Raw genomic sequence first — 227,611 nt, 5'->3', positions numbered from 1 at the left:
TTTGTTTTTCCAAAAATTTTTTAGGCCAAAATTTTTTTGATCAAAATTTTTTTCCAAAAATTTTTTTTCAAAAATTTTTTTTTCCCAAAATTTTTTTTCGAAAAATTTTTCCAGAGTTTTTTTGGACCAATTTTTGTCCAAAAATTTTTTTTTGTCCAAAATTTTTTTGACCAAAAATTTTTTTGACCCAAAATTTTTTGACTTAAATTTTTTTGATCAAAATTTTTTTTAACCAATTTTTTTTAACCAAAATTTTTTGGACTAAAATTTTTTGGCCAAAAATTTTTTTGAGCAAAATTTTTTGACCAAAAATTTTTTTGACCAAAATTTTTTTAACCAAAATTTTTTTGACCAAAAATTTTTTTCCAAAAATTTTTTTTCAAAATTTTTTTACCCAAAATTTTTTTTCGAAAAATTTTTCCCGAATTTTTTTTGACCAAAATTTGTTTTTCCAAAATTTTTTTGATCAAAATTTTTTTGTCCAAAAAATTTTTTTGACCAAAAATTTTTTGACCAAAATTTTTTTGATTAAAAATTTTTTTGCCCAAAAATTTTTTGACTAAAATGTTTTTGACGAAAAATTTTTCGACCAACATTTTTTTGACCAAAAATTTTTTTCCAAAAATTTTTTTGACCAAAATTTTTTTGACCAAAAATTTTTTTGACCAAAATTTTTTTGACACAAAATTTTTTGACTTGAATTTTTTTGACCAAAATTTTTTTTAACCAATTTTTTTTAACCAAAATTTTTTTGGCCAAAAATTTTTTGGACTAAAATTTTTTGGCCAAAAATTTTTTTGAGCAAAATTTTTTGACCAAAAATTTTTTTTACCAAAATTTTTTTGACCAAAATTTTTTTAACCAAAATTTTTTTGACGAAAAATTTTTCGACCAACATTTTTTTGACCAAAAATTTTTTTCCAAAAATTTCAAGCTAGCAACGGATATCATAGCAACGGTTACATGGCAACGGTTACCATCTTCCGTTCACCGGTTAGCAGCTAGCAACCGTTGCCATGGTAACCAAAATCGTAAAATAATTTTACTGAAAATTTGAAGCTAGATACAGTACAACGGTTGCACCTAGCAACGGATACCATGGCAACGGTTGCTAGTCTAACCGGTGAACGGAAGATAGTTAGCGTTGCCATGTAACCGTTGCTATGATATCCGTTGCTAGCTTGAAATTTTCAGTAAAATTATTTTACAATTTTGATTACCATGGCAACGGTTGCTAGCTGCTAACCGGTGAACGGAAGATGGTAACCGTTGCCATGGGACCGATGCCAGCTTGAAATTTATTTATAAAATCATTTTACTGAAAATTTCAAACAACGGATACCATGGCAACGGTTGCCATCTTCCGTTCACCGGTTGCCCGCTAGCAACCGTTCCATGGTAACCATTGCCATGTAACTGTTGCCATCCAACATCGGACTTAGGATTATCGGAATATCGGAATGTCGGATTATCAAAAAAAATTTTAGAATAAAATTTTTGATCGAAAAAATTTTGGTCGAAAAAATTTTTGGTCACAAAAATTTTGGACAAAAAAATTTTTGGTCAAAAAAATTTTGGTCAAAAAAATTTTGGTCAAAAAAATTTTTAGTCAAAAAAATTTTGGTCAACAAAATTTTGGTCAAAAAAATTTTGGTCAAAAAAATTTTGGTCAAAAAAATTTTGATCAAAAAAATTTTTGGTCAAAAAAATTTTGGTCAAAAAAATTTTGGTCAAAAAAATTTTTGTCAAAAAAATTTTTGGTCAAAAAAATTTTTGGAAAAAAATTTTTAGTCAAAAAAATGTTGGTCGAAAAATTTTTGGTAGAAAAAATTTTGGTCAAAAAAATTTTTGGTCAAAAAAATTTTGGTCAAAAAAATTTTGGTCAAAAACATTTTTGGTCAAAAAAATTTTGGTCAAAAAAATTTTGGTCAAAAAAATTTTGGTCAAAAAAATTTTTGGTCAAAAAAATTTTTGGAAAAAAATTTTTAGTCAAAAAAATGTTGGTAAAAAAATTGTTGGTAAAAAAAATTTTGGTCAAAAAAATTTTTGATCAAAACAATTTTGGTCAAAAAAATTTTTAGTCAAAAAAAATTTTGGTCAAAAAAATTTTGGTCAAAAAAATTTTTGAAAAAAAATTTTGGTCAAAAAAATTTTTGGAAAAAAATTTTTGGTCAAAAAAATTTTGGTCAAAAAAAATTTGGTCAAAAAAATTTTTGGACAAAAAAATTTTTGTTCAAAAAAATTTTAGTCAAAAAAAATTTATTCAAAAAAATTTTGGCTCAAAAAATTTCAAAAAAAATTTTCGAAAAAAAATTTTTGGACAAATAAATTTTGGTCAAAAAATTTTAGTTCAAAAAAAATTTTGGAAAAAAAATTGGTCGAAAAGATTTTGGTCGAAAAATTTTTGGTTAAAAAAATTTTGGACAAAAAATTTTAGTCCAAAAATTTTTGGACAAAAAAATTTTGGTCAAAAAAAAATTGGTCAAAAAAATTTTTGGTCAAAAAAATTTTTGGAAAAAAATTTTTGGAAAAAAATTTTTAGTCAAAAAAATGTTGGTAAAAAAATTTTGGTCAAAAAAATTTTTGATCAAAAAAATTTTTGGAAAAAAATTTTTGAAAAAAAATTTTGGTCAAAAAAATGTTTGGTCAAAAAAATTTTGGTCAGAAAAATTTTTGGTCAAAATAATTTTGGTCAAAAAAATTTTGGTCAAAAAAATTTTGGTCAAAAAAATTTTTGGACAAATAAATTTTGATCAAAAAATTTTGGTCAAAAAAATTTTTGGTCAAAAAATTTGGTCAAAAAAATTTTTGGTCAAAAAAATTTTGGTCAAAAAATTTTGGTCAAAAAAATTTTTGGACAAATAAATTTTGATCAAAAAAATTTTGGTCAAAAAAATTTTTGGTCAAAAAATTTTGGTCAAAAAAATTTTGGTCAAAAAAATTATGGGTCAAAAAATTTTTCGAAAAAAAAATTGGTCGAAAAATTTTGGTCGAAAAAATTTTTGGTTAAAAAAATTTTGGACAAAAAAATTTTTGGTCAAAAAAATTTTGGTCAAAAAAATTTTTGGTCAGAAAAATTTTGGTCAAAAAAATTTTGGTCAAAAAAAGTTTTGGTCAAAAAATTTTTGGTCAAAAAATTTTGGTCTAAAAATTTTTGGTCAAAAAAATTTTGGTCAAAAATTTTGGTCAAAAAATTTTGGTCAAAAAAATTTCGGTCAGAAAAATTTTTTGTCAAAAAAATTTTTGGTCAAAAAAATTTTGGTCAACAAAATTTTGGTCAAAAAAATTTTTGATCAAAAAAATTTTTGATCAAAAAAATTTTGGTCAGAAAAATTTTTGGTCAAAAAAATTTTTGGAAAAAAATTTTTAGTCAAAAAAATGTTGGTCGAAAAATTTTTGGTCAAAAAAATTTTGGTCAAAAAAATTTTTGATCAAAAAAATTTTGGTCAAAGAATTTTTGGTCAAAAAAACTTCGGTCAAAAAAATTTTTGGACAAATAAATTTTGGTCAAAAAATTTTAGTTCAAAAAACTTTTGGAAAAAAAGTTGGTCGAAAAAATTTTTGGTTAAAAAAATTTTAGTCCAAAAAATTTGTGGAAAAAAAAATTGGTCGAAAAAATTTTGGTCGAAAAAATTTTGGACAAAAAAATTTTTGACCGAAGTTTTTTTGACCAAAATTTTTTTGACCAAAATTTTTTTGACCAAAAATTTTTTGACCAAAATTTTTTTGATCAAAAATTTTTTTGACCAAAATTTTTTTGTCCAAAATTTTTTCGACCAAAATTTTTTCGACCAATTTTTTTTCCACAAATTTTTTGGACTAAAATTTTTTTAACCAAAAATTTTTTCGACCAACTTTTTTTCCAAAAGTTTTTTGAACTAAAATTTTTTGACCAAAATTTATTTGTCCAAAAATTTTTTTGACCGAAGTTTTTTTGACCAAAAATTCTTTGACCAAAATTTTTTTGACCAAAAATTTTTTGACCAAAATTTTTTTGATCAAAAATTTTTTTGACCAAAATTTTTTTGTCCAAAATTTTTTCGACCAAAATTTTTTCGACCAATTTTTTTTTCCACAAATTTTTTGGACTAAAATTTTTTTAACCAAAAATTTTTTCGACCAACTTTTTTTCGAAAAGTTTTTTGAACTAAAATTTTTTGACCAAAATTTATTTGTCCAAAAATTTTTTTGACCGAAGTTTTTTTGACCAAAAATTCTTTGACCAAAATTTTTTTGATCAAAAATTTTTTTGACCAAAATTTTTTTGACCAAAAATTTTTCGACCAACATTTTTTTGACTAAAAATTTTTTTCCAAAAATTTTTTTGACCAAAAATTTTTCTGACCAAAATTTTTTTGATCAAAAATTTTTTTGACCAAAATTTTGTTGACCAAAATTTTTTTGACCAAAAATTTTTTTGACAAAAAATTTTTCTGACCGAAATTTTTTTGACCAAAAATTTTTTGACCAAAAATTTTTTTGACCAAAATTTTTTTGACCAAAAATTTTTGGACCAAAATTTTTTTGACCAAAATTTTTTTTGACCAAAACTTTTTTTGACCAAAATTTTTTTGACCAAAATTTTTCTGACCAAAAATTTTTTTGACCAAAATTTTTTTGACCAAAAATTTTTTTGTCCAAAATTTTTTTAACCAAAAATTTTTTCGACCAAAATTTTTTCGACCAATTTTTTTTTCGAAAAATTTTTTGACCCATAATTTTTTTGACCAAAATTTTTTTGACCAAAATTTTTTGACCAAAAATTTTTTTGACCAAAATTTTTTTGATCAAAATTTATTTGTCCAAAAATTTTTTTGACCAAAATTTTTTTTGACCAAAATTTTTTTTGACCAAAATTTTTTTGACCAAAATTTTTTTGACCAAAAATTTTTTTGACCAAAATTTTTTTGATCAAAATTTATTTGTCCAAAAATTTTTTTGACCAAAATTTTTTTGACCAAAATTATTTTTGACCAAAAATTTTTCTGACCAAAATTTTTTTGACCAAACATTTTTTTGACCAAAATTTTTTTTCAAAAATTTTTTTCCAAAATTTTTTTGATCAAAAATTTTTTTGACCAAAATTTTTTTTACCAAAAATTTTTTTACCAACATTTTTTTGACTAAAAATTTTTTTCCAAAAATTTTTTTCCAAAAATTTTTTTGACCAAAAATTTTTTTGACCAATTTTTTTTTGACCAAAATTTTTTTGTCCAAAATTTTTTGGACTAAAATTTTTTTGTCCAAAATTTTTTTAACCAAAAATTTTTTCGACCAAAATCTTTTCGACCAATTTTTTTTTCCAAATTTTTTTTGAACTAAAATTTTTTGACCAAAATTTATTTGTCCAAAAATTTTTTTTCGAAAATTTTTTTTTGAAAATTTTTTGAGCCAAAATTTTTTTGAATAAATTTTTTTTGACTAAAATTTTTTTGAACAAAAATTTTTTTGTCCAAAAATTTTTTTGACCAAATTTTTTTTGACCAAAAATTTTCTGAAAAAATTTCTGGTCAAAAAAATGTTGGTCGAAAAATTTTTGGTCAAAAAAATTTTGGTCAAAAAAATTTTGGTCAAAAAAATTTTTGGTCAAAAAAATTTTGGTCAAAAAAATTTTGGTCAAAAAATTTTTGGTCAAAAAAACTTCGGTCAAAAAAATTTTTGAACAAATAAATTTTGGTCAAAAAATTTTAGTCCAAAAAATTTTTGTAAAAAAAAATTGGTCGAAAAAATTTTGGTCGAAAAAATTTTTGGTTAAAATAATTTTTGGACAAAAAAATTTTGGTCAAAAAAATTTTTGATCAAATAAATTTTGGTCAAAAAATTTTTGGTCAAAAAAATTTTGGTCAAAAAAATTTTGGTCAAAAAAATTTTTGGTCAAAAAAATTTTGGTCAAAAAAATTTTGGTCAAAAAAGTTTTTGGTCAAAAAATTTTGGTCAAAAAAATTTTGGTCAGAAAAAATTTTCGTCAAAAATTTTTGGTCAAAAAAATTTTGGTCAAAAAAATTTTGGTCAAAAAATTTTTGGTCAAAAAAATTTTGGTCAAAAAAATTTTTGATCAAAAAAATTTTGGTCAAAAAATTTTTGGTCAAAAAAATTTTGGTCAAAAAATTTTTGGTCAAAAAAACTTCGGTCAAAAAAATTTTTGGACAAATAAATTTTGATCAAACAAATTTGGGTCAAAAAAATTTTTGGTCAAAAAATTTTGGTCAAAAAAATTTTTGGTCAAAAATTTTTGATCAAAAAAATTTTGGTCAAAAAAATTTTGGTCAGAAAAAAATTTTTGATCAAAAAAAAATTTTGGTCAAAAAAATTTTTGGTCAAAAAAATTTTGGTCAAAAAATTTTGGTCAAAAAAATTTTGGTCAAAAAAATTTTTGGTCAAAAAAATTTTGGTCAAAAAATTTTGGTCAAAAAAATTTCGGTCAAAAAATTTTTGGTCAAAAAATTTTTGGACAAAAAATTTTTGGTCAAAAAAATTTTTGGTCAAAAAATTTTTGGTCAAAAAAATTTTGGTCAAAAAAATTTTTGGTCAAAAAAATTTTTGGTCAAAAAAATTTTTGGAAAAAAATTTTTAGTCAAAAAAATGTTGGTCGAAAAATTTTTGGTCAAAAAAATTTTGGTCAAAAAAATTTTTGATCAAAAAAATTTTGGAAAAAAAAGTTGGTCGAAAAGATTTTGGTCGAAAAAATTTTTGGTTAAAAAAATTTTGGACAAAAAAATTTTAGTCCAAAAAATTTGTGGAAAAATAAATTGGTCGAAAAAATTTTGGTCGAAAAAATTTTTGGTTAAAAAAATTTTGGACAAAAAAATTTTGGTCAAAAAAATTTTTGATCAAAAAAATTTTGGTCAAAAAATTTTTGGTCAAAAAAATTTTGGTCAAAAAAAATTTTTCTCAAAAAATTTTTGGTCAAAAAAATTTTGGTCAAAAAAATTTTTGTCAAAAAAAATTTTTGGTCAAAAAAATTTTTGGTCAAAAAAAATTTGGTCAAAAAATTTTTGGTCAAAAAAATTTTGGTCAGAAAAATTTTGGTCAAAAAAATTTTTGGAAAAAAATTTTTAGTCAAAAAAATGTTGGTCGAAAAATTTTTGGTCAAAAAAATTTGGTCAAAAAAATTTTTGGACAAAAAAATTTTTGTTCAAAAAAATTTTAGTCAAAAAAAATTTATTCAAAAAAATTTTGGCCCAAAAAATTTTCAAAAAAAAATTTTCGAAAAAAAATTTTAGTCAAAAAACTTTTTGGTCAAAAAAATTTGGTCAGAAAAATTTTTGGTCAAAAAAATTTTTGGTCAAAAAAATTTTTGGTCAAAAAAATTTTGGTCAAAAAAATTTTTGGTCAAAAAAATTTTTGGAAAAAAATTTTTAGTCAAAAAAATGTTGGTCGAAAAATTTTTGGTCAAAAAATTTTGGTCAAAAAAATTTTTGATCAAAAAAATTTTGGTCCAAAAATTTTTGGTCAAAAAAACTTCGGTCAAAAAAATTTTTGGAAAAAAATTTTTAGTCAAAAAAATGTTGGTCGAAAAATTTTTGGTCAAAAAAATTTTGGTCAAAAAAATTTTTGATCAAAAAAATTTTGGTCCAAAAATTTTTGGTCAAAAAAACTTCGGTCAAAAAAATTTTTGGACAAATAAATTTTGATAAAAAAAAATTTTGGTCAAAAAATTTTGGTCAAAAAAATTTTTGGTCAAAAAATTTTAGTCCAAAAAAATTTTGGAAAAAAAAATTTTAGTCCAAAAAATTTTTGGAAAAAAAATTGGTCGAAAAAATTTTGGTCGAAAAAATTTTTGGTTAAAAAAATTTTGGACAAAAAAATTTTGGTCAAAAAAATTTTTGATCAAAAAAATTTTGGTCAAAAAAATTTTGGTCAAAAAAATTTTGGTCAGAAAAATTTTTGGTCAAAAAAATTTTTGGAAAAAAATTTTTAGTCAAAAAAATGTTGGTCAAAAAAATTTTGGTCAAAAAAATTTTTGATCAAAAAAATTTTGGTCAAAGAATATTTGGTCAAAAAAACTTCGGTCAAAAAAATTTTTGGACAAATAAATTTTGGTCAAAAAATTTTAGTTCAAAAAAATTTTGGAAAAAAAAGTTGGTCGAAAAGATTTTGGTCGAAAAAATTTTTGGTTAAAAAAATTTTGGACAAAAAAATTTTAGTCCAAAAAATTTGTGGAAAAATAAATTGGTCGAAAAAATTTTGGTCGAAAAAATTTTTGGTTAAAAAAATTTTTGGTCAAAAAAATTTTTGGTCAAAAAAAATTTGGTCAAAAAAATTTTTGGTCAAAAAAATTTTGGTCAGAAAAATTTTTGGTCAAAAAAATTTTTGGAAAAAAATTTTTAGTCAAAAAAATGTTGGTCGAAAAATTTTTGGTCAAAAAAATTTGGTCAAAAAAATTTTTGGACAAAAAAATTTTTGTTCAAAAAAATTTTTGGTCAAAAAAAATTTGGTCAAAAAAATTTTTGGTCAAAAAAATTTTGGTCAGAAAAATTTTTGGTCAAAAAAATTTTTGGAAAAAAATTTTTAGTCAAAAAAAATTTTGGTGAAAAAAATTTTGGTCAAAAAAAATTTTGGAAAAAAAATTTTGGTCAAAAAAATTTTTGGAAAAAAATTTTTGAAAAAAAATTTTGGTCAAAAAAATGTTTGGTCAAAAAAATTTTTGGTCAAAAAAATTTTGGTCGAAAAAATTTTTGGTCAAAAAAAATTTGGTCAAATAAATTTTAGGAAAAAAATTTTGGGATAAAACATTTCGATCAGAAAAATTTTAGTCAAAAAAATTTTGGTCAAAAAAATTATGGGTCAAAAAATTTTTCGAAAAAAAAATTGGTCGAAAAAATTTTGGTCGAAAAAATTTTTGGTTAAAAAAATTTTGGACAAAAAAATTTTTAGTCAAAAAATTTTTGGTCAAAAAAATTTTGGTCAACAAAATTTTGGTCAAAAAAATTTTTGGTCAAAAAAATTTTGGTCAGAAAAATTTTTGGTCAAAAAAATTTTTGGAAAAAAATTTTTAGTCAAAAAAATGTTGGTCGAAAAATTTTTGGTCAAAAAAATTTTGGTCAAAAAAATTTTTGATCAAAAAAATTTTGGTCAAAGAATTTTTGGTCAAAAAAACTTCGGGCAAAAAAATTTTTGGACAAATAAATTTTGGTCAAAAAATTTTAGTTCAAAAAAATTTTGGAAAAAAAGTTGGTCGAAAAGATTTTCGTCGAAAAAATTTTTGGTTAAAAAAATTTTGGACAAAAAAATTTTAGTCCAAAAAATTTGTGGAAAAAGAAATTGATCGAAAAAATTTTTGGTCAAAAAAATTTTGGTCAAAAAAATTTTTGGTCAAAAAAATTTTTGGAAAAAAATTTTTAGTCAAAAAAATGTTGGTCGAAAAATTTTTGGTCAAAAAAATTTTGGTCAAAAAAATTTTTGATCAAAAAAATTTTGGTCCAAAAATTTTTGGTCAAAAAAACTTCGGTCAAAAAAATTTTTGGAAAAAAATTTTTAGTCAAAAAAATGTTGGTCGAAAAATTTTTGGTCAAAAAAATTTTGGTCAAAAAAATTTTTGATCAAAAAAATTTTGGTCCAAAAATTTTTGGTCAAAAAAACTTCGGTCAAAAAAATTTTTGGACAAATAAATTTTGATCAAAAAAAATTTTGGTCGAAAAATTTTGGTCAAAAAAATTTTTGGTCAAAAAATTTTAGTCCAAAAAAATTTTGGAAAAAAAAGTTGGTCGAAAAAATTTTTGGTTAAAAAAATTTTGGACAAAAAAATTTTGGTCAAAAAAATTTTTGATCAAAAAATTTTGGTCAAAAAAATTTTGGTCAAAAAAATTTTGGTCAGAAAAATTTTTGATCAAAAAAAATTTTGGTCAAAAAATTTTTGGTCAAAAAAATTTAGGTCAAAAAAATTTTGGTCAAAAAAAATTTTTGGTCAAAAAAATTTTGGTCAAAAAATTTTTGGTCAAAAAAACTTCGGTCAAAAAAATTTTTGGTCAAAAAAATTTTTGGACAAAAAATTTTGGTCAGAAAAATTTTTGGTCAAAAAAATTTTTGGTCAAAAAAAATTTTGGTCAAAAAAATTTTGGTCAAAAAAATTTTGGTCAAAAAAATTTTTGGTCAAAAAAATTTTTGGAAAAAAATTTTTAGTCAAAAAAATGTTGGTCGAAAAATTTTTGGTCAAAAAAATTTTGGTCAAAAAAATTTTTGATCAAAAAAATTTTGGTCAAAAAATTTTTAGTCAAAAAAACTTCGGTCAAAAAAATTTTTGAACAAATAAATTTTGGTCAAAAAATTTTAGTCCAAAAAATTTTTGGAAAAAAAAATTGGTCGAAAAAATTTTTGGTTAAAATAATTTTTGGACAAAAAAATTTTGGTCAAAAAAATTTTTGATCAAATAAATTTTGGCCAAAAAATTTTTGGTCAAAAAAATTTTGGTCAAAAAAATTTTTGGTCAAAAAAATTTTGGTCAAAAAAATTTTGGTCAAAAAAGTTTTTGGTCAAAAGAATTTTTGGTCAAAAAAATTTTGGGCAAAAAATTTTTGGTCAAAAAAACTTCGGTCAAAAAAATTTTTGGTCAAAAAAATTTTTGGTCAAAAAAATTTTTGGACAAAAAAATTTTGATCAAAAGAATTTTGGAAAAACAAATTTTGGTCCAAAAAATTTCGGGAAAAATTTTTGGGAAAAAAATTTTGGGAAAAAAAATGTTGAAAAAAAATTTTGGTCAAAAAAAATTTTGAAAAAAAATTTTTAGTCAAAAAAATTTTGGTTAAAAAAATTTTTGGTCAAAAAAATTTTTGGTCGAAAGAATTTTTGTCAAAAAAATTTTTGGTCAAAAAAATTTTTGGAAAAAAATTTTTAGTCAAGAAAATTTTTGGTCAAAAAAATTTTTGGAAAAAAATTTTTAGTCAAAAAAATGTTGGTCGAAAAATTTTTGGTCAAAAAAGTTTTGGTCAAAAAAATTTTGGTCAAAAAAATTTTGGTTAAAAAATTTTTGGTCAAAAAAATTTTTGGTCAAAAAAATTTTTGGTCAAAAAAATTTTGGTCAAAAAAATTTTTGGAAAAAAATTTTTAGTCAAAAAAATTTTTAGTCAAAAAAATGTTGGTCGAAAAATTTTTGGTCATAAAAATTTTGGTCAAAAAATTTCTGATCAAAAAAATTTTGGTCAAAAAATTTTTGGTCAAAAAAACTTCGGTCAAAAAAATTTTTGAACAAATAAATTTTTGATCAAAAAAATTGTGGTCAAAAAAATTTTTGGTCAAAAAATTTTGGTCAAAAAAACTTCGGTCAAAAAATTTTTTGAACAAAAAAATTTTTGATCAAAAAAATTGTGGTCAAAAAAATTTTTGGTCAAAAACTTTTGGTCAAAAAAATTTTTGGTCAAAAAATTTTAGTCCAAAAAATTTTTGGAAAAAAAAATTGGTCGAAAAAATTTTGGTCGAAAAAATTTTTGGTTAAAAAAATTTTGGACAAAAAAAATTTTGGTCAAAAAAATTTTGGTCAAAAAAATTTTTGGTCAGAAAAATTTTGGTCAAAAAAATTTTGGTCAAAAAATTTTGTCCCAAAAAATTTTGGAAAAACAAATTTTGGTCCAAAAAATTTCGGAAAAAAATTTTGAAATTTTTGAAAAAAAATTTTTGGTTAAAAAAATTTTGGTCAAAAAAATTTTGGTCAAAAAAATTTTGGTCAAAAAAATTTTTGGAAAAGAAATTTTTGGCAAAAAATTTTTGGTCAAAAAAATATTGGTCAAAAAAATTTTTGGTCAAAAAAAATTTGGTCGAAAAGTTTTTGGTTAAAAAATGTAACCGTTGCCATCCAACATCGGACTTAGGATTATCGAAATATTTGAATGTCGGATTATCGGACTATAGGATTATCCTGACTTCGGATTATCCGGACTATCGGATTATTCGGACTTCGGATTATCCGGACTATCGGATTATTCGGACTTCGGATTATCCGGGTTTTGGATTATCCGGACTTCGCATTATCCGGACTTAGGATAATCAGAATGTCGGATTATCGAAATGTCGGATTATCGGAATATCAGATTATCGGAATGTCAGAACATCGGATTATCGGATTATCCTGACTTAGAATTATCCGGACTATCGGATTATTCGGACTTCGGATAATCCGGACTCCGGATTATCGGAATATCGGATTATCGGAATATCCGGACTTTGGATTATCCGGACTATCAAATTACCCGGATTTCGGATTATCCGGATTTCGCATTATCCGGACTTAGGATTATCGGAATATCGGAATGTCGAATTATCGGAATATCAGATTATCGGAATGTCGGAGTTTCGGAATGTCGGATTATGGGAATATCGGAATATCGGATTATCGGAATATCGGATTATCGGAATATCCGGACTTCGGATCATCCGGACTATCGGATTAACCGGACTTTGGATTATCCGGGCTTCGCATTATCCGGACTTAGGATTATCGGAATATCGGAATGTCGGATTATCGGAATGTCGGATTATCGGAATATCGGATTATCGGAATATCGGATTATATAATGATTATAATATTATGATATTATCATTTTGGTCAAAAAAAATTTTGGTCAAAAAAATTTGATTCAAAAAAGTTTTGGTCAAAAAAATTTTTGGCAAAAAAATTTTGGGCAAAAAATTTTTGGTCAAAAAAATTTTGGTCAAAAAAATTTTTGGAAAAAAATTTTTAGTCGAAAAAATTTTGGTCGAAAAAATTTTTGGTTAAAAAAATTTTGATCAAAAAAATTTTGGTCGAAAAAATTTTTGTCAAAAAAATTTTTGGTCAAAAAAACTTCGAGCAAAAAAATTTTGATCAAAAAATTTTTGGTCGAAAAAACTTCAGTCAAAAAAATTTTTGGGCAAAAAAAATTTTGGGCAAAAAAATTTTTGGACAAAAAAAATTTGATCAAAAAAATTTTGGAAAAACAAATTTTGGTCCAAAAAATTCTCGGAAAAATTTTTGGAGAAAAAATTTTGGGAAAAAAAATTTTGAAAAAAAATTTTGGTAAAAAAATTTGATTCCAAAAAATTTTGGTCAAAAAAATTTTGGTCAAAAAAATTTGGTTCAAAAAAATTTTGGTCAAAAAAATTTAAGTCAAAAAAATTTGGGTCAAAAAAATTTTTGGCAAAAAAATTTTGGTCAAAAAAATTTTGGTCAAAAAAATTTTTGGATAAAAATTTTTGGTCAAAAAAATTTTAGGTCAAAAAAATTTTTGGAAAAAATTTTTTGGTCAAAAAAATTTTGGTCGAAAAAATTTTGGTCAAAAAAATTTTGGTCAAAAAAATTTTTGGTCAAAAAAATTTTGGACAAAAAAATTTTGGTCAAAAAATTTTGTCCCAAAAAATTTTGGAAAAACAAATTTTGGTCCAAAAAATTTTGAAATTTTTGAAAAAAAATTTTTGGTTAAAAAAATTTTGGTCAAAAAAATTTTGGTCAAAAAAATTTTGGTCAAAAAAATTTTTGGAAAAAAAATTGTTGGCAAAAATTTTTGGTCAAAAAAATATTGGTCAAAAAAATTTTTGGTCAAAAAAAATTTGGTCGAAAAAGTTTTTGGTTAAAAAATGTAACCGTTGCCATCCAACATCGGACTTAGAATTATCGAAAGATCGGAATGTCGGATTATCGGACTATAGGATTATCCTGACTTCGGATTATCCGGACTATTGGATTATTCGGACTTCGGATTATCCGGGCTTCGGACTATCGGAATGTTGGATTATCGGAATATCGGATAATCGGAATATCGGATTATCGGAATATCCGGACTTTGGATTATCCGGACTATCGGATTACCCGGACTTCGGATTATCCGGACTTCGCATTATCCGGACTTAGGATAATCGGAATGTCGGATTATCGAATTGTCGGATTATCGGAATATCGGATTATCGGAATGTCGGATCATCGGATTATCGGATTATCCTGACTTAGAATTATCCGGACTATCGGATTATTCGGACTTCGGATTATCCGGACTCCGGATTATCGGAATATCGGATTATCGGAATATCGGATTATCGGAATATCGGATTATCGGAATATCGGATTATCGGAATATCGGATTATCGGAATATCCGGACTTTGGATTATCCGGACTATCGAATTACCTGGACTTCGGATTATCCGGATTTCGCATTATCCGGACTTAGGATTATCGGAATATCGGAATGTCGAATTATCGGAATATCGGATTATCGGAATGTCGGATTTTCGGAATGTCGGATTATCGGAATATCGGATTATCAGAATGTCGGAATATCGGAATATCGGATTATCGGAATATCGGATAATATAATTATTATTATATTATGATATTATCATTTTGGCCAAAAAAAATTTTGGTCAAAAAAATTTTGGTCAAAAAAATTTGATTCAAAAAAATTTGATTCAAAAAAGTTTTGGTCAAAAAAATTTAAGTCAAAAAAATTTGGGTCAAAAAAATTTGGGTCAAAAAAATTTTGGTCAAAAAAATTTGGTTCAAAAAAATTTTGGTCAAAAAAATTTTTGGAAAAAAAATTTTTGGCAAAAAATTTTTGGTCAAAAAAATATTGGTCAAAAAAATTTTTGGTCAAAAAAAATTTGGTCGAAAAAGTTTTTGGTTAAAAAATGTAACCGTTGCCATCCAACATCGGACTTAGGATTATCGAAATATCGGAATGTCGGATTATCGGAATGTCGGATTATCGGACTATAGGATTATCCTGACTTCGGATCATCCGGACTATTGGATTATTCGGACTTCGGATTATCCCGTCTTCGGACTATCGGAATGTTGGATTATCGGAATATCGGATAATCGGAATATTGGATTATCGGAATATCCGGACTTTGGATTATCCGGAATATCGGATTACCCGGACTTCGGATTATCCGGACTTCGCATTATCCGGACTTAGGATAATCGGAATGTCGGATTATCCAAATGTCGGATTATCGGAATATCGGATTATCGGAATGTCGGATCATCGGATTATCGGATTATCCTGACTTAGAATTATCCGGACTATCGGATTATTCGGACTTCGGATTATCCGGACTTCGGATTATCGGAATATCGGATTATCGGAATATCGGATTATCGGAATATCCGGACTTTGGATTATCCGGACTATCGAATTACCCGGACTTAGGATTATCCGGATTTTGCATTATCCGGACTTAAGATTATCGGAATATCGGAATGTCGAATTATCGGAATATCGGATTATCGGAATGTCGGATTTTCGGAATGTCGGATTATCGGAATATCGGATTATCAGAATGTCGGATTATCGGAATATCGGATTATCGGAATATCAAATTATATAATTATTATTATATTATGATATTATCATTTTGGTCAAAAAAAATATTGGTCAAAAAAATTTTGGTCAAAAAAATTTGATTCAAAAAAGTTTTGGTCAAATAAATTTAAGTCAAACAAATTTGGGTCAAAAAAATTTTGGTCAAAAAAATTTGGTTCAAAAAAATTTTGGTCAAAAAAAATTTTGGTCAAAAAAATTTTTGTCAAAAAAATTTTTGGAAAAAAATTTTTGGTTGAAAAAATTTTGGTCGAAAAAATTTTTGGTTAAAAAAATTTTGATCAAAAAAATTTTTGGTCGAAAAAATTTTTGTCAAAAAAATTTTTGGTCAAAAAAATTTTGAACAAAAAAATTTTGATCAAAAAATTTTGGCCCAAAAAATTTTATCCCAAAATATTTTGGAAAAACAAATTTTGGTCCAAAAAATTTCGGGAAAAATTTTTGGAAAAAAAAATTTTAGGAAAAAAAATTTTGGTCAAAAAAATTTTGGTCAAAAAAGTTTTTGGTCAAAAAAATTTTTGGACAAAAAATTTGATCAAAAAAATTTTGGCCCAAAAAATTTTGGAAAAAAAAATTTGGCACAAAAAATTTCGGAAAAAAAAATTTTGGGAAAAAATTTTTGTCAAAAAAATTTTGGGCAAAAAAAATTTTGAAAAAAAATTTTTGGAAAAAAAAATTTTGAAAAAAAATTTTTGGAAAAACAAATTTTGGTCCAAAAAATTTCCGGAAAAACTTTTGGGGAAAAAATTTTGGGAAAAAAAATTTTGAAAAAAAATTTTGGTAAAAAAAATTGATTCCAAAAAAAATTGATTCCAAAAAATTTTGGTCAAAAAAATTTGGTTCAAAAAAATTTTGGTCAAAAAAATTTAAGTCAAAAAAATTTGGGTCAAAAAAATTTTTGGCAAAAAAAATTTTGGCAAAAAAATTTTGGAAAAAATTTTTTGGTCAAAAAAATTTTGATCGAAAAAATTTTGGTCAAAAAAATTTTGGTCAAAAAAATTTTTGGTCAAAAAAATTTTGGACAAAAAAAATTTGGTCGAAAAAGTTTTTGGTTAAAAAATGTAACCGTTGCCATCCAACATCCAGTAACAGTTGCCATGTCCCAAAAAATTTTGGAAAAACAAATTTTGGTCCAAAAAATTTTGAAATTTTTGAAAAAAAATTTTTGGTTAAAAAAATTTTGGTCAAAAAAATTTTTGGCAAAAAAATTTTTGGCAAAAAAATTTTTGGCAAAAAAATTTTGGTCAAAATATTGGTCAAAAAAATTTTTGGTCAAAAAAACTTCGGTCAAAAAAATTTTTGGGCAAAAAAAATTTGATCAAAAAAATTTTGGAAAAACAAATTTTGGTCCAAAAAATTTCTGGAAAAATTTTTGGGGAAAAAATTTTGGGAAAAATAATTTTGAAAAAAAATTTTGGTCAAAAAAATTTGGTTCCAAAAAATTTTGGTCAAAAAAATTTTGGTCAAAAAAATTTGGTTCAAAAAAATTTTGGTCAAAAAAATTTAAGTCAAAAAAATTTGGGTCAAAAAAATTTTTGTCAAAAAAAATTTTGGCAAAAAATTTTTGGTCAAAAAAATTTTGGTCAAACAAATATTTGGATAAAAATTTTTGGTCAAAAAAATTTTAGGTCAAAAAAATTTTTGGAAAAAATTTTTTGGTCAAAAAAATTTTGGTCGAAAAAATTTTAGACAAAAAAATTTTGGTCAAAAACTTTTGTCCCAAAAAATTTTGGAAAAACAAATTTTGGTCCAAAAAATTTTGAAATTGTTGAAAAAAAATTTTTGGTTAAAAAAATTTTGGTCAAAAAAATTTTGGTCAAAAAAATTTTGGTCAAAAAAATTTTTGGAAAAAAAATTTTTGGCAAAAATTTTTGGTCAAAAAAATATTGGTCAAAAAAATTTTTGGTCAAAAAAAATTTGGTCGAAAAAGTTTTTGGTTAAAAAATGTAACCGTTGCCATCCAACATCGGACTTAGAATTATCGAAAGATCGGAATGTCGGATTATCGGAATGTCGGATTATCGGACTATAGGATTATCCTGACTTCGGATTATCCGGACTATTGGATTATTCGGACTTCGGATTATCCGGGCTTCGGACTATCGGAATGTTGGATTATCGGAATATCGGATAATCGGAATATCGGATTATCGGAATATCCGGACTTTGGATTATCCGGACTATCGGATTACCCGGACTTCGGATTATCCGGACTTCGCATTATCCGGACTTAGGATAATCGGAATGTCGGATTATCGAAATGTCGGATTATCGGAATATCGGATTATCGGAATGTCGGATCATCGGATTATCGGATTATCCTGACTTAGAATTATCCGGACTATCAGATTATTCGGACTTCGGATTATCCGGACTCCGGATTATCGGAATATCGGATTATCGGAATATCGGATTATCGGAATATCGGATTATCGGAATATCGGATTATCGGAATATCCGGACTTTGGATTATCCGGACTATCGAATTATCCGGACTTTGGATTATCCGGACTTCGAATTAATTTCGATGAATTCCAAAACGATGATAAGCGCGATGCGATTGAAACTAAATATTGTAAGATTTTGGCTGCAATAATTAATTTAGTTGACAGCAGACAAAATAATGCGGAAAAATATAAGAAACAGGAAAATACTGTTGATTTGCTGGAAGAAACAAAGTTAGAAATAGAAATTGAGGCGAATTTACAAAAAGAAGTGAATAGTTTAAAATTAGATTTAGGTGAAAAAAGTACGCAGGTTAAAGAATTATTAATGCGTAATGAACAATTAGAGAAAAATAATGATTTGCTTCAAAACTTAGATAATGATAATAAAGATCAATCAAATATGGATAAAAATGTGATCGACGAACTTAAGTTTGAAATTAAAGTAAGAGATAAAAACATAAATAATCTTTTTGAAAAGCATACATGTCTTGAAGAACGATTTAGTATTTTAGAAAGAAAATTACACGATAAAAATAATTCAACAAATGAAAACATAAGTGAAAAAATGATTAAATTAGAAAAAGAACTCGAATTGAAAAATAGACAAATTGAAAATCGTTTAGACAGGAACGATAGACTTGATCATGATTACAAAAATCTCCAGGAAAAGTTTGATGTATGTACAGATCCTCCTTCTGAAAATCACAGGAAAGAAATCACTCAACTTAAAGATGAAACTAGTGGGGCCATGGCATCGTGCCTTAAGGCAAATTGCTGTAACTTCCCGTACCATTTTTTTTTTTTAAATTAACATTTTTGAAAAAAAATTATTCTGAAAAAATTAGATTTTTGACAAAAATTTCCTTTTTTTTTGAAAAAAAAAAACTTTTTGAAGAAAAATTTATTTTGAAATATTTCAGAAATTCTGAACTTTTTTTCAAAGCAATCGCACTGCTTTAACTGCATATAGATGAAATATCGAAGCGCGTAAGCGCCGCTAAATCTCTATAAAATAGCTGATAATTCGATGTACATATGTCTAATGATCATTTTTGACCGCCAGATGGCACTTTTTTTTTACTTTTGTTACTAGATCTCCGAAACCGCTAGATCTGCCTCCATGAAAATTTGATCAGTTCTTCATCTTGTTAACACAAGTAAAATGTTTTTTGAATTATTCAATTAGGGCGCTCTGTTCTCTTAAAAACTGAGTTACCGTTGTTGGCACTTTTTGCCCCATATTTTTGGAACGGCTAGACCTGCCTTTGCCAAAAACTAATCAGCACGTTTCCTTATCAATACGAATCGAATGTTTTTTAAATTGTTCAAATCGCTTCATCCGTGTTCCCGAAATCGTACATACACACACAGATGTGGGATGTTGCAGTGAAGGGCAGATGGACGCATCATCTCATACCTAACATCAAAGTCTGGCTAAGTCACAAGCATGGAGAAGTAAATTATTATACTACGCAAATGCTATCTGGGCACGGCTGTTTTCGAGCCTACCAACATCGCTTCAAGCACGATAGCTTGCCGGATTGCCCATATTGTTTGAGCGAAATCGAAGATGCTAAACATGTGTTCTTCGTGTGCCCGCGATTTGGTGCTCTACGGGACGCATTACCCCAGGTAATGTTGTTGAAGTGATGCTGACAAGTGAAGCTGCTTGGAACGTCATAGACAGATTTGCGAGAGAGGTGCTAATTGAGCTGCGCTCTATGGAGAGAGAAAGGACGAATGGGACTTTGCTCATTTAAAAGATGAGTATAAAATCAAGTGCAGAATTATAACATTCTAGATCCTCCTCCCACGAAGTAATGCCTAACGGCGGTTTCCTTGGGGACTAGAGGCAAGGGCAAAGCGGAGGTTTTAGTCGGTATTATACCAGGGCAATATTGAGTCCGACATTCCCAGGCAGAACACCATTCTGGAATGCATAAAGGCATTTCCTTCGGTATACAAAAAAAAAACACACACATACATCCATTTTTTTCTAAGGTATTCCAAAATGTTCAGAAGGTTTTGAAACGTAAATTTATATAAAAAAAATTATTTTCGATTTTTTTGCCATTACTATAACTTGCCCTACGGGAAGTTAAAAAAAATATCTCAAAAAAATTTTCAACTTAAAGTAAGTAAAAAGCTATCCTCTCGAAAACCGATTTATTCTAGTGTGCCTCAAGGCAGTGTTCTGAGTTCCACATTATACCTTCTATTTACGTACTAGTGATATGCCAAATAACTCAGCTTTAAATAATTATAGTACATTAACACTCATTGTAGTAAACTTACACCAATTCAAGTAGGATCTCGAAATGTTTATTTGTGAAATGAACGGTTGAGCATTATATCTAAATAGGTAAAACTCAATTTTTATTCATTAGTCGATTATTTTCAGGGAGTTTATGTAACTTGCCTTAAGGCAAAATGCTACTTTTAGTTATATTTGTCGTTACTTATAGTTTGATTACTATTAACTGTGCAACTGACCTTTCAATGTCTCATGTTATTAATGGTAATATAATTTTCTGTTTTATTATCTTTTAACTCTCACCTTTCTGTTTTTCTGTGGCATACTGAAGAAAAAATACGGATACAGATATAGTATACTAACAAAAATGAAGATATGATCATATCAGAAGAATATCGTACTGGCCAGAAGTAAGGTCACGAAAAAGTTCATATCAATGGGTTCGACATACAAAAAACTGCTTTATGCCTAGATGATAGCACATATGTTTCAAATAGTTTAGAGATGTGCGTATCATGTACGCAATGGATTTACGAAGTTGAGATTAGATGTAAAATATAACTGATACAATTAAGTTTACCAATACAAGATGGTTACCAACCCCACCAAGTACAGTAACTAAAATTATATTACAGAATATAATTTATTCTTAAAGAAATATTTCTCAATTATCTTGAAAATAGTGTTATAGCAATTTAATACAGTAATTATAAAATCAATATTCGCTTAAGAAAAAAAATTGAAACTATATATTAAATGAAAGCAAAATGATAGAATTATCAATAACATCTTTATTCAATTTATAATGTGAGTCTCACAATATTTTTTACATTTTCAAAGTTACGACCAAATATTTATTTTTTTCTATTAGAAATTTGTTTTACACTTTTTGTCTGATTTGATATAAATTATATGTACATTGTTGCCTATATACATACTTTTTCATATTCCTTAAAATACATACAAATTAAAATATTTTAGAGATATTTTAAAATATAAGAATGAACATACGTAAACTTTTTATTATTAATTTCATTTATGTTTAACTTGTGGAAGTTTTTTTTTGGGAAGTGGAGTTTTTACAACTAACAAATCATGACACACATTTGCATGATATACCTACACGTTCTATATATATATATATATATGTATATATATATATATATATATATATATATATATATATTTGTTCTTTTCAATTTAGCAATATAGTGTAATATATTGCTTCCTGTTATTATTCGGGTATCTTTTTCATTGATTGACACTTCTACTTAACGAAGATTTATTTTACTTTCACCAATTTGCCAATGTATTTGTAGCTATATATATATATATATATATATATATATATATATATATATATTAGGGCGGGTCGATTTAAGGATTTAAAAACCACGTAGACACATATGATTTTCGGATTTTAGGGATAAAAATAAGATACTTTGCTGAAGAAACCATACCTCTAAAATGAGTTCTGATGTCTGCATTGACCGAAAGATAAGGGTTAAATGTTGAATAACCTCTCAGTGGGGGTCCCAGCGGATCGACCTTCCAAAGTTAGTGGGGGTCGGCCATACTTTTGGACACAATTGGGGCACTCTAAATGGGTCAAAATGGAAAATTTCGAATTTTAACTCTTATTTTTGGGCCAAGCACAGGACATCAGAATTCCTTTTAGAGGTATGGTTTCTTCAGCGAAGTATCTTATTTTGATCCCTAGTATCCGAAAATCATATGTGTCTAAGCGACTTTTTATGACGAATACAAATCGAACCGCTCCAATATTATATATATATATATATATATATATATATAATATTGGATATATATATATATATATATATATATATATGATAAAATTGTTTCTTGGGCATCCATCCAGAAATTAAAAACAGTTTTATTGAAGGAAAATGTTTTTATTCAGAGAACATACGTTTCGGCTCTTGATTTGACTCATCTTCAGTGCATACAAATAAATTTGAAAAAAATTCAAATTCGTGCAATTTCGTGTGTTTTTGTATTTTTCTTTTCAAATTTATTTGTATGCACTGAAGATGGGTCCAATCAAGACCCGAAACGTATGTTCTCTGAATAAAAACATTTTCCTTCAATAAAACTGTTTTTAATTAATGGGTGGATGCCCAAGAAATAAATTTATCATATTATTTCACCATCTGAAGAAGAACCTCTCGCTTTATATATATATATATATATATATATATATATATATATATATATATATATATGTGTGTGTGTGTGTGTGTTGTAAATAAATAACTTACTTATTAGCTAACAGACAATTATTTAATTGCTAAAATAGATTTGTTCGTCCATTTGTATACTTTTCCCGATAAATATTCACAAATCACAAAAACGGTGCCCACAAAAACATTTTAAAAATTGTCTGTGAGGTAATTAAGTTATGTTTTTAAGTTTACATTTTAAACACACACACACACATATATATGTGTGTGTGTGTTAAAAAGTTATGAAGGCTACATATATTGAATGAGAAATATATTCATTTTAATATTTGATTTTGAGTTAAGATCTGAATTTCAGGAATATTATTTTAAAGTAGAAATATGTTTTACCTTCGCCCTACAAATAAATAGTTTTCAAAAATATACATAATTGAAATTTTTCTCGTGTTTATCAAAATTGATTTCATTTCATATATTTAGTGGGACATTAATATTATTAGAGATAGATTCATAAATGTTATTTATAAATTTATTATTTTAAATACTTGACAGTATGAAAATTTGTATACCCTGATGTTATTACGAACTTTTCAGTTAATTTGTTTAGTTTGATATTTAAATATTAAGTTTTTTGAAAAGTATAAAATGTTAATAAACGGCAATAACCTTTCTGGGATTGAATTATATAATGCACAGGGATGAATGAGATAGGTCACACTCGAAACGGGAACGTGGAACGAGTTAATTGTAATTTATCAATTTTATGTACTAAATGTGGAAATATTTGATTTTTAATTTAATTTAATATATATGATTTTGTCGACGGCGAAATCATTTCTCCCTGTGTGGCTCATTCATTAAGCATTTGCGCTTGTTCAGTATGAAATGTTTTATAAACAGGTGTATTCCAAATAAAATAGCTCAGTTTTCTTAATAATAATTATACAATAATGATAATAATAAACAACAATAGGTAATCATCATTTTCAAAGAAAAATTGTTTGAAGATACTAATAGATCTATGTAGAAAATTTTATAACATTATTTGTACAAGTGGGTTATGGAAAGTATACACAATTACAAGTTATGTAATTATAATAACTGTTTATCATTGTGCATATATACATACACAAATATTCATATATATATATATATATATATATATATATATATATATATACGAGTTACACGTGATGTATGTGCCCGAATTCGATAATATTGCAAATATTGATTTTTTAATTGACTTTAGACCCCTTGAACTCTCAATGTTCAGATCATTTTATTATTTCGTAAATCTATCCTAATAATTTATTGTTAAAATTTGTTAAATTTGGAAAATAAAAAATATCTTATATTCGCAGATATAATTTCTAACATATCTATAGAATGTTTCAAATATTTAAATTCAACTCCTGTTGTTCCACAATATCATAGTATAATATCAAGAAAAAAATCAATAAATTGCATCATTATTAAATATATTCTCTTATATTGCACTTCTAAAAACATTCTATAGTTAATATATAATACATACAAATGTACAGATGCACGTATTCAAATTGTTTGCACACACGTTATTATGTGTGCATATCTATATAAATTTATTTAATTTATTAATTAAATTATTTTATCTTTTGTTAAGTTTAATTTATTATTTAATCTATGATAAGTATGTCTTTATTACACATAAAACGAACGCGCTTGATTGTTCACAGATATATTAAATTTCATAACATTATGTAAATTACAATATGTATTTTAATTCACTAATCACGTATAAAATTTATATGGAATGCAACAAATAAGTTCGAACTCACTGAAAATTCATAAAATACCAACTAAGTTCAAGTTCTACGTACCTACGAATTTCACTACTGACTCATTCAAAATTAAAATATGTACTTCTAACAATAATTTCCAATTTGAGTATGGAATGATTTACATCAGTTCAGTTTTGACAGTTTTGTACAACCGTACTAAAATTTTAATAATTTGTGCTATATTGAAAAGCAATAAAAATTGTTGTTGATACCTACATATGCCATATTTTCCCAGATAATAATAAATTTGTAGCGCGATCACATAGATGTGTGTTTTTGTTAATCCACGTGAGGTCTAATGACGCAACGGCACACTATTCATTGCAAAATTATATAATACTTAACTTAAAATTTATTCTATTTAAAATAAAAAATAATTATCTTGTTAGGTTCTAAGAGAGAATCTGATATAATTGTATATATAATAAATTAATGAGTATTCATTTTAAATGCTTGAGATTAAATTATAATTTTCAGTCTTTTGTGATATAATATGTTTATATGTAGGTAGGTATTTAACAATAATTATATTATATAATAAATTAAACTTAAAAATATTATATCTATAAGAAAAATAACAAATATTAACATGAACATCGCATTTGAGATATTTGGGGACGAAAATATCCCAGCCAAATTAATAATTAGTTATAGAGAAAATCCAGCAACGTAACAAATATCTTACAAGATATGCGGAAATCGTGAATAAGTATGCATAAGAACAAATGCTGCCAAATAGGCGACCTATTTCAAGTGTCTAAGTATAACTTATTTCGTATTATACTTAAGAGTTCGACTCAATGAGTACGAATGACAAAATTTATTTATATATCATTTATATGAAATAAAAAGGTTAACTACTTGGATCAACACGATGCAATATAGGTAATGAGCTTTTCATATATATTTTAAGAAATGAGTTATATAAATAAAATTGGAAATGGAGAAACCAAACAACGATTATGCAAAACAATTTTGACATTTGAATTATGAAGTTTGCGTTGTTAATTTTTGCAACGTTATTCAAGAACTCCATACTAACCAGCAAGAAGACATTGATACTAGAATTTATGTTGTTAATGTTATTAAATAAGATCTACGTGGATAAATAATCTTCACTGCTTTCATTGCACGAAGGTGTCTGAATTGTTAATTTATGGTGATGATAATAAATAAAATATGCGCATCAGTTATTGTCGAATATAAGTTAATGTTGCTGCAAATTGTTTTTATATATTAATATATTGTCATAATATTTATAATATGTATATACCCTGTTATTTTTTTGTGTATGTAAATAAAATTAAATGCTTTTATGTGAGTAAAGGTTTTTACATGAAAAGTCTCAAATGCGCAAAATTTGTTTGAGTATATTTTATAATCCACATTTAATAGATGTAAATTTAGAAATCAAAACATAACAAAATCATTAATATATTTTTAATAGCGAAAATGATATCCGCAAGTCTAATGCTTATAAAAAATACATCACTCCAATCATATGTCTCAAATAAACGCATTTTCTATCATTTAAAACATTCTTAAATTTGTATAAACCTACAGACTTAAATTCTAAATATTGCCCCGATTAATAATATAGCTATTATAAAGGTACATCACACAGAACGATCGCCTTAATAACCACCCGTATACTTTGCAATCGCGATTATATTGTTTTGTTGGAATATATCCATCTACAAAAGAAAACAATTTCTGTTTCTCGCTAATACCGAAATCGCACATACGCTGGACTAAATATAATCTGCAGTACTAAATGATGGGCCAAAGAAAAAGGCGCCTCGTGTGCTGCGTGTTTAGTTCAGACGAATGTGCGATTAAGGGAAAAAGTAACATTTTAAATCTAGTCCTGACCGTTGTGCTGGACGAGCTCGTGCCTCTCGTGCCTCTCGTGCCGCTCGTGCCGCTCGTGCCTGTCGTCGCGCGACAGGGCCAGGGAGGAATAGTTCTCGACTTCCATTTCGCTGCCTTTGCTGAACTCGTCGTTCTTAATCGTGTAATCGAGACCAGGCAATGGCTCGCGACCAGACTGCAACATTCGGTCGTTCGCGTTTGGAGGTATTAGGTGCAGCATGCTCAGAGGCAATCCGGGGAAACCGGGACCGCCTACAAACTCCGGGTAGAAACCCGTCGAAAACGGGTTGAACATGGGACCAGGACTACACAGGGCTTCCGGTTCAGAACTTGGCGGTCTTGGGCATTGTCCAGGTTCCTCCTTGGGTCCCTTTCCTCCGTTGTTGTTATTATTACCTAATGCAAATGATAAAAAATTATTCTTACGTAAGTTGAAGCAAAATAAAACATTTCAACAGTCAATTTTCAAGGGTTTTTTAACTTTCCGAAGGAGAAGTTTACGTTTTCGTCAGAAAATCCGATTTGCTAATTTGATGTTTTCTCGATGTTTCAAGCCATCCTGAATGGAATGAGACCAAATTTGGAAAAAGTATATGTGTGTGTGTGTGAACAGATTTTTGACCTTTCGTCGACGTTTCCTCAATCTCAAAAACGGCTGATTTTGGATTTAGCGCGACGATGAGCCAAACCGTTTCTTTATAAATAGCAGAAAAGTGAAAAATTTTTCTTTTTTTTTCTGAATCGATTTTTTAAATTTAGAAACTGTTCGAAAGATATTGGTTGGGAAAGATACTGATTAGTTTTTGGTAGAGATCCGCTGGCACATATCCTTGTAATTAACTGTTAAAAAAATCGTCAATTTTTATTAATTTTTTTTTGGCCCTACGACAAGTCATGTAATTCTAAAAATTTTAAAAAATATTATAGTCAAAAGTTGCTTTTGTGATGTGATGAGTCAAACATCGTCAATTCTTTAAAATTCTTTTAATAAGCTACAATTTTAGGAAGCACGTGTTTGTGCAATATAATTAATAGAATTACAGATAATTTAAATGTGTCAAGAAAATTCAATTGGAAATCGCAATTTTTATTTTCAATTGAACGCGAAAATATCATTTTCGAAATAAACAGCTGAAAATTTTATCTAAATACCTGAATTTCAATTTCTCAATTCTCAATTGTTAGACTTAATTGACTTAATCAAGTTGGTTTAGTCAATTATTACAAATTTCGGGAAGTTGATACAACTTGCCTTAAGGCAAAATGTCACTAAGAACTAGTTTTTATTAACTTTGCGTAGGGTAAGTTATAGTAATCGCAAAAAATCGAAAATAAAAATTTTTGCATTTCTCGACGTTTCAAAGGTTTCTGAATATTTTGGCATACCTTAGAAAAAATGGATGTGTGCGTGTGTGTGTGTTCGGATACAAAATTTCGTCGACGATTTCGAGAACACCGATTAACCGATTTAAATAATTTGAAAAATATTCGATTCGTACTGATAAGAAGACGTGCTGATTAGTTTGGTGGAGGCAGGTCTAGCCGTTCCTAAGATACGAGGCAAAAAGTGCCAAAAACGGTAACACGGTTTTTAAGAGAACGGAGCGTCCGATTTTAAAAATTCAAAAAACATTTCACTTGTAAGATGAAGAATTGATCAAATTTTCATGAAGGCAGGTCTAGCGGTTTCGGAGATCTAATGAAAAAAGTAAAACAAAAAGCCATTTGGCGGTCAAAAATGATCATTAGACATATGCACATCAAATTATCAGATATTTTATAGAGATTAACATTTTATAGAGATTTCATACAATAAGTATGAATTTTGTTTACATTCCTATGGGTTCCGTATCAATGTTTATCCGTTAGACGGCAACGCGGCGCTTACGCGCTTTGACATTTCGTCTCTATGCAGTTAAAGAAGTACGATTGTTTTGAAAAAAAGTTCAGAATTTCCAAACTATGCCAAAATAAAGAAAGTTTTTTTTTTCGAACATTTTTTTTTTGTTTCTCAAAAATCTAATTTTTTAGAAGTAAAATTTTTTCAAAAATGTTAATCGCTTTTAAAAAAATATTAATTTTTGGTACGAGAAGTTCCAGCAATTTGCCTTAAGGCACGATGCCTTAATTGCCTTAAGACAGAATTCCACTTACAGCTAGTTTATTTCAAAATTCATTCTTAGAGCTTGCTGCTTATCCGTATCCGCGCTTATACTCTATATATTTACTGCAGTTTTTTATAGTAATACAAACAAATTTTATAATACAATTTTATTTAAGAAATATATCGAATAATGCTTTGCTCACCTGTCATAGTCAGTAATTCTAAAGGAGGTCCGCCTATACAATCTTTTCTGAGTTGTTCGAGCTTAAGACTTTTGCCATATTTTCCACGGACATACATCAGCAGGGAGTTGTATGGAATTCCAAATATTCTGGACGCCTGGCTAGTTGTCATTTTTTTATTCCATACATGTTGCAATGCTTCGGTAAGTTCTGCGTTGGTCCATGATCGTGGTGGTCCTCCTCGTGGAGCAGAATGCTGGCCTTTAGGACGCCCTTGAAAAAAATAAAGATATGTAATGTGCTTTTCTTATGAAGAGTATACAAATACGAGTAGTAAATGAACTACATCAATAGATCCTATAATAAATATGTATAAGGTCTATGACTACATCTCAACGTATAACACGTATCAAATAAACAACTACGGAACTATGTTCAGTTAAATTTTCAGTTAATTTATAATTATAGAAATTGGTCATCCTGCCATTTTACCCAGAGGCAGGATGATGAAGGTAAACAGATCCAATGTTTTAACTTGCTAAATTATTTACCGGAGGCGAAATATGAATTTCATGAGCAAATTTTTTACAAGTATTACACCCTTGATATAGTATTTCGCGAAAAATATTCGTCAACAGAGATCGAATAACTTTTAATTTAATTTATCTCTTATAAAATTGCTTTTTTTAACTTAATTGTGTATATCTTTGCTAGTGTTTATAACCTTTACTCATACTTTAATTGTTTATATCTTTGCTAATGTAAATGTTTAGATGGTTCTTTTTATCCCAGCCACATGCAAGCTTTTATAGAAATTATATAAATAAATCTATTGAATATAACTTAAAAATAACAATGCACATTATAAAACAATTAAATAAGATATACTTAAAAAATATATTCAAGTATCATAATTTATAAAGTAAATAAATCACCTCAAATATTCAAACATGTCATAAGAATAAAGGTAATAGCTCATTACACATCTCTTTCATTTTACTAATAGTATAAAATTCTATACTTTACTTGTTTTGGAGATAATGGTGAAAGACCTTTTCACTTATATTCGAATAAAACAAATAAAAAAAGGTGTAAAAAGGAATGGAAGGGTTAGGGAATTATTTACTTGTGCTGGCACTCGCGCCATGAACCTGCCTTCGGGCAGAGTACCATTTATTATATATATATATATATATATATATATATATATGTGTGTCTGTGTGTGTGTAGGTAATGCGAAAATGAAAAATAAAATTGCATAAAAAGTAATACTAGTAACATAATTAGTAGAAGTACAATTATTTGAAAGATGTCTTATTGTTAGAGTTTTGAATTTCGAAGTTGCGCATATGAGTGCATATTATTTTTGTGAAAGTGCTCTTCAAAAATATCGTATTGAGTTTGATTTAAAATCTTCATATGTCATGGCAGCTTCATTACATACGTAAAAAATGTTTTTCGCATCACCAATTTCATGCATGGGGCAATTCATTTTTCACGAAGAGATAACGCGCCTTAGATATAACATTATTACATATATGATGATTAATGCGATTTTTTATCATCATGTATAGAATATATATATATATATATATATATATATATATATATATATATAATGATTAATGTCATATTGAGACCTACATTTCAACTCTAATATTCAAAAGCGCTTGCTACAAAAAATCTGATTGTAAGGCTAAGATTATATTTAATATAATGTTAATATTACAATTAACGCACGAATTACCGAGTTGAATAAAATAACTTAAATAGGTAAGTCTATAACTTTGCAAGTACCGAGAATACCGTACCGAATACCATACCGAATTGAAATTTTGAAAATCTGAATTATTTTCGATATCTAAAAAAATTTCTTGTGGAAATTAAAAAAAACAGTTTTTTTTCTTGAAACAATCGTTTTGTCAACACAAGCAGAAACTTTTTTGAATCATTCAAATCGGATGCTTATTTTTCTCAAAAACTGCCATTTTTTGCACATTTTGCTCCGTATCTACGAAACTGCTGGATCCGCCTTTGCCAAAAACTAATCACCGCTTCTCCCCTTCATTACGACTTAAATGTTTTCCGGATCATTCGAATCGGATGCTCAGTTCTCTCAAAAACTCGATTTCTATTTTCTGCATTTTTTGATCTGTAACTCCAAAACGGCTGGACCGACTTTTGCCGATGATTCTTCATACCCCTGCCTCTTGGTCTTTTTTTATCGAAATGGTTATTATCTTTAATTAAACAAAACATCCCATTGCATAAATACAGTAACACACAAACTATTTCAAATAAATTGTATAAAGAGATAATTATAATTCGTTTTTCTTTCAGACACCCCTTTGTCAATATGTATTAAAGAATCTATAAAGAACTCACGACACGTAATTCAAATTAAACGTTCCTTAATCAAACAAATACGATGTCACATTTTTGGTTAATGATGATTTATTACAACTCAAGAACTATCATGGTAAATATACAATTATACTTAATTTGAGAACATATATTGACAAACGAAATATGCTTACATTACATTTACGTGTGAATTAAAGAAATTATTGCGTGTATTCTTGTTCTAACAGTACCACTCTGAAATAAGATAATATTGATTATAACAAATATTTTAACGAGCTACAAATCTTTCGTGCACTACAATTTGTTCTTATATTTTTAAATTTGGGCACTTGCATAATATATGATAGATATTAATCGATCAATTAATTTTGATATTAAAATTTTGTTTAAATATTCTGGAAGAGACGCTTTGATTGTGGTATTGTTTAGAAAGTGAAAGATGACTCAGAAAGCGTGAAGTACCCATAATTTGACGGTTTTACTTGTACAACGAAGTTCTATTGTGAAAAGTTTAAAAAATGCTGCATCGATATTGATTTTTATCAGTTTTGTGGAAACATGAGCTAAAACGATTTTTCAAATTAACTAGTTTCTAGCTTTATCCGATTTTTAAAAACTTTTATATAAATTATTTTATATTTTATTGTATTTTGTAATTAGATGTTGGGTACATTTTTTGATAAGTTTTAAAAATTCAAACACTAATTAAAGGATATCAATTTTAATAAAAAATTCACTTATAATTTGTATAATTTTCGAGCATCATTTATCTTATAGCATAGTTATTTTTAGTTCCATATGTCGTCGATGTTATCTTTTACGTAAGAAATTAACGTCTTATGACACAGGAAGAGAACTAAATATATTTTTTATCATTATTCAAAAAAAAAAAAAATGCAATATGATAAGAGCAATTATATTGTGAAAACTAAACCTATTGAACCTATTATAGCATAACAAATAACACATATCAAACAGACAACTATCTGACTCTGTTCTCAGCTAATTATTTTAGAAATGTTTTTTATACTGTTTTGGTATAAAAATTTGGTCCTTTTTACCACATAGGCCGATAGCAAGTACGTAACAATAGAGGTGACGGCTGGTTATACATCTTTTTCCCTCTACTTTCAAATCTTGTTAAAAAATTCTTAACCTTACTTGTTTTCGAGATTTCGGTGGGGGTCACCTTTAGGCCCATCTCTATCGTATCAAAAATAGTTGGTGAACGAGTTTAAGGTCGAAAAAAATTTCCCGAAATTTTCATGTTTGTTCTTAAAGTACATTTGTGTTTTCAGACGCACCTAACATAATCTGATTATTTAATAATCCAATTCGTCTATGTATGTTTTTTAATTATTTTGTGGTTCAAATTAGCGCTTTGCAGCATGAAAGTTTAAGGGGCACAAATAGGGTGAAATTTTCAAAAAATCGAATTTTCATTTTTCCATATTTTTATAGGTTATACCTTTAAAAATAACATACTAAAATTTTAAATCGATATCTTAAATAGTTTTTGAGCTACAGCCATTTAAAAATTATATATATAGTATATAGTATAATATAGTATATAGTATATAGTATAATATAGTATATAGTATATAGTATAACGATCATTTAATCTTTGAACTAGTTTTTCTTGAAACAGCATTTTCCGAATTTGCTGCAGCGATTACTCAAAAACAAATGATCCGATCACTATCAATTTTTTTTACATGTTCTATATATAGTTCTCCGTAAAACGAACTATCGATTTTTCGATCGGATAAAAAATCGAATTTTGGCAGTCCTAAAACGACCAAAATTTTGGGTAAAATTCGACTTTTTTTAAAAAAAAACGCCGTCATTTTGTCAATTTTTGATTTATTTTCTTTATCGTAGTTCATTTTACAGACAATATTATCTAGTTTAACGATATTTTTTTTTTTAAATTTCATCCACGTAGAAGGCCGGAATCACTGCAGCAGTGAAGGGCCTTTTTTGTGGCGCCGTTGGATATCGACGATAAATTAAAAAATATTTATTTTTGTATTACTATGTACTATGTATTCTTAAAACATGTATAAATATATTCCTAAAATTTTGAAATGATTGATGAAGTAGTTTTTTTTCTCGAACAGCATTTTCCGAATTTGCTGCAGCGATTACTCAAAAAAAATGATCCGATCACTATCAATTTTTTTTTACATGTTCTATATATAGTTCTCCGTAAAATGAACTATCGATTTTTCGATCGTATAAAAAATCGAATTTTGGCAGTCCTAAAACGACCAAAATTTTGGGTAAAATTCGACTTTTTTAAAAAAAAAACGCCGTCATTTTGTCAATTTTTGATCTATTTTCTTTATCGTAGTTCATTTTACAGACAATATTATTTAGTTTAACGATATTTTTTTTTTAATTCTCGTAAAATGAACTATCGATTTTTCGATCGTATAGTATATAGTATAACGATCATTTAATCTTTGAACTAGTTTTTCTCGAAACAGCATTTTCCGAATTTGCTGCAGCGATTACTCAAAAACAAATGATCCGATCACTATCAATTTTTTTTTTACATGTTCTATATATAGTTCTCCGTAAAATGAACTATCGATTTTTCGATCGTATAAAAAATCGAATTTTGGCAGTCCTAAAACGACCAAAATTTTGGGTAAAATTCGACTTTTTTAAAAAAAAAACGCCGTCATTTTGTCAATTTTTGATCTATTTTCTTTATCGTAGTTCATTTTACAGACAATATTATTTAGTTTAACGATATTTTTTTTTTTTAATTTCATCCATGTAGAAGGCCGGAATCACTGCAGCAGTGAAGGGCCTTTTTTGTCGCGCCGTTGGAGATCGACGATAAATTAAAAAATATTTAATTTTTTTATTCAAAAATTTTACTATGTATTCTTAAAACGTGTATAAATATATTCCTAAAATTTTGAAATGATTGATGAGGTAGTTTTTTTAATATAAATTCCCAAAAATCACCTTTTCTTTAGGCGGTTAAACTAGTTGTGCCCCTTAAAGTCATAATTTATATTTACCATTATTTTCCAACCAACAACTGCTTCACATATGATAATCAAATTCCGTATTTATTTTTAAACAAAAGCCCCTGTAATAGACAACCAGACAGAAGAATATCTTAAGAAAACTCTGTAAATTCCTCTGGGCATAAGGCCCAGTTGTGTTGGTAAGTGACTCGTCCTATTACATTTAATTCATTGTTGTTTATCATTGTTCATCGACATTATCCTTATACTTCGTTGTTTATGAATTCCTACGTGCCGTGTGATCGGGCTATTACCCGTTTTCTATTTTAAGGGCATTTGCATTGGCTACAATGACGGGGGTATCTTCCCGAGGGGTATCTTATTACTTTTAAATACCGCCATCCGCAAACTATATGACTCATATTAATGCAACACTTTCCGAGTAATCGATACATAAACAAATAGAATTTTGGAAGGTATACGTTTTCAATCTTTAAGGGATAAGTTAAACAAAACGTATTTGAATACGGAAATAAATACATGCTCATTATACGGTATACGCATGAACATTAGTAACACCATTTATACCGAATTACCGCGATGATTGAGAAAGCGACTGACCAAAAAGGAAATACTAAAACAAGGGCGAGCAACCTTTTTAACCCACGGGCCAATTTAAGTTTTCAAATTTTGTGGCGGGCCGCACGTAATTTATATATATATATACTAACTGACCCGGCTAAGAAAATATTTTTTAGAAAACCATTAGTATAAGAAATGACTAATTCTAAATGTATAATTATTATTACATTGATAATTTGCCCACTGCGACGCTAAAATGCTAACATCCATATTGTAATTATCTTATACTCTGAAAAAAAATCCAGTTTTCTCTCAAAAACAGTTTTATCTCCTGATTTTAAAATTAAATTTCTATTTTTTTTATGAAATAGCTCCTTTTGTGAGACATTCAAAAACTATGTACTTCTTATAAAATATTTTTGTACAATAGAATAAGCCTGCAAATCAGTTTTATCGGAGGTAACCATTTCGTTGCCATTTTTGAAATGTTGCAGCGGTTATAGCGGATAAATTTAAGCTTTTTTATAAGCTCAGAACAATCTTAATCAAATTTCAATTAAAAACTTTTACAGAAAATGCGATAATAGTTAATTGATCGAATACTGAGCTATATAAAAATGATTGGACTACTAAAATGACTATTATAAAATAAGAAAATTTGGAGTTGTGTGTAGTTTTCCATTCCGCATAAAAAAATTAAAATAAAGACGAAATTTTAAAAAATTGTCACGGCCATACAAGCCATGATAAAAATAACTTGCTTTTTTTAATAAAATTGAAGCTTTTCCATAAACTCAAAAGTCTGATCTAAAGTCAAGTTAAAAGATTAATTGACTGAGCGCAGGAATAATGTAATTGCAACAAAATTACAAAATTGCCATAAGGAAATAACAAAAATATAAAATTGAACAACGTATATATTTTATATAATTACGATTGAACACTCATAAGTGTTTATGAATATTAATACAAAATGAAAACAAATAATATTTATAAGAAAAACAATTCTACTTGAAAACTTTAATAAAAAATTTGGCTGTTTTTTTATATAAGCTGATCAATACCAGCCGTTTTTTTAGATTTAGAATGCAACGCGTATGCAGCTTTGATATGTTTTACTCAGTTTTGATGGGTGGTAATTTTTTATGAATTTTATGTTTGAAATTAACACGGGTCCACAAAAAAGAGATGTCTGGATTGGGTGTGTGACATATGTTTTCCAATGTACCTTTTACCGCTGAAGATAAATCTATGGTCAAAATATTGAAAAACATTTAAAAACTGGCACAATCTTCAATCTACATTTTTAAATTATTATCCAATGATTGAATTAATTATTATCTAGCAACTTTTCTTTTGTGGACCTGTGTAATTGTTCGCACAAATACGTATTTCCAAAAAAAAAAAAATCAATTTTAATGTTAAATGGCGAAGAAAACATTTACGTGAAAACAGCTGTCTTGTTAACTTTGAACATTTGGAATTACAATTAAAATTTGTTCACATTTTCTTTCTTTGAATATGAAAAGTGAAACACAAGATTCTGCAAAAGATATTATTCTTCATTACCAAAATAACGAAAGTACTATAATTATTATTTCATATCCAAAAACAATTGTAATTCGCCATTTTATGGAGCTAACGTACTTTTGGTATTGAAAATCGCCGTATTCACGATCTAAATTGTCAGGAAGTCTTTAAATTGACGATGATTTAACCCTCGCGACTTTATAAGATTTACTTATTTAATCATTTTAAATTTAGAAATTTGGCTGACGACAAAATTAGTCTTCACAGCCGTATTTGATAAAATATCTAGAAAAATAATCTGTAGTTGAGAAATGCTTGGCGGGCCGCAGAAAAACCTCTGGCGGGCCGCATGCGGCCCGCGGGTCGCGGGTTGCTCATCCTTGTACTAAAACATCAAATGAGAAAATTTCATATGCTGTTTGAATTTGTTTTATGATATAATATATATATATATATATATATATATATAATATATATATATATATATATAATCTTTATCTAATATAATATATAATAGGGTAGAGCTGCGCTTAAAGGTTAGCAGGTAAGAAGGTCCACCAACGATATCTCACAAATAAGTAAAGTTAATAATTTTTTTTATCAACAGTATTTCAAAGAAGAGAAAAAAAGATGTATAATCAGTCTTCATCTTGATTCTTATGACTTTGATCGCGATACAAACGGCAATCCATGACAAACGTAATTTCTTTCGTTGTTAGTTGTTTTGTATGTGAGCATTGTTGTTTAGTTTACGTGACCTTAATATAATTTTTAATAATACGTTATTTAATTGTTTTATACGATGTATTATTAATTTAAGTTAAATTCAACAATTTTTTTATACAGCCTTTATTGAAACTTACACGTGTGTGGTGTAAAAAGGACCAAATAAACATTAACCCCAGCAAAGGTGTAAACAATGGAATAAAGTAAATAAAATTAAGTTGATAAAAGGAATTTTACATGAGATAAATTAAATAAATTGCTATTCAACTCTGCTGATAAATATTTCTAATAAAGTACCAGATCATGGTTATATACAGTGTTATCTTTGTCAAAAATGTGCTCATTAAATTTATATTTTGCATTGGTTGAGTATTGTAGTTATAATATCGTAAAATCTCTTTAAAATTAAGAATAGGACATTCAACCTGTTTACCTTCTCGCAGTTCCATCTTACCTCGCTTTTGAAATAAAAAGAAGCAGGTGACAAATTTTTGAAAAACAGCAAAAAACACATTTCTACAATAATTGGCAATTTTACATAACATGGTCAGATAGTTTGTTTGATATTCTTTATTTATTGTATTATAATTGGTTTGGCTTTTACAATATAATTGCTCAAAGTTAAATTGGTCCTTTGGGGCCCCACCCTATTTCATTTATTTATAAAATATACTATTCATTTATTTTTACAGAGATATAACATGGTGAATATCTTTGATCTGGTATTTTGTCAAGAGTGTTTATCAGCAGAGTTGGAATAACTATTTATTTAACTTACCTGTTGCTAAAATTGCTTTTTTTACCTTTTTTTTATTTACTATTTTTTATTGTTTATACTTTTGCTAGGGTAAAAACTCAGTTGATCTTTTTTACCCCACCCACGTGTAAGCTTGTATAAAGGTTATACAAAAAAACTGTTAAAAATAGCAATACATCTTATCAATCAATTAAAAAACGTCTACCTAAAAGTTATATAAAAGTCTCGTAAACTAAAAAACAAAACTTTCTTGTTCTTGAAAGAAAATACTATTGTTATGGATTTTCAAACATTGTCGTGTATCTCTCTACACCGATATCGTAAGAATCAAGAAGATGTCTGGTTGTACATCTTTTTCCCTCTACTTTCAAATATTGTTAAAAAATTCTGAACTTTATTTGTTTTTGATATATCGGTAGTGTACCTTTTTGCCTGTAGACCGTTAAGCCCCGTATATATATATATATATATATATATTATATATATATATATATGTATATAGCTTTAATATGTTCATCTCCAAACGTTTTTTTAATCATGTAGATTTATTTGAAACAAAATATAAAACAGGCAGAAGAATCAGCATCCTAAACATAAAAAATAACAATGTAATCAGTATTCACGGAGATCCATATATATAGCATTTATATATTTTATTGTGAAATTGATTTAAAGCCAATGAAAGTTTCACATCACGTATTCGAAGAGAGGTCTCAGATCGTGATTTAAAGATCACAGACACAAACTAATTCTGATAGTGCCTCAGACAAGCGGCTGACATTTTCATCACTATTGCACACGATTCGGATCTTAAATGTCTCACACCGCGCCGTATGCCTTGTGTCGTATGGAGCTCACACAATTATCGGGTCGAATAAATCGATACGAAATATTTAGCGAAATAGTCGAAATTGTGAAACGATGCCATTTCTCACCGAGAACATCACTTTTATTTCATATTCTCTCTTAAGCTGTTGAAAATAATTATTGGAGGGAGCGGATGATTCGGATTCAAAAGTACCTCCGGACCAGTTGATTTGATTGAGATAGAAAAAAAATGCAATACAACAATTCACTATTTGAGTCATGAATACATTAATACAATACTAGATCAATATTCTATTGATAATGTATTGTTGTATGATCTCAATATTGTTTGCTTCATCTTTTAGTTTTATTTTTTTATAAAATATTTTGATTCTCAAATACGTTATGATACATTTATTGGTGTGTACGTGTAGATATTGTGCTTTTTAATTATTTGCAGATCTTTTAAAAATAGTAAAATTATGTTATTAGTTTTTTAAAAAAATTATAGAAAGGCCTAAATAAATAAATAAACTAGTAGTGAGTGGCGTAGTGCCTTAAGGCAAATTGCTAGAATTTCCTGTACCGTAACGAAATGTTCGAAGAATATTTACCCATAATTATAAACTGAATGTTTTTAGATCATTCAAATCGGATGCTCCGTTCTCTCAAAATCTCGATTTCTATTTTCTGCACTCTTTGCTCTGTATCTCTGTAACGGCTGGACCTGCCTTTGCCAAAAGCTAATCAGCACATCTGCCTATCACTAGATATCGAATGTGTTTTGAACCATTCAAATCGGTTGGTCCGTGCGCCCGAAAACGTGAACGAAAAAATGCGGTCATACAAAACACACACACACACATCAATTTTTTCTGAGGTATGCCTAAATGTTCAGAAACCTTCAAAACGAGAAGATATGCAAAAATTTTTCTTTTTGATTTTTGGCTCATTACTATAAATACCTTATGGGAAATTGAAAATAAAAACTTATATTCCTTTACAAATGATGTTGATTCTATTATTTAATTTAAATTATTACATTTTTATAAAATTATTCTTGAAAATTAATAGATAACACAGGTCAATAAAATAAAAAAGTTGCCTGTATGTTTTCCAATGTAGTTTTTACCGCTGAATATGAATCTTAAGTTAAAATTGGGGGTCAAACCGCAACAATTTATTTAAAAAAAGCTACAATCGATCTAGTAATTCTTCTGCATAATGATCAAAATCTTATCATTTTTGTCGTTCTTCACCCTTTTCACCTTAAATGACTATTGAGTTCCAATTAAAAAGTCTATTAAGTTTTTTGTATAATTCAGCAGTAATTTGCAAACATATTTCTTCCCCATTGCCTCTGCACAATCTGCAACCATTTTTGCAATTTGAATATCTGAAAATGTGCTGACAAAATACTGCTGTATTCTACAAATAATATTAAAAGATCATTTAAGCGAATACTCAATAGTCATTTAAGGTAGAAAAAGTGAGGAAACCTAAAAAAATATAGGATTTTAAGTATCATGCAAGAGATTACTAGATTTTAGTTTTTATCATTTTTTCTTTAAAAAAAATCAATTTTTTGCCATTTGACCCCCAACTACATTGGAAAACATATGCTCCACACCCAATACAGACAGCACCTGTGTAATTATTAATTTCTAAAAATTAATATATGTATGTGCGGTAAATTAAGTGTAAAACTTTTTGATATAATTATGTAGTTTTGTAAGAATGTGTGAATAAAACAACTCGGGATGACGAACAGGAAACAATATTCTAGCATAATCTATCCTGAGTGTAAGATAGAATTATTTACGTTATCATATTAAATGTGAATAAAACTCACAATGAGGGAAAAACCATAATAATTGGGTAAACAAAGAATAAGCTATAAAGTATTTAACAAATATATGTATGCATCATGTAAAATATTTATCTGTTTTTAAATTAACCGAAATTGGCTAATGAATATATTCGGATGATTATACATTCTGAAGATTTCCATGCAATATTTCAAGATCTTAAAAATCAAATCAGTGATTGTTGATGTTAAAATAGTTGGCAAGGAATATTTTGAATTTATTGTTGTCAGTATTATTGCATGACCTTTTTTTGTGTCTAAATATTTTCTTCATATTTTCACATAATATATTAGGGTAGGCCATCACAACTATCGATTTGGTTACTAACATCTTTATTTTTTAATAAATGAATTATATGATATTGGTATATGAATATAGTCAAGTTTTAAGGGCCAGAAAGCAATGTGAATACTATTTTTTTAAGTTATTTGAAAAAAGAATATATGGGCATTTTTTATACTCTTTTTGTAGTATGTTTCTTTGAAAGTCTGAAATATTTTCTCCCTGTTCAAAAAGACGATTAGCTCTATTTTTGCACATTAATCTGTGTGCATTTCGACATGAACTTAAGTCATCTTTCTGTGGTAATAGCTTCTTGGCTTCACTCAATATATTACTTCAACATTTAAACAAAATTATGATAAACGAATATTTAAAATAGAATTTGTGGAATAAAGCTATTGAATGAAAAATCTCTTATTGTTTACAAGGACGCCGTAAGAAACTTGTTATGGTCAACATTACCATTGATAAAAAAAAAATAAAGAAAAATCAAGAACATAGGAATGAGACAGTTAATTTAAAAAATGTATGTAATTATTTCAATTGCATTTTTGTATCATAATTTTATATCTTCAAAATCATTGCATTATATTCTGTCGTAAAATTGCTTTGAAAATTAATGAATCCTAAAATATTCTATAACGATCTAATCTTTTCGATTATCACATTATTGTATTTGTTCGTGTTTGTCGAACTTTAATTCGACAGCACGAGAACAACTCGTCGTCAAAATGCCCGACAATAGATTTTGCAATTGCGCCAGAGATAGAGACCACACCGTGCATTTGAAAATAGTTTCCATGCAGAGTCAGTGGTATTAGTCGTAGGCACTTGATACTATTCGGTGAATATAGTTTAAGATTTAGACAATTCAATCAAAAAAGCGAACAATATTGGATCATATTTCAATACTAAATATATCATAAATACCCAATTTATTAATGTGACCATGCATCCCGGATTTACACCTTACGTTCGGATTTTTCTAAAAACAATATTTGTCCCGGATTCGGTATCGAAACTATGAAAAGGTTCTTATTTTTAGTATTTACACTAAAATTAATATTACTTACTAAAGTCAATAATGAAGAAAATTGTGCAGATTTTTTTACGTTGTTTAAATGCAAAAATGATCATAGTTTAAACCAAATAAATTAAGGTATCACACGAAAACGTTGATCTAATTTAATCATTATAACTGTACAAATTAACCCTTCCTCCGCCGGAAAGGGTTAATCCATGAGTTTTTGAAAAAATAATAATTTTGCTACAAATTTTATATGTACCTTTCTATCTATAAATAAAATATAAAAAAAATTAAATTAAAATTAAATATAATGGCCAAGCCTCATATTCAAAACTTCAGTGCTAAAAAGATTTTAATATCTACTAATTACATTTGTATAAGTTTGAATTTTAGTTTCTAATTAGATTTGTATAAGTTTGAATTTTAGTTTCAGGGAGTAAGCAAAAATTAATAAAAACGTCCCAAATCTTCCATAGAGCCAAAAACCTTAGAAAATCTAAAGTCACCATGATCAGCTATATGTGATCTAATAAATCAGGTTTCCGAGAAAAAGGCAATAAGAGTGTACACTTGATTTGCATCGTTTATAACATTTTTGAAAAAACGTGACGTAGATAATTATGATAAATAGATGTCATTTTATTTCATTAAATGCCCTTCGGGCAAGTTATAGCAATCGTTCAAAAATCGAAAATAATGTTTTTTCATATCTTTACGATTTCTGAACGTTTTGGCACATCTTAGAAAAAATGAGGGTATGTACGTGTGTATGGATACAATTTTTGGTCCATGTTTTTGGAAGCACAAATAAATAAATAAAATTTGAAATAACCAGAAAGCATTCGATACCAATTGATAAGGAAACGTGCTGATTAGTTTTTGCCAAACGTTGGTCCAGCCGTTTCGGATAGACGAAGCAAAGGGTGTGAAAATGGCGAATAAGTTTGGGAGAGAACAGAGTATCCGATTTGAATGATTCACTTAAATTTTTACTTGTATTGACGTATTAAAGAATTGATTGAATTTCGCACATCCAGAAAGAAGTTTAAAAAATGCCATTTGGTGATCGAAAATCAGAGATTTGGATCAACAAACATGAATGGGTATCTCGAACTTTTAAGAAATATCAAAGTTATCGAAAAAATAAATAAATAAATAAAATAAAAATTCTGGTTTCAAAAAATGTCCAAGTTTACATAAAATTTCTAAGTTTTTAAAAAATATCAGCGTTTTCAAACATTTTTAAATTAACGATGCCATGCACCATTGGTTTCTTTTTTTAATATGCGAGTAATATTAACTCTTCCTAAGAGCTTGCAAACATCCCTATAATTATAGATCACACATGTATCTGTATGTATATCTATACATATTATATATATCTTCTATATATATAAAAATAAGTTGGGTTTTCCTTCCTGACGATTTAACTCCAGAACGCACGAACCGATTTCGACAAATTTGCTTTCGTTGGAAAGGTCTCGGGCTCCGCAAGGTTTAAAAATGGATGTAGGTGTGTGTGTGTGTGTGTGTGTGTGTGGTGTGTGTGTGTGTGATGTGTGTGTGTATGTGTGTGTGTATGTGTGTGTGTAGTATGTATGTGTGTTGTATGTATGTGCGGATACAAATTTCGTCGACGATTTCGGGAACACGGATCAACCGATTTGAATAATTCAAAAAACATTCGATTCGTATTGATAAGGAGACGTGCTGATTAGTTTTTGGCGAAGGCAGGTCTAGCCGTTCCGAAGATACGGGGCAAAAAGTGCCGAAAACGGTAACTCAGTTTTTAAGAGAACGGAGCGTCCGATTTGAATAATTCAAAAAAACGTTTCACTTGTATTGACAAGATGAAGAATCGATAAAATTTTCATGAAGGTAGGTCTAGCGGTTTCGGAGATATGGAGGAAAAAGTAAAAAAATGAGCCATTTGGCGGTCAAAAATGATCATTAGACATATGCACATCAAATTATCAGATATTTTATAGAGATTTTAACAATAAGTATACATTTTGTTAACATTCCTATGGGTTCTGTACCAATGCTTATGCGTTAGACAGCGACGCGGCACTTACGCGCTTTATATTTTGTCCCTATGCAGTTAAAACAGTACGATTGCTTTGAAAAAAGTTCAGATCTTCCACAATATGTTAAAATAAAGAAAAATTTTTTTTTCAAAAAAAAAAAACAAAAAAAAAATTAAAAAAAAATTTTTTTTTAAAAAAAATTTTTTTTTCAAAAAAAAGTAATTTTTTGGCCAATTTATAGTTTCTCAAAAATCTTATTTTTTTCAAAGTAATTTTTTTTTCAAAAATGTTAATCGTTTTTAAAAAAATAATAATTTTTGGTACGGGAAGTTCCAGCAATTTGCCTTAAGGCACGATGCCTTAATTGCCTTAAGACAGAATTCCACTTACAGCTAGTCCCTATTGTACCTGAACGAACATGATATGTATATCTACTTATACAGGCACGTATTACATGTGTACGAGTGCATACGAACACTTTTGTCGGTAGATGATGCACGTGGGAGATCAGGGATACGATTGGCAGCATCAAAGCGATCTCTGCAAAAAGCAGGACGCTACTGAAAAGCAAATCGAACCTTAAATTTCACATTAAATTCATTAAATGCTATATTTGGAACATGACCCTGCATAGATTGAAGACGATAAGATCGAAATAGGAAAGTACTGCAAGGATTGGACGAAAAAAGAATTCAACTGTTTGTGATTGCAAAATACAAAGTAAACTGGAGTAAATCCATGTTGCAAAAATGGTTCCCCTCTGCATAGTTTAATGAAAAGAAAAATATCAGAGCTAAGACTGGAGCAAAAATGAATGCTGGTGGCCGACAATTTGCGCTAGAACACTAAATACAGGGTATTGAAAGCAGAAGTTCAAGTCATAGTAATACGGGAGCAAAAGTTAGAAAAGTATATTATAGAAATCTATAGGGGCGGGGTTTAAAGGTCCGAGGGTAAAATGTCCACCACCGATATCTCAAAAGCAAGTAAAGCTAATAAATTTTAACAACAATATTTGAAAGTAGAGGGCAAAAGATGTGTAACCAGCCATCACCTTGGTTTTTACGACGTCGCCATCGGGAGATAAACTGCAATTTTCGAAAATCCATAACAAAAGTATTTTCTTTTATTATTTGTTTTTTTTCGGTTGTGAGCACTGTTGTTTAGTTTACGAGACTTTAATATAATTTTTAAGTATACGTTATTTAAATCTTTTATAATATATACTGTTATTTTCAAGTTAAATTCAACGGTTTTTTATATAACCTCTATAAAAGCTTTCATATGGGTTGGGTGAAAGGAGCCATCTGAGCCTTAACTTGGCAAAAGTGTAAACCATCAGAAATAGTAAATAAAAAAAGAAATTAAGTGAAAAAAGCAATTTTACCAGAGATAACTTAAATAAAAAGTTATTGCAACTATACTGATAATTATTTCTGAAGAAATAACAAATCATGGTTAAAAACAGTGTTATCTCTGTAAAAAATGTACCTAACTAATTAAATACCTAAGAAATTTATATTTCGTTTTGGTTGAATAATGTAGCTATTAATTCGTAAAATCCCTTTAAAATTGAAAATAAGATATTAGACCCCGCCTACAGGATAAAAAGGACCAGGTGACAGTTTTTTGAAAAACAGCAAAAAAATCATATTTTTAAATGATGAATTAGTTGGGAGTTTTACTGAACATAGTAAAATAGCTGTTTGTGTAATATGTGTTATTTGTTGTGATATAATTATTTAGTTTTTACCATATAATGGCTCAAAGTCGCTTTGAGCCTTTTCGGCTCGCCCTCCCCTATTGTAAACAAAGCAAAGAGAACAAATGGTGTTCTTAAACCAATGATAATATAATTGTATTCGTTTTTCTGGAGATTGATTCTTTACTTGAATACACAGTATTCATAAAACGTCATTTGCCATTTATTCTATAAATATACTTATCGATGTAATAGTTCTTGTTGCTAAGTATTTATTCCCTTAATTGTCAATTATTCATTCCCTTGATTTACAAATGATATTTACAGTTGTCAATTATCTTAATTCTTGCCATTCTTATTAATCAATCTCTATTTTATACAGATCAAGTAACATACTCTAATTACATGTCGGGCTTTGTTTATGTATCGAGTACGTAATATTACCCTTTTTCTGCTCTTTGCATTACATTTTATTGATTATTCATATAATTGGCATTCTGAATAGAGACTACAGCGCTAGAAGGAAAATTGTAAGATGCAGACTTAAGCACTTAAGTATGATGTCTAGAAGTTCAATAAAATGACGCCTTTACTCATTTTTGTTCTTATCTACTTATTCGTATTAGTTTCTTCGTGTAGCTAATCATAAAGTTGGTGCTCGATTTAAATTTTCAATAGAAAACCAGTTCAGAGAATAAAAAAATACTGATGTATTGCAAGTGCAAGACCTGCCGTTTATGTTTATATGCTAAAATTGAATTAATTCAAGAGATGATCCATCGTGATGCCTTTCACACATTTTTTTCAAATTATTGTCTTCATGTGACATCAGATCAATATTAGTATTATTTCTTTAAGAATAACCTCAATGAATCAATTATATGTATGATTTCCGCCGCTTCTCTGAATGCTTTTCAGCGCGAGAATTTTTACCTTTACAGCAAATAAGATGGACAAATCGTCCCACACTTGACCCACAGTTTTACTTTACAGATTTGTTGATTATAAAATAATTATATCACGCTTGATTTATTGAACACTTTGAAGGGAATAATTACTTCCCGCATTGATGGATATCTTCAAGAAAGCGACGCGATTAGTATGTTGAGTTCTAGCGAAAAAAACTTTATATTGTTAGAATGCCCTCTGCCTTGCGAGTAAAGCCTTGATGTACATAACCAATTAAATAAAATCTCGACATTTTTTTACCCATGCATTTTTTAGCTTGATATATTTTTTTTATTTAATACCAAAAACTACTGGTTTCATAAAAAATTGAATGTGAATGTAAACACCTAATAAACTTAACTGTAGAGAAAAGAATGGAAATGTAACAGTGATCAATAATAGTAAAAAAAATAATCAAAGAAATTCTAGATAATTTGGAATGGTTAAATCAAGACAAGCGTAAAGCAATTAAAACAATCTGAAATAAATAGAAAAAAATAAAAAATGTGATCTGTTAATATATATAAGCCTTTTATGTACGACTAATTAATCTGCTGGCCAATTTGCACAAAACTTACATTAATAATTAGCCTAGATACAACAACTATTAAATGAATGATTGATGATACGTTTTTTGTTTATTTTTAATAAATAATGGTTGCAACAGTAAAAAATTGTTGAGAATCGAAAAAATATAGAATAAAAATAGTTAAATATATTGAAGACATTAAAAATAATATTCCTACAAATACGAGTTTGGCGTGGTTATGAGTGCCTGCAGATCTATAATAATAATTACGAGTAATCGACATATGAGAATACAAAGAAAAGAAGAACCATATTTGAAACAGAAGGAAAAATAAAAGAAAAAAAGTCAAGGAAAAAAGCATACCTACAGAAACAACATACTATGAATAAAAACAGTTTTATTAGGTAATAAATATACTAAAAAATACCTTTGCTTTTTATTTGATAGTTGGAATTCGTGGCTTGTGGGGCTCAAGGTCCACCCCCCTTATTTCAAAAACAAGTCATGTATAGAAATTTTTAACAATGCTGTTTTAAAGTAGAAGGAAAAAGATGTGTAACCAGCCATTACCTTAATTCTTACGACGTCGTTGTAAGGAGATAAATGGCCATGTATCAATATTTATAACAATTTTATTTTGTTGGTAGTTTTTCGGTTTTGAGCTACTTTATAGTATATAGTTAAGATAATAGAATATAATTTTTAAGTATACAATATTTAAATGTTTTATAAAAAGCATTGTGTTTTCAAGTTAAATTCAACAGTTTTCTTTACAGAACCTCTATACATATGCAAGCTCATATGTAGTTGAGGTAAAAAAGACCAACTAAACTTTTATTCTGGCAAAGGTGAAAACACTACGAAAATAGTAAATAAATATGTAAACTAAGTTAAAAAAGCAATCTAGAAGATGAATTATACTAATAATTAGTCCAACTCGAATTAGTACAATAAATAATTTTAATGAATACCAGATCCAGGTTATATACAGTGTGATCTTTTCAAAAAGATGTGCATTTGAAATTTTTATTTTGCATTGGTTGAATAAAGTAGCTATTATTTCAGAAATTTCTTTTAAAATTCAAAATGAAACTTTGGATCTATTTACCCTATGGCTGTTCTTCTTTGCCCTGTCTATAGGGTAACAAAATAAATTTTTATAATTAGTAATTAACTGGAAATTTTACTGAACAAAGTTCGATCTTTGTTTGGTTGATGTGACCCACTGACCCATCACAACATCAAATCATAAAATTGATTTATTTAAATTTTGGCACAGTAAAGCTTATTCAAAACAATCAAAAGACCTAAAAATTAATGAATTATATTCTAGACAACATTTGCGAGTGGCTCAATTTCTGCCACTGCGTTTATTATATTTTGCTTCAAAACGTGCTATAAGTAATAATTAATCCTTGGTCAAATAATTCGTACCAACTTTTATGTTCAGTTCACTGTTTTCTGCATTTTTTCATCAAAATTAGAGAAATTGATGATCAGAATGACATAACGTTTCAATCTGAATCGGTAGCTTGGAACGCGAAACAATGTGGAACTCCACGAATGGTGGTTTGTGGTCGAGAATCGCCGATGCCAGCATGCGTGAAAAATATTTATAATAAACCGCAAACATTAAATATAATAGCACGGATATAGTCATTTAAATCTCCAGTTTAATATCCTGCGAAAAAGTCGTCCGACTTCTAAAGAATGTTCTTCATATTTATAAAAAATACTTATATGTAACATCTGTAATCAACCCACGTTGAACCAAAGTTATTACACTTCTTTTAATAGTACATTGTGAATTGGAATTTTCTATTGAAAATAGTTATTTTTTCACAAAAAAGTCAAATGCATTAATGCATCCTAAATGGCCAAAAGTCACACTAATTCAATTAACATATTAAAAAAAAGTCCTATATAGAAGTTCTTAAATGTAATGTGGATTTTTCATCGACTTTTTAACTTCCCGTAAGTTATTGTAATGGGCCAAAGATCGAAATTAAAATTTTTTACATTTCTCGACGTTTTGAAGGTTTCTGAACGTTTCGGCATACCTCAGAAAAAATGGATGTATGTGTGTGTGTGTGTATGTATGGATACAAATTTCCAGTCACGTTTTCGGGCGCACGGATCAACCGATTTGAATGGTTCAAAAAACATTCGATTCCTATTGATAGGGAGAAGAGCTGATTAGTTTTTGGCAAAGACAGGTCCAGCCAGTTCAAAGATACGAGCTAAATATGTAAAAAATGGCAGTTTTTGATAAAAATAAGCGTCCGATTTGAATGATTCAAAAAACTTTCTGCTTGTCTTAACAAAATAATTGATTTTGGAAAAAAAAATTGTCTCAACTTTTTTTTTTCAAGAAAAAATTTTTGTATGTCGAAAATAATTCAGATTTTGTTTTTAATTCTGACTATAGTTCTAATATGCTTTAAACAAATAATTTCAACTTTGCAATTCAGTTTATATAATTCTCATAAATATTAGACAATGTTACAATATTAATAAAAATCTATTTGAAAACATTCAGTATTCCTCGAACATTTCGTTACGGTACGGGAAGTTCCAGCAATTTGCCTTAAGGTACGATGCCATACACCCAACTGTCATTGACAACTGACATTGTCCATGCTCGAAAATTATATAAAAAGACTTTTAAATGCATAAAATAAAATGTGTTATTTTTCTTGGTAATTTGAGGTAAAACTAGCAGATTGGTATATCCCTAAAACTAGAGCTTTTAGCAAAGTTCTGTTACTTTTTTTGGAATCACCTCGAGGATGCTTAAAAACCATCATAATATCTTAGGAAAAATATTTACTGTCACGTAGTGTTATTGATTATATAGTACAGGTAATTATTCCAAATAGATGCAACATTGATAAAAAAGCCTAAAATATTTTGAATCTTTGAAATTAATTCTCTTAAAAACCATCAGTAGATTCCATTGCAAAATGAGATTAGTTTGAAATGTATAAAATATTTTGTATTATAATTAGTTTTATAAATAAATAGTAAATTATTACAATTGCATATATGTTTCTCAAATATATTTCATAAATTAAAAATATCTTAAAAGTTGTAAAAGAATTTGGCCAATTCATGTAGTACTACTACTACTACTGAATTTTACAAAAGGTTTTTTATAAATATTGTACAATCAATAAGAGAATGATGTGTAGCGATATTCCTCGATGCTGGATGTCAATATTGACATGTAAAAAATCTATCAGTTTTTATTATTTACCAAATAGCTTTTACTTAATTTTGTGACATTACCTAAATGAACTAAATAGTGCATTTTGAATGATGTGGTCGTAGAAAATTGAGAAACAAGATTGACAAGAAAGTAGTACATGCATATGGTGACCATGTCTTTTTATATTAAATCCAGGAATGAATCTTAGCAGGTGATAAGTTAATTTTAATACCATAAGTATTGTTTTTTACCTTCCCGTAGGGTAAGTTATTGTAATGGGCCGAAAATCGAAATTGAAAATTAACATTTCTCGACGTTTTGAAGGTTTCTTCATTTTGGCATACCTCAGAAAAAATGGATGTGTGTGTGTATGTATGTATGAATACAAATTTCCAGTCACGTTTTCGGGCGCACGGATCAACTGATTTGAATGGTTTAAAAAACATTCGATTCCTATTGATAGGGAGATGAGCTGATTAGTTTTTGGCAAAGGCAGATCCAGCAGTTACGGAGATAAAGAGCAAAGAGTGCAGAAAATAGAAATCGAGTTTTTGAGAGCGGAGCATCCGATTTGAATGATCTAAAAACATTCAATTAGTAATGGTTGGGAGAAGTGTTTATTAGTTTTTGGCAAAAGCAAGCCCAGCCATTTCAAAGATACGGAGCTAAATGTGTAAAAAATGGCAGTTTATGAGAGAACTAAGCGCCCGATTTAAATGATTCAGAGAACTTTCTGCTTGTCTTAACAAAATAATTGATTTTGGAAAAAAAATGTTTGTTTAAAATTTTTTTGTATATCGAAAATAATTCAGATTTTATTTTTAGTTTTGACTAGAGTTCTAATATATTTTAAACAAATAATTTCAACTTTGCAATTCAGTTTATATAATTCTTATAAATATTAGACAATGTTACAATATTAATAATAATCTATTTGAAAACATTCAGTATTCCTCGCACATTCCGTTACGGAACGGAAAGTTCCAGCAATTTACCTTAAAGCACGATGCTATACACCCCACTAGTTATTCATTTTTTAGGACCAATTATAAATAACAAACCATATATAGTTTAGTCTTAAGTCTTTAAGTCTTATTATGTCCTCAATATATATTAAGGACAAAATAAGACTCAGATTTCTGAAACGAATTAAATCTTTTTTATTTAGAATTGCTTATAATGAGTACAAAATTATTCACATTTTTTTGATTTATGAATCTTTTTCAGTAGGTCTATTTCTTTAGGTTTTTGTAGGTTTATTTTTTTGTATCGCTGTACAATTTTCTGTAAAATTTTCTTCATAATTACAATAGTAAGTAATATCGTTTTTAGTGCGTATATTTCAAGTCACAAATTAAATGTGCAAAACATTTTCGGTTTTGTAACAATAATACTAGCTGTGAAATTAGCACTTTTTTTAATTAGGTGCAATGCAGGACAAAAAACCTAAGTCCAGAAAAAATATTGCTTCTATAAAAATCAGTGATGCAATAGTCCAATCCGGGACGTATAGTTACCATATATGTATAACCTCAAAGTCAAATGATGTTTTATGTTGAACAAAACGCCTTGAATACTAATCCTTCACTGTACTATGCGATAGACCTATATATTATACTATCTGCGAATATACGAGATAAAAAGAAATAATTCAAGATCTATGAAAATCTTTTCGAAAAACAATCTCGGATATATTTAAAGTCGAGAAAGTAATAATTTAAGAGTCCGTTAATGCAATCGAACAGCCGGGCCAGCGAGTCCATTTTACATTGTTATTTAGAGATAAAGCAATGTAATAGTAATAGTGAAATATGATTGCGGGCATGTTTTCGAAGCAATAGAATATCTTCAGATATATATATACTAAGGGAAATAACGTATACATAATAACCCGAAGTTCTAGCCACTATCAAGCACGTAACGTAACCCATTCTCATGAGTGCACGGAGTTAGTATTGTGCTCCTCGTATACCATTGGGTTCTAACGTCTCTACACCTATTCCCATTTTCGAAGAGTGGGACGGATCGTTTATTGACCACGCCTCTTCCAGTCTTAATTCCGCGAATGACATTCTTTTGTAAAAAGCATTTATCATCATCGTTCATATACACTTTTTATTGTCAACGAGAAAAGTGCATACAGCACTCGAGTCGGCACACATGCACAACCGAACACAATCGCACACACTGCAGATGCACGATGCACACGATGCACACGACGAACTACGGTGAACACGGTGAACACGGTGAACGGTGAACGGTGAACGACGACGCACCCCGCATCCCGCACCCCGCAACGAGCGAGAAGAATCGCATCCCAGGAACACCTCTAATTAAAATCATTCTGTTTTATAAATAAAAAAGACATCGGGAGGAATGTATCATTTTGAACAGTGCCAATGGAAAGGATTGCAACCGAGTGCAATGCACGTACGCGACGCTCGCTTCGAATCGATCATTGACAATACAAATTTATATATACCTATACCTATACCAATTTATATTATATATAAATGTATTATTGATTCGGGCATAGCACCAATTAAAAAATATAGCTTTATTGAACCATACGTTTCGGTCTACGTCAAGACCGTCACTCATTGTCAGTAGAATAAAAAACTAGGGGTTCATGGCATCGTTCCTCAACTTCCCGTACCGTAATGAAATAATCGAGAAATTTTCAATATTTTCAAATAGATTATTAAATACTGTAACTTTCAGTATTCATATCTTATATACAAAATATCTGAGCTTATAAATTAATAAATTATACAACGACGTTTATATATGTCTACTTAGAAAGTAAATAAAAAAAACTTGATTAATCAGCGTTAGAATTAAAAAACCTTATCTCATATTTCTACGAATTGCATAAGCTGAATTGCAAAGTTAAAATAATTTATTTCAAGTATATAAGTAAACTCTAGAATTTTAACTAGAATTAGCATGCGATATTTTTTCAACATTAAAAAAATTGCAAATAAAAAAATATATTCGAAATTTAGAAAAAAATGGCTTCCCCAAAAAACAATTGCTTTCTTCACACTGGCAACACAAACAGAATCATTCGAATCGAATGCTTCGTTCTCTCAAAAACTGACACTTTTAGCACTTTTATCTTCGTATCTCCGAAACGAGTATTGCAAAAAACTAATCAAACGTCTCCCCATCATTACGAATTGAATGTTTTTTGAATTGTTCAAATCGGATTCTCTGTCTACTCAAAAACTCAATTTTTATTTTCTGCATTTTTTCTTATATCTCGCAAACGATTGGACCTGTCTTCCAAAAACTAATCAGCACGTCTCCTTATTAATAGGAATCGAATGCTTTTTGAATAATTCAAATATCCCAAAAACGTCGTCAAAAATTGTATCCAGGCAAGCATACATACACACATCATTTTTTTCTAAAATATGCTAAAATGTTCAGAAACCTCAGAAAAGTAAAGATATGCAAGAATTTTCATGTTCGATTTTTGGACTATTACTATAACTTGCACTACGGGGAATTAATAAACTTGCATTTATTAGCAAATGTAAACACAACACTATTATACTAATAATTTCTAAAATTAAGCTAATTAAAGTAACCTCACTTTATTAAAAGTAAAAACTGTGTTTAGTTCCTTAAACACAAAAACTGACAAAGATGTTTAAGAAATATTATCTATATTTATACGCGTTTAAACGACTTATCACAAAAACTTAACAAGAACATAAGTTTATTTAAAAATGCATAATTTGTTAATATTTAAGATGATAGATAAATTGTAAAATGTACATCTGCATCGAACTATCTAAAATGTATTGCTTCAATAATTTTGAAACCTCAAATTAAATTTTAAAATAAAACTAGATCACAAAAAAAATCTTGAGATTTAATGATTTGTATTATTACGTAAACTATTAACTTTTACTATTTTATTTTTATAATATAATTATCTTCAAATCAAAAATTTTGATCAGAATGAGATACAATTGTAACATTAAATCTTTGTATGAAAGTTGTGTATCAACCTCAAAATACTTTTGAGAGAAAAACTTGCTTGAATATTATGTGAAAAGAATTTTGTAATTTTCCATGCTCATATATCCGGTAAAATTTTCTAATAATATTTTCCTTTCTCTTGTCTCTTTTTAGTCTATATGTCTTCGATTAGATCAATTATTATACTTTGCCTAATAAAATATAAGAATCTAAACTAAGCTTATAAAAATAAAATATAGGGTAGAGCGGAACTTAAAGGTCCGCGGGTAAGAAGGTTTACCATCAATATCTCAATATTTTCTTTCGTTGTTAGTTTTTTTGATTGTTAGTGAGTGTTGTTGTTTAGTTTATGAGAGCATAATATATTTAAGTAAATTTAATTAAGTATACGTTATTTAATTATTTTATAATATGTTTTGTTAATTTTAAGTTAGCTTCAACAGTTTTTATATATAACCTCTATAAAAACTAACATGTAGTTGGTGTAATAGGAATCATCTAATTCCAAACCTTTACATTAAAAAAGGTGTAAAAAATAAGAAACTAATAAATTAAGTTAAAAATCTATTTCATAAGAAATAAATGTATTTAATAGTTATTCTAACTCATCGTCAGCTGCTTGAATATATCTGACGAAATTCCAGATCATGGCTTATACAGTATGATCTTTGTAAATAATGTGCTCATGGTATTTTGCACTGCTTGAATAATGTAGCTATTATTTCGCAATATTTCTTCAAAATTAAAAATAAGACATTAAATTTGTTTGGCTCCTGGTTGTCGCTATTTATCTCGTCCATGGGGTAAAAAAGGACAAATAACAAGTTTCAGAAAAATAGTAAGAAAACTCATTTCTTTAACTAGGAATTAACTGAACATGGTTTGATAGTAGGTTTTTGTAATACATATATTGCGTTGTAATTTAGTTTATTTGGTTCACACAGTATAATTACTGAAAGTAAATTTGGACCCTACCTTACATACAAATTCACTTAATAAATAGTAGAGAAGTAAAAATATTGCTTTACTAAAATTTAAACAAGCATATGAGTTCTCCCACTCAGTTTTGGTGAAAAAAACTCGAAAGAAAATAATATAATTCTGTGAAAAGAAAATGATATTTTACGTTCTGCATAATTGCATTTGAGAATTCAAAAAGAATCCCACAAAATGCAGTACATCGCATGCAGAGTGTATTGAGTGCGCCCTGCTCTGGCTGTTATGAGATTTGTGCTCATAGAAGAGATCTAATCAAAATAACATTTCTCTTACAAGAAAATAACACTTGCACATTCGCCTCAAAAAAAACTTTAAATGTGCTACTTGCATAATGCGCATATTTACATTAACACATAAACTAGTGGTGCCGGAGAATTTATATAGAGGAAACGCAGAGTTGTCCTACGGAACTCAGTACGTAATTATAAACTATAAAATGGATATCAAATAAAAATATTAACCGCGATTTATTGCTATTCATATTTAAATCTGTTAATACAAATTATGGAATTTGGAGGCTTTGTTCGTTCCCATTCAAATGAAAATAAACAGTCGTGTCATCATTAAAACGTAACATTTTAAAGCTCATTTTTAATTATTACAAATATTAAAAAAAACTAAAAGAGTGACATTCAAATTTAAAGATTTGACTCGAGTAGATTTTTGAACAAATGGATTTTGCTACGCTTTAAAAAGAAGTTCATTGAATACGAAGCAATTTTTACCTTTGACTAGCTGCGTAAAAATGTTTCAATTTGAAGCATTTTGCAATTCTATGTATATTTTCACATACAAATTATCAGCATTATTAATTCCTTAAATATGATCACGAAAAGAGAAATTTGGATGAGAATAAGGTCAAAATAAGAAACAGGCCTAAAAAAGTAAACACAGATAACACTGTATATAACCTAAATCTGGTATTTCAATAGAAATATTCATCAACAGATTTGGAATAACTATTTGTTTAATTTATCTCTTGTAAATTGCCTTTTTACCTTAATTCACTATTCTATTTGCCACTTTTAATTTTTTCACATTTGCCAAGGCAAAAGTTCAGTTGGACTTTTTTTACTCCTCCGGGTGTGAACGTTTATAGAGGTTAAATAAAAAAAAAACTGTTGAATCTAACTTGTAATTAACAATACATCCTATGAAACAAATATATAACGTATATGAAAAAATTATATTGCGATCCTTAAACTAAGCAACAGTTCTCAAAACAAAAAAAAATTACAAAAGAAAATACTTTTTTTTAAGGATTTCAAACATTAACGTTTTTCTCCCGATAGCAACGTATTTTTCCCTCATATTGTTGTTAAAAAAAGTCTTAACTCTACTTGTTTTTGAGATACCGGTGGTGGACCTTTTTACCCGCGGACCCTTTAAGCACTGCTCTATCATATTTATACATTCATATGAGTTAGGAATTTTTTGTATGAATTAGTTATATATATATATATATATATATATATATATCCGTTAATATTTGACATTATTTTAACTAGTATCCAGCAAAAAATTAAAATTTAGAATTCTGTCTTTATCAGTTTTAAGAAAAGAAAAGTAGAATAGACAAAATGGACAAATAATAAACATCAGTTTTAATGAAAGTGTTAATTTATGATTGTTTTTTAAGAATGCCAAATAAGTTTTATAGCCAAAACTCTGATTTACTTAAGAAAAAGTAAGAAAAATTATAATATAAATGTTCAAAGTTCGTGACCTTACAGTTTCTGTCTTCATATAAAGTTGTATGCATGTACATAACTATAGAACTTCAAAGCTTTACGGAAAAAGTTACAAAATATATACCTTCTTCATCATTAAAAGCAAAACAAGAATTTCCAGTAGATTAAATTTAGAATAAGTTTCAAACTTTTGCGTAAAATCATATATGGCACGAATCGAATCGAAAATTTATCCAATTTTCATTTTAATTGTCATTGAACAACATTTGATACTAAACCTCAATACAAAAAATCTAATTTGAATAAAGATGAGATTAAAATACATAAATATAACAATATGTTAGAGGACTATTATCGAGAATATAAGTTATGATATTCACATTTTTTAACAAAACAGTCTATTTTGTGATTTTTATACTAAAAAATCGTATTTGTAATATGCTGTTTACCTGCCTATCTTTTAATATACTAAATATAGAAATTAGATTTTTTTCGTCTTCAATTAAACTTTTAATTACAATTCAAAACCAAGATAAGGCGTACTCAAAGTAAAAACTTACTATTTATTTAAAAGTATATTTATATTAATAATGGAACTTACAGTAAATAAAAAGCATTATGATGTATAAATTGTTTCAGAACGTTTTCTCGTAAGTAGGTACTTTCATTTAAAACAAATATATATCAGTCGTCAAATTTTAAAGACGTAATTGTAATGATTCATGATTTATCAATTATCAACTTCAATTTTTTCCGGACAACAAATAGAACTAAGTGTCTGTTTTCGTGATACTTCTTAACTCTATATCTACCTATTTGATATATATTTTAGATTATTATTAAAATTTGTAAAACTTGTAAATACTGATGATTTGTAATTTGATGCAAAAATTCTGGAAAATGTCTATTTTCTCTTGAAAACATATTTCCAGCATAAAAATAATGACAAGTTTAAAAAAAATATTTTTAACCTTTTTGAAATGTTAATGTGGTAAGTTTCTCTTCCATAATGTTAGTCATTATGTTAGTAGTTTTTCTTTATATATTTTGTATTAATAACTTTTTCTGATGAGGAATTTGAGAATATGTAGAGAGTAAGAAGAATATATAATTTTGTTTAATACTTCAGTCAGCCAATGATATTTTATCCAATATTATTATTACACAAATTTTGTTTTTCATAGACATAGATAATTAATTTTTGTTGTATTTCGAGCACTGTGAAAATCTGATGTGAGTTTTCCAATATAATATAAACCGTCGCTTCTGCAGTAAAAATATTGAAAATTTTTCAACAGAATTTTTGTCTAAATGTTATTGTTATTGTGAAGTGGAATAACGATATTTTGGAGGTCTTATTCTCTAAAACATTGATATTATATGTTATATTAGGTAATAATGTTGTTACAATTTTAGGAATACACCTCATACACAATGAGTTCATTGTTAAAAGATTGCATAAAATTCTTTATAAAATACACAAAATGTAATAAAATATTTATTTTCATTTTTAGCGGCACCGCCTTTATTTTTCTTTTCATTTACTACTTTTGAGTATAATAATTAGTTGAATAGCTCATTAGAGTTTTAGCATATCCTACTTTATATTGGGCAATTTTGGTAGCTTAAGATTTTTTGGAATAAAATATCGTTTATCAAAAAGTTTGATAAAAGAATTTAATCTGAAACAAAACTCATGTATTTTTTTTCAATTTTTTTTTTTACAAATTCAATTATGTAATTTAATAATATATTTATATTTGTTAAAATTAATAATTCGCAATTATTGTTTGAATAAATTATCATTTGCCAAAATTAGACATAATATAATTGACAGTTATTTTATCTCGTTAGTCAATAAAGACTATTATAAATCCTACTATTTTATTCTACAAATAAAAAATACATTCTAAAAATATTCAGAATTTCTATTTGAATTAGAAGAAATTTGATTAAAATATACTGGGAAGTCTACATTTCAAAAGCCATAACATATAGCATTTGCTGTTAGTCTCTTAAAAAATATCTATTGTGTTGTCGAAATATTCTGACAAGATTTTCTTCTCAAATATGTGAAATAACTATCATCAGAAGTTTACCAAGATCTCTTATTTGCCGATATGCTTGTAGGATTTCTGAAGTTATGAAATGTAATCCGTTTCAGCGCTTGGCAACCTACACGCAAAAAGATGAACTGGTCGATTTTCACGTTAAAAAACAAAACTCAGATGATTCAGGTATGAAATCCTGAGATTAACTAAATTTTGATCATTTTGCTAACACTTATGTAAAATATAAATATTTCAATCGCACCTTTATTTTGAAGTGCAATTTTCAAATAATAATTTTGTCACTTTTTAGTGTTTTCAAAACGCTTGAATTAACTTTCTTAAAACCACTTTATACCTAATATAACTATAACTCTATACCTTTGCAGGTTTATGACGTGAATGAAATATTTTTTCCTGAAAATGTTCCATTCATGCTTGCCACAGAAAACCACTTTATTTTGGTATATCAAAATCAAGTTATAGTAATCGCAAGAAAATCGATGATGAAAAATTTTATATATCTTTAAGTTTTAAAGTTTTCTGAATATTTTGACATGCCTTAGAAAAATGGATGCTTGTGTGACTTGAATGATTCAACATTCGATTCCAATTTCAATCATTCATAAATTTTCTTTATGCGTTAGAATGCGACGCGGCTAAAGATATTTTATATCTACGCAGCTAAAGCAGCTCGATTGCTTTTAAAAAAATGTTCACAATTTTCAGAATATTTCAAAATATTTTTTTTTTCAAAATAGTTATTAATTAATTAATTATCAATATAGTTTCAAAACAGTTAGTATGTTTGATACGGAAAGTCCCAGCAATTTGTCTTAAGGCACGATGCCATACGCCACTAGTTTTTTGGAATTTCATTGACTAACCTCGCAAGAAATTAATTATCGAAAATATTCTAACACCCTCACTGATCTATGTTTCTACTAATTCTAAAATGACTATCTGTCCTTTAACTGTTTGCACAACGATGTTGTGTCGGCATCTTTGACCGTTGAATAGCATGCCGTATCATCACAGTCTCCGATCGCTGATCTATTGATCTGGTGATCTTCCACTACATGAAACAGTCCCACAGTTTTGTGCAGCAGTTATCTTTTTACTAAACATATTGTATCGATAATTCGTCTTATTTGTGATTGACGTGAACTAATTCGGTGGGATACACCAACACACATATGCATAAATGAGATACTCACGTTTTTTCTTCGAGTATGACGAGTTGTCACCCAATGACCCGGCGTGCTGACCCCGAAGATCTAAATCAAGCAGCGGCGAGTACAGCTTACCCGGGTCCATTCCAGTCGGAAACAGACCCAAGGGGGAGTCCAAGCCGAACACTGAGGGATTAAGTTCACATAAAATTAGCGCCAATTACGCATTTGTTTTCTTATTAAATAGTTCATTTTTAAATTTCGATTTTACGTAACGCGTCCTTTACAACCCTGCTTTAATTTGACACTATATAATGCCATTTTCTTATGTAAAAACAGAAATTAATTAACTTTCCGTAGAGTAAGTTACAGTAATCGCAAAGGATGTATGTATGAGTGTGTGTTTGCGTGTGTGTATGTATATGCGGATACAAACTTTCGTCAAGGATAACAAGGAGAACACATATCAACCAATTTGAATGATTCAAAAAACAATCGATTTCTTTCATGCACATAAAATTATCACATATTTTATAGATATTTTAATAATAACAACATTTTGTTTACTTTTCTATGGGTTCCGTACAATGTTTATCCGTTATACTGTGACACACGCGCTTCTATTTTTCCTTTCTACAGTATCGCAATTGCTTCGAAAAAAAGTTCAAAATCTCCAAAATATTATAAAGTAAAAAATTCAAACTTGAATCCTTTTTAAAAATTGTATTTTTTGGTACGAAAAGTTCCAGCAATTTGCCTTAAGGCACGACGCCATGCACCACTAGTTTGACTTTGTTTTATAAAACACATTGCTGAAAGTCAATTTTCCTGAAAAGAAAGAATATTGAAGTTTGATCAAGGTTTGCGTATGAGCGGAGGGTTTTTTAGTGTAAAATCCCGAAAGCCTCGAACGAAACAATATTGCACTTGTTTTGACATCTGTCCAATTGCCATAGCAGTTATTATTCTAAACTAAAAGTTCTACAATTTTAACTGGCACAACACAACTGCATTTTGTTCTAAAGATTTCATCTTATTTTTGAAGTCTTATATTGTAATTTGAATATAATATTTCTTAAAGCTTATTATTTTGCGATTAATATAGAACAATATAATTTACATTCTAAGCAAAATTCTACAAAACCCACACTTCTCTAATCATAAGCAATAAAGGCATGCTTAAAATATTAAAAGAAATTAATCGACTTTGAAATAATTTCCAGAAGTAAAATAAGATATAATATTCATTGTAATACTAAGCAGTACACACTATATATAATATAGATTCACAAAAAATGAACAGAAGTAACAGAAATTTCAAAGAAGTCGTTGAGCAAAACTTAAACTACGACGTTAAGAGTAACTGTGTTTACCTAAATGCGTTTTTACACGATGCAATTTTTCGAAATTGTTTAGATTACATTTTAAAAAAATCTGCGAGACAAAAATCAAGTATTATGAATAGTTTTACATGCTTATCGACCAAATATCAAATTCATAGAGCAGTTTCTTCAATACATAGAGCACATTGTACTTTTAAAACTTCTGTTCTTTCAGTTATTATTAGAACGATTTTTTTTAATATATGTATATATATACACACATATATATATATATATATATATATAAAGCCAGGATTTTCTTCAGATGGTGAAATAATATGATAACATTGTTCTTGAGCATCCATCCAGTAAATAAAAACAGTTTTATTGAAAGAAGATGTTTATGTCTTACAACCAATGACGAAACATTTCCACAATTTTCCGCAAACACGTATGCACACATTTTACTTGTTACACAAACTCCAAACGGACAACATGTTTCGTTTGGAATAAGCTTTTTTATAAAAAATATATTATTTATTTTTGTTTATTTATTTAAAATTTGTCATATAACTCGACGTTTATTAATTTGTGTTTCATAATTTTTTCGTACAATTTTTGTATGTTTTTGTGTTTTTTTTTCAATTTATTTGTATGCACTGAAGATGGGTCAAATCAAGACCCGAAACGTATGTTTTCATAATAAAAACATTTTCCTTTAAATAAAACTGTTTTTAATTACTGGATGGTTGCGTCGAGTTATATGACAAGTTTTAAATAATTGTAAAATTAAAATAAAAATAAATAATACATATTTTATAAAAAAGCTTTTTCCAAACGAGGCAGGTTGTTTGGAGTTTGGAGTTTGTGTAACAAGTAAATATATATATATATATATATATATATATATATATATATATATATATATCATAACACTAACAATACGTAAATTTGAACAAAAATGTATATGTATTTTGTTAAAGTTTTCATGTATACAAAAGCTGAAAAACATCAACGTTTTCAAAAAATTGGTTTTAATTAAATTTTCAAATGATAACGAATATTATTTTGCGGTTTAAATTTATTTTGAATACGAGAAAAAATGTAGTAACAAACACGCATATACGTATGTAATGAAATAAGCTCTTCCTAATTTCAATGATAACTTTTTTTTTATAAAGTAATATTTAATATACTATTTATGTAATTAAAAACCTGAAAGAATCTAATTGTCATAACGTAAATCATCATCAAGATGATGCTGAAATCACTAAGTGAAATCGCGCCTTAACATATTCACGGATAATCAATTAGTTGCACCTGAAGTGCTAAAGAAGCGCCGAAAACCGATTTTCAAAGAGCTGAGTCGGGAGGTCATAATTTGCAAATAAACACTTATGTACATGGTGTAATAGAACTTGAAAAACAAAACTTGGAAAATATAATTTATGAGTTATTTCATATGAGATTTAACAAACGGAAGCTTTAGATAATTATTATAATCGGAGATCTAACACCTCTATGCTTTTATCAACGGTATAGAAATCGACATAACTGAATTCTGGTCGAGTTAGTAAGTAGTTTCCTTATTAATAGTTTAAAGTTGAAGTTTTTAAGCACGGTTGTTTAGTTAACGATACCTGAATATAATTTTTAAATATACATTATTTAATTGTTTTATAGGATGTACCTATTGTTCTTTTAAGTTAGCATCTCAGTTTTTTTACGTAAGCTCATATCCGGTTGGGGTAAAAAGGACTATCGAAATTTTTACACTGGCGAGGTGTAAACAATAAAATAATATTAAATAAAAATGTAAAATAAGTTAAAAAAAACAATTTTATTAGAACAAATTGTATTAATAGTTATTCCAACTCTGATGATATGGTGACTTTTTTTAAATTGATACAAAAACATATTTTTACAATGTGTGAATTAGGTCATACTGGGAAAACATAATTTATGAGTTATTTCAAATAAGATTTAGCAAACGGAAGCTTTAAATAATTATTATAATCGGAGATCTAACACCTCTATGCTTTTATCAACGGTATAGAAATCGACATAAATATACATTAGTTAATTGTTTTATAGGATGTACCTATTAATCTTTTAAGTTAGATTCTCAGTTTTTTTACATAAACTCATATCCGGTTGGGGTGAAAAGGACTAACAAAATCTTTATATTGGCAAAGTGTAAACAATAAAAGAATAGTAAATAAAATAAGTTAAAAAAAACAATTTTATTAGAACAAATTGTATTAATAGTTATTCCAACTCTGATCTAGTTCGTTTAGTTTTTTCAATATCTTTATTTTTCAAGTTCGTTTGGTTTTTTCAGCTCAAAGACAAATTGGACCTTTGTGCCCCACCTTACCCTATATATAATTATATATATATATATATATATATAAACTTTATGATCTGTAATGAACTATTTTATTCATTTTATTATAAGATTATTAAAAAAAAAACAACAATTTATTAATAATGAAATTAATGAATTAAATATCATCGATAGTTTAAATATAACACACAATGATTACTAGATTATTTTAATGAATAAATTTCATTTTTCAAAGTGTAGTGAGCGTACACGACAACAATTTTAAAATTTTTAATTGATTTACTAACAATGTGAGCCTACAGCCACGCAGGATAATGTAGATGGTCCAAATAGACCTCTCAAAAGGCTTCGATATAATTGACAATAAACAATTAGGGATTAACCCTTCCAACTCGGATGCCGCCGGTCCGGAGACAAAATTCATATGAATCCCGGAATTCGCGAGTGGAAAGTGATAAAAAAGCAGTTGGATTTCATTCATAATACAAAAAGGCACTCCAAATTACAAACAGAATTTAACAAAATATTAAACCATTGCAAAATATCAAAAACTAAAGAAAGTTAAATGCTATAAGCCATTTTTCAAGATGAAAATATTTACGCGCTAAAGAAAATGAAAGTATATCCACCGTAGGTCGTGGCCATCGTTTACTAAGTTGTAAGTGGCGTCTTTCACACCTATTATTACGAGAAGGGAAAAAAATGGAAAATTACTCAGCATTTAGACACATTTGGTAACGAATACAGAAACATATGTTAAAAAATATGGTACGGAAAATAAACATTGAACTAGAAACTGCTACTACAATTTTAATATGCTCCAATTGAAATATTCGGCATTTATTTGGCAAAATTTAATAAATGAATTTTAGATTAAATTTATGTGGTTTGATATACTATTACTCCAAAAATGTAAACCTTAAGTGTACGAAACAAAAAAAGAATAAATACTGAAAAACATAAACAATATTTGTCAAAAATCTATATTTTTTGCAGATCTCTAATTGTTCAGGAAGTACCAACTACTTTAATGTAAAATAGTTCGCAATCGAAAAGGTATAAAAAGTAACTCAGCGCCTGAATAGCAACTTGGCAACTCATAGAAAAAAGATAGCTACTTGACGAACAATCGCTTTCGTTTTTCCTTTACATAGTATAGACAATATTATTACTTATTTCTAACTTTGTTTCGAATTTATTACTAATTTAGCAAAAGCCTTATTTATTTTCGGTGATTTTTTGTAAGTCGAATATCTTTTGACTGCTCCACAAAAATTTGATAATATTTTTGCTTTAGTTGGGTTCATAACTAAATAACCTATCCAATATAAAGTATAATCAATGTTAACGTTAACCCGTTAACGTTAAAAAAAAGATTTAACTGACATGTGCACAAAAATAATGAAAGTGATTTCATTTGATACAATTCGAATAAATTTGGAATTTTTATAATTGATTTATGATTTTCTAAGAAAACTATAAATTAAATTTTCAACTCTTAAAGAAAGGATTCGTCCGAAAAATTAACATGAATAGTAATCGGCATTTTTCAAATGATATATATTTTCAAAATTTAAGTAATTATTTGACCAAAACATTGACTAAGTGTATTCACATGCACGTACATACCAAAACTATATTCACATGCACATACTCGATACTCAAATGAATAAAAATGTATTTAAACATCAAGAAATCGTAAAATATAGCGAATTGGATTCTCTACAAGAAGCATAATATCTTCTGATAAAAAATACTAAAAGTTATTAATTTAGAGCTATTCTAAATTCATAACTAAGATTTTGAATATTATAAAAGATATAGGGTGTAAAAAATAAGTTTTTTACTCTTTAAAACCTGATTAAAAAAACTAGTTATATAAATATTGTTTGTTTTTTATGAATGTACACGGAAAAAGATTTTATATTTTAAAAATTACATCATCCTTATGTGATCCTTAATTATGTTGACACTGCTGTATCTTGGAACGAAAAATTTCAATGACGCTACCAATTCAAAAGTACCTTTTGGTCCTGTATATTATTAACTTCCCGTAGGGTAAGTTATTGTAATAGGCCGAAAATCGGAATTGAAAATTTTTACATTTCTCGACGTTTTGAAGGTTTCTGAACGTTTTGGCATACCTCAGAAAAAATGGATGTGTGTGTGTGTGTGTGTGTGTGTGTATGTATGTATGGATACAAATTTCCAGTCACGTTTTAGGGCGCACGGATCAACCGGTTTGAATGGTTCAAAAAACATCCGATTCCTATTGATAGGGAAAAGAGCTGATTAGTTTTTGGCAAATGCAGGTCCAGCCGTTTCGGAGATACGGAGCAAAGAGTGCAGAAAATAGAAATCGTATTTTTGAGAAAACGGAGTATCCGATTTGAATGATCTAAAAAACATTCAATTAGTAATGATTGGGAGAAGTGTTTGTTAGTTTTTGGTAAAGGCAGGCCCAGCCATTTTGAAGATACGGAGCTAAATATGTAAAAAATGGCAGTTTTTGAGAGAACTAAGCGTCCGATTTAAATGATTCAAAGAACTTTCTGCTTGTCTTAACAAAATAATCGATTTTGGAAAAAAAAAATTGTCCCATTTTTTTTTTTTTTTTTTAGTTTTTTTAGTTTTTTGTATATCGAAAATATTTATTTTTAATTCTGACTATAGTTCTAATATACTTTACAAATAATTTCAACTCTGCAATTCAGTTTATATAATATTTATAAATATTAGACAATGTTACAATATTTATAATAATCTATTTGAAAACATTCAGTAATCCTCGAACATTTCGTTACGGTACGGGAAGTTCCAGCAATTTGCCTTAAGGCACGATGCCACCCACCCCACTAGTTTATAGTTGAAATCAATAAGTTATCAAGCCAATTATTGCATAATATGAAAGTATCAAAAGCTTTAATTATTTAAGTAACTTCCCTAAGGAGAAGTTTATGTTTTCATCAAAAAATTCGATTCGCTAATTTTATGTTTTCTCGACGTTTCAAGCCATTCTGAATCGAATGAGACCAAATTTGGAAAAAGTATGTGTGTGTGTGCGTGTGAGTGAACAGATTTTTTATCGTAAATCGTCGTTTTTCCAAAAACGGCGGGACCGATTTCAAAAATTTAAAAGTCATTCGATGTGTCTGAAAAATATCAGTTGGAAATAGCAATGTTTAGATTCAATTGATAGCGATAACTTTATTTTCCAAAGAAATAGTTAATTTCATCTAAATATCTAAATCTCAAATTCGATTGATTAAATCAATTATTACACAGTTCGGGAAGATCATGCAACCTCCTTAAGGCTAAATGCAACTAGCTTTTACTGAAACTATGTGAAATAGTTTTACACACGTAACTAAAGAACGAAAAATACATCACGGATATATGAGTGCAATTATACAAAAAAAAAATTGAAATACTCGTTTAAGATGCGCTTCAGAATCTTGATATATTTACTTAATATCGCATATACGAGGTAGTCACATGCTTGAGCTTATATTTCTATACTTGAACTAGCTGTAAGTGGAATTCTGTCTTAAGGCAATTAAGGCATCGTGCCTTAAGGCAAATTGCTGGAACTTCCCGTACCAAAAATTATTATTTTTTTAAAAACGATTAACATTTTTGAAAAAAAAATTACTTTGAAAAAAATAAGATTTTTGAGAAACTATAAATTGGCCAAAAAATTACTTTTTTTTGAAAAAAAAATTTTTTTAAAAAAAAAATTTTTTTTTAATTTTTTTTTTGTTTTTTTTTTTTGAAAAAAAAATTTTTCTTTATTTTAACATATTGTGGAAGATCTGAACTTTTTTCAAAGCAATCGTACTGTTTTAACTGCATAGGGACAAAATATAAAGCGCGTAAGTGCCGCGTCGCTGTCTAACGCATAAGCATTGGTACGGAACCCATAGGAATGTTAACAAAATGTATACTTATTGTTAAAATCTCTATAAAATATCTGATAATTTGATGTGCATATGTCTAATGATCATTTTTGACCGCCAAATGGCTCATTTTTTTACTTTTTCCTCCATATCTCCGAAACCGCTAGACCTACCTTCATGAAAATTTTATCGATTCTTCATCTTGTCAATACAAGTGAAACGTTTTTTGAATTATTCAAATCGGACGCTCCGTTCTCTTAAAAACTGAGTTACCGTTTTCGGCACTTTTTGCCCCGTATCTTCGGAACGGCTAGACCTGCCTTCGCCAAAAACTAATCAGCACGTCTCCTTATCAATACGAATCGAATGTTTTTTGAATTATTCAAATCGGTTGATCCGTGTTCCCGAAATCGTCGACGAAAATTTGTATCCGCACATACATACACACACATACATACATACACACACACATACACACACACATACACACACACATACACACACACACACACACACACACACACACACATACATCCATTTTTTCTAAGGTATGCCAAAATGTTCAGAAACCTTTGAAACGTAAAGATATATAAAAAATTTCATTTTCGATTTTTTTGCGATTACTATAACTTACCCTACGGGAAGTTAAATATACGGCAAATCTATATTATATGCGCCATATAGAGGTGTATATGAGCTGAAAGCCGCGAGGCTACTTAATTTCACACATCCCCATCGTTGGGATTTTATCACATGTAAATTTTAGGGAAAAATAATCTGCCGCCCCTGTAATTTTGGTGCCTTAGGCTTTAGATCGTTCAGCCCTTGTGCAAATACGCGTCTGATCAGTAGCTTTTGAATTTTCTAATATAGTTTTACTGCAGCAGGTACTCAAAGCTAACAGCAGATATATATATATATATATATGAATATATATATATACATATATATATATATATATATATATATATGTATATATACATATACATATACATTTACAATTAAAGTTGATGCGTATACATTTAATTAAAACGCATGATAAATTTATTATTAAGGTTATATTAGTAGTGTGTTCGAAAATAGTTCAAAGCCTAAACGCGAAGTGATTTTTTCAGAGAATTCTTATCTGGTATTTAATGTAAGTATGATTAAATTATATTAGATATTTGTTGTATAACCAAAAATAAATACCAAATAAAAAATAAAGTAAATTCTGCACACTAAATACTTTCAAATATTTTTTCTAATTAATTAAGCTCTTAATTTTCTAGTATTAACTGAACTCCAAACTCACTTGAGTTATTGCTATAAAGTCTTATTTTGATCATTGATATTATTATTATTAGTTTCAAATCTGTTAATTAGTGATTGAATTTAAAAACTACGGTGTAATTTCATTAACTGTGTAATAAACAATTATACTTGTTTATCTATGGTAATAAACAATCACAGAGTATAATTTTCTATGAATGATTTCAATATTGATTTGCTTTTTTAAATTTTAAACGCATAAATTATTGTGCAGATCTGCGCCCTAAAGCATTAGGGCGATGTCATTACAACAACAGGACGCCTCAGAATATATATATCTATATATATATATATATATATATACATATATATATATATATATAATATTAAAAATGAATCTGAAAAAAATCACTATCAGGAGATATCAGGAGATAAACAGAAGAGTTTGAAAATAACGAAGGTATTCACCTTCCTTGTTAGTTTTTTTTACAAAACCTAAATATAATTTTTAAATATACATTTTAAAGTTTTTTATATAACATTTATAAAATCTTACACGTGGGTGAGGTAAAAAGGACCAACCCAACCTTTATCCTGGCAAAGGTGTAAACAATAAAAATAGGTAAATGAAAAAATAAATTAAGCCATAAAACAATTTTACAAGACATAAATTAAATAAATAGTAATTTCAACTCTCCTGTTGAATATTTCTGACAAATTATCAGATCAAGGTTATATACAGTGTTATCTCTGTACAAAATATACCCATGGAATTCATATTTTGCATTGGTTGAATAATATAGATATTATTTCGTAAAATCTCTTTACAATTTAAAAAAAATTGGACCTGTTTATTCTCTGACCGTCTTATGATACCCCTATGGCCTATAGGTTAAAGAGGACCAGGTGACAAATTTTTGATAAACAACAAAAAAACACATTTCTACAATAATAAATGTTTGGCAGTTTTATTGAACATAGTTAGATAGTTGTTTGTTTGACATGTGCTATTTGTTGGGATATAATTCGTTAAGTTTTCATAATATAATTGCTTAAAGACAAATTGGATCTTTGTGCTCCACCCTGCCCTAAATATATTTAACTAGCAGCCCATTCGTCAAATAAAAAAGTTATAAAGTATTTAAGAACTTTTATTTATACGTTACGACACCAGATGCGTGTCATCATTCGGCAACTACCATAAATTAGACAATTTTTTACTAATAATAAAAAACAATTATATACATAGAGAAACATTATACATACCACCAGGACAAAAACACTTAAAAAAATATTTTTTTCAAAAAATTAAACTTGTAACATTAGAAAAGGACACTTTTCTGGAAAAAATAATAACTATTATTTATACGTATATATATATATATATATATATATATATATATATATACAATATACAATGAAAAGGAAACTGGTCGGATTTATTTTAAGGTTAAATCGTGTAAAACAGTGAACTATTATAGATGGTAAACTTAACCGATTAGGTGAAATGGGGGAGAAAGAGTAGTGCGGATGAATGATTACTTGAGGGAAAAAACATAGAAAACCTAAGAGAGAAGTATCAGTAGAGGGGTGGAACGGCTTACAATGCTTATAAACATTTTATTTGAATCTTCATACACGTGCTTATACTGATTATGAGCGTATTTATTTTGTCATAAGTTCGATAACGTGCTGAAAGTTGTACACAGTGATAGTCCAGATAGAAAAAAAAATGGTTAAAAATTTATTAAAATAAACTATTAGAATGATTTCACAGCTTAAATGAGAATAGATGCAATAAGTAAGATAATTTATTTCGCAGAATAAATTTTACGAAATAAAGGTTCCTTACGTACGATTTGGCTTATGTCATGAAATTTAAATTTCAGCTTATTATTCCTGTAATAAGCAAGACTATGAAACTTCAAATATTGAATCCTATATGCCTATAACGCTACAATAACATAAAATAATTTTGCTACCTCAAATCATATGCAGATGGCACTTCATTGGCAGATTGCGTGAGGAATGAGTCATCTGTCAATGGCATAAATTGGCATGCTCGAGTTAAATGACAAAATTATTGAAGTGCAATATATATATATATATATATATATATATATATATATATATATATATATACGTATAGTAAAACGACAGGCTCCATATTTAGAAAGATCTTCATTAAAAAGTTTCATCCTTAAACATTAAAATCGCTTCGCATTAAAATCGTTTATCCGCAGTAAAATGCCCTATTTTTCTCGATATTTTTACAGCTGTCTTAAACCTAAAATTACTTGAATTTTTCTGAAAGTGTATTGAGAGAGAATTTTACGGATTTTTAGTATAGTGACGCGAAATAATGCTGTTTAGTAAACTCAAATGAGATGAACGAGTTAAATTCTCTCTTTACTGTATTATAGCTTAGGTCTAACAAATATATTTAGGAATAACATTTTTGATGGCATCAGGGTAAAAAAGAAAAAAATAGAATGAAAACATTTATATTATTTTAATGATAAGAATGGTAAGCTGGTTAAATTTGTTAAATTTTCCAAATGAAATAATTTGGAATACAAAAAATATAGAATCCGAAGAGAAAATAGAGCGTCCGAATTTGCTTTGGATGGATCGATTTCTCTGCGTTATCAAAGAAAAATTATTCAAAAATTTATTGCAGACAATTGTAGTAATACATGCAAATTATATATTTTACACTTTCGGACTATTACTAATGCACGTTATATTTGTTGTCTCATATTTTTCCATATTTACTGATGATGACATAGAATTTTATGTCTGGAATAATAAAGATGCTTTAAAATCTTCATTTTATCTTTTTTACTTTACGCTATGCCCACTAAAATTTTGTATATACATTTCAACATTAAAATTAACTATTCTTATACATACAACATACATATATACTATATATATATATATATATATATATATATATATATATATATATGTATATGTATATATATATATATATATATATATATATATATATATATATATATATGTTAAAGTAGTTAATTTTGATGTTGAGAAATATGAGTAAGTTCTTCAAGGGCATACATCAAATAAAAGGCAAAGATTTAGAACTTCTAAATCTTTGCCTTTTATTTGATGTATGCCCTTGAAGAACTTACTCATATATATATATATATATATATATATATATATATACAGGGCCGGATTTAGAAATTTAGCGCCCCGGGGCAATGGCAAAAATGCCGCCCCATCCCTGAAATTTTACGAACTTTCGAACTATTTTTAAAGCAATCGCGCGAATAAACAATGTTACATAACCCATATAAATGTAAACAAAATTTATACTTTTTATTAAAATATTTTTAAAATATCTGATTTGATGTGCATATGTCTTATGATCACTTTTGTCCACCAAATGTCCACCAATTTTTTTTATTGGTAAATTTTTATTATTTGTAAATTTTTTTGAATGATATTAAACGCTTCTTTTCTCAACAACTAAATTATCATTTTTCGCATTTTGGCCCGTATCTTCAAAACAGTTGGACCTGCCTTGGCCAATAACTAATCAGCACGTCTCCTTAATAATAGGAATTGAATCATTTAAATCGGTTGATCCGTGTTACCGAAATCGACTTGAATAATTAAAAAATATTATATTTGTATTGATGGGGAGACGTGCTGATTAGTTTTTGGCACGAATTACAAAAAATGGTAATTGAGTTTCTATATTTCTTCTCTGAAACAGCTACGCAGCGCGATTACTTTGCAAAAAGTTCATAATTTTCAAAATAAAATTTCAAAATACAAAAAATGTGTTTTGAAAGTCAATTTTTCAATTTCATTTTTTTCCAAGTTTAAGAATCTTTATAAAATGTAATTTTCAGTACGGGATGTTTCAATAATTTGTCTTAAGGTACAATGCCATGCGTGACTAGTTTAAATTTTTTTTCAATGCTATAAGCGTGGAAGTGCAGAAATTCGTCATTTTAAGAGGGCTCGAGAACTGAAGAAAATATTTTTCTCAAACTTTCAGCTTGTTTACGGATCTTTATATTAGCCAAATTGCCAAATTTGATAACCTATTAACCAATTTGATAATTTACGTTCGGAGAGGGAGGCAAGGCAAAATAATAAATTTCAATAATCGGCTATTTCAACCCAAATTTTGCATTGCAATCGTATTATGTTTTGTTAATTATATTTCTTGAAATAAAAATGTTGTTAAAAAAAGTTGTAAGTTATATAGATTTTTTTTTCTCACTATCCAAATTTTGCCGCCCCCCAAAATTTGCCGCCCTGGGCAGTAGCCCCGATTGCCCCTACTGTAAATCCAGCACTGTATATATATATATATATATATATATATATATATATATATATTGATATTTTTTCGACGCTGAGACACATTTGAAGAAAAATAGCAGCCCATTCGTCGAAATAAAAAATAAGTTAAGAAAAAAAAATTATTTTCTTTATTGTTATACGTTTAGACACTTGATGTGTGTCATCATCACCAGGATAAAAGCATAAAACTTACACAATTTTATTTTTTATTTCGACGAATGGGCTGCTAATTTTTTTATTCAAATATATATATATATATATATATATATATATATATATATATATATATATATAATTATATATATACGTTCGTGCGTGCGTGTGTGTGTGATAGGATTATATCGTAAGTGGCAAAACATTAAAAACTATGTCGTTTGCGTAGCAATGTCGTTTGTATCCAGCAATGTCGGTTACCATAGATAGATAAATCAAGATAATTAATTCGATTTTGTCGAAAAGTTAAATGTAAATGTATGTAAATGAAACGTATAATGTGTGCGTGCGCTATGCGTGTGGTGTGGTTCGCGTGTATCAAAGAAGTTTTCCACGAAATGCTTGTCACTATCTGAGCTTTTATATTTGTCCGCATTGCAATATGCTCACATGAAATTAACATAAACCTGCCGACTCACACCGGCGGGTCTTCTGATAGCTCATACAGGAATTAAATGCGAGGACGTGGGGAAGCGGAGACCTGGGGACTTGGGGACGGGTAGAATCTATCCACACTTAGCGCAGAATTTTACAACTGATTCGCAACGTCCTTCATCCTAAATTGCTTGCATATACATGAAACGAGACGATTTTGTCGTTGTCCCATTCTTAAATTTTATAAAGAAAAACATCCATCAGATAATTGCGTTTTCCGGCACATTTTTATCGGTAAATTCAGTCATTTCAGATGTTGTTCTTTAAATTGCATTTAAGCTTTTGTGTGTAAGGGACATAGTATCATGACTGAATGATGTTAAACATTGAGATACTATAAAGAAAGTAAATTTTCATAATATTTATATATTATTTAATTTTTAATATGTCCTTTACATAAATACTTTGTTTATCTAACCCACCTCGTTTTTCTAGTAAATTCTCTTAATGTATGAATTTCCATTTTCAAGAAATAATTTACCAGAACATTGTGAATAGAATATTTTTTATACATTAATTATTTAATAAATCTATTACTAATCATCTAACTTATAAAATCTTTAATTTCGTCAAATGATAATCCTGATTGTGAGTCCACCATGTCCACTAACCTCGAACGTGGTAAGGTAAATTATAAAAGTAGATTTTTTTAAGTAGATATTAGCTTTTTATTTAAAAATAATTATGGGATATTGAAAGATTTTGTTAGCTGTTTCGATACTGCTGTATGACAAATATATCACACTGTTTTTCTTAAATGTGTTAAAGAGCGTGTCAGCTTAAAAATAGTACTTAGCACTCCAATAAAATATATTTTATGCTATTCTATTCATTTTTCTTATGTAAACTGCAGAATGCTGTCGCTGAATAATCGCAAGGTATGGCGTTGAAAAGTAGATATCTATGTTTCGAGCTTTAAGAATTAAAGGTAAATCGACGTTTTTGGATTCTAAGAATTTTGACGACATTAGAATCGTCCCGTCCCGTGCGATGTGTCGGCGCCCCTTAGCGGTCTTATGAGCTTGTTCAACCGTAAAATTAAACAGATTCGATAAGGCAACGTGTCACTGTATGGGTAAAGCTAAACAAATTTGAAATTATTATGACGTGAAGTGACATGTAGGTACGGCTTCTTAAATCATCAATGTTAAACTTTGTTGAAAAAAGCGGGAAATGAGAATCTGCAGCATACTCGATCAGCAAATTAGATAAAAATAAAAATCATTTTCGTGGCGGAATTCACATGTGTCTGCGCGCACATATATCCCGATATCGCGCGTATAAATCAAAATATATACGAGAACGTATGTATTTCTCCCCCCACTGAAGTTGTGTTAAGAGTAATATTTTTGAAGAATCATTCATAGTAAAAATTCATGTTTAAATTGAATGTTTCAAATGATATTAGAAACATGGAAATAAGCACAATAAATGAACTTCGTGTCGAATTCGTACAGTGCCGTTCTAAAAATTTGTTTTTCTTTGATATTAGCAGTAAAATATAGTATTTTTACTTATATATATATATATATATATATACATATATAAATATTATTACTAATTTTAAATAAGATATGACTCAATTACTAAAAACATATAAGTTACAAAAATCTGAGCAAAAAAAATGATAACAGCGATAAGCGATTCACACAATTCATTAATTAAATCAGTATCGGGACTCATTCGCAACGAATGAACACCGAATAATACAATTATTTTTCAGTAAAATATAAAATTATGATAGTAGTTAAATTACTACCAATTCTTCAATCGAATGTAATGTAAAGTAATTAAATACAACGTTGTTAAACATTTACAATAATCATCTTTATAATTATCATTGTCGTATGTTTGGGTCTGCATACAACTTGGCTTTGTTCAATGTACATATAATACACACCAAGCAACAAACCAGATTATACCTAACAACGGCATTAAAAAAACAAATAATAATTAGAACTAAAAAATAACTTACTGTGAGGTGGCGTCAATGTTAAAGCTGACACAGACGGAAGATGCGAAAATTGCAGCGGAGAACTGTCTTTCCTAATAGAATGTCCTAACTGTCCTCCAGTTCCGGGGCCCATGGAAGGTAAGCTGAGTGGAGGCGAGGAGAAGTCCCCTTGCTCCATACCTGGACCTGCTCCAATAGGTGGGCCGCTCTCACCATGCATCATTAAATTATGTGTGAAATTTGACGCAGACGGTGGCTGTAGCGATAAATCTAATTGTTGTTCCGCAATTTCAAATTCACTTTTCATAGATTTAGATCTCCGCACATCTTTTAAACTCATACCATGATGCATTTGTTTATAGTGCTGTTGCTTCTGTTGAATTAAATTTGGGCGGGATTTTTGTGTATCTTTGAGATCGGGCGTTTTCTTGACACACAAATCCTCAGGTTCGGTGTCATCAGTTTTCCTACAAAAATATTGTTCACCAGCTGCAGCACTGGCCGCAAGATCTTGCACTTGCTGTTGTAAATTTGCGCTGTCCGGTTGCGGGATGTCTTGGGCGCTCTCACCCGATCGCCTCCTAGGCCGAGCCTGTTTGCGTCGCGGTAATGCTGGAACAAAGTCCATCGGCCTAATCAGATCGAACAAAGGAGAACTATTCGACAACGATCGGTTGGTGGAAGGCGAGCCGGGAAACGACTCATTGTCATCTTCGTCTATTTCATCCTGGTCTATAACAGGACAATTAACATTCGCAGGTGCCCCAGCCGGATGGTCGACTAAGCCCCTTACTTGTAGAGACTCGCCTGCTTTTATCAGTGTCCGAAGTCGTTCTTGCCTAACGCTAATTTCACCGCGGTACATAAAATCGACTATGGCTTGTACTTCCCATCCGCAAAAGTCTTTTAACACTATCACCGGATGCTTGCATGGTGTTTCCGAAAATATTCGCTGGAAAAATGGCGAACAAGCGCTCAAAACAACTTTATGAGCGCGTACACTCGTTTCTGCACAAACTAACGTTACGTCTACCAATGTCTCTGCTTGGAGTAATGCACCGAAAGCACTCAATATATGATTCTGATGATTGTTCCACCTTAAAGAATAATGTTCTTCGCCTCGAGGTTCCGACTGCACCAGATCTGATTCCGCCAAAGACGTTTCCATTACGAAAGATTTCATTAATTGATCTCAATTGATTAGCATTGCATTCAATACTTGATGGTGATTCTATTTCTGAAAAGAGAATTATATCAACATTATTGCAACTGAAAAGAGATTTATAACAACTATTTTAGTTTTAAATGATAAATAGAATAAATAGAATAGATAAAAAATGTTACACATTGCAAACATATACATATGTGAATGCATGCACTTGTTCATATAAATAATCTTGAGATTTGAATAATTTGAAAATAATAAGAAAACAAGTTTTGATTTTTTGGCGAATTGAGCGACTTCAGTTTTGTAAAGTTAAAGACAAAACGAAAAATAAACGACGGCAAGAATTGTTTTGTTTACATTTTAACTTGCATGAGGGGAACGCCGAAAAGGTACCCCAACACTTGCAAGTAAATAAGGGCTCATGCACTTCGCATCAACAAAACCGCGGGAGCAGGTTAAGGGTTGAACCGCCAACACCGATAAGAACAAATATTTGCAACAACAATATATTCACATCAAATAATAAAAGTGATTTAAAATTTGGATTGTATATTATACTGCTAAGAAATTGTCCGTACAGTGTAGACCGAGCGACTGGTGCGTCTGTAAAACAGGACTAAGTAGGATCATCGTAAATACCTCGTTAAAGATACTGTTGTGAATTTGCGAGATCATAGCTGATTATCACTATGCTCTTGCAAATTTTGCTAAAATTAACATATTGGTAATGTTAGTTCCATATTTCTGGCTTGAAAATAGAAAATTGATTTCTAATTTTTTGTGCTATTTTATGGTCAATTGCATAATACATTCAACTAATAATAATCTTTAATTTGGTTTAATTATTTAGTTCCGTTTAATTGTTTCGTTTGACAGATATGTGAAAATTAAAAAATCATAAATAATAATTAATTAGGATAAAATTCACAGGAAAATTGCGAATGCCAAAGAAATACAAAATAAAGTTGTTCTTCTCATTACTGTAGTTTATTTAGAAAATAGTTTTCAAAAATAAATAGATTCAGACTAGGCAAATTTCATATTTAGTCAAAAATAGATTAATTTGTTATAGTAAAATATCCATTAATCTCTGTAATTATAAACAGTTAACTCAAAATGATTCTATATCATGGACCTGCCTTTGATGTGTGTGTGTGGCTAGAGGGGATTTAGCAATATTAATCACTTTCAAGCTGGTATTACGCAGATGGCTTGCTAAAACGTAGATATAATGTCATATAAAGATGAGAGATTTATGTGCGAGATATGTTATGCACGAACTGGACGCCGCCATGCGGAACTTAGCGAAGGATGGAGGAAACACTGGAAAATATACGAATGCACGAAAAATACTTTTAAAATTCTTTGATGAAAATTTTACGTAGAGACACTTGAGACCGATGTGACACACGATCGTTTTCTAGATGTTAATACAATAATTTCATCATAAATGCTCTATAATAATTTTGCTACACAATTTGTTCCTGTTATTATTTTTTTAAGTTTTAATTAATTATTAATTAACTAATATTAGTGAGTCGTTCTTGATGCTAGCAAAAAGAGTCCCTTCCATAAGGTTAGTAATATAAACAAATAGTTTAGATGTCGGGAAAAACTAAAAGAAAGTGTTGCTTCAGCTTATAAAATATTGGATATTTTAGTAAAGAATAGTAAATTGAATTATTTTCATGTTGGTTTTTGGTACACGAGTTAGATTTTCGTCAAAAAATCAATGAAATGTTTTTAAATTCACTTCTAACAAAAGTAGAGTATAAGAATCAAATTTCATAATATTTGACAAATTGTAAAAAACTATATTAAGTGACTTCTTAATAATGATAATTACAAATTTACACCATATTATAGCAAATGCTCCATGTTTTTGCTCAGATTGTCTGATAAATGTAGTAGCAATAACATCAAACAATATTCATATTATATCCTCGGAATTATTAGATACGTGTTTAGAGCCGTATTATGAAGGATGCTGATGAACCAAAATTGTAATCCCTGTCTGAACCACACGAATTGCAGAGATGCACTACTTCCAATAAAACATGTCCCGATACGTATTACTTTTACTAAGTTAATAAAAGTTATATCCCTTCATCCAGTGACAATATATGATAGGCAAATGTTTTTAAACAGTTATATATAAATAAATCTAAAAATTAAATTTTTATAAATTGTGTTGGTTGGTAGAACTTGTATAAGTGGCATTATGTTAAGTATTCATGAGCTCAATATGTATGATTATTTTTTCCATTTAAGAAAGTCTGCATGAACGAATATCATATAAAGATTGTGAAATAAATAAAATAACCAAGAACTAAAATATAACTTTTTCCAACACGCATTTTTGTAGCGCTTTCAAAGCAATTATAAAACCAAAGTATATTTTGTGCAAATTCCATAACATGTAATTTGCAAATATAAATAAGACTTGTATGCAACAAAAGCAATATATGTTTCGCAAATTTTTGTAGTGGGTGTGAAAAGCCCCTTAGGAAGTATAATTTTTAAAATTCACCTCACGTGGCGTCCCATCGTACATTACGCTACATGCGACGCTAACTTAGCACATCGCTTAGCGCTGCCCCTGGGTATAGGAAATTTGACAAATTGGCTAAACTGATAGAAAAATATTAAACGGATTAGAAAAACAAATTATAATAGAGCATAAATTTTCATATCACAAAAAATTATAACACTATATTATCGAAACGATAAAAGTTTTAAAACGAAACTCAAGCTCGACTTAAAAAGACATGAGCTTGAAATAATTTTTATTATTGATCCCGACTGACTTATGGATACAAAAATGAATGAATAAATATAATTAATCGGAAACAATCGGATTTGACTTAGTCGAATTTAATGATAAAAATGTAATATGAATATTTAATTTATTTTTATCTAAACATAGGGTAGGGTCTGACTTCTAGTAATTATACTGTGAAAACCAATATTACTACATCAAAACAAATAACACATACCAAACAAACAGCTATCTAACTATGTTCAGTAAAACTCTCAGTTAATTCATCATTGTAACCCTATACTTTTGCAATTTTTCAAAAATTTGCCACCTGATTCTTTTTATCCCATATACGGGTAAAAAGGAACAGGGGGCAAAAAGATTCACCATCCTATTTTTAATTTTAAAGAGGTTTTATAGAACAATATCTATATTATTTAATCAATACGATGCAATGTAATTATTAGGTTGAGCAACAAAATTAAAATTCATAATCTAAATATGTACTTTTAAAGAATCTTGCATTTGTAAGTATTTCTTATTTATTTATTTTTACTAGATTTATTGTTTATTGGAATACAATTATTACAAATAAAGTAAATACAACTTCTGTTTGAAATAGATATTTTATAGGCACATTTTTAATAAAAACGGCATACCATCTTTGTTGTAACTTTGTCATATAAATCCATAATCAGAGTTGGAATAACTATCAATTTAATTTATCTTTTATAAAATTGCTTAGTTTTAAATTTCTTATTCTTCTGACTTCTTATACTTGTTTATCGATGCTTCTGACCTGGCCAGAATAAAGCTTTAGGTGATCCTTTTTACCCCATTAAAAAACTATTGTATTTAACTTAAAAATAACAATATATTTGATAAAACAATTAGATATACTTAAGATTAAATATACTTTAAATAATTATTTAGAAATCGTAAATTAAACAACAAGAAAAAAAATGTTGTTACAAAATTGACAATGTGGCCGTTTATCTCGTGGTAGCGATGTCGCCCGATTTAAGGCCATTGCTGATTTTATGTCTTTTGCCCTCAACTTTCAAATATTGTTGTTAAAAAATTCCTAATTATATTTGTTTTTGAGATAATGGTGGTGGGCATTTGAACCCGTGAATCTTTAAGCATTGCTTTTATTTTGAGATTATTTCATAATTATTAGTTTAATTAATAATGAAAATTATTTTCTATTAGTTTTAAATAATATTCAGAATATACATATGTATATATATATATATATATATATATATATATATATATATATATATATATGCATATTCAGATCATTTGGAAGTGAAAAATAATTTTCATTGTTAATTAAACTAATTAATTATGAAATAATCTAAAATTAAGAAAATTTTAGGAGAAAGCAGTTAAATAAAAAAATTAATACTATATAGTTTAAAAATACGTATTATATATATATATATATATATATCATATATATACATACTCACGAGGGAGTTTGTGTATGTTCTGCGTGGGTTGGGGTATGAGAGTGGAGGTGCGTTAAGATATTATTTTGGAGTGTTCTTTACAAAAGGCAAGTTTATGATGAAGAGATAATTTTAAGGGAATGTTGTAATTGTCGTAGGCTGTGCGTTTTTTTAGTCATATAACTTTTGTTTTTTTAATTTGTCAATAAACTATTATGAACGCTTTTATAATATCGCCTTTATTCAAATTCTTAATTTTTGCATATATATATATATATATATATATATAATATTTCCGCATTCCGGAAAACCGAAAATATACAAAGTGATTTTAATTTGGTTTTTCCCACTTTAAAAATATGTTTTCGATTATTGTTGCAAACATGGGAAGCCTATGAATGCCTATAGCTATAGCACTGTACTTTATTTTATTGACACTATATTGTTAAATGTTATCAGGCTTAAAATAGTGATAAAATTGAAATAAAATATGAATTAAACATTTTTTTTAAATTATTATCTGAAAATAAGACATTTTAGCTTGATGTAACAATTAATTACATTTTAAATTAGTTATTTAGGATAAAAATTATATAGTTATTGTATGTAATAAAATCGTATTCAAATTTATATATATATATATATATATATATATATATATATGTATATATATAATATATATTATTGTACGAATTAGTGTGTGTATGTATGGCCCGGAGCGGCACAGCCGCCTTTCGCGCTTCCTACTAATATCTTTTGAAATCGTTAATTAAGCTGACAAAAAGCGACATTCATATTTTTTTGACGAATGTAATTTTCTAAAAACGGACATAAGAAAAACATTGCTTATATACACATATTCTTGTTTCTAATAGATATTCTACCGTTTTAATTTTCTAATAAAAAGATTATACTAGATGAGCATATTTTATTAGTGATAAATATGAATCGAAATAGTTTAAATAAATTAGACATAAAATAGGAAAGGTAAAGATTATCTACTCACTGTGATTTAAAACATGTATCTAAAATAGGAGTTTTATATATCATTAATAATTATTATCATATATAATATCATTCGCTTACTTCTTCAAATGGTAACTCTGATAAATCTTAATAGAAAGATATGCAATTCTAATAGTAATTTACCACGTGTTGACTAGAAAAACTTCTAACTATTTCTTGATTTGATTTGATATTGATTTGTTTATTTCTTAATTTTTGTATAAGTAACAAACACCATTGACCTGCCTTCGGGCAGATTACCATTTATTATTATTAAGTAACATATGACCATAAAGCGATAGTATGTATTTCAGTATTTATCAAATAAAAAAATATTCCAAAAGAATAGTTAATTTATGCAAAAATATATTTTAGAAAATAAGTTATTCTGGACTAGAATTTTATTTGTAAATCAGATTTAAGAGTAGATATTTAAGATATTGTGAGCAATCTTTTTCCACGGTTTACCAAAGTGCGTCGGAAAACTTTTCATGAGCATATTTGCGCGACTCATAGGTAGAATTGTGATCCACTAAAGAATAGATTGTAAAATTTTGTCATTATTTAAATATTGTCATATGATAGTATAATAAGTGTCTGAAAGTGCAAAATATTTTATATTAGGATATAATTGAACAAGAATGTTTTTGTCATAATTTCACCCTGAATTCAAATTATTTATCCAGTGACACATTTTGTACAACTTCCATGATATATTATTATTATGAAAACATTACAAAAACAAACAAAAATTTAAATAACCCAATTATTTAATAAAAGTTATAATGTGTACGATTTGTATAGTGTCTAGTATTAAAGAGTACCTACCTACTAAGTTATTTAACTGTGTTATCAATCTTTTAAGTAATATAATGATTAACTTAAAGATTTAATTAACTTGTGAACAAAGTCAAATTGTTCCTATTATATTCAGTGTCAAATGTGAATTTCGAATCACACTAGTTGAATGGTATAATATTTTAGTAGCTTAAAATTATTAATTTTGGGTAAAATTAAAACTGTTATTGTATTATTTCAATTTTATATAAATTTTATACAACTTATCTTTAAGCTGAAAGATAGTAATTTATATAAAAAAACTTAATATATATTTTTTAATAATTCTTTAACCACCGTCGTGAAAATCTAGATATTGGAAAACCGCTTTCGTGCACATCAGTAGCATTTGATTCATTTGAATCAGCTTTTTATTACAGCCACATTTCTATTTCTACACTTTTTTGAACATTCTAGTTGGATACACATCAAGTATACTTATTCTCTGAAGTAATATAATATGAACAAAAAGCAAAAGAAACTTAGCTCGTCATTAGATATTCTTCTTTGCAAAATTCATACATTATTGAAGTAAGAAATATTTGTAAATAGACTTATTTATGCATTTCAAATAAGAACTTTAAATAATTTCAATTAAAAAAATTGGTAAAATTGAAAACTTATCTGAAGTTTTATTTTTCAATTTTGAGAATACATTTTTTGATGACATAATTCGACGTCGTCTCAACTTATTGTAATCTAATTGTAAGAAGGTCAACACATTAAAAAATCATTTGCATTCAGAAATGAAAATTCTAGCATTTTTGTGAAATATTTTAAAGTACGATAAATAGTGTTACTAAAATTTATTCAAAAAGACCTTTAATTCATGAAACCTTTAAACTCATGAAATATCTGTGTTTTCTATCTATTTGATTGAGTAACTTCTGACTTCAATTTAAAAAAAATTGACCGGTATTTATCAAAATTAGGGAGAGATAATGCATTAAGGTAAATTCTAAGAGATAATCAATAAGTGTAACTTTAAAAAAACTTATTTTCATATAACGATGATTCGCTAAACATGTCAATTGATTTTTAAATCGTTAGAGATAATTCTTATCTAATTTTTTTTTGAAAATATAATTTTCATTTAATACAAAGGTCTATAATTGCTTAATACACGCGAGAAACATAGTATATAATACATAATACTTCAATACCTTTATTTGCACAAGCAGGAATATTTTAAATTAAAATTATTTTCAGAAATGTATGTACCTATATGCGCTGTGCTAAATACATATTTACAGAGCAATAAAGCAAACCCAGCTTTAAAATTTTCTTACGGGCAACAGTTCCTCTTGAAAATTTATATACATAAATGATCATACTATGATAAGTCAAAAATGATAATTTATTAATTCAATAATATTTTAATTGTTTAATCAGTGCAACTAAATATGTGAAGATATTTTATCAATTTTTATTTTAGTATTTTTTTTATTAATTTGAATTTAACGAAATTTTCATAATATTGTATGTGCTTGAAGTTTCTAAAATTTATAGAAACCATTATTAATGAATTTTTGCAATGACTAATATTTTTTTTAGCAGATCAGCATCAGTTCCTGAACGGTGCGAGCGCTTCTAACCCTTTCGCGACCAAAGATTTTTCACAACTCGCTGTTTCATATTTTATGTTTTTAAACAAATTAAAGCAAATATTAAATTTTAAATGAAGATTCTTCAGTTTTATAAATAATATTGAATATTAACTTATATCATTTTCATGTTGTTTTCAATTTATCTTGAACCCCTCGTATATTTATATTTTTGATTGTTAAATGAAATAAAATGAAGGAAAATAAATTACTGTTATGGAATCTGCCTATATTTTTTTAAGTCTGGCTTTTCTCTGCATAATGTATTAGGTATATGCATGCTGATATATCAAAATTATTATACCCTTCATATGCATACATCCTTACGTGTATACATTCAAACATATAAATACACATCACCCACAAATAAACTTACACACATAAGCGCGAATGTAACATGCATGCTGGAGGTGTAAGCATGTGATATCTACACATTAAGTGCATGGGAGCATAATTAATCTATACGATCGTAGTTTTTTTTAAATATAGCGAACAAAATGTAATCAATATAATCAGCATCATTATCAAGTTAAGTAATAATTTATATTATCAGTTTTACTAAAATATTATAGAGATATATACACCATTTATGTACTCATAGAACGCATACTTTGTTCTTTAAAACGATACTATCAATGTAAATCATACTAATTTAGAGTAAATTAATTTACTATAAGTGTAAAAGCGTGTAATTTAATAATAAAATTATATAATAAATAATTGTATATTGTCATTATCACACTAATTTATTTATTTATATATATATATATATATATATATATATATATATATATATATATACGTTTGAACATAAATTTGTGTAAACGTTATGAATGTGGTTTGTTTTAAACATGTTGATTACATTTTATTCGATGTGCAATTTTAAATACTTTTATAATGACGAAATCAATTTACAATATAGAGTGTGGTAATACAAACCGATAGTAAAATCCACGTATGTATTTATTACCAGTGAGGCGCTCAAACACAACACACACGTGCTACGCGAACACAGGCGCACTTTTCCAAACCGTCACGCTATTTGAATTCGACCGAACTACTTTTGGAAAATGTCATCTTAGAAATAATTGTTTATCACATATAACAACCATTTGGCATTGAGGTAAACAGATTGCACGGCGTGTCATCGACAACGGTCATTTGAATGAACGATCACTGAAATATTTTATCGCGTGATGCAAAAAAGCACATATTTCGTCGTAATATATACGCTCATGTGCATAGTCGTATATATAAATGAATTTTTGTAATCTATTCGAAAAGCGTCGCGACGTCCTGAACTGATGCCACCGTATGTACATATGATGATAATTCCTGGTGTATGCTTTAAAGCCGGCCATACCGCACTCCCACAAACTTACTTTTGCTCCGATATGCCGGGGGTGAGTGTTTTCTAAGCCCCACTTCTTACTTAGTACCCCCCGACTCGCCGCTCGTCCTAAGTTCTGTGTTAATGAATCCGATTAGACAAAGCGTGCACCAACTACCCAAGACGCAACGAAAAGAGACGAACGGACACGGACTCCGTACCGGCTGCAGGCGAACCGACGGCTCTAAGGCCGTCTCCTTCGGCTCCCCGGCGTCTCGTTCCCACTCGGATTCATTTGCATACAGTGGTGTGCGTGCGCTGTTTTCCCGGGGCGGCTGTGTGCGTTAAAATCGAGTTGAAAAAAAGGAAGGGGCCGCCGTAGCCGACGTAGCCGACGTAGCCGCCGTAGTCGTTCTTTGGTCTTACGCTTTTCATTTTAAATAAGAACTCAGTCCTTCGTCTCCCTTCTTGTTCTCGCATTCTGCTCTTGTTTGGAAACGAGGGTGGTTTCTGTATCCGCCGATATGATTCGTCTCGCTCGGCCGCGTGTTCTTATTTTCCTGTCGTAGTAGTAGAAAAACCTTGTCCACCGCACTCCACTTACCCCCGGCGCTCGGCTCCCCGCGTCAACCCCCGCCGAACCACCCTCGCCACCTCCGACACCCCCCGCACACCCCCGCCGGCTCGAATTCATTTTGCTTATGTTAGTGGTACGGGTTTTCGTTTTCACCCCGTTCGTATGCACGTATTACTATACAGACTACGTAAAATTGCCACCCTGCCCACACCGACGCGATCTAAGCAGGGTGCTCTACCTTCATACCCACACTGGAATATATGCAAGTGTAGTTAAAGCTTTTTACTGTTTTATACATGTATAATTGTAATAAACGAATGCGTGAGCGCATGGAGAGAGAAGTGTTGCTTAAAAGACAGAGAAAAATAAGTACGAGAGAAGACGTTGTCTTGAATGATAAAAAAATATGAGCATGATTTATAAAGCACGGACAAAATTCTGAATATGTGCATAATATCTATTTAGAATTATTTGGAGCGAACGTGTACATGCTGCGCATATATTTTCCACTTACAGATGATTTAAATGCCAAAAGCACACTGTCGTATACACATATGAATTAACATATATGTACAAACATGATCATAATATATATATATATATATATATATATATATATATATCGGGCACTGCGATGTGAAATGGCAATGGGAAATCTCTCACACTATTCTTCCCTGAATCGAGTTGGAGTTTAACTCACCTCACGGACTAGGGGCAGATCCTAGGGCAGTACTACCCATATATATATATATATATATATATATATATATAAGCATAATGCTTTTGATAATATGTCAAATATTAGCTAACGCAATGTAGAAAAAATATTTATATTTTTAATAAAATATTTTCTCCTACATAATTTCCAAAGTCAGTTTACGGTATGGCAAATTGAAAATATTATATTTCAAGTAACATTTTTTGTACTTTTATTACAATTTCTGATAATGTTAAAACAAAAATACCTTCTAAATATGAATTCCCTACACATTAACTGGAGTCATTTTTAGATAGTAATTTTACTTTATATTATATGCTAAGTTTACTTTAAATTCAGTATATTTAAAACCAGCTTCGGAACATTCGGCCGCTTTCAACATCAGTGATGTGACGTTTCTTCCGGAAATTGAACCCGGAACCGATGTGTTTTCAGTCCCGGGCATTAACCGTATGGTAAGCATATGACCACGAAGGGTCAAACGAACGCTCAGACACTAACTAACGTTATATATACTTGCGAAGTAGAACACATTATACAAATTCAAATTATTAAGGGGATACGACTAGCCTGATAAGTGGTTCGTTGAATTAATCGATTTGTAGAGAAATCATCGCATGTATTGTTTTACTAAGATTGGGGGCTAATAGTTAGATAAAGTTTTGGGATTAGTATTTAGATTTGTAATTATTTTTAAATTCAAGTGACTACAAAGTTATATACACACACACACACACACACACACATATATATATATATATATATATATAAATTTTTGTAGTGGACAAAAAAAATTTGGATAATATTTATATAGAAATGGTAAATATTATAAATAAATATAATGTTTCTAAACGACAGCGAGTTTTATATTAATGATAATATGACACAATTTTAAAAATATGTTTGAGATGTTTTGCAATGTTCTAATACATAGTTGGATTCATATTTATACCATATGCTATTTATACGCTATCACAAGTCATATTGGTATATGACCAATATATGCATTACTATAGTAATATATGGTGAGTGTATGTGTTTGTATGTGTGTATATATAATTTGTAGAATAAAATTTAAAACAATCCTAAATCATTACAGTATCTCGAATTACCTATCATCATCTAGGTTAAATTTCATATTTTTCCAAATAATCAATATGAGATAATAATTAAGCAGACGAGGCAAATGATAGTGCACAATAATTAGAGTGAAGCTTGTAAATTTTATATGCACGCGTACAAGAATATTTTCTTATTCCGGTGAAGCACGTGCATGAATCCGACCTACACGTGTTTGTGTAGGTTAGGTTAAGTGAATGACACGTGTTTAAATCCACATGTGACGCGCGCACACATGCGATTCCGGGTGTGAGTGGGTCGCCGCACACATTCGAATAACACACGAGTAGTAACATAGCACATGCACAAGGGTTGACTTGCCGGCGAGCACGTCTGAAGACTCTATTGTTTCGTACACGAACATCGATAGGATTGTGGAACACGAAAGGATAGTTACGTTTATTTAACAGGATCTTAATTAACCACTATTTTTAATGACAATTACGCTCTTGCATGGAACTTCGAGGATAGCAGCATGCAATGTATTTTGTTACATTCATCGTATACCAATATTTACGGACATGAGTTATATTTAAAGGTCTTTACAAAGAAATATTAATCAAAAACTATGATTATGTCTTGAAACAATTTTGATGCCCATACCCTCAAAATGTATCACAAACAATTCACCCCACAATTCCAACCACATATGGTGCGCTATAATACGGATGCGCATTATCAAACAGTATTATAAAAAGTTGCCCGAGTAATACTCATTATAATTATATTGTCTATATACAAATTTCATTCCATTTTTTCAGACGAAGTGAATAATGTTCTAAAACAAAAATGTTCAGAAAAAAAAAATACAAATTTTAAGTATTTATATAAAAAAGGGCTACAAAGAGCCTAATATTTATTTTTTCTGAAGAATTCAAGTCACAGGTCAATATGCAGTAAAATAGTAGTATAAATATATGCCAATCAAGTAGGCTGAATCATTTACAAAATTTAGTTCACAAAATTTTATGTACCTGTCCTCCAACTAAATCTGGACAATATTTTAACTATTTTTTCAAAATATAGCCGATACTGCAGTTTATATTTTGCGCTGTAATCCTAGATCTGTAGTTTGTGTTTATAACAACTTGTGTTTATCTTTTATATAAATATTTAATATTAAAATTTGAAATATGTAAGTATGTTATGTATAAATGTATGAGGCTGCATTGTTATTAGAGGCCAAATAAATTAAAATTTAAAAACATAAAATAATTATTTATAAAAATCTTTACTTCTGGTAAACCGTCCATATTGTTTTAATTGTTAAAATTAAAATGATTAATAGTGGAACACGTTATTTTTTATTCTTTATAAGGATACATACTAAAAATATATTTATCCACTATTTTGATCAAATATTTTAACTTCTAGGCCTGACTTTTTTAAATGTTACTATAATAATAATATATATATATATATATATATATATATACATATATATATATATATATATATATATATATAGAAAGCAGATATAACTTTTTTAGGTATTTTTTACTAACTTAATTAAAATAAAAATAATTTATAAAAATTAAAATATAGTACTGACAAAGTATCATCTGGTAATACACTTTAAAATATATTGTTGCCTCTATTGCAGATACATTATATGTGGCGTAAAACAATGTCACGATATTCTTTATTTTAGTTTTAAAAAAATTATCATCATATTGTTTTATTTGCCAAATATTTATTGCATTTACAAAATCCGTTTCTAGCTTGAGACAAACGATGCGTAAATAATATAGAAAAGAGTACTTCTTTTTTGACCAGTAATAATTTCTTTAATTTTTCAGTTAGCTGGGAGAAAAGTAAGTTAAATGTTTTTTTGAAGATGCATGTACGTGAAAATATTGAAATACTTTCCTTAAATAAGATGCATTTGTCCTAAAATCAAATCATACAAGAAAAATCAAATGTCATAATCGTCCACACCGAAGTGACGGTTGTGACAGGCATAAACATAGGTTATAAAACCATAGCTATTAAAGCCAAAATGGTTTATAACGACTTTTATTGTTATTAGTAACAATAGTATGTAACCCAACACAACATAAATATTTAATCAAAGCCCATGAATAAAATATACCAATATATAACAAAACATTTTTTTTTTAAACAAAGTTAACAAGAATTGTATTGAATTTTCGTTTTCTCTTTCACATTTTGTCTTAGTAATTTTTTTTATCTGTTAAACCTTCACCCGAAAAATGCATGTCACAACCGTACCAATAAAATTTCTCACAACCGTACCCAACGCACACTTTTGAAAACAAATCACCATTATATGACAGAGCTAAATTATATTTAGTAAAAACTAATTGGTGGTAAATAACTACTAATGTTCAACGTATAGCAAAATAGCAAACAAAGTCATCTATCTGTAAATAATCAAGAGTTGTAATTGAAATAATTCGAACATGAAAACTTACTTTTGACTCTTTAAAAGCAATGAGGTCTACAGATCATGTTAATGTAAGGCACTGATTGAAAGCAATAATCGGAACTTGTTCGAACAATCATACTTCATCTTTCTCCCTTTGGACCCTATCACAAAATCAGTATAGTTTAGCTGTCGCTGCCGTACCCTGACACAACCGTACCCAGTCCCCACTGCTTATTTTTTTAAATATAGGCAATGACTACGTATAATTGTAATAAATAAACTATTGTAAGGATATATAAAAAATGAGTTGATTTGCGAAAATTTTTTGATAATAACTAATAACTAATGAGTTGATTAATCCATTAACAGATTAATATAAAATAATTTCGGAGCATAATAAATCAAATTATAAAAAAGCAAATAAAAAGTGCAGTTACAAAATGCTAATTACAACAATTATTGTACTATTAAATAAAGAAAAGAGTAAAGCAATCATTTATATGCGTGTATATAATGTTGAAAACCGCTGATGTATGGAAAACGCAAGAACCCGAAACTCACATACAAGGGGTGGTAATAGATACGGTTGAAGACTTTATTGTTTTGTACACGAACATCGTTAAGATAATAGAATGCAAAAAATATGTATTTTTAGAGTTGGTTGCGAAAGAGTTTAAAAGAAATACTGTTGTCGTGACACATTCGTTTGCTCAGTCGTATGCTTATTGTCAGAATGCCATTATCGTTAATATTTTCTTATTTGATTCCTACTAGATAGTATATGTAAAATATCTATTTAATTATGATAATCGAAAAATTTCAAATCCCGTGTTGACTATTTTTTTAAAAAATTTGAAATCTTTATTTTATTTTGATTTTTCTTAATCAAAAAGAAATTTATAAATAGGAGAGAGCGGGGCACAAAGGTTCAATTTGACTTTGAACACTTATATTGTGAAAACCAAACCAATTATATCACAACAAATAACCTATATCAAACAAACAACTATCTGACTATGTTCAGTGAAACTTTCATTTAATTTATCATTGTAGAAATGTTTTTCGCTGTATTTCAAAAATTTGTCACCTGGTCCTTTTTACCCTATAGACAGAGTTAAAAGAAACGTACATAACCTTTATCAGGTATTTCGTCAGAAGTATTCATCAGCAAAGTTTTAATAAAAAAAAAATATTTTATCTCATGTTTGATTTTTTTTAACTTAATTTACTTTTACTTTATTAACTATTTTTCATTGTTGACACCTTTGCCAGTTGATCCCTTTTACCCTAACCACCCACGTGTGAGCTTTTAACAGTGCTCACAACCAAAAAACTAACAACGAAAGAAAATCATTTTATTGTGGATTTTTAAACATTGACGTTTATCTTCTGATAGCAACCTCGCAAGAATCAAGATCTTTTTCCCTCTACTTTCAAATAATGTTGCTATTTTTTTTTTAACTTTACATGTTTCTGAGATATCAGTGGTGTACCGTACTCTATAATAGAAATATTTGGTCACGTATGATAATCAAAAAAAATTGTTTCAGTATTATATTTGTACTTAATAAAAGATTTCATAAATTGTGCAGAAAAGAAATTTTAAGAACTTAGGCGAAAAGTTCAAAATAATGTTGTATTAGTTTTACTAATGTAATGTCCCATAATGTGAATCTTATGGGTCTGCAATGTGAATCTGATATGTATTTTGAAAATTGTTATGGATTGATACGGACTCTGAAATTTATAGGTGTAATAACATTATACCGAAGTTTACAATAGGAAATATAATTAAATTCATAAAATACATTACATAGTTGCACATGGATTGTTATAATATTTATTATTATGTATTTGTAACTTAAATAATTAAATAAAACTATATGATGAATAATTATGCAATTCAAAAAATAGAGAATATATGAAATTTCATGATCGAATTTCATTTTAGAGATAGATACTAATCAGAATGTATAAAGTTAGGTCAATTTTAAAACAGGAATGTTAAAACTGGGAAGCCTTGTTGGAATTCTTGTTCAAGCAAGACACTATAGCTATCTTGTATTTATTTCTTAGTCATTTCTAGTTTGTAACGCACTAGCATCTTTAAAATTTATAGCCTACGGATTTAATTTTAAATTGTAAAATAAAATCAATAGCTACGCCATATATTTATGTAATTTTTTTTTTAATTTGTTTTGACACTGTCACTCCAACTTTCACGTTCGATTGCCGATTGTCCATCTGTTTATTTCTTTGCCACAATTATTTTTCTCCTCAACAGATAGAAATAAAGTTCTGAAAACTTGGAATACAGAGTGCAGTTTCCTATTAAAAGAGCTCCTTAAGGCGAACAGTTTGTATTACTACCCAGTTCATGGAAGATTTTTTAATATAAAAAATATTAACATTAATTACTTTATTGAGTTGAGATATTAGCATATTTTCTGGGCACATTTGCAGTTGTAATGTATCACCGTTTGCAAATTGTGAGATACTAAAAAGTATGCTATGACTACTGTGGTAAAAATCAAAGTTTTTGGGGCTAAGTTTGCAATGAGTATTTATATCATAATAAATAAAAAAACTATAAATAAATATTTGAAAAAAATTTCATTTAGTGTATGTTTTTAAATACAGCCATTCATTCCTGAGACCGTCATAATTCTTGAACTTGTAATTAAACTCTAGAATTCTAAAATAAAGACTACTGAAAAAATATACATTATATTTTGTTTGCATACGATTTAATCGACGAGATTAATTTTATGAGAGCTCTCTCGAAACACCTATGTAAAAATAAAATTCAAGGAATTAAGCGAATCAATATATAGAGCTACATTATAAAATATAAGAAAACTGAAAAAAAATGATAATTTTGATCTCAGATGCTGATAAAATAATATTTTTCATTGAAAGACGCCGCTTGTACGTATTTGCGAATTAATGTCAAGAAGATTTATTTAATTATTTTTGCTAACAATTGCGAATTAAATAAACATAATTTTTGAAAATATTTAACTAGTTTGCTATAATTTACTGTATTATCCAATTTGAGTATTATTGAGTTTCCAGTAAACAACGTTTTCGGTTATTCTTGGGCTTCATATTATAAATGAAAACTTTAATTGAAAAATCAGTTAATTTTTTAAGTTAGTTGAAAATATATTGCAAAGTCTTAGAAGCATTTAAATAACCTTATGTGTTCTGTACAGACATTCATCATTATAAAGAGACATAAGTCGATTTTGTTTTTAAACATTGTATCGGCCCATAACACCAATATGATGATTATATATTTGACTATAGATATTTTATTTTTAGTCATATAATGAAATGTCTAAGTTAAACTCCAACTTAAAGAAAATGTTTTTATAAGTGTGATACGTTTCGAATGGAAACTTAATTTTAGTCTATGTTTCCAAGAAAAAAATGCTTGTTTAGTATAAAAAACATTTTGGTTATATATGTTTACAATGAATAAATTTTTTGCAATTATTATATTTATGGCATCATTTTAAAATAACGTTGCATTGTTAACTTCTTATAGAGTAAGTTATAGCAATCGCAAAAAATGAAAAATGAAAATTGTTACATATATTTACGTTTCAAAAGTTTCTGAACATATTGGCACATCTTAGAAAAGGGAATTTGTGTGTATGCATGTGTGTGTGGATACAAATTTTCGTCAATTATTTTGGGAACACGGATCAACCGATTAGAATAATTTAAAAAAAAAAACATTCGATTTGTATTAATGGGGAGACGTGATAATTAGTTTGCGGCAAAGGCAGGTTCAGTCGTTTCAAAAATACGGGGCAAAAAGTGGCAAAAATAGTAATTCAGTTTTTGAGAGAACAGAGCGTCCGATTTTAATTATTTAAAAAGCTTTTAATTTATATTGGCGATACAAAGAACTAATTGAATTTTGGGCTAGGCAGGTCCAGCGGTATCGGAGATTCAATAAAAAAGTAAAAAAACATTCATTTGGCGGTCAAAAATGATCATTAGACATATGCACATCAAATTATCAGATACTTTAAGATTTTAATAGTAAGTACAAATTTTGCTTAGACTGCGGGGCGGCGCTTATGCGCTTTTATATTTTGTGTCTACAACAACTAGGCAACGCGATTAATTACATAAAAATTCAAAACATTTAAAAAAAAAAAAAAAAATTAAATATATATTTTTTTAGGTTTCCAAAAAAATTTTAAAGTTTTTTTTTTATTTTAATTTTCAGTACGGGAAGTTCCAACAATTTGCTTCAAGGCACGATGCCATGCACCACTAGTTAGCATTTGTTTGCTCACAAAAAGACAAGTTCCACTTACAATTAGATATACTACCTCATTTAGTAATTGGTTCAATAGAAGATAACCCTTTTAAGTTATTAACGCGTCCTATAATAAATTAAGTTTTATTTTCGCATTCACTTATAATATCGTATATAATAATGTAGGTCCGTTTGCATGTGTTGACTCTGGTATAATGTCACTTGGTTATATTCGGTTTCGTCGTCGTCGTGTGGGTTAGCTCCCGTGCACGGTGCCCATATCTCATGTATGTAAAACTACTACGAAGCTCACCCCGCGTTCTCCAGGTAGAATAATTGGTTTCAATAACGAATTTATTGGTGGCGTTTATGCCCATGCATGTAATAAACTTCAGAAAGAATAATTGCTTCGATTTTATTTACTGATCGAAATTAACAAAAAATACATTAATAGCGCGAGTAGGGCTATTCATTCACGAACGCACATAAACAGTTTATCGAGTACCTCTCATTACGAGTAGTTATCATAACGATCTAAACATAATGCCTACTTATATTTTGCATAACAATTAAACACAAAGGAAAGAACACAAATTTAGCCGACATTTTCTGTACAAGACGAGAACGAAACATGCTCGTTAAGCGAAGTACTATAATCTTTATTTTCAGTACTTTAGACTAATATAATAATATCACTTTATCTGACTACTATTGGTCAAAATAATAAACCTCCTGTCGACAAAATACATTTATATTTTTAAATACATATTTATATCTTTACTTCAAAGATTCTGATGTTAACCATTTGATATTAACCCTTTATAGAATAGTAAAAATAATTTTGTTCATAAATTAGTGGTTCAGTAGTAGTAGAATTATGAAGTTATTACTTACCAATAAAATTTTATTATTAACTTTCCGTAGGGTAAGTTATAATAATCGCAAAAAAATCGAAAATGAAAATTTTTATATATCTTTACGTTTCAAAGGTTACTGAATATTTTGGCATACCTTAGAAAAAATGGATGTATGTATGTTCAAAAAACATTCGATTAGTATTGATAAAGAGACGTGCTGATTAGTTTTTGGCGAAGGCGGGTCTAGCCGTTCTGAAGATACGGGGCATAAACGGTAACTCAGTTTTTAAGAGAACGGAGCGTCCGATTTTAATATTACAAAAAACATTTTACTTGTATTGACAAGATGTAGAACTGATTAAATTTTTTGGAAGGCAGGTCCAGTGGTTATGGACTCTCAATAAAAATAACTTAAAACAATGTCATTTGGCGGTCAAAAATGTTTATTCGACATATGTACATCAAATTATCAGATATTTTATATAGATTTTAATAATGTGTACACATTTTGTGTAATTTTTTTATGTACCCCACTAGTTTTTGTGAATATTTTATACTACATTTTTTAGCGGACAAACGTGTCAAGTAACCGATTTTCTCTTCAAAAAACATTACTCAGGTCACTAACACAAGAAAAGATGAGTCTGGGGTGAGTATGATAAGAATCTAACAAATTCATACAACAAAAGAAATGTATGAAAATAAGGGTATTTTTAGTCTAATCTGGAGTTGGTTATTACACGAAAAAGATCAAAATATTATAACAAATATAACAAAACTATATTTGCTCATGAAGTATAATAGATAAATTATTACACCGAAGAACAATTCTATTTAAATTTTTTTTTTCAAATTGATTATCTATGCTAACTGAATTAAATTCAGTATTTAAAAGCTAGCAAGTAGCAAGAGTATTGCGGATGTAGTAATGAAAATTGTTATTCAATTTCTTGCTAAATATATACGTTATTTAATATACTATTGAATATAATGATTAATCAATAATAGGATTAATTAAGGATTTAAATCATTTCTGTAAGCAAGGCTAAATATAATTTAGCAGTTCTGTCATTTTCAAATACCTAGTCATTTATAAATATTAGTCAATTATAAATGTACCGTAATAAGCAATACGACTTTTATAAGTATTCTAAAATATTTTATGAATCTTTCAAGGACGAAGCCACTCATTTGAAGTACAACTGTTAATATGACGAAAAGGTCTATAGGATCACTAGTAAAAAGTGTGAGTTGCCATATCATAACTTTATTGGTTTCCAAGAAGCTTTCAGGTAAACTCCAAAATTATTTTATGCGCTTATATTAAATAAAACTGTAAAAATAAACCCGATGTATTTTATTGTTAAAAAAGAAAGTTGTCTTTGATAAATCTTGGTTTTTGGTAAATTATAACGTATCGTTAAGCGAAGTCGTATTAACCACATGCCGATATGCCAGTAGAGATATCGGTTAGTGTCCATCACCAATTTCGACTGTGACAGCAGACCTGCGTCTATATCATCCAGCTCCAGTTTCCCCTACTAATGTTTTCCTTCGCATTTCTCTATAGGGGGTAAAATGAAAATCTGTGCTAAACCTATACCAGTACGTATCATTGCTTGTTTAACTCCGACGCGTATTCGTGACCGCAGGCGTGGTTTGGCACCGGACATCTGTGTTTTATATATGTCAATATGTCGCTCACTATATAGGCGCCGTTAGCTATATTTTCATATCCTCACTATTAGACACATATCAAATTCAATCATGAAAATCACATTAGTTAGGGAAACAATATACGATAATAATATTATACGGTTTGACCGAATCGAATGTTAATTTATCATTTTTTATTTGTACTAACTACGACAAATTAACTAGTGGGGCGCAAGACACCGTGCCTTGAGGCAAATTGCTGAAACTTCTCGTACCAAAAGTTATTATTTTTTTTAAAAACGATTAACATTTTTGAAAAAAATTTACTTCGAAAAATTAGATTTTTGAAAAACTATAAATTCGACAAAAAATTACTTTGTTTTTGATAAAAAAATTGTTTGAAAAAAAAGTTTTCTTTATTTTGGCATAGTTTGGAAATTCTGAACTTTTTTTCAAAAAGTCGTACTGCTTTAACATAGAGACAAACTGTCAAAACGCGTAAGCGCCGCGTCGCCGTCTAACGGATAAACATTGATACGGAACCCATAGGAGTGTAAACAAAATTTATACTTATTGTTAAAATTTCTATAAAATATCTGATAACTTGATGTGCATACGTCTAATGATCATTTTTGACCGCCAAATGGCTTTTTTTTTACTTTTTTTTTATTAGATCTCCGAAACCGCTGGACCTGCCTTCATGAAAATTTGATCAATTCTTTATCTTGTCAATACAAGTAAAATGTTGTTTGAATTTTTGAACGGACGCTTCGTTCTCTCAAAAACCTAAATTATTTAAAAATTCTCCTAAAAAAAAATGATTTAAATCGGTTGATCGGTCTTCCCGAAATCGTCGACGAAAATTTGTATCCGCACACACACACGCACACACATACACACACACATACATCCATTTTTTCTAAATATTCAGAAACCTTTGAAACGTCGAGAAATTTTACGATTACTATAACTTACCCTACGGGAAGTTAATTAGAAGCACTTTACATTAGTCAATAAATTACAACACCCTGGCTAAACTACTGCTTACTCTTATCGAACTAGCATCCAAAAGCACTAGTGAAATTGGTATTTGAATTTTTAAAATTATAACCCGAAAAAAATTGTTTTGTAGGCCAGTTAAACTGGCAAATTTTAAACCATTCTTTCATGAAATGAAAACAGCATTAAATTCAAATACAGATCAAATATGCACAGATTTTCCGATAATATGCAAAGATTTTCCGTAGGGTAAGTCATAGTAAATGCAAAAAAAATAGCAAATAAATTTTTTTTGGATATCTTTACGTTTCAGAAGTTTCTGAACATTTTGGCATGCCTTAAAAAAGTTGATGATTGTATATATATATGTGTGTGTGTGTTCGTATTCAAATTTTTATTCACAATTTCGTAAACACGGATCAACTGATTTGAATGATTCAAATAACATTCGATTCGTATTAATGGAGAGACATGCTGGTTAGTTTTTGGAAACTGCAGATCGAGAAGTTTCCAAAATACAGGGCAAAAAGTGTCAAAAATATTAATTCTATTTTTGAGAGAACAAAGCGTCCGATATAAATAATTCAAAAAACATTTTATTTGTATTGACGAAACAAAGAACTTATTGAATTTTTGAAAGGTAGACTCATCGGTTGCGGAGATCCAATGAAAGAAGTAATTAGTGGTGTATGGAACTTCCTGTACCAAAAATTACCTTAAAAAATTAATTTTTATGAATTTTGAAATTTTTGAAAAATCGAAAAAAAAAATTCTATATATTGAAAATTTTGAACTTTTTTTCAAAGCAATCGCACTGCTTTAGGTGCATAGATACAAAAGATATTACGGAATCCATTGAAATGTAAACAAAATTTATACTTATTTTTAAAATCTTTATAAAATATCTGATAATTTGCTGTACATATGTCTAATGATAATATTTGACCGCGAAATGGCTTTTTAATCTCATTTTTTTCACTAGAACTCTGAAACCGCTAGATCTGTCTTACCAACAATTTAATCAGTTTTTCATTTTGTCAATACAAGTAAAATGTTTCCTGAATTATTAAAATCAGGCACTCCGTTCTCTTAAAAACAGTTACCGTTTTTGGCACTTTTTGCCTCGTATCTTCGAAACGGTTACACCTGCCTTGTCCAAAAACTAATTAGCACGTTAACTTATTAATAAGAATCGAATGCTTTTGAATGATTCAAATCAGTTGAACCATGTTCCCGAAATCGTCGATGAAAAATTGTATCCGAACACCCACACACATAAATTTAATTTTTGGTACGGAAAGTTTCACCAATTTACCTTAAGGCGCGATGCCATGCCTTATTAGTTTTGTAAACTGATTGTAATTAGAATTATTTTGATAGCAAGCTGCTACTGGGTGACTCAGGTATTAAAGCCCATATTATGGAAACCTAATCATCTGAATCCGAATACGATATTGTTTTTAGTAATTCGTCTTGATTATCGATTATGCTCGTATTATATTTGTTATAATCGTAATAAACAATGCATTCAAATTTATTCAATTTTTCAAAAAAAAAATCGATTGATATAATATTTAAACCCTGAATTTTTGTAATATTTAAAACCGATAAATATTGCTCAATTGAAATTTACCGTAATACCGCCAATAGTTTTTTACGAAATATATTGTTCCTAGATATATTCAAGGACAGCCGACTTGACTTGATGGACCAGAGAGATATAAAATATACGATTATCCTATTATAGCGATGTTTTTTCAAAGTTTATTCGAACTATAATTACTAAATGTATTATTTTTTGTGTATGAATTTTGACATTATTTGTATAACGTACTTCTATATTTTTAAATTTAATTATATTTATAAAATACTAATAATAATAATTATTACCAAAGATATCGAGTAGCAAGACAATGAGACCCTGTATACTTTCTATTCTGACCCCCAAGTTGATCTACTTGCGAAATGAGTAGTCACTGAATAGAGAATCCGATACTCTTTTGCATTTACGTTCTTTTCTCTATAATATTTTACAGTAATATTCGGTATGGTTTCAATGTCCTAAGAGGGCTCGAGATCTGAAAAACATATTTTTCTTAGACTTTTAGCTCATTTACGAAACTTTATATTAGCCAAATTGCCAAATTTGATAATAACTTATTAACCAATTTGATAATTTACTTTCGGAGAGTGAGGCAAAGCAAAATAATAAATTTTAATAATCACCAAATTTTATCACCCCCGAAAACCTGTCGCCCTGGGCAGTAGCCCCGACTGCCCCTACTGTAAATCCAGCACTGGTTTTAGACCAATATATATATATATATATATATATATATATATATATATATATATATATATAATTTCAGGACCTTTTAGGTCCTTTTTCAAAAGCAATTGAACGTATATATCGCAATCTTGTAATTTTAATACAAAAATATTTAATCAAGGTTCGCTAGTGTAGTAGATATCATTTTAGTTCAAACATTGTAAAATAATCAAAATTTAATTAATGAGTTAATAGCTTCTATTTATTTTTTGAAACAATAAATAATGGACTTTTTTAATTCGAAAACTTTAAACAAACCAAAATAAATCCACGTGCTTTGCGTGCATGTGCAGATATGTGTATAACTGAAAGTGTAAATACATTATTAAAAAATATCGTTTGAAATCAAGTTTATTCAAGTTGAAACTAAACGAAATTAATTATAATTAATTTTATGAGCAATATAATTTTTTCATGCTATTAATTATTATGGGCGATTCTTATAGCCGTAGTTCAAAAATAAACTTGTATTTATGTTAATCATATAGTGTACGTGTTACGTATACATAGTTCTGTAGCTCTGAGCGTGTTACGACCTAAATGGTCAGTTTCGCTTATCGAGCTAATCATCTCGAAATATCAGGCTCGCGCTTCGACCTAGCGAAAGTAACGAAAGCAACGAAATCTTGAGCTTCGTGAGCCTGGAAGGGAAAAGTTCCAAAAATCTTGTCAAAACCTCATCTGAAAATTCATTTGAGATTCATCATGAAGTGCGAGGCATTGGTGCGTGTGTTCCAGCGTCCGTGTGTTCGAGGCGCGCGCGCACTAACGCTGATTTAATTGTGCTTTACTAAATTAACACTGAAATTTTGCTCCTTACTCTTTCTGCGTCACTTGGAATAAATTTATGCGGAAAAGGCGCGTGAGCGATTGAATTTTTGGCGATTAGCCCCAGGTGGGGGCGCTCAAAAAGGAAAAATGTCACGGAAAAACACATAAGTTACATTGCAGAAGATAACAGTTTATAACGCTAAAACAAAATCTATTCACTAAAATACAAATTGAAGCAAATACGGAAATGGAGGAATACATCTCACTCACTGATGTCAAATCTCCTTTCAAAAAAAACTAAGCAGTTTACAATTTGTAAAGTTAGCACAAGGAAAATGCTGATCTTTTATATATTATTGATAGTTCTCAAAATCTCAAACTTCTAAAATTATATTAATTCATTCTCTGCATTATAGTATAAAATACTAAAATATCTTCACAATGTTACTGATAACTCATATATAAAGAACAAATTCATTAACTAAATCTCTTGAAAACTACTACATATAAATTTTAAGCGCCCGCCTAACTGTTAGCCCCAGACTGTTCTACAGTGTAGAATCTACACAATATATGCCATTTTTATAAAAAATACCCATATGGCTATTACTATTATGTCATTAAGCTCGTATATATTAAAATGAAAAATATCCGGCAAATGATTTATACCACAAATATAACATTTTTGTTAAATAACTAAATTTTAACAGAAGTTCAATTGCCACATGATAGAGACAATAAAACGAAAACAGTTTGTAATCATCTAGGCCTAAATTAGAACAATAAAGAAAAACAATTAAGCAGAATATTTTTAGATTTTATTTGAACATCAAAATTGTGGGAGGCCAAACATTTGACTAAAAACTATGAGCACAAAATATTTAAGATTTATTTAGCACAATTAAAATCTAAAAAAAATAATAATTATATAATCTTACCTCGATTCGCGCTGTTGTCAATTACGTGCAGTATAGTATGTAAAGTGCGAGCGATCGAAACCTTGAAATGAAAGAAAAGTAGTTATTTTATAATTTCTTAAAAATTATGCAGAACTATTGAATAAACGCATTATTCGCATACAAAAATTTTAAAGGCTTCTATTAGAAAACTTATTTGCATATATTCTATACGGGGTGAAGTTCCCCTCTACGCTAAATCCTGTATAGATCGTGGTCGGAGAAAGTACAACACAAATAAGCGGGCTGCTTCTTTTTCTAAAGTATAAGAAATCACTAATATTCGACAAAGGCATGGATATAGATTATTGATACGAAAACCTTATGCATGAAAAGTCTCAAACTCGCATACATATTTTTTGCATATCTTTATTTAACCCTTTTTTTTTGTTACCGAAGATATTGATTCCGAAGGGTTCGAAAAGGAACAATTAGATAAGGTAAAAACTCGTTACATATCATATGCAAAAACATTTTTAAAAGGGGCTTTCATTAGGGAAAACTGCACGTTTACAGCAGGATGGAATATTTTGCAATTTCATTCCCTTTGCCGAAAATCCGATATTTTTAACTCTTCCCTTACTTTGAATTTTGTGTATTAAGACAGCGCACTTGGGGATGGGCACCCACGCGCCCCATACCCTCTCTTCCTTTTCACTCTTGCTTTCTTTCTTTGTTTCCTTCTTTCATTTTTCTCTCTTTCTTTCGCTATCTCTTTCATTCTGTATCGCCTCTTACTTCCAACCCTATAGGTATATATTCTTAAGCCGTTCGCGTATGTATACGTAGATATATGGTATGTTTATGGAGATATATAATTGCACACACACATTTGATATATATATATATATATATATATATATATATACGTTTTGGTAAGATTACTCTCAAGATTCGTATAATTAAAAATACAAAAAACAAAGTACTTCAATGATAAATTTTGTTCATATGGACAATCATCACCTCAATTTTCAATGTCAACAATTTCCGAAATAATGATTTTTATCAAATATATATTTTTTAAAGTATATAACATGAATTAGCTTAATTAATTATTAATTTTAATTAAATTATTAATTAAAGTATATAACATGAAGAAATTAATCACTATGCGTAAAATTATGATTGTTTTATACACATTGAAATAAGTATATACTTAATATTTGCGCTTCATTAATTTATTTTTACCGTGATTGTCATAATTTTCATTGTTTGAAATTTCTATTTTATACTTAGTAATGTAATATAATCCTCTAAAATTTTAACCGAATGGTAATTTCCAATATTGCAGGTACCTCTAAATACAAGAAAGAAAAATATTTATATTTATATATATATATATATATATATATATATATATATATATATATATGATTTAACGGTTAATTAATGGTGATATTTTATTCTAAACAAAATATAGACATATTGCTTGAATTATGTTACCTGTAATTGAATTTAAATATTCTGATAGCTGTATTGTTGCTATTTCTTTCGTTATTTAGAGCAAACTTAACTTTTAAGTCTATTTACCCAGATTGTATTTTTAAAAAAATCATTTGGTTTAAGGCCTGGAATAAGAACGATTTTTAATATTTATTATTTATTATGATGAACAATAATTATTATGATTGATTATAATGAATTATTAATTATCGAACAATAAAGTCAAAATTATTTATAGGTTCAATTTAATTGCAGCTCAATAAATAATCATTTGTTTATTATCAGTTTAAATATACTTTCGTCAATAATTTATTTTTGTCTTCGTTTTAATAAAATAAGTACGTGAATATCTTTTTTGTACAATAATTGAGAAATTACCTATATTTCAAAAATAGGCAACTTTTAATTTTATTATTAAATTCAGATGCCATTTTCTAAAAAACTTAAAGTTTTATATAAGTGAAAAAATATAAAATTAGAAGAAGAAAAAGTTTTTAATATTAAAATTGTATATTGTATGTTTTTAATATTAATATTGTAATATTAATATTAATATTGTTAATAACACAAGTTAATCCGTTTTTTAAATAAATTCTTATATATTATTTTAGATCAAATTATTATATTTCCAATGTAGTTTTTATGGAACTAATTTGTTACTACAGTCAATATACAACTTTTTATTATGCAAAGCCATTATTATAGAGAGATCTCTATAGATTTGAACCGCAAGTGCGCGCGCGAAACAAATAAGAGTCGGCGAAGAGATAGTTCCCGAATTCGTATTTTTACTGCTGAAAAATTATTCACAAAGGACTTAGTTGATATAGAAGCGCCGGTGTCCCAGGTTCAAGAAACTCGTATATTCAAATAATTTTCACACACACTCGGAATGAATCACTTTATTTATGCAAAACATTTTAGAGAAATAACCTATTCCAGCTCCATTTATTGGCTGTATAATAATAATGCATTGATTAATATTAGAAAAATTGCATATATATATTTATATATATATATATATATATATATATATGTGTGTGTGTGTGTGTGTGTGCGTGTTTTGAGGTAGTATTTAATTTAAGTTAATTATATTAAATTAACAGAACTAGAGGTCTATCTGCTTATTTTTACACAAGCTTGTTTATTGGTATTTTTTATTATAATTGATACGGTATTAGTATCTTTTGTTAAAATTTCAATTCAATGTTTGACCTTAACGCCTAGTAATTTTTCCTAAATAGATCTGATATTCTTAAAATACCAATTGTTAATACTAAATTAAAAATGTAAAATAAAATATATATGTTAATTTTAATAATCCAATTTTATAATTATTTTAAAACTATTTATTATTGTCTAAAGCTACCACGCCATAAAGTTGGCATCGAAATTTCAAAGCGTTTACTATGATGCAATACAAAACTTTGCAAAACTTGAAAATTTATTTCATAATTAAGATGAATAATAATTAAAGTTCTAGAATATAGAAAATCTACACATGATACTTGATTGATACACCAAAATGTAAATTGAATCTTACACAATAAAATATGCTTGTGGCATAGAAAATTATTAATTTCATTTCAAAATTTTATTAAAAAATTTACATGGCAGCAAAGTTACATTTTTATTTACTTAATATATTATAGTGTTCCTATAATTTTTGCAAATCAGTAACAAAAGTATTTTCTTTCGTTGTAAGCTTTTTCGGTCATGAGCACTGTTGCTTAATTTAGTTTACTTAATTAACGAAACCTTAATATAATTTTTAAGTACATGTTATTTAACTATATAAGATATATAGTTAATTTTTAGTTAGATTCAACAGTTTTTTTTTCTGTATAACCTCAATAAAAGCTCACCTCTGGTCAGGGTAAAAAGGATAAACCTAACCATCACCCTGGCAAAAGAGTAAAAAATAAAAAATAGCAAATAAAAAAATTAAGTTAAAAAAAGCAAATTAAAAAGAGATAAATTAAATAAATAATTATTCCAACTCTACTGATAAACATTTCTGACAAAATACCAGATTAAGGTTATATACAGTGTTTTCTCTGTAAAAAATGCACCCATGAAATTTATATTTGGCATTGGTTGAATAATGTAGCTATTATTTTGTAAAATCCTTTTAAAATTAAAATAAGACATTGCGACTGTTTGTACCCCGCCTATGGGATAAAAAAGGCCAGGTTACAAATGATTAAAAAACAGGTTAAAAAACACATTACTACAAGGATGAATTAGCTGGGAGTTTTACTGAACATAGTTGTTCGTTTGATTTGCGGTGATTTGTTTTATAATTGGCTTGGTTTTTATAATATAATTACTTAAAATCAAATTAGACCTTTGTGTCCCGCGCTACCCTGTATACACACACACACACATATATATATATATATATATATATATATATATATTTGTGTGTGTGCGTGTGTGTACAAATTATACAAACCCAGAAACCTTTATATATAAAAGTTAGATTTGCATCAATTCGCAATAGAGTTGCAAGTATCGATAATATTTAGATATATCCGCAGATATACACTAATATATTGATAGTATTGAATCAGCACACAAGCAATTGTAAAAATACAATTCTATTACAATAATATTATGAACCGTTCAAGTATTGTGCAGGTAAGCATATTAGGGGATAAAGAGCTACCCCTTTGCTAAAAGCGGAAGGGGCGATTTTGGCAATATTAGCAAGCACGATAGTGCATTTGATGCCCTTCATTTTTTGCGATTGATACTGACCTTCAAAATAATTGTTTGACTTTGTGTGAAAATTTGATTGTAATTGCTGTGCTACTATCGAATAACCCTAGTGCTAAAGGTACATAAAAAAATATTTTAATAAAAATAATAAAAAGCAAATAAATATATTGTTGCTCATGGTGTATGCATGAGTAGGAATATTAGCAGCTCTCTTTGGCAGATCTAATCTTAAACAATATAAAGAAATTGATAATTCTCTCTCTAACCATGACAATTTAAAAAAATTACAAAACACTGGCAAAACATGTAGTAGATCCTAATGATCGGTAAAACATAAATCGTCAAAAATTTAAGTCAAAATTTGTGGCAATAAAAAACGAACTAATTTAAAAATCTTGTGCTTAATTTACCTTTTTTTAAAAAAAACAATAATTAGAGATATTGCTAGTTTTAATAAATTGACTCCATAGCAGTATCATTGCAAAATAATAATTATTTCACATTGCATAATACTTTATTACATTGGGATTTTGTACTTTTATTTATTAAATGTGATGAAATGATAATAAATCATTAGTCTATAAAAATATAAATTATAAAATTGAAGAACATTGCAATTTCTAAAAAATTGAATTTTTGCATCTCACACTATCATACATACGTTGTGAAATTTTAAAGGCTTACATAATTAAATAAATATTTGATTTATAAATTGTTTTGTGCGAATATTGTTATTTTGCAATTTTATTCTGTCTGACAAGTCTAAATTGAAACTGGGAAAAATACAACAAAAAATCAAAAATCGTAAATTATTAGGAGCAAGAATGAAAAATATCGATAACATTAATTTCTATAATATTGAAATTTACTGCAAAAAGGTAAATAAAACAGCAACAATAATTATAATTCTAGCAAAGCAATACCGTGAAAAATCGAGATAAAAATGCACTATTATGTAGATTTTTGTAAAAAGAAGAAACTGTCTGAAAAATTTTACCCATACGGAAATCTAAATTAAAAGCAAAACTAAGTCAAAAAAAAAGACAAAATGAATTCTAAATATTAAATATTTCCAAAATTTGAGCTTGTAGTTAAATATTGATGTTGTAGTCATGATTAACATGCAGCACAATATAGAGCTGCATCAATTAAAGCTTTGAATGCATATAATTTAATATTTTATGAAAACTGATGATATTTTTTTAATTATTATAAGCTCCAATTGCTAGTTTTTAAGATTTTAAAATATGTAATTATTAACTTTCCGTAGGGTAAATTATAGTAATCGCAAAAAAATCGAAAATGAAAAGTTTCTGAATATTTTGGCATACCTTAGAATAAATGGATGTACGTGTGTGTATGTGTGTTCGTGAATGTGTGTGTATGTGTGTTCGGATACAAATTTTCGTCGACGATTTCGAGAACACGGATGAAGCGATTTCAATAATTGAAAAAACATTCGATTCGTATTGATAAGGAGACGTGCTGATTAGTTTTTGGCAAAGGCAGGTCTAGCCGTTCCAAAGATATGAGGCAAGAAGTGCCAAAAACGGTAACTCAGATTTTGAGAGAACGGAGCGTCCGATTTGAATAATTCAAAAAACATTTATTAACAAGATGAAAAACTGATCAAATTTTCATGAACGCAGGTCTAGCGGTTTCGGAGATCTAGTAAAAAAAGTAAATAAAAATGCCATCTGGCGGTCAAAAATGATCATTAGACATATGCACATCAAATTATCAGATATTTTATAGACATTTTAACAATAAGTATAAATTTTGTTTACATTCCTATGGGTTCCGTACTAATGCTTATCCATTAGACGGCGGCGCGGCGCTTACGCGCTTCGATATTTCGTCTCTATGCAGATAAATCAGTACGATTGCTTTGAAAAAAAGTTCAGAATTTCCAAAATATTTCAAAATACACTTTTCTTCAAGAAGTCTTTTTCAAAAAAAAGTAAATTTTTGTCAAAAATTTATAGTTTCTCAAAAATCTAATTTTAAAGAGTAAATTTTTTTCAAAGATGTTAATCTTTAAAAAAAAAAATTTTGGTACGAAAAGTTCCAGCAATTTGCCTTAAGGCACGATGTCATGCGCCCCACTAGTTTAGTTTTGATCTGGTACGAATTACTCATTAATTATAAATGGGAAAATGCAAATATGTAAGTGTGACACCAAGTACGTTCGAAAGGTACCGTATATTAAAACTTCGAACCAACATTAGCATTATTTTTTCCATGACCCTTTTAAATTGAGAGAAGTTTTAGAGCCAGAAAGATCATTAAGATGCGCAAAAATTCCATCAATAAAACATTCATGTTATGGGTAATAGTATTAATCAACAAAAGTTTTTAGTCCTTAGAACTAATAATAATTTAGTACTTTAGTCTAATATGTAAATGATAGCATTCACAAATACCCTTTATATTTAAAAATAGTACGTTTAATATAAATCAGCCATAAATATTTTGTCTATTAGGGTAACATATCCAAAACTGTATAAAATTTTGTTTGGAATTGAAACTCATTTATTTTTCTCATTTCTGAATGATTATATGACAAAATTATTAACATATACTTAATTAATGAAAGCACATTCATCACCAAATTTTATTTGATATTTGTCAGTGATTGGACATTGAAGTCGATTTATAAAATATGTTTTTTTAAAATCATATCGTTTGATTTGAAGTAGATTTATAATATAGATATTTTAAACAGTTAGTTCAAATTCTGAATCGTAATATAAAATACAATTCATGGGCCAAGTGGCAGACACATTGTCAAGACGGATTTCACATATGATTAGCCAAGTGTGGTGAGAGACTTTTGACAGGTGAAATATATTTATATAATCTTATGGTTAATCCTACATTTTTTACTTTGGTTTCATCGAATAAGCAGTATATGTGTCGATCAAAATTTAATTTGTCAACGTTATTGATTTAAGATAATTAAACTTTTTTTAAAATAGCAAGTAGGTGTTGGTCTAATATGTTGATGGGACATAATATTGTAAATAAATTTTAATTTGATTGAGCAATATTATCAAGCATACCATTTATACAAAAATAATGAATTATTGATTATGAAAAATATATTATAGTAAAAAATGTTACAGAATTATGTTTTAATATTAAAAAAATTATTTAAAAGTAGATCGAATAGAACTAAGGCATTTGTTGCTAAAATTCTGGATTTAATTCAGAAAAATATATTTTATAATTTATATTAATATAATGGATGTTATAACATTTATATAGGAAACAAATCATTTTAACATTTGTTGAATTTTTATCTTTCTTTAGGGTAAGTTATAGTAACCGCAAAAAAATCGAAAATGAAAATTTTCATACCTTTATGTTTACGTTTGAAAGGATGCTGAACATTTTGACATACCTTAAATATGTATGTGTGTGTGTAATGTATGTACGGATACAAGTTTTCGTCGACGACTTCGGGAACACGGATCACCCAATTTTAACGAACAAAAAACATTCGATTCCTATTGATAAGGAGACGTACTGATTAGTTTTTGGCAAAGGCAGGTTCAACCTTTCCAAGGATACGGGGCAAAACGTGTAAAAATAGTAATTCAATCTTTGAGAGAACAAAGCATTCCATTTGAATTATTCAAAAATAAATTATGTTTTATTTGTATTGACGAAATGAAGAATTGATGAAAATTTTGGGAAGGCAGGTCTAGCGGTTTCGGAGATTCAATAAAAAAGTAAAAACAAATGCCATTTGGAGGACAAAAATGATCACATCATATTATCACATATATGCACATCAAATTATCACATGTTTTATAGATATTTTAATAATAAGAACAATTTTTGTTTACTTTTCTATGGGTTCTGTGCCAATGTTTATCCGTTTTTACTGCAACGCGGCGCCCTCGCGCTTCGATAATTTGTTTTTATGCAGTTACGTATCGCGATTGCTTTGAAAAAAAGTTCAAAATTTCCAAAATATTTGAAAGTATGAAAAAAAAATTACATTTTTCAAAAAGGTCGATTTTTTGAAAAAAAATAAAAATCTCAAAAATCTATTATTTTTCAAAGTTCTAAAAAAAATTTAATCTTTTTTAAAAACTTTCATTTTTGGTACTGGAAGTTTCATCAATTTGCCTTAACACGATGCCATGCACCTAGTGGTCAAATGGTTCAAATATAACAAATAATGAAAATAGTTTTTTATACAAATTTTGCAAACATACCATGTCAAAAATAATGTTAAAGTTTTACTGACTGCAATAAATAAAGGCCTACTAAGAATTTCATTGTTTATTCAAAACGGCCAGATAAGTTAACATGCCAGACGATCGAAATGTATTGTCTTTGCAAATTATTAACTGACTGCACCTTCGACTTACGTATGTGCCTTTGAAAGACTGACAATTCAGCCGATCATGTGTACTTTTCCTAACCCGAAAATATCCATCCCTCACCCTCTCGTAACATCGATACGAGTCGCATGTCCCCTTTTTATAACTGCATCAAAGTCATTCACGTTTGTGGGCAATTTTACAACAAATAATGTTATGTTCATCTCTCATAAAAGGTTGCCGTAGGCTGTTTAGGAACCACATAAAATAAACCCTATTGACAAACTTTGATTTGCTTGATTAAAAGCATATCTGACAGATATTTGGGTAATATTTGCAATGCCTTTATAACGACATTGCGAATTATGGTACGTGAAACGTTTTTTTCATACCATAGGGTCAATGTATCAATGAAATTGACAATTAGGTTCGCAAACGTTTCATTTTTCATATGTATATGGCGCCAAATTTGTATTTTTAAATTTTGTTTCAATTGAAGATAGTATTATACCCAAATTTCTTTTTTAATTTCAAAAAAAAAAAAAAAAAATTTGAATATCAAAAATTATTCGAATCTTAATTTTAACTCTAGATAAAATTCTAAAGCTCACTTATATACTTCAAATAAATAATTTTACCTTAACAATTCAGTTTATATAATTCTTGGAAATATAAGACAAGGTCCTTGAATTCTATCTCCGCTTGATTAAGCTTTATTTATTTTTTTCATATAAAACATGTATAAATGTCGTAGTCCAGTTCATAAGTTCTTATCTTATGTTTATAAAATATGAATAATGAAAGTGACAGTATTTATAATAATCTATTTAAAAACATTTAAAATTCCTCTATAATTTCATCACGGTATAGGAAGTTCCAGCAATTTGCCTTAAAGCACGACATGTCATGCACTACTAGTTTATATATTATATTTAGTTATAATTTTTATTTTTCTTTTGCAATTAATATATATATATATATATATATATATATATATATATATATGTGTGTGTGTATGTACGTATATTGCGCAATGGCAAATAGCTAATGAAGTTTTTCTTGATAAATCCTGCATGCTATTTGAATATATCTAAGCCCATATATATCTTAATCTAACAATAAGTGTTACAAATGGTTTGAGAGTATCAGAAAAGAATCTAAGTATCAGGAATTTACATGTTACCCCTATTTTGTATTCAAAAACAAATAAGTGCACGTAAAATGATAAACATCTTTAAGATATGTTTATGTCACTATACGAAAAACTCACATAATTTTTATTTAGAATATCGTGATTATTGTAATCTTGATAAATAAAATAAAATCAGTTTATTCCGACTCATATAATGACTATTATATTTTTATAATATAATAATTATTTATAGTACAAAGCATTTGTTATACATTTTTATTATTAACTTCACGTAGGGTAAGTTATTGTAATCGTCCAAAAATTGAAAGTGAAAATTATTGCATATCTTTATGTTTCAGTGGTTTCTGAACATTTGGCACACCTGAAAAAAATGAATGTGTGTGTATATGTGTATGCAGTGTGGATGTATGTATAAATGTATACTTTTTGTCGACGTTTTGGGAAGCATCGCGCAACCGAATTGAGTTATTCAAAAAGCATTCGATTTCTATTGATAAGAGAACGTGCTGATTAGTTTTTGGCAAAAATTGGTCCAGGTGTTTCGAGGATACGAAGCAAAGAGTGTCGATGGCAATTGAATTTGTGAGAGAACGGAGCATGCAATTTGTATGATTTATAAACATTCCATTTGTACTGATGTAATGAAGAATTAATTAAGTTTTTGCAAAGGCAGGTTCAACGGTTTCGGAGATCAAGAAAAAATTTATAAAATGTTATTTGGCGATCATGCATATTGCAATTTGAATCTACCGATATGAACTGGTATTTAAAACTTTCAACAAATTTCAAAGTGTTCAAAATTTTCAAAAAAAAAAAAAAAAAAAATCAAAAAATTCCAAGTTTTAAAAATTATAAGTATTTTGAAACAAAGCATTTGTTTCGATGTTTAAAGTTTTATAATTTTTTCAATAATTTCAAAAATGACCAAAATAGTCAAAATTATCAAAGAAATCTTTATTTTTTCTTCTAAAACTTTTAAAAAATTTAAATTTTAGTACGGGTAGTTTCAGCAATTTGCCTTGAGGCACGATGCCATGCACCACTATAGTTATTCTGCAAATTGTTAACCATTACCCGAAATATAAAATAAGTTCAATTAAATACCTATAACAATATAAATGAATTGATACATACCCACAAACACGCATATATATATGTATTGTTTTTTCGTTACAATGAAACATATAAAAGCCAATTCGTAGAATTATAAAATGACATAACATTGACGATTATTAATGAATAAAACAAAAAATTAAAATAATTTTTATATAAAATTTTATTTAAAATTAAAACACCAAAACATAAATAAATATAAAAATTAAATATTAAAGCATATATTTTTTTATAAAACAATGAGGCTTCAAACTATTAATGTTTTCGAAATTATCAATTATTTTATGAATATTTGAACTGTGAATGTTGAATGTTGTAAATAAGGAAAAGTTTGAATTATTTATAATTATGTATAATAAATAGATAGATTAACAATATGACAAACCACATGGTCAAGTTTAAATATCCATGTACGGAACCTCTAATAGAATGATGTGAATGCATCGAAATAAAAGAAATAACATATAATAACAATATCGATCGTCAGGCAGAGCGTATATATTCGGAGAAAAAATAATGAAGGAACAGCGCCCTAACGAATTTGTCCGATATATTCCGTGAGACTCCAAAAATTAAAACGGTACACTCGATTTACATAGTCCCCATGCACGCATACGTACGCACATTTACTGATTGCTATTCATGAGAAGAAAAGTTGATCAATAATTGTCGCGCCGTGGAATGAGCTTGGAGGGGTTGCTTAAAATCCTACCAAGAAAACGATGTGCCATTATTATCTTTTAAATGAAAAAACTGCATGGCATAGCCCTTTCAGAAGGTTAGATACGCACCCCAACAGGCTCGAAACTCGAACGAACACTCCACGGCACACATCGTAATTACAATTTACTTTCGGCATTTTTAGTTTCATTACGAAATTCATTACGTCGCTTTTTTAAATCGAGATACATCGACAACTGTATTATGCGTTTCATATATAAGTTTGTATAATATTCAATTTTCATACAGCATATCTAATGTATATTTCATAAATAAATAAATAAATAAATAAATATATGGTATATATATATATATACATATACAGTAGAACCTCCTTATTCGCGGGGGATGCGTTCCGTAAAAATGCCGCGAATAAAGAATCCGCAAATACAGGATGGCATTTTGTATGGGATTACGGGAATACGTTCCAAGATGACAAATAATCCGCAAATATTGAAAAATCCGCAAATATAGGATGGCATTTTATATGGGATTATAGGGTATACGTTCCAAGATGTCAAAATAATGAAATGTACATACATAAAAAACTATATTTTTACTTATATTTATAAATGCATTAGATTAATTACTTTATATATTTAATTAATTATATTATACATTAAACATTTTGATCATTTTTGTTCAGAAATAGGCAAAGATTTGAAAAACTTTGTAATTTTTTCTTGCTTGGTAGTTTTCAAGAGTTTCTCCAATTCAGACTGATAAACGGCAGTCACATCTGCAATTTGCCTCTTAAAGAGAATACTTCTCTCCATAGATGGATCAATGTTCATAAAAAAATCACACAGATCATTTGCCATTTTTAAACCTTCACTGAGACTCTTTAAATTAAATGTTTTCAGTGCACGCTGAAGCCTCTTCTTCATTGGGTTGTGAATTTAACATTTCTTCCAAGTCGGTTTCAGACAAATCATTATCACGTGATTCAAGCAATTAGGTCTGTTAGCCCGTGTTACTCAATCACAATATTTGCTACGAATGAGTAAAATGAAGAAATAAAGCATGCATAGCAGCATTTACCACAGAAACGAACAATATTAACCCTTTCGACTCGAATGCCGCCGGTCCGGCGGCAAAATTAATATATATCTCGAAATTCGCGAGTGGAAAGTGTTAAAGCATACATATATGATTCATTCATTTTCTGTTTGCTTACTTGATCAAAAACGCTGATAACGGAGAGGACGGCGAACGCAACGCAATTATATAGGTCAAAAAGACGGCATTTACAGAGGATATTGGATTTCATATACACTGGAATCCGCGAATAACGAAATTTCTAGCCGCGAATAAAGGTATCGGGTCGCAATTTTTTTGGCCGCGAATAGCGAAAACGCGAATGAAGAAGCCGCGAATAAGGAGGTTCTACTGTATTAGGGTGATCCTTAATATGGACATTCTCGAATTTCCTTGCTCCCAAAGGCCCAAATAGTTCCAAATTGATAAAAAACAATTCTCTCATAGTTTAAGCTCTTAAATTGGTTTTTAACTAGTACGCAATTCAATCAAAATTTTGTATTGAAATAGCATGAAAAAATTTTCAAAAAATTTAAAAATGTTTTTAGATATAATTTATCGAACCAATGAATGAGTTTTATTCAAAATTTGTCGCTAAGTTATACCTAAAAATTTTTTTTTAATTTTCAAAATTTTTTCCATGCTATTTCCATACGAAGTTGGATTGAATTGCGCACTATCTAAAAGTTAATATTATTAAGAGCTAAAACTGTCAGAGAATTGTTTTTTTACCAATTTGGAACCATTTGAGCCCTTGGGACCAAGGAAATTCGAATATGTGCATATTAAGGACCACCCTAATATATGTATAAGACATAACGCCAAATAAACAATTTTTAATTGTGGTATACATGTATGTATGTATATGACACACACACACACACACACACACACACACACACACACACACATATATATATATATATATATATATATATCTATATATATATATCTATATATATTTTCACACACATTTTTGTTTAACTGTTTAAAAAAAATTTCGTATCTTTATGTTTCTTTTACATATCTTTACGTTTCTTTACGTTACTGAACATTTTGGCATACCTTACAATTAGAAAAATTGATGTATGCATGTGTATGTATGTGCGTGTGTAAGTATGGATACCATATTTCGGGAGCACGAATTACCCGATTTGAAATATTCAAAAAGCATTCTATTCCTATTGGTAAAGAAAGGTGCTGAGTTTTTGGCAAAAGTTGGTTCAGCCAGTCGGAAATACTGTGCAAAGAGTGCAAGAAAATGGAGAGAACGGAGCATCCACTGTGAATGATTCAAAAAACATTTCACTTGTATTGACGTAATGAAGAATAGATTGAATTTTTACAAAGGCAGGTCCAGCGATTTTGGCGGTCAAAAATCAGATATTTTTGAATGGGGATCACATATCTTGAAAAAATTTCAAAATTAAAATAAATTTCAGTTTTCAAAAAATTTTCTTAGTTTTCTTAAATTTCTAGGTTTTCAAAATATATCAGTATTCTCAAAAAATAGTTTTAACATCATTAGTTTTAATTTTAATTTAAAACGCATACGTTTTGGCTATGGTCCTAGACTTCAATCAGTGGAAAAATAATTTTTCTAAGAATTAATAAAAATAGAACTAACACTCTGTCTATTGTAAGAAGTACTAGGATCGAATTCCGGTACTTTGTCCCAACAAGTTGATAAATATATACATAACAAAATATACTGGTAATACCGCAGAGTAAGATACTATTTTTTTTAGACACGTAGTTGTTACAGCAATCATTAGAACTATTATATCTTCTAGAAGATGCACTGAACACTGCTTATTACTAAAACGATATTGTTATTAGTAGGCAATCCATTAATTGAACCGACCTATAGTTTTTTTTTTTTTAATTTTTATACTGAACGCTATTAGAACTACAACCCTCTAGGGTGCGGATTTGATTGAAAATGAGATTTTGCAGCAATGGCGGATTAAGGACTATTGTCACTTGTAAACATATTGCTATCTATCTTTTTACAACACACTGTTGTAAAGTGGGTATCGAACCCGGTACCTCTGTATCAAGTCCTGTCGCTCTTAACCGCTTACCTACGGGTGAGCCCCTAAGAAACAAAAACGTTAATAAAATAAATATAAAAATTAATACGTGCTTAATAAAAATTTAATACGTTAATGCGTATATAAAATTAAAAACATTTAACAGAATACCATGTAAGAGTTTATGGTATAAAAATGAAACATGCTGAATTTGTGTGTGTGTGTGCGTGTATGTGTATGTGTGGAAATGCATTTGCAATGCTATAGAATATTTAAAAAAATTAACTAAAAGCATGCCAAGTGCGTTACTGCAGAGTACAAGTTTATAGATAGTATATCTATATAAAGTTATCGCAATACCGGTATGTATAATAATCGCAGCCCTGGTATGATTTAATTCGGTCATCATCAGAATCTCGTTTCTCGTGAATTATCAGAAACTTCATTGCGTCAGAGAACAATTGTTTTGAATATTGTAAAGGGCAGCCAGCTATTGTCCTATGTAGTGGCGCATGACCGTCTATACGTGTATATATTATACACATGAAGCTTATACCGTAAAAGGCTACGTAGTCTTTACAGGTACAGGGCAGCATTCGGATGAATATATTAATCCATTTGGATATGTGATTTGAAATTTTAAAATCAAATGTATTTCGAAGCGGTTTATGTGATTAAATATATCCATTAAAAATTAAAATAGTTGTTGATTGTAGATTTAACTAGTGGTGCATGGCACCATGCCTTTAGGCGAATTGCTGAAACATCCCGTACCAGAAATCAAAAAAAAATCAGGAATCAATAAATATTGATCAATGATTAATAACAATTGTTTTAAACATTTTCTTATAGATAATTATAATCACTATATATTTTATCGTTTATAAAATATACAGTGACGATCTTATCGCTCAAAAAATTTGAGAAAGTTTACATTAGCAAGAGGTGCCGAATGAATCCATCTGAGGGTATATATCTTACGATTAGAATAAACGCATTTGAAATATATATATTTTCACCCTAAATTGTAATTTTAAAATTCATATTTGAAGTATAAAACTTATATATAACATATATTATATATTATATAACGTATATTTTTGAAAATTTTGAAAAAAAAAATTCCTGAAAATTTTGAAATTAGCTTGAACCGTGTAAGTAAACTTTAAAAATTAACAATCTTGGTACGAAACCCAACAAAATTGTAACAAAATTAGTACTCATTTTTAAAAATCATATCAAATTCAATCAAGTGCCCGAAATCGTGGACCCGTGGATAAAAAATTATATCCAAACATATACACACACACGCGCGTACTTCCATTTTTTTCTAAGGTATGTCAAAGTGTTCAGAAACCTTCAAAACGTGCAGATATGCAAAAAATTTCATTTTCGATTTATTTGCGATTACTATTACTTACCCTACGGAAAGTTAAATATTAATTAATTTATAATTTATACAATTAATTCTACCAGTATCAATTGTATGGTGCATAGCATATAGTACATAGAAATCAGTTTTTCGAATTTGTTTTTATTTAGTCTTATAATATTTCTTCGATTTTTTAAGCTTTAAATTACAGCAATTAGCTGAAATATATAATTTTTGCTAGAAACAGTTTTATGAACAATTCAAATTAATTATAAAATATTTTTTCAACAATATTTTCTGTTATATATTTGATTATAAAGTACATTAAAACTTGATTATAACAAATACTTAGCGGGCGTCCATTAATCACGTGAGGTTTTTAGGTTTGAAAAAAAATCACAAAATATCATGTGGGGGAGATGTCACGTGTATTTATTTTTTAACTGATTTTTTTAAAAAAATTCAAACATTCCCAAAAAAATTCAAAAATTTTAAAGTTTTATCACGTAACTAAAAATACACGTGATGTTTGGTGGGGGAGGGGGGATAATTTTGAATATCACCAAGGGGGAGAAAGGACCAAAAATTCTTAAAAACCCGCTCACGTGATTAATGGACGCCCCCTATACTGATTGGTGATAGTATTGAGCATTGACCGTAATTTTTTTTTATAATTTTATAATATAATTTACAATGATTTAAATTATTTCACGTTTATTGTAAATTATGAGCTACGTTGCACACCTAGAGCTTTGGCAAAATTGTGACCATTTTTTTATTATTGTGGTTAATTTTCATAAATTTTGTTCATTTAAACTTTCGAACCGTAATCGTTAATAACATTTCTAGAACCACAGTAAAAAAAATAATGACACAATTGCTTCAAGTTCTCATTAATCATATGTGTAAAAAATATTGTTTCATTTTTGCAGTACTTTTTCTCTAAATGTTTTCCGCAGTTATAGAATATATGTCTCTAATTTAAATATTTCATATCATCATTTACACACGGAAGCAGAATAGGCTAAAATAATTACACGCAACCCAATATTATATTCGATCACTTTTTATTAGAATTTTTTAATCCTCATATATTTTAATCAATGCTGGAAATAAATTGAATGCTATTTTTACTTAGAAACATATTTAGATAAATATTTTTAAGTAAAATTGAATATTACTACTGCTTGATATCATGCTATTCCTACCCCAAAGTAGGAACATAAATAATTTGGTGGATTTATTAATAGATTTTCTGCAAAGCTTACTGAACAGATCACTATATTTGGTGCTTCTTACTGCTTTCCGACAGTTCAAAATTCCGTTATAAAAATTATATTTTGAATTTACCGCAGTAACATGTTTAATTTCAGTGACAAAAAGGCGCAACAATTTCAATAGTTCACCCGTAAAAAGGTAGGAGAAATGTAAATAACCTGAACGCGAAAATCGAACCCGAACGAAATGAGGGAATAGCAGCTTTGTTCAAAATTTGAAGATTTATAGGGGTTGGCATCGATAAATGTCAAATATATTTGCAAATATTTTTTGTTATTGAATAAACACTAATCGTAGTGTAGTTTGATTTATATATTTCAGAATCGATTGCATCACCCTTCGATTTCGATTACTTTCGGTTATTGAATAAATACAAAGCGTTCAGGGGTTTAAGTGATTAATAAAATGTACATAGTTCCACTGCATCTAAAAAAATTGCAAAATAATGTAATTTAACAATCCTATATAATCAAACAAAATTCAGCAATTCATTTTATTCATTGCCTGTCCAACTCTGACTAACCAAATTTTAGTCTATAAAAGTATGGAATAACCGATTTGTATGATTGATTTGTATGATCATTTAGTTTGTACACGATAGCGACGCGTTTTTGCAAAAGGCATTCACATTAATAATTTCTAACTTTTTCAAAAATTCTCTCTTCAAAATTAGGAAAACTAACTTTTTCACTACCTTGCACAACTGATAATTTTTCAAGTTAATTATGAAGAGAATGAACAGAATTTTATACAAGACTTAAAAGCAAAAAAACATATAGATCAAACAATATAATATAATAACATCATAGGTAAAGAAGAGTATATATTGCATATAATCGAACAGTGAAGTTCTTACTAGAAGCCCGTAACTATGATTTAAAAACAAATTATTTCATTATTAAAATCTTTTTATTGCATCCTTAAATAGTACTTATTTTTGTTTTTTTTTTTTTAAATTATATTTAAGTTATTTAGCAGGCTGCTCCTCCCAATGTCCCGGAGTAGCATCACTAAAAATTGACATCCCGGTTTTGACTTTAAAAAAATATGGTCACTGTACATAATAACATATCAGGCATTTTATGTGTAAAACGCCTGATCGCAGCAAACAAATACATGGCATTTTGACAGCATTTAGTACCATTTTGTATAAAAGGCGCTACGCAACATAACTTTGCCATAACATTAGTCTATTTGGGGCAGAAACGGCCCCTATCATCCAACATGTGTTTTAAGAAGCTATTCACCTTATAAGGCTAACAATAAGAATAAGTGCAGAAATCAAAAATTAAATGAGATTTAAGATAAAGCAAGAACAATAATAAACAATAAGGCGCCGCTAGTAGCTATATTTGTTTAGCATGATAATTCGGGATGTATGTTAATATGTCATATCGCAATTTGTTCGATTAATTTGTTTATTAATAATAACTTAAGTATTAATTTATACGAATGCTTTAGAGACTGCCGCCAACGTAATCAGATTAAACGTATTGCAAAATTAATTTCGTATAAACAATTATACGCTTGCAACGGTAATTATCAACAATTACCAGTGATTAGTAACGTCGTAGTGCGCGGTGTCCTTTGGTAACAGCGTCGCGGATGGCCGTTAATTATAATTAAAATTAACCAATACATGCTAAATTAATAATTATTTATTAGTCTTATGTTAACACATACACAATTACCGTTCGGGAAACGGTAAACAAAATCGCGATGCACACAAACAGACGATTGCCTATATACATGTGAGCAAAGGCAGAAATAATCGTATGTGAGGGGTTGCACTTGAGCCCTTTGAGTTATGAACATAAAATCATGCATATATGTATAGGCACACAAACATATACGAGGCAGAAAGGTCCAATTAGACCTTAAACGATTATATTGTGAAAACCAAACCTTTGTGATAACATCACAAAAAATAACACATATCGAACAAACAGCTATCTGACTATGTTCAGTAAAAATCCCCGCGAATTCATCACTTTGGAAAAATGTTATTTTTGCTTCTTTTCAAATTTTTTTAACCTGATCCTTTTTACGCCATAAAATGAGTCGGCCGCGGGGCAAACAAGTCCAATGTTTATTTTTCTGTTTTTGGTCTTTGTCCCGTAGGGTAAGTTTTGTAATTGTCCTACAATCGAAATTAAAAATTTTTGCATTTCTTCACGTTCGATTGCTATTGATAAGGACGTGTACTGATTAATTTTTGGCAAAGACAGGTCCAGCCGTTTCAGAGATACGGAGCAAAAATTGTAGAAAATAGAAATCGAGTTTTTGAGAGAACGGAGCATCTGATGATGATGATCTAAAAAACATTAAATTTGTAATGATGGGAAGAGATGGTTATTTGGTAAAGGCAGGTCTAGCCGTTCCGAAGATATAAAGCTAAATGTGCAACAAGTGGCAGTTTTTGAGAGTACTAAGCATCCGATTTCAATGATTCAAAAAACTTTTTGCTTGTGTAGACGAAACGATTGCTTTTGAGCAAAGATTTTTTTTTAATTTCTAAAAAATATTTTTTTTTACTGAATTTTATGCTTCGAATATTTCATTATGGTACAGGAAGTTTTAGTATTTTGCTTTAAGGCACGATGCCATACATCACTAATTTAAATAATACCCCACTCACGTGTTAATTTTCATGCAAGCTATATAAAAAAATGATGAATCTGACTTACATGATACTTAAATGATGAATTAATAATTCGTCTTATAAAACAATTAAATAACGAATACTTAAAAAATATATCAAGATCTCGTAAACTAAACAACAGTGCTCACAACCAAAAAAACTAACAACGAAATAAAATACTTTTGTTGTGGATTTTCAAACATTGCCGTTTATCTCTCGAAATCAACGTCGTAAGAATTAAGGCGATGGCTGGTTATACATTTTTTCTTTAACTTTCAAATATTGTTGTTAAAAAATTTCACGTGTATTTGAGATATTGGTGGTAGACCTTTTCACCCGTGGACCTTTAAGCCCCGCTCTACCCTACATATACATAAAAGTGCAGTAGGTTGTGCTATGTCAAATATTATTAGTTACAACCTATACTGCCAATCAACACCAATCAAATAAATCACTAATAGCTTTTTCAACAGTATATTTATTGCATTTGAATATTGAAGTTACTTTAAACAAACCTGTTCATAAAACTGATATATTGCTGATAAATAAATCATTTTTAATATCATATTTTATATTAAAGTAAATCATGTACAAACAACCCTTCGTTAAGGCGGCGAGTGCGCACCGTGTAATATGGAAACCGCGCTATGAGAAACTGGGAGTTATAGTGTGTACAAAACAAATTGTACATACTATAAATACAAATTTCTCATAGCGCTGTTACCATATTACACTGTACGATTCATGCTAATTTGTAGTGCGTTCTTGCGATCGCGTTGTTTGTGAACCGTGCTATGAGAAACTCAGATTTCGTATAAATTGCAGCATTTATATCGCGTTATATAAAGATCAATAAGACAGGATAAATTATAAATTATTTATATTAAATTGAAGAGTTTATATGAGGTTACGATAAAATAACGATATTAAAATCTGTTTTCAGGGCTCGCCCGTAGGTAAGCGGTTAAGAGCGACGGGACCTGAATCAGAGGTCCCGGGTTTGATACACACTTCGAGCAGCCTGTTCTCAGGCAGCAGTGACAACGATTTTCACTTGGAAATATAGATAGCAATATGTTTCCAAGTGAAAATAGCCCTTGCCCGGCATTGCTGCACCAATAAAAAAAAGTCAGCCCTATTAGATTAATTCTAATAACAAAAATCATCAAATATGGATGGATTAACCATTGGGTTACCGTCTAAAAAATATGAAGTAAGGAGAAGTTTCAGCCCAACAGCTCATAAGACGTAAGGTTCTGATTGCTGTTAAAAATATAAAAAAAAATCTGTTTTCCAACACAAAAATATTCAAGCAGATTTTTTTTTGAAAGACTAATGTTCTCTGTGTAAGATCTGTGAAAGTAAGCCATGATTATCTTGGATATGTATATAAATATTCATAAAAGATAGGAGTCGATAACAAGACTTGCTTTAATCTAACTTTTTATAACATCTACTTACTAGAATCATTCATTGTTTGCGCGCAATACAGTGAACTTATGAACAGTTGAACGAAAACCGTGTTATAGGAGGTCCGTACATCTCTAGAAACTACTTGATTATTTTTTATATCAGCGCCTATTCCATGCTGAACATCAGCAAATTTAAAATGGTCGTTCTTTAAAAATGTCCAAATCAAATGCCAATCGTTTGATTGGGCGTCCGCATATGATGAAAACTACTTGATTTGATGTAGATTTTAATACAGATTAAAGAAGTTTTTGCATTTTTATTTTAATTGCCATTAATTTTCAGTTTTGTGTATTAGCTTTATCGAAAAATTTTATTATATACAATATTTGGTGTGCGGTGTACGATTTATTTCTTGTGCTAATATAACTACACTTTTAATATTTTTTATGTTTTTGGAAAGATTTGACTTTATTTTAATCATAACTAAAAATGGGTGTACATTTACCAAATGAAAAATTTAACATATAAATGTTCATGTTTAGAAAAAAGCAGCTATCAAAGATACTAACTAAAATAACCTATAATAATAATTGATCCATTAATTAATAAATAATTTATCAATTACTTGTTAAGGTAAAAATAGCAAAAATGTAACAAAATAATTTGGATTAAAATAAGGCAAGATCCATTTGATTTAAGATAAGAATGTATAAAATAAAATATTAAAAATTATTAGTATTAACAAATTAAATAAATTAGTATTAATAAATACTAAAATAAGTGATTATAAAGAATATAAGATGAATAAAATATTTCGAATTAAAATACGATGCAAAAACCAAGCTAATTATTTTTTTTTAATTTCACGCAAACGAAATCTCGGGTACAGTTTGATGAGATAGGATAATGTTTTTTTCTAAAATAAAAGTAGCCCAAGTTACGCCCAATTACATCAGCTACCTGTCGAACAAAAGTTTCGTCAGAAGCGGTTCAGCCGTTTTAGACATTAGCCCAAACAAAAAGGCAGGCAGACAGACAACATTCTAGAAGATGTTACTTTGGTTATGTAACCTATTTATATTCATATGCATATATTAAACAACAACATTTCCAATTGATATCTTCCAAACAAAATGATATTATCTGTAATTGTAATTTATTTGTCACCACTGTAATTCATTTTTTTTTATTTCTGGTTGTAAAATGTATTTTATTTAAGTGTGGATGTCGACTTTAATCAGTAGCTACATACAAAACACGGAACGTCCATATGTTTTGGCATAGATTCTAATTTGAATTACTAAATTTAATTGGGCGCGCAAGGCAAAATTATAAACTTTGATGATCTATAATTCAATATATAATTCTTTTAATATAAGCCTAAAATATTATAGGCTTATTGTAGGCCTATAATATTTCAGTGTGGTATTTTAGACTACGAAATCTGTCAATTTCGTCAAAAAACAAACAGCATGTGTTTACGAAGAAACGGCTCGGCTGATCTTCACCAAAAACTAATCAACGCGATTCCCAAGCAATATCTATCGAACAGTTTTTGCGATTCAATATTGTGGGCTTATATTATTTTGATTGACAATAAAACTATGCAATATAAAAAAAATATTGTGGGCTAAAACTTTCATACTTCCCTGAGAGAAACCTTTACAAAGAGACGGCTCGTCCGATCGTCGCACAAAACTGATAAACGCAAGTCTTATTGAGATACATCGAATGGATTATAATTTTTTGCAATCGGTCTAGCCGTCTTTTAGACAACGTCGACAAAATGTCAAAAATCGACTCACATACACAAACACACGTACGTGTATATAGTTTTTCCAAATTTGGTTGCATTCGATTCAGAATGGCTTGAAATGCCGAGAACACATGAATTAAGCAAATAGAATATTTCGCGAAAACAAACCTCTTCTTCGGGAAGATAAAAATACATTTTGCATACATCACTTACAATAAATATTATGTAAGTGACTACTAGCCACCATATACAATAAAATTTTAAGTTTCTTTCTACTAAAATGGTAATATTTTTAATTAAACTTATCAAATTTACATTATGTACTATGAATAATATTATTCCGTAGTATAGATTAGATTAATTCCTACCTTTAAATATAATTTATCCTAGAATGGAAACTTTCACAAACACACAAAACTCAATTAATGCAGCACAAATATAAAGTAAAACTAAAAAGTCTCCACATTATTTCCACGATAACTAAATACATTATTTTTCACTAATTCAGTTATTTGAGTTCCTGATCACTTGAACAAAACAATCAAAATTTGTCACATAAAATGTTGCTCGTCATGTAGGTAACTAACTAATGTCGTTTGTGATGAATACACTTGTTCACTTCAACTGTTACACTTTTATTATGTTGGGCAATGCGCGTACCTGTTAAGAGAAAATTCTGTTTAAAAACGATATATGTAATGACAGGTATACATATTCCTTATGCCAAAAGTCCTTTTCGAGCGGTAAATGTCATAAACCTTAGTTTCCATGAACCACGCACATCTGTACGAGCGGTCGTGGAGTAGAAATTGTAAATAAATAAATGTCCGCGAGGTTGATAAAATCACAAATGGCTTTTGGCATTGTATTTACCAGCAAATCACAATTAATTGCTAATCTCACAAAACAGCAGAAACATCGAATTGGATTAAAAAATGCAGATTTTTAAAACTATTTATTTTTTTAAGCCAAGATGTGTTTCTCTGTATTTTTTTTTTTTTTGTCAATCAAAACCTTATTCAAGTTTTATAATACAAAATTGTTGAGTATATAAAAAAACAAAAAAATAAACCTAAATACAAAAATATAAATGTAAATAATGAAATTTATTTTTAATTTTATTATTACCTTCCCGTAGGGTAAGTTATTGTAAGCGCAAATGAAATTTTTTGCATATCTTTACGTTTCAAAGGTTTCTGAATATTTTGGCATACCTTACCTGTTAGAAAAAATTGATGTTTGGATACAAATTTTCGTCGACGATTTCGTGAACACGAATCAACCGATTTGAATAATTTAAAAGGCATTCAATTCCTATTGATGGAAATACGTGCTGATTAGTTTTTGGCGGAGGCAGGTACAGCCGTTTCGAAGATACGGAACGAAAAGTGCTAAAATGGTAATTCAGTTTTTCAGAGAACGGAGCGTCCAATTCGAATGATTCAAACAAATATCGTTGCATTTGTATTGACGAAATAAAGAACTGATAAAATTTTTGGGAAGGCAGGTTTAGCGATTTCAAAGATTTATTTAAAAACATGTTAAAAAAGTGCCATTTGGCGGTCAAAAATGATCATTAGACATATGCACATCAAACTATCAGATATTTTATGAAGATTTTAATAAGAGGAACAAATTTTCTTTACATTTCTAAAGGTTGCGTACCAATGTTTACCTGTTAGCCAGCAACGCAGCGCTTATGCGCTTGCAAAATATGACGAAATATAAAAAAATCATTTTTTAAGTGATTTTTTTATAAATAATTTCAAAATTCTCATAAATCCATTTTTTCAAAGTTTAAAAAAAATCTTATATAAAAATTGCAGATTGCGTTACGGAAACTTTCAGCAATATGCACCACTAGTTCAATTTTAATTAGCTTGAGTTTTATTTATCTTTTTCCTAGCGATCATAAGTAAGTTACCTACGGTGCTAGAGCGTACCAACAATGCAATCACGACAAGTCCAATGCGAAATGCGCTCACATATGACGAATCATATGTTTATCGACACATTAAATTTGCTATGTTTATATGCCTGACGGCTCAGTTTAGCACAGGCAATCGTATAGATTAGAATCAACGGTCGTTTGTAACTGCATTCGGTAAGTATCGATATGAACAAAATTCTGTTTGTTAACAAATGTGATCTACACATTGTATAATGTTGAAACAATTATACTACATAATATATGGTGAATTGATTTACTTCTGTTTAAGACAGCTTCGTCGTGATACAGATCCCTAGTGTCCATTTACGTGGTATCTTCATGCGGGCAAGTCAATTTCAAATACATCTGCTTAAATTTGAAATGCTTTTATCAGACTGTTTTAGAAATGTTAAAAATGTATCATTAGGTTGTTTATTTTTTTATTGTTTTCTATTGACCATTTCAGTACAAGCGACAAGTTTACTTGACGGCCGCAGATGGCCCCCCACAGACAAGCGTCACTATTACATGACAGTATTTCTAAATGTCACAACAGGGTCTGTCTATGAACGACGCAGCATACGGACGATGCATGCCGGCTGTGAGCGATGTTTCGTGGACAGTAGGCGCCATACCGAAGTGATTAAAAATTATGCTGTATTGAACAATTATTATATTGCAACACGCTTATTGACAGTTCTAGGTTCTGTCTATGTGTATATTCAATGACGGGTAGCCTGGATTTAATTTGGATTGGATTTAGCCTGGATTGGTGATTTCTTATTAGCCGTGTTCAATATTAATGGCTTGTTAATAATATCGATTGTTGAAAGTGAGATACAATGTTGTTCATACTTATCGACAGTCGAAATATGGACCTATCTTTTTGGAGAAATTAGTGGTGCCAATTTTTCATTGCGCGCATTATTGCCAATACAATAGTGTGTCATTCTAAAATCATTTTTTCTTAATCAGTATGTCTATAATAACACTTTGCTGACCATATACATAAATTTTTTATGAAATGGTAGCGGCTTTTGTTTTTAGTTCTTATTTTACAAATCAAAGCAATTAGAATCAGCATCAATCTTATTTGCATTTAAAAATATTTTTTTAATATTTCTGGTAATGGAATATAATATGAAAGAATTTGGTATTTTTTGGCCAAATGTTAATTCCTGTTCAGTTAACAATCTGTGGAAAACTTTTCATATACATAAGTTTTACCAGGCTGAAAATAATACTTGAACAATAGATTCAAAATTTTATCCTATTCAATTGTTATCCAAGCGTTTTACCTAAAATAAAAATTTACCGTTATTGTATTGTATCATACAATGTATGTATTGTTAGACCAAGAAAGTTATATTTCTTGGCCTTTTCTACAAATTGTAATGAAGATTGAAAATACAATATTTATCCAAAATATAAGTATCATTTATTAAAAACGGTTGTCGTTTACAATTTATTTAAGTTTTAATACTGGTAGAAACTAACAATAAGTTTTATTTTTTTAAAACGATCAATTTCTTAATTAATTATTAAAAGCGCCAAAAACTAACTAACGCCATTTATGTAAAAAAACACTGCAAATTGTTAATAGAATTTTCTTATAACATTATTATTTACCTAACATTAATAATGATATGAAGAAGCATTTGCTTTGAAATAACTACATGCTTATATTTCTGATTTGAACTATTGCATCGTTCATGAACACCTGCCTTAGAATAAGTCATCGTTTATTTGAAAAAATATTCATTTGAAGGTCATTTCATTTGGGTGTTATTTATGACTCCCGTTTCCTACAAATAAACGAACATGTTATGCACGACCAGAACCGATAGTAGTTCAAAATACTTAAAAATCTACCATGGAAATTATTGCACTTTTTTCATATGAATTATAATCTTCCTATTTAGCAATGAAGGCATCTAGAAATTTTTGTTAATTTTTGACAGGTTTAAGTTTAAGAGGCAACAATAGTCCTTTCCATTGTTTATTTTTACTAACTTCAAATTGTATTTCAGACTTCATCTTAAAATTAGAAGGGCCCTATCATTGTAAAATTAAAAATAAAATAATTATATTATATATAATATAGCAACTTCTACTTTTTCACATCACTTTTTAGAAGACCCAATCCGACAGTTGACCAAAGAAAGCCAGGTGTTTAATTTATTTTCAACTTACGTAGGATAAGTTATTGTAATCATCCAAAAATCGAAAATGAGAATTTTTGCATATATTAACTTCCCGAAGGGTAAATTATAGTAACCGCAAAAAATCAAAAATTACAATTTTTGCATATCTTTACATTTTAAAGGGTTCTGAACATTCTGGCAAACCCTAAAAAAAATTGTGTGTGTATATATGTACGTATGTATGTATGTATTTATTTATGTTTGGATACAATTTTTCGTCCGCATGGATCAACCGATTTGAATGATTCAAAAAACATTCGACTCCTACTGATGGAGAGACGTGCTGATTAGTTTTTTGCGAAGACAGGTCCAGCCGTTTCGGAGATACCGGGAATAAAGTGCCAAAAATGGTAGTTCTGTTTTTGAGGTAACGGAGCGCCCGAATTGTATGATTGAAAAAACATTTTATTTGTACTGACGAAGTGAAGAATTGGTTAAATGTTTGGCTAGGCAGATCTAGCGGTTTCGGAAATACAGAGAAGAATTAAAAAAAAAACATTTGGTGGTCTAAAGTGATCTTTAGACATATGCACATCAAATTATGAGATATTTTATAGATATTTTAATAATAAGAACAAATTTTGTCCCATTTTTTTTGGGCTTCCGTACCAAGATTTTTAATTTTTAAAGTTCACTTATACGGTTCAAACAAATTTCAAAATCATCAGATTTTTTTTTTCAAATTTTTCCGTAATATATAATACAAAGTATTTATATTTATATATTTATATTTATACGTCAAATATAAATATTAAATTCACAATTCAGTTTCAAATATTATATATTTGAAAACTTGTAAGTAATATATCCTCAGATGGATTCATTCAGCATTTGTTCTTATTGTAAACATTTTCAAGTGTTTTGAGTGCTATGATCGACGCTGTATATTATATGAACGAATAAATATATAGTAATTATAATTACCTCTTTCAAAATATTTAAAACAATTGTTATTAATCATTGATCAATATTTATTGATTATTATTTTTGTTGCTCGAATATTTAATTCTAGTATGGGAAGTTACAGCAATTGGCCATAAGGCACTATGCCATGCGCCACTAGTTTAATATGTATTTACGTTTCAGAGGTTGCTGAACATTTTGGCACACCTTGCAAAAAATGGATTGTGTGGATGCAATTTTACGTCATGATTTCTTTAACGCGCCTTCGGAAAAACTTTCTTTATATTCATGCATATCTTCATATAAATGTGTGAATGTACTCAGGGATGTATGTATAATATACGAAATAACCATCGATAATATTATGAGGGCAATTCGACTGAAACACAATATTTACGAACTTATTGATATCTTCGTCGCCTCTTTGCAAAGCTCTCAAATTGCACCCTTACAGCTTCACATATTATTATGGGAATCGTCCCCACATATCGTGTTAAACGTTTTCGTTCAATTGAAACGTTCGTTCGTTCTGATACATATATTTACGTAATATAATGTAAGGCCGCCGACACACATACTTGCTATGTCGGATAAGTATTTACGCTGTCTGGTGGATACCGATAATAAAAATATTCATGTTTAATATATAATAAATTGCAAAAGTTAACTAGTGGTGCATGGCATCGTGTCTTAAGGCACACCTTTAAAATTTTTGAAAACTTTGAAAAAAAATTAGATTTTTGAAAATTGTTTTTTTTTTTTGAAAAATTTGATTTTTTTTATATTCAGAATTTTTATACTTTGAATTTTTCTGAAAATTTAGAACTTTTTTCGAAGCAATCGTGCTGCGTGTCTGTTTTTCGAGAAGAAATATCGAAGCTCGTAAGCGCCGCATCGTAGTCTACAGGATAAACACACACACACATACATCCATTTTTTAAGGTATGCTAAAACGTTCAAAAACCTCTAAAACGTAAAATTATATAAAAATTTTCATTTCGGATTTTTTTGCGATTACTATTACTTCAGAAACACGGATCAACCGATTTGAATTATTTAAAAAACATTCAATTTTTATTGATAAGGAGACGTTCTGATCAGTTTTTGGCATAGGCAAGTCTAGTCGTTTCAAAGATACGGGGCAAAAAAAAACAAAATTGGAATTTAGATTTTTAGGGGACTAAGCGTTCGGTTTGAATAATTCAAAAAACATTTTATTTATATTGACTAAACAAAGAACTGTTCGAATTTTTGGAAAGGCAGGTCTAACGGTTATGGACTTCCAATAAAAATAAGTTAAAAAAATGTCATTTGGCGGTCAAATCATTTTAAAAAAAAACTAAATTTTGACAAATTTCAGAAAATATCAAAATTTAAAAAAGACGATTTTTTACAAAAATGTGTGAATATTTCAAATTTTTTTTAAAAAATTGAATATTTTCAAAAATTTCCAAATTTTCAAAAAGTTAAAAAAACGTATTTTATTAAAATTATCAAAAAAAAAAAAAAATTAAAAAAATGAACAAATTTCTAAACATACATAAAGTTGTTTGTAGAATACGGCCGCCGCCTAATTTAAAAAGCACTTATAAGTTTACAGCTTGTATTTACAATAAACAACCTATTTAAAATTATTTAAAACAATTATTGATTATTTTCATTTCTCGAAGGTTTAATTACGGTACGGGAAGTTCCAGCAATTTACCTTGAGGCACGATGTGCCTCCCTAGTTTTTTTTTTCAATTTAATGCATGCTCATAGTGTATTATCATTATTTTATACTTTTTTTAACAACATTGTTTGCAACCACTTGTGATCTACCGATCAAAACCAAGAGTTATAAATAATATTAAAAAGTTTTATAGTTGATTCCATGCTAACTGCATCAGAACAAAACTTCTCCTTACTTCGATTTTTTAGACGGTAACCCAATGCTAATTCATCCATATTTGATGATATTATTACTAAAATTTATCTAACAGGGCTGACTTTTTATTGGTGCAGCAATGCCGGACAAGGACTATTTTCACTTGGAAACATATTGCTATCTACATTTCCAAGTGAAAATCGTTGGAATCGTTCGAAGTGGGTCTCGAACCCGGGATCTCTGAATCAAGTCCCGTCTCTTAACCACTTACCTACAGGCGAGCCTTATTAACAAAATGATGTTCCATTGAATTTTATTTGTTGGCTTGCAAATCGGGCTGATGCGAAACTGACCCGAACAACCCGTGCACGCGAATTGCGCGGAAAGGAATTATAAGAACAATCGTATGTGGCACTTATGCTATATACACCAATTAACATAGTGGCATTGCCTTTTCGATTACATGATAAAGTAATTGAAGTTAAACATCATTATGTTACTGAGCACAATTCAGAGAAGGAAAGGAAACTGGATCGGACCTCTTTTGCAGAAAGAGTGCCTCCCGCACGACGTCGTCGAGGGTAAAATAAAAGGAACAAAAAGAATGGGAAGAAGAAGAATGCAGACGATTGACGACTTACGCGAGAAGAGAAAATACAGGGAACTGAAAGCCGAAGCACATGATCAAGAAGCATGGAAACAGAAGTTTGGAAAGGAAAATACATGAAATAAAAAAAATGGGGATCGAGAATAGTGGTAATGGGTTGAAGGGCAAGGAAATCATTTGTTGTGGTGGCTCTCACACCATGGACCTGCCTTCGGGCAGACTACCATTTATTATTATTATTATGCCAAAGTATTAATCGCAACTTATTAGAGTTAATCGCAAGATGTATATTCTATCTTTTAATCAATTGGTATAATTTGATTTAAAAATTTGAACCATATAAAACTCGGTTATATTTTATGATTCTAACGAATAAATTAGATGCGTTGACGTGCACGCTGAAATGTATGTATATTCCTGCGAGTTATATATAAAAAGATCAATTTGAATTTATGCCATAAGTGCGTGCCCTCCGTCACATACAATATCAATAAAGAAATACGTATATCGGTTCGGAGTGTGATTATTTTTTGAATCGTTCATATTTCGATCAAAATTATGTGAAATATAAAATTACTTTATCCGATTCCCTTTATATCACGTCTTTCGAATGATTTTCATAAATAACTTCTACATTTTTTGATAATACGAATTGTATTTATTTATGTGGTGTTTTATAATTAATATTGTGTTTGTATTATTTTTAGCATTTTATATTTTTATTTGGTTTTCGTGTATTTTGTATTGTTATATCATATTATTATAAATTGTATTTCTGTCGAAATATAAAACAATCAGATATGAAAATTGTAAGGAAAATATTGTGAATAAAATTATATATCGATAAATGATATATTATAAAATAACAAGGCAGTAAGCAAACAATAATAAATTGGACAATTTGTTGAAATGTCATACTTATTGCCTGTTTCACTTCGTGAAATTTATATGTATCAATTGATATTTAGCAGTCAGAAATAAATCTTTTATAATTTAGTGTAATGGTTGCTTTATCTGTTGATATATTTTATATTAGTAAATAACCATGTGGTGTTTTTTTTCTAAAGCTGTTATTCTTTTTATAAGCAGTAGGTCCAGAAAATGTATTTTTGATCTATATTTTCAAGAGAAATTCAGTATTACTACTACTTGACATCAGGCTCCGAAACGCAGGTTTGAAACCGGGACTTCATGGTTGCTCGTTTAGTGCTGTGACACAAACACACCAAAATCCAAATTTTGGAGTTTTATTAGAAATATATTTATGTATATATATATATATATATATATATATATATATATATATAATTCGTTAAAGTCAGCCAAATAAAATTGTTTATAGAGAATGATTTACTTTGACATGTTAGATGAATATACTTCATCATAATTTATTATAATAGGTAGGTACATGTCGATTGAAACGTAACTCACTTACTATAAAAAGATAAATCAATGCCTAATAGAAAATGATGATACAAGTACAAGGTCGATATTATTTCACATTGTTTTAAGAGATTTTGTAGTTCGGTACATACTTTTTACTATTTTTTATAAATGATAGATTAATTTTTAAAATGCGAAAATAGATTTAATTATGTTTCTAGAATTTCTTTGAAATTATGATATAATATTTTTAACCATAGTTCAACTATTTAAATTTATCGAAATTAAACTTGCACGATAATTTATAATTTAAATTGATATGTTTAAATCAAACTATTTCATTAAAAAGTAATAATAAATTGTTGCAAAATCATCGCTCTATGAATTACATTTTTAAACAAAGATAACAAAAAAAATTATCAAAATGCTATTCCTTTAAGCCCGCGGTTTCCACCCTGTGGGTCGCGCTCTCTACAGGGGGGCGTGTATGAAACTTTCCAAAATACTATTTTCTAAAACAAACCAAAAATTTTGAAATGCCATAAAAAAATAAACAAAAAATAATTATTTTTGACTTCCCGCAGGACATGTTATAGTAATCGCAAAAAAAATCGAAAATGAAATTTTTTATACATTTTTACGTTTCAAGAATTTCTGAACATTTTTTCATACCTTAGAAAAAATGAATGTATGTGTGTGTGTGCGCGTATACAAATTTTCGTCGACAATTTCGGGAACACGGATCAACCGGTTTGATCCGGATATTGATAAGGAGACGTGCTGATTAGTTTTTGGCGAAGGCAGGTCTAGCCGTTCCGAAGATACGGGGCAAAAAGTACCAAAAACGGTAACTCAGTTTTTAAGATAACGGAGGGTCCGATTTCAATAATTAAAAAGACATTTTACTTGTATTGACAAGATAAAAAACTGATTAAATTTTTGGGAAGGCAGGTCTAGCGGTTATGGACCCTCAATAAAAATAAGTTAAAAAAATGCTTTTTGGCGGACAAAAATGATCATTAGACATATGCACATCAAATTATCAGATATTTTATAGAGATTTGCATAATGTGTACCCATTTTGTGTATTTTTTTTTTTGGGTTCCGTACCAAGATTTTTAATTACGGTACGGGAAGTTCCAGCAATTTGCCTTAAGGCATGATGCCATGCATCCCACTAGTTTACACATATTTTTATATAATACGATGCGAAAAAGGTTAGAAACTACTGCCTTAAGCGGTTAAGAGCGACGGGGCTTGATTCAGAGATTCCGGGTTCGAGCAGCTTGTTGTCAAGCAATAGTGAGAACTGTTTTTACTTGGAAATATAGATAGCAATATGTTTCCAAGTGAAAATAGCCGTTAATCCGGCGTTACTGCACCAATAAAAAGTTAGCCCTATTAGATAAATTCTAATGATAAAATCATCAAATATGGATGGATTAACCATTGGGTTACCATCTAAAAATACGAAGTAATGAAAAGTTTTAGCTCATATAACGTAAGGTTTAGATTGCTGTTGAGATATGAATATAAAAAAATGCTATACCCTTATACAAAACTACTCAATTGCGTTTTCTGTATTTTTGACACACTATGTAAATAGTTAACGGTTTGTGTATAATTTGGAATTTAAATAATAATTCTGGATTTCCATATTATTTAAATTTGATTTTCACCTTTATCGAATTAAATACATAAATTTCAGTTTGTATGCAACCGACCTGAAGGTTTGCATATTGAAAAATTGATGGGTCTTTATCGTCTCCGAAAAGGGTTGAATCGACCCCTCAAAATCTCTCCGAGCTACATAATAAATAATGTGTTCACAATGAGTTCGGTATACATTATTAACTACAATAAGTTTTATTATGTAATGGTAAAAATTATACTTATCAAATCCGATACAGGCCGTATTATTTTTGATAGTGTGCGTTGCACTTGGTGCCAAGCCGTGCCATATAGACTCTGTCGTGTGACGTGCAGGCTCACCAAAAATACATTAAAATTCGGTTAAACTGCCGTACATGTAATGCGTTAACATCTGCTTAATGTGTGTATTTGTCTAAATACATGTATTTCTGCTAAACTTTATATGGGTACGATCGAATAAAACATCCTTATTTGCATTTCATGAACGCAAACGCAAATAATTGCTTTTATTTTATTCCGAAATTAATAGGTTATATGCACGTATTCTTTATTTTCATCATCAGTCAAATACACTAACGTACACGCATCATCGATAATGATTTTATTTATTACAGACAGAGAATTTATTTTTTGTGCCATCGGTAGTTGCAAACTATTCAACAAGTATCTGTCAGGATTGAGCATCGGGAAGGAGATATATATTCGATCCATAACTGAAACTGCATAAAGGCTTTTCAATTTATTCAAAAATACTTATAATTAGCTATTTGCAAAGATAACGAAAATAGACCTACACCTCTACATTTCGATTATATTACATTATCTTTATTTCCGTTTTTCTAAAATAGTCCGATTATAAGTAACGATAATAATAATTTGGTGGAAGAAAAAAATAGCATTTTGTTCCACTTATAGTTGTTGTCAATTTGATGTATTGGCAGTATTTAGGCAACACCTTGCAATTTTTTTAAGAATGTTTTGTTGATTGTACATGACTAGAGCTAACAAGATTGTTACATTAGATTGATTTTTGACATCTTCAATTTAATTGTGGTTTCTCGTGGCTTAGTGGTTAAAGCTTTGGCCTTACAGACAGGAGGTTCTAGCTTTGATAGTCTGATGTCACGCAGTAGCAATATTGGTTTGCCTTTCTCCGACCAAATTAAAAAGTTATCAGTTTTAAAAGAATTTCAATAATAAAATATATTGAATAGAGATAGGCCACCCGGTTGGGTGCTATTCTAAAAAGGCACGTAGGTAAGAAGTATCATCACAACTTGGGATAAACTAAAGGGCCCTATGAGATGTTGGGATCCACAACCCTCAAGCTGAACCTTTAAGTTCTGATTGCTGTTTAAATATTTTAACGAATAAAAAAATATTCAATCTAATTCTATAAATAATGACAGTAGCGATTTGTGCGATCTGTAAGCGTTATATTAGATAACAAAGAATTCAAAATTTTCACATATTTTAAAAATGCCAACATAATTATTATAAAATATTTTAGATAAAATAAATTTAATTTTTTTCTAATGCTTTCTATTCCGTCTTATGTTAATTAGCATAATTGTCTGTGAAAAAATTATAATTTAATTTTTATTATTAATGCATACATTTTTATCACAAATATTAACCATTTTCACTCGGATGCCGCCGCTCCGGCAACAAAATACATATTATTTTTGCAATTCACGAGTTGACAGGGTTAATATAATAAATAATTTCGGTAATTTCCACACAAACCATTACGGAAAGAGTCCGCGTTCGCATAAATCGAAAGGAATGGGCTACTTTCTGCACTTTTTCTATCTCTAAATTGAAATCACCTGGTTAGGAAATTATCTTAATCTTATAATAGTCTCCTAATTTTGCTCGATAGTGCAAATAGTAACAGCATACTGAATTACTATACTGCATCAGGTACATATTTGATTTAATTGGAGATCTGTGTAACCATCTATCACTTTGTGAATATACATTAGGGATACGGATTTAATATAAATAACAAAACCAATGTCAATATCTGAATTTTGTCAGTTTTTTGGGCTTGAATAAACTATTTATTGACTTATCAGCATCTTTCTACATTTTATATAAGATACATGGGTTATATTTTAACGAGTTAACATGAAGAACATGCGGCTGCCTAGTTCATAATTAACAGTTAGTATAATATTTGATTTCGTCTATAACTTATGTTACTAAGAATTAGGATAGCATTTTACCTCTATACCAAATGATTACAATAAAATAAGTTTTACTTTAGTAATTAGCTGAAAAATCTCGTCAGTGAAATAATCAGACTTGCACACGAAACTCATGGATGTAAATAAACTGTGTGATCCTAACATATATAATGAAAGGTTATATGCAACCTTTAAACATATAGCGCAAGAGAGTTTTCATAAAAACTCTAGTGGTTCTTGAACTCTTCAGTTCTTGCTGCTCGCGCAACAGTCCGGCAGGTCGCGCCAGCATCTCAATTTCTACACGCCAAATAGCGGAAAATGAACGAATTTTCTTTGAAGTTTGGAAATTTTTATATTTAATAGTACATACTGCATCTCTAAATTTGTAATCTGGTAACTCTTTTTTATTGCAGTGTCATAAGATAAATGTAACGTGTCTATTTTGTATCATAATTTTTATAAACTAAAAATTATGATGCAATTTTTCTTGCTGGCCATTTTATTAACTTCCCGTGAGGTAGTTATAGTAATAGACCGAAAATCGAAAATGGAAATATTTGCACTTCTCCACGTTTTGAAGGTTTCTGAACATTTTGTCCGCATTTTTTCGTTCACGTTTTCGGGCGCACCGATCAACCAATTTGAATGTTCAAAAAATATTCGATTCCTATTTATAGGGAGAAGTGCTGATTAGTTTTTGGTAAAGGCAAGTCATTACGGAGATAAGGAGCAAAGAGTGCAGAAAATAAGAATCGAGTTTTTGAGAGAACGGAGCATCCGATTTGAATGATCTAAAAAACATTTATTTTGTAATGATTGGGAAAAGTGATGATTAGTTTTTAGCAAATGCAGGATCAGCCATTTCGAAGAAACAGAGCAAAATATACAAAAATGACAGTTTTTGAGAGAACTAAGCATCCGAATCGAATGATTCAAAAAAAATCTGCTTGTGTTGACAAAACAATTGCATTTAGAAAAAATATTTTTTATTTCATTTTTTTTTCAAATTTTTGTTTTGAATATCGAAAATAATTCAGATTCCAATTTTAATTCTGGTTAAAGTTCTCAAGCTTATTTATATACTTTAAGTGAATAATTTTAAACCCTTTCCACTCGGATGCCGCCGAACTTTATAATTCAGTTTATATATTTCTTATAAATTTTAGACGATATTACCGAATTTATAATAATCTATTTGAAAACATTTAATATTCCTCGAACATTTCGTTGCGGTATGGAAAGTTTCAGCAATTTGCCTTAAGGCACGATGCCATACACCACTAGTTTGTTTTTAGATCAAATGAATTGATGCAGTACTTTCTAGTATTCTCATTTCAACGGTTTCAAAATCAAATGAAAATTGTTTATATATTTCCCGTTTAGATATTAGTGTGGGTGCAACAACTTTTCTTTGGATAAGTAGAATGTTATTAATGGTTCGCCAGAAAAATAATAAATATTTTATGTTTTTATAGTATAATTATATATCTTCAGGTTTTTATGTTCGGGACATTTAAAAATTATTAGGATGAATCTAGTTAAGTTGGAAAAGTTTTGTTAAAGGAGGCACTCATTTTTTCATTGTTTTTGGTGTATTTTATATAACGTATGGTTCAATATCTTAATAATTATCAAACAAGTAATATCTTTATATATTTTTTCAACTTTCCAACTTTTCTTTCGCAAGTTATTAAGATATCTGAAACTATCTCGAAACCGTAGGAGAAAACGGCAAGGGCTATTTAGAAAAATAAAGAGAAAGATAAGGCCCTGATTATGAGACAAACTCAGGATTATATAATATGTTTAGTTAGTTTCTGTGTTATTGCGGAGTGATTAAATTTTGACTACAAGGAACATTTGGATTATATAAAATTATATGCATATTGTCGACGAGCATATTTGAAGAAAGTTATTAAGAAAATAGTTTTCCGAATTAAACTGTAGTATACTAGTGTATTTATTAGACGGCCCGTCAGACAATCAGACCATAAAAACTGCAAAATGTTGTACTCTTTTTATTCTTGGTACTAAACCCTGAAAATAAAAATATTTCGTTCTTGCATACTGATGGTCATATTAAAATATCGATATAAAATTTCCGAACGCATGTCAAGTATAGCATAGAAAGTATTTGTAAAACAATTTACATGTTCGTAATGTGTCATTCCGCTCAAAAACCGTGCCGGGTACAAAGCATCGCGAAATTATTTGGAATATCGCAATTTGTAATAAGACTACACTTGTCATATTTACACTATACATATGTTAATACATGTAAAGTGTCCATGTGGTGCACTTCTTCGGTCGTTCTTTGTATTAATTTGTACCGCACAAGCATAAGTTGTTTAGGCCAAATACTCATGATCGAGATCAATTAGAACATTTATACGGCTTATATAGAAGACCTTGGAAAAAGCAACGGCGGCTCGTTTAAAGAAACTCTATTATTTTTAATTGAAATTTTCAAATAGAGAGTCTGAATCTGTAATAAAATTAAGAATTCTACCTTGATTTCGATACCTTCTTCAAAATTTCATATTGTTACATGCGGATTACCAAAATCACTATAATTAAATTTATTCTATAGCTATAAGAGAAAACCATTTGACAATCTGAATAAGATAAAATTCAGTTCTCTCTACAAATGAGTGTTTTTTTCTGTAACTACTTACTGAGACCTAATCGGTATATACAACATAATTTTTATATGAACTTGAGAATGATAATTGTTTGGTACTTTATGGTTTTATGTAAAATGATTTAGAAAAAGTGGTTGGAATAAGGGTATAATATTTGAAAAATAAAATTAAAAATTAAATACTTGGTAAACACTGAAGTGAATATTTTATTTCAGAGCTAATGATCTGGAATTATGTATCAAGTCTTCTGAAAATAAATTATTAACTGTTGAATTCTGTAATTTAAAAATACGATTGTGATCCCATATTCTGTTTATTCTTCCCGTAGGGTTAGTTATTGTAATCGTCCAAAAATCGAAATGGAAAATGTTTGCATTTCTTCGCGCTTTGAAGGTTTCTGAACATTTTGGCATACCTCAGTAAAAATGGATGTGTGTGTATGTATGTATGGATTAGTTTCTGGCAAAGGCAGGTCCAGTCGTTTCGGAGATTGGAAGCAAAGAATGTAGAAAATAGAAATCGAGTTTTTGAGAGATCGGAGCATCGGATCCACTTGAATGATCCAAAAAACATTCAATTCGTAATGGAGAGAAGTGGTGATTAGTTTTTGGCAAAGGCAGGTCCAGCGGTTTCGGAGATACAGAGCTAAATGTGCAAAAAATGGCAGTTTTTGAAAGAACTAAGGGTCCTATTTGAATGAATCAAAGAACTTTCTGCTTGTTTTAACAAAATAATTGCCTTTGGAAAAAAAATTTGTTTCAATTTTTTTTTTCAAAAAATATTTTTTTTTTGTATATCAAAAATAATTCAGATTTTAATTGTAATTCTGACTTAAGTTCTAATATACTTTAAACAAATATTTTCAACTTTGCAATTCAATTTATGTAATTCTTATTAGACAATGTTACAGTATTTATTTATAATAATCTATTTGAAAACATTTAATATTCCTCGAACATTTCGTTACGGTACGAGCAGTTCCAGCAATTTGCCTTAAGGCACGATGCCATACACACCATTAGTTTTTTTTTTTTTTTGAAGAAGTAAATCTTAGCTTTATAAATATTAGATAGGCCAGCACTGAAAAGCTTTAGCAATCATTAACAGATTAATATAGAAGTAATCAATAAAATCAAATTACGATGAATATATGATGGAACTTTACTTACATTAGAGCATACATCTCAAAACGATCGAAATAGATTAAAACATTGTTTCTCTTGAGGGCACTATTCGAATGACAAGAAAATTTGCACATAACGAATATTTCGCTTTAAGGATACAGCGCTGTAACAAATTATGTCTTAATAATACCCATATGTATATTCGATAATAATACCCAATATTTCAACTAAACATGAGAAAATCGCTTCCATAATCATTGCAATTTCAGGCAAGTGGTTAATCACCGTTATGACTTATAGCATAATATTTTCATCTCCAAGCACTAGATGGCGGAAAATTAAAATACTATCTCAGACAGAACTCTTTAAATCTTTGTTAGCAATTGCAGTAGAATATTGTGTTACAGTGAGATAGTACATCGGCTTCTATCGCAGCTTTTAAAAACAAAACCCTTGCAGCAATAAGTCAATCCTGCCATTGGTACATGAGCCCCTAAGGGCACGCGCAGACCAGCGCAAGTTATCTACGATTCAACCCCGCACACGCATCACACCATCATCGCACTGTCGCAGAAAGTTGACGGCGCGGCGTTAAGAACTCAATGCGCCCGAAGGCTCCAAAACGAAACCCCACTGCCGGGACAACTCGTTTGTCCATCCGCCGTCTGTTAGCGATGTATAAAACAATGTAATACATAACCTAATAACAAATTCTAACAATTCTAACAATTTCGACAATTTCACTTTTGGTCACTTTAAAAAAAATTATTTTAATATATATAAACTACAATAATATTCGACTTTTTATAACACAGCTATAAAAGGTCAAATTCTACCAAATTTTCAACCCTTGCTTGTAAGCATAAAACTATAAAACGCAAACGTTAAATTAAATAAAATTTTAATTAAATTTAATAATTATAAAAAACGTATTTAGAGTAATAAAATATTCCGAAAGAGACTTAAAAATGATGCCTTTAATCGTTATTTACTTAAAATTAAATATTTATTATTACAATTTCCAAAGGCATTAGCAATTTGTGTTATATTTATTCCCTAGTTTTCTTCAATTTAATTTTTAATAGGTACTCTGTCCGAGGGCAGGTCTGCGAGCTAAATTAAAGTGACTTATGTAATAGACAATCATGCACAAAATTATGTTTGACCATATTTTGATTATGATTACTAACTAGTGGCGCGCATGGCATCGTGCCTTAAGGCAAATTGCTAGTACTTCCCGTACCAAAAATTATTTTTTTGTTAAAAGATTAACATTTTTGAAAAAAAATTACTCTGAAAAATTAGATTTTTGAGAAACTATAAATTTTTGACATTTATTTTTTTTGAAAAAGACCCTTTGAAGAAATGTGTATTTTGAAATATTTTGGAAATTCTGAACTTTTTTTCAAAGCAATCGTACTGCTTTAACCGCATAGAGACGAAATATCAAAGCGCGTAAGCGCCGCGCCGCCGTCTAGCGGATAAGCATTGGTATCGAACCCATAGGAATATAAACAAAATTTATACTTATTGTTAAAATGTCTATAAAATATCTGATAATTTGATGTGCATATGTCTAATGATCATTTTTTTGACCGCCAGATAGCATTTGTTTTTACTTTTTTTACTAGATCTCCGAAACCGCAAGACCTGCCTTCATAAAAATTTGATCAGTTCTTCACCTTGTTAATACAAGTAAAATGTTTTATTCAAATCGGACGCTCGGTTCTCTTAAAAACTGAGATACCGTTTTCGGAACTTTTTGCCCCATATCTTCGGAACGGCTAGACCTGCCTTCGTCAAAAACTAATCAGCATGTCTCCTTATCAATATGAATCAAATGTTTTTTAAATTATTCAAATCGCTTCATCCGTGTTCCCGAAATCGTCGACGAAAATTTGTATCCGAACACGCGCACACACACGCGCACACACACACATATACATTCATTTTTTCTAAGGTATGCCAAAATATTCAGAAACCTTTGAAACGTAAGGATATATAAAAAATTTCATTTTCGATTTTTTTGCGATTACTATAACTTGCCCTACGGGAAGTTAATAAATAAATTTTGTCTTGCGGAATTTGTTATAGATTTTCCTGAAAACTATTTCAACGCAAACAATTTTTCTGCTCACATTTAAATTTCTACATATGCTTTCTAACAAATTAAGTTTTTTTATAATTATGACGAATATATTAGAGAAGTAAATAATTGTCATATTAATTTATTAATAGACTTAATATATAGAAGTATATTTATACATCATACAATCTGTCTTTATTATTTGTTATGAAAAATAATGTCTAAACGTAGAAAATATTTCCGTTGAAATGAATATTGTTCAAGCAAAGCTACACAGTTAAATTTACATAAATCTGATTTATGCTATGTCATACAGGTAAAATTTGCTTTACATTGCTGATATGGGGACTGAGAAATTTTAGAATTGCCATGACTTATGCTGTATTTGTAATATAATATTTCTTCTGAAAAAGAGATGCACCCTACTTTAAACGCACAATATCGAAATCGTGAATTTTCAAAAAAAAAACTAGCTGTAAGTGGAATTCTGTCTTAAGGCAATTAAGGCATCGTGCCTTAAGGCAAATTGCTGGAACTTCCCGTACCAAAAATTATTATTTTTTTAAAAACGATTAACATTTTTGAAAAAAAATTACTTCGAAAAAATAAGATTTTTGACAAACCATTAGACAAAAAATTACTTTTTTTTGAAAAAAAAATTTTTTTTATTTATTTTTTATTTTTATTTTTTTTTTTAAAAAATGTTTTCTTTATTTTGAAAGATCTAAACTTTTTAACTTCCCGTAGGGTAAGTTATAGTAATCGCAAAAAAATCGAAAATGAAAATTTTTATATATCTTTACGTTTCAGAGGTTTCTGAACATTTTGGCATACCTTAGAAAAAATGGATGTATGTGTGTGTGTGTGTGTGTGTGTATGTGTGTGTGTGTGTGTGTGTGTATGTATGTATGTGTGTGTATGTATGTGCGGATACAAATTTTCGTCGACGATTTCGGGAACACGGATCAACCGATTTGAATAATTCAAAAAACATTCGGTCCGTATTGATAAGGAGACGTGCTGATTAGTTTTTGGCAAAGACAGGTCAAGCCGTTCCGAAGATACGGGGCAAAAAGTTCCGAAAACGGTAACTCAGTTTTTAAGAGAACGGAGCGTCCGATTTGAATAATTCAAAAAACATTTTATTTGTATTGACAAGATGAAGAATCGATACAACTTTCATGAAGGTAGGTCCAGCGGTTTCGGAGATATAGAGAAAAAAGTAAAAAAATGAGCCAATTGGCGGTCAAAAATGATCATTAGACATATGCACATCAAATTATCAGATATTTTATAGAGATTTTAACAATAAGTATGAATTTTGTTAACATTCCTATGGGTTCCGTACCAATGCTTATGCGTTAGACAGCGACGCGGCGCTTACGCGCTTTATATTTTGTCCCTATGTAGTTAAAGCAGTACGATTGCTTTGAAAAAAAAGTTCAGATCTTCCACAATATGTCAAAATAAAGAAAAAAATTTTTTTCAAAAAAAAAATTTTTTTTAAAAAAAAATTTTTTTTTTTAAATTTTTTTTTTCAAAAAAAACTAATTTTTTGTCCAATTTATAGTTTCTCAAAAATCTTATTTTTTCAAAGTAATTTTTTTTCAAAAATGTTAATCGTTTTTAAAAAAATAATAATTTTTGGTACGGGAAGTTCCAGCAATTTGCCTTAAGGCACGATGCCCTAATTGCCTTAAGACAGAATTCCACTTACAGCTAGTTTTCAAAGCAATCGTACTGCTTTAACTGCATAAAGACGAAATATCAAACCGCGTAAGCGCGCGTCGACGTCTAACGCGTAAACATTGGTACGGAACCCATAGGAATGTAAACCAAAGTTATACTTATTGTTAAAATCTCTATAAAATATCTGATAATTTGATGTGCATATGTCTAATGATCATTTTTGACCGCCAAATGGCATTTTTTTTTACTTTTTTTATTAGATCTCCGAAACCGCTAGACCTGCCTTTATGAAAATTTGAACGGTTCTTCACCTTGTCAATACAAGTAAAATGTTTTTTGAATTATTGAAATCGGACGCTCCGTTCTCTTAGAAACTGAGTTACCGTTTTCGGCACTTTTTGCCCCGTATCTTCGGAACGGCTAGACCTGACTTCGCCAAAAACTAATCAGCACGTCTCCTTATCAATACGAATCGAATGTTCTTTGAATTATTCAAATCGGTTGATCGGTGTTCCCGAAATCGTCGACGAAAATTTGTATCCGCACATACATACACACACGCACACACACACACACACCCACACACACACACACACACACACATACATCCATTTTTTCTAAGGTATGCCAAAATATTCAGAAACCTTTGAAACGTCGAGAAATGCAAAAATTTTCATTTTCGATTTTTTTGCGATTACTATAACTTGCCCTACGGGAAGTTAATTATTGAAAAAATATCGTGTAAAGACATTTTGCACACTATATTATTAAATGATTCATATAAATATTTATAATCTTTATTTGATATTTGTTAAACTATTTATAAAACTATTATTATTATTGAAGAAAATGTTATTAATTCATGCTGCAATTCATATGCCAAAATTTTTTCACCACAATTTTTTTCTCAAAAAATTAAGTTCTAATTTAAAAAAAAATCAACTTGAACATATTGAAACATCTATACATGATCTATACGTTATGTAACGTTTTATTTGAATCGTTTGCTTTAGTTCTGAAAAAAAGAAAAGCTTGTAAACTTTATATATATATATATATATATATATATATATATATATATATATATATATATATATATATATATCTAGATATGTTAATTTTTCGAGTTTTTTCAAAAATTGTTATTTTTATGAAGTATTATGTATGGAACACAAATATTTTATATATAACTAATATACGCGAAGCTATAAGTAAAATAAAAATTCTTTATCTGATTTTTACTCAATTATCAAATTCAATTTTATTCATAATTATTAAATTATTATTTGTTATATAACTTAATCAACTAAAACTCTCTATTCGCATCAAATGTGAAGTATAACTATTTTATATAATTTATTTATTACAATCAAATACCTTAAACAATAATAGTAATATTAATATATTAATATTATTACTATTCACGTTAATGCTGTTTATGGTATTTTAATGTAACAAATAAATTATACAAATAAACTTCACATTTAACGTTGATCAAGTTTTATAACAAACAATAATTTAATTGTTTATGAATTAAATTGAGTTAATGTCATATAAAGTATTTTTATTTTACTTCACTTAATAAGTTATTATTGATCAATTGAACTTCATAATAATTATAACAATTTACGTTATAAATATTTGTATTCCACACATATGCAATATTTAAGGCTAATTGTTGGAACTTTTCGTACCGTAATTAAATAATCGTGGAATTCTAACATATTAGTTGGAATTAAAATTAAAATCCGAATCATTTACGATATTTCAAACAAAAACATTTTTTGGAAATTAAACAAAAATATAAGTTTTGAAAAAAAATGTCTTCTCCAAAAATTAATTGTTTCTTCATACTGTCAACACAATCAAACTGTTTTTGAATCATTCAAATCGGATGCTCAGTTCTCTCAAAACCTGCCATTTTTTGCACATTTTGAGCCCCGTATCTCAGAAGCTGCTAGACATGTCTTTGCTAAAAACTAATCACCATATCTCCTAATCATCATTAGGAATTGAATGTTTTTTTTAATCATTCCAATCGGGTGCTCTTTTCTCCCTTAATTTCTATTTTATGCATTTTTTACCCTGTATCTCCGAAACGGCTGGACCTCTCTTTGCCAAAAACTAATCAGCACGTTTCTCTATCAATGGGAATCGATCGCTTATTGAATCATGCAAATCGGTTAATATGTTTTTTTTTTTAATTTTATTTGAACAGCAATCAGGACTAATGGGTTCTGTGAGCTGTTGTGAGTAAGATCTTACAAACTACGTTTGTTTTATTACAGATGGCAACCCAAACAGTTGTCACATCTCTGTATGATAAATTTTTATTACAATCTCTGTAATAGGGCAAGTATGGTGCAACAATGCCGGGTGAGGGCTATTTTCACTTGGAAACATATTGCTATCTATATTTCCGAGTGAAAATCGTTGTCAATGTTGCCTGACAACAGGCTGCTCGAAGTGGGTATCGAACCCGGGACCTCTGAAAAAGTCCCGTCGCTCTTAACCGCTTACCTATGAGCGAGCCCCGGTTAATATGTACGCCCAAAATTGTCGACAAATATTTGTATCCACACACATACTTTCATTTTTTCTAAAGTATGCCAAAATGTTGAGAAACCTCTGAAACGTAAAGATATGCAAAAATTTTTATTTTCGATTATTAGACGATTATAATAACTTACCCTACGGGAAGTTTTAACCCTTCTTGTAAAAACTGTTGTGAAATTATGTTTTTTAATATTTTGTTTTTATATTTTAAATAAAATTATATTTAGTGCATTGCCATCAATTACAAATGCAAAAGTTTTAAAATGATAATAAACTGTAATAATATTTTTCATATCAAAATACTACTTATTTTTATATCATATTTATTTTTCTCCAATAATTACACACTGCACGAGCTCATAATTCATATATAAGAATCCCTATCGCGAAGAAAAATAAAAGTATCGATTCGCACGAGTGTCATCAGTCTAATATACATTTAAGGAATATTTGAAATTACTTTTGAATTTAATGCGAGAGATCTATATCGCGGACGCAAAAATACATATCGATTTAAATTTTACCCTCATATATTTATATCTGGTTGCATATACTGAAAGTATACGCGGACCTTATACAACATTTGTTTTTGTTAATTTAAGTAAGAGAAGAAGAAAATTGGGGGAAACTTTAATTTTAGCCTGACGTCGACATTTCCATACACATTATGTAGCCCCATGATGCGAGTGAAACAAGTACCGCTCGTCAATGCTTTTCGTTCGCACTCGCCGGCAGGTTAGCGCAAAAGAAGGGAAGGCTTGATGTGTATATGGGTCCGCTGATGATCGCGGGTGTGGGAAGCGCGTTGCTAATTAAGAATCTGAAAGAACGAAAGGAAGCGAAAAGAGTGATGCAAAATAAGAAGGTTGCTGGAAAGGGAGTTTTGTATGTTTCAACCCTTATTCGAACACCCCGCCGCCCCGCGCAGCCGAGCGCTCTCGCGAGCGTCGAGGAAGGGCGCCCGCGGGAGAGAGCCGCGGAGCGCGCCTCACCTCACACTCTTATGTGTATGAAGAGTAGCTTCTTTTTCTTCTATAGGCTCCAAAGAGTGTAATGAGTAATTAAGGTTTCTATGCTCGCATCTTTGTATTTTTACTCATATTCAGATATTTTATTTAACAAATACTTTACATACATGCAGATACGCACATTTTTGTAATAATTCTTATATATAAACAAATTATACATATATAAATAAATAATATATATATATATATATGTGTGTTTGTATTCTAAAAATATTAATATATTATTTTTTAAAAAAAACTAATAAATTAAAAACCATTTATTTAACATAGAGAAATTGAACACTTGAAATTTTGCGGTTGTTTTATATATATATATATATATATATATATATATATATATATATATATATATATATATAAGACGTAACATTATTATCGAATGCAAACTAAATATAATTACTAACCGACGTCTCTCGAAGTAGTTCCAGTACACCAATCGAAACAATTGTCGACTATAGTAAAATAAGATCTATAAGCCGAGCATATTAATAAGCGATTGTTGTTCGCGCAGAAAATATATGACAAACTACGCCTATAAATTACAAAATAGTATTTGATAAATAATAAAATGTAACAACAAAATGAACTAGTGGGGTGGGTGGCATCGTGCCTTAAGGCAAATTGCTGGAACTTCCCGTACCGTAACGAAATGTTCGAGGAATATTGAATGTTTTCAAATAGATTATTATAAATATTGTAACATTGTCTAATATTTATAAGAATTATATAAACTGAATTGCAGAGTTGAAATTATTTGTTTAAAGTATATTAGAACTATAGTCAGAATTAAAAATAAAATCTGAATTATTTTCGATATACAAAAAATTAAAAAAAAAAAAAAAAAAAAAATAGAACAAAATTTTTTTTTCCAAAATCAATTATTTTGTTAAGACAAGCAGAAAGTTTTTTGAATCAATTGAATCGGACGCTTAGTTCTCTCAAAAACTGCCATTTTTTGTACATTTAGCTCTGTATCTCCGAAACGGCTGGGCCTACATTTGCGAAAAACTAATAACCCCTTCTCCCAATCATTACTAATTGAATGTTTTTTAGATCATTCAAATCGGATGCTCCGTTCTCTCAAAAACTCAATTTCTATTTTCTGCAAGCTTTGTTTCTTATCTCCGTAACTGCTGGACCTGCCTTTCCCAAAAACTAATCAGCACAACTCCTTATCAATAGGAATCGAATTTTTTTTAAACCATTCAAATCGGTTGATCCGTACGCCCGAAAACGTGGGCGAAAATTTGTATCCATACATACAACACACACACACATTCATTTTTTCTGAAGTATGCCAAAATGTTCAGAAACCTTCAAAACGTCGAGAAATGTAAAAATTTCCAATTACAATTTTCGGCCCATTACAATAACTTACCCTACGGGAAGTTAAAAAATATAACAATTTTTCAAATTAGTTTTTTTATTTGCGGTTATTTTGAAATACTAATTAATAAAATTTTGTTATTTTACCTTAATAATCAACAAACAGCAATTAAAAGTGATCAATGCATTATTATTGGTATAAACCAAGTAGACTAACAAACGTGATCATTAAGTCAAATTATTAATGAGTATTAATCATTTTTAAAAATATTTATATTTAGTAAAAAATTATATAAATAATTGTTTCTTAATTATATTAATTTTAATATTTGCAATTAAAATTTATATATGAATAAAGAAAAAGTTTCTCGGAATACGTACATATTTCGTTTTTGTCTTCGCGCATATAATACCTTCTCGCTGTAGAATGTAGTAACATGATGAGTTTTTCGATTAAAAAATAATTACGTACTGTAAAATGTTGTTAGTGTCATTTTAAGTGTATTTATCGATTTCTGAATTTAAGGTTGCATATACATATAATACAGTACACTAAATAAAGTTTTTATTGCGATACATTCTTATAGCCTTTGTATTCATATCAAATGCGAGAATGAGATACATACATTGCTCACGGATATATGTGATCTCACTTCCCCTCTGAAAAAATATCGACGCTCGAGAAAGATGGAAAGTATGAAAGACAAAGGAATAAGATTAGTACATATTCAGTGGTGCACTTGGGTTTAAAATTCATTACGGAATTTATTAAAAAAAAATTAAACTTCTTATATTGAATTGAATTTTGCAGTGTTTCATCAATTCATGTTAAACAGTCGGTCACTTTTAAGGAACATTATGTAATCTAATATGGATTTATAAATAGACAGGTTTTAAAATGATTAAAACTGAATTTTTAATACATATTTAAAGAATTATATATATATATATATATATATATACATATATAAGTTGTATAAAAATTTCTTTCGCATAAAAATTTGTTTTTAACAGTTTCAAACCGTTCATTAAAAAATTCTATAAAATATTATTTACAAGAAATACTTCACTGGTATAAAAAGTCAGTATAAAACACATATAAAACTAAAACTAGTCTTTAAACATTTATATATATATATATATATATATATAAATATTTGAAAGGTTCAAAATTTCACCTTTTACATCAATACAGTTTTGATTATAATTAATTTTGTATGTGCAAAAAATTTTGCAATGACCTTTACGTTACTTGGAAGTTCAGGCCCAAATTTTCATTTCAAATCAATTAATTAGAAAAACAAATTTGAGTTAAACATATAAATAGTTAATAAAAAAAAAAAAAAAAAAACATAAATATCACAAATTGATGTAAAAACATTTTTAACGTATATATTAACAATGTTATTTTTAATTTAAATTACCACCGACAATTTATACACATCGACAATCTTCATCTGTACCCCTTGCCGTACCGTATTATCCGGTGACTATGTGGTATTTCTGGTATTCGGTATACGAGGCATTGTCCCTTATTTCGTCGTAAAAATCGAAGTTGGAATAATTAAAAAATTGCACCACTGTGCCTCGGTATGAGTGAAGGAATTGAGTTAAAACATGGCGTCCATACAGCTTCCGCATCAAACCCTCGTTCCTATACATGTTTTTCTCTGACGTTCGCGAGGGTCGGGCGGGCTCCGCACAGAGATGGGGGTTGGCGTCTTAGTACCATGGTATCTTGGGTGGCGTACATTCACTCATTACGCAACTTATTTCGCGGGATTTAATTTCTACCACTTTGATTAAAATCAATACTTTTTATACTTGCGCTCGTATATATTTGTATTTGTGTTTGTGCGTAATGTACACACGACTTAGATATGCATACATATGCATTGAGACATTGACGGTGACGGCACGTTTTTATCGTTAGAGATTAGTTAACGTACGCTTAAATTGTTTATGCCGAGTATGAAATTAAGTTGAACTAGTGGTGCATTGCATCGCGCCTTAAGGCAAATTGCTGAAACTTCCTGTATCAAAAGTTAAAATTTTTTAAAAAAATTAAAAATTAAAAAAAAAATTAAAAATTAAAAAAAAAAATTTTTTTTGAAAACTGAAAAAAAAAATTTTTGAAAAAAAATTACTTTTTTAATTACAAATATTTTTTTATATTATAATATTTTTTTTTGAAAATTTTGAACTCTTTTGAAAACAATAGCGCGTTGCATTAGCTGCGTAGGGAATGATAGGAATGTAAACTAAATTTGTACTTATTATTAAAATCTCTATAAAATATCTGATAATTTGATGTGCATATGCCTAATGATCACTTTTGTTCGACCAATAGCTTTTTTTTTATAATCTTTATTGGTTCTCGGAAACCGCTATGCCTGCCTTTCCAAAAATTTCATTAGTTCTTCATTTCGTTATTACAAATAAAATGTCTTTTGAATCATTCAAATTGTACGCTCTGTTTTCTCAAAAAGTGAATTACCATTTGTGGTACTTTTTGCCCCGTATCTTTGAAACGGCTGGACCTGCCTTGGCTAAAAACTAACCACCATGCATCCTTGTCAATAAGATTCTAATGTTTTTTGAATCATTAAAATCGGTTGATCCGTGTTCTCACAATAGTCGACGGAAAATTGTGTCCCTACATACATACCCATACATTTTTTCTAATGTAGCCAAAATATTCAAAGGTTTTGAAATGTAAAGATAAATAAAAAAACTCATTTTTAATATTTTTGCAATACTGACTAGTACACCAAGGTATATTCTGTATCAAAATAATACCTGATATCTATATTTTTTATTATTTAACCATACTACTGGAAGGAGTACAAATCATATATTTCAAACTCACAATATATTATCGTATAAAGTTAAATTATAAAATATAAACATTTTTTATTTTGTACATATTGAAATTAATATTTTTTGCATTAGCCGTGTCATTTAACTTTTTCTGTTACTTACAATTTTATAAAATTTTATCATACGGATAATCACAAAATTATTAATTTCAAACCCATTAGTTTTTTTTTATATTTATAGCAATTTTGCACCTGTAGTGAAATGAACAACAAGTAAAACTATAGGGAAAAAAGTGACTTCAAAAATACGAAATCTACTAACCTTTGTTAAATTTGAAATTCTAAATACTTCCGATAAAAAATTTCTTTAGGTGCTCTACGTCTAGAGCCCCTAGAGCAATTTGTAGATTAGTATATTTTATCTGTATGTAATGTCGCTATTGTAAAGACAAAAATAATAGCATATCATGGATTTTATTTTTGGATATAATTATGGATTTATTTTTTACGTAAATAATACAGTTTATGATTTTTTTAAAAAAATACCCTATTCTTGTCCCTGTTTTCAGGTAGCTTTATGCAATTTGTTTCTAAGAAGTTAATGATGACCGAGCTGAATTTTTATCTTATTATCAATAAATACTTATTCATATGAATAATATATACATATAAATATCCAAAAAACTTCATACGAATCTGATAAAAATTATACTCTATTCGTTATTGGTAGTTTAGGGAAAATATATAGTACCTACTGTAAACCTTCAATAATAAATTGTTCGTTATTCATTTATTGACATCGAAATATTTAAATTAATATCTACATTTATTCTTCAAATAGAAAGCAATTGTAGATTGCGTTATTACACATAGCAATAATGCGTACATGAATGAATGGTTTTCAACGATTCACGATCCGAGGAATTAAAAAATCTTACCGATACCGTACCGATTCAACTAGAACAATTGAAATAAGAGCAGATCTACTTGGTTGCACATCAAGTATATCTGACTATTTTTACACAAAAGTTGTAAGCATGAAATAAAAATAGGGGAAACATATATAAAAAAAGTTGACTTATGAACATTTTAAAAAAAATTAGAATATGAGGTTCTCGAATATATTTTTACTGATGGTCAAATATCCAAATAAGTATTAAAATTAAAGCTTGAAATATGTGTAAATGATTTTTTCACTCATTGTTAACACCAGTTTTTTCACTTGCGCAGTACTTTCTTCATCAATTCTTTGCAACCTTTCTTATTGCCTAACCATTTTTTGTATTTTATTCTATATCACACTTCCAAATTTTGAATATTTTGTTATCAGATCACATCTACCTTCCCTATATATAAATACATACAGCACTGCACAAATTTATATAAGTACTGATAAATAAATTCGTAATATCATTCCCTTCCTAAGAAGGATTCATTTTCCCCATATGTACAACACAAGAAAAATAAGAATACATAATCTCATGATATCAGTTTCCACGATATTATATCATCGATTATATTTCTGAATTATACCGGAAACTGATACAAGCACATTATGATAAATGTATATAACTACATATTGAATTATAACTTATTTAATAAAAAGACAGTTTTAATTGCATATCATGTTTTGTAGTGCTTGATTTGAAATAGGATTCTAATAAAACTACTTATTAGTTATAGTTGTGATATTTAAATCACTGCATGCTAAACTTTAAATTATTTCAATATTAAAAAAGAAAATTTCTGAAGTCGAAATCGTGCCTATCGTGCCGCTAAAACTTTTCAGGAGTCTTTTAGGCCGCTTTCGCCCGTACTTAACTGACACACACGCGTGGTATATTCGGTGTTCTGCCAGAAGTTAAAGTCCAAGTCGAATTAGGGAAGTTTACTACAAGAGGTTTCTCCTTGCCATTTCACACCGCAGTGCCCGAAATGGGCTATTTTCAATTGCAATTTTTTTGTGTGAATTTTGAAGAGATAACATATATTATTACTGCATGATTACAGAATAAGGTATCAACAGAATCAACAATTATGCAGATAAAATATTTATTTTTACTTTGTTTCAATTTACTAATAATTTATTTTAATATTACTAATATTTTTATTCGTTCTTAGGGGTTTATATAAATTATATGATTTCCCAATTTAAATTTCCTTATTTGCCCTGCAAAGTTAGTTAGAATTTTTATTCAGAGAGTTAATTCAACAATTCCTAATTCCTAAATCCAAATCATAACTAGTGGTGTATGACATCGTGCTTTAAAGCAAATTGCTGGTACGTACCAAAAATTAAAATTTTTATAAAAGCTTTAAATTTTTTGAAAACTTTGAAAAAAAATGTTTTTGGAAATTTTAAAATTTTTGATAAATTTGACATTTTGAAATTTGGATTTTTTTTAATTTTTGAAAATTTGGAACTTTCTTTCAAAGTAATCGCGCGCGTAGCAGTTTAGAAGTAAACATGGGTACGAAATCAATAGAAATTTAAACAAAATTTGTACTTATTATTAAATTCTTTATAAAATATAATTTTATGTTAATATGTCTAATCATTTTTGACTGCCAAATGGCGTTTATTAACTTCCCGTAGGGCAAGTTATAGTAATCGCAAAAAATTGAAAATGAAAATTTTTATATATCTTTACGTTTCAAAACCTTCTGAACATTTTGGCATACCTTAGAAAAAATAGATGTATGTGTGTGTGTATGTGTGTGTGTGCGTGTATGTGTGTGTGTTAGGATACAAATTTTCGTCGACGATTTCGGGAACACGGATGAAACGATTTAAATAATTCAAAAAACATTCGATTCGTATTGATAAGGAGACGTGCTGATTAGTTTTTGGCGAAGGCAAGTCTAGCTGTTTTGAAGATATGGGGCAAAAAGTGCCAAAAACAGTAACTCAGTTTTTAAGAGAACGGAGCGTCCGAATTGAATAATTCAAAAAACATTTTACTTGTATTAACAAGATGAAGAACTGATCAAATTTTCATGAAGGCAGATTCAGCGGTTTCGGTGATCCAGTAAAAAAAAGTAAAAAAAATGCCATTTGGCGGTCAAAAATGATCATTAGACATATGCACATCAAATTATCAGATATTTTATAGAGATTTTAACGCGGCGCTTACGCGCTTCGATATTTTGTCTCTATGCAGTTAAAGCAGTACGATTGCTTTGAAAAAATGTTCTGAATTTCCAAAATATTTCAAAATAAATTTATCTTCAAAAATTCTTTTTTTTTCAAAAAAAAGTAAATTTTTGTCAAAAATTTATAGTTTCTCAAAAATCTAATTTTTTCAGAGTGAATTTTTTTCAAAAATGTTAATCATTTTTAAAAAAAAATAATTTTTGGTATGAGAAGTTCCAGCAATTTGTCTTAAGGCACGATGCCGTGCGCCCAACTAGTTTTAACTTTTTTTGTTGGATCTCTGAAACGACTGCACCTGCCGAAATGATCGACGAAAATTTGTATCTGCAAACACACTTACACACATTCACACACACGCATATATCCATTTTTTTCTAAGGTATGCAGAACCCTTTGAAACGTAGAGATATATAAACAATTTCATTTTCGATTTTTTTGCGATTACTATAACTTACCTTACGGGAAGTTAAAAATAAGTAAAAGTGGTGTAAAATATTTAAATACATTTTTACAAATGTACTGCTTATATATAATTCTAATGCGAGGGATGAAAGAAAAAGCCAAAATTAATAGGTTTAATTGTAAAATCTTTAATTGGATTCAAAACCATAATTTTTATTATCAATGTAAAAATATGTCTTGCATATCAAGTTAACACATACGTAAACAATATTGCTGCATAACATCAGTATTATTAATATTTGTAAAGAATCTGCTTCGCAAGCCAGCTCGATATTGTATTTTAATATAACAATTTATGCTATTGCATAGGTCACCTTATTTGCAATAACAATAATTTTCTCCTGCAATAAGCATTTGCAATTAAGATACGTGAGCATTATCTGCGCGAAATTCGTTGTGTGATTTTTTGAGTGCGCGTCGATGCGTCCTGCGGCGTGCGGCGGAGGGGCAGCAGCTTCGGGAAATGAATAATATTCATTTCTGAGACATCATCCTGGGCGAGGGGTTCGCGCGGGTTGCATGTGCGGCAGGTCGATCGCTTTGTCGAAGACGGTGGAATATGTAATGTATTACTTTTGTTTCGAATGCCCCAAAATTAATAAAATATGCTTTGATTAAAATCACGATTTTCAAGTATTTGCATATATATGACAAAGTCTAGGTGCAGAATAAATTAGTCATTACGATAGCAGTAATTGTTTATGTGACTAAAGATTAATAAAAATAACAATATATATTTAAACAATTTAGTACTAAATTCATGTAAAAGTTCGAAAATTCCATAAAATATATAATATATGTTGTAATATATGTTATTATATGTACAATTTAGTACTAAATTCATGTAAAAGTTCGAAAATTCCATAAAACTATATATAATATATATAATATAGGTTTTATGGAATTTTCGAACTTTTACATGAATTTAGTACTAAATTGTCAATCATAATATAAATTATCAATTATCAATTATAATATAAATTTTAGTAACAGTAAAATTTATATATTATTCTTACAATTAGTTAGTTAAATTTATATATTATTCTTACAAGCAATGATAAGTCATTAGTAAATTAATTATTATGTGTAATTCACTAATTAGTTTAGCATCCTCCGTCATAGCAAATACTACAGTTTTTATATGTATATAATTTAATATTGTCTGAAAATAAACTTGTGGTGTAAAGCATCGTGCCTCAAGGCAAATTGCTGGGACTTCCCGTACCGTAACTAAATGTTCGAGAAATATTAAATGTTTTCAAATAGATTATTATAAATATTGTAACATTGTCTAATATTTATAAGAATTATATGAACTGAATTGCAAAGTTGAAATTATTTGTTTAAAGTATATTAGAACTTTAGTCAGAATTAAAATTAAAATCTAAATTATTTTCGGTATACACAAAAAAAATTGAAAAAAAATATTTGAAAAAAAATTGATACAATTTTTTTTTTTCAAAGCAATTATTTTGTTAAAACGAGCAGAAAGTTCTTTGAGACATCCAAATCGAACGCTTAGTTATCTCAAAAACTGCCATTTTTGCACGTTTAGCTCTGTATCTTCGAAATTGCTGGACCTGCCTTTGCCAAAAACTAATCACCTCGTCTCCCAATCATTACAAATTGAAGGTTTTTTAGATCATTCAAATCGGATACTCCGTTCTCTCAAAAACTCGATTCGTATTTTCTGCAATCTTTGCTCCGTATCTCCGTAACGGCTGGACCTGCCTCGGCCAAAAACTAATCAGCACATTTCCCTATCAATAGGAATCGAATGTTTTTTGAACCATTCAAATCGGTCAATCCGTGCGCCCGAAAACGTGGAGAAAAAATGCAGACATACAAAACACACACACGCTTCAATTTTTTCAAAATGTTCAGAAACCTTCAAAACGTGAAGATGTGCAAAAATTTACATTTTCGATTTTTGATCCATTACTACAACTACCCTACGGGAAGTTAATAAAAGTAGAGTTCATAAAAACTATAATAATTAAAAAATATTTATAAAAAATAAATTATACTAAAATACACATAGATAAACAATAAATTGCCATTATTAAATATTTTGTTCATTTAGCTCTTTTTTATAAAAAACGAGGATAACTCATTTATAAATGTTTTAAGAGTATACTGATTAATAGCGTTATGTGAAGAATACAAATGCTTCTTAATAATTTAGGGGATAAAAGAATGTAGAAAAATGAAACAGGACTTACAGGGGTAGACGTTATACAAAAAGTTAGTAGTGTGTCTCTCGTATAGGCTTCAAGGATAGTTACCTAAATCCATTGGGGTGCGCTAATTTTCGTGTATTATTTTTATTTATTAGTTATTATTTGATGTTAAAGTTGTTGGTAAATAACAGATGACATGGTCTATCTTCATTATTATTATGAAAACTGTTATAGATACTTAAAACGATTGATATTTTCTCAGAATGTAAAGAAATATTTCCTATATCAATTCCAACTCAAGCAAAATTTAAATTACAAAAGCTTTGCAACTAATAGTGATAAAACTTTACTTGAACTTCATAAATTTGTCATCGTTTATCGCTATATATTTAGGATAGAGCGGGGCTTAAACGTCCGCGGGAAAAAGCTCCACCACCAATAACTCAAAATCAATTAAAGATAGGAATTTTTTTAAAAACAATATTTTAAAGTAGAGGGAAAAAGATGTGTAATTACAAACCGCCCTGAATCAAGCAACGTTGCCATCAGGAGAAAATCTGTAACAAAAGTATTTTTTTATGTTGTTACTTTTTTTTATTTGTTTAGTTTACGAGACTGTATATAATATATACAATGTTATCTTTGTAAAAATGTGCCCAGTTAATTTACATTTTGCATTGGTTGAATATTGTAATTATTATTTTGTAAAATTATTTTAAACTTAATAATACATTAGATCTGTTTGCAACCTGGCTGTCCCATTTTACCCCGCCTATGGGGTAAAAAGGACCATGTTACATTTTTTTCAAAAATAGAAAAAAAACTTTGATTGAACTTTTACTGAACATAGTCAGTAAAATGCTTGTTCGATATGTGTCATTTGTTGTAATATCATTGGTTTAGTTTTCACAATATAATTGCTCAAAGTCAAATTGAACCTTTGTGCCCCGCCTTATCCTATATATATATATATATATATATATGTATATATATATAATGTGTATGTAGTAATGCAAATGTAAATAGATACTATTTACAAGGACTATGAATCGTCTCATCATTTATTAAAACAGATTCATTAAGTAAACATTAAACTAAATCATCCCAGTATTCTATGAAATGAGATTGTATAAAATCCTTATGTATATATATATATATATATATATATATATATATATATACATATGAGTGTATGTTCGCCGATATATGTATAATATGTCATACGTTTAGCGATAACAATTGTCCTATCACGTTTAAAAGGACATGTTCTGAATTCATATGACTCAGATTACCTGGTTATCCACGTACGAGTATTTGAACATATGACACGTTTTTTGTTAGGGTTGTTAGAAGAGCGTGTTATTTTGGCAATTGAGTATGTATATTTTCTTTCACACTACATTGAGCATTTACATATATTCAGAATTCTCTCTGCTTTATATTCTTAAGCCATTGCTAAAACTCGCACGTTATTTTATAAAGATACGCATAACTTAATACTTTATAATACGCAGATACGTGAATTAGATCGAGGAGAGGTATCGTGAAGATTAATGGGAGACGTAGAATACAATTTTTACAATTCAATTTTTTTTCAGTTTGCGTCCTATAATATATCAATGGTCGAAAAACCTAAAATCATAATTAATATTTTGAAAAGATATTTTGCAGGACAGTTAGTTTATATTTATAGTGTGCAAGTATATAGTATATAAGTTAAAGGGGTAGATTACACAACTAATATGGAACATTTACCCACTGCAACGCATGCAATATATAAATATTCAAGGACCATATCGATAGTCATTGCAAAATAGCTAAATCTGAAAATCATTTAAATTGAATTGGCACCTTTGGGTATTCAAGTTTTTTTATATATTATTACCGTGCTTTCCATTAATTCGTTAATTTTAAAATCTGAGCATTCATTATTGAGATATGTTGTGGCATGCTTAGCTTTGAAATTTCAAAAACTCTGTGGAAAGAATTACAGCTTAGCCACAAGGTTTGTATAGAACCCAGTTTTCTTTGAAAAACTATTGTATCAATTTCCCAATAAAAAATAAATAAAATTGATCCCAATATTTAAAAGAGTTTTAGGGGTGGACGACCCTTAATTAAAAATATTTTTCACATGTTTAAGAAAATATTATTTGAAAATCAGTGAAAAACATTCATTGACTGTTCATTTGATTTATTATAGCAAATTAAAGTATAGAAAGTTGGTCACAAAAATTAAAAAAATGTTAGGGGTGGACAACTCTTAATTAAAAATATATTTTTTTAAATTAATTTTCAGCTTTTACATATGTTTAAGAAAAAATTTGTCGAGCGGGATGAAAAATTATTTGATTTAAAGGTTGTATGTGTTTTATTAATTGCAAATTATAAAAAAATAAAATAAAGGAAATTGGTATAAAAAAAAATTAAGGGTGGCCAAATCTTACCACTTAGGGGTATGCAAAATATATGTTGGCCGATTCATACTGATCGTGATTATGAAATTTCAACAATATCAATAACAAAATATATATATATATATATATATATATATATATATATATACATTAAATATTGAGGTTTGAATATATGGACTTAATTTATACGATTTTTATGACAGTACCGAATTGTTTTGACATTTATATATCATTTCAGATGTATTTACTGGGGGGTGGCATATGTGAAATGAAATGTGCTGTCGTTTGTGGATTATATTATATATAATGAACAACATGACTAAACATTTTGCACGGCTCTACTATAGTAAAATATAATTTTATATTAATAATAATATTAATAAGTAAAGTAACACTTAATAATAATAATCGATCACTGCAAATGTTGATATTTTTGATGCTTGATAATTTAGTATACAATATAATAATATGTGCTGTAGCCAATTTGCCATATTTAATGCAATAGACTAATCTTTACATACTCAGATATATTTGTTGATGTGAGCCGCTATATTCATTGTATTGTAAATTGTAATCGACATATGCATCGTGTCTTGTGTCTAAGAATATATCTTATGTAGATTTCGAAGTCTAAAGGAAAGAATCCGTTCCATTCCAATACTTCTCAGGTTAGTGATCGCACTTGCGATGACTTCACATTTTTTAACCTCTGGTAGAAAACAACAAATCTCAATTCATATACAACATCAAATATTGGATCATATTCAGGGGCGTAGCAACTGTCGAATCAACTGTATTAATTATATAGTGTTATATGAAAATACTGTAATTTTTACAACTTTGAATTTGTTTTTGAATGATCTATCTTCATATATGTTTTAGAGACGTAATATCAAAGCGCCGCGTTGCAGTCTTTAATGGTCCGTGTTCCCCAAATTGTCGACGAAAATTTGTATCCGTGCGCGCATACATGCATACATTCATTTTTTTTCTCATAAGGTACGCCAAAATGTTCATGAGATCTTAAACGTAAAGATATGCAGAAATTTTACTTTCGATTTTTTGCGATTTTACTATAACTTACGGAAAGTTAAAAATCAAAATCTACGAAATAACACTAACAAAATATTTTCTTAATGTTTCGTCCTGCTGACATTGATATTGTAAATATATCAATCACATTTTTTTTTTCAAATGCGCATATGTGTGGAGTGCATATATAAATATGATATAAAAGATTAACTATTTTTTAACTTTCCGAAGGAGAAATTTATGCTTGAATCAACAAATCTGATCTGCTAATTTCATGTTTTCTCGACGTTTCAAGCCATTCTGAATCGAATGAGAACAATTTTGGAGAAAGTATGTGTGTGTATGTATATGTGAACAGATTTTTGCCGAAAAACGGCTGGACCGATTTCAAAAATTTTATAGCCATTCGTTGTTAGCCATTTTATAGCCATTCGTTGTTAGCCATTTTACAGCCATTCGTTCATTAGCCATTCCTCGATGAGGACCTGCGTTTATCAATTTTGCGCGACGATCAGTCAAGCCGTTTCTTTGTAAATCGCAGAAAAATGAAAAAGTTTTCATTCATGTTTTAGCCCGCAATTTTGAATCGATTTTGAAAATTCAAAAACAGTTCGAAAGATATAGAATGGAAATCGTGCTGATTAGTTTTTGGTAAAGATTGGCCGGGCGTTTTCTTGTAATTCGACGATTTTTATGATTTTTTTTTGACGGTAGATACCATAGTCTTATGATCTATACTAAAATATTACGGCCCTACGACAATTCGTCGTGAAATTTAAAAAATTCGTCAAAGTTTGCAAATATTAGTATCGTTTTTTTGGCATTTATCAAAATTAGAGCTTTCACCGACATTTGCTCAATGAGGACTATCGTTTGTCAGTTTTGTGCAATGATCTGCCAAGTCGCTTCTTTGTAATTTGGAAAAAAGTGTTAAACTTTTCGTCCACATTTAAGCTCATACTACCGAATTGATTTTAAAAAATCAAAAACTGTTCGAAAGATATTAGTTGGGAATGATACTGATTAGTTTTAGATTAAAATCTACTGAGCTGTTTTCTTGTAATTAACTGTTGAAAAAAATTTTAAGCCGATTTTTATGGAACTTCTTTTGACGATATATATCATGGTCTTATAGAACTTACTAAAATTTTACGACGCTTGTTAAAATTAAAATTAGACGATATACTTGGTATAACGATAGAGTACTTGGTCTTCATGAACATACTAAACCATTAAAGTCCTACGGAAACTGGTTCAATTATAAAAAATTATTGAATTTTGAAACAAAAAAAATATTTCTCATGGATCGATTATTTACACATATCGGGATTAAATGATTGGTTCATGTAACTTGCCTTAAAGCAAAATAACAATACCAACTTGTTAAATAATATTTATGTATTTATTATATGTAAAAATTGCAAAAAATGTAATTGAAATTCATTTTTTTTATGTGAACTGAGATTGACTGTGTTACATGATGAAGTGTTCAATCAAATAGAAGAAAGTATTTACATTAAAAAGCTATCCATAGCATACGTTATTTAAAAAAAATACAATAACAACAAAAATAAGAAGTGCATGAATAATAATAATATATATGTGTATAATATTTCTTTATATAAATATGCGTGCATATGATATATTTGTACGTAGGAGTTGAAAAGCGTTTGTTCCGTTTTTGTTTTTATAAATTTCTCTAATTATAAAGATATCAAACCCAAAAACATGAAAAAGAATTCGGATCGGTGTCATGTTGAAATCAATACACAACTATGGAATCTTGAATTTCCATACTGCGGAATGATACATTATGAATATACATACATATATATATATATATATATATATATATATATATATATACCGTGATACTGTTTGAACTATACCCTTCATTATGCCATCTCCAACCCGCTCGGATGCTCGCCCTGCCGCCCGCTTGTTTTTCTGCGTAGGTAAGACGAGCATAAGAAACGAAATCATTGTAGGAGGGGTAAAATTCTTCAAAAGGGTTAAATCACATTTTTATGTCTACAGTCCCATGAAAAATTTCGGCTGCGAATCGTTGCTGCGAACTGTACCAAAATCTATATCACCAACTCGACAAAGTAAACATACTTTAGTCGCTGTTGTGCGAAAAAGGTATTAGATTTAAATAATACAACGATATTATATATGGGTATATACGCAATACGCATTCGCACATAATTATGTATATATATATATATATATATATATATACATAATGGTTATATAAGATTGTCAAATATCTCCCTTCCGCCTTTTTGTATTATAAACCAAGAGCAAAAAAGCGGAAGGGAGATATTTGACAACCTAATATATATATATATACATATACATATGTGTATGTATGTATGTATATGCCTATTTATTAATCTAATTATGTAACTTTTATTAAAGCTGCATAAACTTCTAGGCGCAATTAGAATATTTTTCAGTGCGATGACGTAGAAATAGTTAAAAAATGCAGTAATAAATAACTTTCAACTTTCTAGTAATTTGAAACTGAATACCCTATATATCACTTATTTTTACAAATAAAATACGAATACAGTTTTAACTGTCTTAAAAAAGGAATTTATTTTTAGCTTCTTGTCGAATTTGGGCTGTACGTGGTACAAGTGGTAAAAACTCTTGTTCAAATCTTGCGCCTCGTACTGCCTTATATCAAGAAGTAGTATAGTAGTAGTTCATTGCCTCTCGGAAATATAGATTAAAAATACCAATTTGCTATATTAAAAATATATCCCAACTAGAATAGACAAACATTGGATTGCCTACCAATAGCCATCTATTGGTAACTAAGAAAAAGATTAGTAAATCTATTCGTATAATAAAGAATAATATATAATTCATATCAGAATAAAAAAAAACTTGAAGTAAGCTAAAGGATGGAAAATATTTTTCTTTATTTCTCCTGTTTGGGGTCTTTGAAAAGTATTAATCAGCCGATTTGAGTGGCTTACTAAGCATTAATTTTTGGTGAACTAAATTTTCAATTTCAAATTCAAAATCTTCTCGTCAATTTACTCGAACTTAAGAATTCAAAAACTGTTCGAAAAATATTAGCCGGAAAATGTGCTGATTAGTTTTTGGTAAAGCTTAAGACATATGACATGTAGAATATCAATTGGAAATCGCATTGATTAGATTTCAATGAAGAGCGTATTCTTTAATTTCAAAATTTGAAAATATCGTTAGAATCTTACTAAGTTGCTAAATCTCAATTCTTATTTATTAATTTGATTATTATAGTAGGATAATACCTACGAATTGTAGGCACGTATATTAGTAAGAAGAACAAGTTGGAACTTTTAACACATAATACTATTTTAGATTTTCATATTTCATATTTTAAATTATAATACACTGATGATAAGACAAACCTAGTCTCGAAACGTTTGTAAAATTAATATTATTTATTAAATTAGTGCAAAAAAGAGTGCTGATTGTTCATATTTCTAAATTGGAGTATTTATTATTTCATTTTAGTTATTTTTAGTGTTTCATTTTTATTTATTATTTATTTTAGTTATTTCTAATAGGTACATCGACATGATGATAATATATTATCATAAAAAATTAGAAATTTAGAATTTGAAAAAAGCACGAGAAGAAAATATTAAAAAAATATCAAAATGAAACATTGTCCCTTGAGCTTGACAACCGCAAATTGAATTATTTATTCTCAATACTTGCAAAAATCATTAATACAATATTGAAGAAGTAAAACAAACTACATTTTGCACTCGTTATTTGATGAGTCGATAATTGTGATTTCAGAGTGGAATGGCAAAAAGTTTTTATAATGAGTTCATTGATTGTGTGGCCGTATAAAAGTTTACGACGGTTAAGTCATCAATGCATATCCTCTTCGTAAAGTCAATCAATAACTAGATAACTTGTCTGTGTCTGTAGCTATTTTATTTCATTTTATGCCACTCTTAAAGTGAAGTTAAGCTACAAGAATTATTTGATATTTATTAAAATGAGTTGTTTATTTGTTTATTTATGATACAACTGTGATTGAAGGCGAAGAAGACTGAAGAGTTATATATAAAGATATTTTAATTATAATAGATACTATATTAATGAAATAGTCAAATGAAATGTATATATATATAAAATATGAAAACTATTTTTCATAATCTCTTATACCAGGCACCTCTGTCTGACTAAGATATGAAAATGATGTATATATATAAATAAAATGTGTTTAATTTTATAATTTTTACATTTACAGAGTTCGCAAAAAAAACGATTATACATTTTTATATATTACTATGCAAGAGAATTTGACCATTTAAACTAAAGATGGGCTTATCATATCCGAAGCTGGAGCGGTTAGGATTTGACTCCGCTTCAGAGAGTAGTTATATCCACTTAACAACTCCACAACTCCGAGAACTTTGAAACATAATATTTGACACAAATGTGTTCTCTAGTATGTTGTTAACACATCTAAGGATTTATTAAGACTTTGGAAATAGTTTACAAATAGTTCAAACATTTTTGTTTATTTTATTATAATAATTACTATTTTATGCATTTCAATATGCATACAAAACTCATATTGACAAAAATCTTGGGAATCAAAATCAATTTTGTAATTATTTTTGAAGAGAAAATATAGAATTCTTTGAATATGTTTATTCTTATATGAAAATAGTGTAGTGAACCTTACGAATTCACTACGAAATACGAAATAAGAATAAATCTTTGTGTATAATATTTTTCACAAAATAATAATATCTCACATTATTTTATTATATCCCTTTAGAGAATTAATTATTCATCAGGTAGTTTGATTAGCATACTATTACTTTTACACAATTATAAAATCATAGTTGTGTAAAAGTTATAATAAAATACTAAGTATTTTTTAGTTGCTTGTACACCATTGAAAGAGCTCATTTACGGATAAACATAATTGTATACAAAATATAGAATACAAAATAGTATTATTTTGAGACATTATAAACCTGGAAAGTCCTAAAACTGGCTGTAAGACAAGAAAAAGACCACTCTCTTCGACCCAAATCTTTGTATTAGTAAAAAATCTCAAGCAAATATCTGCACATTTTAACAGATTTAGTACCAGTTTTGGGAAGTCGGCTATGACAAATCCTGTGAGACAACTCCACTCGGATTCACTCCGAGGGAGGAGTTGTATCAGAGTGATAACTCCGGAGTGAGTTACCCATCTCTAATTTAAACATAACTAAGACAACCCTGTTTGTGAGTGAACTTGCTCTATATATGTAAATCATAGACCTTATCGTACATGGACTGCTAGCTCTCATATGTTTTCTATTTTATAAAGTGTCAAAAAATAGAAGGCGACTGTGACGTCACTCGGTAAACGAGCGTTGCCGACAATCGTGGAACATTCCCGATAGTCGACTTCACAGTCTCCTTCTATCTTGATACTTATTTTGCGCTTGACTAGCAGTTCATGCAGTATAAGGTCTAAGATGTAAATATGTATAATATTTTGTGCAAATTTTTAAATGTCATCGGATATGAATTTTTCAAAAATAGTTCCATTTGTACTGGCAGTGTGAAAAGTTGATTCCTTTTTGGAAATGAGAAATTCAACAGGTTTGGGCATACTGACACAAAAATGCAAGAATGGTTATTGAAAAATTAGATAGAGCATGTGCTTAGAGCATCGGCCTTGCAACGAAAGGTTTTAAGTTACAATATGATATCAAGCAGTAGTGTTGATATTGAAATATATATTAAGTATTTGCTTCCAAGTAAAAATAACCCCTATGGGCATTACTGCAAAAAGTTGAAAATATCAGCACCATCTAATAGAAAACATATCAAAAATAAAATACGTCAACCATTGTGCCTTCTTTCGTAGTCATCACAAAACAATAATCATCACATCAGCTTATAGAATGCCAAAATCTGATTGTTGAAATAAGAATAGTTAATAGAATTCGATTTGTATTGACGGTATAAAGAATTGATTAGTTTTTGGCAGAGACAGATCCAGTGGCTTCGAACGTACGGATGTTAAAAATGATCATTGTGTAAGTGTTCATAAAAATCATTGCATTTAGAAAATTTCAAGTATTATTTCTATACTTCAAACAAACCATTGATTCCGTACAGAAAAATAATACAGTAAATACATTTTTGCTTCAAAATGAAGTTTTGTTTATTGTCATTGAAAGTCTGATTTTTAAAAGATTGAGAAATTAGTAAAATAGACATATGTATATTGCAATATTCCATATAAAGTCATTGTGAAGATCTTCAGTTCAAGTTATGACCAAAGTGCTGTTTATAAAAACGCGCAATGTATTTTTTAAATAGTGGACGCCTTTTAAGGATGTTAATATCCTTCATAAGTCATTGATATTTAAGGGTAATCGATTACTTTTTATGATTATATTTGATTACTTTTATAAACATTTATTCTGAAATTTAGAGAAACCAACAATTTGCTTAATGGCACAATTTTTGAATCACAGGTACTTATTACTATATATTAAAATGAAATAAAGTTTGAAAAAATACTTGTATTCTCTATTCAAAATGCACCCTCATGCACCACCTTTCCTTATTTGGAAAAATGAACCTATATTAATAGCACTTTAATAATTTTCCTGAAGTACGCAACGCAAATTGCGATAATAGAAGCAGTACGACTTCAATTTCTTCTTGGCATTATAAGAATTGTTTATTTTCTATATTTTCTATTGCTTCTTTTTGTATAAAATGCATTATGTCGAAGTTAAATGTGAACATTTAAAAGATAAATAAATAAACTAACTGTATATTATTTGAAAAACTATATATTTCATCTTATGTTAAACAGGAACAATCTTTTAACTATATATATATATATATATATATATATATATATATATATATATAGATATATATTAGGGTGGTCCTTAATATGGTCATTTTCAAATTTCCTTGCTCCCAAGGGCTCAAATGGTTCCAAATTGATGAAAAACAATTCTCTGAAAGTTTTAGCTCTTAATATGAACTTTTAGATAGTGCGCAATTCAATCAAACTTCGTATGGAAATATCATGAAAAAAATTTTGGAAATTAAAAAAAAATAGTAATAACTTAGCGACAAATTTTGAATAAAACTCATTTATTTGTTCGCTAAATTATATCTAAAAACATTTTTAATTTTTTTGAAATTTTTTTCATTCTATTTTCATACAAAACTTTGATTGAATTGCGCATATATTATATGTGTGTGAATAAAAAAATATTTTTCTTTGATAACAAAAGATTTTTTTAAGCTATTCAAAAGATATGGTATCAAACTTAAGTTTTCATTACTAATCCTTCACACAAATCAATTTCCCGAATTTTTATTATAGTTGATTATAGTTACAAATAGTTCGCCTAGTTGAACGTATATCTTGTATTTCACATAGTATTATTTACAGACTTTGGAATTCTGTTTTTGCGGTGGGCAACCACAAGGTCCCCAGTTCAAATCCGGTGTTGTGTGCAACATTAACCAATAGTGATATCTATTTTCACTTGTAAAAATAGACCACAAGTGCAAATAGCCTCTTCTAGCCCAACTAGAAATGACTACCATATATATCTGCCTATTAAAAATAGTCATTTATAAAAACTGACAAAATAACTGAACTATCAGTATATTGCATCGTGCCTTGAAGCAAATTGCTGGAACTTTCCGTTCCGCAATAAAATATTCGTAAAATATTAAATATTTTCAAATACATTATTATAAGTACAGTAACTTCCATTATTCGTATTTTATATACAAAATATAAGAGCTTATAAATTGGACGATGACGTTTACATAAGTTTACATGAAAAGTAAATGAACTGAATTTAATGAAAGGGAGTTAGAATAAAGAAACTTGTCTCATATTTCTAAGAATTATATAAACTCAATTGTAAAATTAAAATTATTTATCTCAAGTGAAATTTAAAAAAAATGAAACAACTTTTTTTTTATTTTGCTTTCCCCAATTTTTTTTTATTTTCCTTACCCCGTCAATACAAGCAAAATGATTATTTAATCATTCAAATCGTATGCTTCGTTCTCTCAAAAACTATAATTTTGTGCACATTCAACTTCGTATCTGTAAAAACGGCTGGACTTGTCTTGACAAAAACTGATGACCACTTCTCCATATCGTTACCAATTGAATGTTGTTTGAATCATTCAAATTGGATCCGTGCTCTTAAAAACTGAATTTCTATTTTCTGCACTTTTGGCTTCGTATCTCCGAAACGCCTGGACCGAGCTTTCCCAAAACTAATCAGCATGTCTGTCTATCAACAGACTATTGCTTTCTAAATCATTCAAATCGGTTGAGCCATACGCCCAAAATCGTTGACGAAATATTCACACACACATACCCATTTTTAAAGAGGTATGCCAAAATGCTTAGAAACCTCTAAAACGTAAAGATATACTCAAAAACTTTCAACATCGATTTGTGGACGATTATAATAGCTCACCCTACGGGAGATAATATCTTCGTAAAATAGACAGATTGTTATTTATATAGAAATAAAAAATATATAATTATTTTGAAACAAAAAATTCTATTAAATACCTGCTATAGTTGATTTCGCTACGTACGTATGTAGCAGGGTGTGTGAATGAGTATCAGTTTGCGAATTCGTGTGATATTGTTGATTACCTATACATTCTCGGTAACAAAAGAACAAGGGAAAGCAGCACTTCCTTTACATGATTCTGGATTCAATTTTATAACACCTGAGCCATAAACGGAATTAACTATCGCCGTATTATGCCATATCAAATATTCTATTAGAATTGTTTCAAATAAAAATATAATCACTCTTCCAGATTGCATCCGACAAAATATATCCGATAAAAATTGCTGATTATATGTTACGCATACGTACGTTCGTAGAAATCCATTATATATACTATAGGTATATATATAGAAGGAGCACAAAAATCCAATTTGACTTTGAGTGATTATATTGTGAAAACCAAATGAATTATATCACAACAAATAACACACATCAAACAGAAAACTATCTGACTATGTTCAGTAAAACTTCCAGCTACTTCACAATTGTAGCAAAATTGTCTTTTGCAGCTTTTCAAAAATGTATAACCTGGTTCTTTTTGCACCATAGGCGAGGTAAATTGCGACGACCAAGGAACAAACAAGTTCAATTTCTTATTTCAATTTTAAAAGGATTATACAAAATAATAGTTACACTATTCAACCAAAGCAAAAAATATAAATTTCTTGGGTGCATTTTTTATATCACTGTAAATAACCTTGATGTGTTATTTCACCAAAAATATTGCAAAGATGCAATAACTATTTATTTCATTTATCTCTTGTAAAATTGCTTTATTTAACTTAATTTACTTTTTAATTTGCTATTCTTAACTTTACACCATTGCCAGGGTAAAGGTTCGGTTGGTCTTTTTTCCCCACCCAGGGTAAGCTTTTATGGAGGTTGTGTAAAAAAACGGCTGAATCTCGTAAAGTAAACAATACAACCAAAAAAAAAAGAAACTAACACCAAAAGAAAATACTCTTGTAATGGATTTTCATTTCATTTAGCATACATTCAATTACAGTTGGGTGACTTAAACATATTAATGAAAATTAAGATTTTAGAACGGCGCTAAGACCATTTCTTGCATAACACGCTAATTTACGCCTGCTCCTGTACTTTGAATTATATTTTCATACATTTTTAACGAGTAATACAATTTGTCACTACGTTATATACAACAAAGCGAAAGTCATTGTTACTGCAAGAAAAAATTGAGATATTCAATATTTTCGATAAAAAATGACAAACAAATCGGACTCAGTTAGCAGCTACGCTTCACTTATCAGTTTCTCTACGTATCGGTTAAAGAATAGAGAAGAAATAAAAAATTTACCAATTGGGAGATGTGCAGAAAAAAAGCATTTTTTTTTAATTTTTATTTTTTAAATTAAAAAAAGTTTTAGTGGTTTGGCTTCATCAAGCATAAATTTCAAAACTGCCCATAAGTAGCCCTATAGTATGCAAAATTTCCGAAGATTACTGATTTTAATGTTTCTAATGGCTGAATAAATCGTTTCAAAGTTGCAATAGCTTTGTGTATCATCCAAGTCACTAGATAATCGGAGAAAGTGTCCAATGTTTTCAAGAAAGAAACTTGTAATTAAGGCAAGGCAAGCAAATAGAGACTGACTATCATGGTCAGTGCCAATTCTGGTGGATCAAAAAAGTTACGATCGCTAGTGAGCAAATCATACAGATGCACTGCAAATGGAACTTTTTTTGAAATTTTGTGGTTTCTAATACATCTTTGTGTCAAAGCAAAATAAATGATTATTTAATTAAGGTAAATCTATCTAGTAAAGCGCTCTATATAAACGTCAATATTAAGAGCTACAACTTCCAGAGAATTGTTTTTTATATATTTGAAACCATTTGAGCCCTTGGGAGCAAGGAAATTCGAAAATTACCATTTTAAGGACCACCCTATATATATATATATATATATATATATATACTGTAGGGAAGACTAGATACTGTTGTGCCTGAGTGACAATCGTCATAACATCTAAACTATACTTATTTTGAGATAGGGTCCAAAAGAGAAGGATGAAGTATGATTGCTCGAGCAAGTTCTCATCATTGCATTTTGTCAGCGTCCTACATTAGCATGATCTATAGACCAAATCGCTTTTAAAGAGCCAAAAGAAAGTTTTTTGTATTTATTCTTTTAACAATAACTATTACTTGTATTCAGATAGATTACTTTGCTTATTATTTTGCTGTAAGTTCAACATTAGTAGTTAATTAGCAACAATTAGTTTTATTTTATGTGACATGTATATGTAGTGACATGCATTTCTTATCCTTTTTAGGTGAAATTTGAACAGATAAAGACAAAATACGGAAGAGAAAAGGAAAAGAAAATTCAATAAAAGAAAACAGAAGATTTCTTAAAGATTTATTGTTTAAGAAACTATGTTTTGTTATATATTGTTATATTATAAGCTTTGTTTAAATAATTATATTGTATTGTGTTACATATTTCTAACATTAAATTTTTTTATAAACCATTTTATTGTTAATAGCAATTTCTTTACCATATTTTTATGCTTGTCACAACCGTCCCTCGGGTGCGTGTGGTTGTGACACTCGCTCTTATATAATTTAAAGACAATATTTCATTATTTCCACGTGACAAATGTTTAAATTGCCATTTAATTTACTTTTCTTCCAGCTAATTGGAAAATCAACAAAGTTATTGCTTATCAAAAAAAAAGTGGCACAACCGTACTCGAAATTTAACTAGCCAAACACAATACTTTGCTATATAATAGGTCATGTAAAAGATTAAACTAATATTAACAATTAAATAATAGAATGATAAAAAAATAGAAATGGATATTATATTCTAAAATTTATACTTTGAACTGCAATAAATAATTTCATACTCAGAAGAACGATGGAAAATAATTACATTCTTTTACACATTTTGTTACAGTTTTACAGATAGGCATGCAATTTTGCAAATACACACTGAATACTTATATATATAAAATATATATATATATATATATATATATATGCTTGACTGAATGATGAGACCCATCTAGTCTCGAAACGTATAAAAAAATTAAAATAAATTTTTCCACATTCGACTCGTTGGCTGTTATATTCAATTCAATATATATAAATATTCAGTGTGTATTTGTAAAATTGCTTGCCCATCTGTAAAACTGTAACAAAATATATAAAAGAATGTGATTATTTTCCATCGTTCTGAGTATGAAATTATTTATTGCAGTTCAAAAGTATAAATTTTAGAATATAATATCCATTTTTATTTTTTATCTATTCCAGTATTTAATTGTTAATATTAGTTGAATCTTTTATATGACCTATTATATAGCGAAGTATTGGGTTTGGCTAGTTAAATCTCGGATCTAAGAAAAAGTCTTAAAGTCCAAGCGAATAGCGAATAGCGCATTTCGACCTTTGGCTAACGAGTTCACGTCTCATTCTAGGCGAGAGCGACTGACTAACGACCGACGGTCAAACGCCGAAACAATAAAATTCAAGAAAACCGACTTTGCTTGATCGGAATCAAGTTAGTGCAAGTAAGATAAAATTATTAACTTAAAAAATATCTTTCTATTTAAAAAATTACTTATTAATAATTATAGAGGCTGATTTCAGATTTGTAATGATATCATTCTTTTGAACGTCGTGATTTTTTTAAGTTGAATACTATATGTTTTATTTAATTATCTTTACTTCTCATGTAATGAGGAGGGTAGACAACCGCTTAAAAATTATCATATTTATTAATATGATTTAATTTTATTTGAAAATCACAACTCTATTAAAATAAATAATATTATATTTATTACAATAGAGTAAATAAATTTTAATTAATGAATTTTAAATTACCATTTATTTTTTCAGTATTTCAATATTTCCTCGTAGACAAATATTCATATGACCATTAAATTTACCGTTATCCCAGCTAATTGATAAATTAACATATTAACAATTATTTGATATTTGTTAGTTTGTTGTTTGTGAGCACTGTTGTTTAGCAACCGTACTCCGAAAATACCAGATCAAGATTTTATGCAGTGTTATCTCTATAAAAAATGTACTCATAAAATTTATATTTTGCATTAGTTGAATAATGTAGATATTATTTCGTAAAATCGCTTCAAAATTAAAAATAAGATATTCACTCTGTTTGCCTCTTAGCCGTCCTATTTTACCTCGCCAATGGGGTAAAAACGATCAGGTGGCAAATTTTTGAAAAACAGCAAGAAACACATTTATACAATGATTAGATAGTTGTTTGTTTGATATGTGTTACTAGAGCAAGACTTAAAGGTCCGCGGGTAAATAGGTCTATCACCGATATCTCAAAAACATGTAAAGTTGAGAATATTTTAACAAAAATATTTGAAAGTAGAGGAAAAAAATGTATAGCCAGTCATCACATTGATTCTTACGACGTTGAAATCGGGAGATAAACGGCAATGTTTGAAAATCAATAACAAAAGTATTTTTTTTTCGTTGTTAGTTTGTTGGTTGTGAGCACTGTTGTTTAGTTTACGATACCTTAATATAATTTTTAAGTCTACCTTATTTAATTATTTTATAAGATATAATGTTAATTTTAAGTTAGATAAACCAATTTTTTTTATATAACCACTATAAAAGCTTACACATGGGTGGGATAAAAAGAACCAATTGAACATTTACCCTGGCAAAGGTGTAAACAAGAAAAAAGTATACGAGTACATATAGAAGTGAATTAAGTTTAAAAAAGATATTTCACAAAGATAAATTAAATAAATAGTTATTCCAACTCTGCTGATAAATATTTCTGACAAAATACCAGATTAATATTTTATACAGTGTTATCTCTATTAAAAATGTACCCCTGAAATTTATATTTTGCGTTGGTTGAATAATGCAGCTATTATTTACAAAGTAAAATCCTAAAATCCTATTTTACCTCGCCTATGGGGTGAAAACGACCAGGTGACAAATTTTTGAAAAACCGCAAAAAACACATTTCTACAAAGATTAGTTAGCTGGAAGATTTACTGAACATAGTCAGATAGTTGTTTGTTTGATATGCGTTATTTGTTGTGATATAATTGGTTTGAATTTCGCAATATAACTGCTTAAAGTCAAATTTGACCTTTGTGCCATGCCCTACCCTATACGAAATATAGAGTTTTAGACATTTTAATAAAAATGAAATCGGCAATTGATATTACAATGGAGACGCAGAGATTTAAAAATAAAAAATAATAATAATAAAATGTTATATTACATTATAAAACCTCTATGTGGCAAAAATTATTAAAACTAGTGGGGTGGGTGGCATCGTGCCTTAAGGCAAATTGCTGGAACTTCCCGTACCAAAACGAAATGTTCGAGGAATACTGAATGTTTTCAAATAGATTATTATAAATATTGTAAAATTGTCTAATATTTATAAGAATTATATAAACTGAATTGAAGAGTTGAAATTATTTGTTTAAAGTGTATTAGAACTATAGTCAGAATTAAAAATAAAATCTGAATTATTTTCGGTATACAAAAAATTAAAAAAAAAAAAAAAAAAAAAGGGACAAAATTTTTTTTTCCAAAATCAATTATTTTGTTAAGACAAGCAGAAAGTTCTTTGAATCATTCAAATCGGACGCTTAGTTCTCTCAAAAACTGCCATTTTTTACATATTTAGCTCCGTATCTTCGAAATGGCTGGGCCTGTCTTTGCCAAAAACTAACAAACACTTCTCCCAATCATTACTAATAGAATGTTTTTTAGATCATTCAAATCGGATACTCCGTTCTCTCAAAAATTCGATTTCTATTTTCTGCACTCTTTGCTCCGTATCTCCGAAACGGCTCAACCTGCCTTTGCCAAAAACTAATCAGCTCTTTTCCCTATCAATAGGAATCGAATGTTTTTTGAACCATTCAAATCGGTTGATCCGTGCGCCCTAAAACGTGACTGGAAATTCGTATTCATACATACATGCACACACACACACATACACACACACACACACATCCATTTTTTCTGAGGTATGCCAAAACGTTCAGAAACCTTCAAAACGTCGAGAAATGTTAAAATTTTCAATTCCGATTTTCGGCCCATTACAATAACTTACCCTACGGAAAGTTAATAATTATATTTAAAAGTTAAAATAAAATACTCAAAATATATATTCAGATTCAGACCTATTTTATTTTATCTCAATATCGTTGAATGTCTTGTATTTTTGACACATGCCAATGATATTTAACAACTTAAAAAATCAACAAGCTCTTGTATAAAAAAATATTGTTACTATTAGTTAATTATTAATATTAACAAATAACTAGTGGTGCATGACATCATGCTTTAAGGCAAATTGCTGGAACTTCCCGTACCGTAATTAAACATTACAAAAGTTCGTTAATGTTTAATAACAATTGTTTTGAATAGAATTCAAATAGATTATTATAAATTTTGTGCCCAGGCCAATTATAAAAGCTCATAAACAAAGCGACAAAAGGTATTGCACACTTATGAATGTTTACCTAATGTAAACATGAATGAATTACGTAGTATTCAATTAAGTGTATAATATTCAAGATAAGAGGCATATAGTAAACATGTATGTGAAATTTTTGAAGTTTTTTGATAATTCGGAATAAAATGTTTTTGTTTTAATTTTGAAAAATAGTTTTTTCTTAAAATTTTTTTTTTAATTTTGAAAACTTTTTTTTAAATCCTAATAAATCTCGAAAATTTGAAAAAAAATTAGAATTTTTTTTTCGAAAATTTGGTAATTTTTTCATTTTGTTCATATTGGTACGAAACCTTAAGTAACATTTCAATTTTCTGAACAAAATACAAATATTAAAATCGTTATTTTGATGTATATAAGTAAGTTTACATAAATTTAAATGTCTATATTTAAAACTTTTTCTTCTGTAACTCCGAAACCGCTAGACCTGCATTTTTTAAAATTCAATCAGTTGTTCATTCAAATTCATTAAGTTCTTCATTCAAATCGCACCTTCCGTTTTCTCAAAAATTGAATTACCATTCTTGGTACTTTTTGTCCCGTATCTTCAAAACGGCTGAAACTGCCTTTGCAAAAAACTAATCAGCACGTTTTCCCATTAATAAGAATCGAATGTTTTTTGAATCATCAATCGGTTGATCCCAAAATCGTGGACGAAAATTATATCCAAACACATACACATACATCCATTTTTCCTAAGGTAGGTATGCCAAAATGTTCAAAAACTTTAAAACGTAAAGAAATGCAAAAATTTTCATTTTTGATTTTTTTGCGATACTCTACCTACGGGATGTTATTAATGAAATGCTGCTTAGCAATAAGTATCATTTTTCATGGCTAAAGTATTTTTAGGTGCAACGAAAAATATATCTGTGAAAGCTCAATATTGAAATTTCTTTAGAGGTTTGCCACAAGATGTTAGTCAATCCTGAGATACTATGAAGAGGCTATATATCGACCTTTTAGTGTTGCATACATATTGCGATTGACTAACTACATAAGAACACAAGTTTATAAATTAAACAATATAATACTTATGTAATAAATAATATGAACACTAAATGAAACATACATGCGCTCGTAGCTATATGAAATACGAATATTCGAATAAAAATTTTGATTGACACCAAAATATAAACAATTTGCAAATATTTCTGTTTTAAAATTAATATGAAAACGTTCTATAAATATTGGAATAATAATTACATATATGTACTTGTTTAAAAAATAATATTTAAAATTGACTTTTTGGTTAGCCTAATTATTATTTGGAATTTCTGTCGTCTACTTTTATTATTTGTAAGACTATATAAGACGCAGAAAAAGATGATACATCAGACAGATAAAATTGCTAAACCAAATGAAGGTGGAAAATAAATTAAACAAACACGTATCTATAGAATAATTGAACTTAATATTTGAATGATAGAAATGAAATATTGTTTACATACGAGATAATGTATGAAAATCGGTGATACTGGTGGTGAATTAGTTATAGTGTATCAACATTGGTGTATAGACTATTTATAAATAATTTTCATTATCACTAATAATGCTACTTGATAATGAAGTATCAAGTTTTGAGTATAATCTCCTTAATCTAGATGATACAACATTTTGTGCTATATTTTTTTTTTAATGTCAATCAACAATTATAGAAGCACTTCAAAATAGATCAAGAAAAAAATGTTCTTGTCATGAAATCTTAAAAAAGGTATATCTATATATTTTCATGAGCTAAGTGCAAATAGGTATATAGCATGTAATACTTTTGCAGATGTGATAAACATTTTCTACAATTCTTGTCGATACAATTTATAGTATATTTCTGTAAAATTCTTTCAACAATGTATTCAAATACCTAAAAACTATATTAAAAATCACTAAAATATTAGCACTATATTAGAGATCTTAATATTTGCAACTATTATTGTTGTCTATGAAAAAAACCAAGAACAATATAAACAAAAAAAATAAAAGAAAAACAAGTAAAAACAAGAACAGTTTATAATAGGCAGTATTAAAGAACGGATTCATGAGCTTATATAATCCGCAACATCACTGAATGTCCTAATTCAGTAATACTTTTGACTTTTATTATATGGATTTTTGAATGGATGGCAACCCAGTAGTTGTCCAATCCAATTATGACTAACCATACTCGAAGTAATTGCTGACATTTTTATCAGTTATAAGCAACTATACCCACGAGAGGCGATTTTCATTTGAGGCTATATTTGAGATCCTCGAGGTATAACCTCGAGTAAAAATTTTACATCAAAGTTGCCTGATGTGGGGCTTTGGCGGTAGCGGGAACACAATTTAGTGAAATTTTAGTGTCAAGAATTTCTAGTATTATTATTACATTGCAATACTCAATAAATATATATTTTATAAAAATTGATATCACTGCCGCTTGATTTTGGTTACTTTTGCAACATTTTCGTGCTGTCTTGCGTGCTGTCTTGTATTGTGAGGATTCTTAAAACTCAGTTAATTTTTACTTTAAATTAATCTTTTGTTAATGTGTAAATAGATATCAAATAAAATGTCAATAAAATTTACGTTTTGTGACACTTTTGCACGATATGACAGTGTTTATGAATTGTAATGGAAAATGATGAATGACAGCATAAAATGTAATTCAAGAAGAAAATATTATCGGATGTCATCACTATTACTACGTGTGCTACGACCTTATTATTTAATTATAGTTTTTATATATGATTTTGCAATAAAAATATTAAATGGTAAGCTTACCCTGTTGATAAATGTTTTTCCCTCTTATTTTTATTTCTTGCATGACACAACATTTGCACAACACTGATTTAACACAAGTTCAACGGATTTTTCCTCATTTGAAAATTGAATCGTAATCCAAAACACAGTTAGGACAATATTAATGTGCACTATCATATAATAAAACCATATCACTACATATAAAAATGTCACATTTTGAATACTACATATATCACTGAAGATTTGGTGTAAATCCTGATCTGTATCTTAAATTAGCATGTTATCATATTACTGACAGAACAATATCGGCAAGAGTTCATGAAGATCAACGTAACGGTATTGTATTGGTTTGGAATAAAAAAGAGCATGCTACATTCACTTGTCTCCTCAAATGGACAGAAACTGTCATCCGGGATCAGTCGTCGCATGCGACTGATGTCACAACGAACTTTTTCATCGCCATTATAGCATTATAGAATTATAGCATTGTATAGTTATCCTCCGATTTTCATATACGATATATCTTGCTTTATTTGTTTAGTTGTTTATGGCTAGTAGGAACGTTGTTATTTCTATGAGAAGCAAGTGGCAAGTGAATGGTTTCAATTGTTGTGTTGTTGCACTCCTACTACCTGATATTTTTACTGTGCGGATAATACGGTCCGTGAGAAGTCCAGTCTGATCGCAACAATGAAGGGGGGGATTAAAGGCAGTATCGTGATGTATAAACGTTTGTTGTGTACATGATACAAGAACTGAAGCAACACTTTTTTATTTGTCATTTAACGTGCATCAATAACTTCGAACAATATTCGATACAACACACACAGGCGCAAACGATCGGCCGAATGTGAAACCGATGAATACACCCCAATGGATTATCCCGAAATCTTTGACTTTTAAACCACTAAAAGGGATATCTATTCAACAATCGCAAATGTGAAGTGAGGGCTTGCAAAAATTCGCCAAATTCACTTAACCAAATTAAATCGGTTGCCCTACTTGCATACAGATATAATATCATATACGTATATATATATATATAAATATATATGTATATATATATATGTGTTTATTAATTTTTTTTTAATTTTTCATAAAAGATTTAGTAGCATCCATTAACTAAATTACAAACAATATCCTTGTTTTATTTTATCTTTTACTTAATTTTTTGACAAGATTTGAACTATGCTTTTTAATTTCAGTCTTCTTGTCTCATACCTTAGCGAAACTTAAAAGTTTGGAAAACTATCGGAAAGCTCTTAACATTTACGCTTAGGGTAAATATATAAATTAGATGCGGTGAATCCTTAACAACCATTCTTTTAATAAATTTAATGATGTTTTACTAAATCTACTAAATTTCTTCTATACCCCGAGAGAATCCGCTCTCAACTTATTGCAATTCCCTATAATTTTAAAATTTTTATGATTATTTTAAATATTTCTTTGTTTACAGAAATTAAGTGAATATGAGTTCGTCTGACTCGATTTTATGAAATGATTATTGTCAAATTTTCATAAATTTTTATCATCGTTATTACGTCTTAATCATTGCACATATTCAGTTGATGATCACCTTATTAATAATATGAATAATTTTGATCGTATCAATTCTTTCTCAATATCTAATTGTAAATATAAAATGGAAAATTTATTTATGAATTTTTGATAATTATTTTTTTTATTCGGTTTATCAGCATATTGCCTGCCGGGTTTTATGTAAAATTTTATAATATAAATTTTCAATTTTACAACTTTGTTTCAAAAATACTTCAAACACTTTCATTTTTATTAAACTGAAAAGTTGGAGGTATTCAGTATTTGGTTATCTGATTAACCTTTATATTTATTTTTAAAATAATTCTGAATTTTTGTCGTTAGCTCCATTGGATTTATTTTTTTTTTAATCAAAACTACATTTTTTTAATGCTGCTATCATTGAAATAGTTCCATGATTTTCGAACATTGCATCTTAAATACTTTAAACATTTTTCACGTACAAGCCTTGTTTTATCGTCTTTCAAAACATAATGATTAGATGACTACATATATTATTTTTCTACTTTATACATTTAATAAATAGTTTGACTTAATTGTGAGTTTTTACAAAATATTATTGAATTGAATTTTTGATTTAAAAATCAATCAAAACATATGTATTGCTAATTCATTACATTTTATAATATTTAAAATTACTATTATATACTAATATAAGTCAATATTAAGACAAACAGAATTAAAGTAAAGCTGGATAAAATTAGAAATCGTATTATTGAATGGTATATAATCATCTTTATTTAATTCTAAAAAGACGTAAATTACTTAAACATTTGGCCAATCAGTTGTCAACATCTTTGGAGGAAAACAATACTGATGATTTTATATTTTATATCATCGATATGAACAATTATGTCAACAATGTTTGCATATGATATTCTGCCACATTTGCGGCAATAGGTGATCGTATATAGGTACTTTCTCTTACAACAGCATTATTACTGTAATATTACTGCGACCTTTCTGCTTCAATGAGCAATATGTACTTAGATTACAGATTCATAATGCCAAATAGTAGCGTCTTCTAAAGTTTAGTATCGCAAAAGATAAATTTTATAATATAAAACAAATATTTAAATTCATTTTTAAATTGCGAATAGAGACTAATTTTCGGAAGCAAACTTATAAAAAAAATAATTTTGCGACATTTGATTTAGTTTCTGACATAAGTTTTAATGTGATTGTATATAATCGCCATAATTCAATATATATATATATATATATATATATATATACATATATATATACATATATATATACATATATATATATATAATATAATATATATTAATTATATATAGTGAAAAATAACATTTGTTCATATGACTCAGAAATTTAACTAAAATCATTTTATATATTCTTTTTGAAGTTTCATACTATATTTTTATTCATTTATTATTATAAAAAATAATAATATTGTTAAACTATTGAAATTAAATAATTAAAATGTAAATTAGGTAGGTATCATATAACTAATCAAATCATGCAACTGATCTGTGATTATTTTAATACTGTGGCGAATTTATTAACTACAATTAATTTATTTTCAGCATCTGTCCTTGTAACTACAAGGATTCAGGTTCAAAGTCAATGGTGATCCTTTTTGATTTGAATATATGAAATAAAAATATATTTTTACTTTAAAATATCCTTTCTGAGAACTACCGTGCAAACAAGAATTATAAAAATCAACGTGTTGTGGAACATTGAATAGAATAAGATATAAAATAAAAACCATTCAAGTGGTATGATCCTGTAGAGAGCCCAATAAATAAATTTTAAAAAACAATCTATTATCGACATAAAATTCGATTGATTTATATAGAGAAGAGCGGGGATTAAAGGTTCACCTCCGATATCTTAAAAACAAGTGAAGTTGCGCTTTTTTTACAATAATATTTGAAACTAGAGGGAAAAAATGTATAATCAGCCAACACCTTGACTCTCACAACGTTACCATCGAGAGATAAACTGCAAACGAAATTTTTGAAAATCCATAACAAAAGTATTTTCTTTTCTGTTATGTTTTTAGGCTGTGAGCACTGTTGTTTAGTTTACGAGACTTTAATATATTTTTATGTACACGTTATTTAATTGTTTTATAAGATGAATTGTTAATTTTAAATTAGATCCAACAGTTTTTTATATAACCTCTGTAAAAGCTTATACGTGGGTGGAGTGAAAAGGACCAACTAAAATTTACCCTAAAGAAGTTTCTAGTTAGATGTAAACAATAAATAAAAAATAGTTAACAAAAAAGTGAATGAAGTTTTTCTAGAAAAGCAATTTCACAAGAGATAAATTAAATAAATATTTATTCCAACTCTGTTGCTAAATATTTCTGACGAAAAACCAGATCAAGGTTATATAAAGTGTTTTAACCAACCTAATGCAGCTATTATTTTGTTAAATCCATTTAAACTAAGACATAAGGTCAGTTTGCTTTCTGGCTGTCCTATTTTACCCCGCCTATGGAGTAAAAAAGACCTGGTGACAAATTTTTGAAAAACAGCAAAAAACATACTTCTGCTATGTTGATTTAGCTGGGAGTTTGATTGAGCATAATCAGATAGTAGTTTATTTTATATGTGTTATTTGTTGTGATATAATAGGTTTAGTTTTCTCATTATAATTGCTCAAAGTCAAATTGGATCTTTATGCACCGCCTTACCCTACATTTATATAGAGTAGTGGATTAATAACCCAATAGCAAAACATAACTGTTTGTACAAGTTTGAATAAAAACATGATCTGAAATTACTAAATTAACTAATTGCAAATTGAAATACAAAGTTAAAACAATGAAAGGACTGATAATAAATGAAAAATTGACATGAACAGAACATATAAACAAAATAAAAAGAAAAATAGAAACATTAACAGACGCTTTGAAAAGGATCCACTCTTTCGGCAAAAAAAAATAAAATACTAATTCTTAAAACGCAAATAATACCTATAATTTTATATGGAATAACAACATTTAGCCAAACAACTAAAACTAACCTAAATGACATACAGCGAATAATGAATAAAGCCACAAAAATAGCATATAATTTTCCACATCTGACACCCACCAAATACTTACAGAGAGAAACAAATAATCATTCACTAAATAACATAATTAAAATAGAGAAATGCAAACTAATATACAAAATGAAATTTAACCGAATTAAAACAAGCGCAACAATAAACATAAATCAAGATATACATGAACACTACACTAGACAACACAACAATTTTTACATTGAACACAATAGAAAGAAGAATTTCAGAGAAAATGTCATATGGAGTGCTAGCAAAATATATAACGAATTGCCAAACGATATTAAGATGACCAATGATGACGATAAATTTAAAAGAAAAATAAAAAAACACTATAAGGAAATTGAAGACAAAGAAGACTGAAGAGATATATATAAAGATATTTTTAATTATATATAGATATTATATTAATGAAATAGATATTATAGTCAAATGAAATGTATATATTATATGAAAACTGTTTTTCATAATCTCTCATACCAGGCAACTCTGCCTGACTGAGATATGAAAATAATGTATATATATATATATATATATATATATATATATAAAAAAAAATTGCGTTAAAGGTATTTAATTTGAAGAAAAATGTAAAATTGTGCATTGCACATAAATACAAATGCAATTAAAATTGTGAGTCCGGATACAAATAATTAGTGCAATTAATTTCTGATAAGAATGTTATTTTACACAGCCACGCATCCATGTTAATAATTCGCGTATGAGATTACAGACAGCATACGCAGAAATCCAGATATCTCTTATAGTATGTAATATAGTATTGTAATATAGGTAGTGTATAGTAGATACGTAGCACGGTAGGTAAGTATAACTTATTTATTTATATAAAAGGCGTGTGTGTGTGTGTATAAATGTGCAGGGCTCCACCCCGGCCACGCCCACGTGTGTTACGCTAGTAAGCACGTGTACAATGTCACACATATGGTTTCGAGCGTGCACGTGCGCAATCCGCCCGCGAAACGTTGACACTAGAGAAACTAGACGGCGAAAACGACGGGAGAGGGGATATAGGCATGTGACGCGAATAAAGGCACATGTGTCAATCCTTCGCAAAATAAAATTGCACAACGCGAAAACACCACGCGGTCGGCCAATAGGAAACCGAAACCGGTATCTCATCATAAACTACTTCCCCAATTCAATAGATATGGGGCCTTTTCTATGAAAATCGACTGTAAACCTATATAGCAGATTATTATTCTTACATTGTTTTCACATTAAATGTCGTATAAATTGAAATTAACCTTCTATGATCAAATGAAATAAAAACTAGTGGTGTATGGCATCGTGCCTTAAGGCAAATTGCTGGAACTTCCCGTACCGTAACGAAATGTTCGAGGAATATTAAATGTTTTCAAATAGATTATTATAAATACTGTAGCATTGTCTAATATTTATTAAAAAGAATTATATAAACTGAGTTACAAAGTTAAAATTATTTATTTAAAGTATGTAAGTATATAATTTAGTCAGAATTACAATTAAAATCTGAATTATTTTCGATGTACAAAAAAAAATTTAAATAATTTTTTTCCATAAGCAATTATTTTGTCAACACAAGCAGAAAGTTTTTTGAATCATTCAAATTGGACGCTTAGTTCTCTCAAAAACTGCCATTTTTGTACATTTAGCTCTGTATCTTCGAAATGGCTAGACCTGCCCTTGCCAAAATCTAATCACCTCTTCCCCTAATCATTACAAACTGAATGTTTTTTGGATCATTCAAATCGGATACTTCGTTCTCTCAAAAACCCAATTTATATTTCTCTGCACTCTTTGCTCCGTATCTCCGTAATGGCTGGATACGCCGTTATCAAGAACTAATCAGCACATCTCCCTATCAATAGGAATCGAATGTTTTTTGAACTATTCAAATCGGTTGATCCGTGCGCCCGAAAACGTGTGGACGAAAAAATGCGGACACACAAAACACACACACATCCATTTTTTCTGACGTATGCCAAAATGTTCAGAAACCTTCAAAACGTGAAGATATGCAAAAAATTTCATTTTCGATTTTCGGCCCATTGCTATAACTTACCCTACGGGAAGTTAAAAAGTTTAAACAATTTTATTGTAGTATAGTAACTATGTGACTTTAAGTCACAGCAGCTTATAATGTTTGCACTCCTGTGTATAAAAATTCATGCGTGGAATTCTACAAATTCGCATTTAGCATTAAAGAAAAATGAACAGTGTATTTAGAACATTGAAATTTCAGAACTCCTTTACGTTCGAGCTTTTTGAAACATTCTCTCTTTGGTCAATGTGACACTACAAATTTTCTCTACAGGTATCGTTGTATATAGCTTTTATTATTATTATAATATTTTATATTATTATTAATATCGTTAATATTGCTGTATATAGTTTTTATTATTATTAATATTATTTGTATGATTTATTTGAAGTTGAGCGCCATTTATTCTGTATCAATAATATTTGTTCGTCGTCAGGGAAATGAATCATTTTCGTTCTCGGAATATAATATGAAATCATAGGACCCATTACCGCTAATGAACCTATTTCTGTATCATGAAAAAAAAATAACAAAATGAAAATTAAAATGCAAACAAATAGGTTATTTTATTTCAGGTTGAAGAGTCTACCAAAGATCATAAGTATTAATATTAGTTGTCTTGACAAGATTATAAGATTAAAATTTATAAGTTAATTCCGTGAAAAGTCATAATTATTTGAAAAAAAATTCGACAAATTGGAATGTGATCTGAAAGTTATACGGGTTAATTTATAAATGATGCAATTATGACACACGCTTATCGTTAGTATTCGAACAAAAATAATAAATATTATTTAATATTTATTATGTTTTTATTGTTGATGAGTTGACTGCATTTTTTTCTCTAAACATATGTTTCAACGACATGTTTTACAAAATTTACTCATGTATATATAAATATATATACATGAGTAAGTTTTTGTAAAGCAATACATCAAATGAAAGGCAAAGATTTATAAATTAATCATTAATTTTTCCAAACGTTTCAACATAAAATTTTGTGTCATCTGTGTATAAGTTGCCGTGCCTTACATAAATAGATTTGCACATGGACATAATTTAGCACTATTATTAAGGTGACCATATTTTTAAATTAAAACCGGAACGTCAATTTTTAGTGATGCTAATCCGGGACGGTGGGGGTGGTTGTCTGTTAATTAACTTAGATATAATTAAAAAAAAACTATTTGAGGATACTAATAAAAAGGTTTTCTTTATAAATTAATTTGTTTTTAAATCATAATTACGGGCTTCTAGTAAGAACTTTGCTATTCGATTATATTAAGGTGACCATACGTCCCGGTTTGGTTGGGACAGTACCGGGTTTCCACCTTTTGTGCCGAGTTTTTCTAAAAGCAATATTAGTGACGGATTTAGATCTTTTGTTCCGGATTTTCGAAAAATATAGGTTTGACTTGAAACTTTGCTCTTACTTGATAATAAATTACAACAAACGAAAGAAAATTCTGCAATTATCTCATTCATAACGTATTGTTTCATATAAGCATATATCATTTTCAAATTTTTGGAGGATAGTTATAGTTTTAGTATCAAGAAACCGCAATTTAAATCTATATGTTCGAAAACCCGGGACAATCCGGAAAAAAAATCTAAATCTGGTACAGATATTGCTTTTAGAAAAACCCGGGACATAAGGTGAAAATCCGGCACTGTCCTGGCCAAACCGGGACGTATAATCACCTTACTATTATAGAATAACTTGTCTTTAACGAAGAGAGTTTTTTTAATTTTACGTAGAGTAATAGAATAAAGCAGAGTTATGTAAAATGAATAATTTAGAAAAATCACAACATATTATTGCAAGAGGGACATGTAATTACTATTGGCTTTGAGGCCCAAAATCTCATACAACGTTTGGAAAAATTGAAGATTATTTTATAAATCTTTGTCTTTCATTACATGTATCGCCTCATAAGAACCTATTTATATATCTCAACATCAAAATTATCTTTTATAACACACACACATGTATATGTATATTAGGGTGGTCCTTAATATGGACATTTTTGAATTTCCTTGCTCCCAAGGGATCAAATGGTTCCAAATTGATGAAAGACAATTCTCTGAATGTTTTAGCTCTTAATATTAACTTTTATATATACATATATATGTTAAATTTTTATAATTTTGATGTTGAAATATGTGAGATTCAGTCTTCAGGGCAATACATCGATTAAAAACTTGTATGATTTAAAACATTTTTATTGTTTCCATACGTTTCGACAACATAGTTTTGTGTCATCCTCAGTGGACTCTAGTTTAAAACACAGATTAAAACTATTAATTAAAACTAATTTATAAGAAAGTGGTATGGTGTAAAAACTTACATGTGATTTTAATATAATTATTATTAGGATTACTACAATCACATGTAAGTTTTTACACCATACCACTTTCTTATAAAGTAGTTTTAATTAATAGTTTTAATGTTTTAAACTAGAGTCCACTGAGGATGACACAAATATATACCCTAGTATATATATATATATATATATATATATATATATATATACTAGGGTAGTCCTTAATATGGACATTTTCGAATTTCCTTGCTCCCAAGAGCTCAAATGGTTCCAAATTGATAAAAAACAATTCTCTGAAAATTTTAGCTCTTAATATTAACTTTTCGATAGTGCGCAAATCAATCAAACTTCGTATGGAAATAGCATGGAAAAAATTTTAAAAATTAAAAAAAAAATGTTTAGGTATAACTTAGCGACAAATGAATTAAAAATGAACATTTGTGTATTTTTTTATTGAAAATTCGACGCTCCGCAAATTTTTTGAATTTTTTTTCATGCTATTTCCTTACAAATCTTTGATTGAATTGCGCTCTATCTAAAAGACAATATTAAGAGCTAAAACTTTCAGAGAATTGTTTTTTTATCAATTTGGAACCATTTGAGTCCTTGGGAGCAAGGAAATTCGAAAATGTCCATATTAAGGACCACCCATATATATATATACTCGTATATATATATATATATATACATATATATATATATATATATATACATATATATATATATATAGAATAATAAAATAAGATCTAATGTATATATATATATATATATATATATACACCTAAGTCTGTTTTTACACGGTCTTTTTGTACACGGTTTTGATATAACACGGTTTGAAAATTGAATATTTTTAGTTTTTTTACACGATTTTATTCCATTTAGCACGATTTTAAATTTTATGTACTTAAATTTTTTTGTCAAATTTAATTTTCTGCGATGTATGTTCATATCACAAAAAAGTATTTATGAAAGAAAAAAGTCTGAAACCATCGATAGTATCGATAGTTTGCGAACACTAGCTTAAAGATTTAAGTGAATTCCCCTTTAGCGCGTACAAACAATTTTTACTGGTCAAAGCAAATGTGAATAGCACTAATTTAGGGGAATCATTATTAAAATAAACATGAATTCTTGTTCTTGAAAATTCTTGTTTTTCACTAATTCTAATAGGTTTTAGAGATTAGGAACATATCACCCATTTTTGTATAAGATCAATGTCTTTTTTTACACGTTTTTTTTTACACGGCTTCTTCTGGAACTAATCTACCGTGTAAAAACAGACTTAGGTGTATATACATACGATCTTTTTTGTTTAGCCGACCATTCTCCAATAATATAGCAATTAAAAATCGCAAGCCGCACTTGACTGTCTATGTTTTTCGTCTATCTCTCCAATTGCTCGTTCTACACCGCGAGTTTCGTGCCTGGAGAGAGCACACAGCATCGCGGCCCTGATAGTACAACATTATACAGAGAGACTTGACCGCTCGCTGAGTCGCTGCACCCATGTACATGTAATATAAAATTATGAGTACATGTATCTGTACCCCTTATCTACTATCACCATTATTAGCTTGAAATTGGTTCATAGATCAAACGGCTGTTTCATCCATTGCGCCAAAACTGTTGTTAGAGGCGCCCAGGTATTACAATGTCGTATTTAGTGCTCTAACAATGAACTAGCTGTAAGTGGAATTCTGTCTTAAGGCAATTACGGCATCGTGCCTTAAGGCAAATTGCTGGAACTTCCCGTACCAAAAATTATTATTTTTTTAAAAACGATTAACATTTTTGAAAAAAAAATTACTTTGAAAAAATAAGATTCTTGAGAAACTATAAATTGGACAAAAAATTACTTTTTTTTGAAAAAAAAATTTAAAAAAAAAAATTTTTTTTTATTATTTTTTTTTTTGAAAAAAAAATTTTTTTCTTTATTTTGACATATTGTGGAAGATCTGAACTTCCTTTTTCAAAGCAATCGTACTGCTTTAACTGCATAGGGACAATATAAAGCGCGTAAGCGCCGCGTCGCTGTCTAACGCATAAGCATTAGTACGGAACCCATAGGAATGTTAACAAAATGTATACTTATTGTTAAAATCTCTATAAAATATCTGATAATTTGATGTGCATATGTCTAATGGTCATTTTTGACCGCCAAATGGCTCATTTTTTTACTTTTTCCTCCATATCTCCGAAACCGCTAGACCTACCTTTATGAAAATTTTATCAACTCTTCATCTTGCCAATACAAGTAAAATGTTTTTTGAATTATTCAAATCGGATGCTCCGTTCTCTTAATAACTGAGTTACCGTTTTCGGCACTTTTTGCCCCGAATCTTCGGAACGGCTAGACCTAACTTCGCCAAAAACTAATCAGCACGTCTCCTTATCAGTACGAATCGAATGTTTTTTGAATTATTCAAATCGGTTGATCCGTGTTCCCGAAATCGTCGACGAAAATTTGTATCCGCACATACATACACACACATACATACATACACACACACACACACATACATCCATTTTTTCTAAGGTATGCCAAAATGTTCAGAAACCTCTGAAACGTAAAGATATATAAAAAATTTCATTTTCGATTTTTTTGCGATTACTATAACTTACCCTACGGGAAGTTAATAATAACGCAACTCGTTTATGACCGATACGCGTGTTTTTGAATTGATTTGTTTTAGCAAACAGCAGACTAGCATGTTATTCACGAAAAATTTTCATTTATACAAGATTACAACTCATGTGGTAATTGACAAGGTCTTGCAATATTTGTCTGAACGAAATTTTGAAAACCAGCCTGGTGATACACCATTTCCATAAACATACATTTTTTTTGTTTCTTAATCGTTCACAATCACATTATTTGAAAGCGTTAGGAATATAGGGTGAACGATTTTCATCCAATGTTAGTTTAGAGGCATGTTGCGCTGAATGCTTTTGATCAGTCAGTCGATTCGTCAAATTTTTAAAAAATATTGCGGCATTTATTTGAATATCATGTTAATGCATAATTTTTAGCATAAATTGGATTGTTATTTGGGGTACAAAAGTCCAATTTGACATTGAGCAGTTATATTTTGAAAAATTATATCAAAACAAATAACACATATCAAACAAACAGCCATCAAACAACTATCTGACTATGTTCAGTGAAACGCCCAGCTAATTCATCATTGTAAAAATGAGATTTTTTGCTGTTTTTTCAAAAATTTGTCACTTGGTCCTTTTTACTCCATAGGCGGGGTTATATAGGACAGCCAGGAAGCAAATTGACCCAATGTCTTATTATTAATTTTAAAGGGATTGAACGAAATAATAGTTACATTATTCAACCAATGCAAAATATTAATTTCGTGCATACATTTTTACAGAGATAACACTGTATATAACTTCGATTTGGTATTTCGTTAAAAATATTTATCAGCAGTGTGGGAATAACAATGTATTTAATTTATTTCTTATAAAACTGCTTTTTCTAACTGAATTTTCATTTTTATTTACTATTTGGCTCAGGTGGCCGTTTTTACTCCACACATGTGTAAACAGAGGTTATATAAAACAACGTTGAATATAACTTAAAAGTACATTTTATAAAAAAATAAAAAACGTACACTTAAGAAGATTTCGTAAACTAACCAAACAAACTAACAACTAAAGAAAATACTTTGTTATGGATTTTCAAACATTGCCTTTTATCTCCCGATGTCATAAAAATCAAGGTGATGGCTGGTTATACATCTTTATCTCTCTACATCAAATATTAAATACTGAAATATCTATATAACAAATTAATAATTAATAAACAAAAAATATAAATAAAAAAACAGATATTGTCTTTCTGTAAATATTAATAAGTCGCAAATTGAAAATGTGGTATTATTTTTATTTTATTTTGAAGAATCATCGAAAATATTGGATTTGAATTATTTTAAAGATACTGTCACAATACAATAATTTATTTAATATTTCATATTTCAGTACTAAGTAATAATATAAAAAGTGGCATAGCAAATTCATAGTTAAAGCGACGATACACATTGCAGATAATATTATAGTAAGATATGAAAAGCGTCACTATTGTGTAGTACCTTATAAATTAGCGTTATTTAAATATAGGTGCAATTACAACAAATTTTATGCCAGACATGTTTAATGATTTGCTACCAGGGTGTATTATTTATAAGAAGTTCTTGACTGTATTATTTTGTCCTTACGTCGCGATGTACGTTGACTAGAATTTTTCTCATCGCGTATTATATGGCCCTGACTTCGAAATGTGTTTAAATATCAAAGTCGAAGAACTGACTGCTAATGTTAACAAATTGCGGTCTTTCATATACGAACATTTGTAATTACAGTCGCCAACATATGAAGTCATCGGCATAGAAAAATAGTATAGTGATACTAATAATAAGCACTATCACTATACGATTTGTACTAATATCTAAAATTGTATTCGTATTACTACATTATTTTGTAATTTTTGTCTTTTTCTAAATCTCTAGCAACATAAAATAATAGATCTTATTACCTAAATCCTACGAATCAATCAACTTATTGCCATCTTATTGAATGTATATTTGTTGGTTGATAGTTGATAATGTTCTGATATACCAATTTAATTAATAAAACAAAACTATTGTTTTGAATTCCAAAATTACATTTTGATTTCATCTTAATTTTTTATGTTTATAATATGCAGTTTTTGTCAGTCTAGAATCATTTATTGATATGATAATGTAGATAATGTAAATATGTAAATATTGTTCAATATTTATTTTTACGGCTAAGCACTGTTGATTTAAATATAATTTTACAACTTAGGGTATAGAATTAGGTATAAAATTAGGTATGTTATATGGTAAAGCAAATTTAGAAAATGTCAAAGTTCTACAACGATAAATTAGCTGGGAGTTTTTCTGAACATGATCAGATGGTTGTCTGTTTGATATGTTTCATTTATTGTGAATAATTGGTTTGATTTTTACAAAATAAATGCTCAAAGTCAAATTAAATATTTGTACCCCGCCCTGTCCTACCACGTATTGTATATAATAAACAGTAATAAATTTGCGCTTAAATATATGTTTATAATTACAAGATTTTTTTATAACTAAATTGACTATGAGCAAAAAGTAAGTAAGGCTTATGGACTGAAAAGTTGCAACTTGACCAACAATACTAACTTATTATACCAACTATAGTTATGTCTACTATAGTTTGAAAATATAGATATGCGTACGAAACACTTATTATTATTGCGTAAATTAGTGAATATATTACTGAAATATATCAATTTTTGTTTGAATTTGGAACAGTATTTTTATAAATACTGCTTTGGTGTAGGTTGTTCTAGCTCCAATAACTTCAGTACAATATCGATCTTTGATAAGGATGCTCTCTAAATACTGGAAAAGATCCACCTTCTGCAATTTCAGATCTACTGATATCTCCAATAGCTTTAATGATATATATATATATATATATATATATATATTATTTCCAATATACTGGCAAATTATATGAACATTGCAGGTGTATTGTTGATGCCGATGTAAATTTCAAGAATATCATGGCCAAAGGGCTTTGCGCATACACAACATAAGAATCGAGACTTCTAATCGAAATCTTATTACAAAGACACGGAATTACAATGATGTACACGTTATATCCACATTGACATTGTCGTTTTCTTTCAGCCCTGAATACTCTGTGAAGACTATGTTTTTTCAATATTTTCAGATGTCTGTTTAGAAAACGGAAAGGATACAAATCGAATTCGTTGCCGATTCGTAGTTTTTTTTATTTTTGCCTCACAGAAGTTTTCACCTTATTGCAAAAACTTTAATTTTCAGATTTGTAGAATTTAATACGATGTTTTTGAATTTGAACATTTGTATTATAAATGTGGTGAAAATAATAACGAAGAAAGTGAATAAAAATCAGTCACACAATCACATCGCAAATTACAACTTTACAAATGTTTTAAACTGTTTTATTTTATTTTTAAGATTTCTCAATTCTAAATAACAAAATTTTATTTTTTACAACTTCTATTCTATATATCAAAAAATTGTTAATATTTATGTCAGTAGCATTGTCATACTTCAAACATTACCTTATTTTTTGGCTATCAAGCACTACCTAGTTTCTTCAAGAAATTTTTTATCTTATAATATTTGACTATAACGCTTATAACTAAAATCACAAGTGTAACCCGATAGTGTGATATAAAATGTTTTACTAAAAATCTTTAGATCAAAATATGTGAGTGTGTATATGAGCCAAAATTTTATAAGATAAAATCAAATCAAACTAATCTTAAATTGATTAGTTTTCAGTGAAGGCTAAAACTATCTTCAAAATGAACAATTTTGTCTAATTAGCTAAATCTCAATTCTTATAGATTAAATCGGTTAAATACACACCATTGGAAAAAGCCCTAAGGCAAAATGCCACTTCTACCTAATTTTATTATCAATTTCTTTTAGACCTTCATCAAGTAATGAGTTTTTGCCATGATTTTGGCTTACTAGATGTTCATATTTTAAGAATTCGTTCCAAAGTCAATCAAAAACATTTCAGGAACATATGTACAAAAATGTGACAAAAATGGCATTTGTATTTGTTTCATTGAACTTTTTTTTAAAACTACTTAGAATTTTACGCTGATTTCATATAACTTTCATTTTTCGGTAACAGCTCCTATTTTTGAGTTTTAGGGAAATACCCCCTTTTCCATAACTAAGTGTTTTATCTGCAGTTTTGGGTACGGCTTGGACTCTAAGACGTTGTGTGCATAATACAGATAAATTTAATTTTATCGGAAATATCGAAAACCTATGTCGAACTGCGTAAGGCGACGTATTTCAACCACTTTAAAATTGATTTGTGCTATCAAGTTAAAGCAAGGATTCTTTATACTATGCGCCAAAATTGCGTAGTGTTTTTACATTAATGTCCAAAAAATCCTATAATTTTAATACCTCGGTCATTTGGAAAAAAACTCAGAATATCCACGACGACTATTTTCTCTGTGATTTAGCACACATCATCAATGCATCAATGGAATAAGTTCAGTCAATAGAACTAAATGGTCATACCCCTTGATTCCAATGGTCTTGGGTTACATAGGATTAGCTACATGACATTCATGCTAATTATCAACAACATAGAACATCTACACCTTCTACTTACCATGTAATGAATTGAGAGAGCATCAATGAAAGGAGTTAAAAACTGATAAATTCGATGATCTCCAAATTAGGCAAGGACAAACTAAAAAATTGAGAGAAAAACGAGGGTGTCATTTATTTTGGTTGTAACAAATTTTCTGGGAAGTAAACAATAAAGTAACTTTATTGACCTTGTTGAATGCATGCAATCCAATTCAAAAGATCTAAGAAACAAGAGCATGAAAATTCATTACCCGCTCTTTCATTTAGAACGGTTTTTGTAAAATATTGAAAATATTAGCGAAGAGCAGGGCCGGAGAATCCACCGGCCAATTTGAGGTAAAATAAGCACATTCGTATATTTCGAAAACAAGATCTCTTAACAAAATTCTGTTATTTTGTTGGAACCAGCGTCCTCGAATTATCTAAAAACCATCATAACATCTCGGGGAAAAAAATTACTGTCACGCAGTGTTATATGTGCATTTATATGCACATGAAATATATTAGTTTTATATTATAGATATAGAGATAGATAGAGATAGATAGATAGATAGGCGAAACTCATTGTCTCATTGTCATAGTCATCGCAATAAAATCCAAAAGGAAAATTTTGATGTATCTTTCGTATAGAAGTTACTGAACATTTTGGCATACCTTACAATTATCAAAAATAGATTCAACTCAATGGATGGAATTCGAGAACACGGATCAACCGATTTGAATAATTAAAAAACATTCGATTTGTATTGATAAGGAGACGTGCTGATTAGTTTTTGGCATAGACACGTCTAGCCGTTTCGAAGATACGGAGCAAAAAGAACCAAAAATGTTAATTCAGTTTTTGAGAGAACGAAGCGTCCGATTTAAATAATTCAAAAAACATTTTACTTGTATTGACGAAATAAACAACTGGTAAAATTTTTGTAAAAGCAGCGTCCAGCGTCTCCGGGGATCCAATAAAAAAACTAAAAAACAATGCCATTTGGCGGTCAAAAATGAACATTAGACATATGTACATCGTATTATCAGATATTTTATAAAAATTATAATAATAAGTACAAATTTTGCGCTCCGTATCAATATTTACACGTTAGTTATTTGTTATTACAAATATTCAAAAAAAGATCCAAATATAAAAAAAAATCAATTTTTTTTAAGAATTTCAAAATCTCTCAAAAACCTATTTTTTTTTCAAAGTTTTGCAAAGTTTTATTTAATAATTTAGTTTTTGTTACGAGAAGTGCCAGCAATTTGCCCTAAGGCACGATGCCATGCACTACTAGTTTGGTACGATATCTTATATAATTTCCACAATTGTCAGTGCTGAATGTCGAATCCAATATTGTCCCTTCTATTCCTTATTGTTTTGTTAGATATGGATCTACGATCCCATATGCGAATATCGTCTAATAGTGTTCCCACATATCAGCGCGTCTCGGCGATCGTGCGTTAATAGTAAAAGAGATTTGTAACTGCCCGAGGCATTTACAAACACATAAACATATAAAGATCAGGCCTAGCCTATTGCGAGACCTTTTGTGCCGCACTACACAAATACCTTACGATCAAAAGATCAGTATATTTAAAAGCATATAACTTTATAAAATTGAAAACATACGCTTGTCCACACCTTGCCGTCATAATACTTCGCTATAATGTATGTAAATGTTATTTGATATCGATTGTTTGCACTTTTGCACGTAGTTCCACTAGCATATGTGCCTTGATATTAATCGTATTTATTGTGATTGGAACTTACGAATATGATGTCATACAATTTTCGCAGTACTGTATTTCGCAGCATTTGATTTGGCCTTTTTAACAATAACAACATTTGAAAAGCCATCATATTGTGTTTATAAGGTTTTCGATAATTTGTAGACTTAGTCATATACACAAGTAGGGGCTCGCCCGTAAGTAAGCGGTTAATAGCGACGGGACTTGTTTCAGAGGTCCCGGGTTCGATACCCACTTCGAGCAGCCTGTTGTCAGGCAGCAGTGACAACGATTTTCACTTGGAAATATAGATAGCAATATGTTTCCAAGTGAAAATAGCCCTTGCCCGGCATTGCTGCACCAATAACATGTCAGCCCTATTAGATTAATTCTAATAACAAAAAATCATCAAATATGGATGGATTAACCATTGGGTTACCATCTAAAAAATACGAAGTAAGGAGAAGTTTCAGCCCAACAGCCCATAGAACGTAAGGTTCTGATTGCTGTTCAAAAATAATACTAAAAATAAAATATAAACAGGTGCACACACACATCTATATATATATATATATATATATATATATATATATATGATGGAATACTGTTTCCATTGCTCTTGAACGAAAAATCTAATGGATATAGCTATATATTTATATTTTGTCGTACTTATCAGTCAAATAATGCCGAATTTCACGTACTATTTGTAACAGTACTGTATCAGCACTAACTGTAATTAATTAATAAAATTAAGCGCATTTTGCAACTTGTCCCTCGGTGACCATCCACATGTATTGCGAACATATTCACACAACGAGGCGTGGAGCGGACGTCCTAGTGGCCAAGATTTGTTCCGGGTGAAGGTTACCGTTTCTCTATTCACATATAGTCATAGAATTTATAAGTAATATTTTATAAATTGTTGGCATCCATTTATATTCGAGATTAGCATGACACTTTCCAACAAACACACATACTAGTTGCGTTCGTTTTAAAAGGCAAATTGATGCAATATTCTGATGTTCTGATAAACTTATGCTATAAGTTAAGTTCATAGGCAGTTAAGGCCACTGGCACATCAGCGAAAGTAAACGAGAGTGTCTGAGCATAGTAAATTAAGCGATACTTGTTTCTACTGATTTACATGGCAGTATTTGATATAATGTACCGATAATTTTGGAATTTTTACACTTTGTTGGGTCATCAAGTACCTACTTAGTATTTGTTATAAATTTTGTCATTTAAAATTTATAAATTTATCAAAGTGTATAAGAATCACTTTGAATGATTACTTCTTGTAATTTCTTGTAAATAAAATATATCTGAATCGTTCAATTTAAATCAGTGAAAATTTATTAACTTTCCGAAGGAGAAGTTTACGTTTTCATCAAAAAATCTGACTCACTAATTTTATGTTTTCTTGACGTTTCAGGACTAGCGTTTCTTTGTAAGTTTTGTGCGACGATCTGCCGAGCCGTTTTTTGTAATTTGAAAAAAAAAATGTTGAACATTTTGTACACATTTAAGCTCATACTACCGAATCGATTCTAAAAAATCAAAAACTGTTCGAAAGATATTAGTTGGGAATGATACTGATTAGTTAAGTGTTGAAACCTTTGCAACCTATCATCGCTTAAATTAGTAATTAACTGTTGAAAAAAAAATGAAGCCGATTTTTATGGAACTTTTTTTGACAATATATATCATAGTCTTATAGAACTTACTGAAATATTACGGCTTTACGACAAGTAGTTTAATTTTAAAAATTCATCAAAGTTTGAGAAAATGAGTCGTTTTTTTGACGTTTGTTAAAATTAAAATTAGACAATTTACTTGGTATAACGATTAAGCACTCGGTCTCAATGCACATACTAAACCATTGAAGTCCTACGAAACTGGTCAATTATAAAAATTATTGATTTTTGAAAAATTTCTTTTAGAAAATACTGCGAGTTAACGTGTTCGTTCGTTTTCAATTTTGTGTATTAAATTCACTTGGAATACTTTTAATCACTCATAAATTAATTTATTTTTTATTGGTTAAGTCGATTATTTACACATATCGGAAAGTTCATGTAACTTGCCTCAAGGCAAAATACCATTACCAACTAGTTTATAAAAGGCATAACGCACACCCACATATATATGTTACACATATTATATATATATTATACATATGTTACATATATAATATATAATATGCATATATAATATATATGTATATAATAACCCACATATATATATGTTACATATATAATATATACCTATATATTAAATAAAACTTTTATTACCACTTAAATTTATTAATAAGCTTAATTGTAATACTAATTTAAGCGATGATAGGTTGCAAAATTGTGTTAACACCATATTTTACAAATTGTCATTTATGAAAACGAAATTTAGTTCCCTTAACTAAATTTAGTATTTCACTTAACTTTTTTTATCGAACATCTTTTTTCAGTTGCAAGGCAGCATTTGCGCGACATCGAGATAATTTTTATTTGACCATGGACTAAAACTAGAACTGACTAAATTACTGTTAATACGGTAGTAATAATAATCAATTATATATTTTATCGCGAATAAGATTATCATATGAAATTTATTATCGATAGCTATATGCGGGGATTTTTCAGTGCAGTGCGTGGAATGCATTCCATATACATCTACGATGATATAATTATAATTTTAATTGAAATACATACATATCTTAATATGTTTGTCATATACAGATATTCGTGTTCGTGCTTTCTCACCCTGTGCATCTTTTGCCAGTATATATTACGTAAAGTATAAAATTATGCTCATACAGTAATCTCCGATCAAAATTCTCGTTATTTTTAATACGTTGCAATTTATCTGATTGTTAAAGTGCTGTTGGCTAAAGTAAATGTGAGTTTATAATGCAATATAAACACTATTGCTATTACTACTATTGCACAGAAGTTTGAATCGCGCGATGGATGACTCAGGCTATTATTATTATTACGTGCTAATATTTAACAATGATCGGACTCTACACGCCGAACATCCTTAACGACGGCGATGCACGTCCATCAAGATCCTTCGTCATAAAAATGGCTTCGGTTAACAAGATATTTGCGAAGAATTATTTGCGCTCGATAAATAAAATACACAACAACCTCGACGTCTAAATCCAGCAACATCAGAAAATGCTGCAGCAGGAATTTTTAGTATCACTTTTAATGGCACAGGGAGGTTTGACGTGAGGCACGAGTATATGATAAATACGATAATAACGAATGTTACGATAATAATTAAATAAACAACTGTTTAAATTTGCATGAACCCTTTAATAAAGTTGTTTTAACAAAGTATGTACCTACATAAAATAGCCCTTTGAAAGCAACAATCTATCATATAAACATATTTTTTCTTTAGGAATTTTTATTATTTTTTTTAGGAATTATTTCCTTGATGACAATTGACTGTGCGTCTAATGTATATATATATATACATAAACATTTTTGTCGGATGGCATATCGAGCTAACTAACTTCCGTAGTTGGATTTGAAAGCGTTGAGCAAAGCTTGATCACGAGGCAAAGGATACACTGCCTTTCAATATTCGTCGCTCAAAGTGCGTTCAGAATTTTTGTGATAAATCGTTACATTGTTTCAAGAGTTAAATAATCGAACATTTTACCACACAAAAAAAATGTAATTTGCGCTGTTCTAGAATGATTTTTGAGAAAGTTTCATTTCCTTATAGATTTAGTGAATCTCTATTATTAAGTGAGTAAAGTTTTATGAGAAAATCAGTCCCATGGCTACAAAAATGTTTACAATTGTAGCCGTGTGGGAAGATTTTTATATAAAAATAAATTAGTACATCAAAGATATTAATTTGCTATAAAAATTAAGCCATTGTGTTTACAATTTCTTTATTTAAATTTTGGTTATCGCCTTAATGTTTAATCTAAACAGGGCCAGTCAGTCAGCATCTGTGCCTGATTTTGCGAGTTATCCTTTCGGTTATCAATCATTTCATTCAGTTCATTTTCGGTTTGATTTGTATCTATTCTATCTCAAATAGATTTATATTCGTTCTTTTCTACTATGTGTTATACTAAAATTTCGAAATTTCTACTTAGAACAGTATTTTTGCATTTTACAGCAGTTGAAATGTTGAGATTTAGTAACTTCCAAACAACGTGAGATAATTTTTTTTTCTATTTTTTAGGACAGTTAGGGTTAATACTATCACCCCGTTTCGGCTTGATGTCAAGATCTGGGATACTCTGTATATATATTTGGTAGAGCAAAGCTTGAAGGTCCACGAGTAAAAAAGTCCACCACTTGAATCAAAAACAAGTAAAGTAAGGACTTTTTTTGGGGCTTGCATAAGGTAAGTGGCTAGAAGGACTGTACTTTAATCGAAGGTCATGGGTTCGATTCCGTTGCTTGTTCGAGCAGTAGTGACAACTGTTTTCACGGGAAAATATAGATAGAAATATGTTTCCAAGTGAATTTAGCCGTCATCCGGCATTGCTACATCAATAAATATTCGCCATCAGTAAATATTCGCTATAACAGAAATTGTAATAGTATAAAATTTATTTAAGGGTCTTATAAGCTGTTGTGCTTAATACAAAGTTAGTTTCACCTCTGTGTGTTAATCTTATATATAAAAATGAATCGCAAAATGTGTTGGTAAGCGCATAACTCAACAACGCCTGGACCAATTTGGCCAATTCTTTTTTTAAAATGTTTGTTGAAGTCCAAGAATGGTTCTTACGGCGAGAAAAAATCGAATAATTGCCGGGAAAATCCTAAAAACGGCTCTTTTCTCTTTCACATACAAACGTTTTCTAACTAAAACTTAGAATCAATTTGAGCTTTAATTTTTTTATAATGCGTAATTAAATAAGGTGAATTAGAGAATTTATAAAGGTAAACTGATAGACAGGTAAATTTAAGGATATGAAAAATGATAGAGAGGAGAACTGGTATCTAGACAAATATGTAGACAAATAAACAGGATAACAGGTTAATTGATAGACATGTAGAACGGGATGACAGGAAAATTTGTAAGCCGATAAAATGGTAGATTGATAAACAGGTTGATAGGTAAATTAGTAGACAAATGATTAAGCGGGTAAATTATTGAACATGTTAATTGGTAGACATTTGGAACGGGATGACAGGTTAATTGAAAAGCAGGTAAATTGGTTGACAGGTAAAATGGTGTATTGATATACAGGTCGATAGGTAAGTTGGTAGACAGGTTAATTGATAGACAGGCGAATTGGAAGACAAGTAGATTGGTGAAAAGGTAATTTGTTGGATAGCTAATTACCATTATAAAGAGTAATTTTATAAAGAGTATAAAGGTAATTTGTCAAATTTTCAACGAAAGTTTTTAGCTTATATATGGTTAGGTAAAAAGCACCGCCTAAACCTTTATACTGGCAAGGTGTAGACAATAAGAAAATAAATACTAAGAAAGTAAAATAAGTAAAAATTAATGAGATGAATAAATTAATAATTATTCTAACTTTGATGATAAATTCTTCTGACAAAGTTTTTACCCCGCCTATGGGGTGACAAATTTTTGAAAAATAGCAAAATCATAGTTCCACAATGATGAATTACCTGGGCATTTTATTGAACATAGTTAGGCAGTTGTAGGCTTGATATGTGCATTTTTAATTGATAGGTAGTTAAAAGTCAAATTGGACCTTTGAACGCCCCCCTACCCTAATGCATATATAAGAAATAGTATCAAGTTTTATTATTCATTATTATTTTATCCTGTAGGGTAAGTTATTGTAATCGTCCAAAAATCGAAATTGAAAATTTTTACATTTCTTCGCATTTTGAAGATTTCTGAACATTTTGGCATACCTCAGAAAAATTTGATGTGTGTGTGTGTATGTATGTATGGATACAATTTTTCGTCCACGTTTTCGGGCGCACGGATCAACCGATTTGAATGGTTCAGAAAACATTCGATTCCTATTGATAGGAAGATGTGCTGATTAGTTTTTGGCAAAGGCAGGTCCAGCCGTTTCGGAGATACGAAGCAAAGAATGCAGAATATAGAAATCGAGTTTTTGAGAGATCGGAGGACCGGATTTGAATGATCCAAAAAACATTCAATTTGTAATAACGGGGAGAAGTGGTGATTAGTTTTTGGCAAAGGCAGATCCAGCGGTTTCGGAGCTACAGAGCTAAATGTGCAAAAATGGCAGTTTTTGAGAGAACTAACCGTCCGATTTGAATGATTCAACGAACTTTCTGCTTGTTTTAACAAAATAATTGCTATATAAATATTTGTTTGTATATCGAAAATAATTTAGATTTTAATTGTAATTCTGACTTAAGTTCTAATATACTTTAAAAAAATAATTTCAACTTTGCAATTCAGTTCATATAATTCTTATAAATATTAAACAATGTTACAATATTTATAATAATCTATTTGAAAACATTTAATATTTCTCGAACATTTCGTTACGGATCGAAAACTGGCTTTTGCATGTTTTACTATTTTTCATGTTATATAATATTTTTTAAATTATGTATTACAGTCTATTTTCAAAATCCAAAACTATTTTGGCAAAAAAGTATTTTTAAAAGCATGTAGTTTAAAGATTTTTTTGATAACATAAGTTTTTGCAAATTCAATTTTATCGAAGCAACCTACTGATTAATTTAATATGATTTGACTCGAATTTTTTTCATCTACATGATCTTAATGATTAAAATTTGAAATTATTAGATTAAAAAGAAGTTGGTGAAAGTGCACAAGCTGCCTGAAGAAAAAATAAATCGTATTTCATGCGATGCCACCTATGAGCGCGGAAAGTTAAACACTTGCATCTATGTTCGAAACTTATCAATACTTTGCAGAGGTATCTGCACAAGCCTCGTAGAATTGTAATATTTGCGTTTTGCATTTTTTCTGAATATTAATTGATGTCAAATTTATATAAAAAAACATAGTTTAGCATTCATATACACTACATTATATTACAAAAATAAACTCAATCCGAATTGTTCCGATTCATTTGTTTCGCTGCATTTCTATTTATTGCGGATCTTTATCCCGGCTCAATGTGTGGTTTCCACTTTAATGAAAACTTATCAATTCATTCCAAGCAGTTTGCTTGATATGTTTTTGTAGACTTCCCGTCTATCTCACCTCCACGTTTAGCATCGTATCTCCTAATCTAATGAAGAAAATTTATAATTTCGAGTTATACATTGAAGAATAAGTCAATAATTTCAAAGATATTCTTTGTTTAACTTTTCAAAAAAGGTTTTTTGTGGGCCCATTTTTTATAATTTATTAAAACGTCATCAAACATATTTTCAAAGTCAACATCTACATTTTTTAAGTTTTTAATATAGCTGTTAATTACTATATCAAATAAACGTGCCTTAAGGCAAATTGCTGAAATTTTTCTTACCAAAAATTATAATTTTTAAAAATGCCTTAAAATTTTGGGAAAACTTTGAAAAAAAAAATAGATTTTTAAGAAGTTTGATATTTTTGAAAATTTCACTTTTTTGAATAATTTCCCATAGGGTAAGTTATAGTAATGGCCTGATAATCGAAAATGAAAATTTTTGCATATCTTCACGTTTTGAAGGCTTCTGAACATTTTGTGTGTGTTTTTTTAATGTATCCGCATTTGGTTTAAAACATTCGATTCCTATTTATAGAGAGATGTGCTGATTATTTTCTGGCAAAGGCAGGTCTAGCCGTTATGGAGATACGGAGAAAAAAGGGCAGAAAATAGAAATAGAGTTTTTGAGAGAACGGAATATCATATTTTATTGATCCAAAAACATTCAATTTGTAATGATTAGGAAAAGTGGTGATTAGTTTTTGGCAAAGGCAGGTCCAGCCATTTCGAACATACAGAGCTAAATGTACAAAAAATGGCCGTTTTTGAGAGCACTTAGCATCCGATTTGAATGATTCAAAAAACTTTCTGCTTGTGTTGACAAAACAATTACTTTTGGAAAAAATATTTTAATTCTTTTTTGTTTCAAAAAAAAATTTTTTTGTATATCGAAAATAATTCAGATTTTAATACTGGCGTGGTTCTAAAACTCACTTATATACTTAAAGTAAATAATTTTAACTTTGTAACTCAGTTTATATAATTCTTATAAATATTAGACAATATTACAGTATTAATAATAATCTATTTGAAAACATTTAATATTCCTCGAACATTTCGTTACGGTACGGGAAGTTCCAACAATTTGCCATAAGGCACCATGCCATACACCACCAGTCTTTTTTATATTTGTTTTTTTTTTTTTTGAAAATTTGGAACTTTTTTCAAAGCAATATCGCTGTGTTAGCTGCGTAGAGATAAAATATCGAAGCGCTTAAGCGCCGCGTCTCAGTCTTACTGATAAGCATTTTGAGGAACCCATAAAAAAGTAAACAAAATTTCTTTTACTTATTTTTAAAATCTTTATAAAATATCTGTCAATTCGATATGCATATGTCTAATGTTCATTTGGACAGCCAAAAGGCATTTTTTTTAGACCAGCCTTCCCAAAAATTTAGTCAGCTCTTCAATTCATGAACACAAATAAAATTTTGTTTGAATCATTCAAATCAGACCCTCCATTATGTCAAAATGATAATATAATTTAATATGTCTGCCGATTATAATTAGGCGTATAAGTTTCCAGTAGAAAAAATCGCTCATTTAAAATCTTATATATATACTTGATCTTACCTCAGACTCCATGGATGTCAGCATTTTTTCGCAAAATTGCACAGAGTCAAATTGTTCACTCACACTTCACTTTATTTAATGAGCACTCTTGTTTCAATAATTAATTAATTTACGCAAATTTTATAATATACTACACTCACTTCAATTTTAAAAAGTTTTTTATTAGGCTGCAAAAAATTTGTGGATTAGTAAGGGATACGGTCACAATTTTGTCTACACTAAAAGTATTATTTATATAATTAGTTCATTATATAATTAACTGACAACTTCCTAACTATAACCCAGTTTACGGCCTACCCACAACGATACGTGTGACAGTACCCTTAGAAATCATGCCTAGGAATAAAAATACACTGACCTTTGTTTAAAATCACCAATTCTTCTGGAACATCCCGATTACCAATTTATTGTCTAAAAAAAGAAAAAAATGTAAGCAATTTTTCAATATATTATGAAATATTGATTATGGCTAAAAAATGGTGTATTACCTCGTGATTTCCAGAAGAGAGCTGACCAGGATCCAGGAACCAGGAACTCTAGCAACCAGAAACAAGACACTATCACTGCACTAGTACACTATAAAGGCCTTTATACACAAACACTAAAAAAATGATAAACAAAATTGGATTGAAAAATCAAAAATCGAGAAAAACAATCACTACGAGCCGACACCAGGCAAATTATTTGTCCACAAGCGAAAATTTGTCTTTTAAAACACTGTTCATCACTAACAGAACTTGGATAGATTTTTATAATGATATTCTTCTTATCAACATAAACATCACCAATGAAAATAAAATACATAGCGATTTGTTTTGTCTTTAGCATCTCCAGTTTTATGGTTGATTCTTTCGGCTGGTTAAATGGATGCAGATGGATGAATAATAATTTCATGTCAACTAAGAGGTCTTTTTCAATGTAAATGTCCATTTAAATCCATCCTTCTGATTTGTATTTCCAAACATCTAGTAAAATTAAAAAAGTCTTCCTGGTCAAACATAGTTGCAAACTTTGGCACAACACTGTTAATACAAATAAAACACTGTTTAGTCCACAAAACGACCCAAAAGTTGAATTATATTTATTCAATATCACTACTTTATTGTCCTTGTACTTTTTTAATGGTTTTTATTTACTTGTTCTGGATCATAACATCTATATCCTATGATTGTGTATTTTTCACAATTTGTGAAGTTCACCCTTTGCTGTAGTGAGTTCCTTACTGTATTTTATGTGACTAATGAAACCATTCATAAAAACCTATTTACACTGAAATTAGCTTTATTTATAAAAATGTCCATATTAGGTTCATAATTTGCAATAATTTTATTACAAAATTGAATTTAGTACCATATTTCTTTCTGTATTGTTTTTAATTGTTTTAATTATATCTTTTTTCCATAATTGTATTTGGGCTCGCCCATAGGTCCCGGGTTCGATACCCACTTCGAGCAGCCTGTTGTCAGGCAGCAGTGACAACGATTTTCACTTCGAAATATAGATAGCAATATATTTCCAAGTTAAAATATATTATATAAAAAAATGTATTTAATATACTAATTTTTCCATGCGAGTCGATTGAGAAGGTTGCACAAGATTGTGCACCGGCACTTGCAGATATATTAGGACCAATGTTATTGGACGAATTAAAACTAGGTGAGTGATTCCATTATTTATGATAAAAATTTACCTAGAAAAATTGTATGAATTTAACAATTAATCAGACTTTTATAGCACACATTTGAAGGAATGTTCGAAGTAGATGGACGAAACCAATACTTGCTCCTTAAGGGAGGCCATGTCCAAATGTTTTAAATTTATATGAATAATTTGCACAAATTTTACAATTATTCAGATTTTTGAAACTTGGAATTTGATAAAATTATTATTGGCAGGACGAAACCACTATTTGCACATGAGGGGTGGTCCTGTCATAATATTTAAAATATACAACAAGGGATATGTTACTTTTTACATATATTTAATCTTGTATAACAAATTTTGATATAAATATAAAGTAGAAGAACACTACTAATATTTGCATTTAAGGTGTTTTTGTTTTAAAAGGCCTCATTAAAAATGATGAACACATGGACGAATAAATGCATTCATACATACATATACACACACATCAATTTTTTCTAATGTATGCCAAAATGTTCAGAAACCTTCAAAACGTGAAGATATGCAAAAAATTTCACTTTCGATTTTTGGACGATTACAATAACTTAACCTGCAAGAAGTTAATTATAATGAAGACGTTAAAATATATATTTTTTTTTCATGTACATTGTAATATTGTTTATATGGTTAAATTATCTATAGGAACTAAACTTAAATGACATTTAAATTAATAAGCACTGTTAAAATACTAAATTTAAAAATATTTATTTGAAACATATATATATATATATACATATATATATATATATACATAAATAAATATACCTTGATATTAATTTTTTTCGACGATGAAACATATTTAATTGCCACATATTTAATTTAACAAGCTGCCTGCCAATTCAGCAAAATTTTCACAATTCTGAACCTAGCCATTAAACATAACGGATTTAATTCAATTCCATTTTACAAATTATTACAAGATTTCTGAATTTTCCACTATTTCTATTATTTATTAAAAGTAATGTAAGGTTATTATAATATTTTAAAATATTTGTCGTTATTTCTTAGCGTGATTTGTATTTGCCAATTTCAATTTGTAAATCTTGTATTATTGTTCTTGAGTATAACTATTTGTGGTGTAATAGTACCGTACCATTTATGTTTTTTTTTTCTCTCATATCTGAACACTAATTAGAACTTCACGTCCTATGAGCAGTTGGCCTGAAACTTCTCATTTCTTCGGTTAATCCATCCATATTTGATTATTTTATTATTAGAATTCATTTAATAGGGCTAACTTTTTGGGCTGACGATTGGCACTGAAACAATTACGGGCAAAGGCTATTTTCACTTGGAAACATATTGCTATCTAAGTGAAAACGTTTGCCACTATTACTTGACAGCAGGTAGTTTGAAGCGTGTCTCGAACCCCGGATCTCTGAATCAAGTCATCATCATTCACATGTGAATTTCATATTTTATCATATGTTTAAACAAAAATTTTGAACTGAACTGAAATTCTTACATTTTTTATAAGCCTACTGACGACTTACATATAATAGAAATTCATATGTATGTCGACTTGCTAAAATAATGAAGAGCTAGTAAAAGAATTTCTATTTGTTTATAAAACGGTAAGCTCGAATTTGCCTTAAGGTACAACTGCACATAGTTGTAGTATTGTATATTGTAAATAGTGGCAAACAATACGAGAATATCAATTGTATATTGCGTAATAACTAATAAGCATGTTATTAGTTGCAATAACGAGTCTATCTGTTGGTACTGAAGCTCGTGCGAACAGTAAGACATGGAAGCGGGCGAGAGAGACTGCTCTGAATCCAAGAGAGAACCATTAAAATAAAAGCGTTCCATTCGGTTAGATATTTTCAGATATTTCACACGATCGAATGTTACATTACATTAATGCTGTACCGTAATAGTCGGAGACCATACGTAATTACGACTTTGTACGCGTTGCGCGACTACACATTTTTTAATACATTATGTTTCACGGATGATGAGACATGGACATTTTTACGCATCGATGAGCCCACAGTCACTTGATATGCTTCAATAGTTTACCATCATGCATTCATATATGACTTTGCTTATCTTATCCGAATGGCACAAGATGTAATCTTACTCCGGATGCAGCAATACTAATCCACATTACATATGTGTACAACACCGTCGACGACGTTTTTATTCACACCGATGACGATTCCTCTAAGGACAATTCCATAACAACCAGGTTAATCAGCCAAAACCATCTCGGATTAGTAATATAAAAAATAAATTGATTTAGGCTCTTTCCTATACGCATAAGTCTGACTGGCGGACTAGAACTCCTTTTCAGTGAGATATTATTAATCCGCACTAAGTTATATTTAATTAAGACAAGCGCACATACATGCGCACAACCTACATATACACATATATGTAGAGTTTCGAGCAGCAGATCCATTTGTAAAAAAAAAAAACAAAAAAAAATTAAAAAGATTTTTATTTATTATCGACGTTTCGGAACTAAGTACATTCCATCTTCAGGACATCTGTCAAGAAACATGATCTTGATTATATATAAACAAACAATATATATAATTATTGAAAAATAAAAATTAGTGGATTTTTATGAAATTGATAAAATTGTGAAAAGTATAAAAAATAAAAATAGAAATAAATCAATGAATTATATAAAAAATTAGGATAAAACAGAAGTATTTACCCGAATGATTGATTATACACTAATACTTTCTATGTCACTAAAACAGTTTTATATAAAATCTGTGTTAATTTGATTTAATTAACTAATTTAAGAAAAAGATCAATTTTTGTAACTGAAGTTTATATGTTATTTTCGTGAGATTTTATTCAGTTTACTGAGAGATTTTATTTATGGATATATTTAAAACATTAAATATATATATATATATATATATATATATATATATATATATCTTATATATAAAAATGGAGCTCTCTTTCAAATGTCCAAGTAAAACTCGAAAACTGCTAAACCGATTTGGCCAGTCTTAGTCTTGAAAAATTCGTGCCAATCCAGAGAAAGTCCAAAAGGTGAGAATTTATTTCAAATCCGCGTAGAAACTTTTTATCTTTAATTTGAAAATATTTGTAGAAGCGTAATCTAAATAAAATAATGGACGGTTGCTAATCCGTGAAATGTCAAACGTTTTTGACAGATGATGTTCAATTACGTTCAATAGGATATTTTACGTGAATATTATTTAATTATGATTAAATTGTAGTAAGTAGCTTTGTTTGTAGTTTTATTTATATATAGATACGTTAGTAAACGGGCCGCAAGTGTTACTAGAAACTCAAAATATCAACTCTTTTGAAATGGTAATATGAAAATGCACTTTTTGGCGTTGTAGCACTCTTTTTTTGCAAATCATATTTTTCTCAAACCCGGTGCTCTGAAAGATCTCATTTGTATTATATACTCATTGGTATTTATAAAACATTTTCTAGGATATATTATTTTTTAATTATGTTATTTCAATTCAGACCCTAAATTTGGCATCGATCAAAGGGATATTTTGTCGAATAGCATTTTCCCATTTATAATTTCCTAGAATTTACCGAAGAATAGATAGTAATATATGAAGGTCCAGGGTTGAAAAATTCTACCACCGACGTGTCAAAAACCAGTAAAGTTAGGCATTGTTTAACAACAATATTTGAAAGTAGAGGGTAAAAGATGTATAATTAGCTGTAACCTTGATTCTTATGACTTTGCTATCGGAAGATAAACGGTAATCTTTGAAAATCCATAATAAAAGTATTTTCTTCCGTTGGTAGTTTTTTAGCATTAGTTAAAAATGTAATTATTTTGTAAAATACCTTTAAAATTAAAATAAGAAATTAAATATGTTTGCCACCTGGCCATTCCAAGTTACTCCGCCTATAGAGTAAATTAGTCTAGATAACAAATTTTTGAAAGACAGCAAAAAGGCACATTTTTACAATTATGAAGTAGATGGCAGTTTTACTGAACGTAGCCAGATAATTGTTTGTGTAAAATGTGTTATCTATTGTGATATAGTTGGTTTGATTATTATAATATAATTAATATTTGCTCAAAGTCATATTTGACTTTTACATTTACTTTAATTCATCGAATGTTACTTGAAATTTTTCAAGAAGCAGGTCAAAGAAGAAATACTTAATTCATTTTCTATCTCTCCTCGCAGAAATTTGAAAATTTTCTATAAGCTCAGTAGTATTATTTAGTAGTATACACAAAGTTCAGAATCCAAAAATAATCTGAAAAACTTGAAACGTAATGAATAAGTCGAAAGACCAAAAAAGACTTGGATTGGATTATACCATGTTTTCTATAGAAAGTGTATAAAACTTTTATAATACCTCATTTTATATAGCATTCAAACAACACATCCTTATACGCAAAGAGTATTATTATTTTTGATTCTCTAGAAATTGTTTAGAATATACCTTACTTAGCAAAACAACGTTTGCCGGGTCAGCTAGTATATATATATATATATATATATATATATATATCTTTAAATTTAATGTTTAAAATGTCTCCATAAATAAAATTTCTTCAAAATAACTTATTCAAATTTTTAAGCTGCAATGCTTCTAGTTTAAAAATGAGTCAATTTTTATTTAAAACTGATTTATTGTAATTGACAAATAACAAGAGGAGAAGTAGTAAAATAACAACGTAAATATTTTTTTGCAAATTAAGACTCATCGGAATACCCTTAAATAGTATTTTTCCAGTGAACCTATTTTGTTTATTTATGAAATGAATCATAAGTTTAGTTCCAGATTATGAAAGTGACGTAAAAACAAATAAAAGGAAGCTTAATATTTAAATAATTGTAAATGTTCATTAAAGTGAGGCAAACATTTAATATTGTTATGAATCTAAAGTTTTTCCTTAGAATAAGTTTTTGAGAGCTATTTCTCTGTATCTCTAAGGACGACACACATTATAAAATTAACCGAAATTTCGATTTCCACTGTTTGGGTCAGCCACTTCGTCAAGTATAAACAACACACACGTAGCCATACGCTTATATATATATATATATATATATATATATATATATATATAATTTGTGTATGTAAATATGATGTACATGTTCGAGATGTCCATTGTTTGCTAACGATCCCGAAGACACACGTTCGCGTCTGTGCATACTCATTTCGTAATTGTCCCTTCCTCAGTGGCTCTCATCCACTGCCCTGTATGCAGTTCGTTATTGTTGGATGTGTCTTAGTTCTCTACTACTTCAGGGTTTGAGCCTTTAGCCTCCCACGCAGAATTATACATACTCACCCCCTTGGCAAAGTATTGCTCAGCTCTCTCAACCCCCGGCAAGGCGATAAGGGGCCAAGGAAACGACCCGCAAACGAATGTCAGAAACGAACAAGACCCTCGTCTATATTTTGCATACTAGTCAATGTGTGCCTTCTTGTCTATGATTTGGTCAACATGTATACGTCGTGCGTGATATATCGACGATAAGTGCGATACATTCATCCGAACCATCTCTTGTGGCCACATGCACACAATCAAGACATTAAGTACACACACATAAACAATCGTAATACATATACATATATTCAGGAAATTTCTATATGCATATGAATAAATAGATAATGTGTGTACGTGTATGTACGAACAATTCGAAGTTTTGGTAATCTGTCTGCTGTATTAGTCAGTTTGGACACGATGAGTTGGACGATATAAAACTATAAATTATTAATAAAGGATAAAACTGATTTACTTATTAAACTTTATTAACTTCACTTCAGACTGATGAGACTTCTATTTTTTTTTGTCGGACTGTAGGGTAAAGCGGGGCTTGAAGGTCCGCGGCTAAAAAGTTCCACTGCCGATATCTCAAAAACCAGTAAAGTTAAGAATTTTTTAATAACAACATTTGCAAGCAGAGGGAAAAAGATGTACAACCAGCCTTCGCCTTAAATCTTGCGACGCTGCGGGAGATAAACGGCAATGTTTGAAAAGACATAACAAAAGTATTTTCTTTCATTGTTAGTTTTTTTTAGTTGTGAGCACTGTTGCTAAATATACGTTACTTATTTGTTTTATAAGATGTGTTAATTTTAAGTTAGATTCAACAGTACTTTTTATATAACCTCTATAAAAGCTTGCATGTGGGTGGGATAAAAAGGACCAACTAAATCTTTACCCTGGCAAAGGTGTGAGAAATAAAAAAATAGCAAATAAAAAAGTAAATTTTGTAAAAAGAGCTATTTTACAAGAGATAAAATTGATACTTATATATACCAATTGTGCTTATAAATATTTATGAGAAAATACCAAATCAAGGTTATTTACAATGTTATCTCTGTAAAAAATGCATCCATTAAATTTATATTTTGCATTGGTTAAATAATGTAGCTATTATTTTGTAAAATCTTTCTAAAATTGAAATAAGACATTGGACTTGTTTGTCCAATAAAAAGGTAAAAAGAACTAGGTTACAATTTTTTCAAAAACAGCATAATAAGCATTTTTCTACAATGATTAATTGAGGAGCGTTACTGGACTTAGTCAGATAGTTGTTTCATTGATATGTTTTATTTGTTGTGGTATAATTGATTTGGTTCTTACAATATAAGTACTCAAAGTCAAATTGGACCTTTGTGCCCCGTCATAATTACTTATATTTCATCATAAGCTAACAAAAAATTTTTAAAAAATTACTTATTTTGGACTCTCCTGTTTTATGTAGATTAGATTCTATATCTTAGCCATATACACCATTGTTAACCCATCTTGCGACAAATAGTAACAGTATTTTAGACGAGGTTACTACTCAACATTCGAAATGTTCATATTTTACAGAACGGTCATCCTGATGTCAGCTTATTGCTGCTTAACTACTAATAACGGTGACGACAATGTCATTAAAACTGATAAATATACCTTTTTGAGGCAATGCTTTTTCTCTCACAGATTTTTAGAAGTTCAAGAGCCAATTTTCTATTTTGTGATAAATAAACAATCTCATGCGCAATCAATTACGAACGTGTTGTAGTTCAAAATTGAGTGTTTAAAATACAATAAATCAGTGGGGTTGAACTCAGTATTAATGTTTCAGCAAATACATATACATATATGTATAACGGACGTGTGTATGTGCGCAATAAATCCGTAATGTGTTAACACATTTACCCAGCAAACAAGGTCACTGATTTATGTGCCTATAATATGCGATCACCTTTAACTGCAATGTTATGTATTATGTGCTGCGGTTCAGCCTATTTCTCATTTCCGCAAACTTTGGGATTAGGGCAATATTGTGCGTGAGTGGGTTCGAAGTGGGCTTATCACTAAATTGTTTATTAAATATCTTTCAACTAATTCTTAGCTATCGAATTATTACATTAAATTTTGATCCGTAGGCGTTCCAAAAAATTGTAATCTTCTCGCTGGGAAATATTCAAAATTAAATCTCCTTTTTATTGATGGTTTGACCTACCATGAGATCAAAGTTTTTTTTTAAATAATTTAACGGGCTCGCCCGTAGGTAAGCGGTTAAGAGCGACGGGACTTGTTTCAGAGGTCCCGGGTTCGATACCCACTTCAATTTATATCCATCCGAGTGGAAAAGGTCAATATTTATTTTGACACCATATTTATTATTTAATATTTCTTATTACCAACATTATTTAATAAACGCAAGGCAAATTTATAGATTTTCTAAAAATTTCAAACAATAGTGTTTTGAAGCTTTGTTTAACAGCTTTCCTAAATGTTATAAGAGAATAGTTTATTTTCATAAACTTTCATGTTTTTTTGTTAAGATTATATAGTAAAAATGACGAGTAAATTTTTCAAAATCTGAAATGACCATGCTAATTTTTTTAACTAGCACCATTGGCCAATATCAATAATTTATCGTAATCATTTACTTTATTTTATGTATATACCCAAGCATTTTATCTTTAATTAGTGCTCATTGATTTTTTTTTTTTTAATAAATTTGATCACATTTCCTCTTGATCTATATGTTATTAAGAGTGTTGAGTAATTTAAAATTTCATATAAGTCTTATAAGCAAGAATGGATTGAGTAAATAATGTTTTGTTTGCGAATGCACGGCTGTGTCCGGTATTACAAATTTGGCATTTAAACCAATCCAAAACTAAACTATCCACATCTTGCCTAATGAACAGTAGACGTAGTCCGGCTATACGTTAGGGCTGATGGGCGTATGGTGTGGGCATCTAGCCGTTAAGGGGGTAGATGCTCCATATCCAATTTACAATTCTCTTCGCAGTGCCTCCACAACATCTCGGACATGTCTTGTCATTTACCCCGTCCTCTAATTCATCGTTCCTCAATCTATGTCCTGCTACCACCTATCCAACGACTCGGATTATTATTCTGAAAAGCCAACGAAAATAAATATGCACGATGTACGTAAGGGATATTATAGCATCAAAAGCCATGGAAAGTTATAAACGAATTTAATTAGTTCACGTAATATGTATTTAATTTATTACATAGAAAGTTATAAATACAATATCAAAATACATTATACCAATCACATAGTACATCGACGTTAGAAGTTAATTTTTAAGTTAGGGTTTGAATCACCTTGAATTGATACTTAGCATTATATTACATTATATTACTTAGTTATTATTACTAAATTTGAATTTCTCATAATATTACATTATTTATACTAATAAGTTAAATCATGTTATCTACATCGATTTGGAATTTCCCTTCTATAAATTCTGTATAAATGATTTTTATTATGCAAATTCATAATCATGTCGAGTTTCGTTCATTTGATAAGATGAAACTTAGATTTTTAAGCAAGACATAATACTTTATTTTATGTATTTAAATTTTACATTTCGTCGCTATATAGGTACAACAATTTGTGAGATCGCGTCTAATTGATAATAATAACTATATAATATTATTAAACAAGTATAAACAACTTTTTAATGTTCTCTTTTAGGATGCAGCTAATTATTGTATTTATAAGAATAAAATGAATATTCACAGCATTCTAGAGTTTTATTTCTCGCAATATTTCTTCCTTACATATGTATATAGATGCAAACAAAGCAATAATGTATAATAATGCCCAAAGGTCTGCGAACTAACATTAAAGTAAGATAATTCAATTTCAGCTTAGTATTCTCTAAAGTTGTCCTGTACCCAAGTCTACAATCTAAGTTCCAAATTTTTTAATATCCTATCCTATACTTTTTAATATTCTATTTGATATCCTTCCATTTATGGTTTTAATATAAGCTATATACGTATTGGAAACTGCAGTTCTTTTATCAGTTTAAGAAATTCAGAAAAAATAAGTTTAGTATCTACGGTGAAAGAACAATATCACCTTTGTAATTTCCAACCAATATAATATATAATAGTCTATAATTTTTATAATCGTGTACCCTATATTAGTTGCTTTTTGGCAATTACAATTTCTTACTAATAATTTAGTCAACATTGTTACTTTAGTTAAAATCTAAGGCGAATTAATTTGTAAAATCTAGTTTATAAGGCACTGTTCAATCTAAGATTATGAACTTGCTAAATATTTCATATCCAATGCCAAACAAATGAATTTGTGACACTTTTTTTTTGAACAGCAATCAGAACCTTACGTCCTATGAGCTGTTGGGCTGAAACTTCTCCTTCCTTCGTATTTTTTTAGATGGTAACCCAATGGTTAATCCATCCATATTTGATGATTTTGTTATTAGAATTAATCTAATAGGGCTGACAATGCCGGGTGAGAGTCATTTTCACTTGGAAACATATTGCTATCTATATTTCCAAGTGAAAATCGTTGTCACTTGTCTGACAACAGGCTGCTCGAAGTGGGTATCGAACCCGGGACCTCTGAAACAAGTTCCGTCGCTCTTAACCGCTTACCTACGGGCGAGCTCAAATTTGTGACACGTGAAATAAAATTCTAAATCATTTCTTCAATAAGTAGAAATATTCTTTTGTATTTATACAATTTAGTGAAGTAAAGTAAAATACAACATGCTTAAGTTTAGAAAAATTATGTATATGCAATTTTGGACGTATTGTGTTATATTTATTAAACTAATTTATAATTTCATCTTCCAACATATATTGTATCTTATACTTTCTTAATTTCTGGCACATCTCAGTTGGTTTTCAACAATAATATTGTAGATATTGCATTTTTCTTATTCATAATTATGAATGTTGATATTATATACTAATATTGTCTAGACTCGCTAAAACTAAATTCAAATTTTAAGTGAACCGACATTTTTAGCAGATGACAGTTCTCATATATCAAAATATTTTCAATGTCAAACAATGATAAGCGGTTTTTTGTAATTTTTTCCATTTATTTCTACAATCTAACTATATTTCTATAATCACAACAATCCTAAAAAAATCCTTTAACAAACTTCAGAAAAATTTATCAAAATCCGAATAATCGTTTAGGAGAAGTATATTTACATATATCATTACAGAAGAATTTTATATATAAGAATATACCCCAATTGTATTAAGGCCAACGCAGTGCCCTAATACAATCTATATTTTTAAGTGAAAATGCTTTACATCAGATGGCACAGGGCGCTGAATCGAACTGAGTGCCTTGTGGTCCTAAGGTCGAAAATCAGAACCTTACATATTATACCAAGATGCACTTATTTAGTCAATTACATACGATGCTACAAAAATATAACTGATTAGTTTATTTGTCACGTTTGATTTACTTGTAATATGTAGTAAACATATTGATTGGATACTTCAAGGCTGAATGGCACAGTTTCCTTTTTTACCAAAGATGCAATCCTTTCACTTTCAATGGTATTTTATAAGAAGTCTTTAGCTGAGAATTTGCGAAGTTTTTTATAAGCGAACTTTGCATGCCACGGCTTTCGACGACACCTGCAGTGGTGTGTCTTTCATCCTCAAAGGTCGGAGCAGCGTCAATAGTGTAAATTGCAAGGATACTCTGCTTGTGAAAAACGCAAAAATAATGCTCGCAACGTATTAGGTTTTCCGGAAAATATTTATTTTCTACAATGTTTGGCTTATAATTGTATTTTTCAATACTTGAGTGAGTTATCACTATTTGTTTTGAGTGTTGACATAAGAAGGCTTATATGTAAAAAAGTGTGATTAATTCTACTCACTAGTTTTTAGTGTATGATTCATGAATATAGAGAGCATTTCGCCCCAATTTTATTATATTCCACATTTTAACTAATTAATAGCCCGTACCATTTAAATCGATACGTGTGGTTTATAAAAAATCGATCTGACGATTTTGACTTCAAAGATGCACCAAGTTTTGAAAGGCCAGTTAAACCTGTGAAAAGTAGTATTTGATGCAAATCGGCAAATATCTACACATGCGATTGGTGAGATATTTATCAAATACAATTAATTATAAGCGAATGGATCAACAATATTATATATTATGTTATATGCAAAATATTTATATTAAGGAAAAGAAATTTATCATCAAATTATATATTCCTTGGAAATGAAATTGATTGATCAAGCGAAATATCCATAATAATGTACATTTAAATGTATATATAAAAATATGAATTTATTAAGTTTATTTTAAAATTACTACATTTCGGTTGATGTCACAGATTCTAAAACAAATCTTAAAAAATTGATTATTCTACGTATTTATACCTAAGTCAACATCAAATTTAAGTTGATGGTAGGGCGCAGCACAAAGGTCCAATTTGACTTTGAGCAATTATATTGTGAAAACCAAACAAACAACTATATGACTATGTTCAGTAAAACTCCCAGCTAATTCATTGTTGTAGAAACGTGTTTTTTTGCTCACATAGGCGGAGTATATTGATACGACCAGGGGAAAAACAGGTCTAACGCTTTTTAACAAATTTTAAAGGAATTTTACGAAATAATAGCTACATTATTTAACCAATGCAAAATATAGTTTTCATGGCTACATTCTTTATAAAGATTACACTGTATACTATACAATATCGGTGAGGTACTTTGTCACAAATATTTATCAGCAGAGTTGAAATAACTATTTATTTAATTTATCTCCGATAAATTTTTTTTTTTTTTAACTTAATTCACCTTTCTATTTACTATTTTTTATTGTTCACACCTTTCCAGAGTAAAGATTCAGTTGCTCATTTTTACCCCGACCAGGAGAAAAACAGGTCTAATGTTTTTTCACAAATTTTAAAGGTATTTTACGAAATAATAGCTACATTATTCAACCAATGCAAAATATAGCTTTCATGGTTACATTTTTTACTAAAATTACACTGTATCATTGATAAAGTATTTTGTCAGAAATATTTCCTGGCAGAGTTGAAATAACTATTTATTTAAATTATCTCAGATAAAATTGTTTTTTTTTAACTTAATTCACCTTTCTATTTACTATTTTTTATTGTTCACACCTTTTCCAGGGTGAAGATTCAGTTGCTCATTTTTACCACAACCAGGAGAAAAACAGGTCTAATGTTTTTTCACAAACTTTAAAGGTATTTTACGAAATAATAGCTACATTATTCAACCAATGCAACATATAGTTTTCATGGTTACATTTATTACAAAAATTACACTGTATATAACATTGACCAAGTATTTTTTCAGAAATATTCCCTGGCAGAGTTGAAATAAATATTTATTTAATTATTCAACCAATGCAGCATATAGTTTTCATGGTTACATTTATTACAAAAATTACACTGTATATAACATTGATCAAGTATTTTTTCAGAAATATTCCCTGGCAGAGTTAAATAAATATTTATTTAATTTATCTTTGATAAAATTGTTTTTTTTAACTTAATTAACTTTTTTATTTACTTTTTTTTTGTTCACATCTTTGACAGGGTAAAGGTTCAGTTGGTCGCTTTTACCCCACCCACGTATAAGCTTTTAGAGAAGTTATATATCTGACCACAACAATCTTACTTGAAATCAATAACACGTCTTATAAAACAATTAAATAAGGTATATTTAAAAACTATGTTAAAGTCTCGAAAACTGAACAACAGTGCTCAACCAAATTACAACAAAAAAAATAACAACGAAGAAAAATACTTTTTTTATGGATTTTCAAACATAGCCATTTATCTTCCTAGAGCAATTTCGAAAGAATCAATGTGATGGCCGATTACACATCTTTTTCCACTGAAACAAATTCTTAACTTTACTGGCTTTTACCTACCCATTACGCTCTACCCTAAATACAACATGTGTAAAAATATATATAAGATGGGTCATAGAAATATATTCCTTTATATAATAAATAATGTATATTGTACTCTAAAATTGGGAAACTTAATATGAATATTTATTTAATATTAATATTAAGATTGGGAAACAATGAGTGCCCACACCATCGTCAGCACGTGGTCGGTTTTCATGTGCGTGAACGGGAAGGTCGGAGTATTCTCCAATCATTTGACCCCAACTAAATCTGACATCTGCAGTCCGTATGCTTCGAAGGAGACAAGAACTTTCCTAGAACGATACACACAGTAATATATCATAGTTATACTTACTTGTGTGTTTGGATGAATCTCGAATCTCGCTATTCGAAGATTCGCTTAAATTCGTGTAAAGGCAGTTATCATATACGATGCTTAGCACGTGTTACATCATTTTCACTTCGGACGACAAACATTTCGCACGTTTATGATTATTATTTTTAAAATTACGATTTATTGTTTCACGAAAGAAAAATCGGTGCACGACCTGAGTCTGATCCTAATTTGATCCAATATAAGGGATAAAGAACTCAGTAATTTGACAATTTTTTACTAGTTACAATTGTTATCGAAATAACGAATTTCAAAAAAGTTTTTAAAAAAATACATATATGGGCTAAAATTTCAAGAAGACATGTAATTGAATAATAAAAGTATGTTTTGGAAACAACTGGGAGATTCGTTTTCTACAAAAAATTAAATATTTTCATTTTAGTTTTCAAATTACGCGTAATATTTATTTTTGCACACTTTACTTTCTTTTACAAAATAAATGCATGTAAATTAAAGAATACGGTTATTGCAATTTATTTACTAAATAAATTTGTAATACTAATAAACTTGAAATTGTCTTAGTTTTGTGGGATTATTATATAAAAATATATCAATTCATATAAAATCATAACTATCATATCAAATCAATATTTTAATTTGATTTACTGCATTTAATTTAGTCGCTATCATTTTTATTTTTTTCCCTACAAAGTAATTAATCTTATCAAAAGATAAAGCCTTAATATAGCATAATATTAAGGTGATCATAAGTCCCGGTTATACACCTTGTGTTCCGGGTTTCTCTAAAAGCAATATTTGTCCCGGATTTAGATCTTTTGTCTGGGATCGTCCCGCGTTTTCGAAAAGTATAGAAAAATTTCGAAAAAAATTGAACAGAATTTCATACAAAGATTAGAAGCGAAAACACGTATAAATCCAAAAATAAAAAAATATAAAATAATAAAAGAATAATAAAATATTTATTAAAAGTACAGTGGTGCCTCGACTTACGAGTGACTCGATATGCGAGCCGCCAAAAAAACGTTTCGTTGCCTCGACATACGAGCAGAATTTGAGATACGAACTTTGAGCGAGTAAGAGTTATTTATGAAAATGTTAATGACATAATGAAAATATGAATAATTTCGTCAGTTGTGACAATGATTTTCATACTATGTAAATAGTTTGGCTGTTTTATGATAGTAAATTATTTAATATTTAAAAAAATTAATTATATATTAATATTTTAATTTAATTAAATATTAATTTTTAATATTAATATTTTAATATATCAAGGAATATTTTAACGTATGATAATAATTTATTTTGTGTATAGATTTCGTATAGTTATATATGTTGAATTCGCGTTTTTTTTTTGGTTTATATACATTAACAAAATATTATGTAGTTTTATAACCATGGATCTAAAGAAAAGGCCCATGTATCTTGAATTAAAGGGTAAAATTATTGAAAAATATGTCGAGGATGTATCATCATAGATATGTACTGTGTTTAAACCATATCATATTCGCTCCTCCCTCCTGTCCCGGATTAACTAAAAATTATAGTTACTTTAAATAATATATATAAAAAGTCTCCTTAATAATATTCAAATATTATATACCCCCTACATATGTTTAAAAAAGTATATAACACAATTTTAACCATATTAAGAGGTTTTATAAAAGAAAATATTTAAATTCTTCTGCATAACTCGTGCACGTCCTCAAATGCTTGTGACGGAATGCGAAGACAAAATTATGCGCCGTTTCTACATCACTTAGTCCATAACACATACTAGTGGTGCGTCTAAAAAATGTGAAAAAATAAGTATAGTAGTTAATCTATATTTATAAAAAAATCTTTATGCATATGGCATATTCAATAAAATTGCCACTAAACCGCACGGTTATCAATCGCAAGATGTTCAGGAATTCTGTGATGACGCTCGGAGATGTTTTCAGTACAACGCGGAGAAGTCAAGTGGCGGTAATCGAATTATGTGGAGCGGTCATTGCAATATTTATTGGAATTATTCGCCACGGATATTACTCCACTGAATTTGTACTATCAATACTGATATAGAGAAGTATACTCTTATTTGTGAGCAAATTTGTCAAATTTGTAGAAAAGCTTATTGCGGAAATAAATCTAAATTACATGAACCCGATATGTGTAATCGACTTAAGGGGCACAACTAGTGTAACCGCCTAAAAAAAGGTGATTTTTGGAAATTTATATTAAAAAAACTACTTTATCAATCATTTCAAAATTTTAGAAATATATTTATACATGTTTTAAGAATACATAGCAAAATTTTTGAAGAAAAAAATTAAATATTTTTCAAGTTATTGTCGATCTCCAACGGCGCGACAAAAAAAATGCCTTTAACTGCTGCAGTGATTCCGGCCTTCTACGTGTATGAAATAAAAAAATGAATAATTCTCGTTAAACTAGATAATATTGTCTGTAAAATGAACTACGATAAAAAAAAATCAAAAATTGACAAAATGGCGGCGTTTAAAAAAAAGTCGAATTTTACCCAAAATTTTGATCGTTTTTCGACTGCCAAATTTCGATATTTGCTCCGATCAAAAAATCGATAGTTCATTTTACGGAGAACCATGTACAGAACATGTAAAAAAAATTTGATAGTGATCAGATCATTCGTTTTTGAGTAATCACTGCAGCAAATTAAGAAAATGCTGTTTCGAGAAAAACGCGTTTAAAGATAAAATGATCGTTGTACTATTATATATAACTATATGTATACTTTTTAAATGGCTGTAACTCAAAAACTATTTGAGATATCGATTTGAAATTTTAATATGTTATTTTTAAAGGTGTAATCTACCGAAATATGAAAAAAAACAAAAATCGATTTTTTCAAAATTTCACACTAGTTGTGCCCCTTAATAATTAGGAATTGAGATTTAGCAACTTTGCAAATTGTAATTATTTTAAACATTGATGAATTTTTATTATTTAGCTACGTTATGTAGGTCTACGATATATTATAATATTAGTTTAGAGAACAATCGAAATTTTGGGGTCCCCGAAATTAAAATAGGGTTCCATGGATCTCAACACAACATGTTAATATCTATTTACTTATATTTTACTATCTATAATAAAAAGTCATATACAATATTTATAAAAGGCCCAAAGAAGTGAAAATATTTTATAAAAATGTTTAAGATGTAGCATGTAGCATGTAAAATGTTTCAAATTGTAAAGCTTCATATGTTGGATGTTGAAATCTTCGGCAAGATTTTTCTCGCTTTATGGATACTAAAGATCAAAGTTTAATTGTAAAACAGACGTCGTAATACACTGTGCGGGAAAGAGGGTTAATATTATTACAATCTCTCACAAAAAAAATATGTGGGCTGGAGGAGATGTAAGATTTACTTTATAAAATAGTCTGCAAACTTTTATGCTTAAACATTTATTTGGTGCTTACTTTATTTTGTTATTACAAACTTGCTGAGAATTTTTATATTAAATGTTCAATACTAAACTTAAAAAATATATATTAAAAAAATCGATATCAAGTAAATAGGAGGACCATGGCAAAGTGCAAGGGGTACATGACACAAAAAAGTTAGGCAAACTATAGTTTAGGTAATGAACTCTATCCAAAGTTGATTTTTTTCAATAACTAATTACGAATAAATTACCAATTTAATTTTTCTTAACCGTTTTTCAAAAACGGTTCAGCAATTTCTCGGAAAACGTTGACGAAAAATTTTGCAGTTATAAAAAAATGGCTCAGCCGTTTCCTGCGCAGAACTAACCAACGCAAGTTCCTTTCTTATCGAGTTATATCAGATGGCTTTTCACCAAAATTTTGCAATTAATGCAAATGCCGTTTTTGACACAACGTCGACGAAAGCTCAAATTTTCGCTTACACTCACGTGCTTTTATAATTTTTGTTTGTTGAACCATTCAAAATGATTTTAAACGCTGAGAAGTATAAAATTAGCAAATTGGATTTTTTAGCAGAAACACAAAGTTAGATGGTTAATAAGAAAAAAGTATAAATGTTTCTATCTCGCGCATTGGAGCTTGCGCGTATGAAAAACATTTGAACTGATTGTGAGTAAAATGCATTAGCTAAAATGATGTCATTTTTAGATTTTTATTTTTTTTACTCGAATTTTTTTACCATCCAGTTTTTTACACTTTTTGCGTTTTTTTCTCAAAGTCGACTTGTGTCAAACATTTTAAATTCGTAACTCAACAAAAAGTTTTAGTTCTTAAAAACAATTGTGTCAATATTTTTGACTTTGTTCTAGGAATGTTATTTATGATTACGAATCCAAAACTTAAATTAAGAAAGTAAATAAAAATTAACCACAATAACCAAAATATTTTTTTTTATTTTTTATTCTCTCTTTTATTTACAACTATCCAGTTAAGGACATTCAATAAATTTGTGGAATTTACAATTATCGGTCGTAAAAGGACTTTGTATACTAAAGGGGCATGTTGGAAAAACAACTCAATAGTTGTTTTCCCATTCGTTATAATATTCACAATATTTTATTGATAATTATATAATTTTAGCTATTTACTTATAAAATAATTTCTTATAAATAATGACTAAGTTAGACAATAACCGAAATATGGTCACATTTTTACCAGAGCGTGAAAATTTTTTTTTTCACATTTTCTTACAAATTAATAATTTACTGATAACATTTTGCGAGTTCAAACCCCGCTAGAGTTATATATTTTTTAAATTTTATTTTCACATCTATCTGGATAAATGTTATAATAATTAATAATAATCATTAATTTGTTACACATACTACATAAATATATGTTATATGGTTCTAGCACACTAAATGGGTTAAAACAGATTTTTTTAAAATTCAAACCTTTGATTCAATCCACGGGACATCAGAAGACATTTTAGAGGTATGGTTTTTTTTAGCAAAGTTCCTTATTTACTCTAGAATTCGAAAATCATAGGCGCCTAAGCGATTTTTTTTCGTCCCCTAGAAATCGACCCACCGTAATATATATATATATATATATATATATATATATATATATATATATTAGTGGTTGTGTATTATAATTCGAATCATTGTGCCTGAAAACGGTCCTGTATTTTTACAACTAATCAATCTTTGACCATCTACAGTCATTAGGCACATGGGCGGGAATCATGGAATACCTTTATGTGATGCGCTCTCCGTGATATGTCATTCTCTTTAATATAAATCAACATTAGACTGCAATCGTGCCGCAGCCGATGCGGTTCGTTATTGCTCTTCTTTTCAATGATATCGAAAAGGTAACATGCTGATCACGCTGATGGTACTATAGAATTAAAGATATCTTTTGATTAATAAGTTTGTAGATCGTTCCAATGGTTGGCTTTGCAACATTTTTCCTATTTTGTTTCGGTATTGTATACCGCAGTGCGAAATATTCTGTTTTGTTTTTAAATGTAGGACTTCAATGCGAATAACTATTTTAATTGGCATTTTTTAATTAAGCGATAAATATTTTACACATATCTATTTATAAGAATAAGTACGAATAAAAAAATTACATTTTGTTTGGAAAATATTCGCATTTCTTGACAGAGAGCTTAAATATATATATAAGTGTTTCATGGTGTAATGGTTAAGCTCACGGACTCTTGTGACCGGCTTTAGACAACCTGACATCGTGCAGTAATAAGGTGACCATATTTTTGCATGAAATCCGAGACGGATTATAATGTGTGCGAGAGCG

General features: G+C 28.8%; 1 protein-coding gene across 3 annotated transcripts; it reads right to left on the bottom strand.

Annotated features, from left to right (window-relative positions):
• Positions 1–25,597: 25,597 nt before the first annotated feature.
• Positions 25,598–125,455, bottom strand: LOC113377507 (protein jim lovell). 3 transcript variants are annotated; one of them, XM_026617858.1, is made up of 7 exons: positions 125,358–125,455; positions 101,957–102,017; positions 75,178–76,408; positions 59,455–59,595; positions 47,736–47,738; positions 28,190–28,441; positions 25,598–26,278 (listed from the first exon to the last, which is right to left on the bottom strand). In XM_026617858.1, the coding sequence occupies exons 3-7, from the start codon at positions 76,352–76,354 to the stop codon at positions 25,872–25,874; spliced, it is 1,980 nt and encodes a 659-aa protein (XP_026473643.1). In that variant the 5' UTR covers positions 76,355–76,408; positions 101,957–102,017; positions 125,358–125,455; the 3' UTR covers positions 25,598–25,871. The 3 variants fall into 3 exon arrangements, with proteins under 3 accessions (XP_026473643.1, XP_026473642.1, XP_026473644.1); XM_026617857.1 differs by lacking the exon at positions 47,736–47,738 and having other exon boundaries at positions 75,193–76,408; XM_026617859.1 differs by lacking the exons at positions 47,736–47,738; positions 59,455–59,595 and having other exon boundaries at positions 75,193–76,408.
• Positions 125,456–227,611: the final 102,156 nt, after the last annotated feature.

The sequence above is a fragment of the Ctenocephalides felis genome, unplaced genomic scaffold (assembly GCF_003426905.1).
Source record: "Ctenocephalides felis isolate EL2017-DRISC unplaced genomic scaffold, ASM342690v1 CF-g0.4_SCAFFOLD_01886, whole genome shotgun sequence".
NCBI classification, from domain to species: domain Eukaryota; kingdom Metazoa; phylum Arthropoda; class Insecta; order Siphonaptera; family Pulicidae; genus Ctenocephalides; species Ctenocephalides felis.
The sequence above is the reverse complement of the archived record's forward strand: the minus strand, read 5'-3'. Positions and strand labels throughout refer to the sequence as shown.

What these genes read in the sequence shown, in the direction of transcription:
- LOC113377507 (XM_026617858.1), bottom strand. Translation starts at nt 76,354, where the DNA reads ATGAAATCTTTCGTAATGGAAACGTCTTTGGCGGAATCAGATCTGGTG. An exon ending in TCACAGTAAGTTATTTTTTA is followed by an intron (nt 59,596 to 75,177) that starts GTTCTAATTATT and finishes TTAATCCCTCAG; the next exon opens with TGTTCGGCTTGGACTCCCCC. An exon ending in AGAATTACTGACTATGACAG is followed by an intron (nt 26,279 to 28,189) that starts GTGAGCAAAGCA and finishes CATTTGCATTAG; the next exon opens with GTAATAATAACAACAACGGA.